Source organism: Saccopteryx bilineata, chromosome 4 (assembly GCF_036850765.1).
Source record: "Saccopteryx bilineata isolate mSacBil1 chromosome 4, mSacBil1_pri_phased_curated, whole genome shotgun sequence".
Taxonomy (NCBI): domain Eukaryota; kingdom Metazoa; phylum Chordata; class Mammalia; order Chiroptera; family Emballonuridae; genus Saccopteryx; species Saccopteryx bilineata.
Window position 1 is genome coordinate 11,827,034 of NC_089493.1, and position 276,475 is coordinate 12,103,508.

Consider the following 276,475-nt stretch of genomic DNA (forward strand, 5'->3'; position numbering starts at 1 on the left):
AGCTAGCTAACTACTTGATTAAAAGGAGGGAAGTTTACTTCCTGATCTCACAATAACCCGTGTACGTTAGGCATTATCCAATAAAATTTGGTGTTGTCCTGGAGGACATCTGTGATTGGCTCCAGCCACCCACAACCATGAACATGAGTGGTAGGAAATGAATGGATTGTAATATATGAGAATATTTTATATTTTTAATGTTATTATTATTTTTTTATTAAAGATTTGTCTGCAAGCCAGATGCAGCCATCAAAAGAGCCACATCTGCCTGACCGGGCAGTGGCGCAGTGGATAGAGCGTCGGACTGGGATGCGGAAGACCCAGGTTCGAGACTCCGAGGTCGCCAGCTTGAGCACAGGCTCATCTGGTTTGAGCAAAAGCTCACCAGCTTGAGCCCAAGGTCGCTGGCTCCAGCAAGGGGTTACTCTGTCTGCTGAAGGCCCACAGTCAAGGCACGTATGAGAAAGCAATCAATGAACAATTAAGGTGTTGCAATGCGCAACAAAAAACTAATGATTGATGCTTCTCATCTCTCCGTTCCTGTCTGTCTGTCCCTGTCTATCCCTCTCTCTGACTCTCTCTCTGTCTCTGAAAAAAAAAAAAAAAAAAAAAAAAGCCACATCGAGCCATAGGTTTCTGACCCCTGACCTAGAAGAATCTAAATAGAGGCCTTGTGCATAATAAGAGATGATCAGAGATAACTCTTTTGACCCATCTTTAGGACAAAGCAAACATCTAATTACTGAACATCTGATCTTACCATCTGCAATGACCTTCACCTCTGAAGCCTTAAGGACTCAGAATGTCTTATATACCTTATTTTACTGCCCTTTGAACCTCTCATGTATGTGGGTCTCTGACTCTCTCATGTATGTAGTATTTCCATGCATGTAATAAAATTTGGTTATTTACTCTTATAAATTCGTCTCATGTAGACTTAATTATTAGACCTGCCTAAAGAACCCAGGAGAGTAGAAGAAAGTTTCTTCCTCCCCTGCACTAGTGACCAAAGAGGAGGGGCCAAGATCAGAGATCTGAGCAGCCCCTTTTAGCTGTGGCCTCTGCCAAGCTTGCCCTCCACCCCCTTCCTGGGTCCCCTTTTCATTCCCAAGTCCTCGGAGTCCCCACTTCCCTCCCTGGACATGGGTCTCAGGACTCCTGCTGGGAAGTGAGCATTTGCTGCTCTTTGAACCCACAAGCTCCTTCCTCCATCCTCGCCTTTTCTGTTAACAGTTCCCCAGTATCTGGCTCCCCTCCCCTTTAAGGGGAACTCCTTTCCAGTTGGGTTTAGGTGGAGATGATAGCTCCCTACTCCTGTTTTAAAGGGGACTCCTGATTCTAGTCTGGCCAATCAGAGCTCTTCACTTGCCAGGCACAGTGATTGGTTCATGGTGAGCACATGACCCAAGTTGGGCCATCAGATCCCTCCCTGGACTTTCGTTGTTACTGTCAGGGGGTGAGTGCCAGCAGGCTACCCCTACTGTAAGCTGGCCTGATGGTGGGAGAGTATAAACTTGGGGCAGCCCAACAGCAACCTGGGCCACCATGTGGTAAAACTGTACTCAAGAGGAAAGCCAAGATGGAGGAAAGCAATGCAGAGAAAGACTGTGTCCCAGCGACATCCTTTGAGGCCAGGATTCTGATGTGCTTCAAGCCAGCTGCACCATTAGACATCTTAGTTACCAGAACAAATGCAATCCTTTCTCCTTTCTTTTTTAAAAAACTCAAGCACAATCTGAGTCAGATTTCTGTTGTCACCTAAAGGCTCCAGGCCTCGAGACCATAGCCCCTCACTCCATCTTCCATTCCTGGATGGGTTCAGAGGCTGTCCAGTGGCAGTGGGACCACAGGAATAAAGAGGTAAACCCTTCACCTTGTCAGAGGCCGGCTGGCATCTCTGGGGTCGTCACGGAGTGATTCTCACCTCCGTGTGTCCCTCAGCCTCCTCCTCCCTCACAGGTGAGGGCAAATAGACTCGGTCCTGAGGACGGCTGTGGGAATTTTCAGGGGAAGGTCACTTTTAGGAGGTCAACTCCCAGCCTCACTGGAATTTCTGGGGACAATTAGTGAAGAAAAATCTCGCAGCACAGTCTCACTTTTCAAAACCTCACCAAATCTGCACTGAGCTGGGTAGGACTGAGGAAACAGAGTGTGTCCTTTCGGAAGAAATTTCCCTGCTATACAGAGCAGTTGATGAGAGCAGAGGCTTGCGTCAGGCTGCCAGGGTTCAAATCCTAGCTCTGCCACTTCGTGGCTCTGTAACTTCAGGCAAGCTACTTCACCTCTTTGTGCTTCAGTTTCCTCATCTGTGAGATGGGATAATCAGAGTGCCTATCTCATAGGTTTGCTGTGAGTGTTGCACGAGCTAATGCAGGTAAGGGGTTCAGAACAGAGCCTGGCAGATAGTAAGTGCTCAGTAACTATTAGCTGTGATTGTCCTATCTATGCCTAGGGCCCTGAGTGTCAGATCTCACAGGAAGCACGTGGCACCCTTGATTAGGAGGAGGATTTAAGAAAGAGGGAGGTAGGGCAGTCCAAGGCAGTGTGCTGTTAACCTCAGATCTGTTACCTTCCTCTGCCCAAAGATGGGGGGGGTTACCAGGCCCCAGAACAGAGTCCTGTCCTGTAGAAAGACCACTGGGGGAGAGGAGCAGGCCAGGGACCTGCATCCAGGGGCGCAGCCAGCAAAATAAGTGCTCTGGCTTTCCTACTATCTCCAGGATCTTGCAGGGGCCCCCCAGTCCCCAAGGCCAGCTGGAACCAAACGCTTGGGAGCCCCTTAGTCCCTGTGGGTGTGCAGTCCCCCGGGGCCAGCCTCCTGGGGCATGAAAAGAGGCCGGGGCCACAGCTGAGACTCAGACAAACTGGGCTCAAATCCTCCTTGGCTTCTAGCGGGAACCTCGGGCACATCAACTCGGTGATGCCACTGGGCTCCACCAGCCCAGCCCGTTTGCTAGCTGAACACCATGCAGTGTCCCTTGTCCCATGGAACAGCAGAGCCACCAGACAGGCCCTGCCTGAATTCCTGACTGGTAAAATCATGATACAGAATAAAGTGGTTGGGACATTATGTTTTACAAAAGTAGGTACAGAACACAGCTCTTTTTTGTGACTTTTCCCATCTTCTTTGACCCTCAACAAACCCCTATACTGCTTTTGAAGATTTCTCTCTGTTGCTTTGGAGAAATCTTTTAAAGGGAGAGGGGAAGTTTATTATTACAAAATCAATCAGTATCCTCAGGGGTCAGCCAGGAACAAAGTGTGGGCACAGGCTGGAAGGGGCTGGGGCGACCCGGGAACCAGGCTCGGAGAGAGCCACACCCCTCCCAGGTCTCGCCAGCAACTGCCCAGCCGGAACGAGGGCCCGGGCATGCAAAGCCTTACAATAAAACAGACAAACAGTCAAAACACTAGAAACCTGGATTCTTATAGGACATTTTCAGGTTTCTAAAACATTCTAGAGGCTGCAGTAGCACACCCCAGTCACCCTGTGAGGCTGTGGGGCTGGCCTGGGCTCTGACTGGGGCCTCCTGACGTCCCCCCGCTGAGACTCCATGTGGCAGGAAGGTGACTGACACAGGTGGAGGTGTGCTTTGTGGAACCCCGGGCCGCAGAGAGATTCCCCAGGTTCTGGAAAGGTTGTGACCCGACAGACATGCTCTGGGTCTCCCCGTGGGACCGCGCCGGCTGTCCTCAGCACCACGCTCTGGGATCCTGCCTCCTCGTCCATTCTCCGAAGGCCCCCATCTTTCTTCCCTCCTCTCTACAGAGAGGTCACCCCCAAACGCCCGAGTCTGCACATCCCTGTTACAGCTCTGTAGAGACGGCCCAGCACCCTGCAGTCCAAACCCCACTTCTCTGCAGGGATAGGCTTGGCCACGAGGGCTGGGCCATCTCAAAGAGAGAGAGAGAGAGAGAGAGAGAGAGAGAGAGAATGCTCATGAACTGAGGAGACTCCTCAAAAAGCGTTTAAAGCACCCCCCAATCTGGGTTATCAGTCAGCTTCTTGTCTGGTGTCCCACTTCCGCCCCCCGCCCCCCAGCCCTGCGGCAGAAACTGGAGGCTTCTAGGATCTTTCTCGGGGAACCTCTTTCCTGCCCAGACAGCCAGCTGCCTTTGTTCATCTGACTCAAAGGTCCATCCCCAGAGCCTGTCTGCTCCCAACTGAAACGCCCTCTTAACCCGCACTTGTTACATATTTCTAGGCTCTAAGGTTCTCATGCTTCATTATCGTTAGCGTGAGTGCGGGCTCCTTGGGAGCAGGGACTACACGCTCCTTTTAATTTTTTCTCTCCTCCTGCGCCCCCCCCCCATATCCAGTGTAGCACTCTGAAAACAGCAGGTGCCTAATAAGTACTTTGTTGGCTAAATAAAAACAACTTGGAACCAAAGAGAAAGGCTTTTCCATTTCTGAGTCCTGTTCCATTGTGAGGATCATCTCGGCTTTGTGCTGTCAGAGACAGCTAAAATTAGGGTCAAGAATGTCCTGAATTCATCATAATCTATCAAGTTACGACAGCAGTGAGGCCCTGAAAGGTCATGGTGGGACAAGACAGGCCATCAGAAGATGCACTTGGGTTTTAGTGACAGAAAACCCTGGCTCTAAGTGGATTGAGTACAAAGGAACTGGATTGTCCTATATAACTCAAAACTTAGTGCTTTAGTTAGCTATTGCTGTGTAACAAATTACCCCCAAATGCAGTGTCCTAAAACAACACATTTATTACCTCACAGTTTCTGTGAGTTGAGAGTCTCTGGCAAAATTCTGATGGTCGCCTCTGTTTCAGGGTCTCGCACAGGCTGCGGTCAGTTGCTGACCAGAGCTGGGCTTGTATCTGAAAACTCAGTGAGGGGAGGATCTACTTCCAAACTCACATGGTGGTTGGTGACATTTAGTTCCTTGAGGGGCCTCCGTTCTTTGCCGGCTGGAAGTCATCTTCAATGCCTGGCCATGTGGACATCTCCCAAACGGCCACTGCTTCATCAAAGTGTGTAAGTTGAGGAGGCAATAGAGTCTGCTACCAAGATGGGAGTCACAGCCTTATATGATCTGCCATCCCAGTGCCCCTTGCCCTATTCTTCCATCCCATCTCCCCTGCCTACACTCGAGGGGAAGGGCTTAAACAAAAAGACGTGGGAACTAGGAAACAGGCATCACTGGGAGCCATCTGAGATACCACCGACTAGGGACAGGCCCAGGAGCAGAACGATCAGGGACTCAACGGTCATCGCTCAGGTGGGTCCCTCTCTCTGCCCTGGCCTCTTCAGTGTTGACTTCCTCCTCAGGAGAGTTCTTCTGTGGTTCTAAGAAAACTTCCAGGGCAACCAGAATGATGTTCTCTGGGTTCATCCTGCAAGGGGCGGGAGAGCCTCTCTCTTAAGCCTGGAACAGAAGTCCATGGAGTGTGGTTGGCCTACTTAGGTCACATACCCGGCCCAGTCACCAGGAGAATGTCATGCACCAATTGGGTTAGGTTATTTAGGATCTACATTTGGTCCTGGGCCTGGCGATGATCTTTCCCAATCAGATTGGGGAGAGGTTGAAACCTGGTAAAAACAAGGTTCTGTCGGGAAGGAAGAAGAAAATGGATGTTAGGTAGCTAACCAACAGTGTCGATTACACTGTATAGAAATGACCAGAAAAACAAGGCCATACATGAGGAAGCGGTCATGGCCGAATGATATATTCATTATCTTGATTGTGATGTTGGTTTCATGGGTATTTATATATCAAGACTAATCGAATTGTAAACTTTCAACATGTACAATGATGGTATAGCAATTTATATTTTTTAAAAGCGTGTCATATCAATAGTCATTATGCTACAAAAAGCACAAAAAGTAAAGCAGAGATTCTTTCAGTTTTTAAAAGCTATTGCCTGATTCCGCAGAGAAGTCATTCACGTCATCAGTGAATGAGTAAAGTTCTGACATGTCTTTATTGTTTCGCTTCCGTTGTACCCATTAGTGTAAACAAAAGCATGTTAATTTACAACATGCCTGCCGTTGGTCAGTTGCAGTCACAGGTTGCTTACAAATATAAGTGTTTGCGGAAGTTAGTGAAAGCATTCAGTGAGAATTCATTGGCTTTGTGGAATATATAGTGGAGTGTTGCATAGTTCATAATTTAAGAAAACAAGGCTATGAGTTATAGGTATAATTAATGATGCTCTGATGATATGGCTCATAAAGATTAAGCACGAAGAAGGCATTTTTCAAGAAGGCCATTTTCTTTGTTCCCTCCTCCCCAGTGAAGGATGACCAGGGAGGCCTAGAGGAGGAGGCAGCCCCTGGTGGGTGGTGCGGGACTCAGCCCTCAGCCCCGGCCACGGGCAGGCGGGGGGTGGGGGCGGGGTGGGGGGGAGGCAGCTGGCCCGGGAAAGACTCACTTGCCTGGCTGTCACGTCCTTCCTCTTGGCAGCACGTGGAGTGAGAGAATGGAAAGAGACTTTGAAACAGTGACCTCGGGGAAACAAATCCACATTTTTGACAAGAGGCCAGATAATTGAGCATTAGCAGCTCATCCTCGCCAAGTTGGCTCATCTAGCAGAAGGCAAGCCAGGAGATGGAAGCTGTTCTCTGGGAAGAAGCAGAGATCCTACTACGTGCCAGGCACTGGGACTCTAGTAGGCGTGAAGATGGGGTAAGGGCTCCAAGGACAAGGACACATGCCACATGATTTCGCCCCCTCCCCAAGCACGCCTCATGTTCTGGTAGGCCATCTTTCGTCATTTCTGATTCATCGTGTGTGTCCAAGGTGGGGCTCAAGACAGTTGAATAAATGGACTAATAGGTTAAAACCGTTATACACAATGTATCAGTTATCCATTGATGCATAACAAATTACCCCTAAATTTAATAGCTTTAAGTAACAGTGAGTCTCTCTCTCTCTCTCTCTCTCTCTCTCTCTCTCTTTCTTACAGTTTCCATGGGTCAGAAATTCAGGAGCTGCTTAACTGGTTGGGTCTGACTTAAGACCTCTCATGAGGCTGCAGTCAAGATGAAGGTAGACAGCCTTTCTGGGCTATGAGGCAGAAGCCATATGCGGAGGAAGACAGAGCCACAATACCAGACACTGGGTCACCTGCACCACGAAGAGCCACATCAGCCTTAACTGAGCATCCTCTCGTGGGAGAGAAATAAAATCCTATTGTGTTTAAGCCCCTGTTCTTTGGAGATTTTCTGGATTAGGATTTCAACAGGTCAAAAGAAGGGAAGGGCCTCGTCGGGGGACCACGGTGTGAGTGAAGGCCTGGAGGCAGGCCCCCACTCACTCCTGGAGGCGGGCCCCCGCTCACTCCTGGAGGCGGGCCCCTACTCACTCCTGGAGGCGGGCCCCCGCTCACTCCTGGAGGCGGGCCCCTACTCACTCCTGGAGGCGGGCCCTCTACTCACTCCTGGAGGCGGGCCCCTACTCACTCCTGGAGGCGGGCCCCCACTCACTCCTGGAGGCGGGTCCTTACTCACTCCTGGAGGCGGGTCCTTACTCACTCCTGGAGGCGGGCCCCTACTCACCCCTGGAGGCGGGCCCCTACTCACTCCCCCCACTCACTCCTGGAGGCGGGCCCCCACTCACTCCTGGAGGCGGGTCCTTACTCACTCCTGGAGGCGGGCCCCTACTCACTCCTGGAGGCGGGCCCCCACTCACTCCTGGAGGCGGGCCCCTACTCACTCCTGGAGGCGGGCCCCCACTCACTCCTGGAGGCAGGTCCTTACTCACTCCTGGAGGCGGGCCCCCACTCACTCCTGGAGGCGGGCCCCTACTCACCCCTGGAGGTAGGTCCTTACTCACTCCTGGAGGCGGGCCCCTACTCACCCCTGGAGGCGGGCCCCCCGCTCACCCCTGGAGGCGGGCCCCTGCTCACTCCTGGAGGCGGGCCCCTACTCACTCCTGGAGGCGGGCCCCCCACCCACTCCTGGAGGCGGGCCCCCACTCACTCCTGGAGGCGGGCCCCCACTCACTCCTGGAGGCGGGCCCCTGCTCACTCCTGGAGGCGGGCCCCTACTCACTCCTGGAGGCGGGCCTCTACTCACTCCTGGAGGCGGGCCCCTACTCACTCCTGGAGGCGGGCCTCTACTCACTCCTGGAGGCGGGCCCCTACTCACTCCTGGAGGCGGGCCTCTACTCACTCCTGGAGGCGGGCCCCCACTCACTCCTGGAGGCGGGCCCCTACTCACTCCTGGAGGCGGGCCTCTACTCACTCCTGGAGGCGGGCCCCCACTCACTCCTGGAGGCGGGCCCCTGCTCACTCCTGGAGGCGGGCCCCTACTCACTCCTGGAGGCGGGCCTCTACTCACTCCTGGAGGCGGGCCCCTACTCACTCCTGGAGGCGGGCCCCTACTCACTCCTGGAGGCGGGCCTCTACTCACTCCTGGAGGCGGGCCCCCACCCACTCCTGGAGGCGGGCCCCTACTCACTCCTGGAGGCGGGCCTCTACTCACTCCTGGAGGCGGACCCCCACTCACCCCTGGAGGCGGGCCCCTACTCACTCCTGGAGGCGGGCCCCCACTCACTCCTGGAGGCGGGCCCCTACTCACTCCTGGAGGCGGGCCTCTACTCACCGATCCAGATAGTGACGGGGGAAAGGAGTTCCTGCCTAACAGAGCTTCAGGGCCTGCCTTTGGGAAGCACCGCGCCTGCTAACTCTCCTCAGCTGTCTTTCTGTACAGAGAGTGGACATCTGTAACTACTTGGGGGCAAGGCTGTGATTTATTTCTCTCTCACTTCTCCCTCTGGGGGATATTTACTTCCTCTGAAAACCAAGTGTGGTGTCCTCCGGCGTTCTGCGTGAGGGAGACCGAGGGGGACCAGGCCGGTCAGTGTGAGAGAGAACCTGGTCCCACGCTGGTCTCCTCAGTCACGGTCCCAGCTTCTGCTGTCGCCTGGGGGGGGGGGGGGGCGTCCGCAGACAGGTGCACCCTCAGCAGGAGGCTGCTGGGACCTCAGGTCAGAACATTCCCTGGTGAGGACTCACTTCCTCAAAGGGCTGCTGTGTGTGCGTGTGTGTGGTGGGGGGCTGGGTTCCAGGGGGAGGGGCGCTCTGGCTGCCTCAGAATCACGAAGTGCAGTTCCCGTCTCAGCCCCCCTCTTGCCCACTGTGTGACCTTAAGCAAGTTTCTCATCCTCTCTGGGCCCAACTTTCCTCTTCTGGAGGATGGGCGGAGGCACACCCACCTCACAGCTGCTCGGGAAGATTGTAGAGAAGGAGGCAAACGGTGTCTGTTGAGTGGAAAGCTGGTGACAAATGTCAGTTTCCTTTCATTGACTTGACTTTTCCCTTCATTGGTTTTTTATCAGAGCAGAATAGACGCCCAGCTCTGTGGGCGCTTCAGTGCCCTCTGCCCTGTGCCCTGCTGCTGCAGAAGTGCCCAGAGGTGTGTTTTGGGAAGTTTGGTTTGATTCAGTGGCCACTGACACACACTGCCGTGGACAAGGTGATGTCGAGGACCAGGGAGGAAGTTGTGGTCTCTCTGCCTCCCCGGAGTCTTGTTCACAGAAGCCTCAGCTGCTGAGCCTGCAGGGGTGGCCCTCACAGGGACCTTGGTCTAAGGCAGCGGTGGGCAAACTCATTAGTCCACAGAGCCAAATATGAACAGTACAACGATTGAAATTTCTTTGGAGAGCCAAACTTCTTAAACTTCAACTATATAGGTAGGTACATTCCTTATCGAGGTAGCGCCCACACATGGTATTTTGTGGAAGAGCCACACTCAAGGGGCCAAAGAGACGCATGTGGCTTGCGAGCCGCAGTTTGCCGACCAGGGGGCTAGGGCAAGGCCAGCCATGTGATCTACGGGACCCAGTGAAAAATGAAAGTGTGCACCCCTTGTTTAAAAATTATGCACATTTCAAGACAGCTTCTGCAGGGCATTTAACCAAGCATGGGGCCCTTCTGAGTGTGAGAATCGCTAAGCATAGGCTCAGTGACAACAGAGGTGGCATGCCTGTGAACCTGGCCCTGGCCTGGGGGGTCCCACCCCTGCTGCCTTGTCTGGTCTGGCAAGCCCCAGGAAACGGAAGGAGACTTGGTTTCTAAGGCTGGCTCTCACAGTGAGTAGCCGAGACACTGTGCACAGCACATATGCTCTTCATACCTCCTTTTCCCCATCTGTGAAATGGGGACAATGCCTGTCCTGTTTTGCTGGCTTGGTAAGCTAGGAGGTGTCTGACAGTTTGAAATGCTCAGAATCAGGAGCACGCTACTGCAGGACCCACGAAGCTTATTGGACTGGAATTACCAAGACAAAGTCCTTCACATGTTGTGGATTGATCTTAACCTTTGAGTAGTGAGTTTTTTTCATGTTCGCTGACCCCCGGGAGTTTTTTTTTTTTTTTTTTTTCAAAAAATGAAATTAGTTCCAGTTACAGTTTTATTAACTTAAAATCATATTTGTTTGATAAGCAACTTATGGAAACAAGAACATACATTTGCCTTTTTTTTTTTTTTTTTTTTGTATTTTTCTGAAGCTGGAAAAGGGGAGAGACAGTCAGACAGACTCCCGCATGCGCCCGACCGGGATCCACCCAGCACGCCCACCAGGGGCAACGCTCTGCCCACCAGGGGGCGATGCTCTGCCCCTCTGGGGCGTCGCTCTGCCGAGACCAGAGCCACTCTAGCACCTGGGGCAGAGGCCAAAGAGCCATCCCCAGTGCCCGGGCCATCTTTGCTCCAATGGAGCCTCGGCTGCGGGAGGGGAAGAGAGAGACAGAGAGGAAGGAGAGGGGGGGGGGTGGAGAAGCAGATGGGTGCTTCTCCTGTGTGCCCTGGCTGGGAATCGAACCCGGGTCCCCCGCACACCAGGCCGACGCTCTACCGCTGAGCCAACCGGCCAGGGCTCATTTGTCTTTTTTTTTAATGTTGCCTTACACATTTTTAAAATAAAAACTTTGTTACGATCGTTCTCTGGATGGTCAGGAGGCACGAGGACGTGCATGAACGTTCATACTACTCAGAGGGTTAAACGGGCAGGAGGTGAGTACACAGGGTTTCTGACTAACTCTAAAGCACAGCTTCTCACCTGAAGTAGAACCTGAGGGAAAGAGGTTTTCCAAACACCTGTATCAGAAAAATTCTAATTCATTGCGAACTCATACTTTTATAAGTATAATAAAAATGACTAGAGCCTGACCAGGTGGTGGCACAGTGGATAGAGCGTCAGACTGGGATGTGGAAGGACCCAGGTTCGAGACCCCGAGGTCGCCAGCTTGAGCGCGGGCTCATCTGGCTTGAGCAAAGAGCTCACCAGCTTGGACCCAAGGTCCCTGGCTCCAGCAGGGGGTTACTCGGTCTACTGAAGGCCCACGGTCAAGGCACATGTGAGAAAGCAATCAATGAACAACTAAGAAGTCGCAATGTGCAACGAGAAACTGATGATTGATGCTTCTCATCTGTCTCCGTTCCTGTCTGTCTGTCCCTGTCTATCTCTGCCTCTGTAAAAAAAAAAAAAAAAAAAAAAAAAAAAAAAAAAAAAAAGACTAGAAAAGTGCAAGAGAAATGTGCAGACATAAAATTATTTATTATATTGCCATATATATTTATGTTGTCTCGGTTCCTGTCCTCGTCTGGTGGCAGACTGACAAGTCTGTGAGCCGGCGCACAGGTGTCCAGGTTCTACTTTGGGTCGGACCGATCTCCCTACGCAGCCAGACCCTGGAGCACTGGCATGACCCGGGGGCTTGCTAGCAATGCAGCATCCCTGGCCCCGCCCCATTCCTGCTGAGCCAGGATCTGCTTTTCAATAAAATGCCCGGGTGATTCGTGTGCAGGTTCAAGTTCGGAATGACACTCAGGGCAGCTGGGGCTCAGGGGATTTGTCGAGTAAAGGAATTAACCAGAACCTCTCCCCCCTCATCTCAATTTCTCACGACCCAAGAGCTGGCGACATAACGTTATTCCCAATGAGCAGGACCAGCTACATGATTTGTAGTGCGAAAATGAAAATGCTGCCCCCGCCCTTTTCAAAAAAATCATTACGAATTTCAAGATGGTGACAACAGGCCCCGGGGCCCCTTTGAGTGTGGGGCCTGTGTAACTACGGGAGTCCCAGGCCCGTCAAGCGGGCCTTCTGAGGAGGCAGAGAAGCGTCGGGTCATTTGGGATCGGTTTGCTCTAGCTAAGTTACCAGATTTCTGCTTTGTTTCATTCATTACCGATCATGACCATTAAAAAGCTCCAACCTTCATCCTTTCAGAGTTTTTTTTTTTTCTCTAAATTTGCAAATATCAATGGTTTCAAATGGCTACTATTCCAGTATAAATAACTCTTTCAAAAAGTTGCAAATATGTATGTGTCTGTGAACAGGGCTGCAAACGGAAGCTCTCTGTAGGGAAAGACAGCTTCGCTCAGTGACTTTATTGACAGCGTACAGGTTTTGATATATTGCATTACAATACTGATGACTAGGTTTCCGATAAAGATTTAGTTCATAGTTACCCTAGATTTTTCTTCACAATAAAAATAAACTCATGCCAGTAGTAACCAATAATATCAATTCATTCAAATTTAATGACAGTTCTAGTAAGTTAAGAATCTCATATCACAGGGCATTCACAGTGCAGGAGGTCACAGTTATTGAAAAAATAAATAGTGGGGTAAATATATTTATTATTTACAACTATTCGACTCATTGCTCCTACTCTGCCCGTTAAGAGAGAGTGAACAAAGATGGCAAAGTTCAGCCCGGCATGCTAGAAATGTCTTCGTGGGGGACTCCAGTGATGTGTCACAGCCCCAAAAGTTCTTGGTTTTGGCTGTTTATAAGGAGTTCTTTCTGGACAGGAGAGCCCTCTGATTCTATCTGCTTGCTACTCGGTAGGTCATGGCCAGGGCTCGGGAAGATCGCACGGCCCTGCAGGCATGGTGCCCAACCTGTCCCTTGGGCATCTGGGATGTGCCTGGCCTCTTCTCACCCAGCCCTTCTTTGGCAGCTCCTGCCTCTGCTCCTGGGCTGGCCCCACCTGGCTGGCAGCCCTCTCTTTTCCCTGGGTAATCAAGGCTCTCTTTGTGTTCAGACACCCAGCAACTGCTCCGGCCGGCGGCTGCTGGAGGGGACACACGTGCCGGGGGCACCCCGCCAGGGGGCGTGGGCTCTGAACTGAATACCCCGCTGTCCTGACTGGCAGCTCCCTGAGGAAGCTCCCCAGGGGCGGGCCACAGAGGCTCAGTCACAGCTCTCCTCTGAGTCCCCAAACAGGCTTAGTCCAAGCCACATGGATGAAGCTCCAGGAAATGGTCTACTGCTCCGAGGGGCACTGCTGGAGACGAGGGCATGGCTGCCCCAGTGGCCAGAGAAAAACAAATTAGAATATCTAATTTGGAAAAACAGAGCTGCTGCGCTCACACCCCAATCGTCTGCAGTGGGAAGAAAGGTCCTGCTCCTTCTGTGGAAGGAGACTGAATGTTCATCTGGAGACCTGGGCACCCTGGGGTGGGAGCAGGGGGGATCTGTCATCTGAGACCCTCCCTTCAGGCATAAAGGCTGATCACGCCAAACCACGCAACTGGAAGCCAAAGGCTGCACATACTCGCTCTTGAGAGAATCAAAAAAATTGTTTTGCAGCGGTGGGGCGGGCATGGTTCATACTTTCTCAGGGACTAAGGATTTCCTTGGCTTTGACTATGGAAAAGTCCCAACCAGCTTGTTGCATAAAAAGCAACTGTTGGAATTAGGGTACCAGTGGGAAGAGGTGTGGGCTATGCCCGTATTTGTGGTCAAGCTTTTAACCAAGGAGCAGCCAATCCGACCCACCAATCTAATGAATGGAAGAGCCACACAACCAAGACTGGTTTTCACCTGGGTTCCCTAGGTGAAGGGCGCTCTCCTTGCCCCCAGCTCTGCACCAGGATGCTCAGGCAGCGGACATTTTCCTAGACCAGCCAAGAGGACTTCCCAGCTCCTGCGGCAAAGTGTGCGAAGGGTCTGCGACCTAGACTGCTGGATGCTGACACTAAGAGGCCACGAGGAGCCTCACAAACACTCAGACAAAAGATGACACACAGCACAGCCACCTACTGGCCCAGCAGTGTGTGTGCAGATTTTAGCAGAGATGAATGGAACTGGGGAGCCATTTGTCATTGAAACATTAGAATTCTTTAAATCCCCATAAAATTTCAAAGCTCTAAGACCACTCATCTGGGCCCTGACCGGTTGGCTCAGCAGTAGAGCATTGACCCAGCATGTGGATGTCCCGGGTTCGATTTTCGGTCAGGGTACATAGGAAAAGCAACCATCTGCTTTTCTCCTCCTCTCCCTCCTCTCTCTCTATCTCTCTCTTCTCCTCCCTCAGCCATGGCTTGGTTGGAGCAAGTTGGCCCCAGGCACTGATAGTGGCTCCATGGCCTCGCCTCAGGCACTAAAATAGCTCAGTTGCTGAGCAACAGAGCAACAGTCCTGATGGGTAGAGTGTAGCCCCATAGGGGGCTTGCCAGGTGAATTCTGGTTGGGGCACATGTGGGAGTCTATCTTTGCCTCCCTACTTCTCACTTAAGAAAATAATAATAATAAATAAATAAAAAAAAGACCACTCATCTGTCTTCCCTGTTGTGACAGAAAAAAACAGCTGCATCTGGGTGGCTGAATAAGAGGGAAGTGCCTCTTCTCCCAATTTCATGTGGGCTTCCCCCAAAGCTGGGCAGCTCTGTGACAGGCTGGACCTTCTTTGGCTACCAGGTGTGTACTTAAGCACAAACAAGTGTCCCAATTTAGTTTTCTTATTAAGAAACAAAATACAAGCACTTAGGTGCCATTTAAAAACCTGTGCCCTTTAGCACGGCCAAGGGGCCCCAGACAAAGCCAGGTTGGCAAAAGGCCAGGCTTATAGTGAACAACAGAATCCGCATCCCACCTATGGCCTTTACCTTATGGGCTGGGTCCACAGAATGACCCCCTGCCCCGTTCTATCACCCACATGGTGGACATGAGGAAGATTTACCCAGTGCCCAGGCGCCTTGCCTTCCCCACGCTTTGAGAAGCCACCAGGAAGGAGCCTTGAGGGGCTCAGGTGCTCAGCGGCAGGGTAAAAAGCCAGAGTGTAAGTGCTCACACCTGGCGGGGGGGTGACCAGATGCTCTGGGTCAATCCACATAGAGAGAGGGAAGGAGGGGCCAGGGACGCAGGGCTGTGGGGTTGGGTTGGGGTGAGCGATGATGACTACCTGCCACTCATGAACTGCCCAGAGAGCATTTTCAGAAATTTCTGGATGTTTCTATGGGCATGACGTGGTAGTGAAGCTGTGAAGATGTGGACCATCTCAGGGGCCCAGATGCACCTGCTAACTGCCTCAGGGGGAGAAAGACTCACATGGAAATCACGTTCAGAGGGCATTTGAGGGACCTGGGAATACTTAAATCACAGCACATGGGAACAATCTCTTGAAAATTTTCACCCTAACAGGCAAGTTCTTTGGGTGTTCAAGCATAAGCATCAGCTGGAGCCTGTCCCATACACAACCCAGCCATCCTTCCCAGCCAGGGAGGATGCCGGTGGCGAGGGACGGGGAGGTGGGGGTGGCAGGGGAGAGACTGACCCCAGCCTTAGGTGCCCGCTCAGGGGCAGGGCTGGGGAGCGCCACGGGTCCCTGTGGAGTGCCAGCATGAGCTTGGACTCTGCCCCAAACATGGCAGCCGACTCCGCTCTGCCCCCGCACCTGCACCCTGCTAGTCCATCCCACACGGGGGATGGAGGGACGGAGCTCGCCTTCTCCCAGTCCGTCTCACCTGTGTCCAGCCCACCTGAAGGACAGAGAGGGGCCCTAGGACTCAGGGAGAAGAAACCCCAGGAGGAAAGAAGGGCCCACACTGTCCCCAGGGCCCAGCCTGTGTGTGACTCCGGTGTTCCTGAGCGCTGGGCTCCGCTGATGCCACACGGCTGACAAATCCTCATCAAAAGGGAAGAGGGACAGTTCCTTCCGTCGGGACCTGGGTCCTGGGCAGCCCAGGAGGGGGTTTCTGGTCAGGGTCTGCAGACTGCTCTGGAGCGATGGGCATACCCCACCTGGTTTAACTCGGGGAGAGTTCATCCTTATCAGCTGTGCAGGTCTGTAAAGGCAAGGGACTGACGGGAAGAAGCAAGAAGCAGCCCTAACAGGTGGGGGGTAAGGAGCAGATGAAAACTCCCAAGGGCAGCAAAGTCTGCGCAGGTGGATGGGCCGGAAGCACAGAGGCCAGCGGATGGGGGTTACAGGAGAGGTGGGATGCGTCTGACCTGCTCCCAGTGTCCTCAGCCATTAGGCTCTCACTGCAGCGGACCCAGAACCTTCCATCAGGGCCAGGTTCTCACGACACCAAACACCTTCCACCCGGACCTTGCCTCAGCTGGGAAGGGCAAATCCCAAACCAGAAATCAAAGGAACCACCCGCACCTGCTTCTGTAGACGTTTTCTGAGTGCAATGGTTCATTTTTTTTTTCTGCCCCCAATTATAAGACCTAAGTTTATTTTATTTAATTGCCTATTTTTGTAGCAGTGTAATTACCCCAAGCTAATTAGCTTTGGGAATAAAATAAAGGAAGTCTTCCTGCACAGTGATAAAAGCATTATTTGAAAATGAAAGTCTAATTAATCAAGCAATTCTTTAAGCTTGTGATGGAAAAATATTTAAAAAAGAATTTTTCAGCTACAGTGTATATATAGTTTCCTAAGTACAACAAATGCATAAATCCTTTAAAGGAGTTACATTGGCACATTACAGTAAAAAAAAAAAAATTAGGAGTGCTCTACATAGTAAAACCATGATTTTTTTAGTCTCAAACTGCAATTGCTGTGTACTTTATAGTCTCCGACGGCTTTTGCTGAGGAAGAAACCGGTAATTAGGAAGTGTTCTGTGGAAACTATACAAGCGTTCAGACAAGTGACACCAGCAGAAACACCATCTGGGGCCATGTGGCCTGCACTTAGCTGCTAAAAAAAATATGTTTTGGTCTTTATCAGAAAAAATGTAGGGCCATTGGACAGGGATGGATATTAGGATATGAGCTGGTGTACCCAGGAGTCAATTAAATATCTGATAAAGTTTTAACTTAAATAATAAAAACCGACCACAAGGGCATAAGCACCCCCCACCCCCACCCAAGATGGACAACCCATTCAACTAGCTGAGCCGAGACAGGTGACAAGCCGGAGCTCAGCCCCTGCCCTGCTACTTACTGGCCACTGACCTAGGGTCACTTGACTTCTCCAAGATTAAATTTTCTTTTCAAAGGGAGAATAATCCCCATTTATATCAAAGGGGTTTTGAGACTAAAGATAGAGGCAGACGCACTTTGAAACACAATGAATGCGTGAGACTGAGGAGAACAGACTAGCTATGCAAGAGGACCAAGTGTCCCAGGGCTATCAAACTTTTAGTGAATAATAACAACCTGTACGAACTCTTGGGCCTCCCATTTAGCTCATTTCCTAGGAAAATCACCCTTGTCCTCAACTTGAAGACCACTGAGCCTCATACCTAGGTGGAGAAACATAAAGAGAAGCCTATTAACACTAATGGGAAGTCCTGCACAGAAGCCTGGTGACAGAGCTCTGGCCCATCTTAGGCTCATGCAAACCTAAAGGCCACAAGCTTGAACACTTCCTCCCTCTGAAACTCAGGAAGCCTGAAAGCACAGCCACAAATCCCACAGCGGGTCACAACCTCTGTGTCTCAGGAAGGAATTAGCTACTGGGCTTCAACTCATCACCAATGGCTGATTATTGGTGAATTGCTAAAACCCTTTTTCCCTCACACCACCATGGGTCATTCCCACGCAGTCTTCTGTGCAAAAAAGCTCCATGTTAAAAGTGCATCGAATCCGATAGACTTTTGTAATAGAAACATTAAAAAAATAAAAATACCTCTATATAAAATTAATTGTGCTTTCTTTTTACAACCCACAAAATGGTTTGCATTCGTAAACCTTTTTAATATATAGTCGAGAGCTAGGAAGCAGTCAAAAGCTGTTTAATATTTTCCTATCTCTTTTGAATCGGACTCCCATCCTTGGCTTTTCATGTGTATGTAGCAAACTATAAGGTTCAAGAAACTTAGCTCTAAAAACTCCCAGTTAGGGTTCTAGCAATTGCCAGGGAGCAATTTGCTGTTTTTCAGGAAATCCCTCTTCTTGTCATGAACCATTACTTCTGGCACACTCATTCCAGCTCGGCAGGCTATGAAATTTGTTGGGCGTATAAACAATTGGGTCTTTCAACAGGATGGTTTTGAGAGTAGAGCGTTTAACAAAGAAAGGACAAACCCTTGCCTCACACAGGAAGGTCTGGAATGTATGGCTGCAAACTACAATCTCCGCTGTGTCTCTGAATTAGCACCCGTTTAGATGTTCGTCTTTCACTTTCCTAAGTTCCAAACCATGTGTCTCAAGTGTCCGTGCGACACGATACACACAGGGTGCATTTTCCCTAAGTGTTACCTCTTTTGGTCCCCGTCACAGTCCTTTCGTTACGGAATGACAGTTTTCAAGTATGATGATCTATAGGACATTTTATTTTTAAGATCTCATTGCTCATTCTCTGAATGCATTGATAAAAATGAGAAGAATATTGTGTTCTTGTTTTCTCTCTTCTGCTGTAAAAAGAAAAAAAAAAGAAAAAGAAAGTAAAAGACTGTTTCCATTCTTCCAATTTTTCCAGAAGAAGGGGGGTGGGATGTCTTGCTGTTGTGGCCTCATAACCCCCAGCAGGTTGAGGCCAGGCCCCCTGCAAACCGCGAGTGCTCCAGCAGAGGTGGGGGGGGGCCCTTCGCAGCCCAGGATGCCCACGGAGCTGGCCCCATCTGCCCAGAGGGGACACTTGAGGACAACATTCCTATTCTGCACTCGCTCCAGAGGACCTCACCATCGCCGACCACCTCATTTCTGAGGGTGCCGCAGAACAAAGACAAACAGCACAGGGAAGTGCTTCTGATCAACGTGTCCAGAGAGCTGAGACACACGCCACAACCCGGGACCGGCAGCTCAGAGGTCTGCGCAGCTGCTCAAACAGTGGCCCCTGAATCTCGCCCTTTGGGGGTGGCAGCAGTCCGAGGAGGAGGAGGAGGAGGAGGAGGAGGAGGATGCCCGGCAGCCTGGCTGGTGACCAGCGACCACGATGGCTCTTCCTTCCAGCGTCTGAAAGAACGGACGGCGCTGCCCGTGCAGAAGGCTTGTGGCGGGGGAGGGGAGAGGAGGGAGGCTGCTGGCGCCAGCGTGTCCGGAAGGAACGGACGGACGGACGGACGGCTCCCAGCGGGGTGGCGGCTCGGCTTTAGTCGTCTTCTCGGCACATGGGCAGGTTGACGAAGGTGAAGACGTTAAATTCTATCATGATGGAGAAGCACAGGAAGATGGCGTAGAGAACCAGCACATAGATGCCCAGCTTCCGGTCCAGTCTCCACTTGTTTAGATGGATGCCGAGGACCTGGCAGGAGACAGTGTGAGGATTGGGCCCGGGGCAGGGGAATAAATACACAAGACCTTTTCACTAGGAAACTGCATACCAAGCAGGAACCCTAGAACTTCCTCCAAAATGTGGGTGACAGCACGGGGGTGCTGCCAGGCACATTCTCGGTTTGATCAGCTCGAGCCCTGAGCAGGACGGGGCCCTGGCTACAGCCCTGCTGCGCCCAGGGACACACACCCGCTGCCCTCAGGGAACGAGCCCTCCTCAGCCCAGACCTTCTTTAGTGACAAGTCGGGTCTTTCGCTGGTTCCCTCCCTTTGCTTCAGAACTTGGTGTCCCCAGCTCTCTTCAGCAAAGCTTCCGAGGCTCCTGTTGGCCCAGACTGGCCAGCTTCAGCCTGGACCACCTTTTCTACTTGTACGTGCGTTTGGAGACATGGGTTGGAACACACCCTCATTCTAAATTCTTCCCAGAGTCCCCCTCACCTCCCTTGACTACCTTCGCTCTTATCCCTGAATCGAGGCTTCCTGAGGCTTGGATCATTGTGACTACATCAGTGCGATGTCACAAGTCTTATAGGGACAGACCAAGCTGGGTTCCAATCCCAGCTCTGTCCTTTCCTAACCCTGTGACCCTGGGCAAGTTATTCAAGCCCTGAGCCTTGATTTCTTCTGTAAAATGGGAATGCTATCAAGAGGCGTTTGTAAGGACTGCGCTAATCAGCAGGCGTAAAGAGTTTCCCACGGCCCTGGGCATGTGCAGTATGGACACCCGGGTTTTACTGCTGTGCCAGGTCCAAGGCCTGACCATCATGCCCCCACCCGCCAGCTCCGATGGTCTGGGGGAGCAGTTCTCTCCTAGTGACAGGAGACAAACCGGGCTGCAAGACGAAAGTCAGTCTTCCTCTGGTGACGTCTTAGTCATTCAGGGGATAGTGTTGTGGTTGGTGACAACATTCTCGGGTCAAATTGTGTCTGGGGGGGGTATCTGAATTTATATGTTTCCTCAGCTTTGTCCCTCAGTGCCAGGGGGAAGTAAGAGAGGTTTCAGAGACATGTAAGTGACCGGGCAGAATCCGATGACATGAGTATGTGTGAGGCTTCTATTTTGAAAACGTGAAAACTCACGGTGAGCGCCACGGAGCCCAGCAGCAACACCACGGAGTAGACCAGGCCCCGGCTGTTGATCTTGACCTACGGAAGCAAACAAGTGCTCTGAACCTCTGGGCTCTTCAGGGCCCACCCATTCTGAGAGCCCAGCCGCTCCGGGTTACTCCCTCCCGCGTCTGGAAAGCACAGGTGGGTGTTCAAGGCGAGCACGTGGCTGTGGACAATCCGCTAACCGTGGATTCAAGTCTCGACTCTGCTTGCCTGGGGGAAAGGACCAGGAGGGGACAATCCCGCTCGTGGGCTGAGATCCGGGGCAGGAGACCCGATGAGCGCTGGGCAAACACGGGCTGCCCCCTGCCGGTACCCCTCAGGCTACTCTGGAAGCCTTTGTGGGCAGTGGGTGCCAGGGTGCCAAGGAGAAGGGGGTGCGCGTCCTCCAGAGCCCTCAGCTGGGGCAGGGCCAACACCGCTGTCATTCCCGTGAAGTGCACACGCCCGGCGTCGCTCTCGCTTACTCAGGCGACGAGAGCCACTTACCGTGGACCCGTGGTTGATAACCATGGTCTGCAGACCCCACGGTATGCCGAGTCCCACGAGGATGTCAAACACGTTGCTTCCGATGGTGTTGGACACCGCCATGTCACCAAGGCCTGGAGGAGGAAATAGACACGTGTTGCTCCTTCGGGGCAGGTCACTGGAAACCCCTGCTCTTTCCCTCAATGGTTCTGTTGGCGCTATTCCTTGGATGGGAATGCCTTCCTCACAGGCCCCCCATTTCCAAACCCCTTTTCCTGGTCTGACACCCACTCCCTTCATGAAGTCTACAGGGGCCGGGTAAGGGCTGAACGGGGACCCCCAAGGTCCGTACGTTGGATTCTAACCCCTAGCACCTCAGCATGTGACCTTGTTTAGAGACAGGGTCTTTAGAAAGATAAACAAAATGAGGTCTTCAGGGCGGGTCCTAATCAAATGCGACTGGTTTCCTTAGAAAAAGGGGAAAACTAGGGCACAGACAGCACAGGGAGCAGGTCATGTGGACGTGAGGGTGGTCATCTACAAGCCAAAGGCAGACAGGCCTGGGACAGACTCCCTCAGAGTCCCCAGGAAAAATCAACCCTGTTGACACCTGGATCTGGGATTCCCCGCCTCCGAACCACAGTGTTTCTTTCCATTGCTTACTCCTCCCAGCGGGGAAACTCGGGGACAGCAGCCTTGGGAAGCTCATGGGCCCTGCGTGTTTCTCCCACAGGTGTGTCAGCCCACGTTCTAAAGACCTCACTTAACCCCCTGGTTGCTCTGGGAGGGAGGGGACGCCGTCCTCATGTGGCAGATGATGACACTAAGGCTTGAGACGTGCCCAAGTTTGCGAATGGGCCAGCCTCCTTCACACTGAACTACGATCCATACTTGTGGTCCAGGCGATGGCCCCATAACCTTGGCTTGAATGAAAGGGTGTCTGATCTTATGCCCTGGTGGCTTCCGGAGGGTGAACTCGTTTTTCTCCTAACCAGCCACAAGCATCGGAGAGGGCGGGGCCATGCCAGCCCCTTCTCCTTCCTGCCCACTGTCCAGCACGGTGCTGGCCACTCCATCTGAGCAACTCAATAACTTGAGGGGTGTTAGAAAACAAGCTCTTACCAGGAAGACTCACGCTGGCTGAAATCTGTCCTACCCTGGCCACCGAGCCCTAGCTCGACCTCACTGTCCTCATCTGGCACACAGACAAAAGCACGTGGAGGAAGCGCCTCAGGCACCCACGCCTGTGACCCTGAAAAGCTGCAGCAACTCCCATGAGCATCTCAGTGACTGACGCATCTGCATTAACGACCAGGCGTGCTGGCATAAGCCAGGTCACCTCCTCCTCCCCTCGGCTGCTGCCATCACCATCCGTCATTATCGACTGACCTCCAAGACACAGTGCCATCCTTGGGGGCCTCACCTGCCCCCTCTGCCTGCACTGTCCATACCGGGCAGGGCAGCTTAGTCCTGTTGGGGCGCATCTCTGGGAAACCGGCCTTCTGGTCTCCCAGTCTCGGACAGAAGCGCGCAGCTGCCGGGGCCCCGCCCCTCGCCCCGGGGGAGGAGACAGGCACCAGAGGGGCAGGAGGTACGCAGAGTCTGGGAGGACAGGGCAAGCGCTTCTCAGGACTTCCCACTCTGCCCAGGGGCCACCCTTTGAGGCAGCACTTCCGAATCTGAGGATCACCTGACTCACTGGGGGGTCTGGCTAAAAAGCAGATTCCAGTTCAGTGGGGCTAGCCTGCATTTCTCACACACTCGCGGCCGAGCTGGAGCTGCCAGCATGGCCGAGGGGGGCCAGCCTGCGGCCCCTGTGGCAGGACATGCTGTGCTGCTCCAGCTCTTGGCGGTGGACCCAGACGGCAGCTTCTGGATCCTCTGCTTTAACCACGTCTGCTGGGCCCCCTGTCACTCACATCAGTGCCACCCTTATGACAGCCATCCATGCCCTCCCCTGCCGCATGCTCCCGGGGGTCTGTGCTTCTGCATTCCCCAGTAGCCACTTGGAGATGATGTCCTCCCTCAGAACCCCACCTGCTCCTGGTCCTAGAGAGCCCCTGACTTCACCTCACTAGGATGCCCCTCGTTCCTGCCCTAGCCCTAAACCTTCTAGTGTCACCCTCCCACCCTTCACTAGCCTGGACTCCAGGGCCAGTTGCTGAAATTTCCCATTCTTTTGCCCCCTGACCTTCCGTCGTGTCCCCCAGCGAACCACAGCTCTGGATGGACACACCCTCTCTCGTCCATGTGTGGCTGGAGCTGGTATGACTGAATCCCACCCAAGTTCATGCCACCAGGACGTCAGCCAGGCCCTCAGTGCTCACTGGCTCTCCTTCTCACTATTCTGGGTGGAAGAGTGCCCCCTCATGTCCACTCAGAACCTGTGACTGTGGCCTTATTGGCAAATAGGGTCTTTGAAGATGTGATCAAATTAAAATGAGGTCACACGGAATTGGGGTGGGCCCGAACCCAATGACTGGGGTCCTGATAAAAAGAGGGACATTTGGACGCAGTCACACCCACAGGAAGAAGGCCACATGAAGATGCTGGCAGAGGCTGGAGTAATGCGGCCACAAGCTCACACCTTGCCTGTGAACTTCAGCCTCCAGACTGGGGGAGAATCCAGTTCTGTAGTTTGAAGCCACCTGGTTGTGGTGCCTTTTTTTTTTTTTTTTTTGTAAACTGATGGGGAACAGAATTTGCCACCTCCAAATATATGTTCAAGAAACAGAAGACTCAGGAAAAACCTTTGGCCTTCCCCACAACTGCTTCAAAGAATTCGGGCAGAGTGCCTACTCTAGGAAGGGGGTCAGCCTCATCGACCTCTGTCGTTCAGTAGGAACTAGTGTGACAGACAGGGAGGAACGCAGCAAAGCCTGCTTGGTCCAAGTCCCCTCTGTGTCCCATTGTTAAAGAAGGCCCAGCAAACATTTGTTGACCAAACCTTTTCTTTTCTTTTTTTTAAATCTCCTTGTGCATCGTCTCCCTGCCCTTTGAGGTCACTGTCCCCCCCCCTTCAGCTCAAAATAGCACAGAAGCCTCAACTACCCAATGTGTCCTGGGGCCCCAGTCTTACAGCACCCCCTGCGTACACACTTACTTAAATCTGGTTATTCTCTCTTGCTAATCTATCTTGTGTCAGTTTATTAGACCAGCGAGAAGAACTTAGAAAAGGGGAAATTTCCCCCTCCTCCACAAAATGAATGCACTCACGTCAAAGGTCACTCTGTTCAATCCAGTCCCCTCAGCTGCCATTCCTGAGTGTCCCTATTTCCACAAGGCTCCAGCTTACCACTCAACATGACACCCACCTGTGCCTTCTGCTTAACTCACATTTTCTCAGGGCCGACCTACCAGTCAATCAACCCTTCCTTCTATCTCAAAGGAATAAAATGTCCTTCTCCTATCTCCAAAGCCAATTTTTCTCCCTGGGTGTTTCTCTCTTCTCCTGTCCCCAACCCCCCCAGATGTCACTCCATTAGTCACCCACCCCACCCCTCATACCTCCAAGCTTTCATTTGTGGAGGAAGATGTGGGAGTCCATGTTGGAATGCTCTCCTACCCGGCAGAAAAGCAGCAGTAATTAAAGGTGGCTGTTTACAGCTTCTTAATAGCGCTTTTTTTTTTGTTCTGCCATCAGGGAGCATACAAGTAACTCCTCACCTTGCTTAACCCATGTCGCTGTATAAGCCCCAAAGAAAAACCACCGAACAAATCAAAACATAATACAAGTTCTAGAACTTTGAAGACGCACAGGAAAATAGTTGGAGGCATAGGACATCCCCACTTTGCCTTCCCGGGACCAGAACAGTTCTCGTCACTACGTCCTTTGTGACAAGAAGTCTGGGCTTCAGCCCTGCTCCATCTCACAGTGGTGATTTCAGAACAAGTTCATTTTTCTACAACGGCCCACAAGCAAATGCTTCTCGAGGCCCGGGGGAGTTCATCTCGGTAGCGTTCTCCCCACGGGAGGCGCCCGTATGGGCGCATGGCAGACCTCACAGTTTCCGCCACAGCAGAACGCGACCACTACTGGTCACAGAGCCACGAGCTGTAACTCGGGCAGGGGTGGGGGTCTGCGCGGTGCCATCGAGGCACGGCGGGTACCTTGTCTCGCCACGATCAAGCTGGCCATGCAGTCCGGAACGCTCGTGCCCGCGGCCAGGAAAGTGATGCCCATGATGACATCGGGGATCCCAAATGTGTATCCGATGATAGTCACCTGCAGGGAAGGGGGGAAACGTGGCTTATCCTGCTTTCAGTCTGAACATAGTTCTGCTGCAGCCGAGGACAAAATCTGGGCTATAATTTCGTTTTAAAAACATCTTTTAAGTGTTCTTTTTTCCTGATTACATGCGTTAACATGCGTTCATTGTTCTAAAAAGTTTTGAAAATCAAGTCAAATGAAAATTTTAACCATTAACACTTCCCACCAGCTAGTGGTTCTCACTCTGGAACATGCAGAAGACCCTCTGGCGGGTGTGTTAAGGTGCAGACTGCCGGGCCCCACCTCCAGAGGTCCCGACTAGGAAGTCTGGGGTGCAGCCCCAAAGTCGCATTCCTGACACGTCCCCAGGTGGCTGGGACGCTGAGGCTGCTGATCTGGGAACCACATTTGAAAACCACTGCCTTAGAATATATCCTTGACCTTCTTGGTGTACTAGAAAAAATGAAATCAGATGATACTATCAACATATATTTTGCGACATTTGTTTCATGTAATAGTGCATTGTGATTACCTTTCCATCTCCAATATTCAATATACGTTATTTTAAACTGATGTACAGATGTCACTGTAGGGCTATAAAGTTTTAGCCAATCCCTCGCTGGTGTATACCAAGGTGGTTTCTTTTATGGCTCTTAAAATATCACTGCATATAAGTAACATTAATCAAGCACTCACTGTATACCTGGTGGGCTAACAGGTGTTTTACTATCACAATTTCATGTTCTCTCTCTTTTTAAAAAATTTATTTATTATTATTATTGAGAGGCAGAGAGACAGACTCCCACATGTGGCCCTGAACAGGATCCACCTGGCAAACCCCGTACTGGGCGATGCTCTGCCCTCTGGAGAAGCGACTATCTGCTTCTCCTGTGTGCTCTGAGTGGGAATTGAACCTGGGACATTCACACACTGGACTGATGATCTACCTCTGAGCATACCAGCCAGGGCCAATCTCATGTTCTCTTATTATTTACCACTCACTGGTGAGAAAGGCACTATTATTATGTCCATCATCTGCCTAGGAAAACTGAGAGTCAGAGAGGTTAAGTAAGAATGTCTGTGGGCACGAAGCTGGTGAGCAGTGGGTCATGAATTCCAGGCTTTTGAGGATCTTGATGCACAGCATGTGCTTTTCTAATAAACATCTGGCACTTGAGAGAGAGTTATGGCCCCGAGTGACAGCCAGATGGAAAACCCTAGAAGCATTTGGACAACCCCGTTCAAAACACCCATTAGCTCCCGCTTGCCTCCAGTCTAGAAAATGGGAACAGTGGCCCCTCTCAGGGTTCCTCACAACCTGGCTGATAGCTCCAATCCCAGCAAACGGTTGTGTGACTTAAGACAAACTGGCTTGCGCCTGAGTCTCAGCTTTCCCATCTGTAAAATGGGCTTGCTAATGAGACTAAAGTGAGAAAGTGTGAGGTGACAGTGGCTGGCCTGTGGAGGATGTTCCCAGGCTAGGTTCCCTTCTCTCTCAATCACTGGTCTTACACTCCGTGGGTACAGAGAAAACGAGGGTGACCAGAGTCACAAGATTCTAGGAGCCCCAGATGAAGAGCTTTCTAAGTGTAAACCTCAGTCCTTGATGCAGCCAGAGCGTGTGGAAGAAAAACAGCCTCTGTCCCAGAACAGCTTTGCAGAGGGGTATAAAGACGCCCACCCCTGAAAGGGGGCATTGTTTTCTCAGGGCGCAGGGCAGAGCACACGCTGCCAGGCCTGCTCCAGGCTGTGCACGAGGACACGCTGAGGAGGGCTGGCCATCAGCGCTCACTCCACGCTGGCCACGAAGAGCTCTGCGCAGAAGCCGGCTGTGGCTGACGCGTGTTTAATGGGTGACACCAGGCAGCATGAAATCAGGAGCCGGGTTATTTCATGTCACTGGGCATGACTCCATTTTCTTTCTTAAATCATTGAAATAAGAACTGAGGGATGGGAGGACGAAAGGAAGGAAGGTGTTGTGTGTGTGTGTGTGTGTGTGTGTGTCCCTGGGTGAACGCAGGGGCACGTGCGCGTGTGTGTGCTTCCTCTTCCAGACGCTCTCAGACTTCTTTGCTCAGTCTCCCCAGCTGTGCCAGGGTGCCAGACAGGATGACTCATTTCAAATGTCCCTCCCTTTTGACAAAGACATTCAAAAATTTTTTTCCTCAAAACCTCAGGGGTGAGAGAGGTGATAAATGCTGGGGGTAAGGGTGGGCCGTCCCGACGCCCTGGCCCTCCCGTCAGGGCAGAGTGAGAGCAATGCATCACCAAGGGCTGGGCTGGCACATCGCGCTCGGGCAGAAACGAGTCTCCCATGTGGCACTCGACTACTTTCTGCAGTCAGAGCTCCCTTGTGTTCCCCCAAACTGAGGGAAGGTGGTGTTCCAAACCACAGGTGAGAGGGCCTCAGGAGGGTGGCTTTCCCATCCCCCGGCCAAACCATGTGCTGAGACTGCTTTAAGAAGTGATGGTGGGAGCCAGGCAGTAGTACACTGGATAGAGCATTGGACTGGGACACGGAGGACCCAGGTTTAAATCCCCGAGGTCGCCAGCTTGGGCGCGGGCTTATCCGGGTTGGCACAGGCTCACCAGCTTGAGCGTGGGAGCATAGACAGGACCCCATGGTGGCTGGCTTGAGCCCAAAGGTTGTTGGCTTGAAGCCCGAGGCCTCTGGCTTGAGCAAGGGGTCACTCGGTCTGCTGTAGCCCCACAGTCAAGGCACATAGAAAAAGCAATCAATGAACAACTAAGGTGCCACAATAAAGAATTGATGCTTCTCATCTCTCTCCCTGTCTGTCTGTCTCTGTCACAAAAAGAAAAAGAAAGTGATGGTGGGTGTGTTATTAAATGTCCAACCTCACTGCTAATTAGTAAATGTCCAACCTCATGGCTAATTAATGAATGTCCAACCTCACAGCTAGTTAGCAGAACTGATTTAATAATACTGGTATTTGCAGTAATTAGAGAAGAAAAAATTTCACACATGCAATGATTTGATCTTCCCTAATTTTCATACACACTCAAATGTCATGAATTTTTATTTTTTTTTACTGCAATGTTGTTTTGGTAATGCATTTTAACAAGACAAATCACTGGATTTAAAAAAATCAAATGTAAAGATTGGCTGGCCTTTAACCCCACTTGGAAAATTTTAAGTTTGTGAATTCAATTTGTTTAAGGCACAGTTTTCCTTACCTTTCTCATCCTTTCTGTTAAGTTTGGATAGTAGCCATTTCCAGCTCAGCTCCTCCCCCACTCCAACCCACACACAGAAATACACACACACACGCACACACACACACACACACACGCACACACGCACACACGCACACACACGCACACGCACACACACACGCACACACACACACGCACACACACACACGCACACACACACACAGAAATACACGCACACACGCACACACACACACACGCACACACACGCACACACACACACACGCACACACGCACACACGCACGCACACACACGTACACACACACACGCACACACACGCACACACGCACACACACGCACACACGCACACGCACACACGCACACACGCACACACGCACACGCACACACGCACACACACGCACACACGCACGCACACACGCACACACACGCACACGCACACACGCACACACGCACACACACGCACACACGCACGCACACACGCACACACACGCACACACACACACGCACACACGCACACGCACGCACACACACACGCACACACGCACACGCACGCACACGCACACACACACGCACACACACACACACACGCACACACACACACGCACACACACACACACACACAGAAATACACACACACACACACACACACAGCCAGGATCTGTGGGGATTTTCACCTTCATCTGCTAAAGCATCGAGCCGTCAGTGTTGGCTGCACCTCACGGTGGAAGCAGCTGATATTTACAGTTATGAGCCATCGTCTACGCGGCCAGCTCAGCTCATGAAGCCTGCCCTGGGACTTCTCATTCTCCCAACAGCCTCGTTAGACAGGGATGACTGTGTGTGGGGGTGACAGTGTTCAGAGGCTCTGACTCACCTGCCTACGGGTTTTGGATCCTAAGTGGGAAACCTAGGATTGCAATCCACTGCCATGTGACCCCACACCCATCTGTCCCCACCAAACTGCTCCTCTGCAGTCAAGGGCGCTGGTGGCCCTGTGCCTCACTTGCCTTTTCTGCAGCTGGCATCAGGTGTTAGAGTGGAAAGACTACACGGACCCCACTAAGGTATGAATGGTTGACAGGTGAGCTTCACAATAGAGATGCAGCCGTCCTACAACCACATCGCCTCTCTCTGGTCCTGTGCTTCCCAAGCAGAATGAAGGGGAGGCGGGGAGGCAAGGGGAGGGGAAATGGGAGGGGAAACGGGAAGGGAAAGGTGAGAAAAGGACGGGGAGAAGAAAGGAAAGGAGGGGGAGAAGGGGGAAGAGAAGGGGAGAAGGGGAGAAGGGGGAAGAGAAGGGGAAGAACGGGGAAGAGAAGGGGGAAGAGAAGGAGGAGAAGGGGGAAGAGAAGGAGGAGAAGGGGGAAGAGAAGGGGGAAGAGAAGGGGGAGAAGGGGGAGAAGGGGGAAGAGAAGGAGGAGAAGGGGGAAGAGAAAGGGGAAGAGAAGGGGAGAAGGGGAAAGAGAAGAAGGAGAAGGGGGAAGAGAAGGGGGAGAAGGGGGAAGAGAAGGGGAGAAGGGGGAAGTGGAGGAGGAGGGGAGGAAGGACCCTACAGGCGGTGCACAGAGCAAGGGGTGGGTGCTCCAGCTGGCCTGGCCCAGCCAGTGAAGGTCTGTACAGAGTTGTGACACGTGGCCAGAGGAGCTGACGAGAAGCTGTGCCGATGCCTCTCCACCTGCAAAACTTCCATCCAAACGGCACTAAATATTCCAGCAACAAATTGAGAGGCAGTTCAAGAGAGTGGTTGAGATCATGGACTCAGGGTTCTAATCCCAACCCAGAACTCACTAATGATGTAACTAATTGTGTAATAGATGCTAATCGTGTAACCAACTGGGCAAATCACTCAATCTCTATGCCCATTTGTAAAACGGGCATAATCAAAATGGTTGTTATGAGGACTAAGAGAGTTTATATATAGCTTATACATGTGCCTGAACCTTAGAAAGGGGACAGACACATGCCTTGGCAAGAGGCATAAAAGGGCTGTCTGTGTTCATCTCCCACTGACCCCAGTCAGTCTCCCTCACATTCCCCTGGGACTCTAGAGAAGCTGAGGGCTTAGTGACCAGTCCTCTGGAGCTCTTCACAGAGGCATCTTGAAGGTTTCAGGCCCAGTCCTTGACTCCTAGTCCACGACATCCCCACCATATTATTCTGCCCATCCTACCAGGTGTGACGCTTCATCACCACCTCCCATGCCTGCCTGGCATGCAAGTACTACACCGTGTCTGCCTGGGTGTCCCTGGAGCACAGCTCAGAGCATCCATCTGCCAATCACAGCTCAGAGCATCCATCGGCCAATCACAGCTCAGAGCATCCATCGGCCAATCACAGCTCAGAGCATCCATCTGCCAATCACAGCTCAGAGCATCCATCTGCCAATCACAGCTCAGAGCATCCATCTGCCAATACCCCTGCTTACTGAAAAATAACCCAAGTTCAGGGAGGGAGGTAACTAGCCAAAGGGGGCACAGCAGTAGCTCTCCCATCTCTGCCAGGTGCTGGGCAGGGCCGGTCAGTCCAGTCCACCCTGCTCCCACCACTCACCAGCCACACCATGATGTAGGAGAAGATGGCGATCCACAGCGTGGCGGTGATGAAGGTGACCATGAAGAACTTCTCCCAGCCGGGCTTGCTGCAGTTGGGGATGGTGATGCACAGGAGGAAGATGAGTGGCCAGGTGAACACCCACTTGGCTTTGTCCCCTCTTGCCTCTGCAGGGGGGTGGGATGGAGCCGGAGGTTAGGGGAAGAGAAATATCCACCGGGTTACACACCTGTCAGTCTACCTGTCCGTTTATATTTTTCAAGCCAAATGAGAATGCTACCAGTGTGACTCTCAGCACTTGATCTCAGAGATCCACATATCTCCATAATGTCACCCTGAAGGGAATCTTAGCAACATAATTCATGAAGTGTTTGTTGAATGAATAACCTCAGTCAGTCCAAATCCTTCAAAGTAAGGAAAGGGAGACCCCGAGTGGAAACAGACTTGCCCAGGGGAGCTCAGATGGGGATGTGGCATATGCATGGGCGCTGGAATCAGACCGACCTGGGTTGGCATTCAAATGCCCTGGAGAAACCCATCAACTCCACTTCTTCCTCTGATAATAACAGTTGTGATGACAACAACATAATAATCAATGTATGAAACATTTGCCACCTGTAGCAGGGACAGTGATCAATTCTTTTCACTGAGCAGTTTTTCTGTCTGTTAAGTGAGAAAAGAATCCCTCTCTTGGTTGTTGCAAGAATGACTTGATACAATGTACATAAAACCTTCTTCACAGAGAAGGAGAGCCCAGCCCTGCACACAGTGGGTACTCGGAAAATCTCAGCTCCTTTGCTCCTAGGCCGTACACTCAGCCCATGGCAGATGCAAGATTAAAACGTGGATGTCCTGGCTGGCAGGTATGACTTCACTGGCTCCCGCTGAAAGAATCCACAAACAATTCAACCAAGGAAGAGTGGGCTCCATAAACCACCAAATATAAGAGTCGTGTCCTTAATAAGCCACTCAGTTCCGTGTACATATGCAGGCTCACAAGCCAGCTTATGGGTGATGCCACTGAAATGGTGGAGGAAGGATCTATGAAAACTCTCTCCTCTAGAGAGGCAATCAGAACACAGGCAAAAATGGTCAGAATAAAGCTTTCTCAGAACTCTAGAAATTAACCAAAGACTTGTAGCAATCCAGGGAGTGTTTACTTACAAAAATGGATTGGATCTCAGTAAGAACAGTGAGTTTCATGGAGTTTTAACTTGTTCTATTTCCATTCCCTCTCACCAGCTCTGCAGTAGCTTTGAAAACCAGCAGCCTCCGCCCCCCCCCCCACCTCCAAGGGGGGACAGAACAGGGATAGAGCTCCTTCTAAGTCCATTCCCAGAGAATGGGCATTATTTGACCCGTCTGGTGCATTCTTGGAAGATCCCCCTTCCAAGGCTGTCTTGTCCTTATTTTTTCTGAATCAGAGCTCAGCCAGTGTGAATAGCCTTTCCCTTGGGGCATTTGTTGAAAACAATCAGAAACGATTGTCATCACAGGGCTCAAGGTGGTGGGTGACAGGTCAAACAACAAGTGAACCAAAAAGCTTAAAAGGAAACTCTGAGGAATGTGGTATCTATAGAGGGCTTTGCAAAGCTCCTACAAATTTCTGGGAATCTAAAACCACAAGCATGCTTAGGGCTGTGCTGAGGGTTATTCACCTGCTCAGGAAAGACTTGGGACTGCCCTAAGCTTTCACCTCTACCTAATGCTGAGGTTCTGAGCAAGCAAGGAATGAAGGCTGAGGTGGAGTTGTAAACTGCCTGCTTGCGTGTTGATGGTGTTCCCCCAAATGCACAGAACCCATCAGAGATGACTGGGAGACTTACTGGATCAGACATGTAAGGGAATATCTGTGCAATCTTTAGATGACCTTAGGCTAACCTAGCAGATATTTCAGTGGCCACACACAACAAAAAATACAGACTTTATGGAATTAATTTGAGAAAAGTCACCAAACAAACAAAAACAATAAATACTAACAATAAGCAAACCTGGGAAAGGGGAAGAATATGTTTTCTAGAGTTGACAAATTATATTATTTTAAATACCCACTATTCAACAACGGTAACAACCAATTAGGGGATATGCAGAAGAACAAGAAAGTATGGCCCATACATTGGAAAAAAAGCAGTCAGTAGAAACTTTCTCTGTAGAATTCCAGACACTGGATTTACTAGACAAAGACTTTAAACTATTTTAAAATATGCACAAAAAAGTTTCTTAAATTTCTAAAACAAAACAAAACAAAGCAAAAGAGAAGCATGAGAATAATTTGTCACCATAAAATAAGTAAAAAGTATTTAAAAAAGCCAAAAGAGATTCTGTAATTGAGACGTACAGTAACTAAAATGGGGAATTCACTAGAGGGGCTCAACAGTAGATTTGAGCAGGGATAAGAAAAACATCAATAGGCTTGAAGTAGGTCAACTGAGATTATCTAGTTCTCAGAAACAGAAAGGAAAAAAAGAATAAAGAAAAATGAGCGATGTCTCAGAGACCTGTGGCACAGCATCAAACATGCCAACATGGGCATCATGAGAGTGCCAGGAAGAGAGGAAAGAGAACAAGGGGAAGGAAGGCCACTGGAAAAACTCACACTCAGACTTTCAAATCTGATTAAAAAAACATTAATACACACATTCAAGAAGAATCCACACCCCATCTCAACTTCACATAGAACACTCTCCAGGGCAGACCATATTATAAGTCAGAAAGCAAGCACCAAATCATTTAAAAGGATTTAGAAGATGCCAAGTATGTTCTACAATCATTCCACCATAAAAAGAAATCGGAGATCGGGCCTGACCTGTGGTGGCGCAGTGGATAAAACGTCGACCTGGAAATGCTGAGGTCGCCGGTTCGAAACCCTAGGCTTGCCTGGTCAAGGCACATATGGGAGTTGATGCTTCCAGCTCCTCCCCCCTTCTCTCTCTCTCTCCCTCTCTCTGTCCTCTCTAAAAATAAATAAATAAAAATTAAAAAAAAAAAAAGAAATCGGAGATCAACAACAGAAGGAAAATTGGAAGATTCATCAGTATGTGGAAGTTAAATAAAACACTCCTAAATGGTCAAGGGGTCAAAGAAGAATTCACAAGGGAAATTAGAAGGTACTTTGAGATGAATGAAAATGAAAACACAACATACCAAAATTTATGAGATGCAGTACAAGCAGTGCCTAGAACTCTATAGCTATAAGTGAGAATATTAAAAACTTATAGCTACAAATGACTATATTTAATATATAATATATTATATTAAATCAGTGATCTAACATTCTTCCTTAAGAAACAAAAATAGTAGAGCAAATTAAATGCAAAGAAAGCAGAAAGAAGGAAATAAGATTAAAGTAAAATAAATAAGCTATAAAATAAAAATAATAGAATCAATGAAACTAAAAGCTGGTTGTTTAACAACAAAAAGTTGACAAACCTTTAGCTAGAATTACCAAGCAAAAGAGAGAAAGAACTTGAATTACTAAAACCAGGCATGAAAATGGCTCATTACCATGAATCTCACAGAAATAAAAAGAATTGTTAAAGAACATGGTGAACAATTGTGCCCCAATGAATCAGATAACCTAGGCGAAACACAAAATTCTACCGAATAGAATAAATAGATAAATAAAAATAGATAGATAAATAAAAATAGATAGATAGATAAATAGAATAAAAAACAGATAAGCTGAGTAGATGAATAAGAGATTGATATAATAATTTAAAAAAACCCCAAACCTTCCTTTAAAGTAAAGCCAGGACCAGATGGCTTCATGGTGATTTCTACCAAATGTTTAAAGAAAAGTCAGCATGAATCCTTCAAAAACTCTTCCAAAAGATAGAAGAGGAAACATTTCCAAGTTCTATCTATGAAGCCTCTGTTACGCTGATTTCAAAGCCAGACACCAGGAGAACAGAAAACTACAGACCAATATCCCTTATGAATATAGATGCAAAAATCCTTAACAAAATCCTGGCAAACTGAATCAAACAACATATAAAAAATTATTGCACACCTTGACCAAGTGGGATTTATCACAGGACTGCAAGCTTGGTTCAACATGTGAAATTCAATCAATCCAATATTCCATGGTAACAGAATAAAGGACAAAACTGAGATCACGTCCACTGAGGCAGAAAAGGCAATTGCCAAAACCCAACAACCTTTCATGATAAAATAATGACCTAAGAATAAGAAAGAATTTCCTCAACCCAGTAAAGGGCATTCACAAAACCCCACAGTTAACATCATACTTAGTAGTAAAGACTGAAAGCTTCCAATAAGGTGGGGCTGTCTGTTCTTACCCTTTCTAGTCAACATTGTATGGAACGTACAGACAGGGAAAAGAGGCAAGAAAAAGAAATAAGTCATTGAGACTGGAAAGAATGAAGTAAAAAGTGTCCCTAACAAGATACAAGATCAATATACACCTGAGTAAGGCATATATAGGAACAGACATTCCTATCATTTCCTGTGCTCTTCCTTCCTCTCTCTAAGATCAATAAAATAAACATTAAAACATGAAAAAAAATTTAAATGAATCTTCTTCACTTTTAGCAAAAAAAAAAATCAATATACAAAATTCAGGTGTATTTCTATACAATAACCATGAATGATCCGAAAATGAAATTAAAGAAATAATTCCATTTACCATAGCATCAAAAAAAATGTTTATGAAGAAATATGACAGGAAAAGTACACAATTTATATGCTGAAAACTACCAAATGTCCTGAAGGAAATTCAAGATGACCTAAGTAAATGGAACGACGTCTTGTACCTGGATCAAAAGGCAATGTTAAGATGGGAATATTCCCCAAAGTCAATATAATCCTTATTAAAATTCCAGCAGACTTTTTTTTTTTTTTTTGCAGGAATTGACAAGTTGATTCTATTATTCTTATGAAAATGCAAGGGACTCAGAACAGCCAAACCAGTCTTGAAAACAAAGAATGAGATTGGGAGCTTAAACCTGCCTGAAACAGGTTCTCCCTAACATTAAGAGTGTCTGGATTAAGTCATGGTGTCAACGATAATAATGAGCTACCGGGGCAATGGGACAATGTCTGTACCAAGGGACATCTCCCCTAACGCCACCAGGAGCAATGTCCGAGATGTCCGAGAGATGCTCACGCCATGGACCCTGATAAACGCGGAAACATAAGCAAGAGAAAAAAAGGCTGCTGTTTCTTTCACTCAGCTCTCAGATTTCTCTTTCGAAGCAGAAAATGACAATTTAATTATGTAAAAGCAATCTCTAAAATGAACTGAACAAAACAGATGGCTAGGCATAGCGAAGGAAAAAATTAAGAACAGATGCTGTTGCTGATTAAAAACTTCAAACGAATTAACTTGGACAGTTTAACATAACGAGTCAGTCCAATGAAGGGAGTGGCTAAACTTGAGGCACGCGGGTGCGTGTGTGTCGCTGGATGATGTTCAGCAGTTACTCACGGGCTGTGGGCGCAGGAGCGCCTCCATGCAGCTCCAGACCAATGATTCTCACATCTAAATATAAATTGGAACCCCCTGGAGAGCTTGTTAGAGCTCTGGAGCTAAAGATTTGGCAGGTGGACTGGGGGTCCAAAATTTTGCAGTTCTAACAAGTTCCCAGGAGCTGCTGATGCGTCTTGTCCCAGGACCACATTTTGAGAACCACCACTCTAGATCAACTCTATTTAAAAACAGTAGATACGATTAGCGTATCATTAAATTCACCTGTTTAAACGTACAATTAGGTGGTTTCCAGCATATCAGGAAGCTGCGTAAGTATCACCACTAGGCAACTGCAGATGATTTTCATCACTCTCCAGAAAAGCCCTATACCCATTAAACTATCATCCCCCTTTCCCTCTCCTCTCAGACTCTGGCAACCACTAATCTACCTGTGTCTACAGACGTGCCTATTCTGGACATTCCACTGTTTGGCTTCTTTCAAGTAACATACGGCTTCAAAGTACATCCATGTTGTAGTATATATCAGTACTTTTATGGATGAATAATACTCCATTTTATGGGTATACCCTGTTTTGTTTATCTATTTAATCACTTGACAGATAATTGGATTGTTTCTACTTTCCTGGCTGCTATGAACATTCACCTGTAAGTTTTTGTGTGGGTGTGTTTTCATATCTCTTGGCTACACAACTAAAGGTGGAACTGCTGTGTCACATAATAACTCTTTGAGGAACTGCTGGACTGCTTCCCACGGGCTGCACCCTTTCACTTCCCACCAGCAGTGTGTGAGGGGTCCGGTAGATCCGCGTCCTTGCCAACACATTCTTGTCGTCTCTTTTGCTTATGGTCATTCTACGGGGTGTGGAGTGGTATCTCCCTGTGGTTTGGATTTGCATTTCCCTCATGACTGAGCATGTTGAACACCTTTCTGTGAACTTACTGTCCATTTGTGTATTTCCTTTGGAGAACTATTTATTCCAATCTTTTGCTCATTTTAAAAATTGGATTGTCCTTTTTATTTTTGCGGTTTTAGCATTCTGTACCTGTTCTAGACACTAGACCCTTACTATTAATAGAAATAAAGTTTGCAAACGTTTCCTCCCATTCTGAGCTGTCTCTTCACTTTCTCCATAGTGTCCTGTAAATCATAAAAGTTTTTAAATTTTAATAAAATGCAATTTATGTTTTTCTTTGGATACTTAGGCTTTTGATTGTTATAGTTAAGAAACCATGGTCTAATCCAGTCATAAGTATTTACAACTATGTTATATTCTAAGTGTTTCATATTTAGATCTGTTTTATATTAATTTTCTTGCATATGATATAAATTAAGGATCCAAAATTACTCCTTAAAAAACTGTGGCTACCCAGTTGCCCTAGCACTACTTGCTGGAATGACTATTTTCCCCTGAACTGTCTTGGCAGTTTTGCAATACATTATTTGACTTTATTCCATTGATCTATGCGTCTGTCCACATGCCTGTCCTATATAGTCTTGCTTACGGGATCTTCTCAGTACACTTTGAAACCACAGAGTGTAAGTCCTTCAACTTTGTTCTTTTTCAAGATTATTTTGGCTTTGTTGGGCCACCTGAATTTCCATATGAATTTTAAAATTAGCTCGTCAATTTTTGCAAAAAAAATCCCATCTAGCTGGGATTTTTATAGATTGCCTGGAATCTGTAGATCAATTTGGGGACTACTGCCATTTTAGAAATGTTAAGTCTTCCAAGCTGTGAACACGGGATATCTTTCATTTAGATCTTCTTTCAAGAATATTTTGTAGTTTTTAGTGTACAACTCTTGTACTGCCTTTGTAAAATTTATTCCTATTTTATTTTTAATGCTATTATAAATGGAATCTTCATAACTTCAAGATTGTTAGTTGCTAGTGTATAAACACACAATTGAAATTTGTATCTTTTTTTTTTTCTGAAGTGAGAAGCAGGGGGCAGCAGACAGACTCCCGCATGCGCCTGACCAGGATCCACCCAGCACACCCACCAGGGGGCAATGCTCTGCCCATCTGGGGCATTGCTCTGCTGCAATGGGAGCCATTCTAGCACCTGAGGCAGAGGCCATGGAACCATCCTCAGCACCCGGGCCAACTTTGCTCCAATGGAGCTTTGGCTGCGGGAGGGTAAGAGAGAGATAGAAAGGAGAGGGGGAGGGGTGCAGAAGCAGATGGGCGCTTCTCCTGTGTGCCCTGGTCGGGAATCAAACCTGGGTCTTTCACATGCCAGGCCGACGTGCTACTGCTGAGCAAACAGGCCAGGGCCAAATTTTGTATCTTGATCTTGTATCCTACAAGTTCATTAATAGGGGTTTTGTGTGTGCATGTGTGTGTGTATGTGTGTGTGTGTGTGTGTATTGCTTAGGATTTTCTATATATAAGATCATGTCATCTATGAATACAAGTAGTATAACTTCTTTCTTTCTAATCTAATCTTTTTTCTTGCCTATTTGCCTTGGCTATAATCTTCAGCATAATGTTGAATAAAAGTGGTGAGACTCCTTTTCCTGGTCTTAGGGGAAGAGCTCTCAGTCTTTCACCACTAAGTATGATGTTACAGCTGTGGGATTTTTGTAGCTGCCCTTTAGAAGGTAAGGGAATTTGCTCCTATTCCTAGTTTGTTAAGTGTTTTTACATCAATAGAGAGTGATGGATTTTATAAAATGTTTTTCTGTGTCTATTTATTTGATCATGTGGTTTTGTGCATTATTCTAACAATAATGTGGTATGTTACACATTGATTATTTTCTTATATGTTGAGCCAACCTTGCATTCTGGGGATATGTTCTGCCTCCCCAGTGGCCTCTGTCGGCCCCTGTGGGGAGGGACAAGGTATGCAGGGGAAGGTGGAGCATTGCCATGGCTGAATTAATGAATGACCACCTCACCATTATCCATCATTTGTGCTGTGCCTCCCATCTTGGAGGGAGTTTTCACAAACACTCCGTTCTTTATATCAATCTGGGGGCAAACTCTCCCTGTTTCACAGGTAAGGAAACTGAGGTTTGGTCATTCAGCGACTTCAACGTCTCAGAAAGTGAGAGGCGGTGCCATAACTTAATGCAGGTCTTTAGCACCTAAATCCTGGACCCCTTGCACTGTAGTGCACCTGCCCTCTGAGTCCCATGACCTCAAGGTCCACGGGAGTCCTCCGGCTCCCCACCAAGGGCACAGGTGTTGACTCATACTTTTAGCTCATGGCTGGGATCTCAACAGGAAAATCCTCTTGAGAAGGAGAACCATTCAAGTTTTCTTATTCCTTGGAGTGAATGACTTTAGAATCAGTAGTTTTTAGTTATTTTTAATACATTTTTGTTTTATCCTTAAATTTAGACTTCCCATTAGGTTGGTTGCCTTCTGAGGGGCACAGGAGCCCCATGGTTACCTGCTCACTAGACTGCCAGGTTGAAATCCCAGCTCGGTCACGTGCTGCCTGTGTGAACGTGGAAAGTATCTCTGCACCTCAGTTTTCCTATCTGTAAAATGGGGGATAACAGTCCCTACTCACAGGGCTATTGTGAGACTGAAAATGAGCAGCACATGTGACGCCTGGTGCAGAAAAAGCACTAAATTTTAACTATCGTTGATATTAACCACCACTTTAACTTCTACTGACTGAGTAGCTACTATTGTCAAGCACCGGGGTAGGTGGTTTTACAAAGACTTGAAGAGGCTCTGAGAGGTAAGCCAAACTGTCCAAGGTCACACAGCTGGGAAGTGGCAGACCCAGGAGTCCAACACTAAGCCTCTTAGTGATACCATCCTGACTTCCGGAGAATGAGTTTCAATCTTGAAAGCGCGAGAGGGGCAAGGAGGGGCCCCCACGGGGGCAGATGCGGTCAGAATCATAACAGACTGAACTGCGACGCTGAGGCTGGGAGGGAAGAATAAAAGGGAAGACGTGATAGAAAACACGAGACCTCAGCGAAGTCGGAGGCAGGCCCTGCTGCGGGCGGACATGAGGAGGTGGGCAGTCAGGGCTGGGCATACAGGACCCAGACCCCAGCAAGAAGGCTGGAAGCCCAGCGCAGAGACCTGCAGAGCTCTTGGGGGCTGTGGGAGGCCTGCCCCGTGGAGGGGGCCCGGGCTTGGTTCACAATGGCACAGTCAGGTAACATGGTTCGGCTCTGGCACCTGTTCATGCTTCTGCACGGTAAGTGTGGAGGGGCATGTCAGACCTGCAGGCCAGGGTCTAGTCGGCAGAGAGGCGAGGGCCAGGGTGCCCGCAGCTGGTGCCAATCTTAGGGTCCTTAACGCCAGTTCTGTGAGTGTGTCCACAGTCCCCACCCGAGGCTCCACGTCCAACTCGGGCTGGATGGAAATAGGTCCCAGCGCTGGAAGGACGTCTGGAGTTGGCGTGCCAACTCCCGCATCCTAAAGATGACCCAAACTCCTGGCCAGCTGCGCACCTCACCAAGGGATCTGAAAGCTTCCAGACAAGAGATGTTCAGTCCCCTGTCACTCTCGACGGTGTGTCAGCAGGCCGACGCTCCATCTCTCCAAGCCCCTAGTCCCCATCTGTGAGGCGGCAGTAACCGCCCGCCTCTCCCACCTCGAGGAACCAGGCTGAAGATGCGCAGACGTGCGGAGCTCACTACCTGCCTCTGAAGGCCGCATCTGGAATCCGGAGGCTCTGGCGAGCGTGAGGCAGAGGCCGCTGGCCCCGAAACACCAGCAGAGCTGAGGACACTGGCGGGCCCTCCACCTCCCTGGCAGGCTCTCTGCCGTAAACATGCAGCAGGCTCGCAATGGCAGGGTGGGGCTGCGGGTTCCGGGTATTTGCAAACCACCCAGACCCAGCAGCAGGCCTCCTCACTCCCCCTCTTCCTTCCTGCTGCCCCCAAATCCCAGAGCGGACATTCCACTCCGCAAAGAGCCCTCTTGCCAAAGTCAACACTGCCACTAGCAGAGGGCAACACTGGGTACCAGCCCTGCCCGAGGCATCTACTCACCAGGATGTGTGGCTTCCTGAGTCCCTGTTTCCTCATCCAGGAGATGGGGACCACACCAGCCAGCCAGCAGGGCTGCGTGCAGATGCTACTGGATGTAAGGTTCTAAGTGCAATGCTGGGGCTGCGGCAGGTGCTTCGGTCTGCCAAGCTATAGCTTGGAGCCTTGACCTCCTCTGACTATGAGACTGAATGTCACATGGGTCCCTTACTGGGTCTGGTCTAAGTTAAGTCACCCATTAAGATTGGTTTTATTGCCTTTTCCCAAGCTGCACTACAACATTAACACGGACAAGCTGAATTGACCTTCAGCAGCTCTAGTCCAACCTCCCTCCAGTGTCTGCAGAGGCATCTCCCAGAATCCTTTGCAGCTGATGTTCACGATTCATAATGTGTTCCCCAATCTGAAGAGAAGAATTGAGGTAGGGCCATGCCACCCTTCTGCTGCTTTAATGCATCCCTGTCAAGGCAGGACATCCGTGCCCAGGTAGTGGATGAGTGGGCATCAGACCATCCTAGAGGCCTATCCAGCAAGCATCCCAGTGTCCAGCTCACATTGCCACAGGAGTCCAGACACAGCCGTGGCCGTGGCCTCCTGGTCCCGGCCTCCCAGCTCTACACTGCACTGTGGAGTTTCAGAACTCAGCAGTACTGATGCATTCCAGCTACCCCCTCCCTGGGCTTGGTGTGGTGGCAGTGCCAGCCAGATCAATGGCTGGGCTCTGGAGTCACTGCCGGGGCCTAGATAAGTGCCCTTCCCACGACCGTGTAAGATACCTACGCCTGTGTATTTCCATGTTTCTTGCGCCTGAAGTAGGCCACCTCCTCATCTTCTAATAACACCGGAGGCATTTGTCAGAGACACCTACAAGGGGTGCACTGGGTCAGTGCTCGGCCCTTCTTCCCTCGGAACACATTCTTAGGAGTCACCCAAGTCATGCTGGCCAGCACAGCTGAGGGCCCGAGATAGACACCGGCCTCTGGGTTGATGGCATCTTCTCTCTCTGGGACTCTGGTATTCCGATGCAACACCAGTGAGCTAAGTTAGGGGGGCTGGAGCTGTCATGCATCAGTCTGGGGCTAGTGGAGGCCACAGTCTGCCATATGGACCAGCCGTGAATTTGAGAAAGCCAGTCTGCAGCCAAGGAACAGAACGAGACAGGCACGTACAGAGAAACGAAGAGCCAGGAAGAGTCTCGCCAGCCACTGCGCCCTGAGCCAGCGCCAGGGAAGTCCCAGGGATCCCCAATATACCCCGGTACCCTCATTGATAAAGAAAAGCCCCCCTTTAGCTCAAGGGAGCTGCGTGGGACCCTGCAGCTGGCAGGTGAAGAGGCTTCAGGACCCAGCCCGTGTCCACTGCGTGGTGGGTCCTGGGCCCCTTCATGTCCTGCCTCCCCGCCCATACCGTGCTGGCCCGGCTGCGAGGCACCCCAGGGTAGATTCCAGGGCAGGTGGCCCACATACCTGGTTCTGTCTAGCTGAGTCTGCCCCTTCTTTGGGCCTCAGTTTCCCAAAGAGATGTCTGGTCTAAAAATCTCTGCGATCCCTTTTAATTCCAGTCTTCAGAGACTGTTGCTAACCACAAAAAACTCAGAAGAAAATCACTTTCATTTAGATTTAAAAATACGGTACATATATTGAGCCTCCTTCTGCACTATGCTCTATAAGCTGTTTTTATAAATCAATCATAGGCAGCAAGCGGAAACAATCCAAATTTCCATCAACGGATCTGACAAATAGATAAATACTATATTATTCAGCCCTCCAAAAGAATGAAGCACTGGTACACGCTGCCACACGGAGAAAGCCCCTGCTGAGCAGCGGCAGCCAGTCACAAAGGCCGTACGCTGAATGATTCCAGTTATAGGAAATATCCACAATAGGTAAATCCGAAGAGACCGGAAGCAGTTCGGTGGCAGCCAGGAGATGGGGTGGGAGGGCTGAGAATAATTGCTAATGAGTAGAGGACTTTTCAGGGGCGGGAAAAATGCTATCAAGTTGGTTGTGGTGAGGGTGACACAACTCTGTGAACGTACAACTTTGTGATAACCCCTCAAGTGTGTAAAGGTGTGACTATTATGGTAAGTGGATTGTATCTCAATAAAGCTGTTATATTAAACAATAAAATCATTCCGCCAGCATTCATTCTAATTGGGCTATGACCTGGCACCCCAGGGCACCCCAGTGATTGATTCACACGAGGTGGCTCTGAAACCCTGACCTTGACTTATGAGACAATTTACCAAACGCGCAATTTCTCTGAAGGCTCATTTCCAGCACACAGTGCTGAGTGTCTCTGGGGGCGGGGACAGGCAGGAGCCAGGTATGGAGTTTCCCATGTAAATGAGCCGGCCAGCGGCACCTGCAGTGTCTACCGCCTCCTGCGATGTGCTGAGGGGCTAAAGGCAAGGACCAGGTACCTGGAGATTCCCAGCGTTCTGTCTGGGCAGTACCCCTTACTGGGTTTACAGACAGGACACAGACCTCTCCTCCCAGCCACGCGCTTTGGGGAACTGAGGAAGGCAGGGGCGGGGTGAGGAGGAGGAGAAGCCCTGTGAGTTCCAGAAAGCTTACTGAGTTATTTTGTAATAAAGAAGTGAAGATTTAGGGATGCCATCCAAGGCCTGATGAGAGCAGGTTAGGTCCCAAGGGCCCCTAATTCAACCAGCATCCACTGGTTGGTGACAGTGTTGTCCCCCTAGCACATGTGGGGTCAGAATGTCAGTGAGCAAATCCCAACTCTGCCCCCTCCTCCTGTGTGAGTGTGACCCTCTCTGTGCCTGAGTTTTTTCTCCTGGGAAACGGGGGTAATAATATACTGCTCACAAAAAATTGGGGGATATGTCAAAATAAATACAAAGCGATTAAAAAAAGCATTTGTTTTTTTTTATTAAATGAGAACATCAGGAAAGCAAACGACAAGTCAAAGAAAGCTCTTCAATTATGCAAATGAGATGCAAAACCAACTTTTATTTCATTGGTGAGAATGCACTGCACAAAAGGCTGAAAGTCCTGGAGCATCTGTGTGTTCCCTGATCCCCTCATTTTTGTGAGCAGTGTAACAGTACCCGCCTTCCAGGCCGTCGTGAGAACCCAGTGAGTTACTGCCTGTAAAACACCCGCCTGGCCTGGAGTAAGTTCTCAGTTTTCTCTCCGGTTAGTGTTCAAGAACCTCCAGGGGCCTGAACTTCTCTAAGACACACACTCACCCCAGACTCTCCACTGAAGTGGGCTGAACTACTATATATTGGAGGGCCAGCGTACTTATATATCTAAGGCCATTTGTCCTCTATGTGATCACTAAGGCCATTCACCCCGTAAGTGACCACTGTGAGGCTTGTGGTCTGGGACTCTGCTCCCGACTGGCCCAGCTCAGAGTAGAAGAAAGGCTCCCCACATGACGGCCATGTGACTCAGGAAATCTCATAGCCTCTGCGAGCCTCAGTTTCCCCCTGTAGAGCAGGGATGAGGATAATGCCTCCCTCACGGACAGCTGCGAGGGTTAAACAACAGTGCACCTACGAGCCACAGCCACACAACCCTGTCTGTTCCCACCCCTGCTTCTCCCGTCCAGGAGGGGAAGAGGAGAGGAAGGGACTTGCGGTTTCCAAGGGCAACACCTGGAAACACATCCGCAGGGACACAAAGGGAACTTTCAGCAGGGACAAACACTGGGCAGGAGTTTGCCGCCCTTGGCTCCCTCTGAGCCCGGAGGAATGTCCTGGAGGCTCAGCTTGAGGAGGAAGGTGGGCCAACTGCAACAGAAAGTGCTGCCAGTCAGGGCAGAGCTCCCTGCAGAAGGGCTCACGGGCACAGGGAATCTGGGAGCCATCTGCTTCCAGCCCTTGCAGGATAGCAGCATTCTAAGAACCCTACTCCAGGAAGTGATCCACCTGGGGTCCCTTCAGGAAGCCAGATCTGATTTGCCACAGCCACTTCTCTGGGAAGCACCGGATCCTGGGGCACGGGGAGGAGGCGCTGGCCCCGGGTCCACCCCACCCAACCCCACAAAGCTCACGGTTTCATTCAGGGAAGTGCGGATGAGTGGTCATTGCACGTGGCCACCTCACCTTACAGAATGCTAGCTGCATGTCCCTTCGCTGGTTTCCTGTGCGGCCCTGGGCAGTGGGTAGCCTCTTGCCCAGGATGCAGGGGAAGTGGAGAGTGGAGGGTGACAGCCAAAGCCCCGTCAAGCTGCACACCTGTAACACGAGGACTCTGCCACCCCCCTCGCAGGGCTGAGGTCAGGACGCACAGAGTGGTAGCTCCTCCTCCGTCCCACCCAGGGCAAGCTTGGCTGACTCCTGGACCACGGCTGCAGCCACAGGTGGCCCTCCCTGGTGCTTGGTCTCCAGGTGCTGAGGAACTGAAATCCCTTTTGTGGTCACAGTGCACCTGGCCACACGTGGACTTGAGAGAGGAGCTGTGCTGGTGATGTGATGACTAGGGCTGTGCGGGGTGCCCGGGGCTGTGTGGGTGCTGGGGCTGTGCTGGGTGTCCAGGGCTGTGAGGCGTGCCCGGGGAGTGTGGGGCGTGCCCAGGCAGTGCGGGGTGCCCGGGGCTGTGCGGGGTGCCCGGGGCTGTGTGGGGTGCCCGGGGCTGTGAGGCGTGCCCGGGCAGTGTGGGGCGTGCCTGGGGAGTGTGGGGTTCCTGGGGCTGTGGGGCGTGCCCGGGGCTGTGCTGGGTGCCTGGGGCTGTGGGGCATGCCCGGGGCTGTGCTGGGTGCCCGGGGCTGTGGGGCGTGCCCGGGGCTGTGCTGGGTGCCCAGGGCTATGCTGGGTGCCCAGGGCTGTCCAGGGTGCCCAGTGCTGTGGCCCTCTTATGAACACAGAAGTTAAGGCATGTGAGTGGGGGGCAGACCCACCCTGGGATCCTGCTCTGCAGAGATTTCTCTCTTGGTGTGTCCGAACAGGTCATCTCATGTAGGTTCCTGGCATTTGGAGAGGATCACCCCCTTTCTCTCAGTGTCCCGGACCCAGAGACCCAGCTCCTGCCCAGGACAGTGTGACCGTTAGCCCACCAGACAAGCTGTCAGAGCACGACCTTTGCTCCCCAGAGTGTCCCAGCGGGCACGCTGATGTGCCGGGATGTGTCAGCTGGGCCGAGACTCAGGTCCCCTCACTCAGCCTTCGGGTCCGCAGAGGGGTGTCTCGGGAGGCCCCGACCGCTGTGCTGGGCCCCTCTGCAACCTTAGTGAGGAGACGAATGTCCCTTTCTGGGTCCGCCCTTCATGTGAAAGGCTGGAGGGGCACTCCTCGCCTGGCCAGGCTCCGGGAACACCAGGGCTTTGAAAATGCTGGCTCCCAGGCCCCGTTCCTGGCTATCGGTTTTGACTTTGGAACCGGGTCCCGAATTTCGGGAGGAGCTCCTGGGTGGCTCTGATCAGTATGCCCTGGAGAATCGAACCCAGAAACTCCGAGCAGCTCTGCGATCCCAAACAGAGCCTCTGTTTGCAAGATGAAGCACGTGGCGGGGCTGTGGGCAGGAGCATCCTGCCGGAGCCACGGCCTCGCCCGAGGGCCCCATGGGCCGGAACTCACCAGGCACGGAGAAGGGCGACAGGAAGGCAGCCTCAACCGGCTCTGGCTCTGGGGGCGGCGGCGGGGGCCCGGGCTGCGGCGCCTGCTCCCGCGGACGGTGCTCTGGGTTTTCCATGGCAACATTCCCGTTTTTGATATTTTCGTGCCTCCCGTTTTGAAGTGGCTTTCTGTTCACACCATTCGCTGAGTTGATCAGTCTCTGCCTCTGTGTGGACGGGGACAAGACAGACAAGATGTGTGACAGGGTCACCCTGTTCCTTGACATGCACACGGCCCTCAAAGGTTTCTAGAACACAGCCCTGGAGATGGGTTTACCTGTGAATGACCCAGGGACCTCAGAATCCAACTACGCAGTTTGCTCATTTCCTTTTGGACCAGTACTAGCAAGCCTTTGGGGACCGGTCAGAGGCCTGCTGGCCTCTCCTCAGTGCCAACTTTCAACCCAGCCCATGACACTGGAGGACAGTGCCTGCTCTGGCTCCTCCAATGGACATTCATAAGCCACCTGAAGACAGTCACAGGGGAGACCTTGCATTTTTTAAAAATGTTTTTAATTTGTTGATTTGAAAGAGAAAATGAGAGAGAGAGAGAGAAAGAAAGAAAGAAAGAAAGAAAGAAAGAAAGAAAGAAAGAAAGAAAGAAACATCGATTTGTTGTTCCACTTATTTATGCATTTTCTGGTTTATTCTTATATGTGCCCTGACCAGAGATCTAATCCACAACCTTGGTGTATCTGGCTGACACTTTAACCAACTGAGCTAACCAGCCAGGGCATGGTTTTTTAAATTAAAAAATAATTTAAGTATGCCATGCAAAAAGTGACCTTATATTAAGTGTATGGCTCCGTGATGTTTTACATCAAGATGTCGAACATTTCCAGCCTCTCATAAGACTCCTTCGGACACGTCCTTAGTCTATGGGCCCCTCTCTCCAGAGGTAACCCAGGTAACCACTATTCTGACTTTTACAAACAGCAGGTAGTATTTCCTGAACTTACACTTCATATAAATGAGTTCAAATCATATGAAGTATTTTAAGTCTGGCTCCTTTCAATGGACCTAACATCCATGTTGCTGCATCCATAGGAGTCATCCATCTTGTTACATAACTCTGTAGTCTGCTTTTTGTGGCTGTATAGCAGTGGTCCCCAACCCCCGGGCCGCGGATCGGTACCGGTCTGTGGGCCATTTGGTACCGGTCTGCAGAGAAAGAATAAATAACTTACTTTATTCCTGTTTTATTTATATTTAAGTCTAAACGATGTTTTATTTTTAAAAAAATGACCAGATTCCCTCTGTTACATCCATCTAAGACTCACTCTTGACGCTTGTCTCGGTCACGTGATACATTCATTGGTCCCACCCTAAAGGCTGGTCCGTAAAAATATTTTCTGACATTAAACCGGTCCGTGGCCCAAAAAAGGTTGGGGACCACTGCTGTATAGTATTCCTTTGCACGAATAACCTGCAATGTGTCCTTTGCCTGCTGATGAGCATTTGGGTTGTTTCCCCTTTTTGGTTATTATAGAGAATGCTGGGCCCTGGCTAGTTGGCTCAGTGGTAGAGCGTTGGCCTGGCGTGTGGATGTCCCAGACTCAATTCCTGGTCAGGGCACACAGGAGAAGCGACTATCTGCTTCTCTACCCCTCCCCCTTTTGCTTTTCTCTCTCTCTTCTCCTCCTGCAGCCATGGCTCAATTGGAGCAAGTTGGCTTTGGGCACTGAGGATGGCTCCATGGTCTCCACCTCAGGCACTAAGAAGATCTCAGTTGATGAGCAACAGAGCAGTGCCCCAGATGGGCAGAGCATCACCCCCTAGTGGGCTTGCTGGGTAGATCCCGGTCAGGGTGCATGCAGGAGTCAGTCTCTCTGCCTCCCCTCCTTTCACTGAATAAAAATAAAATAAAATAAAGAATGCTGCTATGAGCATTGTATATGTGTACTTTTCTGGACAGAAGCACTCTTTTCTCTTGGTTAATTAGGAGTGGAATTGCTAGGTCATAAGGTAGGTGCATGTTGAACTATTTTACATTTGTATCAGCAAGGGATTAGAATTTTAGTTGCTTTCCATCCTTATCAACACTTGATATTGTCAGTCCTTCTAGTTTTAGCCATCCTGGTGGGTATGTGGTGTTGTCTGATCATGGTTTAATTTGTATTTCCCTGACCACTGACAATGTTGAACATCTTACCGGGTTACTGGCCATGTGGATAGCTTCTGCTGTCCAAGTCTTTAGCTGCGTTCAGTGAGTGTGCTCTGAACCTCAACCCCTTCCCTCCCCCAGCTCGGTCTAGCTACTGACGAAGGCTGGCCCTTTCCACCCAAGCAGAAGTTGACCTTCCTCTCCAAGTCTGTGGGTTTCTACTAAGCTAGGAAAAGGAAGAGGACATATTTCAAGAAGTCAGCAGGTTTCCATTTTTCCAAGAATCTGCTTGTCTTTGCACAGCTCACCTTTGTCTACTTCTCGTAACAAATATTTACAGATCAGCTTTAGGCCTTATGGGTAATGATGGTCACATGATGGATACATATCCCTCTCAAGTACTTCAGCAGAAAACCAAGAGTCAGTAAACCTGTCCAAGGCAATTTTCTGTAATAGTGTGCCCAGCACTTAACCTTGTGCTTATTAGAAGTAAAAAAAAGAAAAAGTTATTATTACTCAAAGTAGAAGCATGTTATTCCTCTAAAAGAAAGAGGAACTGACCAGTTAACTGTATTCGTGTCAGTTTTAGATGGGGGAGCCTAGGGTAGAGAGGAAATCCAAAAAAACCATTTTCTTACACTTACCCCACCAAAAGAGCAAAGTGATCTATGCTTGAGACTCAGGCATGTAGGCATAATATTTTGCTACCCAAGAAGTGTTAAATAACAAGTCCTACTTGCAGAAAAAATAATAAACCAGCTGTGCAAAGACAGGATTGCAAGGTGGGGGGCATTACTTAATGGCAATAGGAATGGTAACAGTGCGAGGGGGTCATAGTTCTAGCTTAATAGCAATAAAGAGAAGATTGTATCGGGAAAAAATATCTAAAGCTATCTGGGGTTGTATTAAGAGAGGTATAGATTATATCACAATGGAGGTGCAGGGTCCACATGCTGAGAGAGACAAATCAGAAAGTTTCCATAGGAGAGTTACTAGATGGTGGCGACTGGAACCCTGACACATTGGAAGAGTGGGAGGTTCCAAGGATGTTTAGGTTCAAGGAGACAATCAGGAGTGGCAACTTCTGCCTCATGTTCAAAGGGCTGCCACATGATGAGGCAATGACAACCAACTCACACAGGGGCTGGATATTACACGGGAAAAGATGTAGAAGGAAGGGTAGGGGAAGTGAAGGAGACTGCTCCCTAAGAATCTATGCTGTCTAGACTCAGATTTGGGTCAGAATTCCTGTTCTGCCCTCTTACTTCAACTCTCTGATAGATCAATTGGAGATAGCATCATCTTCCCAGAAAGTCATCAAGAGGATTATATATATGCATATGTATATATACACACATACATATATATACTTTATATATACTATATATACTATATATACATATATATACTTTATATATAATATATATTTTTAAATACACCTATATCTTTAGATATAGATATATATGTGTATATATATGTACTTTAAATATATCTATAGATATAGATATGTTTACCTTTAACACAGGTAAAACATCTAGCATCTGTCCAGCACACAGTAGGTACTCAGAAAATTACAGTTAGTTATAGCAGCTCAAAGTGACTGGCATCCAGGTGTGAGCGAGGAGGAGAGCACTGTGAGAGAACGCAGCTGGGTGGCCAGGTGAGACGGGCTCACAGGATGGAGAGTAAAGAGGGAAGTGAAATTCTGGTTCCTATGACAACTCATCCTTGTGGTTGTGAGCGAGGACAGTCACATCAGGTAGGGTGTAATCTCGGAGTGAAGGAAAAACAGAGCCCTCCTCCCATACCCCTCACAGCCCCCTCACCAAGCACCCCCCCCCAGGTTCTCTCTGATGACAAACAAGTAAGGACATCCATCCCACTGGCACTTGTACTGTGGAGTAATTTTAGCATCGCCAACTTCTCTGTAACACTGAGGAATTAAAAGGCCCGAAGAGAAAACGAGACCAGATGGTCTTAAGAAACAACCTTGAAACTGGGCACCTGGGGGTTTATTCTTCCCGTTCCCATTCCATGGTGACTTTCCCCGAAGACGGCTCAGCCTCCAGACATCACCTTCCAGCGCACGTCAGGAAATTCTTAGAACTGGAAGCATCCCGCCCAACACCCTCAGACAGAGAAACTGAGGCCCGGAAGACCGAGTTAATGACTAGTGTGAGATGAAAACTCAGAATTTCCCCCCCAATCCCAACATGGTGGAAAACCAGGTCTGCCCAGCAGCTTAAAGCTTCCAGAGGCATGAAAACCAGCCTGTCACCAGCGAATCCAAGGCCCGTCATTTTATTTCCCTGGTTGTATGTGCCATGAAAATATACTGTAAACCCAAATCCCCAAGTCCTTAAGAGTTGTTCAAACCTCCCTCCCGCCCCCAAAGTCAGTGAGTACAACTGTCAATAACGTTCATAAGAAGTGGTCAGGATTCAGCCCTGGCCGGTTGGCTCAGTGGTAGAGCGTCGGCCTGGCGTGCAGAAGTCCCGGGTTCGATTCCCGGCCAGGGCACATAGGAGAAGTGCCCATCTGCTTCTCCACCCCTCCCCCTCTCCTTCCTCTCTGTCTCTTTCTTCCCCTCCCGCAGCCGAGGCACCATTGGAGCAAAGATGGCCCAGGCGCTGGGGATGGCTCCTTGGCCTCTGCCCCAGACGCTAGAGTGGCTCTGGTCGCAACAGAGTGATGCCCCGGAGGGGCAGAGCATTGCCCCCTGGTGGGCAGAGCATCGCCCCTGGTGGGCATGCTGGGTGGATCCCGGTCGGGAGCATACGGGAGTCTGTCTGACTGTCTCTCCCCGTTTCTAGCTTCAGAAAAATACAATAATAATAATAATAAGAAGAAGAAGAAGTGGCCAGGATTCAGTACAATTTCATTGTTTTAAATTTTACCGATCTGGATCAAACAAAATGATTCAGAATAATTCAAAGCTTGCAATGTTTCCTTTTCTTAACACCTCTTCCACAGAGAGGGCACGTCAGGTGTGAAACTGAAGTAAAAACTTTCAAAACACAGAAACTCTATGCACTGTACAATTCCATTCTTACATATAATCGATGTTCTAACTAAGAACTTAAAACTGCAATATACGGCGAAGACTGGAGAAGCTGGTAAGCAAGGGGTCTGTGGGCTGTGAGTTTTGCTGTGCTGTCTGCGTGTTAAAGAATGTCAAACTTGACACACGGTTTTCAAACGAAAGAGACAAGACACAGAATCCAAACCAGACCACAAGGGTATAAAGTGAAAAGACATCCCCGGAGAGGTGACTGCCATTCACCAGAGCGTCTCAGTTGTTCTAGCCATCGAGAACAGGTGCGCACTCGTCTTTTCTGCCCCTAGATAATATTTTAAAGAAACAGCCCATACATACTCCAGACAGGTCTCTCTCCAATTAGTTCTGCTCTCGTGCCTGACGAAATACTCAGTGAAACATCTCGGCGTGGTGTCCGATGGCTGCCTGCCCTGAAATCGCTCCCGACGGGATCACCGACTACGTGAGGTGGTGTCTGGGCTGCCTCCCTAACACAGGAGGGGTGCCGAACGCCAGCCTGCCCGAGGACGCTCTCTCTGCCGGGCCAGCACCACGTAGCAGAACCCACCAAAGGCCACCGGCTCCCACGGTCCTTGAAGCCAACGTACCTCGTTGATGATGATCCTGCTGGCCATCCGCAGGCGGGTCCTGGGCCCAAACTTATTGGTGATCATGATACGCAAGCCGGCCTCCGGGAAACTGAACTTGGGAGGGCTGGAGCTCATGACCTCGTCCACCATCACCACCGGGTTTTTGCTGTACTGTGGCTCCTCTTTCACTGTAGTGAGCACAATGTCGTGATGAATGCCGAAGTCCCTCCCCCAGGGGGGCCACACCTAAGGTCGGGGACAAGGGACTGTGGGCCTGCGCTGCCAACTTCTCCGGGCCAGGTTTTGTTAGCTGGCAGCCACGTGGGAGCCTGGCTTCAGCTCCTCCCACTGGTCAAGGGGCCGTGGCTCTAAACCACCCCGTGGTCCCCCCATTATAGGCCTACTCACGGGCACCCCTCCATACCTAGCCCCCTGCCAATGCATGCCCCTTCTCTCCTGGGGCCCGGTCTCGGCCAACTGCAAGGGTCTTTCACTTCCCCCTCTAAGCCTCACTGGGCAGCCCGCCTGCCACTGTGAAGGGACTTTGTTTCCTCCTGATTACAGAGGCTCCCAGGGCCCCCTTGGAATGGAAAATGCTGGAAAGCACCAGGGAGCACTGGCTCTAAACGTCTCACGAGGCCACCTGCTCTGTCTCTGAGGGACCAGCTGCACCCGACACGGAGGGATGCTTCTACCCTCCTCCTTGTGGCAGGCGGGCTCACCGGGCCCCGCCTGGATGAGGCACCTGTGAGCCAGGAGGGGGCCTGCCTGCTGAGGGTGCACAGGGAGCTAGCTGCTGGCTGAGCCCAGCGTCTCTGATAAACCTGGCCCCTCCTGCAGGGAGGCCGCCATCTCTGACCCTATGTTTCCATAACGAGGCAAAGAACAGATCTCCCCAGGTCCCAGGCTCTTCCCTGCCACCTTTCCAAGCACACGCAGGGCTGGAGTCCTGGGGGGTTTGACCTCTGACCCCAGAGCCCTGCCCATTCATGAACACAGCACACAGAAGCAGGCAGTTTCCCCTTCCAGGGGCTGTCGAAGCAGATGTCCCGCCCACCAGCTCCTGGGGTGCTCCCTTCCCCAGTAAGAGGGTAACCGGGAGCAGCCAGGGCGAACCCGCGCGCGAGAGTTACCAGCACAAACAAGAACAGATGCACACCAGGCATGCACCCTCACCCAGGGGCAGCAAGGCTCAGCAGACAGGAGGCGTGTGAGTTAGAAAGAGCCAGGAGAACCATGCATTTGTTGGAGACGAACATTAACCTCTGACGAGGTGTGCACTGGGCTCGTGGATTTACTTGTTTTTTTCAATGCATGTGTTATGGCTTGGGTGGAAGCAGATTACTTACAATTGAGAAGAGGAGAGTTAAGGAGACAGAGGCCAACAGAGATTGCCAGAGGTGATTAGCGTGCGGTGGATCCCGAGAGTCCGGGGCAGCCTTCTTGATGGGAGGGGTTACTTAAAGGGGGGTGTTAGTAGAGAGGCTACTGCTATGAGGACTTCGGCGCTTGGAGCCTCTGGCCTTTGGGATGGCCCCTCTCCTGGCTGAATCCCATGGCTTGGTCCTGCTCTGAGGACAAGAGGCCCTGTGCCCACCCCTCCATGCGGCGGGAAAGCCTGAAGCCCTCCCTACTCTGGACTCTCCATCCCTCTCAGAGGGGTTGGAAACCGGCAGGACAGCTGCAGGCTCATCCAGACCCCAGAACCAGCCCTGTGGCAGGCACCACCGGGGGGAACAGCTGGGCTCAGAACGGGAGCCTGCGTGTGTCAGCCTTCAAGGCAAGATACAAGACACCTGGCAGCCTGGGTCCCTTGTCCTGGTGCTGCGTCCTCCACGTGGCAGCACAGGGTGGCGCTTCCGAGCCAAGGGTGGCTGCCCAGGAGGTATTGCAATTAGAGCGGCTCCCAGCAGCTCAGCCAAAGCCAGGCATCACCCCCTCCTTCCCTGCTCCAAGCCAGAGCTGGGTCCGGGGCCTGGGAAGGGACCAGAGTGAACCCAGCCAGCCGTCAAGGTGGCCCTGGCTGTCAGGCCATGTGCAAGGCCACCTGAAAACCAGCGAGAAGGATGGACTCCCCGGGGGAGGGGGGAAACGGGGTGCCTCCCTGCCTCGGTCAGGGGGACCTCTCCCTGCTGTATGGTGCTCTGCTTTCTTGAGCAGAACTGAGGTGTGATGTGAAAAGTCTGTACACGTTTTAGAAAACTCAGAGCCCTGGGGATGGGTCTCTTCCACCAGCCCCACGGGCGGCAGCTAGCTCTCTAGTGCCCGAGGAAGCGGGCATTTCCTGCCAGCCTGGACTCACTCGTCACTTGGAATCTCTTCCCTTTGCCCTGAAGGTGCCGAGGGCTCCGGAACACTATGGACAGGAACCAGCCTGCCCGGAGGCACTGCGGGGACCTCGCAGCCACTGTCCCTCCCCTTCTGGGGCGGCTGGCCTGGAGGCAGCGCTCCACCGAGGTGGACAGGTACGAACCAGGACTGGGGCACAGCCCTGGCTCTGCAGGCGGGCTGCCTCTCTCTGTTTCCACAGGTGGGTCCCTGGCAGCCAGGCCATGGCACTGGCCAAACCTGTGCCCCTGCCCGCAGGCTTCTTCCTTCCTCTGGAGAGATGCATCCCCCACTCCCTGAGACGGGACAGAAGACACTTGCCTACGGTATACACAGGAGGCAGCCCCTCGCCCGATCCACCCCAGGGGCAAGGCTGGAGAGGGGCCAAGGAGTCCACATTCTGGCCCCTGTCCCAGACGCAGGCAAACAGGATCCTCTGAGATCTCACAAAGGGATTGGATCACCTGGAAGAGGACTGACTCGCCCGGGGCCATGGAGAACAAGGAGAAAAGACCCCTCAGGTGGCCAGTCCCTGCCTCTTAGCTTTACCAACACCATGGGTGAAACTCAAGGATGTGGCTTAAGCCCTGTTTTTCCATATCCCGATTACAAGAACTTATTCAGGCCTTAACCCTGGTCTGGGCCGGGGAGGGGAGGGAATGCTCTCTCCTTCCTGGGAGCTGCCCCACAGAGGGAATCACTTGGTACCTGACTGGATTAAGACACGGCTTTTAAAGCAGAAAGTGGTCAGGCATAGATGATTAGGAGAACTTGACAGAAATGACCAGGGCTGGCTCCAGAGGCCCAGAACCGCCAGACGAGGGGGCCCAAGAGAAGCTGAGGAAAGCAGGCCGCTGTCTCCAGGGGCGGGGACCCTGGGGAGGGCTCCCGCCGGGCTCCCTGGGACAGGGCGGGATGCCTGCTCAGCACTGATCCCACTTTCCTGGCCTTGCTGCTGCTCTGGGCAATGAGCCTGAGGTCTCTCCGGAACACAGTTCTCCAGAACCGGGCCTGGCATCTGAGAAACCACGGGAGGACCGGATGTGCTGTCATCCCAAGTCCTCAGCTTCCTGTCTTTGGCCTTCTACGTGGGACAGAGACACAATTCGCTGCGTCTCAGAAAAGCCAGGCAGGCCTTGAATCTCCCTCAAGTAGCTCGGGGAGACCCCCAGGCACGTGACTGTTGATATTTTCTTCCTCTGTGCAAATGCCAATCTAAGCCACATCTCCGACACTGACTCCCTCCTCGTTTAGGGTCCTGTGACCAAAGGTATCAGAGTGACAATGTAGAAGTGGGTGTCTGCAGGAAGGAGAAGGGGACAGCGGTCTCAGTGACATGGTTCGGCCACTCCTGTCTGCTCAGCCTTACCTTGCCCCAGCAACGGCATGGAGGGGTCGTCAGAGCCACTATCACAGTAATCATTACCGTCCTCCAGCTCACTGTTGACCGTGTTGCCATTTGCAACGGTCTTTTGTTTGATTGTGAAAAAGGCCTGCATCTTCATATTGTACCTGCAAGTGAAGGCAGGTGGTCAGCGCTGCAGGAGACCGGGCAGGGGAGTGGGCTGGGCCTCCTGCACCCCTCGCCCTGCTGCACATACAGCCAGGGGCCCCCCGGGATGGGCCCTGGGAGGGGCCCCTGGGGATGGGCCCTGGGAGGGGCCCCAGGGAGGGGGCCAGGGAGCCAAAGCTTTTCCACCAAGTTGACAGAACTTCCTAACGGGAGCTGTAGAGCGATGTGCAGTCTGAGGGACCTGCTCTTACTGAGAGGTCAGTGGGCACAAAACACCTTCAGGCATGAGAGCAACCGACACCTACTTCCTGCAGGTCACAAGCCTGTGCTGATAGAGGAGTTCGGCTCAGACTCGGGGACAGGCTGGAAGGAGGCGTTGTGGGCCTGTCCCCTCTCCCTCAGCTGAGTCTCGGGGTCTCCCTGTGTCCCTGTCCCTTCGGCCCTGCCAGCCAGCAACCCCACCCCATTCCCTGCATCTCAGACCCCAGCTGCCCGCCTCACTGAAAGGCACTGAGAGGACATCTTTGAAGGACAATTCTCCGGCAGTTTTATAGCTTACCGTCCATTTTTACAGAACTATGTGACTTATAGCTTCCTAAGACCCCCCTAGTGTTGCTTTTTTCCTTAGTTACCTGGAGAGGTAGGAGCAAGGAGAGAAAGCTGGAATACGGCTCACCTCTTGGGTCGCTTTTTCCTTTTCCTTTTTTTTTTTTTAATGTGGGAAAACTTATGCAACATAAAATTTGCTAATTAAATTATTTTCCATTTTGAGGTGCACGATTCGGCGACATTATTTACATTGACAATGGGCAACCATCGCTACCATGTCCAAAGCTTTCTCAGCGCCCCAAACAGAACTCTGCTCCCATTGATCAATTATTAATCACTCCTTTCTCCAAGTGGCTGGTAATCTCTAATTTGCTCTCTGTCTCTGGGAACTCGCCTCTCCTAGGTCCCTCACGTAAATGCAATCAGGCAGTATCTGCCCTTTTGTGACTCGCTCCTTTCACTCAGCATAATGTTTGCAAGGGTCATGCATATCGTAGCATGTGACGGAACTCCCTTCCTCTTTAATGGCCAAATAATACTCCTCACGGGTAGCTTTGAGATGCTTCCGACCTGGGAAGCTTTTAGAGGGCCACAAGGGTTCATGACCCCAGACCCCGTGACTGCGTCTTCAATACTGCAAATGGCGCCCCCTGCAACTGGCCAAGGCAGTGGCCCTGAGCTGTGGCTTTTTACGAAGCCTAGAGCAGAAGGGAGGCTGCCCTTTTGAAAAGAGCAGTCTTAAACCATCAGGAGATTGATACAGAGAGCAAAAAAAGGAGTGGGCACCCCAGGGCATGGAGCAGCCTGAAGTGGGGTGGGCAAGGTCCCTGCTTGCTACTTCTTTTGGGAGTGACCTCATCCTCCACCCATCAGTCCTGACTCCCCTGGCCCAGCATGGACAGCACCCCAAAATGGTGTCTGAACATCTCTCCCTGACTCCACCTCCCCAGGAGCGTGTCCCCGGAGACCTGGGGCTGGCCGAGTGACTACAAGGTCAGACAGAGGCGGGCTCTGAGTCAAGGTGTCAGACAGCCCAGGAGGAGGGGAGAAAGGGCACTTACTTCATGATCAGAATGTAAAACACGTACAAGATGATGAGCACCAGGCTTTCCCACCTCGAAGAGAGAGAGGAGAATAGAGTGTGTCAGAACGAGGAAGGCCCCGAGCCGAGGGCCGGGAGTGACTGCACAGGGGGTGATGCGGGGCGGAGTGTCCTTGTTTTTGGGGGGGAGGGATAAGTTCAGCTATTTTATTTATTTATTTTTAATTTTTAAATTTATTTTATTGATTTGAGAGACAGAGAGAGAAACATCTGTTTACTGTTCCACTTATTAATACATTCATTGGTTGATTCTCGCATGTGCTATGACCGGGAATCAAACCCACAACTTCGGCATATCGGGATGATGTTCTAACCAACTGAGCTATCCGGCCAGGGCCCAGGAATGTCCTTTGACTTTTCCCTGTCCCTGGCGTCTGGCCCAGGAACGAGAACTGAAGCATACAGGTAAGCCGCCCCAGCCCGGGGCAGTCCCGCAAACTAAAGCTGTTTGGGTGACAGAGAGAAAGCTGAGAGTGGGGTCTTCTCAACTCCAGGGGGTCGGTGGGACTCAGGCGGAGTCCCTCAGCTACCTGGAAAAAGGAGGGGCCGTACCCCAGGACTCACAGAGAGGAGCGACCTGGAGTCACACAGACGTGACACTAAGAGGCTCCATGATCACCAGAGATTCTGGCCAAGTAGCAGAGAAGCTGTGGGTGCAGTGGGGGGGGGCCCTAAGAACTGCCTGAGTAGGGGGTACAGGACCTCCTGGGCTGCAGGCAGGGGCAGGGTAGGGTGGGGGTCTTTCTGAGACATACGGTTACTGCTGTCTAGCATATACGTGCCCAACTCCACACATGGTGGGATTTTTGTAGCTCTGACCACAAGCCTCTGAGGCGCCACCAGCTTTAGTCTGCTCATTCATCCAACATGTGTACTAAAGACCTACTACGTGCCCAGCCTGGGCTTACAGTTGTTTGGGAGCTCTTCCTTGGCTGACAGGAGCCCAAGGACAGGCGGAGCCACAAAGGGGCTTGTAGATGATCTGACCCCCACCCCCAACTCCAACCACGGGGCAGGAGAAGGAGACCAGGAAGTGGAGAGACTTCCTGGCTCACATGGTGGGTTGGGGGCCAGGCCGGGGCCTGAACCAGAACCAGGATTCTCTGCGCCCAGAGCACACAGCTGCTCACATCAGACCTCCCGAGTATACTCCCGCGGATAATCACACCCAGGACCCAGACTGTGATCCACGGTCACGCAGAGGACATGTTCACGGTTTGTGTGAATGTGAGACCGTCATGCCCGACAGCACGAAAATATCAACCTCTTCTTTAAAGTCTGCCTCTCCCGTATCATAATTAAGAAATCATTTCTAACCTCAATGTCACGAAGACGAGCCCCTATAATTTATTCAATGTTATGTTAATTTTGCTTTTTACAGTGAGATCTTAGACTCACCTGGAATTTATTCTTGGATAAGGTGTGAGGAGAGACCTGAAGCTATCTTGTTCCACGTGGATTCCTAGTTGTTCCTGCATTATGAGACCCCCTCCCTAATGCACTGCCTTGTCACGACACCTACTGTAGCCCCCAGCCCAGAAACGGGCCCATTCCTCGGTTCTCGGTTCCCTATTCCCTATGCTTATGCCTGTGCAAAATACCACGCTTTTCACTATTTTAGCTTTATAATTTATCTTGGTATCTGGTAGGGTGAGAGTGCTAAGGGAAACAACTTGTGTCACTTTGAAAGGACAAACAAAGGCATGACTGCTTAGAATGACACCTTTTTTTTTTTTTTACTTTTATAAGTTCATAAGCTTACGTTTGTAAAAATAAAGATTCAATGAACCCAATCAGCAAGGACACTAACAAAAATGAACGAGAAAAACAAACTTTCAAAACTTACCACACAATTTCTTCATCATATATGAACTGGAAGGCAAAACAGACAAAAGGGTGGGAGAGACATATTTATTCCAAAAACAAAACAGAAACAGACTCAGACCCCTCTGCGCCCAGGGCTGACACAGCATGGCTTGTTCTGTGCTTACAGACAGCGGGGTCCTCTCTCCACTTCTGAGTTCCTCGGCTGCAGAAGCTGACCCTGCCTTAGTTGAAACCTAGGTCAGCAGATGCAGCACCCTGCAGCCCAGCAGAGCGTGGGCCTCTCAGAGGAGTGCCCTAGGCTCCATTATGGTCCAAGTAGCTAGCTGCTGGGGCCAAAGTGGCCAGGGCCTGCCCCCATTAATGGAATAGAGTTGCTATAATCAAGAATCTCACCTGACCTGTGGTGGCGCAGTGGATAAAGCGTCGACCTGGAAATGCTGAGGTCGCCAGTTCGAAACCCTGGGTTTGCCTGGTCAAGGCACATATGGGAGTTGATGCTTCCAGCTCCTCCCCCACTTCTCTCTCTGTCTCTCCCCTCTCTCTCTCTCTCTCTCCCTCTCCTCTCTAAAAATGAATAAATAAATAAATAAAATCTCAAAAATCGAAAAGATATGCATGCATGCATCTATCCATCCATCCAGCCATCCATCCACTACCCAACTACCCATTGACCTATCTACCTAACTTACCTTCCTCCCTACCCATGGTGCCTATATATATAGGAGAGAAGGTTTGTTTGTTTTCATAAAAATAGTAACCCCTTTGGAAGGTCTAAGGGAAAAAGACCCATTTGTACCATTTGAAGGGAGGCCAGGCACAATGGTGGGAACTCCATGGTTTCAAATCGGGCACTGAAATTGCCCAGCAACCCCACCCTGCATCTTTGACACGAGACATAGATGAATGTGGTCCAGGGGAGGCCTCCGGTAAGGACCCCAGCTGAGCCCAATGTGGATAGGGAGGTGGCGGGGCTGTGCCCACCAATCTGATCTCGGACACACAAAGGTTCTCACAGGGGATGCCGGCAGAGGCCAGGGGGCTTGTGTCTGAACTTGGGCCCACTGTACCCCTCTCCGGGCCGTCAGGGCGGACAGCATGCACAGGCATTGATTTGGGATGCCGCTTCTGAGAGAGTCGTCCTGGCTGGGCATCGCTGTGAGGCGCCCCAAACTCAAGGCTCTGAGGAAGTGGCACTCAACCTGGGGGACTCAGGGGACACTTAGGGAGATATTTTTAGCTTTTATAACCCCAATGGAGTGTTACTGGAACTCAGCTACAGTGACACGGTAGCTGAGCCAGGGCCACCAGCCAGCCCAGAACATGTGGACAGTCCTCCCGGAGAAGCTCCCCCACGTCTGGCACCAGTGTCAAGCGTCCTGCTAGATTAAACGTTCAGGTCAGTGACAAAAGTAGATAAATAACCTGAACCTGGAACTTAACTCTGCTTCATGGAGCAAAATACTTTTACATAGTTTTAGTAAATACTTAATTTTCTAGTGAGGCAGCTTGCCGTGCAAATGGGGGAATAATTGTAGCTGACTCAGGTTTTATCAGGAGGTGTTCATCATTTTGGAAAATCATGTCAGCGTCAGCCCCACTCGGGCCTAAGGTGCCAGCCTAGCACATGGCCAAGGTCTGAGCTGGCAGCTGGCAGCTGGGGCGCTTTCCAAGTGGGGGCAACCGATCACATCGTCGGGTGTTCCAGCATCTTCATGCCAAAATCTTTACGTACTACACGACGTATTCTATTGTTATAAAGTACTTTTAATTGTCCGTTACAGTATAACTTAGGGGTATGGTTTTTTGTTTGTTTTTGAGATTATGTCTAGGTAAATTATTTTACCTGTAACTTTCACTTTTGGGGTCTGATAGGCAGCTCCGCAGATGACCCCAATGATCCCACTGCCTGTACATGGCCTGGACCTAGGGACTTGCTCCTAACAAAGAATATGGCAAAAGTGACAGGCTGTCACTTCCGAGATTAGGTCACTGTGGCGTCCACCTCGGCCCCTCTTCTCCTTCGCTCAGAGGGAAGCCAGCGGCCCTGTCGGGAGTTGCCCAGCGAGGAAAGACCTGAGGCTGCCCAGAGCGACGTGGTCCTGACAGCGGACTGCTGCCCAGGGGGACCTGGAGGTGACTGGACCCTGGGTGACGCTTGTGAGAGGACCTGAGCCAGAGGACTTAACTAAGCCACTCCAGATTTAATTCACAGAAAACAGGGGTGATAAATGCTTGTTGTTTTAAGCCACTGAGTTTTGGGGCAATTCATACACAGAAATAGATAACTAATCTAAGAGACGTGACTGTCACCTGCGGTTGGTGCTGAATTGTGTAAGGCTGAGAACTGTCACTCCAGGGCACTCCGCACCCTAACCTCTGGGCTCACCACGTGCCCCGCCCTCTCTGAGTACCAACCGCCCCTAAAGCTCCTTCTGTGCTCCTGCCCCTAAAGCTCCTTCTGTGTCATGTGCCTTGAGGTCACCGCAGCCCTCGGGGGACCACAGGGACACCCTCATACACACACTAGCAAGCCCCGGAAACCCTGTTTCACCTCATCTCCTCTGCCCTCTCTCTCTGCTCCCTCCACCCCAGCTGTCACCTCTGACAGCGCCCCCTGCTGTGCAGTGGGCCGTGACCCCGGGAGCTCTGCTCCCTCGGAGCGGGCTCTGCGTGAGGACCCGAAGGGCCCCGCCCAGCAGCATGCTGGACTGTGACGGGTGGACCATGCAGCACGTGCTCTTTCGAGGCCTCTGTGCCTTCAATGGCGGTCGCTGGATCTGCTCCATAACCAAGGTGTCAGGTATGAGATTTGGGGGAAAGGGAGGCACAGTGGCGAGGGGGCTGGTCACAGTGACTGCAGTAAACGGTCAGCACACCCCTTGTGCTAGGGCCAGGCGCAGAGAGGGGTGGGGTCCTGTGACTCCGGGGCCGGGAGGGGCACTCACAGCAATGAGCACGATGACCGAGAGGGTGTAGTACGTGGAGTCCCGGCACACAGCCCACCACGTCAGCCGGACCACCTGCGGGCAAAGGGCTGTCAGCGGCTGCTGGCTGGGGAGATGGGCTGTGGGGGCTTCCCCACCACCCCCGGCCCCTGCGGGTCCAGGGACACGCCCATGGAGCGCCTCCTCACTGTGCCGCCAGAAACAAGTCTGCCTGGCTGCTCGAGGGCACCCTCTGCTCAGCATTAGTCCTGGGAACGGAATGAAGGCCTGGAGCGTGTGAGTGACGGCAAAGCTGCCCTGGCTCCTCCAAGGCAACAACACTGCACGTTTCATAGCTCCGGCCGATGTCCAGGCGGAGGCCAGAGGCACTGCTCTCTCCGCTGGTGCTAGAACCTTCTGCTGGCAACTGGCTCCCCTCCTCTACCTCCTTTGGCCATGCAGGGCCTACCTATGAGCTCTGAGGTCAAACCGAGTAGCCCCCATGGCCCTGAGCGTCAGGAAGATGCTGATGGGGTACTAACCACAGGACAGTTACATGCTCCCTGCTGGGAGGCCAAAGGCAGGCCCCAAACATTTCCAGAACCTAGTTCAGGTCGGGGCACAGGGGGCACTTCTTAAACTCTCCTGCTGCGGGATGCACGCCCTCTCAGATCGGGCAAGAGAGCTGGTGCCCCCCCCCCTGCGTTCAGCCCACAGACCGCAGGAGGAGCGTCGGACACGCCTGGGACTCACAGGGACACAGGCTCACCCAGAGCCTCAGGGAGCCAGGGGCATGGCCAAGGCTGGGCCTGGGGTCCCCCCACTGCTGTCCCTCACGTCACTTCACAAAGGGAGAGCAACTACTGACCTGCCCCGCGAACAATCCACAGACCCCGATTATGCACAGGATGTTGAACACAGCAGAGCCCACGATGGTCCCAACGCCGACGTCGCCGTGGGTGATGAACACGCCTGCAAAGGGGGAGGCACCAACCCTCGTCTGCAGACCCAGGCTGGCTGCGAGGTCTGCGAGGGCTGTGTCCCCCGTCCGCCCACCCCCCCAACCTGGGGAAGCTGTCCTCACTGTCTAACAGAACACCCATCCTGCTGTGAGAACGGGAGCGCCCCCTGAGCCCGGCTACTTCGATTCTTCCATTTTTTTGAGCAGCTTTATTAAGATACACACACGCCATAAAATTCGCCTGCTTCAAGTCTCAATACAGTGTTTGACAGTGCAGTCACAGAACTGCGCAGCCGTCACCACGAGCTAACCTGGGAACGCTTTCATCACCCTGAAAAGAAATCCTGTACCCATTAGCACCCTCACCCCCTGCATTAGAGGTTCCACCCAGGGACACTTCCTGTCTCTCCAGTCTCCCGTTTTACAGATGAGAAAACTGAGGCTCAGAGCTGACAAATGCCTTTGTTTGTCAGGGTGCCAAACCTAGGCTTTCTGCAAATTCTGTCTTCAGCTGGTGGGGTTTCTTACCAATAACAGAAGCAAACAGCTCGGGTGTCGAGCTTCCCGCAGCCATGAAGGTGGCTCCAGCCACATCTTCACTCAGATAGAGTTTCTGAAACAAAGGACCACCGACCCTCAGGCTGTGACGCGGGGGCAGTGGACACACTAACCAGACATCGTAGCAGCCGAGAGAGTGTGGGGAGCCAGCTCCCCGGCTGGGGCAGCTCCGCCTCCCTGTGCTCTGAGCATACGCCAGCAGCCAGGCCCTCCACCCAGATCCCACCCCTCCCTCCTCTGGAGGTGTGCACACGGCTCTGAGTGGGGCAGTGACAGCTAGACAAAGCCCTTGCCTACTTTCACCAGGTCCCTCACTGTTCAGGGCACCCTATGCTCAGCAGCCAGTCCCTGCTCTTTACTCAGCAGCAGCGTAAAGTGATGAAGAACCTGCCCCTAACAAACCACGTCCCCAGCCATAAAAGTCACAACAGTACAGCCTCGAACAGCTGGGAGACCTCGTGCAGGTAGTGTGGCAAAGCCCTCAGCCGTCTTCACACAGTAGGTGCTTTACCTGCCCTGGCTAGAAGCCCAGAGTAAGACAGAGTAGAGAGAGATTGCGGTCTTGTATAGGGGGTGAAAGAAGAAAGTAAAAACTTAACAAAATAATTAAAAGGAGAAGATGTCAGCCTGCAAAGACTGGGACAGAGGGCATTCCTTGCTTTTGTAGCTCGGCCTTCTCCCCGGGACACGGGCCCCCACCTGGCACCGGCCTCTACACCTGGTTACGGCAAATGCTCCCTAACGGACCAGGTCTGGCTTAACTGCAGGCAGCGGCCTGCCTGCCGTGCAGCCAGAGGTTCTGGGTAATGAGTACGTGCTGAGAGCACTTTGTTCTGCCAAGTCTAGGAGGGGACGCCATCCGCCAACTCTAACCCGGGGATTTCAGAGTGAGGCTTCGCCATGGTGACCCTGAGTGACAGGCCCGACAACCTCCACTGCCAGAGTGCTCCCAGTCCTTCTCAGCCCGGCCCCGACGTGCCACGTGTCCCTGGTCACCCCCAGCCCCCTCCCAGGCTTCGCCGCATACCTCGCAGATCTTCTCCAGAGACGGAACAAAGAAGTCGTCGCACACTATGGCCAGGGCGTAGAACATGTAGAGGGCCTGTGGAGGACACGGGACAGAGCGTGTCAGCGAGGGCACCTGCCACCAACGAGGGGAGATTCCAGCACCACAGAGACTTGCTCCCTCGATCCCCTCGCTGACAGAATGGGAAACCGAGGTCCGGAGAGCAGGAGTACTTGCTGAGCAGCAGAGGGGACTCGCCCTCAGGCCCATGGTCCCGCGCTCCCTCCTCCTGTCTCAAAGCAGCAGCTCTCTCCCCGCCAGAGCACGCCCTCGAAAGGGAAGACCTAACCTTTGAAGAAAAGCATTTCAAATCGCCCTTTTACGAGTTTACCATAATCACCATCCTGATTTCCCCTCATTTTTAGGGAAGGCACCGTTTCCATGTCTCCACTGGCCACCCGCTGCTGAAACAAACGGCAACCCGCGACCCGGCATTTCCTGGGGTGCTACTCCGTGTTGGTGCAGGTTCAAATACACAAGCCATTGAAACAAAGATTTTCATATTCTAATTCTGACTCTGGGACTTATCTGCTATATGACTTTAACAGTTTATTATAATCTATTTTATTTAACAATCTAGGAAGTTAGCGGCCATCAGCAGTTCTAGTGCAATTTCTGGTGCAATTGGGAATTCAGGAATCTCTGTGGAGCTGTCAGTGTAGCAAACCTTGTAAGTAAAATACATGCATACTTTTGATAGCACATGTGAAGGGGTCTTTGGGTAAATTACATCTCTAGGTCTCAGTTTCTCCATCTGTTTAATGACAGAGTAAGAGCATATCAGTAGTTTCAAAATGGTTTTATACACACAACTCACTTGCCTTGTTCACCCAACAGCTTTACTGAGTTCATCTGTGTAGGAGGCACTATTCTAGGCATCAGGGTATGTGGTGAGGACACCAGGAAAAGCCTCTTGTAACTTTCTTTAGTGGGGGACAAATAGGCAAATAAAGTATCTATAACTGCCAGAAAACAAGAAGTGCAAAGGTCCTGAGGCAGGAGTGTGCTTGACGCATTTGAGGAACAGCAAGGTCACTGGTGCAGGTAGCACACAGTGAGAATGAGGTGGAAAGCGGAGAATGTGAGGTTGGAGGGAGAGGCAAGGATGAGAACCCACCAAAAAAGAGAGGAGATTGTATACTAAGTGCTGGGGGAGACCACTTCTTTCCCCCAAGAAAAGGTGACGTGAATGTCCTGTGCACAAAAGAGAGGAAGCCTGGTCTGCTTCCCCCTGAGCAGCGCGATACTCCGCCAAGTTCACTGGTACTTGTCTACGAATAAATAAAATGAAAGACACAATAGCTGTGGCCAAGGCATCTGAGGCAGGTGTCTGCTGGAGTCCGGGTGTGGCTGTTCCTGGATTTGATGGGAGGAAGCAAAAAAACAAACAAACTAATACTGGGGCGCAGGTAATGGGAAGAGGCCCGGTACAAATCTCAGGGTTCCAACTAGAACTCCAACTCACACCCCCAGAAATTCCTCCCAACATGATCTCCCAGGGAAAGGATCCTCCGTGAGGCCAGGGCCTGGTTCCCCTGAGCCACTGCAGAGAAAAGGGGACCAAGAGAGCATTACTATTCCCATCACCTGAACTAGGAAGCTCTGAGAAGCTTCCTAGTCCAAAACTGGCTCCAAAGCTACAGCCTTCTCTTGCCCCAAAGAAAGGGGTCAGCAAAGAGTAAGTGTTTCAGGCTTCCTAGTCTCCGCCATGATGACTCTGTCTCTGCAGAAGAGCAGACGTGGAATGGGCATGGCTGTGTTCCAATAAAACTTTATTTATAAAAACAGGAGGCGGGCTGGATTGGGCCCTCCAGGCATGGTCTGGTAATCCCTGCTCTAAAGGGTTCTTGCAAAATTCCTGAGGTGCTCTGAGGGTCCAGGTTTTTGTCTCGGCAATGCCAAGACTTTTGTGAGGCAGAGTGACAGAACTAGGGGCCTAATTCACCAAATCTACCCTTTCTTAGTGAAAGGGGGGGTGTGGGTGAGGGTAGATGAAAAAGCCAGAGACACTAGGAAGATAATAACTCAATGACAGAAATATTAAACAGGCCTGTTATTCAAAATTTGCCTACAGTCTTCATCCTAACTTTCCTCTTCATTAATGGGGCATCCTGTTAATGAAAACCTCACTCATTCATTATTCACTGGTGACTACTAACAATGTGAGAATCCCAGCTTTTACATTCTTAATTATCTCTTGTCAAGATTGATATTTGGTTAGGTTTAAATATATAAGCAGGTGGGGCTGGGTGGTCAGGAACCTAATCAAGAAGAAAATTGCTGTGTTTAATCCCCGGTGGCCACCTCCACACAATAGAGGGCCGGCAAACCTTTCCCGCAGCGGGACAGAGAGTTCACTGTTTCTGGCTTTGTGGACCTCGGAGTCCCTGCCGCAGCCGCAGCAGCCGCCAGCAATGCAGAAAGGAGTGGAAATGGCCGTGTTCCCACAGAACTTTATTTACAAACGCGGGCAGCACGGCGGGCTGTGCTTGCCTACCCATCTGAGGAGAGCGACCTTTACCTATCACTTAGGTTCGAACTCTCGATTCCTTTGTGAATTGCTAACTAAATGCCACCATTGGTCATCAAGGCCCGTCTGGATAGAGAGGGAAGTTTGAGAAGTGCATCAAAGCTTTAAACTAGGGTCATCCGGTGGGGGGGGTCGGGTCAGTCTGGGGGAATCGTGACAGCAAGCACACGCAGAGCAGTGGCTGTGTGCCGTGTGAGGTCTGCTATGGTCACTCACACTCATGCATCTGGGAAACGCTGCCACTCCCGTTTTATAAAAGCAGAAAAGGAGACACCAGAAGACTTGAATTCTTGTCTTGGTTCTGGGGCCACTCACTACATGAGATAGAGCAAGTCACTTAACATCCTTAAGACTGTTTCCGCCTGACCAGGTGGTGGCACAGTGGGTAGAGCATCAGAATGGGATGCGGAGGACCCAGGTTCAAGATTCCGAGGTCGCCAGCTTGAGCGCAGGCTCATCGGGTTTGAGCAAAAGCTCACTGGCTTGGACCCAAGGTCGCTGGCTCGAGCAAGGGGTTACTCGGTCTGCTATAGGTCCGCAGTCAAGGCACATATGAGAAAGCAATCAATGAACAACTAAGGTGTCGCAATGAAAAACTGATGAATGATGCTTCTCATCTCTCTCCATTCCGGTCTGTCTGTCCCTGTCTATCCCTCTGACTCTCTCTGTCTCTGTGAAAAAAAAAAAAAAAAGACTTTCCTTGTGGGTGAAGTGGCCCAGTATCTGCCTTCCGCACAGGCTCTGACGAGGACTGGACGAGATCTGTGAGCTGCTCTGGCTCCGCCGTGCTCTGTGGCCGTGCTGCACCTGCCTGACAGGGACGCCCCACCCCGCGGGGGCCACTTACACCGAGGATGTGCAGCAGAACGGCTCCGTGCTGCCGATCCCTGTTGGAGAACAGGTCCGCGGGGAACTCGTGGATGGCTGGAAGGCAAGAGGACAGGCAGGGTTCAGTTATCACGGGGTGGCGATGCTCAGGGAGGTCTTGGCGCAGGACCCGAGGCCGAGGTGGGGCAAGGGAGAGGATGCGGGCTGAGAGCACTGGTCCGTGCCCCCGCCCCCCGCCCACACCCCCTCTGGTCCACTCCGGTGCCAGGTGCGCTTCCCCAGCAACTTGGGTCGTCACGCACCATGTCACAGGCCCTCCTTTGGCACCAAGAACGTCCCTGCCGGGGTGGACACAGCCACTCCTGTAATGGGCTCTCACCATCCTGGGCGGCAGGCAGCCTGCAAGGCGCAGACCTCTCTGCACTGCAAATCAAACTGGGGCTCAGATACCATCCCTGACACCCCCTTGCCACCCCTCTGAGCCACATGTCTGCCTTTCAGGCCCAGAATGTCCCTGGTCATAAAGGAATACTGCCTTTTCACCCCCACACCGCCTTCGAGATGACCAATGGATGTAAGCACTTTGTGAATGTCAAGGCTGCAGGGTGCCCCAGCAGACACTCCCACACCCCCACGTACTTCTCACGGGCCCTCATCACATCAGCGAGCCCAGAGGCCCCGCCCTGTACTGCATTCTCAGTGACTCGGCCAGGCTGGCACACAGCGGATTCTCAACAGACCTTAAAAGTCAACCGATGGGAAAACTTTTTTTTTTAATTTAAGTAGCATTTATTAGATGCCAGGTATTATACTAGGCACCAGTCTTATAAAGACAGATAAAATGAAGTCTGCTTATTCTGGGGATGGGGGGAGGTCAACTGAAAAAATAATGGTAAAATACTAACAAAAAATAATGTGTTTCACCTTGTTCTATTAGAATGTTTTCATTAACCTTAAGGAAGCCTCTTAAATAACTAGAATGACCCAGTTGGTAGTAAGCGCTTGATAAATGCTTGTTAAATAAGCTCCCAGGACAAAACCCTTCTGTGTAAATGCAATTCGGCCCCAAGGTCTAGAAGTGACGGTTTCTTCCTTATATGGAAACTTTTCTGTTTTTTAAGATTAGATTCTCGCAACAAGACAGAAAACATCAGCACCCCAGACACCAGAAAACGCTCCCACTTTAAAACAAGCTGCAACGTAATGAAATATAGATTCTTTCACTCCTGGGTTTTCTCCCCCTTCTGCAATCAAACTTCTGTAACGGAATTGTTCTGTCCGTCCAAGGGCACGGACCTGCTTCCAGACTAGCCAGCTCAGAGACAGAGAATTCTAAAGGGAGAGCGAGATGGGCGGCATTCCTGCAGCCGGGATCCTGTCTCCAGGAGGAATGTCACCGTCTGGGGCATTTCAGTGCAGACAGATAGACGTTTCTGCCACGAAAATTCAATAGCCCCGACTCTCCAAGCCAGTATTTTGAGAGCTGGTGATTTATCCAGTCCTGGGAATTCTCTGAAAAACAGGTTAAAAATAAGGCTGCCTTTTTATCTTTGAGGACATTCTCATCTGGCCCCCAGCAGGGAGGGGATGTGGATTAGAGACGGCTTTGTCCTTGAGAGGAACAGGCGTCTGCTTCAGCCACAGTGCCTTGCCCTGCACCCCCGCGCGTGTGATGGAGGCCACAGAGGAGCAGATGTCATCCATGGCCCTAATTCTGCCAGCAAAGACAGCGAGTAAATAGCAGAGCTGCCAATGACCCATCGCCCTCTGTACCCACCCAAGTCTTCCGGACACATCCTGAACCCGTGAGGCAGGCGCTGCAGCCTGGAACGGCCCTGCTTTCCAGATGAGGCTCAGAGGGGGTCGTGAGGGGGTTCAAGGCACCCAGCTGCATAAGCTGGGACTCCCAGGGGGCCCTGTGCTCCTCTCCACGGGTCAGGGGCTGCCCCTGACACGCGTGGACACCACCCTGTACTGGGAGATAGAGGACCCGGATGGAGTCCAGGTTCAGTGACCCAGGGGCTGGTGGGTCCCTGGTTGAGTCATTTAAGCTCTCTGTCCCTCTACTGCTTCAGCTGCAGTCTGTGGCCACGCGAGGTAACAACACAGTCACCATCACTGCGTGTGGCTGTTAGAGGCTGCGGGCAGGCAGAAGGCCTCCCTGCCCTTCCCAGTGGGCAGCTGGCAGCTGAGACCAGTCTACTCCCCAGTTTTGAGGTCAGATCCTCCATAAACTGGTATAGGGTGTACCGACCAGGGGGCGTGCCCAGCGGGAATTCCGCCTCTCCCCACCTGGTCACCAAAAGCAGCAACTTTGAATGGCAGACACACGGCCCGTGCAGCTGCTCCAAGCACTGTCTTTAGAAACAGATGACACAGGTTTCAGGAAGTGCCTCTGCCCCTTATTGCCTGCATGGCCTCGGCACGTTAGTTACCTCACCTACACACAGGGGTGGGGGGTGGGGGGCGTCCTGAGGGTCCTGCAGAAGCTGCCCACCAGGTTGCTGCAAGGATGAAATGAGAGATAATGCATGCATGGCACCTAGCCTGTCAGGCTGCTGTCACCTGCAAGGATCTTAACTATCTTAACTTACAGACTCCTCCCCCGCGGTACAAGTTCTGTCCCCAGTGTTCCAGAGGCCCAGCCTCCAGCTGTGAAGGCAAAAGGGAAGACAGAGCCAGTTCAGTGGGAAAAAGAGTGGGCGAGAACGAGACAGGCAGCATTATGATCTCAGTGCTGATGGAGTTGAATCCCAGCTTCCTGAGAAACCTCTTTTCTCTTCTCCAGGGGCTCGCTGGGATCCAGAGCCCCGATCCACATTCAAGGGCACGACATTTACATGTCTGAGAGGGGCCGAGCCGCCCCGTCTGCTCAAATCCCCACCAGGGGCAAGGAGAAATCAAGAGGGCATGCACACGAGGCTTGAGGCTTTCGAGGTCACATCCAAGCCTATAAGCTGCAGAAACCCTGGGAAGGGGGGTTGTGGGTGGGGAGTGGAGAAGAGTGTGTCTGCAGGTGGGGCCCAGCTTGGGCAACCAAGGACGAACCCAGCCGCATCCGTCCATATCATGGGGCGAAGGTGGGAAAGGAAGAGGGGAGGAGAAGCTATAAACCAGGCAGCAGGCACTTCCCACGCTGCGTTAAGGTCCTCTCCTCTGGACCTCCGTGCCCAGAACTGGCTCTCCGTCACTCTTGTTCTGGACACACCCCTCTCCACACTCGGAGATTCACCCCCACCCCCACCCATCATCTCCTCCTCACGGGTGCAGGGCCAGGGAGTAGGGGCGGGGGTATTTCCTGCCACCTGCCCTCCTGAATAGCCAAGGAGAAACCGCAGATCCCTGGGCACAAAAGCATCTGCAATCCCCCCCGCCCACCACCCGCCGCCAAGCTCTGTAATGGGATACATAAACAAGACCTCTAGGGCGCACCTGACCTTTCGGTTGACACACAGTTAAGTTACAAGAGGGGACACCACTGTATTTCAGAAACCCTGAATTAGTGTTGCCCTTTTGAGGGTCTCTACTTTTGCCAATGTTGCTGCTAGTTCTCCAAATATATTAACTTGTTCAACTAATGCTTACCGAGCACCCACACCGTAGGTGCTGGACTCCGTCTGGGAACTGGCAGATGAGATGCTGGTGCATCGGGAACATCCTCAGGCCTGGCAGCAGCACCTCGTCTTGCAGGGCCATTTAACATTCAGAGACGGGCAGAGTATTCAGAGAGCGGGAGGTTATCAGGAGGGCAAATACCCTGATTTTGAAACAGTACAAGTCTGTATGTTTCTTGAGCATTTACTAGGTGCCCGGCAGGGGCGAGGCCCTGGGCCCTGGGTATGTGCCCTTGAGGGCTTCGTGGGGGAGATGGACAATTAAACAAATGATCAAGTGACAGTGAGAAGTCTGCTGTGCTGGTGAGGAGGGACCATGTCGCCAGCAGTGACTGACTCGGGGAAGTGGGGCAGCGTGGGCAGGCAGCCCATGGAGAGAGTGGCGCCCACGTCGAGGTTTGAAGGCTGCGTTACTAACTCCTCAAGTCCTTCCACCTGCCTTGCCAATCCTGAGAAGACCATTAATCCCGTTTCTATCGATGCGGAAACAGAGGCTCCGAGAGGCTGAAGGATTCACATCAAGTCACCCGACCGCCGTTGGGCACAAACGAGAGAAGAACCCGGGGTGGGAGCCCACCTGATAACCAGGTCTTTTAGCTGAGCATTTCCCCACAACAGGTTCACGTCTCGGGGCTCAGGACTTCTTGATCCAAGCAGCAAGCTCTGCATTTCTGAAAGCTCAAAGGGCCATGACAGGAAGTCATACTCTTGACAGGAGGAATGCACATTGTTTCCTGCAGGTCAGTTTCCCTAACAGCCCAGGACCCACCTGTACAGAGGTCTAGGCTACTATATTCCGTGGAGCCAGGGAGACCTGTCACTCGTTCTCCTGACCCATTTAATAAATCTGACCACTTCTCATGTTCACATTGATGAACAGAGGGATGATGAGTGAATTAATGAGGTTATCCATCCTCTATCATCCAGCTATCTCACACACAGTAACACTCATTCTTTGTGGTGTGCCCATCTGTGGCTTCTGAGAAACAGAGTTGAACATATATTTACCACCACCCGAGACAGTCTAGTCCCATCACCCCCCAAACCCCCTGATCTGCCTTTCAGTAGTCAAAGCCTCCCCTGCACCCAGACCTGTGGCAACCACTGATGTTTCCTTCCCCTGCGGAGTGCCTTTCCGGAAGGTCACAGTGGAATCACAGAATACAGAGCCTTTTGGTCTAAAGCTCCTCGCACGTATGAAATGAATTAGGATTCACCCACCTTGTTCTGTGATCCCACCTCCTTACAGGGGTCTCACTTAGATTCTTTGACTCCTCCACTCACTTGCCTAGTCTCTTTCAGAGATCCCCTTCCTCCGAGGGACCCCCAAATGCTGGTGTTCTGGGGGCAACCGAGGTTACAGAGACGTACGTGTTGAGAGGCTCTCCCGGCAGTAACATCCACTTCCTCATTCCCACATAGGATGTTTTTAAATTTGATCGTCCCATTCCCAACTCCTGCTTTAGCCCTTCCTGCGACTTTATAAGCACCAAATTCCCAGAATTTAATTCCTTTCTGTTTAAAATGCTGAGAATGGCCTTAGTCTCCTGCTCTAAGCACTGACAGTCTCTGTCCTCTTTTAGCCAATCCTCCATGGGTCCTGGCCATCTACAGCCCCGGAGACCACTCACCTCTCCATCCCCACCTGTCCCTCTCCACCTGCGTCTCTCCACCTGCCCCTCTCGACCTGTCCCTCTCGACCTGTCCCCCTCGACCTGTCCCTCTCGACCTGTCCACCTCGACCTGTCCCCCTTGACCTGTGTCTCTCGACCTGTCCCTCTTGACCTGCGTCTCTCCACCAGCCCCTCTTGACCTGTCCCCCTCGACCTGTGTCTCTCGACCTGTCCCTCTCGACCTGTGTCTCTCGACCTGTCCCTCTCGACCTGTGTCTCTCGACCTGTGTCTCTCGACCTGTCCCCCTCGACCTGTCCCCCTCGACCTGTGTCTCTCAACCTGTGTCTCTCGACCTGTCCCCCTCGACCTGTCCCCCTTGACCTGTCCCTCTCGACCTGTCCCACTCGACCTGTCCCTCTCGACCTGTCCCTCTCGACCTGTCCCACTCGACCTGTCCCTCTCGACCTGTCCCCCTCGACCTGTCCCCCTTGACCTGTCCCTCTCGACCTGTCCCACTCGACCTGTCCCTCTCGACCTGTCCCTCTCCATCACCCCTCCCTGGATCGCGGCACCAGCCTCCTCACCGGTCTCCCCTGTCCGTTCTCAACCTGCTCCTTTTTTATTTTCACGCGGCAGCTTTCCCACCTGCACTTATGGCTTAAAAACTCTCCAGTGGCTTTTGATTACTCTTGGGAATAATGCCCCCAAACAAGCAGGACTCCCCTCTCCAGGAAAAATTCCCCACCATGGAGTTTTACGGCTGGAACCGGCCCCAGCTGCCGTATGGGCCATCGGATCGCCCCTGAGGAGGGAGTGTGGGCTTATCAACACCACTGGGGCAGCATTCCCCAAGCCTCCTTGCCATCACCCCCACCTTCTCCCTGCCCTGACGCCGAGCTTCCTCGTCCCACCCACGCAGAACCACTCAACCTCCTATGTTAAAGGGAAGAAGGAACACAAGTCCAGAGAGTTCAAGGCCCTCACAGCCCCCGGGTGGTCCGGCCCTGACGACCTGTTGTCTGGTCACGCTGCCTCCCCCCCTGCTCGCTCTGCCCCGGCTGCGTGGTCAAGGCTGCGAGCTGCCAGGCCCTGCTACAAGGGAGGTGTGCAGGACACGCCCATCGAGTGAATGGGTGTTTGGTCTTCTATCTCCCCCCCCCCCGACAAAGCCAAGAGCTGCAAGAAAGAGCTCTGAGTGGGAGGAAGTCCTGGATCCAGGGGACAGTCTAGCACAGGGGTCCCCAAACTTTTTACACGGGGCCATTTCACTGTCCCTCAGACCGTTGGAGGGCCAGACTATAAAAAAAACTATGAACAAATTCCTATGCACACTGCACATATCTTATTTTAAAGTAAAAAAAACAAAATAGGAACAAATACAATATTTAAAATAAAGAACAAGTAAATTTAAATCAACAAACTGACCAATATTTCAATGGGAACTATGCTCCTCTCACTGACCACCAATGAAAGAGGTGCCCCTTCCGGAAGTGCGGCGGGGGCGGATAAATAGCCTCAGGGGGCCGCATGTGGCCCGCGGGCCGTAGTTTGGGGACCCCTGGTCTAGCGGGTCCTGTTCTCCCAGCTCTGCTGCCCGCACTGCTCGGTGCTGAGCCAGGACGCCTCCCAGACGGAAGTGCTCGGTGGAGACGCGCTTCCATTAGATGCCGATCCTTCTCCCACCTCTCAATTCGCTGATGCTCTTCAGGGAATATACACTGTGATTTGAATTCTTCCAAAAGGAAGAAAATTGCCTCAAAACATGCCATTCTCTCTTTGCTTTCTACCCTGCTTAAAAATAACCCCACAGTACAAGCCCTGACGTTTATTCTGAAGCTATGAAAGCTAGACTGGAAGGCGGGGAAGTGATTTAAATCACTTCAGATTTCTATCATTTTCACTCTGTGCTTTTAGGAGCCACCCCAAGGGCTAGAAACCAAAAGAAAAAAAAAAAGTGATTTCCTTCCCCCACCCCAATTCTACGGTTTAAAATAACTAAGAATTCTGTACCTTTCATGGGTAACAGTTGGAATGTCTGGGTTCTATACCATCACCCAGTGTACCAAACAAGAGTAAAAATAATTAGATGAAGTCATTGGCTTAATCAGCAGGAAAAGGAGTCTAAAACTCTATGTCTCCTTTAGTACATTCTAAAGAGATCAAGCAGCATGAACTGGGCGACTGGAGGATCTAGCGGCAGGACTGTTCTCCAGGCGGCTGTGCGGTTGGCTCTGCGGTGAGCAGGCCCCAGCTGCCACGTGGTCCGTCGGTTCTCCACCGAGAAGCGAACGTGGGCTTATCAGCATCAGCGGGGCAACATTCCCCAGGCATCCTTGCCATCCCCACCATCTCCCTGCCCTGACGCCGAGCACCCTCATTTCACCCACTGGGAACCACTCAATTTGAAAGAGGAGAAAGAACCCTGAAGTCCAGAGAGGTCAAGTGCTTTAGTCAACATCACGGCTAGCTAGCAACGGGATGACAAGAGCCTGAACAAACAAACAAGCGGTGGCCAGACCACAGAGGACCGCAGAACGCTGACCCACGACCCCTGCATCAGCCAGTCCAGAGCGTCCAACTACGACTGGCCCAGATGGTCAGGATGCGGTGAATGAGTGTCAGCTTTCCTACTGTTTATCCCTCCCTGCTTCCCACTCCAGACCAGCTAGCGAGAGCTAAATATGGTCAGGGCACACACAAGAATCAACCAGTGAATGCATAAATAAGCGGAACAACAGACTGATGTCTGCCTGTCTGTCCCTCATCTCTCTCTAAATTCAGGGGAAAAAATTTTTTTTTTAATTTAAGAAACACACCAAAACCGTTATAGTGGTTGTAAGATCGGAAACGACTCCCCTTCCACGTGCTTTATAAGGTGGTTACATTGTTTTGGTTACATTGTTTTCATAGTAAAAACAGTTAAAACCTATTCACTATGACTGATCACTAAAGATTGAAGCTTACAAACCTGGCCCACAAAAGAATCTAGCACAAGAATAGCGCGATGCCCTTTATGATGCCCAAGCACTGTCATCGCTGAGCTCGGTGACAGAAATCAGAACGCCTGGGTCAGGGACTGATGAGAAAGGGCACAGAGGACTTTCTGGGGTGTCAGAAATGTTCTAGACCAGGGGTCCCCAAACTTTTTACACAGGGGGCCAGTTCACTGTCCCTCAGACCGTGGGAGGGCCAGACTAAAAAAAACTATGAACAAATCCTTATGCACACTGCACAGATCTTATTTTAAAGTAAAAAAACAAAACAGGAACAAATACAATATTTAAAATAAAGAACAAGTAAATTTAAATCAACAAACTGACCAGTATTTCAATGGGAACTATGCTCCTCTCACTGACCACCAATGAAAGAGGTGCTCCTTCCAGAAGTGCGGCAGGGGCTGGATAAATGGCCTCAGGGGGCCGCATGCAGCCCACGGGCTGTAGTTTGGGGACCCCTGGTCTAGACCTTGACTGGGTGGCAGCTACATGGTTGTATACATTTGTCAGAACTCAAACTGAACACTTAAAGATCTATTGTCATGTTTACGTTATACATCAATAAAGAGAGACCCACTGAGTTCCCCAGTATAGGAAAAAGGGAGCATATGTACCACCCTGGACACACTTGAGAGCTGCCCCCTGGTCTCCTGGTTCTCACAGTGCTCATGGCATGGAGGGACAAGTAACAAGCACCCAGATCCACACCCAGTTTCACACCCATGAAAATGGCACATGTCAGCCACTGCCTTGTCAGACAGGCTGCTGTCACTGCTGGATAACCTTGTGGTGCTTGTAGGTCCCTCCACCCCGGGTTCCCTGTTTGCTTGGTGGTTCCCCCCCTTGGCACAGTCCCACCTCTCTTCACAGACCCGATCCCCTACTGGTCCCCTGAGTAGCCTCAAGGCAAGAGATCTCAGGCCAGGATTTAGCACAAATAGGGGCCACACTCATTAGGTGCGTCTGGGAAGGCCCATGAGTGCTTCCTAGGAATAGCTTCTGCCTCCCCATCGCTGCTCCCTGCTCACACATCACACACAGTCCCCTGATTAGCACAGGCTGAGTAAGCACGTGGTCCTTATAAACACACTTCTAATGGACCTGCCTTGCCACTCGAGGTCAACTAAGGGGGCGAGGCAAGATCACAGGTAAAAGGGGACAAACTGGCAGGCTTGACGTGTTTCCAGATGTCTCGCACATAGTAGGTACTTAACTAAACTGCCACAGAGTGACTGACAGTTGTAATCTGGACACACAGCTCCTATCCCCTGAGACCTCAGAACAAAAGAGTCTGCCTACTTCTGTTTGGGTTCTGTGCTTATTCTCACGCCTGGCTTCGGCGAAGAACATTTCCGACAAAGAGTCACTAGGGGCTGGATTTTATTCTCGGCGTTCCTTTGTGAGTTTGTGGAAAATTACTTAGCTCCTTAGTTTCCACAAAGCATTGTGAGGCTTGAGGAGGTTATTAGCTTGCTATAAACAGGAAGGCCATCCAATCACAGGACACGATGGAAGATGAGCCACGTTAGGTCATGGACCCTTCACCTGTGGCCTGTTCTCCCCCTAGACGTCTTCCCAGGACCACCCTCCCCCTTCAGGAACAGCAACAAAGTGAAGATTCGGGAGGCAGTAAGGAGCAGGACGATGCACACGGGGCTGAGAGTCCAGGGAGTCCAGTTCTGGCCTCGGGTCCTGCCACCAACGGTAATTCTGACAGCAGCCTCAGTTCCCTCCTCGGTAAGGAGAGCACAGGGTAAGCCACGGAGACGTCCGGCCACAATGGTTTCCCAGCTCACTCAATCTTCCCTGCCAGCCTCACTCTCCCTGGACTGACCTGCCCAATACCCCGAATTCTTTACCAGCAACACTGGATCTTGTATTTAATTTAAAATGGCAGCACTACAGAAATCACTGATCCTTCTCTTTCTTTTTTAAATTTTACTTATTCATTTTAGAGAGGAGAGAGAGAGAAAGAGAAGGAGGAGGAGCAGGAAGCATCAACTTCCATATGTGCTTTGCCAGACAAGTGCAGGGTTTTGAACCGGCGACCTCAGCGTACCAGGTTGACACTTTATCCACTGCGCCACCACAGGTCAGGCCTCACTGAACGTCCTCAATTCTCACCCTGCCATCACACACGCACGCGCGCGCGCGCGCGCACACACCAAGCACTGCTGTTTCCCAGGAATGGTGGTGGGGATAGTTCTCTATGTCTCCACAGAGTTTAAGGACTAGGATTTATATGCCTGTATCTTCCATCATTTATGAGCCAATTCTGGACCACAGGACAGAGGGCAAGGGCCTCAAACTTCCCCAGTTGGCCACCCACCATGCAAAGAAGCCTTCTTGGACTCTGGCCTGTTTCCAGGGACAGCCTGGCAGAGGGCGGTGTCAGCATGAGGTCTGACCTCTGGAACCAAAGCCATCAGCTTGGAAGAATGATCAGGGAGTGAAACAACTGACAAGAAGATCAATGGAAAGATTTGACTCCAGCCCTTCCTCAAGGGATTCTGAGCAGCACTAAGCCTCTACTGAGGTGTTATCCCAAACACAGCCATAAACTCACTTCAATGAGCGAGCAGGAAATCGTCACCTCCACATAGTGGGTCTAACACTGCCCTTCCACGTGCGATGTACACTTAGAGGAAAAGTCACCGCACAAGATCATGAATAAACATCGTTATCAAGGGCTAAAAGATAAAAATCCTGGAGCACACAGCAACTTCTCTGCAAGCTGAGAATATTCTCTAATTTTTCTGGGTCTAGAGCTGTGCTCAGGTGTGGTCCACGAACAATTTGTGACCCATCTGTGATAGAAGAGAGTCAGCCTAGGCACTCAGACACTTTTTTGACATTGTGACAATCAAACGTGATCATTTTTCTAGTGCAGGGGTCAGGAACGTTTTTGGCTGAGAGAGCCATGAACGCCACATATTTTAAAATGTAATTCCATGAGAATCATACAATATGTTTAACACTATATATAAGTAAATATGTGCGTTTTATGTAAGACCAACACTTTTAAAGTACAATAAGTCTCTGAATTCTTTTTAATAACATTGTTATGCTGTTGCTAACCAATGATGAATAAAGTACTTCTTACCATTAATGCGACTTCTGGTGCTGCATGGTTTTGCTGATGGCTTTCTAGTCTGATTGATAAGTGGTGAGGTTAAGCTTCATGCAGGCGCTGAGACTTCCATTTGTTAAACATGATCGTAGGTTGGTCTTAACATTCTTTAGATGTGAGAAAGACTGCTCACATGCATACGTAAAGCCAAACATTGTCAGTACAGCAATACTCACATGCTGCAGTGTGTGGTATGTGATGGGAAGCCTGTTCCAAGTTTTGACAATCAGCTAGTCCGTGGGTTGAAGTTTTTTCATTTCTCCCCACTTGTGTTTGCTCACCAACTCTGCTTGCTGTTGTGCAAGTCTTTCCAAATCTTCATTCAGTGACTTGAACTTATTCACCCACATGTCTGAGGCCTTCAGGTCAGCGACTTGTAGCTCAAACTCTCTGAAAGAGACACCGGGGATGTAACTCAGGTCAGCGCTGTCCACTGCACACTCATGTGGATGGGTGATGAACTTAAAAAGACGAGTGCACTCACAAAGTTCTCCAAAGCGCGCTTTGAATGAATGCAGGAGATTAGATGTGAAGCCGCTAGCTGCTGGAGATCAAGATGTTGAGCAGGGTTACTTGCTGTGCATGCATCTTTAAACTCTCCCAGTTTTTCAAAGTGTAGTAAACGACCTGTTTCAATGTCAGAGATGAAGAGTTCCAGCTTGTTTTCAAATGCAAACACTGCTTGTTGAAGGGATAAGACTGTATTTCCAACGCCTTGCATTTTCACATTGAGCTGGTTCAGATGTTCAGTCATGTCCACGAGATAGTAGAACTTCAGAAGCCACTCAGTGTTAGCTAACTCAGGATGCTCGACGTTTTTCATTTCAAGAAAAGTCTGGATTTTGCTCAGACAAGCTGCAAAACGGCTGAGCACTTTGCCTCTTGACAACCAACGCACACTGCTGTGCAGAAGCAGACCAGGATAACTATTCCCAACTTCATCCAGCAGTGTTTTAAACTGGCGATCATTTGAAGCTCGGGCAACAATAGAGTTGACTACCCAAATGACCAGTGACATTACCTCACCAAGCTACTCGCCACACATCTGAGCACAAAGCGCCTCCTGATGTAGGATGCAGTGAAAATTTAGGATGGGTCTCTTTTCATGTTCACAAAGAAGCGCTATGAATCCTCTGTTTTTCCCCACCATGCACGGAGCACCATCAGTACACACCGAAATAAGTTTATCCATAGGTAGATTTTTTTTCTTTAGTGAACTCAGTGAAAGACTTGAATAAATCCTCCCCTCTTGTTGTCTCTTTCATAGGCAAAACAGCAAGACTTTCCTCACGTAGTGTGTCACCGACAGCCTACCTTGCAATCATGCTGAACTGGGATAAATGGCTTACATCTGTTGACTCATTCAAAGAGAGAGAAAAGAATGGTGCTGCATTTATGTCCTTCACTTGTGTTGCCTCAATTTGATTTGCCATCATTTATGGTACGATCATGAACAGTTCTTGCCGACAGAGGCATATCTTTTATTCGTTTGATTATCTTGACTTTATCCGAAAAGTTGTCAAAAAGTTCATTGGCAACATCAAGCATGAATGTTTTGGCATACTCCCCATCTGTGAATGGCTTTCCGTTTCTCACAATTGCTAAAGCACCAGCAAAGCTAGCCGAATTCCAGTCATCTTGTTGGGTCCAAACACGGAGTTGCTGCTGACTAGCTGGCACTCTGCACAGTAGGTCTTGACATGCTTTCTTCCTGCTGTCCCCCACTGGATATTTCGATGCAAATATAGTATGGTGTGTGTCGAAGTGCTGCTTTATATTTGACCGTTTCATCGATGCGATTTTATCACTGCATATTAGACACACTGCAGAACCTGCTCTCTCCACAAAGGTGAATTCCTCTGTCCGTTCCTGCTGAAAAGTATGATACTTCTCATCTTTTTTTCTTTTAGCCATCTTCTTCATCAAAAGGGTTTCTGCAATTAGCTAGCTGACTACTTGATTAAAAGGAGGGAAGTTTACTTCCTGATCTCACAAGGACCCGTGTACGTTACGCATTATCTAATAAAAATTTGGTGTTCTCCTGGAGGACAGCTGTGATTGGCTCCAGCCACCCACAATCATGAACATGAGTGATGGAAATGAATGGGTTGTAATACAAGAGAATGTTTTATATTTTTAACATTATTATTTTATTAAAGATTTTTCTGCGAGCCAAATGCAGCCATCAAAATTGTCACATCGGCCCTGGCTGGTTGGCTCAGTGGTAGAGCGTCGGCCTGGCGTGCATAAGTCCCAGGTTCGATTCCCGGCCAGGGCACACTGTGCCCATCTGCTTCTCCACCCTTCCCCCTCTCCTTCCTCTCTGTCTCTCTCTTCCCCTCCCGCAGCCAAGGCTCCATTGGAGCAAAAGATGGCCCGGGCGCTGGGAATGACTCCATGGCCTCTGCCCCAGGTGCTAGAGTGGCTCTGGTCGCAACAGAGCAACGCCCCGGATGGGCAGAGCATCGCCCCCTGGTGGGCATGCCTGGTGGATCCTGGTCGGGCCCATGCGGGAGTCTGTCTGACTGCCTCCCCGTTTCTAGCTTCAGAAAAATACAAAAAAAAAAAAAAGTGTCACATCTGGCTCGCGAGCCATAGGTTCCCGACCCCGTTCTAATGATTCTTTTTTTAAAAAAGTATATTACAAGAGTATTGGTCAAATAAAGGAACTAGTCTTTCATCACAGAAAGTGTGAGAAGCAGTCATATGGGGAAACGGTTCTCCACTGGGGGCAACTGTGTCCCTCCTGCCCAGGCGACCTCAGGAGACATTTTTGGTTGTCACAACTAGGGGCAAGGGTGCTACTGGCATCTAGTGGGCAGAGGCCAGGGATGCAGCTAAATATCCTACAACACACAGGACAGCTCCCATCGCAAGGAATTCCACAGCCCCAGATGCCAGCAGTGTCCAAGCTGAGAAATGCTGGTCTAGGTTAGAAAATGGGCTAATATGGTGGCTGCTGTCATCTCCCACTGAACACTGATGCCTGCCTCACTCAGCCTCCTGGTAATGAAGACGTGCCCACCCTCTGCCTCTCCCACCCGGTGCCCGTGCCAGCCCACACGCTGTTCAACACAGGTCCTCCTCACTCACAGATCGCTCGACCCAAAGTGGGTGGCTAGGAACATGCCAGAAAACTCTGATTCCCAGCCCTTCTCCTTCCCCCACTGTCTCCTTCAAGTCTCATTAAATCAACTCAAGTCCACAGCCTTCAGGAAGGACACATCTCCTGCCTGCCTGCCTTAGCCACGAGCAGTGCAGAAAGACAACACCTCCCTGTTCGTGGCTGGCTCGGTTTAACATATTTCTCTGCCAGCTGCCGTCTCCAGTGTGTGTGTTCCTAAAACACCAGCAGGTTTATCCCTGGAACAGAAGCCGCTCCCAGACCAGGTCTGACCTTCCTTCCTGCCAACAGGCACCGTCCACCGGGAGGATTTACGCTGCAAAGAACCAGGATAGATCAGGTTGGCAGTGTTTGCAATCTACCGGGGAGGGGGAATCAACAAACAGATGTGACACTGATGGTGACCGTAACGAGGCAAATGCCACAGGGAGAGGTTCCAGCAGAACTTTAGTGGAATACAGGAGAGGGGACAATGAAGTCTAAGTCAGAAAAGATGACACAGGAAATGGCAGGAAATGAGACAGCTGGTTTCCCGGATCCTCCCCAGGAAGGTGAGAGGCTTTCTAGGCAGAGGAAAGAACTGGGTACAGAGGCAGGAAGGTGGGGGGGAGGGAGCCCAAGGGATTGGGAATGCGGTGCAGTCAGGAGCCAAGGCCATGGGGAGGAGCCAAGGCCATGGGGAGGAGCTAAGGCCAAGGGGAGGAGCCAAGGCCATGGGGAGGGTCCAAGGCCAAGGGGAGGAGCCAGGGGAGGTGACAATAGGAGAGATACTGACTGGACCAGATCAGAGGACCAACATAGGCTCTAGCTATGTCCCAGTGTCACCAGGGAGCACTGGAAGACTTATGAGCACAGGAATGACAGGATTAGAGTACTTTAAACCAACACTTGGCAAACTTATTTCTGTAAAGGGCCAGAGAGTATATATTTTAGGTTTCGCAGGCCATATGGTCTGTGTCGCAAGCACTCGGCTCTGCTGCCGTAGTGTGAAGGCGGCCATATATAACATAAACAAATGGGCACGGCGGTGCTCCAGTCGAACTTATTTATGTCCCTGAAATATGAATCCCACATAATTTCCATGTGTAACAAACTCTTCTTCTTTTTAAGCTTTTCCCAACCGTTTAAAAATCTAGAAATTATGTTTAGCTCATGGGCCATTTACACACTGGAGTATACTATACAGTGGTGGGATTCAGCTGGTTGGCATTGGTTCGGCAGAACCAATATCTAATTTTTTTTGTTGAGTTCTGAGAACCAGTTGTTAAAATGGCACTTGTCATCCGGGTTCTAAGGCGGGCGCCTGGGCAGCCGCCCAATGTGGACATCACAAGTTTACATTTCTTACTCTTTTTTATTTTTTTTATTTTTATTTATTTATTATTATTATTTTTTTTTTCCTGAAGCTGGAAACGGGGAGAGACAGACAGACTCCAGCATGCGCCCGACCGGGATCCACCCAGCACGCCCACCAGGGGCGACGCTCTGCCCACCAGGGGGTGATGCTCTGCCCCTCCGGGGCATCGCTCTGCCACGACCAGAGCCACTCCAGCGCCTGGGGCAGAGGCCAAGGAGCCATCCCCAGCGCCCGGGCCATCTTTGCTCCAATGGAGCCTTGGCTGCGGGAGGGGAAGAGAGAGACAGAGAGGAAGGAAGGAGGGGTGGAGAAGCAAATGGGCGCTTCTCCTATGTGCCCTGGCCGGGAATCGAACCCAGGTCCCCCACACGCCAGATCGACGCTCTACCGCTGAGCCAACTGGCCAGGGCCTCTTACTCTTTTTTAACATTCCTCTGCACACCAGCATATTCTAAGCGCCTGTAGTCATGTTCATTTCGTTCACAGGTGAAAAAAATTGCAAGTGAGGACGCCAATTAAGCAGCAATATGGAAAGATCTTAACAGTTTTATTGTTTTTGTCAGGTATTATTTAACATTTTTTCATTAATATTTTAAAACTTATAACATAATCTAGTTTTGTGTACTTTTTTTATTCTTAGTTTAAATATTAAATGCATGAAATAATAAACTACCTTTCAGTATATCGGTTTTTATACTTAAAATGGTCATTAGGCAGAGAACCGGTTGTTAAATTATCTGAATCCCACCACCGTGCATACGGTAAGCCGGAGCTGGCCCGCGGGCTGCAGTTTGCTGACGCCGGCTTCCGCTGTGCCAGTCGGGATGGTGGGGAAGTGCAGGGAACAGGGGCCTCGGGCAGACGCTGCGGGACTCGTGGGAGATGGAGAGGGAGCAACCTGAGCACAGGAGGGGAGGCTGAGGGAAGGGAGGCGGGAGAAGCCTGAGATGCCACCAACTTAGGTGATGGCACAAAGATAGCACAAGTCAGGAGGACTGGTGAGCTGTGGCCACACAGCCTGTGCCCAAGAGGACAGAAGTGCCTGGCTCCAATGCAGACCAGCCTGTCTCGGAGAGAGCCGGCTTATACCGGAGCTGGCTACGCAGAGTGCTGGGCAGTTGATGGAGCTGACATCTGCTGGATCCAGCCCAGCATCCTGGAACCCTGGTCCTTCTTGGGGCAACACCCCTTCCCCTGTTCTGGTCTATATGGTTTGAGTGGAGCAGGTTCCTCCCCAGGGCTACAGCCTTGGTTCAAAGATAGCAAATGGTCCAAAGAGTCAATCCTAAAAATTGGGGGGAAGGAGAAACTTCTGCTAAACCCACAAGTGGTAAAATGCAGGCCGTGATTTCCCAGGGCCTCTGTGTAGAGAGAGACTGGCTGGGAAAGAAGCCAGCAGGAAGAGAACTGAGAAATCCTGATGCCACCAGCGACCCCTGGATGCAGCCATACCTGAAGCTAGCACTGCAGCTCCCAGTTCAGGAGCTAATCACTTCCCATCACTCGCTCACGTGCATCCAAGCTGGGCACTTGTTATTTGCAACCAAAGTCCTAAGATATCCGGCTGCCGTTAGAATGAAGCCCCAAAGGGCAGAGGCCTTGCTCTTAGAATCCCATGCAGCAAAGTGCCCATCTTAGATGACTGTCTGACGAACGGTCTTGCATCTGCCTCATTTAGTTCTAGACAGTGCCTTTTATACACAGTAGGAACTTAATAATTGCTGGCGCCAGAATGGAGGCACAGAATCCCAGGACACCCGAGCGTCTGAGCTGGAGGAAATGCTCTGTAAAGAAACAGCAGGCAGTATGCATTTCTCCTCCTCCCCCTCCTCCTCCACCAAGTGCTCAGAAATCCCGGGAGCTTCAGGGACCTGGTTCTGCCTCATAAAAACAGCGGAGACAGCTCCCGAGGGCTCACGGGAGGCTGGCTCTAAATGTGTTCGGGCAAAGGCCTAAATGAAGGAAGGGAATTACCTGGTCCCAGAGATGACTGGGAACGGGGCAGGCCTCATGCTGGGCATGGAAAATGCTGGCTAGTAGCAGCAGCTTCCTGGGCAGAGGGAGCGAACCCAGGGAGCCCTGCTAAGCCTCTTGACCCTGATCCCATGGCTGGGGTAGGACGTGGGCCGACTGCCTGGGATCCTGGGCCTGAGACCCAGCCGGGGGCTGTAGAACATTCAACTGAACCGTGAGTTTCCATGAAATGTGTGCGTGGAGACGCTGATTAGTGGGGGTATATATATAGGGCAGAATGGGAAGAGCCCTGCACGGGGCGTCCAAGCACTGGGGTCTGAGTCCCAGCCCTGCCACTCTCTGAATGGGTGACCTTTGACCAGTCACTTCCACTGTCCGGGACCCAATCTCCTTATCTGTATATGAAAGGACCAGACCAGGGAGGTGATTCTTGATCTCAGGGTCGAACTCAGAGTTCCCCTACAACAACATGCCCAAACCCACGTGCACTGAGTGAACCTGAAATGAACACGCCTCCCACGTGTGCAAAGCATCAGGAGTGTGCCGACCCTTGTTCTTGGATGCATTTATATTTGATCAAATTCCTAAATTCACAACCGCTTTTGTTTCTGCCTCCTTCTCAGTAGACGGTACAGTGCGCCACCAGATGACAGGTGGCCTCCATCTCCACGCAGAGACCACGTGGACAAGGTGGACCTTTGCTGCCTTAAGTCCCTGTGCCACCACTTAGCAGTACAGCCTTGGGGAAGGTTCTTAACTTGCTCCGCCACCGTTTCCTACTCGCAAAACAGGCCTAATGCGAGTCCCTACCTTTTAGAATCCTGCAGAGGCTGGAGCCGAAAGGCCTTCCACATGAAGGCGTGGGAGATGTCCCAGCAGAGTGAGGGATCAGCACACATCTGCTATTCCGTACAACCAACGATACAAAAGCTAACACACCGGTGTGCGTCTACGGAATCTTACACTAAAAAGCTGCCCTTAGAAAATGAATCTCCACTGCTGTGAATCAGGAGAGCGGTTCCCATATCCCGGGGAGGGTGGCAGGGCGTGAGGTAGGGATGGCAGGAAGGGGATCCGGGGGGCTGTCTGGGGCTGATAATGCACTTGACCCTCGAACAACACAGGTTTGAACTTTGCAAGTCCACTTCAACGTGGATTTGTTTCAGTAACTACAGTAAATGTGTTCTTCTTCCTTATAATTTTCTTAGTAACGTTTTCTTTTCTCTAGCTTACTTTATTGTAGGAGTACAGTATCTAATACATATACAGCCTGCAAAATATGTTAATCGACTATTTATGTTTGTCGGTGAGACTTCCAGTCAACACTAGGTTATTAGTAGTTAAGTTTGGGGGAAGTCAAGAGTTATACATGAATTTTTGACTGCGTGGGGAGGGAGTGTCAGTGGCTCTATGCCCCACGTTGCTCAGGTCAACTGTATTTGTTTCTTGATCTTGATGCTGCTGATCTGGGTATGTTCAGTGTGTGAAAATGTATTAAGTGCACTTTCCTGCATGTATGTTACCCTTCAATAAAAAGTTATAGAACCAGCCCTGGCCTTTTGGCTCAGTGATAGAGCGTCGGCCTGGCGTGCAGGAGTCCCGGGTTTGATTCCCACCCAGGGCACACAGGAAAAGCACCCATCTGCTTCTCCACTCTTTCCCCTCTCCTTCCTCTCTGTCTCTCTCTTCCCCTCCCACAGCCAAGGCTCCATTGGAGCAAAGTCAGCCCGGGCGCTAAGGATGGCTCTATGGCCTCTGCCTCAGGCACTAGAATGACTCTGGTTGCAACAGAGCAACGCCCCAGATGGGCAGAGCATCGCCCCCTGGTGGGCGTGCTGGGTGGATTCTGGTCGGGCATATGCAGGAGTCTGTCTGACTGCTTCCCCATTTCCAACTTCAGAAAAATACAAAAAAAAAAAAAAGTTTTAGAACCAAAGATAATCTTAAACAACACGACAGAGTGTCTGCAGCAGCTGCATAGCCCGCGATAACACTATTGAATGTATTTGCGTTTTCCATTCCCTGGCTCCTGAGCAATGCTACCATCGCTGTGCCCTACAGAAGAGCCTCCAGCATGGTTCAGCTCTGCAGAGAACAGGCTCCCCAGGAGGCTCAGAGCGTCAGAGCGCTTCCCACCAGACCCAGTCCCGTCCCAGCCCCCCCATCCCAACCCCCCCCCATCTCGGTCCATTCCTCCACCCAGGTGCTAAATATGGCCTCCTCTTAGGACCTGGAGTTGCTGTCCTCAGCTTGCTGGACAGCTCTCACTCGTCTCAGTGACCCAGAGCAACGGGAATGACTGACCCGGGAGAGCCCTTGGAAGACTGAATGAACTCTACTCAGCACTAGCTGAGGGGCTATTTTCCATGAGCCGCTCTGACCCAGCCCCACTCCCTTATGCAGAAACCCGAGCCAAAGCTCCACGCACACTGGGCTCACCCGGCCACCCCAAGACTCAGCCAGATGGTCCTCAGGCCAGATTCTTTTTCTTGTAGCTTCTTATCTCAGAATACTCCAGCCCCTAGGATATTCTATTCAGTCCTGAGAATACCGACTTGTAATTCAAACACACTGGAATCAAAATTCTCCACGTTCTCACGGAAAGGAACATGCTTACATATAAATACATCTGCTCTAAATTTCCCCATGGGGACCCTTCCTGTTGGGAGAACAGGTAAAAGATTTAACCTGCTTCAGAACAGGGGAAGGGGCAAGAGAAACAGTGGTAGAGAAATAAAGGAACCAACATTTGTAAGCCATTATCTTTCGTGACCCTAATTACTACCTGAAGGGAGGTCTCATTATCCCCATTTGGCAGATGAGAAAACTGAGGCTCACAGAAGCTAAGTGACTTGCCTGAGGCCTTCCAGCCAGTAGGCAGGCAGCCAGAACTCTTCTTGAGTCAGCTGGGCCTGGCTCCAACCCCTGGAGTTTTTTCGTGTTTTTATTTTTTTTAATTTTTTTTTTCATCTTGGCTCTTTTCCCACAGCCATCATCTGAAAACAATTAGCCCACCTTGGAGGCTTCCAAGGTGACATAAACTCATTCACATGCAGAGATGGGAAAGCTTTAGCTGTAGTTTCCAACACACAGGCACTAATTGCTTGCTATTCTGGGATAATCAAGTAAATAATGAAGTAAGCCACTTCCTTCAACAAATAAACCCAGAAGACCCAATTTAACCACAACAAATACAATAATAGATTTGAATCTCAGGTTAGTGTAGTCATCTCATTTTTTTTCTTTCATGCCCACTCATCCCTACTTGTGAATGTTGAAACAAAACCCCCCTTCCCTCCCTCCCTCCCTCCCTTCCCCCTCTCCCCCTCACCCCTGCAGCAACAACAGGCTGCACATACGTCATATGATCATCTCGGGCACTGGTTCATTGGAAATCATTTGTCTGAATCCACACTGGGAACAAGTCCAACCTCACTCCAAATACATACATATATATATAAATCCTGCTGCCGTTGCTGTATCCAGTCACCCTGCAAACTGGTGCTCACGCTATAAATGGTCCTTAATACTGGACACCACTGAGGGGAAGGCCTGGGCTAACAAGCTCCTGCCTGCCATTTTGACCCCTCAGGGGCTGATGGAAAAGCTTCTACTTGAGTTCATATTTACCTCTTTATTGCAAACACAAGTTCTTAAACCTTGTCATTTCATTTCTCTGGAGGGAATACAACTCTCAGCTGAAAGGCTAACTGATCTCCCTGGTCTGCCTGGCTGGGCATATACCACTCCTGAGGAACTGCAGACATTTCTGCAATAGCTGCATTTAAAGCACAGAGAGGTTAGGTAACTTGCTCACAGTTGCACAGCAAGTGGCAAAGCTGGGGTTTGTACACAGGTGGCCAGCACTTCCTCGCTACATGGCGTTCCTGCCTGCTCAGGACACAGACACGCACAGGACCCACGGAGCCAAGGGCAGTGTTGTTTTCTTTCTATTTTTTATTTGTGTTTAAATTCACGTGACTTGCTCTTTTCTAACAAAGTCACTGAACAGCGGCTCTGGCAAGCCCAGGGTAAAGCTTGTTCAAACATCTTCTTTTAAAACTGCAGTTATTTCCCAGAGAAAAAGAGCCACCAGTCGACTCCACATTAGTATAAATTAGTCCCCTCGGCTTCGCAGCACAGCGCTGGGCAGCGGCGTGGAAGAATAGGTGGTCTGGCTGAAGGGAGGGAAAATGGGAACGCAGGAACAGAGCATATGTGGAGAGGGTGGGGTTGCAGTGCCCAAACGGAGAGTTTTAGCAGCGTCTGCAGAGAAGAGGGTAGAAGACACAGATGAGAGAAGACACCTACTTCAAGATTTGGCTCAAGACTGGCCCGAACTTTATCCAGAAAAGTTGGGGGACCCTGATACATGAGGTCCCGTTTCCAGGACCTCAAACTCCAACCAGACCTCTTCGAGCTACAGAGACTGCTGTGTTGAACTAATTTGGGGTGTGGGGTAGGGAGGGGGCTAACTGCTCATGATGGCCTGAGGACAGGTGGGGGGCACTTCCCAAAGACTGATGCTCCCCCTCCAGTGTGGAGGTGTTGACCGAAAGCTGCCCCCAGAGGACTGTGTCAGCCCGACCACAACGGCTGTGTGGCCCCCAGAGGACTGTGTCAGCCCGACCACAAGGGCTGTGTGTGTCACTTCCATCCCAACCATCTCCAGAAGCAGGGATGTCTTCTCAACACTCTCAACCTCCACCGGGGCCCGGAGGCCACCTGATAAAGACGGCAGAGCCGAGATGGAAGGAGCCTGGGTCCCTGGGTCACGCAGGCTCCCTGCTGAACACTCACACTGGATTATTATGGACGTGAAAGATAACCTTCTACTGGGGGAAGATACTGAGAGTTGGGGGCTCCTCTGTGATTATCATCCTAACTAACCTTCAAAGAAATAACATTTTCTGATCTTTCAAGAACACACCTCTCACACAGCCCTGAAGCTCCCACCTCTATTAGCTGTAGGTAACGTGAAGGGTTGGATGTTCTCATGGCTGTACCCAAGGATATACACTCAGCAAAGGGAAAAAGTTTAAACCCTCGATATGTGACTCGGTATATTTCAGGACGATCATGATTAGAAAGTGGACGGCCACACTGAGTTGTGACCACACTTAGTACTCAATAATCCTGCCTGTCTCACACAGGTCCTTTAGAAGCCAGGGTAACCAATTTCATGTCTTGTTCATGACATACAGTTTACCTATTCCAGCGGGCATTAATCTTGGGCAACAGCTTTGCCCTTGTGCGTTGAAACAAGAGTAAAGCTGATAAACGCTACTTGAGGACCACAATCAAAAAAACGATAAAGTGCTTAAATGTATAGAACAAATCCATTGCTTCTTTCAGGCATCATCAAGGAAATCAGGCAATGGGCCTAGATGCATTTGCATATTGTTTTCACAGGGCATTGTGCTAACAGGAAAACAGAATGGGTTTTGTTATCAGTGGTTGCCTTTGAACTTTGGTCTGCACTCAGGAAAGGCAGGAGTGTTTGAGGAGAGAACTGCACATGGACAGGGCAGAGAAGCCTGTCAGCTCCCCATGCTTCACACCTACAGAACCACCTGGTTGGCTGGGCAGACACAAATCCTGGGAAATTTGCAGAGTTAGCAGCAACTCAAACAGGGCACAGAGAGGTTAGGTAACTAGCCCAAGGCCACACAGTATACTACACATTTGGGATTTGCATCCGTGCAGTCTGGGTGTTGAACACAATATCTTTGCCACTATATGACTATCACTATATGATACTGGTAAGGGGGGCATGGCCTTCCAAAAGCCCCTTTGTGAGGCTTTCTGTGACTCTCCCAGGTATATGGAGGTGTCCCTCTAAGTCAGGGGTCCCCAAACTTTTTACACAAGGGGCCAGTTCACTGTCCCTCAGACCGTTGGAGGGCTGGACTATAAAAAAAAACTATGAACAAATTCCTATGCACACTGCACATATCTTATTTTAAAGTAAAAAAACAAAACGGGAACAAATACAATATTTAAAATAAAGAACAAATTTATTTATTTATTTATTTATTTTTTCACAAGGACAGAGAGAGAGAGTTTGAGAGAGGGATAGATAGGGACAGACAGACAGGAACAGAGAGAGATGAGAAGCATCAATCATCAGTTTTTCGTTGCAACACCTTAGTTGTTCATTGATTGCTTTCTCATAGGTGCCTTGAAAGCGAGCCTTCAGCAGACCAAGTAACCCCTTGCTTGAGCCAGCAAAGCTGGTGAGCTTTTTCTTTTTTTTTTTTTTTGCTCGAGCCAGATGAGTCCACGCTCAAGCTGGCGACCTCGGGATCTCGAACCTGGGTCCTTCCGCATCCCAGTCCGACACTTTACCCACTGCACCACCACCTGGTCAGGCAAGAACAAGTAAATTTAAATCAACAAACTGACCAGTATTTCAATAGGAACTATGTTCCTCTCACTGACCACCAATGAAAAAGTGCCCCTTCCAGAAGTGCGGCGGGGGCCAGATAAATGACTTCAGGGGGCCGCATGTGGCCCGCAGGCCATAGTTTGGGGACCCCTGCTCTAAGTCCTTCTGTCTTCTGCACACAGATCAACACCAGCTGCTGTCAAATAGTACTGCGAATGTTTCTCTTTCCACCTCCACTTTCAGGCCATTCTAGCCCACAGGGTGCCTAGAATTAAAAAAAGCTGGCCCTTCCTCAAGACGTTTTGCTCCCATCTACTGGAATACTGTCATAATAAAGAGTCAAATCAACAATGTCTATGTTTTGCATGGCGCCCTCTAGGGGTGTACAGTGCACAACCTGCACAGCTGCATACAGTGACCTATTCCCAGACAGACCTTCAGCACAAGCCCTTGAGGACAGTATTTTATTTTCTTATTTGTTTTGAGAGAGGCAGGGAGAGAGAGACAGGCACATCGAGCTGCTCCTCCAGGTGCCGTGACTGGGGAACCAAACAGGTGACCTCCGCGCTCTGGGGTGATGCTCCAGCTGACTGAGCTATCTGGCCAGGGCTTAATGTCTTGTTTTTTCTTTTTTTAGAGACAGAGAGAGGAAGACAGAGAGAGAGTGGAGGGGGAAGGGAAGCATTCATTTGTTGTTCCACTCAGTCGTGCACTCACTGGTTGCTACCCGTGTGTGCCCTGACCAGGGATCAAAACCATAACCTTGTCGTTTCGAGACAACGCTCCTAACCAACTGAGCTCACTGGTCAGGACCCAGTATTTTACTTTTCTATTTCACACCAACAGCTCCTAGCACAGCGCCAGGCACACAAATAGGGTGCAATCAACTTTTGTTGATGTCAACTGCAAGTCCTGCTGGGTAATAACTCTGAGAGGCAGGTGACTTCTGACTTTTCCTTATGAGCCTGTGTGATGAGACTGGAGCCCTTTCTCTTCATTGTTTCCTCCTGCCCTGGCGATGCAAGGACTTTCGGTTCCTAGGTCTCTTCCTGCCCTGGCGATGCAAGGACTTCCGGTTCCTGGGTCTCCTCCTGCCCTGGCGATGCAAGGACTTCCGGTTCCTGGGTCTCCTCCTGCCCTGGCGATGCAAGGACTTCCGGTTCCTGGGTCTCCTCCTGCCCTGGCGATGCAAGGACTTCCGGTTCCTGGGTCTCCTCCTGCCCTGGCGATGCAAGGACTTCCGGTTCCTGGGCACCGTAGGGTGTGAGTGCCTCCCACTCTACGAAGTGGAGTTAGTTTCAAAACAATCCTTTCCACTTTGGCTTTCACACCCCCACTTCCCAACTTCTGCTCTCAAGTGGGAGCTGGCAAAAGTACCAATGAGAGTTGAGATTTGTTTCCTGCCTTTCTCCAATAACTCTTCAAACATGCGTGTTTACACCAGGCATCAAGGGTGTTGACAAAAGCTCTAACTTACATTTGCAAAGATTGTGTCTCCTACTAAACCCCAGATCGCACAGAAATAAACCAGAACAGGCAAGGATAACGGGGGACCCACGCTCCCAGGTTGCTTTTAGGCCTGCCAGAAAAAAAACCCCACTGAACTGACTGGTTGTTGCAGCTAATTATGACATGGACTCCCGTTACAGGTGAGTATGTGCTCAATTATATTCAGTTCAGTACTTCCCCAGGGAGGGTGGATGGTCCTAGTGAGTAAAAGGTGCCACACCCTGTGTGGTCCAAAGGAGGTGACTGTGGCCAGAGCTTTCCAGTCAAGTCCCATCGAGTCTCCTCTCCCCTGGTTTACCTGTTCTCTGGGCGGGTGGTGGGTGTGTGTCCCCCAACTCTGAGCCAACATCTGATTTTTTCCATCTTATCGAGTTACCAAAATTACAGATCATTAACAGAACACCACCTGTTCCAACATATTGGTACTTTATTTAAAATTGTAATTGTGTCCCATCCACTCTTCACTCCTCCCCGACCCCCAGATTAAACGAGGCAAGCTCTCCTTCTCTGCAAAGCTTTTCTTTGTCTTTCTTTTCTCTTTCTTCTTTTTTATATTTACTTTTTTGCAAGATAGAGAGGAAGGGAAAGAGATGAGAAGCATCAACTGGTAGTTGCGGAACTTTTAATTGTTCATTGATTGCTTCTCATACGTGCCTTGACTGGGGGGCTCCAGCCAAGCCAGTGACCCCTTGCTCAAGCCAGCTACCATGGGGTTATGTCTATGATCCCATGCTCAAGTGGGTGAGCCTGTGTTGAAGCCGAATGAGCCCGTGCTCAAGCCAGCAACCTTAAGGTTTCAAACCTGGGTCCTCAGCATCCCAGAACAACTCTCTATCCACTGCACCACCACCTGGTTCAGGCTCTGCAAAGCTTTCTTTATGGCCACATACAACTCTCTTCTCTTAACTACATTTGCAATTAATAAATTTCACTGCAATTATCTTAACTGACCAACCAATAAGATAAAAATTCTCCCTGTAGGCCCTGGCCAATTGGCTCAGCAGTAGAGTGTCAGCCCAGCATGTGGAAGGCCCAGGTTCAATTCCTGGCCTGGGCACACAGGAGAAGCACCCATCTGCTTCTCCACCCCTCCTCCTCTCCTTCCTCTCTCTCTCTCTTCCCCTCTCGTAACCAAGGCTCCACTGGAGCAAAGTTGCGCGAATGCTGAGGGTGGCTCCATGGCCTCCATCTCAGGTGCTAGAATGGCTCCAGCTGCAATGGAGCAACGCCATTGCATCACCGCCTGGTGGGCATGCTGGGTGGATCCCGGTTGCGGGGAGCATGCGGGAGTCTGTCTGACTGCCTCCCAGCTTCTAACTTCGGAAAAATACAAAAAAGAAAACAATTCTCCCTGGAGAATATGCTGGGGGGGGGTTATTAAAGGAGGAGATGACCAGCTCCTGCAACGCCCTGGGAGTCAGCTGAGCCCCAGCCCATCGCTGCAATGTAAAGGCGGATGGAAGCAACTGAAGATGCTCCAAAGATTCACAGCTGCTCCCAGAAGACAAGAAAATGACTTTCTATCGAAACACAGGGCAACATCTAGCTTAAAACGTCAACACCACGAAATACCGATTCCTCTCCAGTTTACACCTTGCCTATGAAAAGTAGCAGTAATATCATGTTATTTTCTCTCCAAATTTTGTGAAGCTCCAACTGCCTTTTCCCAGTTTCCCTGCAGTATATTCATCGTGCCCCTTCTTCCTGGAGAAGACAAGCATCAGATCTGGTTGCTGCCAATCCGAACTGTCTGTGATCCTCCTGTCCAATGGGAACGCTTTATCCCATCTAGTAGGTGTCAAACGCAAGGTCAGAGCCACCTACCTAAGCAAGTTGATGGCAATTCAGACCCCCCACAGAAGGACATTTGTAACTCAGTGTGCATGAAATTAACAACATGTTATTTTCGAGAACCCCGGTCTAGAGAACTCTGTATCCTACTGAAAACGCATTTTAAGATCAATTGAGCCTGAATAAACGAACCATCCTCTCCCCAGGTAGTTCATGAATGTGCTGGCATTTAAATGTCACCCAGCAAGGCTCAGCAGGATCAGGTTGCTAAGATTGTTAATTAAGATCCTGAACCTCAGCCCTGGCCAGTTAGCTCAGTCGGTTAAGGGGACCATCCCGAAACAACAAAGTTGTGGGTTCCATCCCTGGTCAGGTCAGGGCACGCACGGGAAGCAAGCAAGGAACGCATGACTGAGTGGAACAGGAAATGAATGCTTCCCTTCCCTCTCCTCTCTCTCTCCCTTTCACTCTCTGTCTCTCTGAAAATAAAAAAGAAATTAAGCCCTGGCCGGATAGCTCGGATGGTTGGAGCATCATCCTGAAGTGCAGAGGTTGTCAGTTCAATTCCCCGGTCAGGGCACACACAGGAGCAGCTCAGTGTCCCTGTCTCTCTCTCTCTCTCTCTCTCTTCCTCTAGATAGATAGATCCTGAATATCGCTGGAATCCCCCTGGGAGGCCACAGGTTCATCCTCAAACACTGTATAAACACTGTATAATTACCAAGCGTGTCGCATGCCCTGGTCCAGGAGGCTCTCGTCCTGGCAAAGAAGCAGTCACTGAGTAAGAAAGGGCCACCCCGTGGGAAAGACAAGTGTCCCTTCTGTGGTGACTCCATCTTGCGTAGCTGTCTCCCTCCAGATGAGTCTCTGCACCTGGTTCGGCCCTGCCCCCTTCCCACCTTGGAGAGCATCACAGGGGCATGTTGGAGCCCACCAGGTGGGACTGATGGGAGGGAACCTCTCGGGTCCACGGCAAGCCAGGGACTGAGGCTAACAAGGTTTTTTCTTAGGACACGGAAAGCTTCAGGAAGGAGGAGGTGATGCCAGCGAGACTGGGCCTTGGAGGCCGGCCCAGTCTGTGCCTCTCCCTTCCCTTCCTCCACCCCCCACAGTCCTACCAGCTTTTCTTCCAAAGCGGTTCCTGCGTGCCCACTTCTCCAGCACTTGGTGCGATGCCGCTGCCAACCTCGCTGCTTAGCCCTGCTGTCTCCCTCTGAGGAGGCATGCCAGGCCATTCCTCAGAGGCCCTCAGTGCCCCTGCTGCCCCGGGGATGAGGCCCTCCTCAGCGTGGCACTGGGCCAACCCCTTTGTTGCCAACTGGCTTCCAGCTACTGGTTCACCAACCACAATGGCCCATGTAGATATTTATACTAACTGAAGTATGCAAACACCAGGGATGTTAAAAAACAACAGAAACGAGGCCTAGATTGGATGTGTGGATCTAAAAGGAAGAACAGCAATGGCCTGCCCCCCTCCTGGCCCAGCCCCGAGCCAGGGCCCAGGGTGCAGGGTTTGTGACGGGGTCTGGCCGCATGTCCCCTGCTTCGGCTGCATGGTCATGAGGAGTCGGCTGGGCTCCCGCTGCCACATGTCAAGTTTTCTGATTCAGGACTGCATTGGAGTCAAATCTGACTTACTCTATGAATTCTAAATATCTACGTCATTTGCTTCTATTTTTAGGGTGAGAAACATAATATAAAGGTAGATAAAGCCTCGCTACCAGATGGGCTCTTACTTTTATTAAATCCCACTTACAGCGTTAGATCATCACAAGCAAAACATGCAGAGACGTCCTTTCCTTCCAGAACATGGCCCTGCCTGCACAGGTCCAGCCTGGCGTGCGGTATCTCTCAGGACCCCTGTCCTGCTCACAATCTCTGGCCACTGTGACCTCCTCCACGCTTTGCTCATGTCCCCACCCCACCCCTCTTGCTAACTTAAATCCCCCTTGTGTTCAGACTGTGCCCTCCTCCAGGACACTTGGGCAACCGCTGTCACGCAAGCCCTCTTCCCCCTCCCCGAACGGGAGAGAGAGCACTAAGGCTGGGTGGGTGTCATGGAAGCCGCCTTTGGCTCCTCACAGGCTTGTTTTCCAGCCACAGACAGACACCCAAATAGTTCCAGGCCGAGATTGCTCAATCAGCCACAGATGGCGGCTCCACATGGTGACTCAGGGACTCCTCCCAACGCCACCCAGCCGGGAGAAGCCAGGCAGGAGCTGGAGGAGCGGGCACAGAGGGAGGCTCATTCTCCGTGGGCTTCTGAGAACAGACACCTCTGCATTCCAAATGCCAATTTAGGATTTCCCACTGGGCTGTATTTCACACCATCCTCCAACCTCAGAGCGACTGAACAGCCCCTTAAACAGCCACAGCAGAGGGGGCGGAGCCTTTCCCTTTTCCCATAATGCTTCTCTACAGAAGACTTTATAAGCGGTTAAAACTCAGAGATCAAGAACATGTATACTCTCTTCCTACAGCTTCTTACCAGACTAAGAGAAAATGCTGTCAGTAACTTAAAGGCAGGAGCTGGAGGCTCGTGCTCATCAGACTCTCCGGAGATGGAGCCCTATAACCCTGTGTGTCATAGTCTCTGATTCTCATCTATTCACTGGCAGAAAAGGGGCCTGCGGGAGGGTGGGGGGCGCCATGACTAGAGGGGGGTGACCACAGATTCGGGAAGCCATTCGAATGCCCCATTAGATCTGTCAACATGGCCTCACCACTCAACAGACCGCTGCACAAACAAGAAAAATTCTGACCACCGAAGAAAGAGAAATGAAAGGGTAAAATACCAAGTCAGGCACGCTCTATACAACACCTGCCCGACCACAGGTCAAGAGCCCCGGGATTAAACTGTTACAGCACAGCCGCCGTCGGTGTGGCTTACCACGTCGAGCCATAGGAGGTCACAGAAAGTTGCATCCCTAGATTTGGTCTCCATCCCCTTCTGCATGTTTTCTGCACCCTAGTCTTTGATCAGGAGCACGGGTCCCCACACCCTTCATTTTTCTATTTACCTTTTCACACGTGGTCCATAAAGGGCGAACACAAGAGTGTCTGGGGACTCACCCAACCTCATCAGCCCACATGTCCCAGTGGACAAAGGATTCCATGATGGAAACAAAGCATCACCACACCAAGTAGGGGGTGGGGTGGGTGAGGAGGCAGGGGTGTGCTTTACTCAAATGAAAATATGCACAAGTCTCAGTCTAACTACAGGCCAACGGGAACCCCAAGCCGCGGATGTGGCTAATGCTTACCCTGGGACGCAAGGACCCGACCAGGCGAACAGGCCGCGAAGCCACCCTCCACACCTACAGGTGTGCAGCTGGCATCGCCTCATGCAGAATCCCGGATCAAGTTCCAGAAACTCACTCATTTTAGTTTGCAAATAAAAAGTCTTAGCAGAGCAGCCCTGAATTGCTAGCTCAGGTAAAAGTGACCCTTGGCAATTTCTGCAAATAAAGTTTTTGGAGCTAGTCGTCAGTACAAAAACCAGGGAGGTATTTTAATTTGTTTGTTTTGGGGGGGTGTGGGGGGCTCTGGTCTGTCAGGAGGCCCACTAAATCTTCCAGTTAAGCCACAGACCCTGCTCTGAGAATCGCCGACCCAGAGAGACCTATCCAGGGTCAACGTTCAGAACCTGACCACCTTACTTATGCTGGAGGCCACGCAGACTCTTCCCCACCTACCTGCAACCCTTTGATTCTTCTGTCCTGACTCCACTGTCACTCAAGCTGTCTGGCAGTCAAGTGGGGAGCTACCCCAAGGCGTCGCTGAATTGGTACCTTGCTTCCTTTGGGCAGAAGAGGCCGGGAAATTTGTCGTGAAAGCAGAAGAGCCTGAACTGATTGAGGAGAATTCACTTCCTTTCCCACTCTACCCATCATGTGAAATTTAACAACATCCATACAGAATATGGAGATGGTACTGCTGATAACTTACATGATGTGTGTGTTCAGTGTATTCATGGTCCAGAGTAGTTTTACATGTTACGCGAAGAATAACCAAAATTTCTACTGGAGTGACATCATCTGATCAGAGTGTCTTTAACGATCATTTTGGACAAAATTTCATGTAGGATTACAGTAGGAATAATATTACAATTGCAACAATTTCCCATCTGGATTCCCCTTTTTTTTTTTACTGCTTGCAGAAGGCTGCATTTAAAAATATTACAAATGGATGTGATTTCCCCAAACGCAGAAAAACACTCTAATTTATAAAGAGAACAACAAATCAGCAAACTGTGAGGGTTAAAGATACAGGAAAACTGGGGATGACGGCACCGTTCCTATGAAGAGCTCGTCTTGGAACGAGACAGGAACCGTCACCGGGTCCCCTACGCCTGGCCAGCCCCGTTTCAGAGGCCGCGCATCCACACGGGACAAGCTCCCTACACCCTGGGCGCTGCAGGATTCCCTGGTCATCAGGACAACGCCAGAAACTCCTGGAACCTCCACACATCCCTGTTCCTTAGAGACCTCCAGAGGGGGTACTGCCCACCGAGAGTCAGAGTCTACGAGGGACAGACAGAAAAAGTCGGTCTTCACTGATCGTTTCTCCCTTCGACTCTTCGCACAACTCTGAACCAACTCAGAGGCCTCTGTGATCCTGTCCCGGAGGCGCCTGGGTGCCCACCTCCCACTCCGAGGCCCTCGTCAGTGGGTGGCCCTGAACGTGGACTCTAGCTGAACAGTAGGACACACGAAGCAACCAACAAACCTGGAATCACGAGTCCACTTCCAGCCACCACCCAGAGGGGGGCTGTCGCCCGATATGTAAATTAAGGTGTTGTTTGTGATGGATACAAACAGAGCCATCAGGACCTGGACATCTTAGAAGGTAAGTGGCAGGCAGAAGGGTCATCAGCATGAAATCAAGCAAGGCTGACAAAATCCAGGGACTCAAGAGAAAAGGAAGACAATCTACCTTTGTATCTTCTTTCAATAATCCTAATATTATAAATGAGATCACCACCCAATGTGTTTTTCAGACCAAGACATGCTAGTTTTTCTGTACCCTAATCAGTAAATCCAGAAAGCCTGCCTCACTTCTAGAAAATTACGCTGACCCAAGGCTCCATTGGAGCAAAGATGGCCCGGGCGCTGGGGATGGTTCCTTGGCCTCTGCCCCAGGTGCTAGAGTGGCTCTGGTCTTGACAGAGCAACGCCCCGGAGGGGCAGAGCGTCGCCCCCTGGTGGGCGTGCTGGGTGGATCCCGGTCGGGCGCATGCGGGAGTCTGTCTGACTGTCTCTCCCCGTTTCCAGCTTCAGAAAAAATACAAAAAAAAAAAAAAGAAGAAGAAAATTACGCTGACAATGTTGAAAGAGAAGTTCATTCGAGTCAAGAGAGCCCTGGGGAGGAGGAAAGAGCTGTTAGAGAAAGGCGCTGTCCAAAGTGTCCCACTCGCAGCCAGAGCTGCTGCCGATGGTTCGGCCTGGGCCCGGGCTCCTTGGGAAGAGCGGGCAGCAGAGGGAATGTGAAGCCGGGGTCACCGCGGTTGCTCTCGCGTGGGGTCTCACGTGCAGCTGCTGTCAGATGTCAGCTGAAGTTGCTGTCTGTCATCTGAAGGCTCAGCTGGGACGGACGCCCACAACAGTGCGTTCACATGGCTGGCGGTTGACACTGGCCATTGGCCAAGAGCCCAGCTGGGGTTGCCGCATGGAATGTCTCCAGTGTCACTTGGGCTGCTCGGAGCACAGCAGCTGGGCTCTGAGAGGGAGAGTCCCACGAGCTGCCGATGGAGCCACAAGGCTTCTTGTGACCTAGTCTCGAAGTCCAGAATCTCTCTTCTGCCACATTCAAGTGGTCGAGAAAGTCACTAGGCCAGCCTAGATCCACGGAGAAGGGACCTGATGGTGGAGGGGACATGATGGAGGAGTGTCATGGTCACACTGCAGAAGAGCAGGTGAAACAGGAGATACACAACCACCACCCACACCTGCCAGGTCCACATACCGTTTTAGGCACTTGGGGTGAAGGGGTGTGGACAGTGGTGAATCAGACAGACAGACAGTCAGACAGACTCTCTATGTGGAGCTCACTTCCAGAAGCCTGCGATAATGGGTCCCAAGACAGACTTTGGGAAAATCACAGTTCAAGTGGTAATGACCACACCGGGCCTCATCCTGGGGCACAAGAGTTGCACTGGGACACATACAAAACCTGCAGACCAAGCCTGATGGAAGATCTGGAGCTTTTGCAGTGAAATTCAGAGCTTGATGGGAATGGCAGTGTCTCTTCTCCCCCCGCCTCTCTCTCCACTCCATTCCCACGTGCGGAGGACATGGTCAGCTGCCCTCAAAAGGCTGTGGCTTGCTCTGCCAGTGAAGAGTCATTGCTGAGAAGTAACCGTCCAGCCAGGGACACTTCCCAGGGCCCCTTGCATTTAGGTGGGGCATGCGACCAGCTCTCCGTGGGGGAAGGACTATATGTGTCCTTTCAGGCCAACTGTGCCAAGCATCAGGAGTGTTCATTCCACCCCTCTTCTTTTCCCATCCGCTGGGTGAACGTGCAAAATGCAAAGCCCTAGAGAGACAAGGCCATAGATGGAAGCAGACCAGGTCCCTGAATGACCATGTGCAAGAAGCTCCCCCAGCGGGAACGCTCCCTGGAGTGCTACACAGTGAGAAGCAAACGTTTCCTGTGCTGAGACGCTGAACTATGAGGGTCTGCTATGCTAGCTGGCACCCTTTCTAATACTGCACCTCCTTCTGGTCGTGGCCAACTTGAGGTTCCTAAAACAGTGTCGTTTTCCCTGGCAGACTTGGTATCTATGCCACTTCTATAAAACAAACAAACAACGACACTGCAGGCTTGTCTGGTGACAGTGTAGTGATGCAGGTGGTCCAGGAAGGCGCAAGAGTCTACGGGGCAGCCCCGCCCCGTCTGGGCCGGAAGACAGAGTACGGCCACAGAGGATGCTTTATCATCTTTGTGACTGTTCTTATTTCAGATTCCTGGTAGTAGAGAATAAAGTTTCAGAAAACATTTTGAGAAAAGGTTTTGTTGGATCTTAAGGATGAAAATGAACTGGAGGAAGAGTCCTGTTCTAACCAGGGAGAAGGGGAGTAAAATTAAGGTAGAAGTGTTGAATGTTTAAAGATGTCATAAATGTAATAAAGGCTGACGGGCTAGTGAGACCGAGTGGGAGGCCAGGAACAAACAGGTTCTGGGCGGCAGTCACCGTGCCCTCTCTGCTCAGGGGAAGGTGAGATGGCGTGGGCACACCTTGGCTGAGCGGAGAGATGTTCTCCCCTGGGAGGGAAGCAGGAAACTGTCAACCTGGGCTGCAAGACCAGTGGGGACAGCAGTGAAGACACCCCAGGCTGAAGAGTCACAGGCTCAAGAGAAGCAAGGGAGGTCTGAAAAGAGGGAGGAGGGAGGAGGGATAAAGGAAGAAAGGGTGGAGGGAGAAGGGATGGAGGGATGGAGGAATGGAGGGATGGAGAGAGGAGGGATGGAGGGATGGAGGGATGGAGGGATGGAGGAATGGAGAAAGGAGGGATGGAGGGAGAAGGGATGGAGGGATGCAGAGAGGAGGGATGGAGGGATGGAGGAATGGAGAAAGGAGGGATGGAGGGAGAAGGGATGGAGGGATGGAGGGATGCAGAGAGGAGGGATGGAGGGATGGAGGGATGGAGAAAGGAGGGATGGAGGGAGAAGGGATGAAGGGATGGAGGGAGGAGGAAGGAGGAAGTAGAAGAGGGAGGAGAAAGGAGAGGAGGAAAGAGGAAAGAGGAAGAAGAGAAGGAAGGAGGAAAGAGAGGTAGGAGGAGGGATGCAAAGACCTTGCAAGGGGCTGGAGAAGAGAAAGTACCAACTTGCCCTGCATGGACATCAGCTGGCACAGACTGACTGGGCAGAGGAGGCGGGTTCAGAAGGCAGACAAGCCCGGGAGAACTCCAGGTGAAGAGGGTGCAGGGGATGCAGGAGCCCAAGGGGAAGGAAGATCTGAGCAGCACGCTCAGGGCCACAGGGATCACAGAGGAAACGGAAACTTGCTAATGAGGCAGTGAGGCCCTGGGGAAGGAGCACTGGCTGGGCACAGGGGCGTGGCTTTGCCACCCAGGAGCCGGGCCATGTGGGCCAGGGTCAACATGTGAGTCCCAGAACCATCGCCTGGAGCTGGCAGACGAGCAGATGGGCAAGGACGCCTCCTTGGTGCCAACAGAGGAACGGGAAGTGTGGCATCCCTGCCCCACAACTCTACAACTGTAGACACTAAGTGGCTTGTGAGCCAAGAGGCTGTGCCATTGGTTCAAGTGCAGCCCTGAGGACAGGTGCCCCCTGTCAATGCCTGGGGGCCTTCTTTGAGTGAAAAATTTGGAAGTCAATCATCGGGAGCTTCAAAACACCAAAGAGGACATGGTCCCCGGCCTGCGCTCCGGCAGCCACGGAACCACAGCCTCACTCTGAGTCCTGGGGAGACCGGCCAGTGTGACGGGGCCTCGCCTGAGCACCTCTGCACTCCCCAGCCTAAGCCCCCGCACACGGGTCCTTCTGGGGTCTCTCAAGGTTTATCAAGGCAACCGCAGAGGAAAACAGTACAGGAACGGGGTACCAGCAGGGCCGGGAGTGTTGACCCCAGTGCAGGCCATAGAGGGTGCACTGTGTCTGAGGGAGTTTAAAAATACTGTGGCGAGTCCTCAGAAAATTCAACCTAGAATTACCGCTTGATCCGGCAATTCCACTCGTGGGAATGTACCCCAAAGAACTGAAAGCAGGGGCTCGAGCAGAACGAATAGAAACAAGGTGGCACGGACAGGTGAAGGAATATCATTTGGTCCTTCACAAGGAACGAGTACTGACACGTGCTAGACCACGGATGAGCCCTGAGGACACTGTGCTAAGTGAAATAAGCCTGTCACAAAGAAACAAACACTGGACGACTGCACTCTGTGAGGCCTCCAGGGTAGTCACATTCCTAGAGACAGCGAGCAGGGCGGGGCTGCCCGGGGGCTGTGAGAGTGAGTGTGTATCGGGTACGGAGTTTAGGTTTGGGAAGATGGGAAATTTCTGAGGAAGGATGCTGGTGATGGTTGCGCAACAATGTGAATGCACTTAACCATGGCTAATGTGGTAGATTGGATAGTATGCATATTTTTCTACAATAAAAAGTAATAATGAAAGCTGGCTTTCTTATAGTCACCAGCAATTTTAGACCACATCAGTGGTAAAAAAATACTCTCTGGAGACAGGTCCCTGCCACCACGCCCCCATTCGCAGCCCCGGAACCCCACCGCTCCCGCTGTGCGCATCCTCCCTCGGACCCTGCAGGAGGGCACAGGAAGCCGGTCTATGGGGACTGCAGACAGACCCCCCAGGGGCCAGGGAGAGTAGGGAGGATGTGGGAGCCTCTCAAACGTCCTCCGTGAAATGCATTTGCCCTCCCAGATGCCTTCCAGGACACATCTTCCCAGCCACGGAACCGCCCCCACCCCAGGTCCCCCCGCCCCGGACCACCTGGAATTTCAGCACACAGAATGAACCGAGCCTCAAGGGCAGGGTCACAGGCCACGCCTGGGCAAGTTACCCTGCCCAGAAGTCCTAGTTCTGTCCAGATAAGCTGCTTACACTCCAAACACAGATTACTGGAAACATCAAACAAACCCCTTCCGAGGTTGGCTTAAATAATACTAATTCTGATCAACAACAGGTACCACGGATCACTTGAGAGCTTACCGTGTGCCAGGCCTTATGCGGAAAGCTACCCCATCCCCCACGACAGGAGGCAGGGTCTGTCTTGCTCACAGCTGGGTCTCGGGCGCCCTGCTGCCTGTCGGCACTGGAGAAATTGTTCAAGAAAGTTAAGTGGTTTTTGTGTGTTCCGATAATCCGCCCGGTGACCTCGGGAGGCAGGTTAGATCCTATTCTACAGCTGGGGAGCTTGAGGCATGAAGGGTTCACAGCTGCCTTGCCCAGGGGCCCGGGAGTCATGCCAGACCCCTCTCTTCCCAACACCACTTGGTGCTGGTTACACCATTCCCGGCCACACATGACCCACAAGGCTGCCCACCTCCCACAATATCCTCGCCCACTGACCCAGAAACACCTACCAGAGGGGACAAGATGAAACACCTACTTCTAGGCCTCTAAGAACGGGCATTGGAGTCTGAAAATTCCCCTTCTGAAGGATCTCACGGGTATTTCAGATGGTCCCCCAACCCCCCACAGTTGGTGCAGGGTCTAGCACCCTCACCAGATGGGTGCTGCCTTGGGATCTGAGCACCCAGAGCCTGGTCATCTGGAAGCCCCTCCTCCTCCATACCTGCTCACCTGTGCTGCGCTGTCGCAGAGGCAGGTCCCCAACCCCCTCCCCTCTCCTCACCCAGCCTGGGAGGTAGGACATCAATTTCAAGAAGAGCAGAGCAGGCTGGGAGAAAGGGACATGGGAGACGAGACGAGCAGACCCTGTCCCTGAGACGCTGCAGCTCAGTTTAGCTGGGAGGCAGAGCTACACCCAGAGCACGTGGTGCCAGCTCTCCTGGGGCCTGGGACGGCCCGAGCTGTTCCCAAGCAGCCGCGGGAGCTGGCTTGCAGAAGCCCTGGGTGTGCGTCTAAACGGCGCCCTGTGACCTTGCCCTCCAGCCGAGCTGCTTTCCCCTTTGGGGATGGGAACTACCTGGCAGACCCCGCCCCGTACTTCGTAAGACCCAGCTCCTGGGAGCCGGAGACAGTGTCTCAGCAGCGATGCCCAGGGTTGAGGCATAATCCAAGCTGGGCAGGACCGACCAGACAGCAGCTCCAGCAAAGAAGCAGCAGCCCACACTCACCAGGCACTTGCCGTTTCTCAGGCATGGCTCTAAGTCTCATGTGTTGCTTCCTTTTTTTTGCTCAGAAGAACCTTATTTCTTCGGTGCTATCCTAATTACATTATTCCATTACACTGCCGTTGGGGAAATGTAGGCACAGAGAGGTTAAGTCGCCCACCTGAAATCGCACAGCTAGCACGAGCAAGAGCCAAGATTGACAGCCTCGCAGCCTGTCTCACCAAGCTCAGAATCCGAAATATTACTCTCTTCTTAGCAGATGGGAGTGGGGGTGGAGGCAGAGAGGAGCCAGATCCTTTCTTTCTCTGCATCCTGCCAATGGGTCACTTAGTAACCATCCCTCTATAAACCATCTTCAGAGACGGAGAGGTAGAAACGTTCACCCATCACACCGCAGCCGGCAAGGGTCATGTTCACTGCTGACCCATGAGGGTGCAAACACGCCCCACCACATGACCCCCAACTTCCCTTCCCAAGCTGGTGCCCGCCCTCTTCCTGGGTCCTACTCTGGCCCAGCTAAGGGCCCCCAAGTTTCCGAGAAAGCTGCACTTTTTGTGCCTTTGTTCATTATGTCCTTCCCCTGGGCTGTCCTTCCTCAGCCCCAGTTAACTAACATTAAAAGCCTCAGTGACAAACGGATGGTAGCCAGACAGGGGGTTGGGGGGAAGGACGGAAAAGGTGAAGGGATTTAGAAGTACAAATCACCCGTTATAAAAATAGTCACAGGGATGTGAAGTACAGCACGGTGAATGTAGACAATAACATTGTAATAACTATATAGGGCGTCAGATTGGTACTAGACTGACTTATCGGGGAATCATTTCATTAAGTGATATAAAAGTCTAATCACTATGTTGTACACTTGAAGCTAACATAATATTGTAGGTCAACTGTAATCGAAAAACAAACAAACAAAAAAATGAAAGTCTTGGTATCTTCCAAAGCCTGCTTAGAATGCCACCTCCTCCAGAAAGCCATCCAGGATCAATCTGTGGGGATCTGAACTACAGACCTTTCCTAGAGCTCTGAGACCTTTTCTACTTGTATTTATACCTAATTCACAGCTGTCTGATTGAAGGCAGGCTCCTTATGCAGTTTAACTTTATGTCACCCCCTCCCCAGCACAGGGACAGAGGCTGGCCCCCAGCACATGCTCATAATGTTTTTAGAAATCAAAACTGACCTCAATACTCCCTCTCCATTCAACTTCCCTGAGAAAGCATCAGCTCTGAAAGGGGATTAGGCTATGTACGCTGTACACCACCCTCTTCAGTCTTGATAAACACAGCCTTGAAATTTAAAATAAATTTTAATTACCAAAAAGGAGGCTAAACCCCCTGTCCAAAGAGTCCTGTCATTCTCCTTTCTTAGGCTGATCATTTCCAGCATTGCCCCAATGGCCCTGCCCACAGAGGGCTCTTCTGAGGCGTGGCAGGGTGTATTTCCCACGTGAGTCGGGGGAAGAGAACACTGGAGAGACAGAAACATTCACAATGCCTACGTGGTAATCAAAACACCATTCTGCTCAGTGTTTACTCGCCTCACATTGAGTCAAGCCACAGTCATCAGATGGTTTGCTCCAGACTCGTTTTGGCTTGTACTTCAGGGCCGCTCTGCCCCCAGTCCTGCGTGGGGCCACACTGAACATCTCCATGAGGGGGCGGATGGAGAAGGTGCACGGGCAGGGACTGGGACTGGACGTCTGAGGGGCTGGGACACGCCTTCACCTTGGCATGACCGTCCAGTCCACCATGAGCACTGGAATGTATGTGCGTGCGGTGGGGGGGGCACCTTACGAGGGAGGGGCGCGACTCCCATGGTTGATACCACCTCTGCCCCAGGAAGCTCCCCATCCAGCAGGAGGCCAAGTGGAAAACACACACAGAGACTCGCACACACGCCCACGGCGCAGCAGGGCAGGCGGGGGCGGGGGCGTGGGCGTGGGCGTGGGGGCGTGGGGGCGAGGGTGAGGGCTTAGCACTCGGTAGCAGAGGAGAGGGAGCGGCTGTGCTGCCCGGGGTGCTGACAGGCGACGTTCCAGACGGAGCCGATCAAGCCGCACCTGAAGGCGAGGTGGCTGTGCGTCTGGAGACGGAGAAGGACGGGCATTCCAGAAGGGAGCTGGCCTGTGCAGTCGCCCACACCCAGGCTGCTCCGTCTTCTATCTGGGCAAGTGTGGCTGCCTGGCCCAGCCAGTCGTCAGTTCCACAGCCCAGACCCATTTCTCCTGGTGCCCTCCAGGGTCTGCGCCAGGGGTGTGCGGAGGGTGGGTGGGGGGCACGAAGTGAGGCTGCAGAGCGGCGTCTTACAGCAAGCTTTCAGCTCGGGCCAGGCCTTGAATAAACGCGAGGTCTCTGCCCCTGGCCAGAGGGCACCCCCCACACACACACACACTGGGGTCTTTACCTATGAAAATGACAAGAACATGTCTGCTGGTTGGCAAGGTGACTGGGAGGGGTTATAAATGATGGCTTACTGCTGTAGCCCAGGCGAGGCTGGGAGGAGCCAGGTCTAAGGTGGGGTGGCCTCCGTGCTCCCAAGTGAAACGATGGGGCCCTGATACAGGTTTTCTGACTCTGAATCCATTGCCCTACTCCCCACGCCAAGAGGCTCTTGTGACCCAGGAGAGATGCACTTCCTGTATCTGCCACTGGAGGGCAAGCTGCCCAAGGCAGGACCCTCCGAGTCAGCCTCAGGAAACAGTCCCCTGACCACTTCTGGAACCCAGGATTCTCCAAGAAGTTCTCCAGAACGAATGCACAGGACTGACCAAGTTATTTCCAGCAGGGTCAGGTGGTCAACACATGACCTCCAGAGGTGGTGGCTTGAACCTGTGTCCCTGTCCCTGCTCTGACATCCATGGCCAGGTATGTTTACTTCTCTTCTGTTTCTGCTTGCACTATGCAGGTTTGTGGGGCAGATTAAAGGAGTAAGTGAGGTACTGTACCTAAAAGAGTCTAACCTGGTGCCTTAGTAGTGGCAAGCACACCAGCTAACACACGTTGAGCCCCTATGCACTAAGCAAAGTTCTAAGCACTGTATATATATTAACACCTTTAATCCTCACCAGAACGATGAAGCAGGGACAGGATTATCCCCATTCAACAGATGGGAAAACTGGGGCTCAGGGAGGTTAATTACTATGCCTGTAAGGAATAGCTAGTAAGTAAGTCATAGTGCCATGCTGACTTCAGAGCCAAAAGGTCTTATCTTTTATATGATTTTTTTTTTTGCAATAGAGGGTGTTTGTTTTTATTTTTATTGGATTTATTGAGGTGACATTGGATAATACAATTATATAGGTTTCAGGTGTACAAATCTATAATACATCATCTGTACACTGTATTGTGAGTTCACCCCCCCCCCAAGTCAGTCTCCTTCCATCACCATCTATCCCCGTTCTGACCTCTTCGACCTCCCCACCCCCTTTCCCTCTGGTAATCACCACACTGTTGTCTGGGTCTGTGAGGTTTTTTCTTTTTGCATAATTTCTTCACCTTTTTCACTGAGCCACACAACCCCCAACCCTCTGACAGCTGTCTGTTCTCTATGACTGCTTCCATTTTGTTAGTTTATTTTGTTCATTAGATTCCACATATGAGTAAAATCATATGGTACTTGTCTTTCTCTGACTGGCTTATTTCACTTAACATAATGATCTCCAGGTCCACCCTTGCTGTCACAAAGGTGAGGTTTCCTTCTTCTTTGCCTGGCCTGTGGTAGCACAGTGGGTAGAGCATCAACCTCGATTTCTAGTCGCTGGTTTGAAACCTTGGGCTTCCCCAGTCAAAGCACACGAGACACACATCAATGCGCAACTAAAGTGAAGCAACTATGAGTTGATACTTGTCGTCCCCCCTTTAAAATCAATAAATAAATTCTTTTTAAAAAGATGTCCTCCTTTTTTATGGCTGAATAGTAGTCCACTGTGTAAATGTACCACAGCTTTTTTATCTACTCATCTACTAATGAACACGTGGGCCGCTTCCAGATCTTGGCTATTGTAAATAATGCTACAATGAAAGCAGGGGTTCATGTATTCTTTCGAATTAGTGTTTGGGCTTCTTTGGCTATATTCTCAGAAGTGGAATCACTGGGTCATAAGGCAGTCCCATGTTTAATTTTGGGGGTAACTTCATACTGCTTTCCACAGTGGCTGCACCAATTTACATTCCCACCAACAGTGTACAAGGGTTCCCATTTCTCCACATCCTCGCCAACACTTGATGTTTGTTGATTTATTGATGATAGCCATCCAACAGGTGTGAGGTGACATCTCAATGCAAGCTAGAGTATTTAAACTACTGTACTAGAAGCACTGAAAAATATAACCGCCCCTCTTTTTAAATCCAGTATTTCTAGTTGTAGAAAACATGTTCAGTACAGAAATTTTTCAAAATATAAAACAATCAATCCTAAAGAAGAAAATGACAGTCCCAGCAATCCTTCAACCCAGAGATGACCACTCAACTTTTGGCCTATACTTTTACAAACTGTAACATTTATACGACCCCAAAGTAGAATTGTACATTGCTATATTGTAACCTACTTCATTTCCCCCTCCTTCCCTAATAACCCAGAACAGATCCTAAAATAGATGTCTTTTTAGTTTAGATGCTTTATTATACAAGTTGATGAAGGCTTCTTTGAAGAGGTGACATTTAAGCTGGGCCCTAAATAATTCTGAGGATCCCGCCCTACCAAAACCCAGGAAAAGTGTTCCAGAGAGCAGGAATAGCAAGTGCAAAGGCCCTGAGGCAGGAAGGCGGAGGGGGGGGGGTTAGAGGACTAAAGTATCATAAGAAAACCAGTACATATTTTCAGGTAGGAAGTTGACCAATAAGCTTCAAATAATAAACAAGATAGGAACTGACACAATAAGCCAAAATTTCTTTTAAGAACTTCCATTCATTTTTAAATTACCTATGTTGGGTTTTCTACAGATTTCTGAAAGGTGGTAAAGAATATAGGTGATGCCTAAAACAGGGGCTCTCAGCCTCAGAATCAAGTGGAGAGCTTAAAAATCCTGGTGCCCAGGCCACACCCCAGGTGATTACATCATAATTTGGGGAAAGGAAAGAGAGCCTGGGTAGTTATTAAATTTGTTTTAAAAGCTTCAAGATTATTTCAACATGCAGGCAGGGCTGAGAATCACTAGCCTACAAGGATTTTTCAAAAAGTAAAATAATATTAAATAACAGAAGAACTTAAAAACACTGTGCAAGTGCAACTGAAAATTCTCTGAGGGGCCATCAGGCTGCACTGTGTGGCCCAGTGGGCACCCGCCACCCACTTCCGAGACCACCCGCCCCTTACTTAGCGCACAGCCCTCCCAACAGGCTCCACGGGAAGGAGCCCTTCCCCTTCTACACAAGAGACAGGTGAGGCTGCCTCCCTTATCCCCAAGGGGGAGGTGCGTCTGGGAGCCTCTGCCTCTGGGTTTCAAGCAGAGCGGAACCTCTGAGAGCACTACCAACACCCCCTCCCCTTTTAAAGCCCCTAACACAGCGGTTCTCAACCTGTGGGTCGCGACCAAAACACAGGGGTCGCCTAGGCCCTCACACGTCATGCACCCTTACACTGTGCTTTTTCAAAACGCTAGCTTAGCTTGGGATTCTCTTCTCCCTCTCAACGGAAACCATGTCCATCCTTCAAGGCCAAGCTCCAGTGCCCTCTCCCCCGTGAAGCTTCCCCCGAGCCCACCCACCGCGGTGCCCAGAGCCCCTCTGCTCCTTCCACTGCGGCCCGCTGCCTCTCCCCCGGAGGCTGCAACGGGCAAGGACCGTGTCTGAGCAATTTCTATACCTAAAACCACAACAACAACAGAGATACACAGAGGGATTTTAATTTCCTTAAAAATCACACTTTGTCATCGCACTGGGCTTCCTCTTAGCTCCATTTTTAATAAAGACATTTGTTTTGTTGCTGTCTTTATTCACTTCAATTTATTAAAATGAAAAACTTCCGTTGAAAAGACACCATGGAGAGAGTGAATATGAAACGCACAGGAGTCTGAGGATTCCTGAGGGGCACAGAGCCACGAAAGGGCCTGGAGGCCCCTGTGAAAGGGGACCTCACAGAAGCCTGGACCGAGACTCGGACACATCATGGGGAAGAAGAGAAAGACATCTGAATCGGCATACGAATAAGGAAAGGCTATCTGAATAAACACACGAAGAGGGGCTCAGGACCATTCATCTTCAGGGAGACGCACGTGAAAATCACAGGACACCAGGAGCGAGAGGCTGGTCAGGAGGGGAAGTAACGAGAGTGCCCCACGCCCTGGTGGAGCGTCCAGGGGCGCGCTTTGGAAAACTAGGTGGCGTGTCTGTGACGGCCGCCCAAGCACATTCCCATGACTCAGCAATCCGCCCCCATAGCCAACAAAAACGAGAGCAAGTTCCCCCAAAGGGCTTAGGGAGATGGAAGAATGTTCACAGCAGCACTATTCCCAATAGCTCCAAACAACCTAAATGTCCCTCAACGGCTGAGTGTACAAACCAGTCGCTAATGTATGCATACCATGGAGTCCAACACAGCGACGGAAAAGGGGGGCTTCCTTCTGCCACTTGCAACACGTTTGAATGTCACAGATATTGTGAGAACAGCCCAGCGGTAGGCACGACTCCTCTGAGGTCAGATGCCACTCTGTACTGAGCAAATCCCCCTGCTTGGGGGATGGCTGCTCATCCCACAGTGGCTCAAATGCAAACCTCCTGCCCCTCTCCTGCTTCCTCCCTTTCAGTTAGGGTACCAACACTTCTCCACTCAACCTAGACACCCGGATGACGCTAGGCCCGCCCCCTCTCTTCCAGGCCAGCTTCACCTCCTGCCTCTAATCGTCTTCCCTCTCCTGTCCCTCTGCTTCAGCCCAGGTGCATGGCCGGAAGCCCCCTATCTGACACCTAGCCCACTGCCCTCCGGACCACCTCCCACCACACGGCAGCCAGGAACCTGATCTAGAACACCCCCTGCCTGACCCGTGGCTCCCTGTCTCGCCCTCAGGGTAAGGTCCAAGCCTCCTGCATGGCAGCCAGGAGCCTGATCTAGAACACCCCCTGCCTGACCCATGGCTCCCTGTCTCACCCTCAGGGTAAGGTCCAAGCCTCCTGCATGGCAGCCGGGTGCCTGATCTAGAACACCCCCTGCCTGACCCGTGGCTCCCTGTCTCACCCTCAGGGTAAGATCCAAGCCTCCTGCATGGCAGCTGGGTGCCTGATCTAGAACACCCCCTGCCTGACCCGTGGCTCCCTGTCTCACCCTCAGGGTAAGGTCCAAGCCTCCTGCATGGCAGCCAGGAGCCTGATCTAGAACACCCCCTGCCTGACCCGTGGCTCCCTGTCTCACCCTCAGGGTAAGGTCCGAGCCTCCTGCATGGCAGCCGGGTGCCTGATCTAGAACACCCCCTGCCTGACCCGTGGCTCCCTGTCTCACCCTCAGGGTAAGGTCCAAGCCTCCTGCATGGCAGCCAGGAGCCTGATCTAGAACACCCCCTGCCTGACCCGTGGCTCCCTGTCTCAACCTCAGGGTAAGGTCCAAGCCTCCTGCATGGCAGCCAGGAGCCTGATCTAGAACACCCCCTGCCTGACCCGTGGCTCCCTGTCTCACCTCAGGGTAAGGTCCAAGCCTCCTGCATGGCAGCCGGGTGCCTGATCTAGAACACCCCCTGCCTGACCCGTGGCTCCCTGTCTCACCCTCAGGGTAAGGTCCAAGCCTCCTGCATGGCAGCCAGGAGCCTGATCTAGAACACCCCCTGCCTGACCCGTGGCTCCCTGTCTCACCCTCAGGGTAAGGTCCGAGCCTCCTGCATGGCAGCCGGGTGCCTGATCTAGAACACCCCCTGCCTGACCCGTGGCTCCCTGTCTCACCCTCAGGGTAAGATCCAAGCCTCCTGCATGGCAGCCGGGTGCCTGATCTAGAACACCCCCTGCCTGACCCGTGGCTCCCTGTCTCGCCCTCAGGGTAAGGTCCAAGCCTCCTGCATGGCAGCCAGGAGCCTGATCTAGAACACCCCCTGCCTGACCCGTGGCTCCCTGTCTCGCCCTCAGGGTAAGGTCCAAGCCTCCTGCATGGCAGAGGGTCCACGCTTCTCATCTGCCACAGCCCCACGCTGTCTGATGACCCTTTGTTCATGCTGTTCCATCTACCTAGAACACTCTTCCTGTCTTTCCTCTGCACGCTGACTGCCTCTTCCTCATCTCCATCCGCGGCGCAGATGCAGACAGCACCTCCTCAGTTGGGTACACAGTTCACCCTTGGGTGCTCAGTCCTCAGCACACTGGATTTATTTTACCTGTTCAGGTCCGCCCCCACACGCACACACGGGCACACACATGCGTGCACATGTGCCCCGTGGCTCCCGGGCAAGAAGCAGCACTTGGTAATTTAGGTCCATCTAAAAACATACCTTCCCCTGTTTGGTCTTCACACGGTAGCCTAGACGTGTGATTCTCCCTGTTTTTACTAATGGGCAGTTGAGAAAAAAGGTTCTGGAATGAGAAAGACCCCAGTTCAATTCCCAGCTTGGCCACTTGGCAGTTGTGGGTCCCAGGACAAGCCACTCATCTCTCCCGGGTCTTACTCTTCTCATCGTGAAGTGGGGAGATGCCCTGCTGGCGGCTGAAACAACGAATGAGATGCACGTGACAGGCGGGAATGGTGGTACCCTGCGCGGAGTCTCCCAGGGAGTAAAGACGCGTCCTTCCCACGGCCTCCCTTGGCTGCAGGGTCCCAGCCTCAGCACCACTGACAATCTGGCCTGTGTTGTCCATCCACAGGGCTGCCCTGTGCACTGCAAGGTGTTTAGCAGCATCCTTGGGCTCTACTCACCAAATGCCAATAAAAATCCTCCCCCAGGGATGAGACAACCAAAACTGTCTCCAGACATTGTGACGTGTGCTCTGGGAGGCGGCCGAGAACCACGGGCTTTGATCCAGACTTCAGGAACCCTGAGCAATGCTGCTTTCACGAGCTGATCCTGGTGCCCAAAATATAGTCCATGCCTAGAAACCCATGCATGCCCCAGCTGGGGACAGGTGCACCTGCTACCTCGCAGTACAGCTGGACAGGTATGGGCCCGCCCACCACCTGGCAAAGGGCTTCCAGGGCCTTGGTCACCTCCAGCCCAGCTTCCTGTATACAGAGTGTGACAGACGGATCCCAGAGGGACAGATAAAACAGACACCGTCGAAGTGTCCCCCACAGCCTCTGCACCCCGAGAAATGCAGAGACTTGGGAGTTGCCCAAGCATCACCTGTGTGACAAGGCTGTGCCAGGCAGGGTTCTCACTCTGGTTTTGCAGAAGAGGAAACGAGAGTTTGGGGAAGTGGCATGGCCCGGGCTGCCACCTGAGCCCATTCACAGCTGACCTCAAGAGCCTGGTCTCCCCTGCAACCCCGGGGGGTCAGTGCTGCAACTCTAGTTTACAGACGAGGGAAATGAGCCTCAGAGAGGTGAACTAACTCACCCAACATCACACAGCTTGAACAAGGTAGGAGTTGACCCCACGTCCATTTCCCTCCGGAGCCCATGCGTTGATTTACTGTGCCGCACACCTACCCTGTTAGATCACCCAGCTCACTTACTTGGATTCATGGTAAGTAAAACAACAGCGTGTTACAAAAACCTAAAATGTCTCTCTTTTTTTCTGCAATGGAGGTGGAAGTCACATAACATAACCATTTGAAAATATACAACTGAGTGACATTTAGTATATCCCCAATGTTGTGCAACACCCTCCCCCAATATAACTGCAAAACATATTCTTTACCCCCAAAATAAATCTCCCTGTCATTAACCAGTTCTCCCCCCATCCGCCCTCTCTGCTCTGCCTTTAACAATCACTAATGTCCTTCTGTCTCTCTGGACTTGCCTATTCTGGACACTTCATATACACGGAACCACACAGGGAGGGCCTTTTGTGTCTGCCTTCTCTCTCTCTCCCGACATAAGTTTTCCAGCTTCCTCCGGACTATAGCTGGTATCAGCCCATCGCCCCTTTTTATGGCTAGATAATACTGCAGTGTTTAGATAGACCACAATTGGTTTGGTTGACATCAGTTCATGGACATTTGGGTTGTTCTCACCTTTTGATCATTCTGAATAATACTGCTCTGAAGAGTGAAGATGCATGTACAAGTTTTTCTTTGAGCACCTGTGTCCAATTGTATTGGGTAGATACCGAGGAGTAGAACTGCTGAGTCACGTGGAAATTCTAAGTTTAATTAATTTAAAAACCTCCAAACTGTTTCCCACAGCAGCTGCACCATTTTATGGTCCCGCCAGCAAAATACAAAGGTTCCGATTTCCAATTTCTCCATGTTCTTCCCAAAATTTGTTCTTTTTTTTTTTTCAGTTGTGCCCATCCCTATGGGTGTAAAGCAGCACTCCCCAAACTCCCTGGATCAAACCCTCCACGAACTTTACTCCGAGGTGCTCAGCTCCGACTCCAGTAATGGGCTCAATGACACTACTTAGCCCAAACCCCGGAAAAGAATGTGAGAAAATGTTATTACTGTTTGACAGGATCCTAATTATTGGTTTAATTTCTCATGTTTCCCCACTCTTATGATTAGAAGCCCCAGGGTAAGGGGCGGGGGTCATAATCTAATTTCTAATCAGATTTAGGTTATTGTTGTAACTCGGCAGGCCAGCAGGCAATGAAAGAAATGAATTCTATAATCTGTTGACATTTGGTTACCCAGAGGACTCAAACGCTCTTATGCATTTCAAGATTTAATAAAACCAAAAGACAGCACCAATGTTTAAAGAGAATTAAAGATCTATTAGCAAAAAAACAGGGCAGGCAAGCCAATCACAATACGTCGCACCCAACGCGGAAAGGTTCCCTGACTGTGTGTGATAGGGTGTTGGAGCGTCCTAGATTTTAGGGCTCAGTATGTTGAGAGAGTGAATTAAGATACAGACTTGGCTCCCAAACGCTCATCGTGATGGGAGAGATGACGAGAGCTGGCGTTGCTGCGAGTTGAGGGAGAGAAGGTGGAGCTGGCATGGTTGTAAGGGACACTTTTTAGAATGCCCGAGTTCTCTGCAACCCGGGCACAAGGTGCTCGGTGCCTGCCCGACGGGCACCTACCTATGGGAGCAGCCTCGGGCGTGGGAGACCTGCAGGGGAAAGCTCCCTTTTATGGAGATTAGCTTTGTGATTTGATGCCACCTTCCAAGAGAGAGACAGCTGATACCCCCACGACCGGACAGAGTTGGGTCCTTTAGAATTGCCTTGGGTTTGAGCTCAGCCTTCTGAGCAGGGGTCAGGAAACTTTCTGGCTGAGAGAGCCATGAATGCCACATATTTTAAAATGTAAATCCGTGAGAGTCATACAAAGACCCCGTGTACCTTACGCATTATCCAATAAAAATTTGGTGTTGTCCCGGAGGACGGCTGTGATTGGCTCTAGCCACCCACAACCATGAACCTGAGCGGTAGGAAATGAATGGATTGTAATACATAAGAATGTTTTATATTTTTAACGTTTTTATTTTTTTTATTAAAGATTTGTCTGCGAGCCAGATGCAGCCATCAAAAGAGCCCCATCTGGCTCCCGAGCCATACACAGGTTCCCGACCCCTGGTTCTGAGCCTCCCTCCTCTCTGTTCAGTGGGAACCACACCACCTCTTCTGCTAGGACACAGAGACGTGGTTCTCCTCCCACAAAGGGGCCCTGTCCACACTAGTGCTTCCTCCTCGCCTTCTGGGCATCAGCGGGACTGAAGGTGACATGGTGGCCCTGCCGGCTCAGTAAAGGCAGGGTGAAAATCACGCAGGGCCCAGATCCTTCCAGTGGGTCCACGAAACCTCTCTTCCGTGTCCAGGGCCTGGGCCTAGCGAAGAACTTCCTGGGGTTCTTTCTGCATTTTGCCTGGGGCCTCCTTTTTCCCAAGGTGGGAGCTGAGAGACCCAGGGCCAGTCTGAATAAAAAAATAAAAACAGATCATTTCTCAGGGGCAGCTGCAGTGTAGAGTAACGGTGGCTGTCATTTTCTAATTTTCTAATTAAAATTTCTAATTAAAAAGAACCTTTCAGAGATACATATTGGATTATTTATGATACCCCATGATGTACAGAATATTCTTCCAGTTCTGAGTCCAACCATTGCATTTGGGGGGCACGTCTCGTGCTAGAGTCGGGCCGTCTTTTCTCTGCCTCTCATCCACATTCTGGAAGGCTCCATATCAACTTCTTGTAGACTGTTCCACATACAAATTCATATGTTTCCCCAGGATTACATCCATATTAAGCCTCTCCTTTCATCCTGGAAATACATGCCGGCCCCCAACTTCCAGCTCCCTCCCTCCTTAGTGGGCTGCCCCTACCCTGCGCTGATTCTGCCGCCTGTCTTTGGAAGTCAAGGCCCTCCTGAGACCCAGGGAGATGCCTGGCAGGGGGGCGGTGGGGACGTGGGGGAGGCTGCTGGCGGAAGGTCTCAATGAAGGGCGATCAAGCTGTTTTCGTGGGGACCTCCGCAGGTCCTGGTCTTTCAAATCCCTTCTCTCAAGCTGACCACAGTCTTCGGAGGAGATGAAACTCCTCAGTACCCTCCAAGTGGGCACAGAACTGGCTGCCAGCTTGTTGGAAGTTGGGTGGGGGGGAGACAGCTATGATCTCTGTTCTGCATATAAATTTCCTCTTAATCTCCTTTCACCCAGGAACCTGGGTTTCACTGTCTCCGAAAAGTAAACGTTCATTTTCTGATGCACGTGGGGTGGGAGAGGGTAGTCTGGTTGTGCCAACGGGGAGAGGGGCTTCCCTGACCTCCCACCAACCCTTCTCTTTCCAGCCCCCGTCCCCCACTTCCAAGACGAATTAGTTACTCTTCACACTTCTGCTTTCCAGCTTCCGAAATTCTTGATGTGTTGTCTCTTCCTCGTCTTTCTGGATTTTAACTTTTTAAAAATCCCTTTTACTGCTCTCGTAATGGGATTTTGAAAGGAGTAAAGGTGATATGCATCTTCAATCCAAAATCTCTTTTAAAAAATTGTTTTTATCATAGAGAAAGGAGAGAGAGAGAGAGAACATTGATTTGTTGTTCCACTTATTTATGCATTCATTGGATATTTCTTGTATGTGCCCTGACCAGGGATCGAACCCACCACCTTGGTGTAATCGGGTCAACTGAGCTACCTGGCCAGGGCCTTCAATCCACTACCTTTGATGGGGAGCCTGCACCCTTTAACGTTTAATGACAGCTTGAGTCCCAAACCCATCTATATGGGAAATTCAGAGGAACCTAATTCCTAGATATCTTCAAAGACTTAAGGAAAAAATGATCCCAAATTCCAAAATAAGGCAGGTGGATATCTTTCGTTTTTGAATATCATCACATCAGAGCAATTGTAACAAGCTGTGCAAAGGGCCAATGGACTCCTGGGAATGTCACTTTGGTGATTTCCTCCTTATTGTGGCTCAGACTTTGTAAAGCTAGAGACGAACTGGTTGGAAATGGGTAAATTGCCCCTCGTTTCCATCCGGAGGGATAAAAGACAGCCCGGAAGGTGGGCGGTTCGTTGCCCTGCAGGACGTCTGCCGGTTTGGGGTCTCCCTCAGGGATCGCGTGCCAGCACCTTTCACTCATGAGAAATGTCTGGCTCTTGCATCTCTCCTGGAACCAGCTTTGCCATCCTGCTGGTTCCCTCGTTAATGAGTTAAAGAAGTCTTTGACATATGCTGGCTGTCTGTTTGTATGAGAATTGTGCTTCACTTTTCAAAAATGTGCTTTGACAACTCTCCAAGTGCTTCTCCTCCTCTGAGTTCCTGCTCCTCTCAGAGGCTCGCTCTCCACCCCACAGAGCCCAGGCAGCCACCACTGGCCTTTCGTGGCTTCGCCCTGTGCTGTGATGTCACCCTCGTGGGGAAAGACTAGAGGTTCGGGGGAGCAGAGGGCCGATCTCGCCTGAAAAGGAGCGCTGCACAGCTGCTGTCCGCTGCCCTGACCCTTTCCCGCGGGATGGACCCTCTCCCCTGGCTACCCTCTCTCTCCCGCTGCTGCTCCTATGGAGAGCTCCCCCGTCTCTGCAGGAGCCCCCTTATTCTTGTTCATTTCTCACACAGAACATTTCAGCTCACTACCTCAGATCTCATCATCTTCCAAACCAGGCTGGGGCCAACCGTGGGACAGGCAAAGCTCAGTTCCGTTGCTCCATGAAAGGTGTGGCTTGAGAGCTCGTCTGGATGTGGGAAGGGCTGGAATCCCAGCTCTGCGCTTACTAACTGGGCAGCCGGTTCCTTGGTTTTCTGGTGTTGAGAGGATTCAGTGAGCTAATACAACACACAATTAGAGCAGCGCCAGGTGCACAGCAAGAGCTCAGTAGGACGTCTAAGTCCCTGTGTCTGGCTGTGAACAGCAGGGCTGGGGCAGAAGCAGTGGCTACCCTCCTGCTTTCTCATGATCACAAAGGGCAGAGCTCCCAGCCTCTTCCAAGGCTTCAGGTGGCCTCTTCCTTTCTTCCTGCTGCTCCGGAAGGTGTTCAAGTGACAATGAGGGCTCCACAGTTCCTGGATGGTACACGGGCAGCCACCTGCTCCCTCACTCCACGCCTAGGCATGTATCAAAGCTGGACAGGTGAAAAGCTCATCCCTCAACCAAAGGCCAGAAAGGGGTCTTTGCAGAGTGGCCGAAGGCACTCAAAACAAGAGACCTGGGTCAAGCTCGGGCACACTGCACACCAGCTGAGTGACCCTGGGCAAGGGACTCAGTCTCTCTGAGCCTTAGGTTGGGAAGGAAAAAAAAGGAAGTAATAACCTCTTCTCTGCCTATTCCAGGGTCATTTTAAAAATCTAAGGAGATGATGCTTGTGAAACGCTACAGAAAAATATTAAAGGAGAATTATTATCACCACTAGTCTCATTGTCTAGCCAACAGATGGGCTCACTGGTTATGTTTCACTGTGTTTTTAAAAGGGTTTTCAGTAGACAGATTACTAGATTACGAGAGAGAGAGGAGAGAGAGAGAGAGAGAGAGAACACAGGGAGCAGCTCTGGCTCTGGGAACCTACCCTAAAAGTCAGCAGTCACCTAGGCCAAGTCTGAAGTCTGAAAGCAGGCAGCATGTTTAAAAGGAGTCAGTGCCTGTGGTTTGTTTCTGGTTCAGTTCTGTTTCCCACAGAGCGACAATGAGGTGTGTAGGGAAGGGTACACATGTGCGTGTACATGAAGGGGACACCCCAGCATTTTAACCTAGACTGGGGGGTGGTGGTACTGGGGGTGAGGACTATAGGAACAGGCTCGTAGAAAGGGCCAAGAAGCAGGGATTTTGTCACCCAAGCAAGTTCTGAAGACATTCCTGTTGTCCCATACCCGAGCCAAGACATTCAAAGGGGAGGGTGTCCGTTCAGGGCACGAAGAGTCCATTGTGAGCGAAGTCATCGGGCAGCCCTGAGCCTAATACTCAAGTAAAACCAGACACCAATCTGTGTACAGTTGACCCTTGAACAACGCGGGAATTATGGGCACCAACTCCCCCCATCCATACAGTAAAAAATCTCTGTATATCTTTCGACTCCCCCCAAAACAACCATCATTGGCCTAGAGCTGACCAGAAGTCTTGCCGATAACATAAAGTTGATTAACACATACTTTGTATGTTATGTGTATTATGGGCTGTATCCTTATAATAAGGTAAGCTAGAAAAATGAAATGTTATTGAGAAAATCATAAGGAAGAGAAAATTCCTGACCAGGGGTCAGGAAGGGAGAGACTGAGGCTGGGTGGGAAGACATTGGGGGAAGGCAAGTTTTACACCTTGACTGCAACGTGGGTACACAAGCGTGCACAACTACCCCAATTCTCAAACTGTACACTTAAAATGGACAAACTTTAGTGAATGTCCATTACACTATCATAAAGCTAAAGAGTAAAAAAGAATCAGTAGTTAGTATACATGAAATTCCAAGGTCAGTGGCCGACACAGGGAGTCATCAATGAAGAGGAGCTGGTGTAACAGCCATCTCTGACCTGCTTGGGCACCTCTGTGTCACAGCATGCACCACCCTGGGGCATTTTTTAAGACCCTGGGAAGGTGAGGCTAGATTAAGCCTTTGCTGAGCCCCCTCTGAGCTTCATGAGAAGGGCAATAACTACAGTCCCACCCTCGCCATGGGAGGGATGCCACCTACCTGTCCTCACTGAGATGTGCCAGATGGGAGGATGGGGGGGGGGGGTCGGAGGGAGGGAGAAGCACAAAGCAGTGCCCAGAAGCTCCAGCTTGCTGGGGCCAGGGGAGGAAGGGTGTTGACCCGGGCCGCCCCCCCCCCTCAGACACAAAGGCCCTGAGCATCATCAGCTATGAGCCGATTCAGAAGCTCACTCCAAAATGAAGGTCATTAAGACAACTGCAAGCCTCCAAACAGTTTAAGAGCCAGCTGATCCGCTGCCCTGAGGTCACCATGACCCAATCCCACTGGGGCTCCAAGGGCCCGGGAGATGAGTGTGGATGAACTCAAACATCTCCCCGGCGAGCACCTGCATGTGCCAGACAACGTGCTGTGCGCCCGCAGCCAGACGACAAACTGGTGGTTGTTGCCCTTAGGGAACCCGAGATACTGTTGGGTCCACTTAAGCAGGAGCCACAGCCATTTTGGTCACTGGCACAGCTGGTCGCCCGGAGGGGGAGGGGGAGGAGCTCGGAGTTCCTCTGGGTGACCAGGGATGAGAGACCTGGAGGAGGGACCTGCCAAGGAGACCTGGGCAGAGCGCACATGGCCCCGCTATTCGAGTTCTTCCTTCCCTCCTGCTTCTGGCCTCCTGCAACGAGGGCGGGGCCTCTGGGAGCGAGCAAAGGCTGTTTGCCATTGGGCTGTGACCTCCAATGTCACCTCCTGGTGCCCACAACGGCTGCAGTCATCGTCCCGTCTCCTCCTTATGCCCGCACAACTGCCTGCACACTTGTTCATCCTGTGTGTTTAGGGACAACTATTTGTGCTTTCTCTGCCTCTTCCTTTTACCCTCCTCAAGGGCAGGTCCCACCCCCTTGACCTGTGGCTCTCCCCGCCACTTCCTCTTGTCCTTCCCACACCCCTCTGCCCCTAAGAACCTAGCAGAGAGCCCTGGCCAGAAAAGACAGATATCCCCCAAGGAGGTAAGGACGGCCACCATGGACTCGGTCCCTTCTGTGAAGGTTTAGGACCCTGCCCTGGCAGCCCCCTGGCGAGGTGCTGGGTGGTGAGCTGAGGAACTCATAGCGGGTCTGGAAAGACAGCTGATGATGACAAGCCAATTATAGGACACCGGTAATTATAATCGAATAATGTTACAAAAGTAGTAACGAAGGAACAGAAAGAATAACTCTGCCTGAGGGGGTCACGAATGTGGTCGGGAGATGCTGCATACATTGGGTGTTGGAGAAGGAGGCTGAAGTCGCCAGATAGAGGATTCCAGAAAGACAAGGTCCAGAGGGGAGGGACGGGGAAGGGAGGGGAGAAGAGGGGGAGGGATGGAGGGGAGGGGACAGCCAGTGCAGAGACAGTAGGAATTGTCCAGGGTGACACCGTCAGGGGAGGCCATGTGGTTCAAGTGGCTGCACACCCACAGAGGTACAGCCATGGAGCCAGAGAGTCAGGGGTTCCAGACACGAGGCTGGGAAGTTTCTCCTTCAGGCCGAGGGCAACGAGGCATTCCGAAGACCTCACTCAAAGGAGGGGAGTGGACAGGGAGAGCTTTCAGAAGGGCCGTCCCGTGGCCACACAGACAGCAAACCCTCAGGCACCGAGTCCATCCCGTTTAACACACTGTCAAGTCATTGCGCGCCTTAAACTTCTGAGGCGTGCTGGTCACGCAGCCGCCACCAGTCACGAGCTGGAGGCCAGCTGACCACGGCACACAGACCAGGCTCCGGACGGCGGGCAGGAACATTTGCTTCCATACTGCAGACGTCTGCACAGCGGTGACCGCCTGTACCCCGACACCGCGCTCAGCCCTGAGCTGGCCGGCTCTGTCCTCATTTCCCGTAACTGTCACCTCTGAGACTCGGATGGGAACAGGCATGTCCTCCAGGCACAGACCGAGCTGAGTCACCTGTCTGATTCACGGTCCTCACATCGCGGTGGGGCACCCACGAGAGAGGGAGACAGTTCTCTGACTGAAAACCGTGAGGATTCTTCCCTTCCTCAGTGTTTGTCCTCTCTTCCTCTGTTAGTTTTTACAGCCCGCCCGCACACCCCTGTGTCATTCACTAGGGCCGGGCAGAGGCCGGGGGGCACCGGCGAGGAAGCTCCGGCAAGGCCGCCGGCCTCCTGCGCATTCCAGGCGGACCACCGCCTCCCCCGCAGCGTCTGGCATACAGTAGGCGTCCAATAGTTGCTAACCCAATCGCACTAACATTGGAGGTCCCAGCTGGAGCTGCTTCCTCTCTTTACACATTCGTTTTGCCAAACTTTTTGAGCAAAATGTGCTGACCCAGCACAGACCGCATTGGGGGGGGGGGGGTTACCAGGGACTGGGCTCAAGGACTTCAGAGACGTCCCCTTATTATTAAGCCAAAATCTCTATTTCTATGGAAGCTCTTAAGTTAGAAGCCACCACTGCAGTGACCCCAAATCCCTTTTCTGGGTGCCCACTTGGTCAGTGGCTGTGTGACTGTACTGATTGGCATGATGCGTTGATATAAAATTTCAGTGGGATCAGCTCAACCTACCGCTGTCCACCTGGCTCGTCTGCCGCCCCCCCGCCACGCCCCGGTCTGCTCTGAGCAGCCAGAGGTGGGCACTGGGGCCGCTGAGGGCAGGGGGACTGGAGGAGGGGAAGGACGGAAGTGAGACAGGGAGTAGCATGGGCATTAAGAGCCCGGGCAGGGGCCGGAAGTCAGGCGGGCGGGGACCCAGCCTAGAGGGACAAGGTGCCCACGCGCCACCAGCCAGGCAGTTTGGAAAGGGAACTTGAAAGCTTTCCCTCCAGGGACCCGGAGGAGCAAACCAGAGGAGGCTGGAGAAGCCAGAGCTGCAAAGAATCTAGTGAGCAGAGGCCCCTTGAGGTCAGACACCAGGGGCCAACCTGCATCACGCTGGGGCTGGGCAGGGAAGGGGCGGCCTGAGGTTTCTACTGTTAGGACTGGAAAGTCCCAGGCCTCACGCCCAAGTGACCTGGTCAGGGAACCAAAGGGGCTCTAACTCCCCACGCCCCCCACCCTCACACACACCCCTACGAGCACCAGCACGTCTCCCGCCCCCATCTCTCCGGGCTCCTGCCAGGAGGACCCCCCGAGACCTCCAGCACCGTCACACCCCAGCTCTCCTCACCCTCCCCGACGCCCACCTCCCCGGGGGGCATTCTGACTCCGCAGCTCCCCCCACCGCCATAATTACCATATTTTTCGCTCCATAAGACACACTTTTTTCCCCCAAAAGTGGAGGGGGAAAATGCCCGTGCGTCTTATGGAGCGAAAAATACGGTATTTTATTAACTATTTTAACACACCATTTGGTTCAGAATATTTTTTTTTCTTATTTTCCTCCTTAAAACTCTAGGTGTGTCTTATGGTCAGGTGCATCTTATGGAGCAAAAAAAATACACTATTACTCTGTTTTTCCATCAATATTTGTTGAGTATTTCTCTTCCCCAACACCCCACACTATAGCATCATGAAGGCAAGAACTTCTATCGCTGTCCTACCACCTGGCAAAGATCCAAGTTGAATTTGGTGACCCTACAAATCCAGTCGGGCTGCCCTTGCCTTTGAAAGACCTCTCCCTCCATTCTTCCTGTCCATTTCAACCTTCACGCGCTTTATTTCTGCAAAGCAGCGTGGCAACCAGAAGCTCAGGTGGCTGAGAGCTTAGAGTTGGAGGAAAATGAATAAAGCTGCTCCCCTTTTTACCTTCCCAAGTCCCCCTTTTTCTCCCTCTCCCCAACTCTGCTCTCTAACCACGTGACATTTTCTAAGAAAGATGCCTGAAGCCAAAGCTTTTTTGGCTTTTATTTTTTTTAATTTTTAAAGCTAGTGCAGGGAACATTCCTGCAGTTTCAAATGCTATCTGCAGCCAAAGAAACGCTCTGTTACATAATTCAGTCAGCATCCTGAGAGGAGGAACATGTGGGGGGCGGTGCCCACCGCCGGAGGGGGACCCGCCAAAGCGCTCTGCAGCCTCAGGCACATCGCGACAGCTAGCACTTGTGGCTTTTTCTGTCCTGACGCCTCCGACCTGAGCGCTGAGGCCGGCCACATGGCAACGCCGTCACATTTTATAAGATTAAAATGTTCCTTTCACTTCAAGTGTGTACTTAAAAAGCCTGACTGCTTTATTCTAATTACTTTCACACCCAGAATGGCTCGTCCCCTGAAATGCTTGGAGGACACTGTGTAACCAAGTTGGCAAGTGCCTCGAACCAGACAGAGGGGCAATGTGCTGGCACCACGGACAAGGATCAAGGGACAGCCGTCCTCCAAAGGCCTGCACGTCTAGCTGTGATGGACAGGCCAGAGAGTGAGCACTCAACTGTTCCCAGAATCCACTTCCTCACCTGCCCAATGGGGCACCACTTCATCGGTAAACTGAGGCAGTGATCCGTCTGCGAGGACCAAGTGAGGGGAGCAAATGGGTCAGGGTGTTGGAAACTGCACGCAGTACAGAAATATAAAGCTTTGGTACTGTAAGCAATGGAGTAGGCCTTTCTCTCCAAAATATCTTCTCTACGAACCAGTTCAAAGGCCAGGAATCCCTAAAGATGTTCCCGTTTGGACTTTGGCAGTTTGGGGTGGAGGGTGTCTTCAAGATGTTATTAAAATGTAGATGACTTAGAACAAATATAGACTCACATTCTCCTTCAACTCGACTGTGAGCAGGAGAAGGAATCGTGGACAGACCCTAGGGGGGCCCGGGTGCGGCAGGAAGGGGCCCCCACACCGAGGGCCCAGCCCGTGTACCCCACTCCCTGAGAAGCCGTGCTGGGTCTTCTCAGGCTCTGCCCAGGCCTTGCTTGGTCTGTGGGAAGAACACGGCTCACGTCTGTTGTATAACCACACAATCCCCAGACAGCCCAGGAACAAACATAGCTGCTATTTACTTTACAGAAAAGAGAAGTCACAGAACGTGAAAGGAGGGAGAATGGCCCTGGAACAAGAGTCCTGCCTCGGCACGTGGGAACCAAGACTCGTGGTCAGCACACAAAAACGCCCGTGGCACCAATGCCCCACCTGGTAAGAGAACCTCCTAATTAAAAATGGGTCACCAAGGTTGGCTTAAAGACAAGGAAGAATTTTGTAACTGCAGACGGCAAACCGTCACGAATCTTCTGGAAAGCCGTTTGCTAGACCAAGGCCTTAAAAATGTGCATACCCTGCTCGAGTAATTTCATCTTCAGAAAGTAGCTTAAGGAAATAGTTGTCAATTATTTTTTTTAAAAAAAGCCAAAAAACTTTTTCACAAAAGACATTTACCTCAACACTATTTATGGTAACAGAAACCACTCAGAAATCTAACAACCAAAGTAAACAGTTTAGTTTACTTAAGTTACTTTTCAGGATACAGTGCAATCATAAAATAAACTTTCCAAAGATGATAACAAAGTTTATTTATGAATCAAATGCTAAGTAGAAAAAGAAACAGGATACAAAACTCTTCCGACATCATCAGCTATGTTTAAAAAAACAAACAAAAAATTTATGTATAACAGAATTACTGGAAGAAAATATATACCAAAACTTTAATAGTTGTGTTTATGTCTTTTCTCCCTCTTACTTTTTAAATACACATAAACTGTTTTACTTACTTGAGTGTAGTGTTATTTCCTAAAATGCGTTCCCTAGGACACTAATCAGTGGGCAGTTGGCAGTTACGCGGAAGGTGGGGCTGTGTTCACAGAACACTGGGAACCCCGAGTTCAACAGACAGCGTTCCTGTGGTCAGGTTCTCCTTACCCCGGGAATGTGGACTGCGACTCCCCCTAGGACACAAGATACACAGCATTTCCCAGTGTCCTTCACCAAAGGACCACCTCCAGGCTCTCGTATTCTGTGGAACACCCTGGGGCAGGGGTCGGGAGCCTTTCGGTTGAGAGAGCCATGAACGCCACATATTTTAAAATGTAATTTCGTGAGAGCCATACAACGACCCCGTGTATGGGGTCGCATTATCCAATAAAAATTTGGTGTTGTTCCAGAGGACAGCTGTGATTGGCTCCAGCCACCTGCAACCATCAACATGAGTGGTAGGAAATGAATGGATTGTAATACATGAGAATGTTTTATATATATATATATTTTTTTTTTTTTTTCATTTTTCTGAAGCTGGAAACAGGGAGAGACAGTCAGACAGACTCCCGCATGCGCCCGACCGGGATCCATCCGGTATGCCCACCAGGGGGCGACGCTCTGCCCACCAGGGGGCAATGCTCTGCCCCTCCGGGGTGTCGCTCTGCCGCGACCAGAGCCTAGAGCGCCTGAGGCAGAGGCCACAGAGCCATCCCCAGCGCCCGGGCCATCTTTGCTCCAATGGAGCCTTGGCTGCGGGAGAGGAAGAGAGAGACAGAGAGGAAGGAGAGGGGGAGGGGTGGAGAAGCAGATGGGCGCTTCTCCTGTGTGCCCTGACCGGAAATCGAACCCGGGTCCTCCGCACGCTAGGCCGACGCTCTACCGCTGAGCCAACCGGCCAGGGCAAGAATGTTTTATATTTTTAACGTTCTTATTTTTTTTATTAAAGATTTGTCTGCGAGCCAGACGCAGCCATCAAAAGAGCCACATCTGGCTCGTGAGCCATAGGTTCCCGACCTCGGCCCTGGAGGATGTGACAATAACCTCTGCGGCTCACATGGAGCACCTGCCAATCTCCAGAGAGAGATACTCCCTCCCACTCTCCCGACGATGTTATCTCTGTATTCTGCATTTTTCACGGACCCTGCCTGGGTTTGCACCCCAGCTCCTCCACATCCCTGGCTGGGTAAACTCGGCTAGTTCATTCCTGTGTCTCGTCTTCATTTTCCACATCTTTAAAATGGGACAACAGTAATTCCCGCTTCACAGGACTTTTAGAAAAGTTAAATGAGTTCCTATTTTGTAGGCAATGTAAAACAATTTGTCAAGTGTGTGTAAGCACTACATAAGTGCTGGTTAAATGAGGGAAATCCTCACAGCACACGTCAACCACTTCTTCAGACTCCCCCGATGCCTTTTCTGGCACTGGGTGGGGGTTTTTCATAAGAGTTCCTCATTTCACACAATCCCAATTGATGTATTCAATCATTCAACAATGAATGAGCATCTGCTGTCAGCAAGGCTCTGTTCTGGGACCAGGAACACAGCAGAGGACAAGCCAAAGAATTTCTGCTCTCAAAGAACTGACAGTCTAATGGCGGGAGATAAATTAGAGAGAAAAAAATTAAGATAGTGACCAATGCTTTTAATACAGGGGAGAAAGAGCAACGGGCTAGAGACCGGTCAGGTACTCAGAGAAGGCTCTCTGAGAGCCTGATATTGATAGTGAAGATACAAAGGAGACCCAGGCAAGACTCTGGGGGCGGGGGGGGGGGTCCAGGGAAAGAGACCAGCAGGTGCATAGATGCTGAGGCAGAAATGAGCTTGGCACGTCTGAGAATGAGAACTAAGCCAAAATGGCTACACAGCAGGCTAAGAGAGAGGTGAGGGGCTTGGAAGCCATCTGAGGAGTTATTATGATTAATTAATGGAGAAGGCGACAGGACATCATTTACACCTTTAAAAGGTCACCCAACATTAATGGGGTGTTGGGTTTTAATCTACCAGAAAAAGTGACACGGGACTCCTCTCTTACAACATTCTGAGAAATCAATACCGAGCAAATTACCGAATTCGATGGAAAATGAAAAACCCGAGTTTTCAGAAGATAAAGTAGGACATCTTTGTGACCTGGAGAGAGGTGAAATCAACCTTTAACAGAAGGCAGGGAATACTATATTATATAGACTGATGTGTTTGACTGTATTAAAATTCTTCTTCTAAGAAGACACTCCTAAGAGGAGAGATGGCAAACCACAGGCTGGGAGAAATCTGTAGCAAAAAGACGCTGCAGAGAAAGGGTGTGGCTGGCAGAGAGCATGCTGGAAGCTTCTGGGGGCGGGGCGGTCGGCAGTGCTCTGTTTCTTGACCCGAGTGATCTTTACATGAATGCTCACTTCATAATGGTTTGTTATAGGTAGTTTTATGTTTTCTTGCACATTTCTGTGTGTGTGGCAATGCTTGATCGTTTTAAAAAGGTTTTAGCAAATAAATCATCCTGGTGGTACTGAGAGAGGACTGTAGGGGAGAGGGAAAGCAGGGAGCTCAGTAAGATGCCCATCAGGCTGGACAAGACCAGATAACTCCCTAAACAGGGCTCGGGCCAGACCAGATGAGCCCCCTAGGGCTCATCCTAGACTATATTATCCTCTTAGACTACATTAGAAAGGATAGGGCCGGGACCAGGAAGGTGATAATGAGATGGAGAAAACTAGACAGATTCAGGATATGATTTGTAGGAAGACGGTCAGAAAAGAAGGACACTGATAGCTTCCGGCTTGCGCACCTGGACAGGGGGTGATGTCACTGGGATGGAGAAGAGCTGGGGAGGCGTGGGAAAGGAGTACATGGGGACATTGAGAATCCGCACTGATCGCATTAAAGTTGGAGGTGCCTAGACGCCCCAGAGGAGGTGCCTGGCGCGTACCACACTCGGATGAATAGAGAAGGCTGAGCGGTGGCCACTGGGAAGCCCGTCCAAGTCCCTCGGCCCTCCCGCACGCCAGTCTCCCGGCACCTACAGAACAAGGCGGATGGGCAAATAATACACCGTTCTACGCAATGGGGGTTCAGCCTGTGCTCTCAAACAGTGACACCCGTAGCATTCTAGCGTCGCCAAGGGTCAACCTAATTGGAAACAAACATGTTTCAAAATGGGTCGCCGTCGTTTGCTCTTGAGATGGAAGAGAAAAGACCCATCCCGGCTGCATACCACGAACTGGCCTATTTGCCCACACAGCCAACCGCTTTCTTTTCTGGTGTCCTGTACGATTCCCACCTGGGGCCTCCTCTAGGCAGAGCTGACACAACTGATTTTAGGAAAAGGAGAATTTTTGAGTAGAAAGAACTTTAATTTCTCTCTCCACTCCACACTCTTTGCCAAAGCAGCCTCTAACAGTAGGCCTTTCGGGAGCACGTTCTGAGACGTTCGCTTACTGGTTGCAAACACTCGCTCACACTTGGTTTTGTGTTTTAAGGAGTTTCCATCTGCGAGATCTCCCCCCCCGCCCCCGTTTATGTCATCCCACCCACCGCGGCCCGAGACAGGGGGAGACAAACGTCCTCACTTGTCATCATTTTGAAATGCAACCCAGATTCTTTAAAAAATTTTTAAAAGCTGGGTCAAGGACACAACACAAAACCTATCTTAACCATTTTTGAGAGTACAGTTCAGTGAATATACAATTAAGTATATTCGCAGTTTTGTGCAACCATCACCACCATCCACCTCCGGAAAACTCTTCTCATTTTGTTAAAATGAAGCTTCCCATCTCCTCCTTCCCACAGCTTGGGTAACCACCATTTTATTGATATTTTCTGTATTTATACCTCATTTAAGTAGAATCGTATATTTGTCCTTTAGTGACCAGCTTATTTCTCTTAGCATGACGCCCTCAAAGTACATCCATGTTGTAGCATGTGTGTGAATTTCCTTCCCTTTTAAAGCTGAGTAATATTCCATTGTATGGATAAACCGCAATTTATCTGTTCATCCATCAACGGACACTTCGGCTGCTGCCCCCTTCTGGCTATTGTGAATAATGCTGCTCTGAACTGGGGTGTACAAACATCTCTTCGAGTCCTGAAATGCAACGTGTATTCTTCAAACTTCAGTTTCCTAAATGAAATGCAATTAAGCTGACCAACTTCTGATTTTACGCCGGGATAGCCGATTCCTTCTTGCGACCAGGCTTTCTGTTTGGATCTTTATTGACGTTAGAACGTCTTCCTAGAGCTTAATTGTGCCAAGACCTGCCGGAGACGGTCCCGATCTTATCGCTGAAGAAAAGCTGTACCATCGTCCTTCCTTGTTGAAATAGCCTGAGTAATTCTCAAGAAATTGAGAAATGCAGTTCTAATGCGGAAGGGAGAACATAATTATCCAATTAATCCTCATCAAAGCTAGGCATACAAGTAAAAGACAAAGGAAACAACTCCACTCAGCCCTAACACAAGCATATATCCCACCTCCGGTTAGTTACCTTGGAAACCTGAAATGGCATCAAATCATCTCCACAAAATGATGCTCCCCATCAGATCATCTCCAATTCATTCAGCACTTAAAGTGCCTTTTCTATACTGCGGGAGGCGGGAGGGTTTCGGCTTCGTGTTAGATCCTAGGGACGTGTTGCCAATATATACACTGTGTGTGACGGTGACCAGCACAGCTGGCTATCATGTAGGTCAGCGATGGGCAATCTTTTGTGTTTGGTGTGTCAAAATTCGCCAAAAAAACCGAGCATAACTTGGGTGGTGTGTCACTTCGAGAAAAACAGCCTAACCAGAAGTCCCAGAACTAGACGCTCTGTGCCGGAGTTCCGTTGTTTTGGCCCACAGACCTCCGGCACAGAGTGTCTATACTACAGCAAATGTTTTATCCTCGGCTACTGCACCTGGCCGTGCAGGATCCGAGGATGAAACGTCCTTTTCGGCATGCGGCCCCATACTTCTCTGGTATGCAGCTGCATGCGGCCGCATGTCATCGAAATGGTTACGCGTGTCAGTGCTGACACGTGTGTTATAGGTTCGCGATCACAAGTGCAGGTGAAGGGTAGGAGAGGAGCCAGGGAGAACAGGAGCCAGATCGCAGAGTACAGACTTCATCAAGTATCGACGGGGCTCACGAGAGCTTTGGTCAAAGAACATGGTCCACGCCACAACAACTGACTGAGCATGTCCTCCGTTCCTGGCCCTGTGCTGTGTGATGCACATCTATGCATTCCTGTAATCCTCACAACCACCTGGGCAGTGTCACTGCCGTCCCCACTCCACACTTGGACAAACGGAGGCAATGGAAAGGTCAGACGGCTTGCCCAAGGGCACACAGCTAGTAAGTAATGGATCTGGGTTCACACTCAGGCGTTCTGGCTCCAGAGCCTGCGTTCCTGGGCAGGCCTGCTCACTCCGGTTCTGAAGAGGCAGACGCGAAGACGTCACACTGATTCCATCAGAGCGCCATGTTTCCTGCTTGCACGGGGTATGTGCGAGGTGTGATTCAGCCCTCACACCTCCCAGTAGCCCATGCACCCCCACAATAAACACGTGGCACCAGCCAGTCGGGGGACAGGGCCCCGCCAGACACCCCTGAGCTGGGTGGGTGGCACCCCCAGGCACAGCAAAGTTGCGCTGGCCCGACTGTCCTTAGCCCCGACCCAGGGCGGTCCTTTTTGCTAGTATTTGGGCAAAACGGCGTTTCAGAATCCCAGGCTGATGTCTGCACAGACTGACCAGGGTTCGCTGACCCAGCAGGTTAGTGTCCGCAGGTACCGAGCTGGAGGCTGAGGACCCGGGCTCAGGGCTAGCTCTCAACACATCACCGACTCTCTGCAGTCTCAGCTTCTTCCCCGGGAGTGAGACCCTCACGGGCTGTCCTCTGTATTCAAATGAAGTGGCCACTCGTGTTTCTGTGGCTGATGAGACCCTATGCCCCCATCTGCCCTCAGCCCGAGTCCTCTCCAACTTATGCTTCTAGTCCCCAAATGGACTCCAGCCCAAACAGCCTCCTGGCTATTTCCCAGGTCAACCAGGCCTCCTGTGGCCTTGAGGCCCGAGTGCTGGCCATCCCCACGGCGTCTGCACGCCCCACGCACCCCCCACCTCCTTCACATGGAGGCTCACACATCGCTTTCTCAAGGAAGCCCTCAGCTGCCCCACCCCAACAGCACTGGCAGGGCGGGGGTGTGTGGGTGGGTGAGGGGGCTCTATTTCTTCCCCGTGGCCACTCTAACACCTTCTAGGCGGGGCTCCTGAAGTGTGGTCTGAGGTCCAATGTCAATGTCAGCAGCATCCCCTGGAGCTTGTTAGAGATGCAGCATTTCAGGTCCCACTGAGTCACAATCCACATTTTCATTCACAAAGTGCCCCAGGGGATTTATGCACAATCAACTGAGGAGTTCTGTTCTAGCCATTACATACTGCTTATTTATTACGTGTGTTTCCTCCCCACCCCGCTGTAAGCTCCCCTGCCATGGCCCCCAGACTATGAAGCTATGGACAAATGCACAAACTGAAAGCAGTCAAGTTCAGGGCAATGGTGAGTAGAACCCCTGATGGGCTTGCCTGGGGGCTAACCACAACTCACCGGGGGGCAGGTGAGCCCACCAAGGTGCCAGACGTGGCCCTGGGTTTCTCACAGGCAGATCCTTAAGGCCAAGTTCACTGGCAGAGGCACAGAAAGCCAGGGGGGGGATGGAGTTCAGCGTCTCCTTGTGATTGTGGGTGACTGCGTCCTCGTGCCCCTCCCCTGCCCCGGGCCAGCCATGAGGGAAGCTTGTGAGAGGACTGTGGTAGATGCGGGCAGGACATGTGGAGCTGAAGCCATGATCCCCTAGCAGGGGACAGCTGCCTCGGGGAACCCAGCACCCAGACCACACCCCAGCTGCACTGGGTCAGGCCCTCTATCTTGGGAGTTCCCTGGGCTTCCTGAAGATGACAGTTCCCTCTCAGACCACACTGCCCGAGTGGGAGCTACTGACTAAGTGACCAGATAGAAGAGAACACGAGCAATAGCAAGCAGAAAGGGGACACAAATGGATCAGATAGGAAAACATGCTCAACCTCGCTCACGAATGAAACAGAAATTAGAATTCCACTGAGGTACTAGGACTCCCCCTCCAGACTGGCAAACTCAACAAGTCTGGTCAGGCCGGGGCGCTGTGGGGGTGTCTCGTTCCTGGCTCTTGGGACAGAGATTGTTAGCTGCTACAAACTTCCTGGAGGGGCATTTATTCACATGCTCAGCAATTCTAGCTTCCGGGCTTTATCACAACCCTGTTTTCTGCCCTCTGGTTTCAGCAATCTCCATGTCAGCTCAGTGGGGGCCAGTTAGACGTAGCCCCTGCGGTAGGACAGAATATTATGCGGACTAGAGAGCGAAAGAAAGATATTTATTTACTAATGAACCGGGCTGGCCTTCCATAGCAGGAAAGGTACCAGACAGCGTGTATGCTACGCTTCTTACTCCAAACTACATGCGTCGTCACACAGGCCCAGGCTCTATGTACAGACAGACATGCAAAACCTGGTGCAAAACCTGGCGCAAAGCCTGGTGCAAAACCTGGTGCAACACCTGGTGCAAAGCCTGATGCAAAACCTGGTGCAAAGCCTGGTGCAACGCCTGGTGCAAAACCTGGTGCAACGCCTGGTGCAAAACCTGGTGCAAAGCCTGGTGCAAAACCTGGTGCAACACCTGGTGCAACACCTGGTGCAAAGCCTGATGCAAAACCTGGTGCAAAGCCTGGTGCAACGCCTGGTGCAAAGCCTGGTGCAACGCCTGGTGCAAAACCTGGTGCAAAAAACCTGGGAAAGGGCTGCCTCTGGGGAGGGGATCTGGGCAGGTGCGGGCCAGAGGGGGGAGGGGATCTGGGCAGGTGTGGGACAGAGGGGGGAGGGGATCTGGGCAGGTGTGGGACAGAGAAGGGAGGGGATTGGGCAGGTGTGGGACAGAGAAGGGAGGGGATCGGGCAGGTGTGGGACAGAAAGGGCAGGGGATTGGGCAGGTGTGGGACAGAGAAGGGAGGAGATTGGGCAGGTATGGGACAGAGAAGGGAGGGGATTGGGCAGGTGTGGGCCAGAAAGGGCAGGGGATTGGGCAGGTGTGGGACAGAGGGGGGAGGGGAGAGGTTTGTTGTGTCATCTGTTGTCCTTTTTGAATTTTGAATCATATGAATCTATTACTCAAAGAGTACATTTTATTTTTAAACCTCCTGAAATGGATTTAATCTTGGGCGTCATCTGAAAAGCAGCCCCAGGACATCCTCACCAGAAGGTGGGCGTCCCCAAACTCTCCAGAATCACATTCTCACGATAGGGAGAACTCAGGAGTTAGAACGTTAGCTTTAGTAATAGTAGCTTTCAGTCATAATCAATAGGATTAATGACTTATGTAAGTAAAGGCTTTATTCCAGAAGCTGGCCACAGGAATGGGCCTACGTGACTTCATGAGGCTGTGAGCCATCCACCTCTGGGCCCCAGGCCCGGGAGCTCCGCAGGCAAGATGGTTATCTAAGCCCTGGTGCTCCAAGGATGGAACACTCTGACAAGGACGTTGACGAAGGAGTCCTGGTCGGCAGATGAAGAAACGCTAGAAGAATCCCTGGACTGCAACTTTTATCTCTTTAGCTTCTCCTTAGATTCTTAGTCCCTTATCTACCCCTTCCTTCCCCTTATAAGACAAGGTTGGTGGGGACGAGGTGTTAAGATGGTGTTTGGGTACAGAACCCCTTCTTCTCAGAGCGCCGGCCACCTGAATGAAGCACCCATAAAGATTCGACCCTTGTCACTACTTATCCGTCCGCGTGGTGACAGGCACGAGTATCTCTCCGGTCTTACTCAGACAATGGGACTGTTCCTGGCTCAACATGTGTGCCCCCCCCCCACATCCAGAGGGTACAATCTAATAGGGTGGCATCAGGAGGCAGGACCTGGGGGAGGGAATGAGGTCATGAAGGTGGAGTCCTCACAGATGGGACTGGTGTCTTTATAAAAGGGACGCCCGAGAGCTCTCCTGTCCTCCTCCTGCCACATGCGGACACAATGAGAAGTCGGCAGTCTGCACCCTGGAAGAGGACCCTCACCGGAACCCACCCACGCTGGCACGTGACCTCAAACCTCCAGCCTCCAGGACCGCGAGTTTCTAACTAAAGTGCTGCTGTCTGTGGCATTCTGGTACAGTCGTCCAAACGGACTGACTTCCACAGATGGCTGACGGCCCTTCCGAAGTGTAGATTTCATTTCTAACTTAGCAGGCAACCTCAAGTCCTTCCGTAAGTGTTCTTAAGAAGGCGCCTTGTTCTCAGCCCCCAGTAAATCCCCTTGCAACTCGAACTCATTCTGATGCAGCGGGAATGGGCCTCAGACCTCAGCCTCACCTTCCTCTGTGGGCCGCTGGAGAAACAGGGCCCGGGGAATGAGTATCGGGACTAATCCCGGGCTTCCAGCATCCTTAAGCTCCTAGCGACCACAGATTTTGTTTTAAAGGGCGGGGACACCTACTAAACCGGCCCAGCTCAGGGACATGGCAGGCCTTACAACCTCAGAGACAAAGTCACCAGATAAGACAGTCTGAACATACAAGTCTCTAACTAAAAAACAGGTTCTAGCAGGTAGTTAAGTCCCAGGCCTGTAGCCTCCTTGAAAGGTCAGTCTTTACCTCACGGGAGCCTGTCTACTGTCTTTGTGTGCGTCTGGGACAGCACAGCTTTGACATGTCAGGGCGGTCTTCTTTTCCAGAGCCCTCCGGGCACAAGTGCCAGCACCAGGGCAGGGGACCGCAGAACCCCACGGCTACCTTGCTGCCCGCACGCCACCTCTGTGTGACCCGGTGCTCCCTGTTAACTGTCCTGTACCCACCGATGCAAAAGCAGCACGTGTCTACCCGCTTTACTTGTTATCAAATCTCAGAGATGTCCCTACTTTTCTTTCTCCCGCCCCCTTCACCGGCCACCCATGGAGATTTCATGGAACCCTCTTCAGGGCTCCTCCTTCTGTCATTCCAGTGTGTAAAATAAACTGCCACGCTCCGGGGCATTTTCTCAGTCCATTAAGATTTTGCTTCCTGGCAACTGTCGTCAGTTTGACTCAAGTAAAACTCATAATTCTCTACAGGCTCGGACATTTCTTATGCCGACAGCCTCAGCTCCTCCTCAGCAAAATGAGAATGCCGCACCTCTGACACCCACCTTCTAAACCAGAATCTGTGCTAATGGCAACACGAAGCCTTAGAAGGAGGGAGACCTCCATCTCAGTCCAAATGGGAGTCCCTGGCCTGAGAGGTCCTGCTCAGTGACGTCCCTGCAACTTCACGGCCTCATCTCCCACCTCCTTGCCCTGTGACTCCGCTCCAAACACTCCAGATGCATCTGTGTTGCTGTGACATGCCACACTCCTCCCTGCCTCAGGGCCTCTCTGCCTGTCATTCATCTCTGCATCTCTTCCCACCTAAGTAACTTCTACCTGCCTGGTGTGTCTCAAGCTAAACATCCCAGATTTGGGGTGGCTTTCTCTTTTTTTATTTATTTTATTTTATTTTTCTGAAGTGAGAAGGGGGAGGCAGGGAGACAGACTCCCACATGCTCACGACCAGGATCCACACGGCACGCCCACAGGGGGCGATGCTCTGCCCATCTGGGGCATTGTTCCCTTGCAACCAGAGCCATTCTAGTGCCTGAGGTGGAAGCCATGGAGCCATCCTCAGCGCCCAGGCCAACTTTGCTCCAATGGAGCCTTGGCTGTGGGAGGGGTAGGGAGAGATAGATAGGAAGGAGGAAGGGTAGAGAAGCAGATGGTCATTTCTCCTGGGTGCCCTGGCCAGGAATAGAACCCAGGACTGCCACACGCTGAGCCGACATTCTACCACTGAGCCAGCCAGGGCTTTCTCCTGCAAGATCAAAACTCCATTATAGGCTCTGCTGCCTCTTGAACTTGTTTATATTTCACTGTTTGATCCTTGTTCAAGGTCACCAGTCCCTGGCAGACTTTCCAGTTCTCCCTGACGGTCAGGACTCTTGTCCACTGTCACCTGCAATGGTGCTGACTGAACAGCAGCTCAAACCTGAGCTTCCTGCCTCTTCTGTTAATCCCAACACTTGTCATCCTGACTCCCATCACTCCAACCAAAACTAAGCCGCTTACTTCCCTGTAAGAGAAGCAGCACTGACAGATGATTCTGATGGGCACAGGCTTCTCCTGCCAGGAGAAAACATGGAGCGGCACTTTCTTCCTCCCGTAACAAAAGCAGCTAACGTTTACTGAGCCTTCACAGCTGCCTTCGGTGGGTTCCATAACCCCCATTTCACGGACAGGGAAACTGGTTAAAAGCAGAAAAAGCCCAGGGTCCCACAGCACTTTTAGGATGCCGATAATTTACTCTGAGCTTTCGGTACAAACAGTACGGGTGGGGTGTGGGGTGCAGGGTGTGCGGGGTGTGGGATGTGTGGGGGAGGGGTGTGGGAGTGTGCATGGGTGGGTGTGTGTGGTTGCGTGTGTGTGTGAAAGGGGTGTGGGGGGTGACTGTGGGGAGGGGAGCTGTGTGTTTTTTCAGCTAAACTCCAGGGGAGGTCAGTTGCTCTGATCCAGAATTCCCTCTCCAGACGTGTTAAGTTAACATGATGACTGGCCAAACTCCAAAGTTTTCAGCTGCCTCCATTTCCCATCAACATCCGGGACCCCACTAATCTGCATAACAAGCTGGGTTTACCTGTAACCTAGTGACCTGGTAATCGGTATGTTGCGTGTCAGACATGGACTCTCACTGATGAAAGCAATGGCCTTTGAGACATTGTGGACAGGCTGAGGTAGCACAGAGGCCCTCCCCCTCCCCACAGGGTCCCGAGTCTGGCCAGTGGTTTGGGTGGGTTTCGGTGCCTGATCCCGACTGTAAGGTTAACTGCATCCTGACACTTGAGTATTATTGTTTCTACCTTGAGTCAATCCTTCCTGCAAGTTGGGCTCAGGCTACCAGAAAGGACAGCATGTTGGGACTACATCTATCTTACTGAAGGTGGTTGAATTTGACCGGCGGCTTGCTCTCTTTATAACCTGGTGGCTGGCAAGGGTGCTGAGGGGCGGCTGGTTCCCATCCACCACTGTTAGTAGCTCCCCCAAAAACCTAATTGCACGTGATCAAACAAGTGGACATCATTTGGTTGCATTGTATCCACACTTTCTAGATAGAGGCTTTCATAGGGTCCAGTATACTCAAAAGCCTGCAACTGTTGTTTACAAATGCCTCATTCTGAGCTTTGGCCAAATGCCCTCCAGGCTGCATGGTGACAGTCTGCCCCATGGGACCAGGGCAGCAGCACATCCTCAAACCCACAAGAACTGCCTCTCAGGGGGACAATCAATTACACAGCTCCTTTATCCATAATTCAGAAAGGACTGAACCAGTGTGCTGGTATGCCACCCGATTTGAAAGCGACACAATTCGATAAAAGCTTGGGTTTTTAAATGCCCTGCAGCAACATGAGGGGCCCCTGCACTGGTCCTGTGGCCGGACTCTATCAATATCCATATCCTGGTTCCGATGCTGGACTTGAGTTTCTCAAAATATTTTCATTAGGGTAAAAACAAGAGAACGGGTACACAAAATCTCCCCGTACTGTTTCTCACAACTGAGTATAATTCTACAATGTTCACAACATAAAAAGTTCAATCAAAAAAAAATACAACTAAAAATGAATATGCCTTGTACATTCTAGAAACATCTTGCAATTGCTTTGATTACATATTTAGGGCACTGAACATCTGTGGGGAGCAAGCTGGAATACACAGCCATCCTTCCGTCAGCCTCCTCCCCGGGAGCTGGGGGGCAGCCCTAGTCGTTCTCTTTAGTGTGTGATGCTGTGTTTCACGCGCCCCCAGCGGCCCCGCGGCAGGATCTGCTGACTCCGCGTGCTGGTGACTCCAGATCACAAGCCAGGGCGGCAGCTAGATGTCCAGCAAAGTCTGGCTTCCCTCCTGTGACGGTCTCAGTACTGACGCCCCCCCAGTCACAGGAGCCCGGCTCCACCCCTTGGTAGCCCCGGGCTCCAACAAGCCTTCCACACAGGAGGCCCTTAGAACACTGTTTCAAAAGGATTTTCCCCACACACACGTCAGAAGACAAGGCAAGGAAAACACGTGGACATGCTGATCCTGTTTCAGATCTCAAGATGAAACGTTGCCTTGGTGTGAATCTAGAGGAAAAACCCAAACCGAAAACGGAGATGGACCGCGTGAAACCAATTACTGCGCGGTCTCCATCTCGGCTGGTGCGCAACACGGGTTCAGAGGAAGGCGCCCCCACGGACTGGGAATCAGGCAACGACCTAGAGCGGGAGTGGGAAAGCTGCAGCCAGTTCCTAGAGTTGACCGGAACGCAGCCCCACGTGTTCCTTTGCAAGATTCAGCCCACAGTGGCGGGGGTGGGGGTGGGGGTGGGGGTGGGGGCAGGGATGGGGGCGGGGAGGTGGCGTTCAGCAGCTGCCACAGACGCTGGCCCTCAAAACCTAAAATAAAAATATTTGCTATCCGGCGCTTTACAGAAAGAGTTTGCCGACCCCTGTCTTAGAGCAATAATCACGGCAAAGATGCTACTGGCGGTGTTCAAATGCCAGGCCCCGTGCCAAGTGCTTTTAACACCGTAGCTCATCCAACCCGCACAACAAACCTGCAAAGCTAGGATGCTCTGTCTCATAAATGAAGAAACTGAGGCTCAAGGAGGTTCAAACCTGCCCAAAGTCACATACCTCGTGAATGGAGAAGCCAGGATCCAAACTCCAGGGCATCTGATGCCGAGTGCCTGGCTCCTTCCAACACCTGTCTTACTTCCTGAGCAAGTCCTTCCCTGTCCTGGGCCAGCGGCCTCCCCTGTGAGGGTGTCAGGATTGCAAGAGAAGCTCTGACATCCCAACTACTCCTTTGGCAATGATGAGAAAAACTCTTTCCCCATCAAATTCAGGATACGGGGCGATGCCCAAATGCCCTGAAATTATTTTCTTCCCCAAATACTTTCAGAAAAGGTTTGATGTCAGAGTGAAAAGCTGAAAGCCAGTGTGGAAAAGTAACAGTAAAGAGGGAATGAATAATAATAATTGTTATTTTTTAATGAGCATAAAATACTTTTGAGCTTCCTGGCAGCCAAAGCAATAGGGGGAAAATGTGAACAATGAGACTCTCGCTACCTAATGCGATGAATCATCATCTCTGCTATTTTACCCTATAGTTTCAATGTTCCTGACTCTGCCTTCTGCCATTAGTGTGGTCTTATGGCCACAAAGAGGCATCATGGGATCCCAGTACCTCTGACTCCTTGAAAGCTCTGACACATCCCAGCATGAAGCAGATAGAATGAGCCCAGAGTGGGACACTGAATGGCATTAAGAATGAATCACATGGATCCTGGCTAGTTGGCTCAGTGGTAGAGCTTTGGCCCAGTGTGTGGAAGTCCCAGGTTCAATTCCCAGTCAGGGCACACAGGAGAAGCGACCATCTGCTTTTCCACCACTCCCCTCCCCCTTTTTCTCTGTCTCTCCCCCTCCTACCATCCTGCAGCCATGGCTCATTCAAGCAAGTTGGCCCCGGACACTAAGGATGGCACCATGGCCTAGCCTCAGGTGCCAAAATAGCTTGGTTGCCAAGCAATGGAGCAATGGCCCTAGATTGGCAGAGCACCGCCCTATAAGGGGCTTGCTGGGTGGATCTAGTCAGGGCGCATATGGGAGTCTGTCTCTCTGCCTTTATTCTCACTTAATTAAAAAAAGGAAAGAATGAATCACATCAAGGCCCATCCCCACTGGCTGAGGGTCATGTCTAATTCCCCAGGAGGAAGAAATCAGAGATTAAGATCAGAGCCGACTGAAGAACCTGAACTTTTTTTTTTTAGTAAGAATATAATCAATTATAAAATATTCTCATTTTTTAAGACCTTTACAAAGGTTAAAAAAAATATGCCCAGCTGCATAAATGAACCACAGTGGTAGTGGGCACAGCAAAGAAGTAGCTTAGTAGGACCCTGCCTCCTGAGATCGTCCTCACCCTAGAATCACCACACCCTGTACCCCCACCCTGCCCCAGGCCCATATCACAGGGGCAACGATCATGGGTCTTGCATACCGGCTCCCAAGTCTCCCTGCAGAACCTTCCAGAACAAGAGAGGCCACACCCCCATCCAACCCAGCTCAGTGGTTTTTCACCATGGCTGCACATCTGACTCCCCGGGAGGGCTGGAATGACCACTGCAGCCTGGCCCGCGCCCAGGGGTGCCGCTCAGTGTGTCCAGGGCACAGCCCGCGGAGTCGGTCCTTCTCCCCAGGTGACTCTCGTGAGCGGGCAGAGTGGAGAACCGCAGCCTTCGCTCAAACGCCAGTCGTGACCACCCTCCCCTTTCCTATCCACTCCTGCAAGCGGCCAGGGCTACAACATAACACCTCGACTATAAGGCCCATTTAATTTTTTAAAGTAGATGAATGGTTACAGTAACGATCCCTGACTCCCCACGACCTCAGATTTCAGCCTCGCATCTTTTACTGGAGAGACATTTCCATCCTGGCCCTCAGATCACTCCCTCCCAAAGCTCCTAACAATTCCTGTTCGCCAGACGCCACCCGCGTGCAGAGGCAGAGGACACATGACCTCACGTATTCCCCACAACCATCCTGCGAGGTGGGAAGACTACCCTGATTTTACAGATGGAAAAATGGAGGCTCCAAAGACAACGCAGGGTTTAAGAACATCAGACCTTCGCGTTCCCGCTCTATTCTCTACCCCATTTGCTCTAAAACCTGAACTCGTAATAGGAGCAGAAAGCATCCGTTTCCTTAAAAAGAAGTGAAGCTATTTCGAAGAGCTTGCTCTGAACCAGCCCCCCTGCTGCTCCAGAAACAGCCTGCGGTGTCCGCGGGGCGGAACGCGGTCCCCGCAGTCCCTTTCCTCTGGCACGGCCACGCTCGCCGCATTCACGTCCTGTACACTCACGGGCCTTCCCCAACACCCTACTGTAGGTCCCCGGACCCATCCTGGTCACTGTCCAATTTATTTTTCATGATATTCATCCCCTGACATTATACACCTACTTATTTCCAAATTCACTTTTTGCCTCCTGCACAAAAGTGAAGCCCACAGGGCGGGGCCCTTCCGCTCCCTGCGGCAGCCCGGCGCCCCGCCCGGGCACCTAGCAGATGCTCAATAAGCGCGCCCCACCCCAGTGGCCCTTAGGACGTGTCCAATCCTGTTCTAGGTGCCGTACTTACGTTGTTAACACGCTGGGTGCTAAGACAAGCGGCCTCAGGCTTGTCACCAGCATCCTGAGGCACAGAAGGGTTAATAAGGTAACACCCCTAAAGCCACTGCTAGTGAGCGGCAGAGCCAGGATTCAAACCCAAGCAGACCAGCTCCCGAGTCTGCACTCTCAGCCACTTTGTGGAATGAAAGATCAATGATGAATGAATGAGTGATGCTCTTACACCGATCAATGAGTGAGGTGGGGCAGGCCAAACCCCCACGTCTCTTGTGGGGTCTGCCCGATTTCTGCTCTGAGCACAATGCACCCTGGCTGGATCCACCCCCCAGGCATTCCGTCCGTCTCCTCGGGCAGAGGCCCCATCACACCTTTGGTTCACCCTGTTTGCACAACAGTTTGTGCAGCAACGGGATTTTAGGAAGCTCCAAAGTCAGGAAGAAATTTGAAGTGCACCCAACACCCGGCACGTCCCCCAGACACCGTGTCTTCACACAGCAAAAGGAAGCGCTTTGGAAACGGGCAGTGCTCAGACACTTGGCAAGCTGGCACAGGTGGTGCACGTGAGGTCAGCCTGGTCCTCCCTGCTTGTGGAGGGTCCCGCAGGACAAAGGTTCCGCCCTGGCAAGAGCCTGACCCGTGCGCCCCTTTCTCTCCCTCACCTGCAGGCGGCTGCCACGTCCTATGATCCGACCACAGCTCCGTCCCTGAAAGCGGACTCTCTCCACTCCACCGCGGCTGCCCTCCTGTCCCTGTGCGCGGACCCCTCCACGTCTCAGAACCAGTTCCATCCTCCGCCCTGAGGCCAGAGCCACCTTCCCAAAGCACATCCCTCATCACGGCCATCCTTGTCCCAAAAGCCTCCCCCAACTGCCAGTAGGAAAGCCACACTCAAGCCTGCTGTCATCTGACTCAGGACGAGCCCTTCCTCAGGCTCCCCTCACTTAATCCTGCACGTGAACAAACCACGCGCTCTGCAGCTGACGCTGTGGCCGTCAGCTTCCTCCAGCCACCTGTTCGTCAGGTGCAGGAACAAGCCACCCCAAAACAGTGGCGTACAACACACTTGTTCCTTACTCTCATCATGTACTGGCAGTTACGGGTGGCTTCTCCTGTCTCCCTGCTCCAGAAGCCGGGCAGAAAGACAGGGACAAGAACCAGAGCAGGCATAAACACATGCTAGCTTTTTATTCTTTTCACTCTTAAAAAATTTTTATTTAGAAAATTTAAATTTGGCCCTGGCTGGTTGGCTCAGCGGCAGAGTGTCAGCCTGGTATGTGGAAGTCCTGGGTTTGATTACTGGTCAGGGCACACAGAGGAAGCACCCATCTGCTTCTCCACCTCTTCCCCTTCTCTCTCTCTCTCTCTCTCTCTCTCTCTCTCTCTCTCTTTCTCTCTCTCTCTCTCTTCTTCTCCCACAGCCATGGCTCGGTTGGAGCAAGTGGCACCTGGCTCTGAGGATGGCTGCATGGCCTTGCCTCAGGTGCTAAAATAGCTCCATTGCTGAGTAATGGAGCAACAGCCCAAGATGGATAGAGTATCACCCCATACGGGGCTTACTGGGTGGATCCCGGTCAGGGCACATGTGGAAGTCTGTCTCCTTGCCTCCCCACTTCTCACTTAAGAAAATTATTCTTTTAATTAAAAAAAAAGGAAAATTAAATTTAATGGGGTGACCTTGATTAATAAGAGTACACAGATTGCAGGTAAACATTTCTACAGCATTTGAAGCATTATGTTGTGTGCCCATCACCCAAGGTCAAATCATTCTCCATCACAGTATATTTGTCCCTCTTTACTCCCCTCCCTCTGGTAAACACTTCACTTTTATCTGTGTCTATGAGTGTCAGTGTACCAGTTTACATTGTCACCAGGAGTGAATGAGGGTTTTTTTTCCCTCTACAACCTCTTCGACATTTGTTATTACCTGTCTTGTTGAGCATAGCCAACTGAACAGGTGTGAGGTGGTATCTCATTGTAGTTTTGATCTGCATTTCTAGTTTTTAATGCTTCTGCTCACAGCATAAGTCATGTCTGCTCCCATGCTACTGGCCAAAGCAAGTCTCATGTCCATGTCCAATGTCAAGGGACAGAATACACTAAAATGCAAGTCAATTCTCCACCTCACTAGGAAGGTCTGGAGGTAAGTAAATGCAAAACAGTAACACAAGCGATCACAGAAAGTCCTGCCTCAGGGCCCAGGTCCTTGTGATTCTGCCCAGTAGTGTCAAAGGTAGCCTATACCCTTACCAATTCCTCCAGGAAGGCCCCCAAAGAAAAACCCCTCATTTCCATGAGCCCTGACATGTTCCATCTGCCTCTGAAGGTATGCAGATCGAAATGTCCCTCTGCCCACGAGAGTATTTCAGTTACTGGCATTTCACGGCTCACTTCCCTGTCAGATTATAAAGTAGGATCCTTCAAAGTTGAGTTGGTCCTCCTGCCTGTGGGATTCTGCACATGGTGGGAAGTCAGGCGACGTTTACTTAGTGAGTGAATGAGTTTATAGAGTAGAGAGCTGGATTTGCATGTGGCTTTCGAGATTTTTTTTTTTTTTTTTTTTGGCAGAAACAGAGTTGCTTTTCTCATCACGCCCTGCTAACATCTGGATTCAGATGTCTCTTTCTCTCCTGCACCGTACACGAGGGTGAGCATTGGTTTCATTCATCCACACTTGGCAAAGCACTGCCCACATCAGAGGCTCTCGAATTGCTTGGATAAATGAACAAACGAGTAAATAAATGAGAGTGGAGAGGCTGGGCAGCCTCCCACCCCGGAAGCGGCAGGGGAGCTATGGGTCTATGGGTGGAGAATCCAGCCAGTCTGTGAGGCGGGGGGGGGGGGGGGGGGGGGGGGGGGGGGGAGCTGGCCACGACAAACCTGGCTTCGAGGATTAGCTCTACTCGAAGTCACGACTATTCAACCAAATGGAGAGTGACGGTGAACTTGGTAAGTCTGCAGACTGCTTCTCACTCTGTCTGCCAACTACCGGAAAGAGATGACAGGGTGCTACGATGAAAGACACGAGCTGTGGCCGAACGAGAACTCCCCACATGTGATCACAGAGAGAAAAAGAGGCAGATTGAAGAGATGAGCCCTAGCAAACCTCGTCAAGCCCACCCACCATGACCCCAGGATCAAGCACTCTGGAAAGTCAGAGGCTTTGCTTGGAATAAAAACAGACTTTCGGCTTGTTTTCCTGGGCCCACGCTATGCTCTCAAAAATAATAATCAAAGTGCCTTGAAGTCTTTCTTCCACACAATTACGCATCAAACTGAAGTGAGAGCGGGCAGTCACGACTTCCAGACCCTGGAAACTGAATAGGGACAGCAGACCACTGAGCAGCGGCTCCTGGGGTCAAGTCCTGCCCAGGCAAATCCCTGGCTCGGGGAGAGGTGGCACTCACTGGCCCAGGCCATCTGGCCAATAGCATGAAGGCCAGGAGCTCCACCTCTCCGTCAAGCGACAAGGAGGACCAGTGGGGACCTTCCCGAATAAGAAATATTTGAATGTGGTGCTCTTACCGACCCCTGTAAACAAAAACTGTCCTCAGAGTCAGGCTGCTTCATTCAGCCTGCACGTAGCCTCACCCCCCGCACACACGGTAGGGCAGGTCTGAATGTGGGCACCAAACGGCATCCTTGGTGGTTTGGGGTGGGCGCAGCCTGCCTCCTGACCACCTTCCCTCCTTGAGGACAGGATCTTCGCCAGCCTCCCCAGCAGAGGTGGACGTAGCCACACTGGTCAATACGGCTGGATTAATGGAAAGCCAAGGCCAAAGGGCTGCCAACCACAGGTCGACCCCCGCTCTTGGGTAGGTACCCTTGCGCCCTGTGGGTCACGGCAGGAACGCCAGGGTAGAAGCCTGATCGGGGAGGTGGAGGCTCACAGAGGGGCAGCAGATGGCCTCAGGTCCCACCCCGGCCCCACACCACCACTGGGTGAATCTCTGCAGGTCTCCTGGCCCTGGCTGGGAGCTCTCACAACACCTCCACCCAGGTCCTGACCTCAGAGATTCTGACTTCATCAGTCCAGGGAGGGGCCAGGGCATGGGTATTTTTTTGTAAAGCTCCCTGGATAGGTCTAAAGCACAGCCAGGGCTGAACACCTCAGCTGCAGGCCCGAGAGTCCCACCGGTCCTGTACCACACGGCATTCCGGAGAGTGGGTTGGACTGTTGATCGTTTCTCCGTCCCTACATCCGCCTCAAATATTTGGGAAATATTAGGTATAAAAATGTTTAGAGCTCAGACATGTGCACACTCATGTTTACAGCATACGTTATCCACCATAGATAAAAGGTGGAAACAAGTGTCGATCGAAGGATGGACAGAGAAACAAAACGTGGTCCATCCACACAGTGAAGTATTACTCGGCCTTCAAAGGGAAGGGAATCCTGTCACAGGCCACAGCATGGGTGCACCTTGAGGACACTACGCTTAGTGAACTAAGCCCATCACAAACGGACAAGTATGGGATGACTCCACTTACACGAGGGACCTGGAGCAGTCACATAAACACAGACAGACAGACAGACAGACAGGAGAACGGTGATTACCAGGGGCTGGGGGAGGAGGGAATGGGAAATCATTGTTTAAGGAGTATGGCGTTTCACTTGGACAAGATGAAAAGAACTCAGGAGACGGAGGTTGGTGGCGGTTGCCCAACAGTGTGAAAGTCATTCACGCCGCTGGACTACGTGGCATTTAATCTTTACATGGCTGAAACAGCAAATGTTGTTATGTGTATCGTACCACAATAAAATGAGTTTGGAGCCTAGACGTTTCTTCGCCTTTACTGCAGACTATCGCAAAACCTTGACCATGCTCTTGTGGCTCCCTCTGTGTCCACTAGAGGCAGACTTTCACACGTCCCCCACTCCCTTGACCCCGGAAACTTTCCCGGGCAGGAGAGGGGCAGACCGCCCTGCGGGCAGTGCCCCCAGCAGCAGCCCGGGAGCGCTGGGATGTGCTCTAAGCACAAGCTTCCTCTCAGCGAGCTCGGCTCCGAACGGTCCCCGCACTACGCAAGGCGGCCGGCTGACAGGCACCATCTCACCGCATTCCGCCAAGACGCCTGCCAGGTTAAGCCCTGTGACTCCCACTTCTCTGATGAGGAAAACTGAGGCTCAAAGAGGCCAAGGAATTTGCCGAAGGCCACACAGCTCATTGGCAGGGCTGGGACCTACACCTGGTCAGGCCAACTCTACACTCTCACTTCTCAAAGTGTGGACATCACCAGGAGCCGGTCAGAACCGCAGAGCCTCGGGCCGGAGCCCCGTCTGCCCCCCCCCCCCGCATCTGTACTGAACAAGGTCCCAGGTGATCCCGGGCACAGTGAAGGTGGAGAGGCACAACCCTGAGCTCTAACCCATGCTGCCTTCTTCCAGGACCTCCCAGGTCTCTCCTGACTTCACTGCGCGAAGCTCAGTGTTCGCTGTGAACACCCTCCCAGCGCGCGCGTGGCCCGCAAATTAGACACCAGCCCCCTCCCTTTTTTCATCCTTCCTCCTAATGCCAAAGCCCGCAAGTCACTTAGCTACTCGTCACACTACACTACATTGGGATTTTCGCCAGCTAAGGCAGAACAAGCACGGTTTAAATCATCAAAGGGATCTGAAAGCAATTCTTTCAAGGGCTTGCTTGCCTCCTCCGAGGCCCACGAAGAATTACCCAGAAATCAGAGAAAAGGCACAACAGCCAGCTCGTCCACCACACTGCCAGCTGGGTCCTCTCTCCTATAAAGCCTCCAGCATGCTGCCCAAGCACATAGAGATCCCAGGTGACGACTGTCCCTCCGTTTTCCTGCAGAGGCTGTCTGAGAAGCCGGCGTCTCCTCTAAGAGGCACGCAGGGGACGGGGACCCGCCCCACAGCCCTCTGCCTCCCTGGTCGGAGGGCAGCCCAGGTGCGGTCTCAAGAACCAGGTGCGTCAGTGCAAACTCGTCCCCTGGGCCGCTCCCACACACAGCCCCTCCCACAGAGGCTGGGCTAATAAGCCAGAGCGATTTAGCGCCTCTAATCTTTGCTAAGAAGTCCCTCTATCTACTCCATTAATCGCCTTTATCGACACTCGTGGGCCTCCGGGGAGTTTCCACCTCTTTCTAGACTGGGTTTCTCCGGGCCGCAGCGTGGCCCTTCCATGCAGGGACTCCCACTCTGGCTCTCGTCCATGTCTTGTGAATTGTGTGTTGCCTTCCCCAAGTGGTGCTTCGGCCACGCCCTGGGGCCAGGCAAGGTCAGCAGCCGTCTGGAGGCAGCTCGTTCAGCAGGGGTTTCACATAGCAGGACAGTGGCCACCCGTCCCCGGCATTCATTCCCGAATAAGGTAAGACACAAAGGCCACCAGGCCACACAGGGCAGCTGGGCTGCTGCCACCTTGCCTGGTGCCCATGTGACGACATAAATCCTCTCTCGGGACGAGGACCCAGCTATCCCCTTGCATGCTCATCAAGGGGTTCAGAGACACAGAAAGGAACCCAGGACGAGGCTCTGGGTGCTGGCTGTTTCCAGGGAAAGGGCCACCGAGCCTTGCTTTTGTGTGCACGCACAAGGCTCCACATTTCCTAACTCGTCCCTATGGGTTTGGTTAAATGCCTGTGTGTTGCTTATAACAAAAGCCCTGCATTGGGGCCTCTGCAAAATCCTGCTGCTATAAAAAGCATAATAAAGGAGGTACCCCAACATGCCAGGCAAAGTGCAGAAGGAACCCCAACATGCCAGGCAAAATGCGGACGGAGCGTGAGGGTCGTGGTGATCCATGCTCCCCCCTCTCAGAGGCCATAAACAGCATCTCTGTATTCCCTTCAGCTCCCCGCCCAGCAGGTGCCCACAGGCCTCCTGTGTGGGTGGACAGGTAAGCAGTTCCTGGAGAGGTGAGAGTAATCTTTCCTACTCGCAGAATCCTATATGAGCCAGGCGGAGACCCAGCCACTGGGGTGGTGGGCGCCCGGCGTGCGGCACGACGCAGCCACAGAGCCCACCACGTCCACCCGAGGACCCCAACCGAAGGCCCTGGGCTGGCCAGGCTCTCCCTTTCCACCCTGTGTCTGCAGTCACCACATCCTCTGCCAGGAATGCCACACGCACCCCATCTGTCCAGCAAATGCCCACTTGCGTCAAAGCACAGCTCAAACGCTGTGTGCTTCATGATGCCTCCCTGCTGCGCTGAGCTGTGGTGTGTCATTCCAGGTCACCCACAGGGATGCTAAGTCCACCGTGTGCACTAAGCTGCAGGCTCGCTGGCAACAGGGCTCTCTCCCCTAGTCCCAGCGTGCCACCGGTGCCCCACCCACGCATGCCCAGGGACTATCTGTCCACCGTGTGCACTAAGCTGCAGGCTCGCTGGCACAGGGCTCTCTCCCCTAGTCCCAGCGTGCCACCGGTGCCCCACCCACGCATGCCCAGGGACTATCTGTGGGACGTGTTCTTTGGAGTAGGAAATGTAGGCTAGAAGCCAACCTCTATGCTTGGAGCGGGGCTCCTCTTGGACAAAGCTCCCCACAGAGGGGTCCCTACAGGAAGGAGGGGCTGCTTGCTGTGCCCCCATCTCGGATAAGTGTGGCGCCATGGACAATTTACCCGCACCTGTGACCAGAGCTGAAACCCCGCTCTCCGCGCGCACCCCACAGCTGCCGAGCTCCGCGGACTGCCGCTCTCAACCTTCCCCTCCACATCGCGCACAGGTCTACCGTTTTGCCTACGTCGATAGCCCCCAACTGTACTGTCTTCATTTTATTTTTCTTGCCTTATAAAGTTTATGCTAAAAACCTTTACGTATCTCAAGGGAAGTTTTCCCCACGTCGCCAGCGGTCACCTTCCTAAAACACAGAGCTGCTCAGCAGCCACCAGCGGCCCCCACCACGTACAGGGTAGGGCCCAAAACCCTCTGGGTGTTGAAGACTCCTGGTCCAACGCACTCAGTACAGGATGACCCACCGGCTGGGCTTGCCCACACCCCTCATGCCCCAAGCTTACCCAGCAGCTGGCGGACCCTTCATCTTCCTCCTCCAAAGAGCACAGGCTCCGGGACTGGGCTGACCAAGTTCAAATCCCTGCTCTGCCGATTCCCAGCTAGGAGAACTGGGGCGAGTTGTTGAAGCTCTCTGTGCCTTACATCCTGTGTCGATGGGTATAACAACAGTAATACCACCACCGCCCCTCACAGGACTGTCACAGGCTCAGCGAGGGAGTGGAAGGGCTACCCCCAAGTGTCTACTCCATCATTATCCTTCAAAAGCCACACAGGCCCCTCCGCAGCGCCCCCTTTGATGCGATGCTGATATTTAGGACTTATCTGTCCTCTTCTGTATTGCCACCAGGATTACAGCACGTCACACTCCTCCTGGTATTACAGGTTTGTTTTACAGATTTTGATCCTCCTGGCTAAAACAGGAGCTTCTCGGAGCCAGGGTCCAAGTCTAGGTCCATCTGAATCTCCCTACGGGCCCAGCAGACAAGGTGGCTCAGCCAACCTTCATCCAGAAACCAAATAATAAACCCCAAACAGCTTCCTACCTGAGCGCAGAAAAACAGCTCCCAGGAGGCTTCCTAACTAGGGCCGTGTGTTTATACATGTGGTTATTTTAATAAACACATTAACTGAAGCGCAGGACTATAGCAGCTGGTGTGGGGTCAGCTTAGCTAAACGGTTGGTTCCCCTGAACTTGGCACGTATGATGGAATCAAAAGTCATTTATAGCGTGAAATGAGATGAACTGATGGTGAGGTCCTAGAAGCCGGAGTTTGGAAAGATAGTCTAAATGGTCTTCACTTTTCTATTCTCGCCAGAAAACACCACACAGGCCCTTTGCCGTACACAGGCCAGGCACAATGGCTTTTGCCAAATCCCATCTGTGGTTTTATGATCAATTCTGAAAAGCCCCAAATAGACGATTTTCTCCATTTCAGGAGGGAAGCGTGTTCTTCAAAGGGTTAAGCATCTACTACAGCTATGCCAACAACATTGATGATATTTGCATAGGACTTTGCACTTAATCCTTAAAGGCCTGAAAGATAAACAACATCATCATCGTGCTCATTTCACAGGCAGGGGAGAAAAAAAGGCTCTGACAACCAAAGGGTCGTGTGCAAAAATCCCAGAGACTGGTCAGGGCCAGAACACCAACTCCGGTCTCCAGATTCCAGATCTCACCCAACAACAGAAAGACCAGAGTTGGAGAAAACACACACACTCCCGCTCCTCTCTCTCTCTCCAGCCTGCATGCTCTAGGTCTCAGCATCAGTTGGGCAAAAAGTCAACAGCTTCTTGTTCTCAAAGAATTGATAACAAGCAAACATACGCCCCGATTGTCCCTTTTACCTTGGCCTCAAAATAAAGGCAGTCCTGCACTGAACAAAATTCATCCTCCATCCTTCACCCAGAGGCCAGTTCCAAAAACTTATCCTGTAAGTTCTAGTTCAAGTCCCCTCTCGGAGATCATTTCAGCAGCAGCAACCCGCCGGGCACTTGCTCTGTGCCTGGCCCTCTTGTAAGCACTTCACACAGACTAACACATTTCGTGCTCACAACCCCAGGAGGAAGGGACCGTATGGGCTCCTGCGCACACCTGTGCACGCACACGCATGCAGCGCTGTTTGGGCTCCAGCAGTGAACTAAAGCAGACCCTGCCCTCCGCTGATGTTAGAAGGTCAAGGTAAAGTAACTAGTTCAAGGCCAAGTAACTAGTAAGCGCAGAGGCAGGACTAGAACCCAGGCAGTTTGGCTCCAGGGTCCATGTTCTTAACCCTCGAAGGCCTTAACCCTGAATTCCGCCTGGCTGGGTGCCCTGATCTATCCCAAGGCATCAACAGGCTAGTGTGGACTGATGGGGACAGAGCAACTGCTCTCACAGGGCACAGCGCCCTGATGGGCAGAACGCGGGAAACTGCACCCACTCACCATTTGCTACTAGCTAAGTTTATGCCGGACTCTGGCCTCAGCCTCAGAGCGAAGGATGCCGGGACACGGCCCCGCCCTCCAGGAGCTGACCGGCTAGTGGGGAAAGGCAGCCGCCCAGACCAATCACCAGGCACAGCGCCCCCTGCAAATTGGGGGTAACTGCCCAGACCGTGGCTTAGCAGGGCCGCTGTGAACCAGTCTGCCAACTTCATCCTGGGTCAGCACTCCTCCCCCATTTTCCAGCCCCTGCCCCCTTCTGCTTTAAAGAAAAAAAGGCAACAACAACAAAGTAACCTGATTCAGCCATACCTCTGGTTGAGCACTGACTCCACGCTAAATCCCCAAAGCCTAATTACGCACTACTGTGCATGGTGATCGCAGAAGGTGTTTGTTCTTCCTCCCCTTGGGCGGCCAATGAGCAGGAGGCAGTGGTTGCTAGTAAGCACTGCTGCAGGTAGGGAGACAGGGCCAGGATTTCTTAGGGAGCATGTTCAAACACATGCTGCTGCTTAGCCCTCCTCTGCCCCTGCCCACCCTTCGAGGCCCAGCTCAGATGTCACCTCCTCCAGGAAGCTGCCGGGGAGGCACCCTTGCCCTGAACCACCACGCTCTTGTCTTCATAGTAGTGACTTTCAACCTTCTTCATCCCACGGCACACATCAACTAATTACTAAAATTATTTGGCACATCCAAAAATCTAGTTTTTGCCAATCTGACAAAAAAAAAAAAGGTATAAGTTTGATTCATTCACACCAGATGGCTCTTGTCATTTTGGTTATCTTCATTTTATTATTTAATAATCTAAGGGAAAAGAGGTCAGTGCTCCTGACTAAAGAGTCAGGTGTTGTACATTTTAAAAACTCTTGGGGCACGACGGTTGAAAATCGCTGCTCCAGAGGTCTCTGCCCAGGCAGCGCCGGCTGTTACTTGAGCCCTCGCCTGGGTGCCCAGTTCCACATGTACTCCATGAAGGCCGGGACTTGGGTCCCTTCCAGCTTCAGCGCCTAGCGCAGTGTGGGTGTGCAGACACTCAAGGCAGCATGTTGCATTTCATTTCTCGTGCAGGCACCTAGAGACCCAGGGCTGGAGCCTGCCCTGAGCTGAGTCAGCATGCAGAGCCACGGGCGGGAGGTTGGGGGGCTTGTGCTGTGCCGTCTGCAAGGGACAACACCCTGGGCCCAGAGCTCCCTCGATCCTCGGCCACAGGGGTCGTTCTGTTCTCTTCTGTTCCCAAGGGGCACAGCCAGCGCCCTTTCAGGAGAAACTATACATTCTCCTGACACCTTTTTTTTTTCCTTTTTCTTTTTTTAGCAAAATGCTATGCTCCAATGGCCTCTTCCACAGTGCTTAATAAAATAAAATCTCTTTCAAGCATCTGACATTTCTGTTGAGTTGAAAGGCTGGATCTCTCCAACCCAAGGCAACACATGGCAATGCTTAATCATTTCCACTTTTAACGCAGGGAGGAGCACTCCTCCGAGTTCAAGAGGAGGCCGAGTGGGGGACTTCTGGTTGCGCAAGGCCCGCGGCGCGTCAAGAGCGGGGGATCTGGAAGTCAGGGGTAGCAGATGGCCCGGTAAGGAGGAGGGACCGCTAGCAGATGGCCCTGAGAGTTTGGATATGAGGGGGAAAAATAACTTTTGATTGCAAACAAATCAGTATTAGAAACGTACCAGGATGCAGGTCCACACAGATGTTTGCTGCTGCACGAGACAGACAAGTCCCCACTTCTCAGAAGGAAACCCGGACAGTGATGGAGGCTGGAAGATGCAGGGGACATCCTCGTTTCTAATTTATCTTTTCCATCCCATTTCTTATTAATTATGGGTAAGGATATAGGCTCACACTCAAATTAACAGGATCCCCAGGGAGTTTGGGGGGCACAGTGATACTATTCTGTATGATATTGTAACAGCAGATACATGTTATCACACGTCTATCAAAACTCATAGGATGTACAATGCAAACAGTGAATCCTGATGTGCACAACGGACTTTAGTTAATAATAATGTATCACTATTGGGTCATCATCTGTAACAGCTGTACTACACTAACAAGGTGTTAAGGACAGAGGGATCTGGGGTTGGGGGAGTAATATAGGAATTTCCTGCTCAGTTTTTCTGTAAACCTAAAAAAAGTCTATTAATTAAAAATTTTAAAAATTCACACATACTCACACCTGCCTCTGCTTCTTGCTGGTGACCTTGGACTAGTTACTTAATTTCTTTGGTCTTCTTTTCCTCGCCTGCAAAATGAGGACCCTAATAGCATCTACCTAAAGACTTGTTAGTGAGAAGTGAATTTGTGGAAAGCACTTACAACAGCCCCGATGCACATAGTACATTAGTGTTAGCCACGATCACCACCATGGCGCTGGGGTGCACTCGGCACACCTGCAATACTTCCGCTCACCAGGTGGGGCAGGTCTCACGGCAGACCTCTGGGGCGGGTAGGAACTGCTGTTAGGCTCACTTCATGAAAGAGAGAACCTGAAGCTTAGAGGGATCATGACCTTGCTCAAGGTCACCCACACATCTAGTAAGGGTGAGCCAGGACTCAAACCCATACCCTTGCCTTCAGCCCACTGAGCTCCCGTCTCCAAGAAGAGCCTGTGGGCCCTGGCCGATTGGCTCAGTGGTGGAGGGTTGGCCTGGCGTGCGGGAGTCCCAGGTTCGATTCCCGGCCAGGGCACACAGGAGAAGCGCCCATCTGCTTCTCCACCCCTCCCCCTCTCCTTCCTCTCTGTCTCTCTCTTCCCCTCCCGCAACCAAGGCTCCATTGGAGCAAAGATGGCCCGGGCGCTGAGGATGGCTCCATGGCCTCTGCCTCAGGCGCTAGAATGGCCCTGGTCGCAACAGAGCATCGCCCCAGATGGGCAGAGCATCGCCCCCTGGTGGGCGTGCCGGGTGGATCCCAGTTGGGCACATGCAGGAGTCTGTCTGACTGCCTCCCCGTTTCCAACTTCAGAAAAATACAAAAAAAAAAAAAAAAAGTAGAAGAAGAAGAAGAGCCTGTGTGTGCTGGGACAGGAGCACTTTCTGGCTGCTAAATCCTGTACTTATCCGGTGAAATCTTCTTGTTTTGTTGAGAGAGTGAAGGATTCCCCAAATGCCAGGCAGAATCTTGGCAAAGCCGGTACTATAAGCCAGATATTTGGCCACGCCACACTCAACACCCCCAACGCCACCCCAAAAGCAGAGTGAGCACACTGAGGACGGCTGCTGTCCACTGGCCCCCACTGGTGATCAGGCGGGTGGCTCTGCCAGTCTGTCTCCATCCCCAAGTGGTTGGTGACTTTCCGCAAGAAGCCACCTGGCTCTCTGAAGGTTGTCCTACCTGGGACACCTCCTCCCCAGGCCGGGAGTCCTGCTTCTACCGACTGGGACAGTAACTCAGCTGTGATTTCCCTCCTCCGAACCAAACGGCAGTAAGTTCAGTTCTTGCTTTTCCAACTCAGGACCAGCTTTGCGCCGACACCGCCAACACCGCACCTCCCCGCCCACAGGTCCCCATGCACTCACGCTGCTCCAGTCCCCTCCTCCTCCTCACGCTTTCTGCACCTCTGCTCCCGCACAGGGGCACCTACAGGGACCCGCTGGTGCAGCAGCCAGCTGCCCGTGACCTCATCTCCTCCTCCCCCAAACCCAGTCTCAGTGGCAACCCCCATGCCCAGGATCCACCTCCCCTAGACTCCACCAGCCCCCCCCCCTCCACGGCCTTTACAGCAGCCCAGGTACCAGATGGAAAGTAAGGGTATGTCAGAACCAGGCTGCCCACAAAGATACCCCCTCTGGCGCCTGCCCCCAGCTCCTCTGGCTCCCAAAACGCCAGGAAGCATCTTCATCCTCAGTCTCTCTCAAGCACCCCGCCCCTCGGCCCTCTTTTTCCAGCCTTCCTTCTTTCGACACCACGATGGACACCCCCAACCCCAATTCTCATGTTGAAGCTGTAACCCTGAAGCAATGGCATCTGAAGACAGGGCTTTGGAAGGTAATTCAGGTATACGGGTTCAGGAGGGTGGGGCTCCGGTCCGATGGAATTAACAGCCTTATAAGAAGAGACACCAGGCCCTGGCCGGTTGGCTCAGTGGTAGGGCGTCGGCCTGGCATGCAAAGGTCCCGGGTTCGATTCCCGGCCAGGGCACACAGGAGAAGCACCCATCTGCTTTTCCACCCCTCCCCCTCTCCTTCCTCTCTGTCTCTCTCTTCCCCTCCCGCAGCAGAGGCTCCATTGGAGCAAAGATGGCCCGGGCGCTGGGGATGGCTCCTTGGCCTCTGCCCCAGGCACTAGAGTGGCTCTGGTCGCGACAGAGCGATGCCTCGGAGGGGCAGAGCATCGCCCCCTGGTGGGCAGAGCGTCGGCCCCTGGTGGGCATGCCGGGTGTATCCCGGTCGGGCGCATGCGGGAGTCTGTCTGACTCTCCCCGTTTCCAGCTTCAGAAAGATACAGGAAGAAAAAAAAAGAAGAGACACCAGAGACCTTGCTCTCGCTCTGCCCTCCACAAGGACACAGAGAGAGGGCGGCAGTCTGCGAGCCAGGAAAACAGGACTCACCAGAACCCAAATACGCTACAGCCCTGATCTCGGACTTCCCGCCTGCAGAACTGGGAGAAAATACAGCTTCTCTGAGGTTTATGCACCCAGTCCGTGGTATCTGCCACGGTAGACTGAGCTAAGACACACAGCCGCCAGGCATTCCAAAAGACCTATTTGAAAAGTGGAAAACCAAACAAGATAAAGCAAACCACCACCACCACCACCCCTGCTAATGACAACGGGGGGTGGGAAGGGGGAGCACCAAGCTATCCTCTCTCTCTGCTCCCTCTTTTTAAACAGGGGGCAGAGGACAGAAACCCAGATGAGCAGAGGCAACACCGTGGAGGACGGACCACTGATCAAACCTCAGTTGTGGGGGGAAAGGCAGTGTGAGAATGGAGAGAAGCTAGGCCCACCCCCAACTAAAAGCCAAAATGTAAAATAACACCAGTCAAGAGACAAACTCTTTTTAGAGGCAAGTTCTACAATGTATGCCATCTGCCAGCATCCCGAATTCTCAAGAGTAAAAAAAAAAAAAAAAAGGAAATCAAAACAAGACATTTGTTTCCAGAAGAGAAGCAACAATGTTTCTGGCATGTCCTTTACTTCCTACCTGTCCTCCTGAAATTTGATTGGCAAATAGTTTTCCCAGTACCTACTCTAATCAGGCATTGTATCAGCTCTGGGGTAAGCAGATAAAAAAAAACGTAAGCTAACGTACTGAGCACAGATGTGTGTATTACTTGCTAGGTATTAATAACTCATTTAATTCTAACAGCCTTATGAGGTGGATTCGCTTATCACCCATCTTTTACAGAAGGTAAAACTGAAGCACAGGCTGTGGTTTTAAAAAGCAAACAAGGCTTCCCTCTTTCATATTCTTCTTGGGGGAGGCAAATCAACAATAAAGCAATGGATAGAATTTTTGCCCGCAAAGAGCTGAAACGAGAGACCTAATGACTCAGGCTCCTCTGGGTTGGATGACCCGGGAAAGCCTAGGGACGTGCAGTGGCACGGAAGGCCCCCCGTGGAGGAGCTGGAGGGAGAAGCAAGGTTCCCAGAAGCTCTGGAAATCGGCCACAGAATGCGTCCATCACGGGTTCCGATTTCAGGAGCTGGGGCCAGGGCCAGGCACCCGGCTTGCTCAGCCCCTCAGGTGTTTTTCACCTGCAGGTCAGGTTCAAGAAGCACCAGGTTCCACCTCAGCTGTCTTCACACAGTCCAGGTGCCACCCCCGAGAGGTGTGTGGGGACTCTCTGGTTCCTGATATGCACCGGTTCGTGCTTCCCCAAAATTCTTACGTTGCAGCCCTAACTCCCTATTGTGATGGTAGTTGGAGAGGGGAACTGCGGGAGGAAATTAGGTTTAGATGAGGTCAGGAGGGTGGGTGGGGTCCCCATGATGGGATTAGTGCCCTCCTAAGAAGAGGAAGAGACACCAGGGCTCATGCCTTCTCCCTTCCATGAGAGCTCCTTGATGGAGGGTCTGCTTCTATACTTGCTCTGCTCCCCACCAAGTGCCCCACCGGGCTGGACACACAACAGCCGGTGCGTGCTGAATGCCTGTGAAATGGAAAGGAAACCGGATATTCTCCCGGACCAGAGACCAGAGGGCTGGAAGGGAAGTCAGGCCTCAGCCCGCTGGGCTGGGAGGGTGCGGGGCATGTCCAGTCAGGGTGCGGGGCAGGTGCAGGACAGGGGGGCTGGGGGGCAGGTGCAGGACAGGGGGGCTGGGGGCAGGTGCCTGGGATCTGAAGCCCGAACCCCAGGGATGCTGCTGCCAGCCAGGAGATCTTGGGAAATCACTAAACTTCTGAGCCTCGTGTTCCTCATCTTTGCAGAAACATTGTAAGGATTAAAGTACTTAATATTCAAAATATACTTGCAGTCCATCCTTCAATCAATATTTCCTGAGTCCCTTCGATGTGCAGGGCCCCATTCCAGAAACTGTCGACACAAAGCGTAACGCAAATGTTCACCATTGCTAAAAAGATGGCCGCTTTCCCTCCCTGCTCCTTTCCCTACGGGGGACAAGCGCCGGGCCTCCTGCCAAGTAGGACTGCCCGCTCTCTAGGCAGTGGAGTCATGTTTGATCAGAGTACGCTGAAGACGCAGGAAACAATAGGGCACAGGAGACTCTAGGACACGGCCCCGTCCTAGGAGGCATGAGCCGGACTGGCCTGTGGGCACGGGCAAGGCCAACCTTGCCCTGCAGCGACCTGGACGCTCAGTTAGCACCGTCCACGCAGGGAACACTGGCTCCCCTGGGGGAAGAACCAGGGTTCGTGGGGTTTCTCGCTGGCACCCAGTCCTGGGCTGGCTGTGCTCTCCACTCTTGACTTCTGCCACATCAAGTTTGGGCGTGCTGGCTTAGACAGGCCCCGTGTCCTAGAGTCCCCTGGGCCCTGTTTCCCGTGTCCTCAGCGTACTCTGATCAAGACTGACTCCGCTGAGGAGGGAGCGGGCAGTGCCACTTGGCAGGAGAACCGGCTCTTGTCCCTGCAGGGAAAGGAAGAAGGAGCGAAACTGGCAATCTTTCTAGCAATGATGAACAGTTGCGCTAGCTTTGTGCCGACTGTCTCTGGCTGGTGAAGAAGGCGTGGCGGGGACGGTTAAATGACAGGATGGGTACCACTGCTGCTGAGTCACCAGGAGAGATGAGAGTCACGCGCTCACCTACCCTCCGTGCCCAAACGTACTTCTCAGGAGGGTCCCGAGGGAAGGGAAGTAGCGAGTGTAGAAAGCAGGCTTTGCGGGAAGGCCCTGGTCTCCCTGCGCATGTGAACCAACACAGCGTTGTAATCACCTAGGCCTAGGCTCCGATGCCGGCTCCACCGCTCACACGTTCTATGACTTTGAGCAACTTACGTGTCGTCCCATCGTATTCCCTGACTTGCAAAATGCAGGTAAGACCTGTCTATAAAAATAAGTCACATGATGACCCCATCCAAACCGGCTCCTTCACCCTGTGGTTCCATTTCCTCTTACACACAGCCCCACTCAGAGCCTTCCTTGCCCGATTCCCCCAACAACCCCGGCCAGGCAAGCACTGTTCTGCCCATGTCACAGGCAAGAAAGCAGAGACCTAAAACAATCGTGTGACTCACCCAGCAGCTCATGTGGAAAACGCCAAGTGGCACCCACCTATAATAAAACCTCATCGTTCTCACAGAACCTCTGAACACGTCATCCTACTGTCCTACTCACAAAGACCAGCACGTGTGGACAGCAGGGATAAAGCCCAGGACCTCCCTGCCCCAGGGCTGGGAAGTTTCCATTCACCTCGTTGCCTGCCAGGAGTACCTTCCTCTCCGGAGAATCTTCTTCACTTATTTCAGCAAAGCCTGTCTGTGGCAGGACCACAGACAAGTTTCCCTATCTGGGTCCCTACACAGCCTCTGACCCCCCACAGGAGTCTTAGAAGGAACACCAGAACTGCCTTCCAGGGCCGCAGAATCCATCTCGTGAGCTAGAATGACACCTCAGGAACTCCCGTTCTAGAGAGGGGGCCCCAGGATCCCAGAGTCTTAGCCCTGTGGCTGCCCTGGCGTCCTGTGACCCGCTGACAGGTCGTCCCCAAGTGCCATCTGCCAGAGCAGCTGGAGGTGCTGCCCTGAGAGTGCCAGCAAACAGACGCGATGAGCAGAGGGGCAGAGAAGGACGCCCAGGCCAACAAAACGAAGAGAGCAGGACACACTGAGCCTCAGGAGCGTGGTGAGAAAAACGAAATTTTAAAACCCCTGAATGTGACCTTTTCAGTTGTTGGATGAAGAAAGTACTTGATTTTCTTAGCAGAACTGATGAATGTGAGTACATTACCTTTAAATGCCTTACAGCTTCGCCCCCGCCCAGGTTCATAAAACCACCTTTGCCGGCTCTGGCTGAAAACCGTCCATAGGTCCAGCCAACTGTCGGGGGCAGGGCAGAGGAGAAGTGTGGCGAATCTATTTCTTACCCGGAGCTGTGCAATTCTTAGCTGCCAGAGTCCCGTTCACTGGTGCCATCAGCTTTCTATTTCTCCACGTGCCACGTGGAACATGTTTGCTTGCAGAAGCTGTTTCGTGCCCTGGATTAGAAATGAAGTCACAGACACCATTAGGTCAAGGCAGCCACATTCTCACAATGACCTTACATATCTGTATCTAGCTATGTCAGCAACAGCCCAGTTTGACTGGTTAGAGCTACCCGCAGGGAGGGATACAGAGCTCGCAAGCACAAGCAATATTACCCACAGGAATCTGTTTCCTAGATGTATCTCATTGGTTCCAGTCCCAGTCCAGTGGGTCAGCACACAATCTGACCTTGGCCAAGGCATTTCGGTTCCTGGCCTCTCACAGATGCAACAAAGAGTTTAGATAAGTGACCACTCAGTTCTCTGTCAGCAGAGATGGTCAGGTGTCCCTGCTCTGGAGGACCTACAAATGGAGAGTAAGCCAGCAAGCAGGTAGAGAAGACGGATGGGGTCTGGCCCAGGCCTTGAATGTGCACACAAATGACCTGGGGATCGAGTTAAAATGCAGATTCTGATTCAGCAGGATTGGGCTGGGATGTGGGATTTGGCACTAACAAGCTCGCAGGTGACGGTGATTCCGCTGGTCCGAGGCCCAAACCGAGGAGCAAGGGAGATCACCAGCCAGGACGGCAGTGACCACACGCAGTTCAACTCCTACAGGGGATTCCTGATCCGGCAAACACGGCAGTTCTCACTGTAAGACCTTGAAAGCCTTCATTTTCCTCTCCTGACGTGTACACTGCCTCAGCTGGGTAATAATACTTCTTCTGTAATGCTGACATCTAAGAACCTCTAGGTATTCTGTTATTTCTGGTGTGTAATTGAGGGAAAAAACACACCAAGTTGCCCAACTGCAAAAAACCAGGTACTAAAATGTTCAAATAACCATTCTCGTCGTCTGTTGGAAACAGCTAGTGTTTAACCTTACAATCTAATTTCTACCTGTCTCTTACTATAAACCTCTTTAAACTGACCCTTTCTAAAGGTACTCTGCTTTTATCACCATGTCCAAGTTGCTAAATCACCTGCACGTCTTTCATTTTTTTTAAATGTGAAGAACAAAAGCAAAAAAAGGTACACAGCATCCATAAAAAACGGCAGTGTGCCCCGGCCAGGTCGTTCAGTTGGTTAGAGCGCGGGTCCCACAATTCAAGGTTGCGGATGGGTCCCGGGCCAGGACACAGACTAGAATCAACCAATGAGTGTGCAGAGCGGGTGGAGCAGAAGTAGGTGTTTCTCTCCCCTACTCTTCTCCCTCCGTCCCCCTTCTTCTCTAAATATCAATAAAAATTTAAAGAAAAAAATTTAATGGCAATGTTTGCCAAGTGAATGTCTTCTGAAAATTCCACACGGGCTCACATCACCACCCTAACCAGGTATTTTTTTTTTGTAAGTTTCTCCTCCTCTCTACCTTAGATTTGCATATCCTAAGCGACCCTTAAATCCCTGGGTCTTTTCCTGGGCGCAGAGTGTGGAGTGGTTCCAGCCACCAGCGCTCTCCCACCGGGGGGTTAGGAGGAGTTGAGAGGGTGATGCTGACACATGGCAGCCACCTCCCCGAGGGGACAGGCTGCCCCAACATTTTCAGGTTTTGAAGAGGGCGGGTCGGGACACCCAGGGCGCCCCTTTGGACACGGGCAGGGGCGAGGGGAGGGCTGAGATGGAATTCACAGCCTCTGAATAGGGGTTTCCTAGGGACGCGGAGCACAACTCTCTTCGCTCCGCAATAGGAGAGCGGACCGGTTACGTCCGCCCCTGGGCCACATCTGGAACCCGCGCTTTGCGGCCCATCCCCCATACACTCCAGAGACAGAACTCTGGCACCGAGGGGCCCGCGGTTCTGGCTTTCGTCTTAGTAACACAGCCCTGCAGCCGCGTCCTGAGCCCCCGGGGGCCGCGCGCAGCTCAGGGGAACGAGTGCCACAGCTCCAAGCGTCGACATCAGCCCTCCCGGGCGTGCTCTACCTGCTCGGTGAGGAGGGAACCGGGTGAACCCTTGGGACCAACCTGACGGGGAAGGACGGGAAGAAATCGCGGAGCTGCCCCGCGGCTTCCCAGCCCAAACCCCCCAACTGCCCGGGCGGCCCGCCCCGGCACCTACCCAAGCTGCCGAAAAGGCTGGACGCACAGCAGACCAGAGCCAGCACCGCGCACACGTAGCCAACTTGCTGCGGCAGCATCTCTCGCCTTCCGCGAACTTTGCGCGGCCGGAGGGGACCCGGGGGCGCCATCCCGCATCGACTGGGTGCTGTCCCCGGGAGAAGACGGGGAGCTTCAGAGGCCGGAGTACTGTCTGTGGCCGAGTGGTGCGGGGCTGGAGCTGGTGACGCGCCGCTCAGAGGCGAGAGCCGCCAGACCAAAGCTTCATGGCCCGCGGCGGAGGTCGGCTGGGAAGCGCGGAGAGGGACGGTGGAGGCGTGCGGCGTGGCCAGAGCTCAGGGTCCCGCTCGCGGCGTGCGCGCCCCGCGCACCATGGCTCCGCGGCGAGGAGGCGAGGAGGCGACGCCGGCACGGTGGCGCTGGCGGCCCTGGCTTGCAAGGCTGGCGCAGTCCCGGCGCTGAAGCCGCTACCCGGCGGCTCAGGCTCCGCGGGCCCGCGCTGCCGCAGCCCTGGTTGCCTGGCCCGGGGCCGCCCGCGGGGAGCACTCAGTGCGCCCCCGCGCCCCGCGCCGCCGCTCCCACTCGCAGCATCCTCCTCTTCCAAGTTTGGCGGCGGCAGCCCGCCAGCGACGCTGCCCTGCTTCCCGACGAGCCGAGCCCGGGCGTCCCAGTGCGCGCAGGGGGACGGCAGGCTGGACGCGCCGGACCTGCGACCCTCGCCGCGAGCCGCCTCGACGCCGGCCCTCCCGGGAGCGAGCTCTCCACGGGAACTTTCTCCGCGGCTGCCGGCGCCTGCGTCTGCGAGGCTGTGGCGCCTCCCGCCCGCTGTTCACGCCTCCCTTCCCCTCCCCTCCCCTCCCGCCCACCTCTCGCCCTCCTGGCAGCACGTGTACTCCTCCTCTAAGGCGCACTCGCCCGCGCGCTCCTCCCTGCCCCCCGTGAGGCTCAACTACTGACCAATATAATCGCCCTCCTTCTCTCAGTTCCCCTCTCCTTCCCTGTGGAGCCGAACCCTTCCTCCAGTCTAGAGCCCTCCGAGGCTGCTGCCGAGAGGAACAGGTTATGGCTCCGCAGGGACTCTTGGAACAAGGGTTCTCGCGGAGCGGTCGCTCCTGTCCAGCTCCCCACGCCCCCCGGGGCTGGCCCGACCCACTCCCGCGGGAGGGGGTGTGCGGGAGATGCACGAGATTAGCTCGAGCCGCGCTAACAAACAGGCTTGCCGGTGCCTCTGAGCTCCGCGCCCGCCGCCCCGGCTCCTGCAGGGCTCTGGGGCGGGCGGGGGCGCCGGCGGCGGGGGCGCAGGGCCGACCCGCAGAGCGCTGGAGACCGGCGGCCGAGAGAGAAACCTGCGAGTCCTGCGGCCCCGCCGCTGAGAGTGAGCCTTTGATGTTCACGGAGCCTTGACGCGGCCAGGGCTTTCTGGGTTTGGTTTTGTTTTCCCCCAGATGGGCTCTCCAGTGTAAACTGCTTTAAATACTAATAATAATAATAATAATAATAATAATAAATGGGGCGGGAGGAAAATTTTAAGAAGAGCAGAGCTGAGGTGTAATCCCGGTACTAGGAGGGGGTGGGGACCTTCCGCGGAAGGTTTGAGACGACCCCTGGGACTGGCTGCCTTCCCTGGCCAGTCCATCAGGCACCTGGTGAGGTAGGCCCTGCTAGGGGTTAAGTCCACTTACAATCCTGTTTGGGACAAGGCCAGCTCTGTTTAATTAAATAAACACTCACCCACCGAGTGCGGGACCTGTGCCAAGTACCAGCCAGAGAACAAAACAAAACAACTAAAAAAAAAAAAGTGTAAGATCCAGTTCCTGCTTTCAAGGAACCCTAAATCAACGTGGAGCCAGACCCCGAGATGAATGCCTCTTGAGTAGCGTCTGTTCTAAAAAACGTGCATCCTGTGCATCGTGGCCTCACTGCTCCGGATGTGGGCCATGGCGGCACCAGCGCTGCCTGGGAGCCTCAAAGACATTCGGGCTGTGAGGTTCCAGCCAACTGAGTCGGAATGTGCATTTCTAACAAGTCCCCCCCGGAGCTTTGTGTGCACCGCCAAGTGCGAGAGGCATGGCCCTTTTCGGGGCTATCCCAGTGCCTCTGGCTGCTCACCCTCCGCAAGGTTCCTCTCGGACTGAGCAAGCTGGGGTGATTCCGCTGGTGTTCACCTGCCATGGAGCAGGGGTAAGAAGGACCTGCAGGACCAGGAGAGGGAGAGGGCTCACTAATTATTTTCAGCAGCCCTGTTTCTGTGCCCACACAGATACTGAAGGCATGAACACAAGACTAATTGCAGTGGAAACCCCTAGAGAAAATGCAATGGAAAAGGCTGGGCTTGGCTTTGTATAGAACGACCCAGGGCTCCGTTGTGTCTGTGGAGATGCCTTCCCGCTGAGGCTCACCCTCCCCGTTGGTGACCTGTACCAAGCATGTGTACCAGTGACAGAAAAGACATCCTTCATACTTTTGCAGAATTTTCCTCTCACTGACTAGACTGTACAGAGATGCATTTATCAATAGCAAATAGAGGGCCATAGGAACAGTGTTAAATGTCACTTAGAAAGCTAGCCAAGGGCTCTTGGCATCAAATTTAAGGCAAAGGAAAAAGTTGAAGGGATAATATGCTGCATTAGGATCACACTGGTTAAAGAAACTCCAGTGAACAGAGTGGTATCTTGTTACTAGGATTTAAAACGTTCTTAAAGCTTTTTCCATGGAGCTCACCTGGAGCTAGCGAAAATAGAAATTTTTGAACCCAAAACAAGACAACGGACTCATCGGGTGTCTGTCTTTAAACATTAGCTAGCTCTTTCACAGAACATTTCTCTTTGACATCTTTCATCTGCTTTCAGCTAATAGTTAGAACCCCTGGAATGATTTCACATGCACAAATGGGTTCTTTTTATTTGACCGTTTAAAAAGCAATTTGTTTGAAACTGTACTTTTTGCTTCATTTAAACAGTGTCCATTACCAAATAGCCCCTGCTGAAGCTCTAATGACTCACCCTGCAGAGGAAAGAATTGGGCTTTATGTACTTTTCAGATTCAAAGCATCCAGGAGCATTTTCTAAGTCAGCCCGGCCATGGGGACAGATGGAAGATGTAGTTCTGGGTTTCTGTTAGGCCCTTGTGAATGGCTTCAGTGCCACTGGCTTCAGAGTATCCCTTCTGCAACAGTGTTTTCTTCTGATGTGACCACAGCCAAACAGTTTTCACCATTTTGAAAGGAAGGCTGTCTCGGGGATGGATACAATAACTTTTTCTTAAAAAGTTTTTTTTTTTCTTTTGACACAAAGAGCTTCATAGTTTAATTAATCTTTTAATCTTCTCACTTGGTGTTTTCAAATTTACTAGAAGGACCTTCTCTTTGACTTTTAATTCCTCCTGCTCTGCCTTCCTGATGACTGGGTCCATCGGTTCGAGCCAGGGCAGCGGTTCTCAATCCTAGGCTTGTGTCAGAACCCCCTGGGGAGCTTGTTAAAACTCAGATGGCTGAGCCCCACCCCAGGCTTTCAGCGTCAGTAGGTCTGGACTGGGGCCTGAGAATCTGTATTTCTAACAAGTTCCCAGGTGAAGCTGATGCTGCTGGTCCCGGGACCACACTGGGCTGGGTGGTGCTATGGTGACGGTAAAACAACAAATGTTTGCTTCCGGTAGCTGACTATGCCAGCTGGAAATATGCCACTTTGGTATAAGAATTATTTTGAGCTGAAGGCAAATGAGAAGAAACAGCTTCAAGAAAAGCTCTCTGCCCTTCCCTTTTTGCCCAAAAGCAAGACATGAATCTGGAGAGATGTCCCAGCTTCTCTTTCCACCAGGAAAGACAGAAGTCAATCACTGGTGACAACTCTAGATCCTTATCAGCCCAGAGATGGCACCGGAGGAGTCTAGCTAGCAAACCCTGATACAAGCCCTTATCTACCAAGTGTCCCCATATATTTGCCTGCTCACAACTTGCCACCCCTAGAAGCTCAAAGTCTTTTCCTCTTGTTGTCAATTTTCTAAAAATGTATTGTTCTTTTAAGATGCTATATAAGCCCAAGTTTTAACCACCATTTTTCTTTCTTTCTTTCTTTCTTTTTTTTTGTGAGAGAGAGAGAGAGAGAGAGATGAGAAGCATCAACTCGTAGTTGCAGCACTTTAGTTGTTCCTTGATTGCTTGTCATATGTGCTTTGACCAGGGGGGGGGGCTCTAGCTGAGCCAGTGACCCCTTGCTCAAACCAGTGAACTTTGGGCCCAAGCCAGTAACCATGCGATCATTTTGATGATCCCACGCACAAGCCGGCGACCCCTTGCTGAAGCTGGTGAGCCTGCGCTCAAGCCAGCAAACTCGGGGTTTCAAACCTGCAACCTCAGCATCCCAGGTCAACACTCTATCCACTGTGCCACCACCTATCAGGCTAACCACCTTTGAGTTACTCATCTCTGGTTTCTCCCAGGTGTACGTATGATGCACATGTTAATAAAATTCTGTTTATTTTTCTCTTGTTATCCTCTATTTTTTTGGTCTAATTTCAATGCAGTGAACCTAAGATGGGTGGAGGAAGTATTTACACCCCTACACTTGTCTATCAAGAGAAGTGTGTCTTGAGGGCAGTTATTCAGGTAGCTGGGAGCAGCCATCATCTCAGGCACTGCCGCTCATCCCGCCAGCGGGAGGAGAGGCCTCTGGAGGACCTTGCACTGCAATTGGGCGCTCGGGCCTGGGAGTGACGGATGTGCTCCCCACTGCTCACCACTCATTGGCTGAATCCAGTCACTTGGTCCCACCAAACCACTAGGAAGTCTGCAAAGGCTGTTCCGCGCCTGCTGGCGGAGACCTGACCTCCGCAGGGGACACCCGCTGACAGCCATACCAGTGCAGACCGTGTTCCTCCTCCCTGCGTTCCCGACCTTTCCTGCCTGCCCCTCCCCCCGCCCGGGTACTGTTGAAACCGCTTTTTCAAAGCCCCTGGCAGGCATGCCCATTGTAACACTCACATCACGCGGCTTTCTGATACGAGGGTGTCTGTCTCGTCACTTGTCTCCTGTCTCAAGGACGTGTCTTATCCACAGCCCTGAACACAGTGCCCAGCCCATTAGGCATGTAATAAATAAAGTACTTAGGGAATGAGTAAGTAAACACATTTTGGCTACAATGTGAGAAAGATAAAGAATAGTTGCCCCTGTTGGGTGGTGCCCGCTCTCACCATCACTTCAGCTCCAAGTCTCCGTTCGTCTGCACTGTCCAGGTCACCAGGACCTGTGGGTGCAGCTCAGCGGGATCTGACACTCCTGCGTGCGCCCTCCTTACAGAAGCCACGTCCTTCACTTTCGGGGCAGAGTGCGCCACGGTGCTCCTCTTCCTTCTCTGACCAGCCCTTCCCTGGGCCCTCTGGGCCTCTTCTAGGCCATCTTTCCTTCTTACTCTTTACCCCTCATCCCGGGAGAGGACATCTGTTCTCTGGTTGAAATTATTTGCCCTCTGGTATTGACTCAAACCTGGAGTTGGAGCAGGAGCCTTTCCGGGAATTCTAACTCGCAGGTCCAGGGGATGGCCCAGTCGGAAACCAGGGCCTTATCCTTGTCTACCCACCCCTCCAGTCCTGGACCTCAGATCAGTCCACTTCCTGCCATCCCCACTGACACCTGGGACTGCATTTCTCACCTGGACCCCGCAGCAGCCTTCTTCAGTACTGTCTCTAACCCCAGTCTTCCCACCCCATTCCTTTGTCCACCGGAAGCTGGTGTGATCTTCCTGAAGAAAAAAAAATCCACCTGACCAGGCAGTGATACAGTGGAGAGAGCATTGACCTGAGATGCTGAGGACCCAGGTTTGTAAACCTCAAGGTTGCTGGCTTGAGTACGGACTCATCAGCTTGAGCGCGGGGTCGCTGGCTTGAGCATGGGATCATAGACATGACCCCATGGTCGCTGACTTGAGCCCAAGGTTGCTGGCTTGAGCAAGAAGTCACTGGCTCAGCTGGAGCCCCCCGGTCAAGGCACATATGAGAAAGCAATCAATCAACAACTAAGGTGCTACAACAATGAGTTGATGCTTTTTATCTCTCTCCTTTCCTGTCTGTCCTTGTCTGTCTGTCTGTCTCTCTCTCTCTGTCACATGCACACATGTGCTAAAGAAAGAAAGAAAGAAAGAAAGAAAGAGAGAGAGAGAGAGAGAGAGAGAAATCTGGTTACGTCTTTTTTTCCCACAAAGCCCTGAGACTCCCGTTGCTCTCAGGATAGACTGCAGCTCTCTCACTTGGTGTACGTGATCCTGCATGCGGCTGCACATCTGTCTCACCTGGGAGCCTTGAAACCACCCGGGTGGGAGCTGGGCATTAGGCTTTTCTCCAAGCGGCAGCCCGCTGACGAACCTGCACCTGTCCCTCCTGGCCCCTCGTCCCAATCTTTCATCATGACTTTCCTTTCACTCCCGTTCTCTGTTCTTCAGTGGTAACCCTTGTCTCACTTTCCTGGGACTCGCCTTCCTACTTCCAAAGGCCCTTGTGCCCAGGGATGTGGACTGAACATTTGGGTCCCCCACACCCACCACCAATTCACACGGTGGAGCCTATTGCATGGGTGATGCTGTTAGGAGGTGGGACATCTGCAAGGTGATTAGGTCGTGAAGATGGAGCTTCACGAGTGGGATTAGTGTCCTGCTGAAAGAGGACACTATGACCCAAGAACTATGTCATATGAGGACACGGTGAAGACAGCTATCACCAACCACCAAATCTGCCAGCACCATGATCTTAGAGTTCCCCGACACCAGAGCTGTGAGAAATAGATTTGTTTTTTATAAGCCACCCAGTTTACGGTATTTTGTGAGAGCAGCCGGAATGGACTAAGATACCTTTCTCTTCCTTGTGCTTCCAGTCTTAGGGGAAATATTATCGCCTCTGAGAAACCTCCCAGGACCACTGAAGTCTGAAGTAAGAGCCCCCTCTTTTGTGTTTTTTATGGTGCCTTGTACTTCCATCAGAATTCACTATGCTGTGGTGTAACTGTCATTTGCTTGTGTGTAGTTTCCACCAGACCCTAAGCTCTGGGGGAATAAGAACCGCGTCTGCCATGCTAACTACCTGGACTTGGTTGGTGCTCAATAAATACTCGTGGAAGAAAGAGACAAGCATCCCGGGCCCTTTAGCAGACGCGACTGACCCACTGTGTTTCTCCCATTGGTTGGCATCTCAAGAAGCAGTGTTTTCACCGTGACTGTATCTTTTGATCCCTGTAATAGCCCTTTGGAGTTGGCAGAGGCAGAATTCGCATCCGCATTTCATGAGCTTCCTCACGATTAACTGGCAAGCTCAAGTTTGCACAAGGAGTTAGAGGTACAGCCAGGATTTGAACCCAGTCTCCTGCCCCTTAGCCATACCCTTTAGCCACTACACCATGCCATAGCCACTCATCAAAACCAGTTTACACTTGAGTTGCAGTCAACTGGAAGGAATGCCCAGTGTTATAAGTCCTAGACCCATGTGGAATGCCGGTGGTCGGGGCCAGGCAGGTTCAGATTGGGTTCAGGTATACTGTAGAGCAGGGGTTCCCAAACTTTTTACACGGGGCCAGTTCACTGTCCCTCAGACCGTTGGAGGGCCGGACTATAAAAAAAACTATGAACAAATCCCTATGCACACTGCACATATCTTATTTTAAAGTAAAAAAATAAAACGGGAACAAATACAATATTTAAAATAAAAAAACAAGTAAATTTAAATCAAGAAACTGACCAGTATTTCAATGGGAACTATGGGCCTGCTTTTGGCTAATGAGATGGTCAATGTGCTCCTTTCATTGACCACCAGTGAAAGAGGTGCCCCTTCCGGAAGTGCAGCGGGGGCCGGATAAATGGCCTCAGGGGGCCGCATGTGGCCCACGGGCCGTAGTTTGGGGACCCCTGCTGTAGAAGAACCACAGAGCTGAAGAAGAAGGCAGTGGGGCATTTTCATTTATTGGATTCTTGCAGCTGCAGGTGAGCGTACAGGCAGGGGAAAACCTCTTCTTGAGGCTGCAGGCGAGCAATCAGGAAAACCACTCCTTCAGTGGTGGGCAAGCAATCCACGCGGAAGGAAAGTACCCATAGCCTCATATACAGTCTAAGCTACACTTACATGGCTTTCTGTCACATGCTCATGCACTAATCACACGAAGTGCTTGCAGCCGGGAAACAAGCAGGCAAGGCTGACTGCAGCTGTTTCCCCAACACCATCCCTTGCACTCCTCATAGTCCATTGGGGGAAACTTAGTCACGTGACCACACCTGACTAAGGGAGGCTGGAAAATGCCCCGCTGAGCAGCATGTGCCCAGGAGAACTCTGTCCCTGTGGAAGCAGAGAGGGATTTAGGCGGGCAACTGTCAACCTACATCACAGATGTAGAACTGTGACTCCAGGAGACTATGGGACCTGTCCAAGATCCCCCGGGCAGTAAGTCACAAATCCAAGCCTCTGTCCCAAGGTGCAGAACTCCAGATGTCCTCCACCCCTGCCCCTCTGCTTCCTAGGCCCTTACCTTTCAAGAGTAAAGGCAGGTCAAGCTGACCACAAGGGACAGTACGAAGGGTTATTTGGTGAAGGACCAGGCTCAGAATGGCTTCCAATTTACACCCTCGCTAATTTTCTGCTGTTAGGTTGGCCCCTCCGTGCTCAGTGCAGGCCATGTCTTTGCACAAAAGCCAGGTTTTCCTTTATGATCGGTGTACTGCACAGCCAAAGGCTACATACAGCGGCTTGCGTTTTGGTTTTTCTGTGAAGGTGCTCTAATCTGCTTTCACATGTCTTCGTTTCTTTCTAATGGCTCAGGCCTCACGAGCCCCGGCCTCTCTGCATCTGCAGAAGGGTCTGGATACATGGGTAGAAATGAGTCTCATGCCAGGAGGAAACTGCCGAGCGCTGAGAGAGAGGGCAGACGGAGCGCTGGAGGAGAGAGAGGTTCATCAAAGGGAGAGAGAACCGGCCACAAGGGGAATCGGAGATGCCGCTGAGACCGCCGGGACAGACGCCGCCCGCTCAGCAAACCACTCCAGGCCAGAAGCCAATTCCAGAAGCCTCCTTCTAGCCCCGTGCTGCATTGGGGCGGGTGTTATGTTCTGAGTTTTAATGAGGGAAAGTTTCACTTTGCCCACTTTGGTGGCTCCTTAAGCATTCCTACTAATTTCCACTCAAGGGACAGTCACGTCTGGGAAGACAGCAGAGGACCAAGATCTGAGCTCCGAAACGCTACACTTTGAACATGGGCTCCTGCCTGGGGAATCTGAGTAGCTCCCTGCGGCATCTGGGCAGAAATGCAGCCCCATTGTCCAGAAAGCGAGGGCGGCCAGCGTGGGCAGTTGTCTGTGGAAGTTCGCCAGAGAGCCAGCCAGCATTTGCTGGATATACAAGCTCTCGTCCCCAGCCAGAGAACTGGGCGTCCTTTGGTTCAGTTACCCAGATAACATCAGAAACTCAGAGTCAAACAAGTGAACCATCATAGCCAGATTCAGCCCCTGGGGAAAGATGTCGTAGTCTCCATCAAACTCCGCACCTAGGACTTTGCTATAGTAACTCCAGCTGCCCCCAGATCTCACCGGATTAGTGAAGATTATCTTTCATTCGAATAAAGTTCAAATTGGGTGTATTAGCAGGCAGCTCTTCTCCAAGTGGTTCTTCCAAGATCCTGGTCCCTTCTGTCTCGTGGCTGTGCCATCTTCAGCACATGGTTTCCAGGGTGCCAAGCTCATCTGTGCTGAAACAGCAGAGGGGAAAGACCTGGAGAACCCCCAGTGGAAGGCTTATATGGGTCAGATCTGGTTGTGGTCACTTCACTTCCACCCACAGTCCATGGGTTAGAACTCAGCCCCATGACCGAGGCTGCACAGCAGCCTTGCAATGAGGTCCAGCTGCGTGCCCAGGGTGACGGAAAATGGCCTGGTCAATGGTCCCCACCACGCACTTGCAGACTTCCTGCCGGGGCCCCAACAAAAACAATCACAACAACCTAGCATATTATCTCTCTTCGATCTGGGCCAGGCCATGTTCAAAGCACTTTATATCTATTGGCCCATTTAATCCTCCCAATGACTCTGTGAGTTAAGTATCATTATAACCATCAGTTGACAGAGGAAGGACCTAAGGCTCTGAGTGGTTAAGTAACTTGCCCAAAGCCCCACAGCTAGTAAGTAGCAAAGCTTACTAAAATTCAAAGCCAGGCAGTCTGGGTCCAGGATCCCTGCTCCTATCCGCCCCGCCTCAAGAATGAGCCTTCCTTTGATAGATGGGGAAACTGAGACCGGAAGAGATGAAGCCAGACTGGAGCTCCGGTTCCAGGTGCAGAGCCCAGCCTCCTGCGCAGACAAGCCAACACGTGCTAGATGGAAGGACGGAGGGCTCTGCCTTTGTGTACAACTGGGTGTTTCTAAATACCGAACACAGCTTTCACGCTAGATACAAATGTGCACATGGCCCGCCATTCTGCGCTGAGGCAGAAAGCTGAATAGGCGGCCAGGATCCACACAGACTCAGCCCATGTGAAAATCAATTAGCGAACTGCAACTCTTTTGGGGAATTAAAAAAAAAAAAGGCCCCGGAGGAGATTTGCCATGGGGTTGCGTAATAAAGTGCCCCCCAAAATAATACTAATACTTTAATGGCTGTTATGCAATGTTGATGGGTCTGCATGATTCACTGTTTTAAATTAATTTAAAGGATTTCTGATGCGTGTCATTGGGTAGCTTTGGGGCCTCTCCTTTCTGTCTCCCTTTTTTTAACCAGGTTCTGAAAGCAAACCCTTCAGCAAGTTCTTACCTGCAGGGTGGAGATATTTTGGGTAGAAAAACGCAGACATTTCAGCAGATAGCCAAGGAAAGAAAGAAAAGAGCCTTTGCGATCAACACACAGCAACGCTCTCTCCTCCACCAACTGCTGAACCCACCCTGCCCCGCACTGCAGTGCCTGTGAGCAGTAGGGGCCATCCAAGCCCAGAGAATTCTAATCCCTCGGGCTGCTGATAAATAATAATGCACAAATTTATGATTGGGATTCTGTTTCAAAGGCCGGTGATCGAAAGGCAGTTAGCAGGCAGCCAGAAGGGTCGCCTTTAGAACCCTACGTTTGAATTCACACTTCATGGGCTCTCTCTGTGGACCCTAACTTCTCACCTTTTGGTGCCACCAGCAGCTTCTCTTGGTCACCTCATGAATGGGGTTAGCGGGGGATATCCAGCAACCATTTCTCAGCTTCTCAGTATCGCTCTTCGGTTTGCATGCTGGGAGCCCAAGGTGCAGCCCTGATGTCTTCGTGAAAGAGAGAGGAAGTATCTGGCCTCGAGGGGACATCTATGCCCTTGAGCAACAATTTAATAAATGAAGCCCCCATAACCTGGAAGAGATGGAGCCTCTCCAAGGCAGCAGTAATTTTCTCCCCGCCACAAAGCATTAATATTCAGTAGCCAAGTCCTATAACTAAGAACCACGTGATGCTTTTTAGAAGCACTCACAGCAGAACCAGGGAGGAGATGAGGAGCGCCGTGACCTGCCCGAAAGGGAGTCACTGCTGACCTCTCTCGTTCTCCCCATCTCCTGTCCACTCTCCCATCATTTCTGTCCCTCGTCCCCACGGCCCTGGATCCCATCCGGAAGCAAAGCCTCACCTAGTGTGTTCTCACACACACACACACACGGATTTGTATGTTGAAGCCCTGCCCCATAACGTATTAGGAGGTAAGTCCTCTGGGAAGGATGAAATGAGGTCATGAGGGCAGAGCCTCACGAGGGGGGTCGGTGCCCTTAGAAGAGTCACAGAGAGCTTGCTTCCTCTCTCTGCGGTCTGCCACGTGGGGACACAGTGAGGAGTCCCAGCCTGCAACTAGATGAGGCCCTCAGCAGAGCTCAAGCATCCCGGCCCCCTGATGTCAGCCCTCAGCCTCCAGAGTGCTGAGGAATACATTCCTGTGGCTGACAAGCCACCGGGCCTGTGCTACTTTGCTTCCTGTTTTGTTCTGTTTTCCAAGTATTCAAGGGTGATACTTCTTTCAAATTTTACCCATTCCCCCACCACCCCTTCCCTTTGGCAACCATTGGCTTGCTCTCTTGATCTGTGGGTCCGTTCTGTTTTGCCTTGCTTGTTTTATTTATTTATTTTAATATTCCACATATAAGCAATGTGGTATATTAAAATCATATGGTATTTGCCTTTCTCTATCTGCTTTTTCACTTAGCGTAGTACCTTCTAGGTCTATCCATGTTGTCACAAATAGCGAAATTTCATTCTTTTCTATTGCTCAGTAATATTCCTCTGTGTGTGTGTGTGTGTGTGTGTGTGTGTGTGTGTGTGTGTGTGTATGTCACGGCATCTTTATCCATTCATCTGTTGATGGACACCTAAGTTGCTTTCATATTTTGGCCATTATAAATAATGCTTCAATGAACACATACATCTTTTTGAATTAGTTTTTTGTTTTCTTTAGATAGTACTCAGAAGTGGAGTTGCTGGGTCATAGGCTCCATTTTTAATTTTCTGAGGAATCTCCATTCTGTTTTCCATAGTGGCTGCACCAGTCTGCATTCCCACCAGCTGTGCAGGAGGCTTCCCCTTTCTCCACATCCTCACCAGCACTTGCTATTTGTTGACTTCTTGATGATAGCCATTCTGACAGGTGTGAGGTGGCGTCTCACTGTGGGTTTGCTTTGCATTTCCCTGGTGATTAGTGACGATGAGCAGCTTTTCATATGTCGGCTGGCCATCTGTATGTCCTCTTTGGAGAAGTGTCTCCTCAGGCCCTCCTGTTTTCCTTAGCAGAGAGAACGGCCCCATCAGAGCCGCTAAGGCCCTGCCCGCGCCCACTGGCGGTCTCCTTCCTCTGGGCAGCCATGCCCAGATGCCTCAATGCCTCTCCCTGAGGAGGGGGCTGGGCACCAGCTTGGGCGGCCTCAGGGGACGCCCTGCAGCCCGCAAGCCTAAGAAGAGGCAATTCCCAAGACGAGAGGCACAAACCGTATTGCCACAAGAAAGCTCAAGTCAGGCGGTTTGGAACAATAAATGTCACCCTGAGCCCCTCATATACCCACTGCCCACTAAAGAAAGGACAGAGGACTCAGTGAGGGACCTTTTGACCCCCAGCCCCACCACAGGCCTGGCTCAGGCACCCCTCGCGGTGACTCCCTCAGCTCCCCACTTCTCCGTAGCTTCCCGGGATGGGAGGCTCTCTTTTCTTCCTAACGGCGAGCCTGCTGGCTGCGGCTTCAAGCCCCTAAATTGGGAAATGTTCAACTGCAGATTGTTTACATTGTGTATTCAGAGTATGAAGTGGTGTTTGAGAAGTGTTGCCATGGAAACAGCGAAGTGAGGAGGCAGCTAACTACGAAGAGAAATAATCCAGTATTAACACGCATAAGCTGCGCTCTTGGGCTGCCGTAAAGGAAATGCCACGTTACTGGGCAGGCGGCCACTGTCCATGTGCCCACCCTTCAGTTTAGAAACTGAGAGGAGAAACGGTCTCTTGGGTCTCCTGTGTTAAAGGAACCGGGGCAAATTCTGAGGATCCCCGACTTTGGGGCCGAGGTCCCTCCCAACGCTAATAGTTGATGCCTTTGGGCCAGTGGTCCTCAGACTTTGCTGACTGGCGACCCACCGGATAAAAGATCGCGTGGTCCACCTGCCGGACGCTTCCTCATCAGCAGTGGCAAAGGGACCGTGTGATGACGGCAATGCCTCCATCCAAGCTAATCTGAGGGAGGCGGTTGCGCGGGTTCACATCGGCCCTCGTGGCAGGGATGTGGACGGTTTGCAAGTGGACCCTCACATCTATAACATCAGCGTCTAGTTATTGGAAACTTACAGGTTCCCCAAATGACCGATGCAACTAGGCATCACCGCACACTGCAGGGTTAACCAGATGGCCTGCCGCCAACGCCGTGGACACCAGTGACGTGGAACAGCACGGCCAACCAAGGCAACACTGGTGGGACTCTGGCAGTGCGGGTCCCTCTCCAAAGTCACAGGATTCCCAGCCATCTCTGTTGCCAAGAGCCGGGTGGCAGCCAGATTTCTTACTAGAATGCTGAATTCGAGTCCTCGGTACACTCTAGCGATAGACTCATTTTACCTTATAAGCACCACATACTAGAAACCCTCAATACTCACTTATTAACTGATGGTCATATGTGACGATGACAATCTTTGAGGTAGTGTGCCCTCTGCCTGGAGGAAGGGTCTGTATGTTTGTGTTGGGAGGGTCCCTGAGTAGGTCACTGGGAATCATGAGTAGGTCGACTCAAGTAGCTCCCTGCAGTCCTGTAGCTTTGTCCCCTGTCTTCAGTCACTTGGTGTGGTGACGTGGTGTGGCGTTGGGAAACTCCAGTCCCCCAAACCTGGGCTGTGGGTCAGCTGTATCGGAGTCCACTGGGGAGTCTTGGCAACAGTTCTTCCTGGGTCACAACTCCGAAAATTCTGACCTACAAGGGCAGGGATAGAGCTCAGGGATCCACGTTGCCAAGAATGTCCCCAGAGGGTGTGACAAGCAGGAGATGTGGAAGCCCTGGGCTCTGTGAACTGCAGTCCCCACACTGTCACTTGACCTGGCTGGGAGAGCCCAGCAGCTCTGTTTCTCCATCTGCATGCTGAGAGGGACAGGCCTGCTTCCCGGGGCATGTGAGGGTCACAGGACAAAAACCATAGAGCTCTCAGGCCATCGTGGTCCCTGGCAGGTCCCTGGCAAGTGGGGCCTACAGAGGGCCCGAGAGAGGGGGTTCTACAGGGACGTTCATTGTCATCCATTATAACCCACGTAGACATTACATATGTTCGTTCATGTGTATCAAATGCTTCAGGTCCTGGCCGGTTGGCTCAGTGGTAGAGCGTCGGCCTGGCATGTAGAAGTCCCGGGTTCGATTCCCGGCCAGGGCACACAGGAGAGGCGCCCATCTGCTTCTCCACCCCTCCCCCTCTCCTTCCTCTCTGTCTCTCTCTTCCCCTCCCGCAGCCGAGGCTCCATTGGAGCAAAGATGGCCCGGGCGCTGGGGATGGCTCTGTGGTCTCTGCCCCAGGTGCTAGAGTGGCTCTGGTCGCAGCAGAGCGTCACCCCCTGGTGGGCGTGCCCGGTGGATCCCGGTCAGGCGCATGCGGGAGTCTGTCTGACTGTCTCTCCCAGTTTCTAGCTTCAGAAAAATACAAAAAAAAAAAAAATGCTTCAGCATTCTCTTTAAAAAGCCTCTTAGGGGGAGAAAGAGACCACGAGTTTGAGTCCGCGGGACCGGGTCCCAGCCCGGCTCTGCTGTGGGTGGCGCCCACTCACTGTGCCGTGTTCCCTCTCTAAGCGGCAGCTCAAGGTCTTCAAAATGGAAACACTAATCCTTACCTCACCAGGTTTTTCTGAGGCTTGGAAAACAAATTTACCTTAAAATCCTTTTGAGATGAATCCAGATATAAATTAAACAAATGACCGAATCAAAATGAGAGAAAGTGCAGAGAGCAGTCGGCTCGATGCCTAGGGACACAGGAAGCATTCAATAGACCCCTGCTCCCGGCTGGCCCCACAGGTCCCCTCAGCCAGCCAGCACGGGGGACTTGCTGCTGGACGAGCATGGGACACCCCGGGTGGACAGAATAGGGGTTGACCGCTGAGGTTCTTCTGGGTGGACAGAGGGCCAGCGCCTCCCCACCCAGATTGGGGGTGGCCAGCACCCTGTGTCCCAGATGAGAGTCCTGTTGGTCCCGTCAAATGAGCCTGAGAGCCCAGATTCAGAGACTTGAAAGGAAAAAAATCTTGAGTCCCTGGCAGACCCTGCTTCCGGGGCTCAGGGACGCAGACAGCACCCTCCATGGCTGCGACCACAACATGGCGCCCACCGCTCCCTGCCAACTGGACAGGAGCCCCACCCTGCTGGGTTTAGGTTCTCCTCAGAGGCATTCTCCATCCCCAGGCCTGAGGTCCGGTCCTGGCTGTCTCCATCTCCTGCCCAGAACGTGGGCACACCCTCCTGGCAGAAATGCCTAAGGCGCGGCTCACAGACAACCACCAGCAGCAGCATCACCTGTTGGAAACCACTTGCTAGACGTGTAATTCTTGGGCTGACCCTGGAAAGCCCTGGGGGGGGGGGGCAGCCATCTGTGTTTACCAAGCCCTCCGGGTGATTCTGATGAGCTCAAGTGTGAGAACAACTGCCCTGGGTTCTGTCCTCCTTGGAAAGGTTGAAGTCAGGTCCCTGCCACTTCCTGTGTCTCAGCTGGTGCGGGAGGGAGAGGCAGAGGGCAACATGGAGGAGCCCTGCTCACAGTCCGCTGGTGAGCACACCACGCGGCCACACCTGTCAGCAAGGAGGGCTGGGAACTGTCACTTCTACTTATGTGGCCACCTGGCCGGCTATGACCCAGTAGCTAATGGCAGGGGAGAACAGATTTGGGTGGACCACTAGCAATTTCTACTCTACAGGTCTTCAGTCACCTTGGCAACCACAGGATGGAGGGTTGAAGCAGCTCAGTCAGCAAACGTGGTTTCTGAACTCGGGGCCTTGCCAGGGAGGGCAGAGAAAGTGTCTGCACGCTGGGCCGAGGCCCTCTTTTCCTGCGCTGGCTCTGACCGCCCTGTCCGGCAGCCAGCGCCCACGGTCCGCACCGTCCCATCCCCAGTGTCACCTCTCCACTGCGGCATGGCAGGCTCTTGATTTCCTCCCCAAAAAGCTCATATGTCTCATTATTTCAGGATTCTTTTTTATCAAATCCTACCTTCCCTATGTGCCATTATTCTAGGTGAAAGGTAGATAAAAGAATCTGTGCAGGCTCTGGTGGCATTAATACAAGTACAAGGTCCTAATCCAGGGAGGTGACAGGACCAGCGCTGCTCCATTTCTCAGACCATGGGTAGGATATCATGTTAAGTTCTGATGGTCCCGTCTTAAATGGAAGTCTAACCATGTAAAACACATCCCACGGCGAGTAACAATAATAGTGTTGGTATCTTAAAACTCTGGGGAATTATTTGGCTCAAAGAAGAAAGCCTGGAAGTAAAAGGCATAGAAATTACCCGCAAACATATGGAAGATGGTCCTACAGAAGGACTCGACCTGTTCCATGTAGCCAACGTAGATCCGAGCACTGGCTGTAAGACACAGGGAGGAAGACGTGGGTTCTGTAATAGAAAGAACATCGAGGGGTCACCAACAGTGGGGTGGAGCAGTTCTCCTGTGAGGAAGTAGGCTCATTCCTAGAAGAATCTAGCGCAGTGGTTCTCAACCTTTCTAATGCCGTGACCCCGCAATACAGTTCCTCATGTTGCGGTGACCCCAAACCAAAAAATAATTTTGGTGGCTACTTCATAACTGTAATTTTGCTACAGTTATGATTCGGAATGTATTCTCATTGCTTTAGGCGACCCCTGTGTTTTGGTCGTTCGACCCCCGCCGGGGTCGCGACCCACAGGTTGAGAACCGCTGATCTAGCGAGACAGAAAAGCAACTGTCCCTCCAGGATGCTGTAGAAGAGACGACTAAGACTGGGTGAGCTTCGAGTCAGTCTCAACCAGAAGTCTTCGATTCCGAAACGTGTGTGCCGATGACCCTGAGCTTGTCCCTTCACCCACGCGAGTCTCCCGTTCCTTATGTATAAATGTGGGAGTCTCTGCCTCATGTGCTCCATAGAGGTATTGCAACGGTCAAGTGACAAAACAGCAAAAGCTGTAAACAGTGGTCCAAGCACACCTGACGATGATGATGATGATGATGATGATGATGTTGATGATGAAGATGATGACAATGACAAGCATGTCTACTGCTTCTATAATTTACAGAGAAGTTTTAGGGACCCAGGGCCTCTAATAATCTTCAAGAATGGCCTAAGTTGGACACTTCAGGAGTGAAACAAATTTGCCAGGGGGAAGAAGAACGATATTTTCATCTGAACAGGATATTGTGAAACATCTCAGGTCGCACACCCTCTCTGCCTCGGTTTGTGACCAAGCCTGGGAGAAACCATATCAACTGGAACTCTGCGAGGCAGGCAGGACGTGGCGTCCAGGTTCTGTCCTGAATCTAAAACTCACCTGGCATTTGGGTTGGCTGATGAAGATTCTGCCAGCCTCTGGCTCGTGCTCAGGAAAATCCCCTTCTCATTAGAGCCCAGCTTGGTTTCGCTTATCTTTCAAAGTCTCCAGCTGGGTTGGAGGTGGGAGGATGTATTTGTACGTGTTTCAAGGCGCGTTTGTTGCAGAGTGGGCTTTCGAATAATGCCGCAGTGCAGAACTGAGCCATTGTCAGCGGGTGAATACAGGACTGACGTCTGTGGGCCTATTATCTGAACCGTTTTAACTGCCCAGGAAGAGCAGGCTTGCTGACCATTGTCAGGACTCACTTGACCAAAAAGCAAAGGGGAGAGGGGGTGGACAGCCGAGCTGTCTGCTGATCGCTTCACTTTGCTGACTGTGTAATGAGGGGGCTGGAGAAAGTTCCATCGACTGGCACAGGACATCTGTGGCAGCGTGAGAGCTGCTAGGACTTCTGCTCTTCCTCTGGCTCTTGAAAACCATGCCAACAATGAAAAAAAAAAAAAAAAGAAGCAATTACTCATTCTACATTTTACTGTCTCTTCTATTGGGTTCCCAACAGTCCCTGTTTCTGTTATCAATTAGTATTATCTGGGGGCCTGTGGAGTTGGAGGTGACATTTTAGAATGCGTGACATTTTATAATATTTTTCAGATTCGTTTCTCCCATTCAGAAAGGTAAAGATACACGAGGACATGACACAGACCTGCACACACTCAACAGTATGAGGATCAAACCCTTAACTCAGGGGTCCCCAAACTATGGCCCGCGGGCCACATGCGGCCCCCTGAGGCCATCTATCCGGCTCCCACCGCACTTCCGGAAGGGGCACTTCTTTCATTGGTGGTCAGTGAGAGGAGCCTAGTTCCTATTGAAATACTGGTCAGTTTGTTGGTTTAAATTTACTTGGTCTTTATTTTAAATATTGTATTTGTTCCCATTTTGTTTTTGTTTTTGTTTTTACTTTAAAATAAGATATGTGCAGTGTGCATAGGGATTTATTCATAGTTTTTTTTTTTATAGTCTGGCCCTCCAACGGTCTGAGGGACAGTGAACTGGCCCCCTGTGTAAAAAGTTTGGGGACCCCTGCCTTAACTTTTAGAAGGTTAAGCAAGTCTTATTTTTATAGATAAAGACACTGGCTTGCTCACGATCAGATTCTAGGATTGAAACCCAGGTTCCCAGTATTCTTCCTATTGCAACGTGAATGCTTCCATTCCTTTATTCGTTCATTTGGTAGATATTGATTGACACTCTCGCATACACTAGATGCTGGATACTGTTAGAATAGGGGCTGGCGACAAAGCAGTGAATCAGATAAGCCAAGTCCCTGCCCACGGAGCTTGCATTCTAGTGGGGGAAGATGTGTTTTTCAATACACGTAAGTGGATTTACTCATACGTGTTGCCTGGTGCTGGGCACTTCATTTGTTGTTAATAAAAAGTTAATACGTGAATGAGCAAATGCCCTAATGGTGACCTTGATCCATGGCTCTTTGTTCGCTTTCCCAAGGCCACCCCAAGGACACGTTCCAGCTAATAACACACCGAGACACGAGGGAGATTGCTTGCGGATGGGGTACATTAGCTCCGTTCCAGGGAGCAATTTGTAACTTTTCTCCTGAAGCATGAACTTGGAATAATTTCCAAATGGCAGGTGCACAGATTATCTCTCCAAGGAGAAGACAATTTCATCTTCCCACTTTTCATCATGCAAATCGTCCAACTGCAGTTGGTAGTAAGTAGGAATAGATCAGTGAGATCCGAAAGTCATATTTGACTGTTTGGAAGAACAGTTTTAGTTGAAAGTGTGCTGAGACATAGCTGGAGTTGCAGCCGAGGTCAATGTCAGAGTATAGAGGTCAAGGGGACCGAGTCTTAGTGTTTTTTCAAATATTAGAATGGAAGTTTAGTATTCAAGGTCTAGGCACCAATTGTTTGTCTCTGTTCAGGCCTCCGCACCTTCAGAATCAGACCCGGTTGTCTTGGCAGGGTATGCAAAGCCTTTCACGGTCTGGCCCCCACCTGCCTTTCTAATCTCATCTTAGCTACTGCCCACCAGGCCCCCACTCAGTTGGTGCCAGATTTCTCTCTCCCGGCCCCTTGCTTTTCCAGAACACAACCCTTTCACCCTGTGCTTCTGTTTAGGGTGATCTGTTTCCTCTTCCTGGAAAAATGCTACTTCATCCTTCAAGGTCCTGTCCAAATGTCACCTTCTGCAAAGCCTTCCTTTGGACCAGTCAGAATTGGGTCCTCCTTCCTCTGTGTTCTTCTGGCCCTTAGTTCATACCTCTCCTGTAGTGTGTTTGAGTCCCTATTCTGGCTAGTTAAGCAAGTCAATCCCTTCTACTATATTTTGAGTTCCTGGAGTCTTTATTACCTTAATTACTAAATTATCCATGGTCTTTAAAACTGTGCCTGGCATCCATGAATGTCACAGCTGGACGATAGAAATACCAATTAAATGTGAGGTTTAGGTTGGGGAAATGCTTGTCGGATAGAAAGGACTGGACATTGCACTCAATTACTCCAGCAGGGCTATGGAACAGGCTTTTGAGAATATCTTAAAGATATTTACTAACCTTCAGCATTTTAATTGTGATGTGTCTTGGTGTGGGCCTCTTTGGGTTCATCTTGTTTGGGACTCTCTGTGCTTCCTGAATTTGTATGTCTATTTCCTTCACAAAGTTAGGGAAGTTTTCTCTCATTATTTTATTTTAAAGATTTTATGTATTGATTTTAACAGAGAGAGGAGAAAGATGGGGGGATGAATGAGAAGTATCAACTCTTAGTTGCTTCACTTTAGTTGTTCATTGATTGCTTGTTGTATGTGCCTTGATCAGGCAAGTCTGGGGTTTCAAACCGGTGACCTCAGATTTCCAGGTTGATGCTCTATCCACTGTGCCACCACAGGTCAGGCTGTCATTATTTTTTTTCAAATAGGTTTCTGATTTCTTACTCTTTCTCTTCTCCTTCCAGCACCCCCATGGTGTGAATGTTGGTATGCTTAAAGTTGTCCCAAAGGCTCCTTACAATGTCTTTGGTTTTTTTTGGATTCTTTTTTCTTTTTTGCTGTTTTGATTGGGTGTTTTTTGCTTCCTTATGTTTCAAATCACTGATTTGATTCTTGGCTTCATCTACTCTATTGTTGATTTCCTACAAATTATTTTTTATTTCAGTTAGTGTATCTTTCATATGTTACCTAGGTGAAAGACAGAGAGAATCTTAAAAGCAGTAAGAGAAAAGCAGTTAGTTAGCCTACAAGGGAGCTCCCATAAGACTGTTAGCTGATTTCTCAACAGAAACTTTTCAGGCCAGAAGGGATTGTCAAGAAATATTCAAAATGAAAAAATTAAGGACCTACAACCAAGCTTACTCTACTTAGCAAAGCTATCATTTAGAATGGAAGGACATATAAAGAATGTCTCAGACAAGAAAAAGCTAAAGGAATTTATCACCACCCAACCTGTATTATATGAAATGTTAAAGGGTCTTCTTCAAGAAAAAGAAGAAAAAAAGATTTTTAAAAAAATGAACAGTGAAATGGCTATAAATACATACCTATCAACAATTAAATCTAAAAATCAAAATAAATAAACAAGCAGAACAGAAACAGACTCATAGACGCAGAGAACATTTTGACCATTGCCAGACGGTAGGGGCGGGGGATGGGTGAAAATGATGAAGGGCTTAAGAACTACAAATTGGTTGTTACAAAATAGACATGGGATGTAAAGTGTAGCATAGGGAATATAGTTAATAATATTCTAATAGCTATGTATAGTATCAGATGGGTATGATATATCAGGGTGATCACTTAGTAAGTTATATAATGTCTAATCACTGGGGAAAAGCCTGAAACTAATATAATATTGTTCATCAACTGTAATTGAAAATTTTAAAAATGATTTTTAAAAAAGACATTCATTAGTTTGAGAGCCATCAGTCTCTGGAGGCAGGAGGATGAGGCAAAATAGGGGTGTGGATAAGTGATGAGGCGCATATCAACCCTGGAGGTCAGAGCATCTGTTCCCCTCCTGCCTCTCTTCCTGACTTGGGTACATGGTGGTTGTGTCCCACTACGACCACAGCTTCTGCCAGGTGGCTCCTGTCCCAAGCCACAGCTCTTACTTGGGCTCCAGAAACACTACTTCCTCCCCTTGCCCCTTCAGGCATTGGGGTGATGATGGCTTCCTGCTGTAGTGGGTGCCCAGGGAGGCTCAACACCCCTTATTAGTTCCCTTGTGCCATTCTCATGTTTATTAATAGGCCCCTTACCATCAAAATTTCAGTCAAGGACCCTGACTAATATTTACTGCACAAATTCTAGGTTCTAGGCCCTGGCCGGTTGGCTCAGTGGTAGAGCATTGGCCTGGTGTGCAGGAGTCCCGGGTTTGATTCCCGGCCAGGGCACACAGGAGAAGCACCCATCTGCTTCTCCACCCCTCCCCCTCTCCTTCCTCTCTGTCTCTCTCTTCCCCTCACGCAGCCAAGGCTCCATTGGAGCAAAGTTGGCCCAGGCGCTGAGGATGGCTCTGTGGCCTCTGCCTCAGGCACTAGAATGGCTCTGGTTGCAACAGAGCAACGTCCCAGATGGGCAGAGCATCGCCCCCTGGTGGGCATGCTGGGTGGATCCCGGTCGGGTGCATGCGGGAGTCTGCCTGACTGCCTCCCCGTTTCCAACCTCAGAAAAATACAAAAAAAAAAAAAAAAAAAAAAAAGAAGAAGAAGTAAATTCTAGGTTCTAGCTACTGCAGAATCCTGGTTAAGAAAATACTGGGTATCACTCTGCCATGACCAGAGGCTGGTAAACTATGGCTCGTAGGCCATATTGATTATAAATCAAGTTCTGTTGGAACACATTCATAATTTATTAGAACACCATCTATTTTGTGTGTGTGTGTGTGTGTGTGTGACAGAGACAGCGTCAGAGAGAGGGACAGATAGGGACAGACAGACAGGAAGGGAGAGAGATGAGAAGTATCAATTCTTTGTTGTGGCATCTGAGTTGTTCATTGATAGTTTTCTCATATGTGCCTTGACTGTGAGGCTACAGCAGACCGAGTGACCTCTTGCTCGAGCCAGCAACCTTGAACTCAAGCTGGTGAGCCTTGCTCAAGCCAGATGAGCCCGCGCTCAAGCTGGCAACCTCGGGGTCTCGAACCTGAGTTCTCTGCGTCCCAGTCCAATGCTCTATCCACTGCACCACCACCTGGTCAAGCAACACCATCTATTTTTATAAGTAGAGTTTTATGAGAACACAGTCACACCCTTTCATTTACAAATCACCGGTGACTGCTTTCACACAGCTGCACTGGCCAAGTTGTGTCATTGTGACAGAGACAGATGGCCTGAAGATCTTGGAATAGTTACTATCTGGCCCCTTCTGGAAAACGTTTGCCCCCATTGCTCCCTCACTAACTGCTCATGGATCGGTCATCACTTGACCGTCCATCTGGGGAGCATCCTCTAGAGATTTCTGTTTCTAAGGTCTAGTTCTCCCTCCTGCCCCCCTTCCGCTCTCATTGTTTTTCAATCCGTTTTGTACAGGACTCCCAGGAAGATTTTGCCAAAACACCTTTTTGATCTTTCCCTATTGCTTCTCGGGAGCTTCACTGAAATCCAAAGTCCCAGGTGTAACGTCTCTCTCCCTCTCTGGCCGGTCACGCCAAACGGACCGTCACCTCCACCACTTGGTGTGCTGGCTCCAGGTCACTGCTGATCCTACCATGTGCCGCGGACTTAGTAACACCTTCTCAGGGAGAAAACCAAAACACAAAGCATATGTGTGAATGTTAGATATGTCTGAATCTCAGAAATGTTACACAGAGCAAAGATAAGGCGAGCCCTGAACTGAGGAATGACAGTAACGTGGCAGCAGAGGCTGTGAGGGGCGGTGGCTTGCGTGGCCCTGGGGAAGCTAGCCACCCGGGGGGGTCTGGCAACTGAGTTTTGGTATTTCCTGGAGACAATGCAGGCTGCTCAGGGAGTCTGGAGCAGGTGAGTGATGCGGTCACATTTGCTTTTTAAAAAAAAAAAAAAATTGGCCCTGGCCGGTTGGCTCAGCGGTAGAGCATCGGCCTGGCGGGCGGGGGACCCGGGTTTGATTCCCGGCCAGGGCACATAGGAGAGGCGCCCATTTGCTTCTCCACCCCCCCCCTTTCTCTCTGTCTCTCTCTTCCCCTCCCGCAGCCAAGGCTCCATTGGAGCAAAGATGGCCCGGGCGCTGGGGATGGCTCCTTGGCCTCTGCCCCAGGCGCTAGAGTGGCTCTGGTCGCAGCAGAGCAACGCCCCAGAGGGGCAGAGCATCGCCCCCTGGTGGGCAGAGCGTCGCCCCTGGTGGGCGTGCCGGGTGGATCCCGGTCGGGCGCATGCGGGAGTCTGTCTGACTGTCTCTCCCCATTTCCAGCTTCAGAAAAATACAAAAAACAAACAAACAAACAAACAAACAAAAACAAAACAAAACAAAAAAATTTAAGTATTTTTTTAATCTAGAAAATTAAATTTTATTGGGTGACATTGATCAATAAGAGTAAGTAGGTTTCAGGTGAACATCTCTATAGCATTTGAACTGTTGATTGTGTTGTTGTGTGCTCATCACCCAGTCAAATTACTTTCCACCACCGTATATTTGTCCCTCTTTACTCCCCTCCCCTTAACCACTTCACTTTTAAAAGAGACTGCTGTGCAGCTTGTGTGGGAAGATGGGTCGAAGAGGACAGATTGGGAAGGAGAAGGAGAGGAAGGAAGCCAGGTGCAGACTCGGGCCTGAGAGAGGGGCCAGGCACCAGGGCATGGACTCGGAAGAAATCTCGGACAGAAATGAACTGGAGTTGCTGACTGAAGAGGCTGGGAATAGTGGGAGAAGAGGGAGGGGTCGGGATGTCCCCCAGGTTTCTGTCTTGGGAATCTGGAAGAACAGGGTAAGTGCTCTAAGGAGCCCACAGAAAACCTTATGTTTCCTGGATTGTTAAGCCCGGGTTCAACCCCTGCTCCCTTGAGCAGGACCCAGTGTGACCCATACGTTGCCTTGATTTGATGGATTTAGTGATAGTACTCGCAGTCTAGAACTGCGCTGGGGGAAAGGGCTGGACCAGAGCTGCCCATAGAGGGGAAGGGCTCCTCCCCTTTCCGCAAGGTTGCACCAGGGGGACAGATGGACACGGGAGTGAAGGGTCCTGGCTCTCCTGAGGCACTGCCTGCAGAGCAATCACCCCAACCCTCCAGGGTCCCTGTGTCCCTGTCGCTTCTCCCCCCACCAGGGGGACAGATGGACACGGGAGTGAAGGGTCCTGGCTCTCCTGAGGCACTGCCTGCAGAGCAATCACCCCAGCCCTCCAGGGTCACTGTGTCCCTGTCGCTTCTCCCCCCACCAGGGGGACGGATGGACACGGGAGTGAAGGGTCCTGGCTCTCCTGAGGCACTGCCTGCAGAGCAATCACCCCAACCCTCCAGGGTCCCTGTGTCCCTGTCGCTTCTCCCCCCACCAGCTCCACGACTCTGGGTGCCAATGGAGAAGAGTGAGGGGCTTTCATCGGCGGGGAGAGCACCCTGAGGACTGGTCTTTCCATCCATCCCCGCAGGGAAGGTCATGTCCAAGGCCCAGACCATCCTCCATCCCAGAACCAAGCACAGTCCCCCTTGTGTCCTCAGCTCTTAGAAAAGAGGATCCATTTGCTAAGAGTAAGGTACGTGTCCTGAGGGTGAACTTTGTTTTGTTCTGTCCTTCCTGGCAAAAGGCAGAAGTGGAGAAGAGTAGTCACCGCCATCCCTGAGAAGTCCCAGTGCAGGAGGTGGCTGTGACTTGGATGGCAGGTAGGTTTCCGTTCCCGGATGGGGCGGCAGCCGGCTGCCGAAGGCGCCAGGGCTGAGGGCGGGCTACCTCTCACCCGGTCCCTAGGGCTTTGCCTTCAGTGAGCAGGACCAGAGCTGCCACGGGGGCAGCAGGAGCACAGAGGGACTGAAGGACTAGGTTTGCTGAGGGGGGCCTCCTTCTTTGGCGGTGCTGCCAGTCAGTGGGGGGGGGGGAGGCCAGGAGGACGGAGGGACTGTAGGACTAGGTTTGCTGAGGGGGGCCTCCTTTCTTTGGAGGTGCTGCAAGTCAGTGGGGGGGGGGAGGGGGAGGCCAGGAGGACAGAAGAGTTCCATTGGATCAGAACGTCAAGGCCAGCTACTGACAGAGGGTTGAGCTGGGGGCCATTGAAGTTTAACTTAAAAAAAAAAAAGGCAAGATTGCAGGGGATGACCCTCACTGCCGTCAGTTCTGAGATAATTACCGCACTGAGAAGAACCCTACCCGTTTGTATGGAGCTTTGCAATTTGGTTTCAAGGCTGCTCATACTCATTTTCTTACATGGTTGACAGAGAAAGGGCAAGCATTACTATTCTCACGCCCCCTGTTGAGAACCCAGCGATCCCCGCACTATTCTGAAGTCCCGCAGTTAGTAAGAGATGGAAGGGTTCCAGGCTGAGAGGGTGGTGATTATCTCTCCACAGTGAGAAGACACGGCTCACCCCATACCTGTAATCGGGTCTTTAAACAGGTCCCCTGGAAACAATCAGGCTTTTCATTGTATTACAAGAGACCTCAGACGAAAGAGAGCTCTGCTAGGTGGCGGTCACCTGCTGTGACCGTATCTGCCATGAAAGGCTGGTGGCTCAGGTGCGTTTGGTTCCAAACCCACTGAGACACGCATTAATTACATGGAAAATTTTTCACTCGGCCAAGATGTAGTTTTTTTTTTAATCACAACAATATTAGAGATGATAATTGTGCTCCCACACACACACACACAAAAGTTGAGACAATTACTCTGGAATATTTGATTAGTCCTAATAATCAAATGCTATTTAAAAATTATTCAAACTCACCCAATTAATTAAGCCTCCACTTAATGAGGAAGGTAAAAAGAGGAATTTGCAAGATTTTCTCAATGCCACTTAATAAGGCTTTTAGTTTGAAGAATAGTGTGTCATTTTGTTCTAACAACACAAAACCCTGCCTCGGAGGAGATTAAAGTAGAGATTCTTCAAAGGAGATAATTCCGGTTGAAGTGCATAGTGAGCTCTTTATGTGAATACTTGTCAGAGAATGCGGAATTCATTCTACTTGAAACTTTTCAAAGGAAAGATGGGGTTTGAAAGGAAGAGAGAGAGGATGGGGGAAGGGAAGGACAGGGAAAGGGGCAGGAATTGAGAGAGGGAGAAGTAGAGGCAGAAACCTCCTAAATGATAAGAAGTCATTTAGAGGAGAAATGGGAGGTGTGGGAGGTGTTTCCATGAGAAGACAGCAATAGGGCAGAAGGCAGTGTGGGAGCCCCAGAGGCTAGTGGGGGCTCTCTCGGTTGTCCTGGCTGACCTTGGGCAGATCCCCTCCCTCTGAGCTCTGCCTGAGAAACATCCCGTTGTTGAATCCCAGTCCTCTCTCCCTCCAGGGGTCTCGTGGCCACCCAGGTGAAATCAGTATCTTAAATTAGTGGTCCCCAACCCCTGGGCCGCAGACCGGTACTGGTCTGTGGGCCATCTGGTACCGGTCCGCAGAGAAAGAATAAATAACTTACATTATTTCCGTTTTATTTATATTTAAGTCTGAACGATGTTTTATTTTTTAAAAATGACCAGATTCCTTCTGTGACATCAGCCTAAGACTCACTCTTGATGCTTGTCTCGGTCACGTGATACGTTTATCCGTCCCACCCTAAAGGCCGGTCCGTGAAAATATTTTCTGACATTAAATCTGACATTAAAATATTTTCTGACATTAAATCCGTGGCCCAAAAAAGGTTGGGGACCACTGCCTTAGACTGGTGTGCAGTTTTCGTTTCAGACTGATTCTCTCACCTTCGCTCTCATCTGACCCCCAGAAGACACTAAGAAATGGTCAGGGCAAGAATTGTCACCCCATTTGACAGATGGGAAGCCTGAGGTTCACGGAGTTTAAGTGTCTTGTCCCAGACCCTAGTCATTACATTTCAGAAGTGAGTCGTGGAGCCCATGCCCTTCTACCAGAACATGTAGATTTTCTTGGGCTCAGGGGTTAATTCATTCCCAGAAAACCAGATCCTGCATTGTTTTTCTATCCAAATATCCTCCTTTCCAAATTATGTTGTCTGGATGGTGAAGAAGTTGAAGGTTCTTTAGTGTTGGGGTCAGAAAAGTAACACAGTGGTTGGCAGGTGGTCTGAGCAGCAGAGTTGGGTATTTGCGAGGTCACTGGAAGTCAGTCTGGCAATTTAGGACCTGTGTTTCTCTGCAGAGCCAGGGAGGGAAGGGACTGGGTCTTGCTCTGTCCGAGGAAGACGGCAGGGCCCACGAGGCTGAGTGAGTTTGCTTGGGCTGCCACGCCGGGTACCTCAGACTGGCGACTTAAAGCAACAGAAACTGATTCCCTCCTGATTTCTGAAGCCAGGCATCCAAGATCAAGATTTTCGCAGAAACCCGTGCCATCAGAGGGGTCTAAGGAAGAATCCTTTCTCCCGCTTCCTAGCTTCTAGCTAGTTGCAGGCAATCCTGTTCTTTGGTTGGACACTGCACCACTCCGATCTCTGCCTCTGTTGTTGCATGCTCGCCCCTCTGGGTCTGTCTCTGTGTCCAAAGGATCTCTTCTAAGGACACCGGTGGGATCAGGGCTCACCCCAAGTTGGCACGACTTCATCTGGACTGGATGCCATCTGCACACACCTAATTTGCCGACACGATCTCATTCACCAGTTCCGGGGGTTTGATTTCAATGTAGCTTTATGGGGATACAATTTAACCCATAACAGTAGCCGTCCCTCTATCCCACCACCTCTCAGCCTTTCCTAAATAATCATCGGGGGGGGGGGAGGCTTCCCACAATGGACGTGTCTCTAATGTTTCAGCTTTAAAAAAAAAAATCTCAAGCAACTTCTGAGAAAAATATTTTCCTACATTTGGGCAAAGAGGGAATTTCAACAGGCACCAAACAATTTTTCCCAGCAGCACATCACTTACTGAAAGCGGGAACCCCTCCTCCATTGGAGACCCTCCAGGGGCGACGCACACACAGAACAAGGTGGGGTTTATGAGGCTCTCTGAGTAAAGCAACTATTTGTTCATGGACTTTGTGGGGCTGCTGTCGCTCCACACTTCAGGAGCTCGGTACACGTAGTTACTAAGAAAGCAGCTTCGGTCTGATCCATTTGTAGTCAGCTTCCTTTACTCTTGCTAAAATGACATGGCTTTATTAACTTCTGTCCTGTGACATGAACTGAATTTTTGCCAGAACTTACAAAAAAAAAAAAAAAAAAAAAGATCGTGCTTTCCTTATAGGTAACATGGACTATTGGAAAACAAATGTAAAAAATGTAAAAATTATATTGATAGAAAGCCTGTCTATTCCAGTGTGGGTGACTCTCAGAATTCCTTGTGCTGCTGTAGGAACAGTCTGGCTTTGCCCCGGGACCAGCCTGCCCTGGGGGACAGTGGCCCTGTGTTCTCTTGCTGCTGTCATCCCCTCCCTTGATTCTTTGTATTTCTTTCCCCAGTTTGAGGGGAAAAATAAAGCTCACCATAGATGGACAATGCACATACTCCCCACTCTATTTTGGGCTTTGAAAGGACAACCCCATTTGCTCGTCCTCTGGACTTCCCCAGAAAACTCCATCGTTCCTCGGCTGAGGAGCAGAAGGTCCCCACAGGCACTGCATGGAGCGGAAGGAGCCCCGTCCTGCCCCGCGTCGATGGTGGGTGACACAGAAGAACCACGATCCTGGTGCAGCTGCTGCTCGGCTTCCTTCCAGTGGCCCAGCGTCTCCAAGTCCTGATTCCAAAACTTGAAGAGAAAGGAAATTCAACGCAAACTCTGCTTCTCCATCTCCTTTACAGTCATGCCCTCCCCTCTCCATCGGACATCTGTAGGTACTTCCCCAGCACCCCCGGGCCCGCTCTCTCCCTGCGACTTCCAGTTTCTGCCTGAGGACGCTGCAAGTCAGGAAAAGCTTCCCCCTAATGCTTCCAGCTCCAGGGACGGACATGGGACTAAGCCACTCAGTGCTTTCCCTGCGACTGGTTCAGACACAGCGTGTAGCCTGGACTGGTCCAACCAGAGTGGATCTCAAGACTTTCAATGAAAATTGTTTCTTGCCCTGGCCGGATAGCTCAGTTGGTTAGAGTGTCATCCGAAGCAAAGAAAATGTTTCTCTAGCCCGCTTTGAATGGGAGAGAAGAAGCCTGTTGCTTTTGGAAGCTGCTGGTGTTACCTTTGGGTAAAGTCAACACTATGGATATAGTCATGGGATGGCCTTGATCACATTGCTAGATAAAGCCTCATGCAAAACTCACCCTTCTTCTGAGCCATTTAGTTATATGGCTCAATAAACCCCCTTTCTTATTTGATACCATTGAAATGGGTTTTACATCACTTACAACTTTAAGGTTCCTTTTTTCCCAACTCCCTTATTTCTCTTTGTCACCTTTTCCACACGCACCAATATTCTTCTGATAATCTGAGATGCGAGCACCCTGGGGTGCTGTGGAATATGCCGGCAGCGCATCTAGAATGGTGCTGTCCAACAGAACTTCCTGGGGGGACGACAGTATTCTCAGCTGCCCTGTCCAACACGTAGCCACACCCAGCTCTCAAGCCCTTCAGATGTGGCCTATGCAAATGAAGAACCAAATGTTTCATTGTAATGTTTTTTTTTGTTTTTTGTTTTTTTTATTTTTCTGAAGCTGGAAACGGGGAGAGACAGTCAGACTCCCGCATGGACCCGACCGGGATCCACTCGGCAAGCCCACCAGGGGCTACGCTCTGCCCACCAGGGGGCGATGCTCTGCCCCTCCAGGGCGTCGCTCTGCCGCAACCAGAGCCACTCTAGCACCTGGGGCAGAGGCCAAGGAACCATCCCCAGCGCCCGGGCCATCTTTGCTCCAATGGAGCCTTGGCTGCGGGAGGGGAAGAGAGAGACAGAGAGGAAGGAGGGGGGGGTGGAGAAGCAAATGGGCGCTTCTCCTATGTGCCCTGGCCGGGAATCGAACCCGGGTCCCCCGCACGCCAGGCCAACGCTCTACTGCTGAGCCAACCGGCCAGGGCAATGTTTTTAATTTAAATAGCCACGTGTAGCTAGCAACGACTGTATTGAACAGCACCGGTCTAGAAAGAACTCGGGAACACGACGCTAAGACATAGATAGGGTGAAGACAGAAACTTGGGACTCTTGAAGTTGCTCACAGCATGCGGGGTGAGAAGAGAAGAGAGTGAAGGTCAGTCCCTGGAGGGACATCGACATTAAAGCACAAGTGGAGAAGAGGAGCCAGCCACGAACTTGGAGAACGTGGGGGTGAGAAGTGGAACAAAGCATGAGATGCAGGTATTTTGAAAGCTAAGAAGGGCACATTTCAAGGAAGGCAGGGTCAATAACAGTGCCACATACAGCCGGAGATAAAATAAGACAAGTGTCCATTGACAGAACCAACAAGAAGGTCACTGGTCGTCATCAGAAGAGTAGATGCATGACGGGAGAGGAAGCCAGATGGTTTGAGATATCAGAGCTGAGACCCTGGCAGTAATGGGCATCAATGATCATGATGAAGAGGTCAGACCATGAACATCCAGGAGACATCATCCAAGTAGGGACTAAATTCCTACTTCCCTGGGCCTTCGCCACGTTCACTTTGATTTGTTTCTTGGAGACACAGCAACATTTGTTTCCCCAACTATCCCTTTGGAAGTTCTGTCGTATCGAATAGGACGGCTCCCTAGAAAACACGGCAGTAACTTCTGGTTCTAATTTCTATGTTGTCCATTCAGGTCAACAAGCAATCCTTTCCAAATCATCATTTTCTCCTTTCTACCGCTGAGATAATATTTATCTGGGGATTCTATTTTTAGCCTGTCTGAAAAAAAAAAAAAAAGAAGTAATGGGATTTATTACACAAATGACTTCTCTGGCTCCCTCTCACCTCCATCAAGGCTCTGACAGCAGTATTGTGTTTCTTATGTATTAGACTCTTAAGTGCTCTGGTAGGTAGTTTACAAGCTCTCCTTAATGTCTCTGCAACCCAAGCGCATAACGGCCACCAAAAATGGATCACAGGTCATGTCTGGCCCACCTTTAAATTTAAATCAGACATCCTCTTCAACGCTGCACAGCCTTCCAGCAAACAGAACCGTGAACTTTACATGAAAACCAGGGAGACTAGCTCTGAGGTTAATTGTAGTATACATACGGAGCATTGTTCATCCTCAATACGAATGGTCAAAGTGAAAGCCAAACAGTCTAAATACGCTCTGCAAAGGATTCCATTTCCCACAACGAGTTAGAAGACCTGGGGTTCGTTCTCTAACGACTATGTTATAAGGAGGTTTTGCAAGAACTCTCCCTCAGATGGACTCATTTTTAGGCTCTCACTGGCCAGTGTTTTATCAGGACACAGGAACCAACAGTCATGGAATTGCTACAGCCCTCCTACATCGCCCTGGGGCCTCGGGGCTCCCTGTGGAGCCGTGGCCTTGGCCCACCAGTGCACTGCCCTCCGCACTGCCTCCCCCACCCGGAGCTGCAGCTCGTGCTGGCTCTTCCCAAGCTTCGACCGCCTTCCCCAACTTATCCATCAGCAAACTGCTGCTGCTACTTCAAGACCCACTTAGTTATCAAACCAGAGAGGCCCTCCCTGGGTCCCCAAGCAAACAGCTATTCCTTCCTCTAGACACTAACATCCATTTTATAGCTGAAGTCCACTGCCTTTTTTTGTTTATGGGTCTTTCTCCCCTGCTAGATTCTTCCATAGTAGAGGCCATGTCTCAGCCATCTACCCCCAAAGCCTAGCACAGGGCTTGATGCATAACAAATATTCCCCCAGTGTGGCCGGATGGAGAGTGAGTGAATGAGTGAATGATGAACGAATGATGTCTAGGAAATCCAAAGCCATCCAAGTTTTGCAAGGTCAATGCAAAGCGGGCATTTTGCAGCACATACACAAGAAATGTGAATTAAAACATTCTTTGAGCAAAGAAAGCACAGTGGGGAGAGATGCTGTCCTAGGAATGAAGACAGGGATTCCAAAATGGCCACCGCACTCACTCCCTGTGTGACTTCGGATAAGACATTCCGTCTCCAGCCCTCACTGTAAAAAAGAGGGATTGGTCACTAATATCTCTTCTAGCTCTAACTTTTTTTACCCTTAAATCACAGGATAAAATTTCTAGCAGCGACCTTTATGCTGCTGGTGACTTGCTATGTGACAGAGACCAACAAACGTCAGATTGAGAGAGGGAGAAGACTGTTTTCATGGGGTTGGGTCCAGCCTGTTTCCACATTAGCGCAGGGATTTTATCTTTCCTTCGTTGTAAACACCTCATTTTTGCCCCCGGTCCTTTTTTCCTCTACCCAGTACAATATCGATATAGATTGACTATATATCATGCATTGATTGACTGGTCTAAATATTTCCAATTTGGCTTCCTTTGCTTACTGAGTCATAATTTCATCCATCCATTTATCTGTTTATTTATTCAACCACCCAACTATTAATTCATTCATTGATCTACCTATCCTTATATCCACCCAATAAATACTTCTTGAGTTCCCCTATATGCCAAGTAGTGAGATAGTGACAGACACCACTTAGATGTAGATGGCTGTGGATGGCAGTTGTGTGCCCATCCCGGGGAGAAGTAAGTAAACTATACCACCAGGGAGCTCTCTCTAAATTGCCCACTCTCAGAATGCCTCCATTATGTGGAAAAGGGGGTCAAAGGAATGTGGGTTCCCATGACCCACAGAGGCAGTGTACAGGAACCAGGAGTGGTTAGCCTGCACCAGGGAAAACCTCAAATCTTTGAAGGCTCTCTCCATATGACACAAGCAGGCACAGCGAGGCCACCCCCTAGAAGTTACAGAGATGGGGATGGCAACTTCACACTGGAGGAAGCTGGCCAGCAGAGCAGGCTGAAAGTGGAGAGGGCTGCCTGAGAAGGTACGGAGTTCTCGGGCACGGAAGTGATGGTTCAAGGGCTAGAACATCATCGTTTGCTGGGAATGTCAAGCCCAAAGAGGAAGGGTTAGACAAGGAGACCTTCACAGTTCCTTCTCCTCCTGAAGTTTCCGAATTCAAGGAGCAAGACCTTATTACTGGTGTCCAGTTCAGCACCCAGCCAGTCTGCTTGGGGTTGGCCATCTTTCCCTCCTTCAAAATCTCTTAATTCTACTGAAGATACATCGGCAGAGAGTACAACAGCCTCCCCACCAGATCAGTTGGGATGCATCTATGGAAACAGTTTAGCAACAGGTATTCTTAGAGATACAAAATTCTCAACCAGAAAAAATAAAACAGAAAGGAAGAGATCTATGCCGGAGACATCAGATGGGTTCCACCCCACCTCTTAAGACTGAATTTGTACCCAAATTCACAATCTCAGGCAGGAATTCTCCTTAGTCTTAGGTCACCGGAATGTCCCTAGCCTGCATTTCTGGAGTTCGGAGCCTACTGGGTTTGCTAACAGCACCACTGTCCCCTCTTCACTCCCTGATGCGTTTAGCCACCCTTGCAGAACACGGACCTGAGATGACTTGTTTCATATTAAAAATTAAAGCAGTCAATAGATCAAAGAAAAGAATTCTGAGGTTTTCTTCTCCCTAAAGATCTCACTTCACCCTGAAAACTCAGGAGACCGGTGCCAGGGAAGCGACCTTGATCAACGACCGTCAGGGAAGCTTGAAGAAGGCTCCTTAGTCCTTTTTTCTGAATCCACCAGCATCGCAGTTCTAGGTGCATCCTGAGACTTCCTCCCATTTCTCAGCAGGAGCAGCAGATGCTTGTGGCTGTCTGGGGAGCAGGGTTTATTGGAGAAATAAATCTCTTTGGCTAAATATGAACCATGCCGAGGAAACAAAGGGACTGCATTTTAATGACCAACGTTTAAATGAAGCCCAGAAGCCCAAGGCAGAACCCCAATTAAGAAGAGATAGGAAATTAGTCCAAGAGACCACTTAAAGTTACTTACATATTTAGTGAGCACCCATTGTGGACCAGGAATGGGGTTAGTTGCTGGGGTTTTAAAGACACGGAAGACATTCTTCCTGCCTCCAGGGGCTGACAATGTAGGGTGGAGGATAGGGTCTCCAGGGGGGTTAAAGGGAAGAGGACTGACCAGGCTAAGCCAGAAGATGCTATAATCACGGTACGACATTGCGTGCTGGAGACAGGTCCTTAATCAGGAGGGAGCCAGAGAAGGCTTTCAGAGGGGTTGTGGTTAGATTTTGTCTTAAAAGACGTGTAGGAGATTGCAAGGAAGAGTTCTAGGCAGAAGACAGAACAGTGCAGAGAACTGGGAAAGGGCAGGGCCCACGATGCATGTGACCAATGACAAGTTCAATGTGAGTCTGGTTGTGGAAAATGAGGCTGGATGGGTACACCAGAGCCCAGCTGTGCCGGTCACAGGGACCATAAAGACATCTGGTCTTTATTCTGTAGGTCACAGTTCCCCAAATTTAAAGGACACAGAATCACTGAAGGAGCTCACACTAAGATGCTGATTCCAGGGCCATGCCCGGAGAAATTGTGATTCTGGAGGTCCAGGGTGGGATCTGAGCCTGCATTTGACACGCGCTGGGGCCGGTGGGCTGCACATTGAGGACTCTCTCCGTGGAAGCTGAGGACCAGCCATGGGGCTGGGGGTGGGGTGCCAGGTGCGAGGAAGGGCATGCTCTGTGTTTGGGGGTTCTCAGCTGGCGGGCTACAGCCATGACCCGGAGGAGGAGGAGGGGGCAGGGACCGTCACAGAGGTACAGGACACACAGGACAGGTCCCGGAGGGATGCCCGCAGGACCCCTTCTGGCACAATGCCGAGGAGCGCTCTCTTGTGGACTGTCCCTGTCACCCAGGGCACAAAGCCAGGAAAACATGACCTGGGCCAGGAAGGCAGGTTGGGGCAAGATCTGCTTGCCCCCTGGCAGTGCCAGGGAGGGTGGCCGTCCCCGGGGAGCCAGATTTCATTTCTGTGTTGTGCCACTAAGTAAGCCCAAGGCCCCAGCGCTGGGGTGGGGCTGGTGCCCAGGCCTGGCATGACGCTGAACCCAAACAAGTGGCAAACAAGTGGCGAGGGCAGCGAGTGGGCCTGCCACAAGGTGCAGACTGTACCGATGCCCTGCCCTGCCCAGTGATGTCTGTCGCAGGTGACAACCCAGTCCCCCTAGCTCTGTCCCAGCCTGGGCCTCCAGGTGACCTGGCTTCTCAAGCTATTGCCATCTGCTTGGCACAGCAGAGTTGTTCTTTTATCCATGATCCCCACACCCACAGGCTCCCTGTGCTGGGCAACAGGGTGACTGAAGCCCAGAGGCCTCAGCAGTGACCAACCCTGTTGTCCAAAGTAGTGAATAGTGGCCAAGGCTGATGTCAGAGGCAGGGGAAGTGACAAAACCAAAGAAGTTCCCTTCCTCGTGAGGACGCACCACTGCAGCCAGATCACCCTGGGCTGTACCAGGTGCCACTGTGCCAGGAAGCCACAGAGGTGTGAAGTCCCCAAACTGCCACGGTGGCCAGCCCAGCAAAGGTTGGCGTGCAAATAGTGCCTTAGAAAATTTCCTATCTCCTATGGTATTGCCTCACTTAATACATTCTCCACTCCCTTCAATGTCTTCAAATGAAACTCACAGATAATATAGCTACCCAACTCATCATTTCAAACAGTACATAATGCCCTGGCTGGGATAGAAAGGAAATAAGGAAACTAGGATAATCTAGTTCGGAGCTATGCTCGGAAACCTGTGAAGTAGGCAACTGCGCCTCTAACTAGAATGGAGAGACAGCTACACGTGCAAACTGGCACATGTGGTGCTGATGACAAAAGTGCCATGAGCAGTTGCATTAGAGACCTGTTTTCTAAGTGTGTGTTGTAGAAAACATGAGTTTTCTAAAGTGGTGAATAATTTTTGATAAAGTTCTGAACAAGATAAGGTACAACCTTCCCTTGATTTGCTCAGCAGTGCCTTCGTGAAAAGTACACCTTTAGCCCTGGACAGTTGGCTCAGTGGAAGTGTCGGCCTGGCAAGTGGAAGTCCTGGGTTCAAATCCTGATCAGAGCACACAGGAGAAGCCACCATCTGCTTTTCTACCCCTCCCTCTTCTCTCTCTCTCTCTCCCTCCCGCCTCCTCCCACAGCCATGACTCAAATGGTTCTGGCAACTTGGCCCCAGGTGCTGAGGATGGCTCCATGGCCTCACCTCAGGCGCTAAAATAGCTCAGTTGCTGAACAACAGAGCAGTGGCCCCAGATGGGCAGAGCATCACCCCCTAGTGGGCTTGCCAGGTAGATCTTAGTCGGGCACATGTGGGAGTCTGTATCTCTGCCTCCCCACCTCTCACCCTCTCACTTAATAAAATAAAAAGAAAGTGTACATTTAAACTTTACAAAAAGAATTATTTTGAGTTTATGTGTAGAGCAGAATTAGGTGCTAAGTTCTGATGATTCTAGGTTGTTGTTTTTTTCACCTACATAAAAGCATGGAGAACGTGGGAAAGTCGTGAGTGACAGAGGACAGTTAATGGATTAGGACCATCCCTCACAAAGTGGGACTTCTCCTCGGCTCCCATCCCATAAAGGCTGTGGTGTCCCGCAACTATTGTGACAACCCAAAGCACAAACCCACAGATTTCCAAAACACCCTTTAGGGATGGTGCTGTTCCTCCTAGGACCACTGCTAGGCGGTTGACAAAGCCCTTTCTTGTCCATGAACTGATTGTGCCTCCCAATGTGTGCAGCAGAGCAGATGGGCAAACCGAGGCCCGGAGAGAGAATGGCACACCTCGGTTCATGGAGAGTTAGGAGCAGGGAGGGATTTCAGAATCTCTGAATCTTGGGATCGGATGGAGTTATGGGCTGAATTATGCCCCCCACAAATTCATATGTTGAAGTCTGAATCCCCGGTATCTCAGAATGTGACTGTAAAGAGGTAATTAAGTAAAAATGACCTCCTTTGGATGGGCCCTAATCTAAAATGACCGGCGTCCTTACAAGAGAGGGGACTAAGACACAGACACATAGACAGGGAAGAACATGTGAGGACACAAGGAGGAAGAAGATGGCCATCTACAAGCTAAGGAGAGAAACCTCAGAAGGAAGCAAGCCTGCTGGCACCTTCACCTTGGACTTCTGGCCTCCGGGACTATGAGACAAAGCTTTTCTGTCGCTTGGACCCCCCAGCCTGCGGCTCTCTGTTACGGCAGCCCCAGCGGACTAGTACAGATGGGATATTGGAGGTCGTGTCGTCTGATGGCCCGCCCCCTGCTTACACTGCCTTGGGATTACCACAAGCCAGTCTCGTGGCTTCCTGTCTACTGTCTACTGTTCTCCACACGGCACAGGGCTGAAAATATTGACACTGCATTTTACTCTGCGAACCAGATGAAGTCACGCGCATCCTGCCGGGTAAACTCAGAAGCAGTCTCCCGCAAATGGGTCAGCGGGGAAACATAGCCCCGCCTCCCGTAGTATCTCAGACGCTAGTGAGATCCGCATAGTCCAGATGAGACCAAGTCAGGCCAGTTAATAATCCAAATTACAGTCATTACCCAAATTTCTGACTTGAGGCTTCGTCCTCCCGGCTGAAGGGAAACTCAGTCATTGTCTGGGGGTTTTTAGAATCACCAGGTGTGCTGACTCATGTCTGGAAAGCAGAAGTTGTGTCCTTATCTTTCTGCCTGTCCAAAGGGTGGAGCAGAAAATCAGGTTCCCGTGACGGCCAGACGCCCCAGATGTCACCTCTCCCGCCTCTGGCACCCCATTCCTAGCTGCGGGAACTCTGGGCCCCTTGATCCCCCGCTGGCCTGGGACAGCTCTGAGTTGCCTTTCTAAGCAAAACACCTTCTTTTTTATACTTAAGTAAGGGGTCCCACAGCAAAGTGACCCGAGCCCCCACCTGTCCCGGCTCCTTTCATCCCCACACCCCACGGACACTTCTCCCCAAAGCACACAGCCCTCAGGAGCTGGCTTCCCATGGGCTCCTCGACCAGCCACTTTGTTCACCCGCCCGCCAGCACTGTCACTTTGGTCTGGAGGCCCCGGGAGAGGCAGCGTCCTGTCTCTCTCTGTTAGTTTCCACTGGGTTGAGGGGCATGAGGAGCACTGCTGGGAAAAGGAGGTCTCCCCTAAATCTGGCCTCAGCAAGGCGGACCACCTCAGTGCATCTCACAGTGGCCGGTGGCTCCCAGATTGGTCAACACAGCAAGGCGGTGAGAGGCCAACGGATATTTGTAAGTGGGAACGTGACCGGAACTGTGCCCGAGGAGCAGTGGGTCTTACAACCGCCTGCAGAAGTCAGTACAGTTACCTCCACTTTGTTGATGAGGACAATCAAGTTTCAGAGAAGGGAAACTGATTTCTTTAAGGTTTCCAAGCGAGCAAGGAGCTGAGGGGGATCTGGAGTCTAAGGCTTCGAACACCAAACCTGGGAGCCAGCCAGGGACACTGGTACCGACGGGGTGTGTCCGGGGGCTTTACGTAAATTCTCCTATTGGTAGTTGTGACTGCACGGCCACCTTCTGCCGAGCGCCGTACGAGTTGGTCCTGCACCGCACACACCCCACATTCTACTCCGGGGATCGGGAGCCAAGACGACAGTATACGAAAGGTTTATATTTGTAGTTTCCCCGACAGGAAACTTTCTCCTAAAATTTCTTCCTAAGTCCATAGGATTGCTTCTCTGAACTCACCCACCCTGGGGTCGCGATTAGACACTAGAATTTTTATACATGTAATCAGCTTTCCCTGGTAATAAAAACCAGAGGCCAGCGGTAGGTTGGACTGCAGTAACACTCCTTCTTGCTATGAGTCATAGTAAATCAGGCCACCTACCAGCATCACTGCCGGCAACAGAGGAAGGTCCTTCTCATCCCTCACACGGGGCTCTTCAAGATAATTTCCTAATGAATTTTTTTTTCCTGGTAGGTAAAATAGTAAGTTGGGAAAAGTCTTTCAGATTCATCCCCAAAAGATCAGTCTTGTTTTCAAACCTGGGACCTCCGCCTCCCAGTCTGATGCTCTATCATCCACTGCGACACTGCCTGGTCAGGCCAGCCTACGCTTTTCTTAATTTGGAATTCCGCTCTCCTCTTGATTATCAGCAGCAGAAAGAGGGTTGAGGGTGGAGGTGTTGCAAGAAGCAACACATCGTCAGAGAGTCTTCACTGAAAGAATGCTCCTCCACCCCCACCAGTGTTTGTCAAACCACCGAGTACTGTTGGGCGCAGATCTGTCCCCGGGGGAGCTGCTGAAGAACAGTGACCCACCAAACACCAGGGAGGTGAGAGGCCTGGCCCGAGGCAGAGCGGAAGGGGCCGCAGAGGCCATCTAATCACCCTGTCATCCCGAGGATGGAGACACGGGGGCCCACAGAGGCTTTCCTCAGGTCACCCGGGCGAGGGTAGGACTAGAACCCAGATCTCCTGGTACCTAGAACGGAAACGATTTTCCGCATGGGTCACCAATGGCCATCTGTTCACAGACCCTGGTCTGCAAGGAGGAAAAGGGAGGACAGGGCTGGAGGGTGGGGGAGGTGGTCTCTGGGCCAGGTGATCGTCTGCAGAAGACCTTGGACGCACGTTCCCTTCCTGAGGTCACTCCATCAGGCCTCACTCGCCGCAAAACCAGCGCCACCGGGGGGCCCTGCGGGAGTTCCGTTTCACGTCGGTGTGAACTGCGGCCCGGGCGCCTCTGGTCTCTCGTGGCCTTCCGAGAGAACTGGAGCTGTGTGTGTCCATGGGGGAGAGGTGCTGTGAGACTACGTTCCTCCCTTCCGTCAGCCACCCATTCGCCCCTCAGCCGGGTTCTCCTCCCGTGGAAGCAGCAGGGAGGATGGGAGACAGGGCCAATGGGAAACTCAATAAGCACTGTCACCCCCAACCCTGCTGTCCTCATCTGGCTTCTGCCGTCTGCCCATCTTGTAGACGAGATGGTGTGATCGGTCAGTTGAGACCCCGGGTCCCATTCTCCACGCACAGAACCGCTTTGCCCAGTTACTCCTGGAAGAATTGAGCCAAAAATAGAAATGTTAGCAGGGACCGAGTAATCCCCGAACCTGTCAGACAGGCTGCATAACGGAGGCCTGTCGGGGAGGAGTCTTTGAACTCAAGGTCAGAGTCAAGGCTGACCAGACAAAACTGTGGTGCTGGAGACTGAAACTGGACTCCACCAGGCTGGCGCGGGGGCGGTCTCTGCTCTGCACCCTCACCTGGGGCCCCATTTGCTCTCCTGCTCTCTCCTCCCCAACCCCCTGCACCCCTAAACCCCCTCCACTCACTCACTCGCCCCTCATCTCTCTGCTGCGTGCTTTAATCTCACCCATCCTCAGGGAATCCTTGTTTCAGGGGACTGCGCTGGGACACATGCATTGGCTCTTCTGAGTCACAGATCTTCTTGGTCAAAGAGAATAATCACCGGAGATAATTTTATGTACTTTTTGTGATTTTAGAAGTCCTACTTCACAGCCTCTCCAAGATTACTGCACTAAGCCCTCAAGAGTTCACGGGGGGCCCCAGCCACCGGTCTGATCCCCAGGGAGGCCCACGCACACGGCATTCCCAGCCTTAGGAAGGAGATCAATATTCAGTATCAGGAGAGACATGCTGCAACCTTTGCAAAATTTTTAGAGCACCTCTAATTAAGCCCAACCCTTAATTAGTGTGCATCAAGGCATCTCGGCTTAGCTCCAGTCCCCAAACCCACAGCGAATCGAGTCTCTTCGGGTGGATCGGAAGGAGGAGTGCTTTCAAGGTGAGGATTTCCCAGACATGAAGCAATAGGGGGTAAAAAAAAAAAAAAAAAAATCCCAGCTCGAATAACATGTCAAAAATAATAATTTGGCTATTTAAAGCGAAGTTGCAGAGAGAAGCCTTTGGGGGCATTGCTGACATTCGCATTAACGTCAAGAGAGTTCATCATGATCGATGGCTCCAATACACGTCCGCAGATCAGAAGTGATTGATTAGGCCATCTCTGTGAAGCCTCGCCAAAAACTGCCTGGGAGAACACACTTGGTGTCCACCAGCGAGAAATGCATGCTCAGATCACATCCGCCGGGCTCAGTTCTCACCCTCCTGTCCGGGGAGGTACGGATCGATCTGCTGAGGCCGGCTGAGGTGTGAGGGTGAGAATCTGGGGACGGGTTATATACGCATAGCTGTGCACCAGCTTCTGTGTCGTCGCCCTTTGCACTGGCAGGTGGCTCAGGTGGTTAGAGCGGGGGGCATGAAGTCGAGGTCCCTGTTAGAATCTCCTGTGTTTAGGTCACTATGTTCGGTTGGATGCATCTGAAGCCAGCTGTGGCCAGCAGACCTGCCCGACCGTGGCGCGCTGCCCGTCCTAAGGGAGGCCCTTGGGCAGCGGTAAGGGGGTCGGCGGGGTGCCTGGCTGTCTCCTTCCCACCCTGCCAGGCTTCATGGAATCGCTCCTGTACTTCTACCCTTCCTCGACCTCATTAACTCCCCAGCCGCTGGTGTCCCCTGCACCTCACTGCCCAAGCTGCTGAAAAATGACTAAAGTGGGTGGTGACCACATGCAGTGGACAGTGTCCGCAGCACAGGGCACGTGACTCAAAGGACCACTCTCCCTCGACTCTCTACTCCGAGCCTTGACTCCCGTGACAGCACGTTCTTCCCAAAGTTAGGCTCCTGTATTTCCAGCTCCTTGTCCTCCTCTTGGTGCTCATCTCGGTTCTTCTAGGGTCCGACTTGCCACTCTAGCGTCACCGCTATGCCGAGCGGACACCGTCAGCCTCCCACACGTCCCACAGATGCCAGCCCTCAACGTGTCCAGTGCGCAATGCACGGCTCCTCGCAGAACCTGTGCTTCTCCCCGACCCTCCTCTCGGGAGTGTCTGCTGGAGGTCTCCGGGCGTCAGCCCAGTGCCCCCAGCGCTGTCACCTGCCCCTACCCAAGCAGGGCGAGCCCTCAAGTGGCAGGTCTACCTTCTGCCTCTCTCAGCAAAAGCTCTGCTCCTCTCGACTCTCCTCCGTCGAATGCCTCACCGTTTACGACTGGACTGCTGAAACTTCCTTCTAAACAGCCCCTCTGCTCTCTAATCCATCTCTGAACTATTGTCAGAGTCATTTGTCCAAAATGCAAATCGAACCATGCTCCATCCTACTCCATCTGTCAGTGGCATCCCACTGCCCAGGGGACACTCCTTCGTAGGATGAAAAAAGCTTTTGGATTCTGTTCCCAGACACCCCGCATTCCAACCATGTCAAATGACCAGGTAGACAGCCCACCATACGCTCCCACCTCCATGCCTTTGCACACTCGGTTCCTTCTGCCCGGGGGTTCTCTGCTTTTTTGACTGAAGGTTTTTATTTACGCCTTCAGTTCTGTTCAAGTTTTCCTTCCTTAGTGAAGCCTAAGCCTCTCTCTGACTTTGGTCCCTGGAAGCAGAACCGAGGCAGGGTTTCTCATTCAAGTGATTTCCTGGGGTGGTCTCAAGGGAAGGGTGTGAGGGAAGCAGGATGGGTGGGGACAAGCTGAACAAGAACACGGACTCAGGCCCTGGCCGGTTGGCTCAGCGGTAGAGCGTCGGCCTGGCATGCGGGGGACCCGGGTTCGATTCCCGACCAGGGCACATAGGAGAAGCGCCCATTTGCTTCTCCACCCCCTCCTTCATCTCTGTCTCTCTCTTCCCCTCCCGCAGCCAAGGCTCCATTGGAGCAAAGATGGCCCGGGTGCTGGGGATGGCTCCTTGGCCTCTGCCCCAGGCGCTAGAGTGGCTCTGGTCGCGGCAGAGCAACACCCCGGAGGGGCAGAGCATCGCCCCCTGGTGGGCAGAGCATCGCCCCTGGTGGGCGTGCCGGGTGGATCCCGGTTGGGCGCATGCGGGAGTCTGTCTGACTGTCTCTCCCCATTTTCAGCTTCAGAAAAATACAAAAAAAAAAAAAAAAAAAAAAAAAGAACACGGACTCAGCAGGGGACGTGCTCCAGCCCACGCGGAGCTCTGGCTTGTGCACTGCACCCCAGAGCTGGCCGCTGACACAGAACCAGGGCAAAGGCAGCGGGCCTTTGTAACCTGTGTCCATCGCTGGCTATTATCTGCGGGGCTGGAGGATGGAGATAACCTCCCAGGTGAGGCTGCTTCCCAGCAGAGGGCAGGTCTGCAGGGAAGGGGCAGCTGCAAGGGGTTACCAGCCAACACTGGCAGCCGCTGGGGATGCTCGCACCAACCAGTAAGGGGCGCTAGGGACGTACCAGCACCATCCATGGCAGCCAAAGGCTCTCAAACACGAGTGGTGCTAAAATTCTTTGCACAGCTTCTTAGCACGCAGACTGCTAGGTCCCAGCCCCAGAGGTCTGGGTAGGGCTGACAATTTGCGTTTCCAACAGGTTCCAGTTGATGCTGATCTAGACACCACACTTAGAGTCGCAACTCCCTTCTCCTCCCTACCCTCCACCCCATCACCTGGGCAGAAATGACCATGTCCTCACTGGGTTCACCTGACAGCTGGTAGACTGCACCCTGATGGTTGCTATTGAAGGTTTATCTTCCTTACAGGCAAAGGACTGTTAGAGAGCCAGTGTTGATCTTGTTTATATTTGTGTCTATGTATCCCAGCCCAGTGCCCAGCGTGTGACAGGTCTCAATAAATGAGTCTTGAGTGAATAAATGAATGCCTGCAACAATGATGCGAACACATGTGCTACTGTTCTAGGGGTCAGGGCAGGAGAAACTGCCATCTTAACGCTGCCTTGCTTCTGCAGGCAGAAGTCACCAGTGGAGGGACGGAAGCTCTGACTCTTTTGAACCACGTCAATGAATCTTCTCACTGTGCAGAGGTGAAGTCAGGTTGGGGAGTGTGAGAATTAGAAGCTAAGCTGCGCTGTGTAATAATGTTAGAGCCAATCTTCACTGCAGGGAGCACCTTTGAAACACATCAGGATATTCAGTGGCAAGAGGGAAGGATGTTAGCCATCTATCTGGACCGCAAGGGCAGAGGGCTGTGGTCAAAATCCTCTGGTGGGGGAAAGAGTAGGTGGGCACCCTCAGCACAGGCTACACACTGACCCACACCAGGCACCAGCAGGCTGGGGGCCAAGGAGAGCAAGCCAGCCCGTGGGCTAGGGCAGTGGTCGGCAAACTCATTAGTCAGCAGAGCCAAATATCAACAGCACAACGACTGAACTTTCTTTTGAGAGCCACATTTTTTAAACTTAAACTATATAGGTAGGTACATTCCTTATCAAGGTAGCGCCCGCACGTGGTATTTTGTGGAAGAGCCACACTCAAGGGACCAAAAAGCCACATGTGGCTCACGAGCCACAGTTTGACAACCACTGGGCTACGGTCCCAGGCCACCGGGAGCCTTGAGAGCCACTCAGATACGAAGTTGTTCACTTCCCACAGTATAGTTCCCTAGTCTGCAGAGAAACTGCCAAGCAAGTGACGTCCTGGCTTTAGCTGGGCCTTAGAGAACCGCGCAGGGTGGCAAATAGAAAGCAGCCTAGATGGGCCAATAATGTGATGATAAGAGATGACTCGAGGGGCCTGACCAGATGGTGGAGCAGTGGATAGAGTGTCGGCCTGGGATGCTGAGGACATGGGTTCGAAACCCCAAGGTTGCCCTACTTGACGGCATGATCAGAGAAAACCAGTGCCCATTTGTAAAAGCATTCCTCCAAGATCTCCCTAATAAGTCAGAAGGGAAAGCAGTTAAAAGCTGGCCTCTCTCCCATCTCTCAGGAAGGGGACTAAGCTAGTTGGCTATTAAAGGGAGGGGTGGCCCTAAAGACAACATATCTGGCCGACATACAGGGTATACTAGTGATCCGAAGGTACTGTGAAAATTTATCATGGCTAATGATTTTATACCAGTCTTCATCAGAGGAGCAACTAGCAAATGTAATAGAGTGGACCAAGCAATGGACTAGGAATCCTACAACCTGAGCTCTAGCTGCGGCCCTTCCACTCGCCAGCTGTGTAACCACAGATGAGTGGATTACTCTCTCTGGGTCCCATTTTCCGCCCTTGTAAGAGTGAAGGTTTGAACCAGAGTCCTTTTGTGTACCTGGGCTCCCTGTGGCAGTTTCACGAGGCTTGTGGACTCTTTCTCAGAGTAATGTTTTGAAGTGCATAAATAAAATGGAATTTACAAGGGTAATCAATTATATTGTCATAAAATTATCAACATATTGAAAAAACACTCTTCTTGTATAGTAACATATGTATTTCCTACTAAATGCGATAAAGCAGAAGACCCTGCAGTGGATCTAACAACCATAATTTAGGGAGGTTATGAGCATAAACAACATGTCAGGATACCTGTGACAACCATAATTTGATGTCAAAGTACTTGTGATTTTGGCTCTGGCCGGTTGGCTCAGTGGTAGAGCGTCGGCCTGGCGTGCGGAAGTCCTGGGTTCGATTCCCGTCCAGGGCACACAGGAGAAGCGCCCATCTGCTTCTCCACCCCTCCCCCTCTCCTTCCTCTCTGTCTCTCTCTTCCCTCTCCCGCAGCCGAGGCTCCATTGGAGCAGGGTTGGCCCAGGCGCTGAGGATGGCTCTGTGGCCTCTGCCTCAGGTGCTAGGATGGCTTTGGATGCAACAGAGCGACGCCCCAGATGGGCAGAGCATCGCCCCCTGGTGGGCGTGCCGGGTGGATCCCAGTTGGGCGCATGCGGGAGTCTGACTGCGTCCCTGTTTCCAGCTTCAGAAAAATGAAAAAAAAAAAAAGGTACTTGTGATTTTTATTGGAGACAATGTTGCAGGTGCTGCTAATGCAACTGTGCTTTATTGCCCACACTTGTCATGTAGAAAGGAAATGCTACGTTTCAGTGAGAGGTTAGTGAAAATAAAAATGTAGTTTTTCCCTTTCCAGTTCCCCCCAGTTTTATCCACAAACTGTTTTGACCTGAATTGTGTCCCCTCAAATTCATATGCTCAAGCCCTAACCCCCAGTGCCTCAGGTGATGTATTTGGAAATAGGGTCTTGAAAGAGTTAGTTACTTTAAAATGAGGTCATTGGGACGGGCCTGAGTCCAGTATGAGTGCTGCTTTCCTAAGAAGAGATCAGGACACAGACGCATGCAGAGGGCAGCACGGGACAAAAGACAGCCACCTGCAAACCACGGAGAGAAACCTCGGGAAAAACCAACCCTGCCACCCCTTGATCTCAGACTTCAGCCTCCGGAACGGTGAGAAAATACATTTCTGTTGTTTAAGCTTCCCAGACTGGTTCTCTGCCACGGCGGCCTGAGCAGACCAATACAAACAAACCCCCAGTCCACAGACCCAGGCTGAGCGTTCCAGACGGGACGACCTCTCAGGTTCCTTCCGCCCGGCCCACGCTGACAGAGCGCTGGGAGACAGGGGCCCCGAGGATGAGGGGGCCCAGGCGTGCCCTCTGGGCCCCTGCAGAACAAGCCGAGATGGGAAGGAGAGCCTCACCGTGCTCCAGGCCCCGCCACTGACTGTGACCGCTGGGTGTCCAGTGTGCTCAGGAGTCCTGGCGCCCCCACCTCTGCGTGTACAGGGTGCTGGCCAGCCCCTGTGACTTCGCCGCAGTCGTGAAGAAATCTCCGGTTTGCAGGGCTTCATGACTTTGATCCTGAGGCTCAGTGAATGGTACCTGCAAACAGAAAGATGAGGCCCTGGCCGGCTGGCTCAGTGGAAGAGTGTTGGCCCCACATGTGGATGTCCTGAGTTCGATGCCAGTTAGGGCACACAGGACAAGTGACCATCTGCTTCTCCACTCCTCCTCCACCCTCCTCTGTCTCTCCCTCTTTCTTCTCCTCCTGCAGCCATGGCTCGATTGTTTCGAGTGCATCGGCCTGGACACTGAGAATGGCTCTGTGGAGTATTCACCCCAGGCACTAAAAATAGCTTGGTTGAGAGCATGGCAGCAGATGGGAAGAGTATCGGCCCCAGACAGGGGTTGCCGGGTGGACTAGGTTGGGGCGCATGCAGGAGTCTCTTTGTCTCCCCTCCTCTCACTTGGAAAAGGAGGGGGGGGAAAGGACAAGGTTGGAGGAGTATCTCTGTTGGTTCCTGGCAAGAGGCTGAGGATGACGTCAGCTCGTGATGTTGCCAGCACCAGAGGGCCTGCCCAGGCACCACCCCCAGCCATGGGACACGGCCATGGAGGGGGGAGGACAGGTGGGACTTCCTAGAGTTTCCGAGGAGCAGGGGAGTGTAGTAAAGGCGGAGAAAGGGGCAGACAGAGTGGAGAAAAGGAAGATGGAGAGAAGGGGCTTGCGGGGCAGAAAGGAAGGAGGTACGGGAAGAAGAGGAGAGGAAGGGAGATGAAGGACAGAGCATCAGAGGTAGAGAGAGAAGAAAAGGAAGAAAAGGTGAGAAGGCAGGGAGCAGTCACCCTCCACCCTCAGGCCAGGCTGTCCCAGGCTCCCTGGGCCCCCCAGGGACTGCCAGTGACACAGGACACGAGCACTGTGAAAAGGACACAGAGAAGACCCCTTCCCTCGCACCAAACACATGGCCCCTGATGATCAGAGCCCCGGCTCACAGGTCAGCACTTGGTGGCTGGACATGAGACATTGCCCTGCAGAGCCCCGACCTCTGATTGTGGGGAGGCAGAGCGGGGGGCTGCCTGGCACCTGGCAGCTCTGCCCATGGCCGTCCCCGACGAGGCTGCCTGCACCCACGCAGGGGCGGCTGGCCCCGCCGGCGGCCCACGCTCCTCTCCCCGGGCCCCGGGCTCTGTCTTCTCATGGAAAATCATTGGCAGGTTTATTTTTGTGAGGCTGGCTTGTTTTTCAGTCCTGTCAGCCTAGATATGATGCTTAATTCTTCCCCAGGGAGCAGGGTGAAGCCGTTGCAATCTCTGAGGTAAATACCTAATTAGGATGCTTCTGAACAAAGTATTATTTACTTGGGATAATATATCTTGGGTCATTTTGCAATTAGGAAGGTTATTATTTTCTTGAGAGGGAGAACGTTCCGGCAGGTCCTGTACTTAAATATGTCATTAGGGGCTGCGTGAAGCATCGGGGTACCCAGAAAGCACCCCGCCTTTATTTTTAAGAAACTCGGCCATTGCGGCACTGATCCAGCTGAGCCACTGGGGGGAGGAGAGAGGAGTTCTGATTCTAACTGTGTGGCCTAAGGAGGCAGAGCCACACTCCGGGTTACCATCCTACTGAGTCCATGGCGATGAATGAGGTAGAGCCAAATCGGCCCACAATTCAGCCAAGAATCTAGTCTATACCAGCACAATTTGTTTCATCCTCAGCACGGCCCCACAAGGGGGTGTTACTTTTATTATTGTATAGATCTGGGCTCAGTGAAGAGACATGCCCAAAGCCACAAAGCTAGCAAGCAGCAAAGCCACCACACCGAGAGAGCGCCCATATGACAACAGTGGACTGCAGTGGAAAGAGCTTCCGGACACGGACTCACTCTGAGAAGCAGTGCTCAGGGAAACCCAGTTCAAGCAGAAGCCAAAACAAACCCACTAGAGGAGTTTGAAGACTCTGGAACATAGAGATGCGGCGAACACTAAACACAACCCCCAAGAAGATTAACGTAAATTCTCACACTACAGATCTGTTTACCTCAGCTCCTATTACCCAAGACATGTGTGACTTTCAACAAGGAGTGACAAAGCAGGGCAGAAGGCAGGAGAGAAGAGTCTGGAGAGACGAAGCCATCACCAGAAGCAGCCTCAGATATAATACACATGCTGGGTATAAGACAGAGCGTGAAGACAAATATGACTGATACGTTGAGGGCGGTAATGGAAAGACATAGAAGAGCAAATGGGTACTGTAAGCAGAGAAACGGAGACTCTAGGACCGAATCAAAAGGAGACTAAGCCTGGTCAAGGAAAGAATCAGTGAGCTTGGAGACAGGTCAACAGAAATTTCCCAAACTAAAATGCCAAGAGAAAAAATAACATGACAGAAAATAGAACCAAACATCTAAGAACAGTGAGACAACATCAAAAGGTATATAGCACATGCATCGTTAGAACAGCAGAAGGAAGAGAAAAAGAAAATGAAGCAGAAGAAACAAACAAACAAGTAAACAGACAAAATAATCCTATACCTTGACACATCGCATTCAAACTATAGAACAGCCAAGTCACAGAGAAAGTCTTGAAAGCAAACAGAGTGGGGAGCACGCCTCGCCTACGGAGGAACAAAGGTAAGAGTTACAGCGGAGTTCTCAACACAGACAGCGCAAGCAAGAAGGGAATGGACAGGAATGTTTGAAATGTTGAAAGGAAAAACCCACCAATTTAGAAGTCTACATTCAGCAAAATTATTCATCTTCAAAAGTGAAAGAGATACAAGGAGTTTCTCAAATAAAAACAGAGGGAATTCATCACCAGCAGACCTGCTCTGCAAATAAATAGCAAATAAGAAACCTCTACGGGTAGAAATAAAATAATATGGGTTAGATATTTATTTACATAAAGAAAGGAATAATGTCAGAGAAGGAATAAATAAAGGTAAAATAAAATATCTTACTTTTCTTATTCTTTAGTGATCTAAAATATACCTTTGTTTAAAATAAAGATGCAGTGAATGATTACAGCATTTGAATAAGTGAAATGAATGATGACAATGTCACAAGGGCTAGGAGGGAGAACACGGGGAAGGGACCTGCACTACATGGAAAGCGTAAAGCTGAACTTACATTGAAAAGTGGACTTACATTAATTAAAAATGTGTTTTGTAAACTCTAGGACAACCCCTAAAACTAACTGAGAGTTGAAACTGGTACGCTCAGAGGAGAGATAAAATATTGATAGAATAATAAGTTCTCAATTAAAACTAGAGGAGGAAGGCTTCGAGTTTCTGGCCTGACACGTAAGAAGCTTGGAAGTCACCTCTCCATCCTATCAACAAGTAAACAGATGAACTAACTGACACATCAACAGCTCTCCTTACAGAAGTGAGGTCACAGAGAAAACCACTGCCCAGCCCCAGGTTGGAGAGACCAGCAGATAAACACAGAGATTCACAAGTCATCGGGGCAGAAACCCACACGCTGCAAGGTCTGAGGGATCCAGTGCTGGGGGGTGAAACCTCAGCTATAATTAACAAGCCGCTGCAGGTTCAGTGTGAACGAGTCTGGGAGAGAAAAACCCCAGGGCTACCCTGTCCTAGGGAGTCCGCCACACTTTGTGTAGCTCTAGTCTTCCGTCCTGGAGAAGGGAAATACTCAACTAGAGCCCTGTTCTATCCCACCTAAGGGGACGGGAGATAAAACTGAGAAGCATGTGTGAAGTTCACAATGTAAAGGTGCGGGCTCACTGAAAGGCTGGGATCTAATGATAAGCCTACAGAACACTTCCACGACCAACACACACACACCTAGCACCACCTAACAAGATGTGCTAAAAACACAGTTTGAAGAAATAGAGCAAACACCAAAATCGGATTCAGATATGGCAGCGATGTTGGCATGATCAAACCAGGAATTTAAAACAGCAATTATCAACATGCTAAGGGCTCTAACTGATAAGTAGACAGCATGTCAGAGCAGCCGGGCAATGTGAGCAAACAGGCAGGCAGTCTAAGAAAGAACCCAAAAGAAACGCCAGAAGTAAAATCATTGTAACAGAAATGAAGAACGCCTTTGATGCTCTTATTAACAGACCGGATAGAGCTGAGGGGAAAATTCTCCAAGCCTGGGGAGATAGCAATAGATACCTCCAAAGCTAAAAAGCAAAGTGACCAACACTGGAAAAAATAAAAAAGAACAGATTATCTGTCATTATGAGACCACGACAAAAGACTATAATAGGAAAACCAGAAGGAGGAGAAAGAGAGAAAGAAGAAATATTTGAAACAATCATGACTGAGGGTTTCGCCAAACTAATGTCAGAAACCAAACCGCAGATCAGAAAGTTCAGAGAACACCAGGCAGGATAAATGCAAAAACCAAACCAAAACAAAACAAAACACCCCACTTAAACCGAGGCATATTATTTTTAAACTACAGAAAAATCAAAGATAAAGAAAAAATCCTGAAAAAAGCCAAAGGGAAAATAATTTACTTCAAAAGAACAAAGACAAGAATTACATACAACTCGGAAATCACACAGCAAGAAGAGAGTGAAGTGAACGCTTCAGTGTCGAGAGAAAAAAGCCTGGAGTTCTGTTCTTCAGAAATTAAAGAGAAATAAAGACTTTGATAAATAAAAATTGTGGCAATCTGTCACCACTAGAATTGCCTTGCAAGAAATGTTAAACGAAATCCTTTAAAGAGAAGGAAAATTATATAGGTCAGAAACATGGATCTATACAAAGGAAGGAAAAACACTGGAGAAGAAATAACTGAAGATGAAAACCTTTATTTTTCTTATTCTCAATTGATTTAACAGATAACAATTGTTTAAAATAATAGCAACAATGTATCCAATTATGTATGCTTATATATATATATATATACATATTTAAATATGCTTATGTATAAGTGAAATGAATAACAACAATGATACAAGGGACAAGTGGTGGAAATTAGGATTATTTTATTATAATGTACGCACACTACCTGTGAAGCAGTATGGTGTTATTTGAAAATGGACTTGAATTAGTTATAAATGTATATTACATACAAACTCTATGGCAATCAACTAAAAAATATTTTTTTAAAAAGTACATTGATATTCTAGGAAAGGAGAGAAAATGGAATTATATAAAATGCTCAATAAAAAGCTGAAAGAGTAGAAGACAAAAATATAAACAAAGAACAAGGACAACAAATAGAAAACAGCAACAAATATGGTAGATATTAATCCAATTATATTAGTAATCACTTTGAACATTGATGATCTAAATACTCCAATTAAAAGACAGAGATTGTCAGATTGGGTCCAAAATAAAATCCAACTATACGTTGTCTACCAGAAACTCACTATAAATATGTCAACAAAATGCCATTGCCACCAATCTAATCCTACCATAAGTCCCCAGTCTAGGGTGCAGTAAAAGGAGAGACTTTATTCAGGTGAATAGATTGCAAATTGGGAAAACGGAGCCTTCAGTGGAAACCGAAAGTACACTCAGCTTATATAAAATGCCCTCCCTGGTCTTTGATTGGTCCTCTTTATGCAAATGAGGAATCCAAATTTGTGCAGTTTGCTTGGTCCACATAACACCGTCCTGATTGGTCAGAATCTCATACCCTGATTGGTTATATGAAGCTACTCTGATCAGTAAAGATGCAAAAGAGGGGCCCTGGCCGGTTGGCTCAGTGGTAGAGCGTTGGCCTGGCGTGCAGGAGTTCCGGGTTCGATTCCCGGCCAGGGCACACAGGAGAGGCGCCCATCTGCCTCTCCACCCCTCCCCCTCCTTCCTCTCTGTCTCCCTCTTCCCCTCCCGCAGCCAAGGCTCCACTGGAGCAAAGTTTGCCCGGGCGCTGAGGATGGCTCTATGGCCTCTGCCTCAGGCACCAGAATGGCTCTGGTTGTGACAGAGCGATGCCCCAAATGGGCAGAGCATTGCCCCCTGGTGGGCATGCTGGGTGGATCCCGGTCAGGCGCATGCGGGAGTCTGTCTGACTTCCTCCCCCTTTCCAGCTTCAGAAAAATACAAAAAAAAAAAAAAAAAGATGCAAAAGAGGATATGCTGTATATCTCCAATTGGCTGGGCAGCTCTATCCCATTGGTTGAAATATGATTCCAGGAATTTCTTTTTTTTTTTTTTTTTTTGTATTTTTCTGAAGCTGGAAATGGGAAGAGAGTCAGACAGACTCCCGCATGCGCCCAACCACCTGGCACGCCCACCAGGGGCGACGCTCTGCCCACCAGGAGGCGATGCTCTGCCCCTCCAGGGTGTCACTCTGTTGCGACCAGAGCCACTCTAGCGCCTGGGGCAGAGACCAAGGAGCCATCCCCAGCGCCCGGGCCATCTTTGCTCCAATGGAGTCTCGGCTGCGGGAGGGGAAGAGAGAGACAGAGAAGAAGGAGAGGGGGAGGGGTGGAGAAACAGATGGGCGCCTCCCCTATGTGCCCTGGCCGGGAATCAAACCCAGGACTTCTGCACGCCAGGCCGACGCTCTACCACTGAGCCAACCGGCCACGGCCCCAGGAATTTCTTTTTTTTTTTTTTGTATTTTTTCTGAAGCTGGAAACGGGGAGAGACAGTCAGACAGACTCCCGCATGCGCCCAACCGGGATCCACCCGGCACGCCCACCAGGGGCGGACGCTCTGCCCACCAGGGGGCGATGCTCTGCCCCTCCGGGGCGTCGCTCTGTTGCGACCAGAGCCACTCTAGCGCCTGGGGCAGAGGCCAAGGAGCCATCCCCAGCGCCCGGGCCATCTTTGCTCCAATGGAGCCTCGGCTGCAGGAGGGGAAGAGAGAGACAGAGAGGAAGGAGGGGGGGGTGGAGAAGCAAATGGGCGCTTACTCCTATGTGCCCTGGCCGGGAATCGAACCCGGGTCCCCCGCACGCCAGGCTGACACTCTACCGCTGAGCCAACCGGCCAGGGCCCCCAGGAATTTCTTTATAAGGTTCAGTTCAGCTGGTAGGAACAACAGTGCATGAGAGTGCGCCATCCCCCGCTCCCCACCACCACCAAACAATGGCTACTAGACTGATTATATTACATAATGATAAGGGGATCAGTTTCTAAGAAGACATGATGACCCTTAATATATATAAATGTGCCTAATTAACAGCATCAAAAGATGAAGGGGAATATAGTCAATGATACTGCGATAAGTTTGCATAGTTCCAGAGGATGACTCGACATGGTGTGGTGACACAGTGTAGTGTCACATTAGGAAGTGAGGGCCAGCACTAGGTTCAGCCAAGGGGGCAACTGCAGGAGATTGGATGGTGCAGGGAAAGGGCTATTTCTCCTCCTCCCTCCTTGCTCAGGTAGCATCCTGGCAAGGGCTGTGTTCTCTATGGTTCCAGCCCCAACCTGGTGATGCGACCCTTGGGGCCCTCCAGCCCACAAGGGTCTTCCTGCTAATCTTTGGATGGCCTCACCTTAGTGGCTTCCGAGCTTGCCATCTCCTGTGTGACTGGTTCCCTGCAGTCAAGTCACTCTGTTTTAAATCCTCCAGGAACTTCCGTTTCCACGTCCAACCTACTATTACCTCTCCGCGCCCTGAGAAAATAGAGCGGCAAGGATAAGTAACTTGCCCCAGCTGGAACAGCCAGCCAAGAGTGACTCTGGATTTGAGCCCAGCCCAGCCCCGTCTGCCTCCGAGGCCTTGTTTCATAGGCGCACTTCCTCCCACTGCCCTTGAACATCCCTCCACCTACTAAGGACGCTGGTCTCAGCTCCACCTGTGCCTGTGGCTGCCTCGGGGTCTCACAGCCCTCCCCGGACAGAGGACAGTCTCCGGTGACTCAGCGTCCGGTAGCCCGGCTCTCCGTTAAGGTCAGACGTGTGGCCCCAGCCCCTGCAGCTCTGTTCCTAATATTGGAAAGTGTCTGCCCTGTTCCTTCCCTGGAAACTGTGAGCACAGACTGTTCCAGCGAGGCTCTACAAGCTGCCTCTGGTTGGCTCACTTCATCATCCCCTTGAAGAATGTCTATCCCGAGAATCTGTAATCCTCTTGCTACCAAATAAGACTGAGTTATTTTTTTCCACTGTGTCCTGCCCCTGTCCCTACCCTGCAAGGGACTCGATGTTTCTATTGGACGATATGTGAAATGATCTAGATCTTTGATACTTAGTACAGCACGGTCTGCTGTCGGCAGCATCCCACGGGAGCCTGTGGGAGACGCGGCGTCCCAGGCCCCGCCCCAGCCCTGCTGATTCAGGATGTATATTTTAACAAGATCAAAAACCCCCCAGGCGATTCCTGTGTGTGCTCAAGTCAGACATGTGCTGCCATCGACTGTGTCAGTAGGTACTTACTGGGGACCCGTGATGTGTAATTTCATAACAGCAATACATACCTCGTGGGAATGCAGTAAGAATTAAATGAATTAATACATAAGAACAGCACCCCAGCACACAATAAACGCTGGAGGTTTTAGTAGAAGAATCATTATTCGGGTAAGTGTTTGCTGGATTTCAAATCAAGCACTAGGGGGCCCAGAGATTAATAGATGAATAAGACAGAGCCTGCTTCCGGGAGCTCTCAGGCTGTCGAGAGACGTGCATGGGAACAAATCACTCCTTCCTACTGAAGACCGCTGTGCTCTCTGTCACACGCCGCGCTACAGGACCTCAGGCTTGGCTTGGGCAGTACTCTGTGACTTATAAACAAGATTCACATATTATACCCCTGGAGTATAAAGCAGCTTCATAAAGTAAGTAATATAACCATTATCACCCCATTTTTGGACTCAGAGGGACACTGCCCCAGGTCACAAAGGGACTTGGACCCAAATCTTTTCATTTCAAACCCAGTGCGTTTTCTGTCCCCTGCCCTCCTCAAGGCCTCTCTGAAAGGGAAGGTACCAGGTACCAGCGGGTCTTGAAAAGCTGAGCAGAAAGAAAACCAGCCGCCTCACTTTGTGACCGTGAGCCCCGTTTCCTGCCCTTGCCCCAGGGTCTCCATCTGGGCAATAAAAGGTGTGGGCTAATTGGACCTTGGAGCCTCAGGAGCCGTGACAGTCTTTGTGAAGAAGCAAGACAGTGCATCATTCTGAGAAATTTAAATACATCTTCACTGGCCAAACAGAAGGAGACATGCCTGGAAGTCCCTGGAGGCTCCTTGCAAGCTGAAGACCATTTAAAGATATGACCTCATTCCAAGGACTCAGAGGGATCTAATGGGAAATGGCAAAAGAATAAGGTGGACATGAGATTCCAGTCCTGGCTTGGCAGGAAGGCAAGCCATGCCCCGCTCCACACCTTCTCCCAGTCACTGATGCCTGTGCCCATCTTTCCTACCCATTTGGCAGGGGATTGACCTTCCCAGCCCCAGGGGTGAAGGTTGACTGGTCCAAGTCAGTCATGTAACTGTATCCCTCTGTTGGCAATTGGCTTAGACCTGAATACAGAACTCAGTCCTGACCAATGAGAAGTAGTCACCAAGGATCTGCTGAGGGGGAATTTCTTCCCTGGTACCAAAAGCCTCACAGGAGAGACTGCCTTCCCTGAGGACACTATTGATGCCCAGAACTACTGCAGCTACCTTGTGACCATGAGAAGCAGTCAAGAGAATCACAGAGAAAAGGAGACTTGGTATTATGGAGTCCCTGGATTAACCAGCCCTGAAGCTTACAGGATTACTTCCCAAGGCAATAATAAACCTAATGCTGTTGAAGACATTTTTGGTCCAGTAGTCTTTCTTGCGGGCAAAGGCATTTTAAATCACACAGTTAGTTTCCTCATTTGTCAAATAAAGATAGTACATCCAGGTTCTTGTGAAGATAAACCAAGATGGAAGATGTGAACTGCCTAAAAGCATCTACGAGAGTGCCTTAGTTCTGGTGGCCTGAAAACTAACAGCTCTAAAGATGGTGGGGGGACTCTTATCCAATTGTAACCCACTGATAGATGATTTAATGCCCAAGGAGATTTTCTGTGGGGGAAAGAAACCCCCATAACTGTGTGGACTTTCCTTAATGTGTAATTTGTTACACTTATATCTAATTAACAGAACTCAGAAAGCCAATTTTTCTCAATTATAAATATGATGAATTAAATGTTCTTAAGCAACTTGAAATGCAGTTATAAACAAAGCATTGGATTCTTTTACATATTTCAAATACCTCAAAGGTAGACCAAACATTCAGAAACGCAATGGTCATTCAACTCATGACCACACTCTCTTATGTCCACCATGAAACAGACACACCATGGCCTTAGTTCACTATTTGGGCTTGATATATTACCTTCTCAGGATTATTGGTATATTTATTTATTCTTCATTGCATTTTTTATACCATTATAGGATTTTAGTAACATTTTTGCTCCTTTTCCGGGGAGTCATTAGTTTTATCAGAGCAAAGACAGAGGACACTTTCCCAATCAAGCTGAGGACATAGAATTGGGCTATTGGCTAGTTGATTCTTGACTGAGTGGTGGTACCTGGATGTACAATGGAAGACAAGTCAAACACAAGTCCTGGGTATCCAGGCTCGGTTCCTTCTGGTTAAAAAACAAAAACAAACAAACAAAAAAACCTTTATTTGTGATGACTTGAAAATTTTAGGCATCTGTCTTTTATATGAATTTTTTTTTTTTAAGTTTTAAAATTTTATTTCTTCTCTGGGGTCTTCCTTCCTCTAGCCCATCACTTTCATCTAACCGTGAGAAAAACAGCAGGCCAACCCGAACCGACGGACCTCCCATAGGAGACTTCGCCAGTATCTCTCACTGCCCTCACGGCCATGCAAAATAAAGACTGAGGAACTGTCGCAGGCCAGAGGGGACTAAGGCACGCTGAGCGGATGCAACGTGACGTCCGGAATGGCATCCTGGAACTGATGAAATTTGAAAAAAATTTGGAGTCCGTTGATTAGTGTCACGTGCCAATGTTAGTCTCTTTGTGTTGACAAAATGTCAAATGCCACCAGGTGATATATATGGGTAAAGAGTTTCAGTTATGAAGAACGAGTTCTGGAGATCTGCTGTGTAAGATAGTGCCTTCCGTTAACAACCTGAATCGTGCACATGCAAAATTTGTTTAGAGAGTAGATCTCATATTAAGTGTTCAAAAAAAAAAAAAAAAAAAAAGTGGGGAGGGAGGTCCAAAGACACTTTGGAAGGTGTTGGATATGTGTATCGCCTTGATTGTGGTCATGGTATCTCAGCTGTTGGCATATGTCCAGTCACCTCAAACTGTACACGTTAAACATGTATAGTTCTTTGTATATCAATTGTATAATCAATAAAGCTGTTTGAAAAAGTCTTTTTCTTTGGCAGAAACTGGGTGAGAGGTGTATGAGAAGTCTCCGTATTATCTTTGTAACTTTTCTCTAAATCTAAAGTTATTCCAGATGAATGTATTTGGCCTGAGACAAGGATGTGAGTGGAAGGGATTCTCGACAATTCTCAGTGGCGTCTGGGAACTTGAGACTGGGAGAGGAGGAATTAGAGAGGCAAGCAGGCTACCACTGTGGGTGACCCGGCACAGTCCTGGCCGCAAATCCAGGAGACGGTGTAAATCACACCTCAGTTACCCCAAAAGAGAGGCTGAGATGCTGGAATATTTACCCCCCATTCTCATCAGACGCTGGATGAGGGCCACTCTGGAGGTGGACACTTCCAGGCTGTCCCACAGGGGCCAGACAGGGTCCCGTGGCCAGTGACAGCCCTCAGGCAGAGTGGCAGGGCTCACGGTCCGGCTGTCCAGTGACAGGTGAGGGGATGGCGTGGGCCAGGGGGAGAGGAACAGGACGCTGACCACACCTGCCACTCCCAATGTCTCTTCCAGAACAGATTCTGCCTTGAAACATCTCTTAGTTAGTATCATCTAACCCCTTGCCCTATTAGGATGCATTGACCTGGTCTGACATTATTTGAAACTGACATAATTCTTATTGGAATTTGATTACAATTCATGAAAGAACATCTAGAAATTTCATGTCCTCTTTGAAGGATCAAACGTGCAAAGGGTCAAACGAGCACCCTGTGGAAGCTTCTCTCTCCTTGCTCCTTGAGCGTGCCCGCCCGTGCTAGTCAGCTCTGGGTCCCTTCCCCCTGCGCTCTGTGTGATCACGATGCTCATCGACCCTTCCTGCCCTTGCTACTGTGTCTGTTTGTTCAGGGATTATTTGGTTTACTCGCACTTCCTGGTGTTTGTTTTTCTCTGTTTATGCAGATAGCAGCAATGACACAGGCTATCGAATACTGATCAGGAAAACAGAGGTCGTTTCAGTAATTTACACGAGGGAACTTACCGAAGGGTATTGATTATGCAGCTGAGAGGCCAAATGGGGGATGGTGAGGTAACCAGAGACTAAGGAGAGGCCACTGCTAGCACCTTCTGGCTGGTGGGACAAAGAAGGAGAGGTGCTTCTGGGACCTAGGAGTCTGGGGAGGGGATGCTGGCAATGTGGTGGGGGGGGGGCGTGACCTGGCTTCTCCTCTTCTCCCACGTCCCAGGCCACACCCAGCCGGGAGCCTGGGTAACGCCACCTGCAGGGGTGGCCCCTGCGTGAGGAAGAGCAGAGGCAGGGAAGGACCAAGAGTGAATGAGAGGCCCTGGCCGGTTGGCTCAGCAGTAGAGCGTCGGCCTAGCGTGCGGAGGACCCGGGTTCGATTCCCGGCCAGGGCACACAGGAGAAGCGCCCATTTGCTTCTCCACCCCTCCGCCACGCTTTCCTCTCTGTCTCTCTCTTCCCCTCCCGCAGCCAAGGCTCCATTGGAGCAAAGATGGCCCGGGCGCTGGGGATGGCTCTGTGGCCTCTACCTCAGGCGCTGGAGTGGCTCTGGTCGCGACATGGCGACGCCCAGGATGGGCAGAGCATCGCCCCCTGGTGGGCGTGCCGGGTGGATCCCGGTCGGGCGCATGCGGGAGTCTGTCTGACTGTCTCTCCCCGTTTCCAGCTTCAGAAAAATGGAAAAAAAAAAAAAAAAAAAAAAAAAAGAGTGAATGAGAGGCTCACACACCCTCGGCCCTGATCCAGCCACATACTCCTCACGGATATTCGCTCTCCCTGGCCTATCAGAATGAAGGTCAATATGCCCTCTAGTCGTCCACCCCAAATCATTCAACTGAGCTTTTGTTCAACGTTAGACTAGCTTTTCTCATTTGCGTATCATTATAATCTCATGGCCTCTCATGAGTTTGATCCAATTAACCACATCATTAGATGGTCCAACTGTCAGGCTTGTCCCTGTGAGAATCTGCAGGAGACTCTTGGCATCCTTTCTGGCAACAATTAGATGACCCAGAGCTTTCCATCCTGATTTTCTCCGGCCCCGGTGGAATCAGCTACCTTCCAAGGAGTCCTGATTCTGTAGTGAAGAACCCTTGCGGCCAGGCTGGGGTTGTCGCTGGTCCCCAACGAACCATCCGCGATCCACTGCCGTGCCTCTGCGGTGCTGTCTGCCCTCCTTCCAGGGCTCGAGACGCCTCCTTGACCTTCAGGTCCCGGCTACGTCTCAGCACACCTGAGAGCTATGTGTGCGCGTGTGTCTCCCGTGGTACCGTGAGCCCGTCAAGGGCAGGATCTGCGTTTCATTCATCCTCATATCCACTCTGCACAGTGCCTGACAGACACACAGTGGGTGTTCGGGTCACACCTGGGGAAGGAAGGAGGAGGAAATCCTGACTCAGGTAGCTCAGGAAAGTGCTTCTATCACCTGACACGGGCTGAAGCACCCCTCTCCTCCACGGTCATTTCCTATTTCTTAAACGGACCCTCCCCAACCTGCATCTTCAATATGCGCCAATATTAGATGGCTGTTCCTCTTTAAGAAATGAGCAAGCCTTAATCTGTGAAGGAAACTAGCCTGGTGTGCTCCTGTCTTCAAGGTTCCAGGTAACAATCCGAGAGGTCAGGGGGAAAGGGGCGTGGGGTCAGCACTAGGGGCACAGTCCTGTCGGGGCTCTGAGGGCCATCCTGCCAGCCGGCGCTCAGTATAGTTCTCTCTCTCTCTCCCCTCCCCATCCTCTCTCCCTCTCCCTCTCCCTCTCCCTCTCGGTATCTCTCTCTCCCCTTCTCTCTGTCTAGGCGCACACGCTGCCTTGGTAACCAGTGGTTACTAAAAGAGCCCAAACGCAACCGCATCCCCTACAATGAGAAGTCCCCCGATGATGCACAGGCCGCAGGCAGGTCCCCCTGACGTGTCTCTGCGTTGCTCTGGAGCCGCCGGTGAATGCAAGGCCGCCAGGGCATGTGCCTGCCGTGGGCCATCGATCTTCAGGATTCCTCAGATCGAACATTTGTGTACATTCGGGCAGCACAGGGCTGGCGCGGCTGAGCCTGCTTTCCTGGATGCACAATTAGCGGCGGGTTGTTCTGCCAAAGGCACTGCTGAGTCCTTGAAAACACTCTGTTCCCTGAAATAGGTTAACCCCCCCGCCCCCCGCCACCGCCTCTGTTACCGCGTTTACACTATTGACTCAGCCACAATGCAATATATGTGGAGAAAAATCCCCAAAGAAATGATTAATGTTGGCATAGCAACAATATGTTAATTGTGTCTTCCCCAAAGCAGGCCGGCAGGACCTCTCCCCGGTGTTGAGTTAGTGTTGAGTTACTGTGCACTTTGAAACAATGAAACTGCATTCCCTTGAATAGATGCCGTATTTCAGGCTCTCCCCTGTTTAACCCAAGTTAATAAGGTTTAGGTGATTTTTAATGCTACCCTGGGAAAACGGAAGAAAATGAAGACTTGGTTCATAAAACTGTCTTGACAGCAGAAGATGGAAGAGAAAAGAGGCCCCTGTCTTTTCCACAGTCTTCCTTTCTCCTCCGCCCCCCAGAACCTCTCTACCTCCCTAAAGTCTAACTAGCCAGCAGGACTCCTAGGACTGGGGAAGGGGGCAGCTTATAGCAGTTACCATGTTTGGGGCTGCATATAAGAGGGGACCCAACTCAAACGGAATTAAACTGAGAAGATCATCCGCTTCGTGAGAAGACACCTAGACGGGGTGGCTTCAGGGCTGGGCAGTTTTGTGGCTCAAGGACAGAATGAAGGACTTGGGTTCTTTCCAGAGCTCTGTTCATCCACCCTCAGTACTGATCTCATTCCAAGTCTGGGCCCCCGTGGTCATGGCAACTAGCACCCGGGCAAAGGACAGGAGAACAAAGACAGAGAGGCAGACCAACAGACAGAGACAAAAGGAATGGACCCAGCCTCTCACCCCTCCACAAAAGATAGAACATTCTTCCAAGGACCTTCAGCAAACCACCCCTTCTGTCTCTCTGGCAGAATCAGGTCGTGCCTATTTCAGAACCCATTGGTAACAGGATGAATTACTCTCAAGGATGACCCGGGAGCTGAAGTTAGTTCTTTAAGCTGAAGTTCTAGTACGTGCTGTGGGAGGGTCAGATGGCCAGTGGCAGACCGTCACTATGCCCACTGGTGGAACACAGGTAAGCACTACCTGGATACGGTGAATGCCATGGGATGTGGGTGATCATACTAGAACATGGGCAAGCACTCCTAGGATACAGGTATACACATACCGCCTCTGCGGCCTCCTCCTAGCCACCCTCAAGCTTGGGCTCACTCACAAGAGACCCTGCAAAGCAATGGAAACTGGCGGCTGGGGGGGGGGCAGGTCCTTTCACTTGGGAAGGAGGCACATTCTTCCTAGCTCATCTCTCTTTACTCCTCAGTTGTGACATGTCAACAGGAGGACGGGGGCTCTGCCCGTGGCCACCAGGGGCAGAGTGTATGCAGAGGAGCTTCTAACTCTGGCTGCTCAGCCACCATCTGACTCTAGCACCTTCCTGGCTGAGACTTCAAGGGCCCTCGGAGGAGAAATTGTGCTCCAGGTTACGCTGAAACAAAAGAGCTCAGCTTGTCAGCCAAAAAGAAAACTCACATTTCTTCACACATTTCCCCTTTAACTTGAAATTTCTTAATTGGTCAAGTACAAACTTGACAGATTATACAAATAAAGAGATATTATATTATAATAGTATACAAATAAAGAAATACTCATTAACCGTAGACCATTCACAGAAGAACCTGGGTCATCCAACGGCAGTGATGGTCCCTTCCCAGTTTCCAGTGTTTCGTTTGCCTCTGTCTGGCCCTCAGAGCAGCACTGGGAAGCAAGTGGAGAAAACCACGTTTCCCACCGGGAAGGCTCAGCTACTTCCATAATTTGCTTACGCATTCACGGATCTCAGATCTAACCAAGAACTGACATCAAAAGATATAAAAAAAAAAAGCCTTAAAACTCAACAATAAGAAAATCAACCTTTAAAAAATGACAAAGGACTCAAATAGCACTACAACAAGGAGGATATAAAAATGGCAACAACAAACAAACAAAAAATAAACCCATAAGAAATGTTCTACATCCTTAGCCATTAGGAAAATGCAAATCAAAACCACAGTGATGTTCCAATTCAGTCGGTAGGATGGCTATAATTTTAAAGAGACAGACAATACCAAGGGCTGACGAGGATGCAGGACAACTGGAACATTTCCGGTGGGAATGCCAAATGGCACAGCCACTCTGGGAAATGCGTTAGCAGTTCCTCATAAAACCAAACATGTGCTTCCCATGCGACCCAGCAACCTCACTCCTGGATATGTACCTTAGTGAAATGAAAACTAACGTTCACACAAAAACCTGGACACAAACGGGAACAGCCGCTTTGCTTGTGATAGCCCAACGCTGGGAAACCCCAAGGGCCCTCGCCAGGGGGAGAGTCAGTCACACAACAAAATGGAATTCTACTCAGTGGTAGAAAGGAGTGAACGCGTGACAGACGCAACAAGGTGGGTGAACCTCACAGACGTGATGCTGAAGGAGGGAGGCCAGTCTCGAGGGGTCGCACGCTGCGTGACTTCATCTACACGACATTCTCAAAGAAACCAGAACGGCAGTGACGGAGAACAGGTCAGTGGTTGTTCTGGGTGAGGGAGAGGGTGGCCACTCGGGGGGGGGGGAGTGTCTTCTGGGGCCTTAAAACTGTTCTGCATCCTAGCTATGGGGGTGGTTAACCAGATCTATATGTGTGTTCAAATTTAGAGAACTGTACCCTAAAAGGAAAAAGAGCCAAATGAGTACAATAATTTTCTTTAATTAAAACTTAAAAAAAAAAAATTGGTGGTTTGGACCGGGTCGACTCCTTGCCCACTGCTGTCTTTTCCAGAGTACACAGCCTCCACCGGGGCTCTGCTCATGGCCCAGCCCTCGGGGTCTCACTCAAAGCCTTGCCGTTTACCAGAAATGCTCATAAGCTTGCCCTCAGGTTTCCCAGCGTGGAAGCAGGGGGTGGGCGCTGCTGGGAGCGGGCTCACTGGCAGTCACAGCAAGCAGCCGCTGGCACAGGGAGAGAAGGCAGAAACCTGAAACGCAACCATCCACACTCAGAGCACCACAGTGTCCAGGCCTTCGGTCCCAGGGCTAGCCGCCCCAAACACACACCTCTGAGATGTGGGAGGGCTCTCCTGCAAGGCGGTCCTGGTTCCTGATGAGGAATGGCAATCCCAATAGAAAGGTCACTTCAGGCTCCTGGCTCTCTTTGCTGCAGCAGGCAGTACCCCGCAGAGGAGATACTTGGCATCGACTGTATTCACGAGCAACCCTCGAGGTTGGATATGCAGTGATTTTCTCTTTAGTTGGGACAAAATTTGGACACAATACCCCCTCCCCCGTGAGAACACCTGTCAATGGCCAGAGTCCACCTCCAACATGGCCTTGTTGTTGGCCATGATCCCCATTCCCAGTGCTCCTCACCTCTGTTTATTGAGCACCTGCTATGTTCCAGGCATTTTTCTTAAAAGCTTTATGAGGACTGTTCCTTTAGTTGTCAAAGCAGCCCTGTGAGTAGAACCACAGTAAGCCCCATTTTACAGACCAGGAAACTGAAGCCAGGGAGGTCCAGCGACTTGCTTAAAGTCATCCATCCAGTAAGCGGTGAAGCCAAGACCTCCCCGCCCCGGCGCCTCCCCGCACGTCGACCGCGCCCACTGCCTCGGAGAGCCAGCCTCCAGGGGAAGCTCGTGTCTAGAGCTGTAACAGAAGCGAAGGGAAAGAGAGGACAGCGAAGGAAGGGGTGCTTCTCTTGCAGGAAATAGACGTTTGGAGTGAGCTACAAGATGAAGTGTTTCGTTTGTGCCACAGCACCTTTCCACCTTACCCTAACTTCATCCCCCCTTCGCACCTGAATTTTTGTCAGTTGCATCATTTCTAGACCATTGAGAATCTACTCTTTCCTTGCAGGTACTGCCCGTGTTCTGTCTCGGCCCACGGGGCTATCAGTCCAAGGCTCTCCACCGCCCGTTATGGCAGCTTTTCCAGTCATGTCTTGGTGGGTCTAAGTTTATCTTTTTTTTTTTTTTTTTTTTGTATTTTTCTGAAGCTGGAAACGGGGAGAGACAGTCAGACAGACTCCCGCATGCGCCCGACCGGGATCCACCCGGCACGCCCACCAGGGGCGGACGCTCTGCCCACCAGGGGGCGATGCTTTGCCCCTCCGGGAGTCACTCTGTTGCGACCAGAGCCACTCTAGTGCCTGGGGCAGAGGCTGAGGAGCCATCCCCAGCGCCCGGGGCCATCTCTGCTCCAATGGAGCCTCGGCTGTGGGAGAGGAAGAGAGAGAGAGGAAGGAGAGGGGGAAGGGTGGAGAAGCAGATGGGCGCTTCTCCTGTGTGCCCTGGCCGGGAATCGAACCCGGGACTCCTGCACGCCAGGCTGACGCTCTACCACTGAGCCAACCGGCCAGGGCCAGTTTATCTTTTAATATCCCACCATTTGAACACACAGGAAGTCTTTGTTGCCTATGAACTTGAATGACAGTTTAGCTTGGAATAGAACATCAAACTTTTTTTTTTTTTAATAAAAGGTTTAATTCAATGGTGGTGCTTCGCTAGGACATAGTCAAGTCCTTCAGAAATGAGAGAAATTGATTCTTGAATCGCTTTCAGCAGTTTCTCTAACCAGCAAAAAATTGTTAACCACGTAAGAGATTTTAGCAAATAGATGGGGAACTTGATGAGAAACAGGCGACATCATGAGCTTCCGGTTCCTGAGTAACCCACCCGTGAGTACACACCTTTCTTTCCTGATCTAGGTGTTCTCAATGGTCTTGAAAAGTACAGTATATGTCAGAAAAGCATGGGTCTTCTGTACAGTGTGGAAAGAAATTGGGTGCTTCCAGGAGAAAGCCCTCAGCAGTCTGAAAAATCCTCTCTGTGGAATGTTTGTCCCCAAACCATGGAAGATAAAGACTCCGTAACCAGTGGATGGAATTTCCTCTCCAACACCAAGACTTAGGCTCCTGAGATCTCCCCTAAAGGAGAGTTTGTGGTTGAGGAACTTCTAGCCTTAAAGAAAAAAAAGTGTAGGAACACCGGGGTAGCAATTAAGCCAAAGACATCCCTGAGGTATTTGTGACACTTTAAAAATAGATAAAGAGGCTCTGGCTGGTTGGCTCAGTGGTAGAGCATCAGTAGGTATATGGATGTCTCGAGTTCAATTCCCAGTCAGGGCACACAGGAGAAGCAACAATCTGCTTCTCCACCCCTCTCTCTCCCCTTCCTCTCTCTCAATCTCTCTCCCCCCCATTCCTGCAGGGATGTTTGGAGCAACTTGGCCCCAGGTGCTGAGGATGGCTCCATGGCCTCACCTCAGGCACTAAAATAACTCAGTTGCCGAGCAACAAAGCAGTGCCCAGATAGGCAGAGCGTTGCCCTTTTGGGAGCTTGCGTAGTAGATCCTGGTCCGGGCACATGCGGGAGTCTGTCTCACTGCCTCCCTACTTCTCACTTAAAAATTTTTAAATAAATAAATAAAAAGAAAATAGAAAAAGGTAGAAACTATAGAAGGCAGCCTTTGACATGGCCCTCAGTGGTCACTGCCTCCTGGTTTCCTCCCCTGCCCTGGAGTGTGGGCTGGATGGAGTGACTTGCTCTTAACAAAAAATATGGCAGCTCTTAAGGGTTACCACTTTCAGGATTGGGTTATGGAAAGAGTGTGGAGTCTGCCATGGGCCTCAGTCTCTCTCAGATGACCCATGACCCACTCTGGGGAAGCCAATGTCACATCCCGAGACAGCACTGTGGAGAGGCCCACTTGGTGAGGCACGGAGGACTGCCAACAACCGTGGACGTGAGCGTGGAAGCAGATCCCTCGCCTCAGTCGAGCCTTCAGATGGCTGCAGCCCCGGCCGGCAGCTTAACTGAAACCCCGAGAGACCGTGAGCCGGAAGCCTCTCCTCACTTCCACCTACAGAAACTCTGAGATGATAAATGTTGTTTTAAGCTGCTACTCTGGGGGGGAGGGGGTTGTGTTATACAGCAATCGATGACTGATACACAAATTAAATAGATTGTCAATGACAGTTTACACATTATAAGCTGGCAGTAAAGACGATCTTACCATTATAGTCCATTTACCATCCCTTACAGATGAAATGTTCCCAAGGGTCTCTCACCATCACAGTTTCAAAAAGAGATTGTCATCTGTAACTGGATTTGCGTTGAACATTTGAATGGAGATCCAGGGGCAGGAAAAATCAATCTTGACGAACGAGGATTTTATATAACAAAAAGGAACTCATAAGCTCACCCGGGCTGTGGTGCAAGACACCCCAAGGCCCTGTCTCCCAAAGTGTCATTTAATTTTCACCTTTATAGAAGATGTGTGCGTAGCATAGAATCTGACGGTTTGCTAGAATTTTCCAAGAGGGGTGGATTTACTTCAAAAAGTGTTTGCGTTTGGGTTACTGGCAGAAAACCTTGCTCCCTCGGGGCCTCGACCTCCCTCCCAGTCACTCAGAGGAAGGAAGCTGGGCTCACAGGACGGGGGGACCGAGGTTACCTCCGCAGAACTGAAGAAGGGGACCCCACAGTTAGGCAAGGATCTTGTGGCGGGTGCGGGGGAACAACAACACCCCCACCCCCGGAGCAGTTTCCTTAGGAAGGCTGGCTGGGGAGCTTTCCCGAGCCCCCTCTGGGCCTCCCTGCCCAGACCACCGCCTTCCTCTGCTGCTCAGAAACTTCTCGGAGCAAAGCCCCTCTGAGGCCGGAGGCTCCAGGGAAGAAGAAGGCCGCAGACTCTGGCCAGCCTGACACTTGCCTGAGTTGCCCCATTGAGTCTGATCCCCAGATGGTCAGGTGTCCTTGGTGGGAAATAAAGCCCAGACTCCTCTTTCTGCCTGGGGGCCTAGGTCACGGGGCGGGGGGGGGGGGGGGGAGGTGGCAGAGCAGGGGTATAGTATGATGACCTCCCGCATTTTACTGACATGGAAGGAAGCCCGTCTCTTGACTTGGCCTGTTCATTTCATTTGTTTGGGAATGTTTTTTGTTCTCCTTTTCCTTAGTTCAACTCATTTAACAAGATGAATTCCTAGACTTGCCTGAGAGCTGATTTCCTGCTTTAAAAACATAAAAGCAAAAGTCATCCTAACCATCCATGAGTCTAATAATAATGAAGACCTCTGCGTCAACTGTTGCCAGGATTCGGGCCAGCGGGGGGTGGAGGAGGGGAGTGGGTAACCCAGGAAACCCAGGGACTGTTTCGGATAAGTCAGAGGCCATAATGAGCAGATGGTTCTAGCTGACATGGTGTTCCTGAGTCCCAGTCTGAACCCAAATGATTGATTGATGGCGGCTGCCCCGAGCCTGGCATCTTGCTGGTCACGGTCCTAAAAGGGAAGCAAGACTGAAAAGTGGAAAGGGACCTCTAGGGGCATATCCGTTCATAGCTGATGACGAAGAGTTTGCCCCACCTGGCTCCACCTGCTGTGTCGCAGCCCGGACTTAACAGGGGGAAGGAGTTGACCACCTGCCATATAAGGAAATAGAGTGCTGACTAATTTTTATTGAACCCTATGTGTTCAGAACCATGTCAGACCGTGTATTGTTAGAATAGCTACAGTATAATTAGTCTACATGCCAAGCACTTTGCATAGGAGCTTGCAAAACTACCATACCAACCCTGTATTGCCTACCTTCCGAGTTTAGGCGAGAGAAGAAACAACCCTGCAACTTACAGTGGCGGATGTTATTTCAGTCTCAGTCATTAGCAGCCAGAATGAATCCTAAGCAACACATTTGTTTTCTGGCTTAAACTAGAAACAGTAACTTTGCTTCCCATTACAGACAGACCCCTTGAAATACAAGTATCACTAGATGCCTAAGAGACAAAATGTAGCCCTCAAACACCACTAAGGCAGTTTCTCTCTCTTGAATAACAAATACTTCTACCCTTGGCCTGTCTTGATGAACGCCCCCCGCCCCCACTGGAATGTGGGAGATAAGGCAGGTGCAGGCGAGTCCCAGACCTGGTGGCAGGTGCAGTAGAGACCCAGATCTGGTGGCTGCAGAAATAGGTATGCGTGTGGTGACCCAACATAGGGCCCTTAGAACTCTGCTGACTGGGACTGCTTCTAGAAGGCCAGAGTTATGCTCGGTTCTAAAATCAGCAGACCAGAGGCAAGCTCTTGCCCTGTTACTCACTGCTTCTCTAACCTTCACTCTCTTAAACTCTCTAAGCCTCAGTTTCTTCATCTTTAAAATGGGAAGTAAAAATTAGTGAATATAGAAATGCTTCGTAAGCCATAACGCTCTTCGCACATTATTGCTATCACCTTTCATTACTGCTGGACTTCAGCTATGTTGAGAGGTAAATGGACCTGTGTGCTAGCTCAGGAACTCACGCAATGTTCACATCATGGGTTGCATCAGTGGTGCTGTGAAACGAGCTAAATTTGAAACAACTCACTTGCTTTTAAAATCCTACTGATTCTTAAATTGGAGAAGACTAGCGCTTTTTAAAAAAAATTTTTTTAAAGATTTTATTTATTGATTTTACAGAGAGAGGAGAGGGGAGGACAAGAAGTTTCAACTTATAGTTGCTTCACTTTAGTTGTTCATTGATTACTTGTTGTATGTACCTTGACCAGGCAAGCCCAGGGTCTCGAACCAGCAACCTCAGTGCTCCAGGTCAACGCTCTATCCACTGCGCCACCACAGGTCAGGCAAGCCTAGTGCGTTTATATATTACTCATCAGCTGTTGCTCGTGCTAACATACATTTAACAATTTAAACAACTTTTGTTTACCCAGTTGACTTTCTTTGGAGGTGGTCAAAACTCAAAAGTTTTGTAAATTTATGGATGGATTAAGTTAGAACCAACACTAATATATATTACTGTTTTTATTATTCCCTGCATTTATCCTACTGTGCCTATGGCCAAGGCTGACATCAAATTAGTTTTTCATAAATTGACACAGAAAGTTTTTCCCTAAGCTTTTCTGTTTTGTTTTGTTTAGTTTTTGTAATAATCCCTTGCATTTTCAAATATACAATTTCCAAATTGCTTCTAGACCCAGTGGGTCATCCAGACTCATGATGGACAGATATTGTTTTTCCCATTCCACAGATGAGCAGCTATTTCAGAAGAATGAACTGTAAGTGAAGTGAGTTTCCCAGCATCGCCCAGTCAGTGTGTGGCAGCAGTGGGCCTCGGAGGCCCCTCTGTGTCCCTCCGCGTCCCCACGATAAGGGGCCGGGTTGGGGTGAAATGGTGACCTCTCCCACCATTTGGCCTATAGCTGAAATCTAAAAGACAGAAGACTGAGGTTGGCCTCACAGCTTTCAAACTTCAATTTGCCAAAGGATCACCTGAGGAAATTGTATCGAGTAGGTCTGGGCAGGGCCAAAGAATCTACGTGTTAACATTCTGGAACTCTTGCTACTCAAAGTGTAGTCGGGACCACAAGTCCTGTGGTAGTGAACCTATTCCTACTGCTTGGTTAGGGTTCTGCCCAGGAACGGATCAGCATGACCTGGGGACTTGTTAGAATTGCAAATTCTCACACATTATTCCAGACCTGCTGTATAAAAATGGGCATTTGAACAAGATCCCCAAGGAAGCTGTATACAGTTCAAGTGTAAGGAGCCCTACCCCAGATGTTTCAGAGATATGTCTTCTTGACCTCACCTTCCCAAACAGTGTCCTGGAAAAAAAAAAATACACTAATGCCTTTGGTTAATTTACTCAATTCCGTGGAAAGGGTAAGTCAAGCAACTGACCAATTGACTGAAACAACCCTTTATCTACGGTGGCAGCAGCAGACAGACCGGGACGCAGGCTGGGAGCTTGGTTACGGACAAACGCACGTGAGGGCGCGTGCAGACGTTCCCTCTCGCCCGCTCAGCAGCCCGGCGCAGTGAGGTGCCTGCATCATCACTGTTTCGTAGGTGGGAAAACTGGATCTCTGAGAAGAGGAGTGACTTACCCACTGTCACACTGTTCCAAAGGGGCAGAGTCAGGTTCGAACCCAAGGACGTCTGACGCTCCGTTAGAGGGCCCACGCGATTCTCTGGCGTGCAGTTACTCGGCAACAGCGGCTTCCAGGTCTGGTCCCCAGACCAGCAGCATCAGCAGCACCTGGAAACTTAGGAGAACTGCAGAGTTGTGGGCCCCAGCCCAGACCTATCGAATCAGGACGTCCGGGAGTGGGCCCAGCTAGCTGTGTCCTGCAGGCTCTCCCGGCGACGCCACCGCACACTCGGGTTGGGAACCTCGGGGCTACGGAGCCAAGCCTGATGAGACGCGGGGGAGGAAGGGGCATGTGGCTCAGGCCCTGGCACTCAGAATGTTCCAGCCTTCTGTAGTAACTGCAATTCCGGTACACATGTCCCTCCCTTAATGTGAGGCAGGAGCGCTTTGCTGTTTGAAGAACATGAACAACAGCATCCATATCACATGAGAACTTGTTATCGATGCAGAAACTACGACTCTATGACTTGGGAAGATTCAGAGACACCTTAGACTCAGAAGTGCCGGAGTAGAGCGAGCGCTAAGTTTGGAGTCTTGATTTCTGAGTGGAAATTCCAACCTTACCACTTCCTTAGACCTTCCATCTAGAACTCCCAACCCTCCCACCCCCTGACGACAGGTACCACCTGCAGAGCCTCTGGGGACTGTGACGGAGCTCTCTCTGAGATGGGTAAGCCTCAGATGACCCCTAACGCCTGCTGGGATCCTGCCCTTGACCTGAGAGAAGCCCGGGACTCAGATGTTACCCCGAGAGAGTATCCAGTGAGCACATGAAGCCAAGAGCAGCGAAAGATTACTTAGCATGGAACAGAGAGACTGACTGGGTGGGGCGAGGTGAGCTCAGGAAACAAAATAGAGAAAAAAGAGCAAAGAATGAGAGGCAGAGAGGAGGAAGTCGGTAGCTCTGAAGATTAATCATCCGCAGACACCAGTCTGGTCCAACCATGGTGGGCAAATAATCCATTCGTACTGGGTAAGGTTTGCCTCAGTTTCCCAACTTGGCATTCTAGGTTCCACACTCGGCCCATCCTTAAGAGCAGCCCAGTGGCCACCCTGCTCCCCCCCTGCCAATGCCTTACCCACAGCTGCTCATAGCTTCCGCCTCTTCCCATTGGCCCTTGTTGGCTAGATCCCTTCTGTCTTAAGGTCAAGACCATCTGAAGTACAGTGGTACCTTGACACACGAGTTTAATTCGTTTCATGGCCGAGCTCGTAACTCAATTTGCTCATGTCTCAAATTTAATTTCCCCATTTAAATTAACGGGAATGCAATTAACCTATTCCAGCCCCCAAAAACCACACAAATTTTTTGTTTTATATGCTTTTAAATAAGAAAATATACTTTGTAAATAACAAAGTATATATATACACACACACATACACACACACACACACACACATACATAATAAGAGAGAGTGTAAAGAAGTAAACTGGTTTATGAAGTGTATTTACCTTCAAGGTCAGGCGAAGATGCTGGCAGAGGGGGAGGAGACTGGCGGAGGAGGTTTTCATTTCATGCGCTATTGCTTAACATAACTTACTCTGTACACCAGGGGTCCCAAAACTTTTTACACAGGGGGCCAGTTCACTGTCCCTCAGACCGTTGGAGGGATGGACTATAAAAAAACTATGAACAAATCCCTATGCACACTGCACATATCTTATTTTAAAGTAAAAAAAACAAAACGGGAACAAATACAATATTTAAAATAAAGAACAAGTAAATTTAAATCAACAAACTGACCAGTATTTCAATGGGAACTATAGGCCTGCTTTTGGCTAATGAGATGGTCAATGTGCTCCTCTCACTGACCACCAATGAGAGAGGTGCCCCGTCCGGAAGTGTGGCGGGGGTTGGATAAATGGCCTTAGGGGGCAGCATGCGGCCCGCGGGCTGTAGTTTGGGGACCCCTGCTCTACACACTGAATGCTACATTTAATTGCAAAATTGAACTTACACACTATGTATGATATGTAACTTTATTGCTAAACTTAATTGTGATTTTTTTTTACTTTGCTTAATCATCATCATTTTCTTCACTGACGTTTGGCTTTTTCATCACACTTTCCTCGCTTTCTCATAGAGGCAGTTTCAACAAAAACCTTTCCATGGAAGTTTGTTTCTTCCTCCCTTTCAGAACGTTCGGCAGCCCATCCTGCGGGGGGCGGCGGAAGCTCGTCATTCAAATATCCACTTGTGACTAAAAGCATTAAATCCCACGAGTGACTGCTTGACTCTCAAATTGCTTGTGATTTAAAGTGCTCGTGTGTCAAGGTACCACTGTATAACTAGATCTTATAGAAATAAGGTGGCTTGAGAGGGATCTGGCAGATAATCTGGTGGACAGGGAGGGGGAAGGCTGACATAGACATCAGAAATGGCTGAGGGGAAAAAAAAAAACACCCGCAGCAGGGACCACAGGGGAGAGTAGGGTAGAAGGGAAGCTCAAGTTTAGTATGGGCGGTAAAAGCATATGCACTTGGCGGGAAATCTAATATGCACATGTCTGGGCCTGTAAGTCATCAGAATCCTTTTTGGTGAGAGCCATTTGGTACCCAGGAGGCCTTCGGGATTGTTTTAGCAGGCCTAGGGAGGCTCTTTATCTCCACCTCAGGAAACCGTGCTCTGCCAGGAGATTCCTCGGACAGCAGGGTGAAGTCTATAAGATGCCAGAAAAGTTTAACGTGGCTGCACCCGTTGTGAGACCCAGCCGGCCAACGGAACCACCCGCACCCACCCTGGCTCTTCTCTCTGGGTCTTCTCCCCCTGGTGACTCTGAATCCGGGTGTGTTAGCCAGCAGGGCTACCGTAACAGGACACCACAGACTGCGCCTTCTCAACAACAGAAGCTCATTTTCTCACCGTTCTGGAGGTGAGACGTCCGAAATCAGGGTCCTGGCAGGGTTTACAGTGAGACCAGACAGCCGTCTTCCCGCTCTGTCCTCATCTAGGAGAGACACAAGGAGAGCCTGCTGTTCCATCTTCTTCTTACAAGGACGCCAGTTCTGTTACATGAAGGCCCACCCATATGACCTCTTTACTTTAATTACCTCCTTAAAGTGCCTGTCTTCAAATGCAGTCACCTAGTGGGGGGTTAGTACTTCGCCACACAGATTTCGGGGACAGAGGCAGGATTCAGTCCTGGTGTTGCCAGTGGATCTGCCACTGGTGAACTGTGGACTGTGCCCTAACGGCTGCCGCCCTGAGCAGTAGGGTGGGTCTCCTTGCCTCCGCACCTCAGTTTCCTCCTCAGGAAGGAATGAAGCAGGACCCCTAGGTTCTGACTCGGACTCAGCCACCATCCAGCTCGGTGGCTTTGGATAAGTGCAGTCTTTCTATGACCCATTTTGTGACACATATAAAAAGAGGTGTTGAATCAACAAGGAAAAAAAAAAAGCTCAATTTAAAAAACAGGTGAAGTACTTGAAAGTACTCCAAAGAAGACATGCAGAGGGTGTGTTACTATGTGCATGCAAAGATGCTCAGCCTCACTGATCGTTGGGGAAATGCGAATTAAAGCAACGGTGAAACAAGAAGTGTCGAATCACTATATGGTACGCCTGAAGATGTATCGCCAGTATAATATTGTATACCAACTATACTTAAATTTAAAAATAAAATAAAATAATAAAAAATTACAAATGATAGTGAGATACTACCTTATACCTATAAAAATAGGGATAGATAGATAGATAGATATAGATATAGATATAGATATAGATATATAAAACAAATATTGTTGAGAATGTGAAGAAATTGGAACCCTTGTGTTCTGCTGGTGGGAATGCAAAATGGTGTGGTCAGTGTGAAAAACATTATGGCAGTTCCTCAAAAAAAATCAACATAAAATTACCGTATGATCTAGAAACCCCACTTCTGGGTGTGTATACCAACAGAACGGAAAGCAAGGACTCACACAGGTATTTGTACACTCATGCTCATAGCAGACTTTTCCAAAAACGGGGGAACAATCCAAATGTTTGTCCCTCGGTGGATGAATGGAGAAACAAACTGTGATATAGACACACAATGGAATACTACGCAGCCCGGAAAAGGGAGGAAATCCTGTCACATGCTACAACACGGGTGAGCCGAGAGGACGTCATGCTAAGTAAAACAAGCCAGTCACAAAAAGGACAAATCCTGTAGGGTCCACTGATATGAGGGACCTCGTAATTAAAATCATAGAAACAAATTTTAGAATGTTGGTGGCCAGGGATGGGGGCGGGGGAAGAATGGAGAGCTACTGTTTAATGGGAACAGAATTTCAGTCTGGGAAGGATGAAAAAGTTCTGAAAATGGAAAATAAAGAGGGGTCAGTGGCCCAAGCCGAAGCCGTCGCCCCTCTCTGAAGTTCTCTGCCTCTCGGGGCTAACAGCAGAAATGGAGATCCCTCTTTCCCTCCGCAAAGGACAAAACCGAACCCTCAGCCTGTCCAGCCTGCGCTCCGAGACCCCTCTGGGAACCAGACTCCTGGCGCGAACCCGTGCGATTGGCTGGCCTGTCATCTGGCCGAGGGGAGACTGCCAAGTCCCTAAAGAAACTCGCACCTGCAGACGGCTCAGGGCAAGTATTTTGTGATCCTTAGAGGGATAAAATTCTTTAAAAATCGCGTTCTTATACTTTGGGCTGAGTCCTGCTTATTGTATTTCTGAGCCGGGCGAGGTTTCTGGTGCTCAGATTCAGCCATCTGTTCAGTATCTGGAGCAGAATCATGGAGAGTACTCACGCTGAAAATTGGTTTGGGGCTTGGATGGTTGTCAAAAAAAAAAATCTTCAACCACCATGCAGATGAGCATAACTTCTTAAAACGCAACCCCAACGTGAAAACACACCAAATATCAGCTTCTGCTTTCCTGATCTTTGGCTATTCTAATTTCAGATGTCTGCCCTTCGAACGTGTTGAGTGGCTGTCGTTTTAAATAGCAGACTCTTGATTCAAGAGATCCTTAAGGGAACAGGGTAGAATAGCTTTGGGTAAACTTAAAATAAAGGGGGAATGGGAGTGGAGGACCCGAGAGTTCTGTAGCTATTTGAGGCATGCCCACCTCTGCTGGTGCTCACTCCATGGAACCCCCTGGCCAGGATGCGTTCTGAAGCATGCTGGGTGTGGACATCTGCAGGTTTGGGCCACACATCTTCCAAACCCAGAGAAGTCTGGGGCTGACCTCCAGGAGCATGTGTGCAACATGAGAGTGAGGAAACCGTTCATTCACCTGTGTCCCTCCAGCTCTGGAGCAAAAGATAGCAACTCGGTCATTAATATCTACTGTGTTGAATTGAATGTCATCTTGGGAGGCAGAGCATGGAACACACAGACCAAACTCTCTCGATCCCAAATACGCCACCTGAAACCCAGGCCCTTTGTCTTCCCAGCCAGGTAGACAACGAAGGAACACTCGAGATGGAGTCTTTGCACTAACTAATACCCACATTTTAAACTCTGAAATCATTGGATTACTTTTATGACCTAGGATTCATTAATTCTGAGAAACAAAGGCAATTATAATGAGAGGTTGATAATTAATTTTTCTCATTTGCGTTAACTCCTTCTAGCAAGTCTCCGTTTTCTATTAAATGACAAATTCAGAACAGGGGTTCTGTATGCATCCCAAACAGACTGGCCAACCCTGCATGAGACAGGAAGGCCTGGTCCACCTCATCCTTAAATACTGCAAGCCCTGTCTTGCCACTAGGTGTGTGTCTAAGTAAGCTCTTGTGTAAGTCAACTTGGGTAAAACCCTTGCATTTTGAACTACACTGTGTACTCTTCGATGCATTTCTCTGTGTATCTATACCATCTTATTCTCACGACCACCACTTACGTTAGAAGGATTCCCATTTTGCAGAGGAGAAGACTGAGGCATGGAGAAGTCAAGTTATCTGCTTGCCTGAGTTCGTAGTGTAGTTCCCATCTTAATTACTGCCCTCCTTCTCCAGTGTAACAGATCCTGATTTTAATGTACATTTATACGTTTAAAACTTAGTAGGGCCCTGCCAGTGCTGTAAGCAGTGTGCCCACCTTCCCTGGGGCACCCAACAGCCACTGCAGACATCAGGATGCCTGCCAGCCACCAGTCACTTCTCTCCTGGGGCAAGGGCCTTTTTCCAACTTAGCCTGCTTCTTGGACTCCGTGCTGTCCGCCTCTTTAGTTGCTAGGCACAGAATTCGTTTCAGGAATCGGGGTAACTCAGGACACGCTGAAGAGCTGGACTTCAGGAATTACCGGGAGCAATGGCCGGTTCTGGTTGTGAAGTGGCCCAAGTCTGCAGCAGCAGAAGTTTGCAGAACTCCCCAGCCTAGCACTCTCGCTCTGGTGAACCTCAGCTCTTGGAGATCACGCAGGCTGCTGCTCTCTGTCTTGCCTCCACTAGCCTGGTGCTGTATTGCTGCTCAGAGCATGTTCTGAAGCCAGCACATTAGGTGAAATGCCAGTGGAGACAAAATTTGCCCTGGAAAATATTTTTAATCCCCCAGAGTACAGTCGATATGGTTTGGTGCATAAAGCCCTACCTGGTAATATGTGTTACATGCAGTATATACGGGCACAAATCCTTTGGCACCATCACTCAGGGACCCAAACTCTTGAGCTGATTTGTCCACTGAAGATAGTTCCAGCCCTGGTCAGGTCGCTCAGTTGGTTAGAGCTAGTTGGTACGCCAAAGGTTGTGGGTTTGATCCCCGGTCAGGGCACATAAGGGAAGCGAATAACGAATGCATAAATAAGTGAAACAATAAATTGATGTCCCCTCCCCCCGTCCTCTCTCTAAACATCAGTTTAAGAAAAGAAAGAAAAAATAGTTTCACAGAAGTTTAATTTTGTCGGCCTAGCATGCGGAGGACCCGGGTTCGATTCCCAGCCAGGGCACACAGGAGAAGCACCCATTTGCTTCTCCACCCCTCCGCCACACTTTCCTCTCTGTCTCTCTCGTCCCCTCCCGCAGCCAAGGCTCCATTGGAGCAAAAGATGGCCCGGGCATTGGGCATGGCTCTGTGGCCTCTGCCTCAGGCGCTAGAGTGGCTCTGGTCGCAACATGGCGACGCCCAGGATGGGCAGAGCATCGCCCCCCTGGTGGGCAGAGCGTCGCCCCTGGTGGGCGTGCTGGGTGGATCCCGGTCGGGCGCATGCGGGAGTCTGTCTGACTGTCTCTCCCTGTTTCCAGCTTCAGAAAAATGAAAAAAAAAAAAAAAGTTTAATTTAATAAACATTTCATTTTTATCATGAAATTGTGTTTCACCAAAATATATATTTGTATTGAGACCACAAGAATTTTATCATCAATGCCAGATAGTTTAACTAAATTTACAGTAATGTTTACGTTAATTTTGGATGTTTTACCTTTGCCAGAATAAACTTCCTAAAGCTTTATTTTGATTCCATGAATTGGTTGAGGGAAAAAATCCTCCTTGGAGTTAACTGCTCTACTTAAAACATCAGATCAAATTGGCATCATCGAACTGTTTGCAAAATTGTTCTGCCAGTGGTGCCCACGCACCAGGTTACCACTTCCCTCTGTACATGTACAAGAAAACTTGGAATCAAAGATGAGCAAGATTAATTTTTTATTGCGGGAAAATATACATAACATGAATTTACCATTTTAACCATTTTTATATGTACAGTTTCGTGTTAAGTACATTAACATCATCACACAACCATCACCACCATCCATCGCTAGAACTTTTCATCTTCCCCAACTGACACTGTCACCATTAACCATGAATTCCCATCTCTCTCTCCCTCCAGCTGCTGGTAACCAGTATTCTTTTCTGCTCTACATTATTCTATTATTTCTCTCTGAACTGCACTATTCCAGATACTCATGTGAGAAAAATCAGCCAATATTTAGTTTTTTGTGTGTGTCTGGCTAATTTCACTTAGTATAACATCCTCAAGGTCTATCCACATTGTAGCGTGTGACAGAATTTCATTCTCTTTTAAGCTAAATGATATTCCATTTTGTTCATCTGTTGATGAACATTTAGTTTGTTCCCACCTTTCGGCTATCTTGAATAATGCTACCGTGAACATAAACATGTGTTCGAGTCCGGGATTTCAACTCTTTGGGATTTATACCTAAAAGTGGAATTGTTGGATCATGTGGTAATTCTATGCTTAACTTTTTGAGGAACGGTACACCATTTTCCATTCCCATCAGCAGTGCAAAGGGTTCCAGTTTCTCCACATCCTCGCCAACACATGTGATTTCTGGTTTTTGATAACAATGGGTACGAGGTGATATCTCATTGTGGTTTTGATTTTTATCAAAGTGACAACTGAGCATCTTTTCACATGCCTTATAGCCGTTTGTATATCTTCTTTAAAGATTATGTCTATCTAAGTCCTTTGCCCGAAAGATGGGAAGGTGAATTTTAAAGAACATTTGAGGACCTGGCTGGTTGGCTCAGTGGTAGAGCATCAGCCTGGTGTGTAGATGTCCTGGAATCGATTCCTGGTCAGGGCACAAAGGAGAAGCACCCATCTGCTTCTCTACCCCTCCCCCTCTCGCTTCTCTCTAACTCTCTTTCTGTTCCCCTCCTGCAGCCATGGCTCGGTTGGAGTGAGTTGGCCCTGGGTGCTAAAGATGGCTCTCATGGCCTCTGCCTCAGGCACTGAGAAGAGCTCAGTTGCTGAGCAACAGAGAATCACCCCAGATGGGTAAAGCATCGCCCCCTAGTGGGCTTGCCTGGTGGGGCCCAGTTGAGGCACATGCAGGAGTCCTGTCTCTCTTGCCTCTCCTCCTCTCACTGGATAAAAAAAGAAAAAAGAAAAAAAAAGAATAATCATTTATAGAAATAAAAAGTCCTGGTCCACAGAGTGGTGTGTAAACGCACTTTTCTATAGCTGTGCAGGCTGTCATCCTCTTTGGGCATCGTTTCCTAAAAATAACCACTCCCTTTGCGCGGATTTGATGCTTCCTCAGCAGAGCAGAGTCTTCTGGCTCTCTGGCAGTCCATGACGATGGCCCCCGGGGCATCTTAGCAAACATCAGCATGTTGTGCTGGGTACATGTTCATCATCAACTCTCTGGAGGAACAGAAACGTGCGCTCAAGTGTTCATTAAATATGCATGCAAATGTTTTTGAGCTCATTGTGGCCAGCAGGGTTTCTTGAAAACCGTCAAAGGCATTACTGAGCAATATGGTGAGTCGAGTTACGCCCTCTGATAAATGACAACACTGCTCCAGAAAGGGCACGCGGACTCCTCCCTATCGGCTCCAGGATAGAACAACTCAGCATCTACTTCCCACTCCTGTTTCCCATGCTCCTAACCTACAATTTCCCAGATTTCCCACTGATGCTATCAACTGGCAGCCCCGTAGCTTCTAGCATTTCACGTGCCACAGCTCGGCCTGTTGGTACAGGCCATTGGCACAACAGGCTGGTGCACCAAGGGGCCACTGGCTTGCCTTGTGCATGGGCTAAGCCTGCTCCCACTGCCAGATGAAAGGCCTCGGATGGAGAGTACGGGCACACCCCGTTGCTTCTGTGGGGGTGGGGAGATGAGGGTAGAGGAGACATGTGTGATGTGTGAGGCACTGGCAACATCTCCTGCAAGCACCCACCCGAGCCAAGGAATCTGTTTCTTAGTACAAATTCTCAAGGGAGATCACCTGATTGGGCACTGTCCAGCCAATGAGCTGGTTGGCCCTAAGTCAGGCGGTGACCCTCACTCCTGGCATCCAAGGCGGGGTGGTCAGAGTCTGGGAAGGCTTTAGGCTGGGTGCTTCTCCCAGAAATGGGCAGAGGGCGGGAAGACAGTCCAGGCACACTCACCACATTCTGCCAGTCAATCGTGTTCGTATTTACAAACGAGGCTCAAATCTGTCTCTTGACTCTGCCCCTCTGGGTCAGGAGCCTCCCAGCCTACGCCCAGTCAGTCATCTGTGGGGTCCCTTCCCCACCCCCGAGGCTGCGTTCACAGGCCCTGTGCCTTCTCCTTTCTAGGCTAATGCAGCGCCCCCAGTTTCTTCATCTCTTCTTTGTAGCCGGCTTGTGCTTCCATTTGCTCAGAAGAACCCTCAGTCCGAAAAAGCAGATGTGAGTGAGGAAGGCCGAGGTGGAGGCTGGACCCTCACGCATGGACTTGCACGGTGAGAGTTTGGGCTGGCTGGCCAGGCCAGCTGGCGAGGAACCGGGGCAGAAGGCCAGGCCCTGGTCTGAACCATCTCGTTCCAAACGTCTCAGAAGCCAGATGGTGCTGTTCCCTCTGTCTCCGGGAGGAGCCGCTGGGCAGGGAGGTGAGGAACCTGCCGGGGGCCACAGGCGCCCAATCAGCTGTCCGGGAAAGTGAAGTACATGAACCTGCTGGTGGCTGAGAGGGGCCCTGCCCCTGACAATGGGTCACCCGGAGGCACGGGAACTGCCTATAAAGAGCACGTCCCGCTGAGACGGACCTGTAAGCAGGACATTTCTCTCAGTGGGGACCTGTTGATTATAGAGAGGAAGTTTTCATCAGGGATGCTCCCTAGTACTGGACAAATAACAACATTGAATAAACAGACCAAAGGAACACCAACACCCAGGCGTGGCTAATGACGTTTCTGTCTGAGTTCTAGTTTGGGTTCAGCAGCTCTAACTTGCCCCGGCCCCTCTTAGAACTGGACCCTCCCGGGTACAGCCAATGACTCAGTGCCACCCGGAGGCTTTCTTTAGTCCCTAGTGGCTTCCGTCACCATCAGAACTGGCTTTCCCTTGACTTGAAGTGACCAACTTTGTTGGTTTCCTGAGGCCGTCAAAACAGAGTCCCACAAACGGGGCGGCTCGGAACGACAGGAGTCCATTTTCTTGCGGTTCTGGAGGCCAGAGGCCTGAAGCCGAGGCACTGGCAGGACCACGCTCCCTCCAGCAGCTCCCCCAGTTTTGGGTGGCTGTCAGCAGCCCCGGGCTTCACTGGCTCACGGCCACATCCCTCCAGCCTCGGCCTCCACCTTCACGTCACCTCCTCTCCCTTGTGTTTATTTCTTGCCCTCTCCTGTCTCTCATGAGGATGCTTGTCATTGGACGGAGATCCCACCCGCCGAGTCCAGGATGAGGTCGTGTCAATCCCGAGCTTCATCACATCCACAAAGACCCTCTCCCCAAATAAGGCCACAGTCACAGACCCGCAGGACGTGTGGGTGGACGTATCTGTCCGGAGGCCACCGTTCAACCCGCTATACCAGCTAGTTGAACAGTTCGCTCCTGAAGTATTTATTGGACGCCAGCTCCATGCCAGGCTCGCAACACCCCTCACCTGAGGCCTCGTGGGGTATCAGGGAATTACTATTCTGCCTTCGTCTCAGCCAGCACCTGGCCAGCGAGCCAGCCATTGACAACTGTTGTCCCCAGCAAGCCAGGGAGGGCCAGGATTTGCCAAGCAAGGGCTCAGGTTCTTTCTGGCCAGTCTGGCTGTGAAATTGTCACAGGCACGCGGGGAAAGAACCCCCTTGGGAAGCCGGCGTCACAGCCTGCATACATAGCACAGCAGCCCGAAAACGCCAGCTCGAGCGTTGGAACAGGAAGAGAAACGGCCCCCACTTGCTAGGGCTGCAGTAACAAAGGACCACGATCCGACGACTTAGACATGTGCTCTCTCACAGTCCTGGAGGCCGGAAGTCTGAAGTTCAAGGTGTCCGCGGGGCCACGCGCGCTCTCTCTCTGAGATTCTTTTTTTTTTTTTTTTTTTTGCATTTTTCTGAAACTGGAAACAGGGAGAGACAGTCAGACAGACTCCCGCATGCGCCGGACCGGGATCCACCCAGCATGCCCACCAGGGGCGGTGCTCTGCCCACCAGGGGGCGACGCTCTGCCCACCAGGGGGCGATGCTCTGCCCATCCTGGGCGTCGCCATGTTGTGACCAGAGCCACTCTAGTGCCTGAGGCAGAGGCCACAGAGCCATCCCCAGCGCCCGGGCCATCTTTGCTCCAATGGAGCCTTGGCTGCGGGAGGGGAAGAGAGAGAGAGGAAGGAGAGGGGGAGGGATGGAGAAGCAAATGGGCGCTTCTCCTGTGTGCCCTGGCCGGGAATCGAACCCGGGTCCTCCGCACGCTAGGCCGACGCTCTACCGCTGAGCCAGCCGGCCAGGGCTCTCTGAGATTCTTGCTTCTTCCTCGTTTATGGTGACGGCTGTCCACCCCAGGTGGTCCTCGGTTCGCAGAAGCGCGGTGCCAGTCTCCGCCCCTGTCGCCCACCCAGGCTCCCTGTGTGTTGCTCTCCACACCGTCTTTCCTCTTCCTATGAGGGGGCGGCCATACCGGACGAAGGACTGCCCTACTCCACCTAACCTGCCGGCATCTGCACAACCCTATTCCGGATGAGGTCGCCTTCCGGATGAGGCACGAAGGGCGGGGACTTCAGCGTGTATTCCGAGAGGACGCCTCTGGTGACCAAAGGGCAACACACAAACGCAGGTGACAAACCATGTCTGTATTTGGCATGCTTCTTGTCTGTTTCCCCTGCCTCTAGAATAGAGACTTTAAAGGGGAATATGTAACAGTTTTATTTGTTCGTGGATCTATCCCCAGGACCTAAAACAATTGCTGACCTGGGTTAGGCATTCATTCATTCATTCATTCACCCACTCAACAAATATTTATTGCGGGACTGCAACCTGTCAGGCACCCTCTGGGCACACAAGCAGTCTTCGCCCTCATTCCTTGCCTGTATTTTCTTTCCCTGACCTGGCCTCTGGCCCGCTGCTGCCCAGACCCTCTATATGCCCTGCGTTGCCGAGTGCCTGCGATCCGCTATTTCCTGGGGCTGGCCCGACAGCAAGCGAGCCCCTTCCGTGGGTCATGATCCCTGGTGAGGCTCTCCTGACTGCTTCCTGCTGCTGTGTGAGGCTGTTTGAAGCCAGTTTCTGGGTTGGCTCATTTTTAAACAATGATACAGTTTATACATTCAGCATTTCTGCCCGGGGGCCCTTGGCAACCGCTGGAGTCAGCTTCCTTCCAGCTCTGACACCTCAGTTTTTGAGCCAGCCTCTCCCGGTTCGGTGCGAGCTTGGCATGAACTCACCCTGGAAGTCGCTTCATCAGAACGTGACGAGACCACGTCTGCAGAGGTGCGAGGGAGTCTCTCTGCGTTCCCTCTCAGGACTAATGATTGTGGAATTCACTAGACGTTGTCTTGCAACTTTCCCTCAGACTTCTGGAATGTAGAGAGATGTAAGCCAAAAAGAAAATCTAGCCTGACCAGGCGGTGGCACAGTGGATAGAGTGTTGGACTGGGAGGACCCAGGTTCGAGACCCCGAGTTCGCCAGCTTGAGCACGGGTTCATCTAGTTTGAGCAAAAAGCTCACCAGCTTGGACCCAAGGTCACTGGCTTGAGCAAGGAGTTACTTGGTCTGCTGAAGGCCCACGGTCAAGGCACATATGAGAAAGCTATCAATGAACAACTAAGGTATCGCAACGAAAAACTGATGATTGATGCTTCTCATCTCTCTCTGTTCCTGTCTGTCTGTCCCTATCTATCCCTCTCTCTGACTCTCTTTCTGTCCCTGTAAAAAAAAAAAAAAAAAATCTATGCATGCAAAATAACCTTGTGTTAGCAGGTGTGTGTGTCTGAGATCTTGTAAAAGCCGACGGAGGTCAGGCTTTGCACTCACTAGAGCCCCGAAGGCAGCAAATGCTCCCAAAGGGGATGGAAAGGGTGGGTTCTTGGACTTGTCTCAGGCTTCATGGACGTGAGTTGGGAACTCGGGGTCAGTACAGCACAGGTGTCGACTGTGGTGGGTGGTGGGTGTTTCTGATGCCTTCCACGGGTGGGACAGCACCTCCGAGAGATGACTGTGTCATGTTTCTCTGGTTCCCAGAGACAGAGGGAAGGATACCACAGGGTGTTCTGGGTCTTCTCGCAAGAGACACGGCTTCAGTTAGCCATGGCGTGTCTGTTCTCTGCGGTCGGTGTAAGAGGACAGAAGGAAGGGAAGATGTTGCCGGAGGAAAGCAAGGGAAGGAGAAATGGCGGCCCACGGGGGGTGGGGGGACCCGAGGGGCCCTCGCCCACCCCCCCTCACACCAGGGGGTACAGGAGCATGGGGCACCCGTTCTGGTGATGGGCCCGTAGGACCTCCGAGAGCACCGAACAGGGCCCCGGGAGTTCCTGGCATGCCGGAGACCTGGGAGCACAGCCAGTGTTGGGTTCAACACGCTGTTCTGATCCTTTAGAACTGGGGTCCCCAAACTTTTTACACAGGGGGCCAGTTCACTGTCCCTCAGACCATTGGAGGGCTGGACTATAAAAAAAAAACTATGAACACTGCACATATCTTATTTTAAAGTAAAAAAACAAAATGGGAACAAATATAACATTTAAAACAAAGAACAAGTAAATTTAAATCAACAAACTGACCAGTATTTCAATGGGAACTATGCTCCTCTCACTGACCACCAATGAAAGAGGTGCCCCTTCCGGAAGTGCAGTGGGGGCCGGATAAATGGCCTCAGGGGGCCGCATGTGGCCCGCGGGCTGTAGTTTGGGGACCCCTGCTTTAGAATAAGGTCTCTCTCAATGTCCCTCAACCCCAAAGATCACAAAAATAATGCAGAAGAACCCTGAAAGCTGCAGTTTGCCTGTTGGGGGTCCTCATTTCCTTAGGGAAGTCGCAGACCTCAGGTTTGAGGCCAGTGGTACCCACAGTTTCCTTAGTCCTTTGGAACACAGTCCCATGTGAGGGGCCTCTCCACTGCTATTCTCCCCCCCCGCCCCTCACCCCCCACCTCAGTACACCTCCCCTCCCGGCGGAGGCATCTCCTGCGTACTCAGGGGCGGTCCTCTTGGCTTCTTCCACTCCTGGGTGCCCCGGGGCCTGCTGCCCCGAAGCCATTCTTGCTGGCACACGCAAGGAGGGTGCAGATGGGTGTGCCAGGGTGCCTCTCACAGTGCTGCCCCCTGGGGGGTCCCCGCCCCACAAAGCCCCTGTGCTCCACCCGCAGGGAGCTGCCCTCACCTAGGCTCGCACTGGGCACCAAGCGGCACCACTGATGCCCTTCTGCTGTGCCCGTCGCTCCCTCCACGGTTCTCAGCCATGTGCGGCCCGGCCAAGGGGCACCTAAGACTCCGACCCCGTGTCCGCTTCCTCCCAGGAGCCCCGTGAGGACCTCCTCCCCCGGAAAAGCCTTTCGTTAGTCGTCTGGGCTCCGCTTGTACTTGCTAAGAGGCGGCCAGGGCACAGCCGCAGGCGCACGGATCCTCGGCTTGTTCCTCTACGGCTCCTCTTAGAGCTCTGCTTCCCTGGAGTCCGTTCATGCTTCTCTGGGCCCCTCATCACTCCCGTCTCAGATCTGCCCAAGGGCAGGAATAGCTCCAAGTGGAAGCTTCGTACTTGGTTAACCTCAGGGAGGCAACGGAGCGGAGTGGGAAGAGAACCAAACTCCTGATTTCCCCCAAACCTCTTCCTCTCTACGAGCCATCGCCACCCACCGGGTTGCCCGAGCCCCGACCCTAGGGATCCACCTGCGCTCCTCCCTGTTCCGTTTCCTGCGCACCCAGCCCGCTGGCAAGGCCTGCGGCTGTGCCTCGGAGCCCCGCTGGGAATCCGTCCGCCCCTCTCCAGGACACCCGCAGCTCCGGGCCACCACTACCTCTTCCCCTAGGGCCGCACCCACGGCCTCCCAGCCGGTCACGCGGCCTCCACTGGCTCCTTACAGCCCAGTTCCCACACGGCGTCCAGGCAGGCCTATGGAAAACGTAAATCAGATGTCTCTCCTCTGCTGAGAGCTTTCAGTGAGAACTCATCACAGCGTGATGTCCAGATCTTTTCCCATGGCCCCCGAGGCCCAGGACCTAGCTCCTGCCTGTCCCCAACCTTAGCTACCTCTGCAATTCCCACTGTTTCCTGCGCTCTGGACACAACGGCCTCCTCTCTTCGCCGCCTCAGGGACCTTGCTCCAGCTGTTCCCTCTGCCTGGAAAGCCCTTCCCAGGGTCTTCACATGGTGACAGCAGCCCCTTTGTGGCCGTCAGGGCCTAGTTCAGATGTGACTCCTGAACGAAGCCTCCCCCAGTCACCCCACCTAGAATGTCCTCTCCCTTCCAACACACACCAGTCACCCCACCTAAAATGTCCCCTCCCTTCCAGCACACACCAGAAGCCCCACCTAAAATGTCCCCTCCCTTCCAACACACACCAGAAGCCCCCCTTACTTCTCACCACATCGCCCTGTCTATTACCTTGTTAGCAAGTATCGCTACCCTGTGACTACCTTATTTGTCTGCGGGTTGACCGCCAGCCTCCTGTCCTGGGATGGGACCTCCGTGATGGCTGGATTCGTCTCTGCTGCACTGCCTGCCGGCCCTGGGGACATGCAGCACGTGCTCAGTCACTGTTTTCTGTTTTTAGCTGAGTCTTGCCTCTGGCACTTCATATGTGACCCTGTGCACACAAGTCTCGGTTTTCTCAAATGGGAAATGGGGATCACACAGTAATTACCTTAGAAAGCTCCTAGCACAGCCCTACACGGTGGGGAATTTGGCCAAGGCTGCTTATTTGTGTCTGTCTGAATGCGTTCCACTGTGCAGACCCACATACCCAGCTACAGGCGGATTAAACAAGAAGGGGCTGCATCATCTCACATAATGAGAACACCTGCCCAGGGCTGGTGCTCAGCAAGGTCTTCGGGGACCCGGGCTCTGTTCCGTCTTTCTGCTCAGCCTTCCCCAGCATAACAGCTTAGCCCGAGGCGTGTCCCTGTGGACGGCTGCCACACATCCGACATCACCAGTAGAGGCGGCAACATCTGCCTGGAAGAGAAGAGCGTTTCTACCCGCGCGTCTCCTGTTATTATCCAGAAGACACCCCCTCTCGTTGGTCCCGTTGCCAAGACTGGCGCACCTGCCCCTACTGCTGCTGCAAAGCAGGATGGCAAGTGCGTCTGGCTGTCTGGCCTCAGTGGAAGGAGGGGAGGTGGGGTGGGGCATGGTGGGCGGGAGTGCACCCCAGAGGTTCCCTGCCTCTTTCTTTCCTCTCCCCCTCTGCCCGTCCTGTGTGTTTCCTTTTCCCAAGGTGACCTTCAAGGCTTTGTTGTTTTGGGTTAGGGAGTCCATGTCTTTCTCTCAGCTGTGTTATTCCCTGTTTGAATAGAAGGCCTGCGGGTGCTGTTTGGTAGGTGTGTGGGTGTTTTGAGGCTGGATTGCAGAGGGTTAGTGAGAACTAGAGAGAGATGCCCATGTTGCTGGAGGCAGCGAGAAGACGGGGTTGAGCCACTCGGGATGGTCAGCGGAGGCTGAGACCAAGGCAGGTGAGTGCCCGGGCTGCCTCAAGCCAAGCCGGATCTTCTCTGGGGACAGCAGAAATGGACAGAGGGGGAGGAGAGAGCTTTTATTTCAAAAACCTCAACTTGACCTCCACTCTTCCTCCTCAGCACACCGGCACCTCCCCCTCCTCCTTCCTGTCCCTCCAGACACTGAGGCTGCTCAAAGCTCCAGCCTCCCACCAGGCCTGGAGAGGGGGCACCCCTCCTGCTCCTCCTGTTCTGGGGAACTCGCTGCTCCCAAGCCAAAAAGGGACATTCCCAGGGGAAGACACACGCACATGGTACCGAAGGGCCCAGATGGGATCTCGGCGCAGGCAGGGCTGAGAGGAGCAGCTGAAGCCCTCGGGCAGCCCAGAGCTCTCCACTCTCAGGGTGGAGAGGATACAGTGGAGAGCAGGGGCGGTCAACCTTTTCATACCTACCGCCCACTTTTGTATCTCTGTTAGTAGTAACATTTTCTAACCGCCCACCGGTTCCACAGTAATGGTGATTTATAAAGTAGGGAAGTAACTTTACTTTATGAAATTTATAAAGCAGAGTGACAGCAAGTTAAAGCATATAATAATAATTACTTACCAAGTACTTTATGTCGGATTTTCGCTAAGTTTGGCAAAACAAAATTTTATAAAACAGCTTACTATAGTTAAATTTATCTTTTTAATTATACTTTGGTTGCTCCGCCACCGCCCACCGTGAAAGCTGGAACGCCCCCTAGTGGGCAGTAGGGACCAGGTTGACTACCATCGGTGGAGAGGATACCTATGCATCACTTGTGGTTGTGGTCCATGCTTTTAACCCATTCTAGACCAGACGGTTCTGGGTCTTGGGGGCAGTGTTCGGGCACTACCTCAAGATCTGCCCTGTAATGACCGAGAGTTTGGTGCTGGTTTATGAAAATTGGAAACCCAATTTTCATACTTACCAGTTAGAATGGACTATGTCTTCTTTTTTTTCTTTTTTGGCCTCTAGCTCTGAACCTTTATATTTTGTGGTGAATCCTTTACCCAAAAAGGTGAAGCTTATCTCCAACTATAGAAGCTGAAAATGCCAGGTGCTCCCACCCCCTGCCTCCCTTGCTGTTAATCAAGGCACCTGCCCCCAATTCAGCAGTTCAGCCCATGGGTCAAGTTCCTCTCTGCTTGGACATCTGGGGCTTCCTGTTCTCCTGACTGGACACTCATGCACACTCACTGCCACTGGCTAAGTACAGTGTCCAGTATGACTCCGACCATTTTTCATGGCCACATGTCTCAAAACCAGGTTCTCTGGCCCTGCCAATGACCTCCTCTTTTTTCAGATTTATCAGGGTATTTTTTCCTGCTTTATTGAGATAGAGTTGACACATAGCATTGAGTAAGTTTAAGGGATACGGTGTGATGACTTGACACTTGTACAGTTTGGGAAACGTTTACTACAGTCAGGTTAGTTAACACATTCTTCACTTTATGTAATTACCATTTTGTTGGCGTCGTTGTTATGGGGACAACATGAAAGCTCTAGGCTGACAACAACTTTCAAGTATACCGTCTGGTATCATTCACTATAGTCACCATGCTGTACCTGAGATCCCTGGGCCTCATCCATCATATAACTGACAGCTTGTACCCTTTGACCAAAATCTCCCCACTTCCCTCGCCCCTCAGCCCGGCAACTATCATTCTACTCTGCTTTTATGAGCTCAATATTTTTAGATTACTCATATAAGTGAGATCTTACGGTACTTGTCTTTCTCTGTCTGACTTATTTCACTTAGCATAATGCTCTCAAGATCCATCCATGTTGTCACAAGTGTCAGGGTTTTCTTCTTTGTGTGTGTGTGTGTGTGTGTGTGTGTGTGTGTATGAGAGAGAGAGAGAGAGAGAGGGTTTTTTTACCCATTCATTCATTGACGGACACTTAGGTTGTTTCCATGTCTTGGCTATTGTAAAATAACACTGTAATGATGGGGGGGGGGGGGGTGCAGATATCTATAACATATCAAATTAATTTTTACATATGGTATAGATTAAGGTTTTCTGTTTTGATTTTGCATGTAGATGTTTAATAGGGCCATTTGTTGAAAAGACTACCCTTTCTCTATTGAATTGCTGTAACACCTATGTCAAAAATTGATTTACATATGGGTCAACATCTGGATTCTGTTTTCTGTCCTATTAATCTATGTGTCTATCTTTAATCAATACCACACTGTATTGATTACTATAGTAAGCTTTGACATCAGGTAATATGAGTCCTATCATATTGTTCTTTTTAAAAATTGTTTTGGCCAATTTAAGACCTTTATTTTCCCGTATCAATAGTAGAATCAGCTTGTCAGTTTCTCCAGTGAAGCCTGCTGGGATTTTGATTGGGATGGTGTTGAATCTGGCAATCAGTTTAGGGACTATTGGTGTCTTAGCAATATCGAGTCTTTTGATCCAGGAACACGGTATATCTCATTCATTTGTCTTCTTTTATTTATCTGATAGATGCTTATAGTTTTCAGCTTACAAATCTTACAGATTATTTATCCTTCAATATTTCATGATCTTGGTGCTACTGTAAATGGTATCTTTTAAAAAATTTTTTCATTTCTGCATTATTAGCATATAAAGATTCAATTAAATAAATTGTAGCATATTTACCTTTTATCCTGCATTCTAGCTAAACTCATCTGGGTCTCCTCGTGCCTCTGTGAATACTTTGGACATTTCTGTGTAGGCAATCATATGACACACAGTCTTATTCCTTCCCTTGTGCCCTGCGTTTCTCCTTCTGGCCTCACCACGCTGGCCAGGCTGTCAACTAGAGCAGTGAGCACGCCGACGCCCTTGCCTTCCCCCGGTCCTTTGGGGAAAGTGGACAGTCTCTCACCACTAAGAATAACGTTAGCTGTAGGCTTCTGTAGATGCTCTTTGTTAAGGTGAGGAAGTTCACACTTATTCCTAGTTCACTGAGAGTTTTTGTTATGAATAGATACCCAATGACCTTTTAGTAAATCTCTTCTCTGCGTAAATCAGCCAGAGCTGGTTCCTGTTGCCGAGGGGCCCTGACTGAGGTACTAGCCTGACGACGCTGGACAAGTTCCTTAACAGAATATCTTGAGCCTGGATAGAAGCCTGGGGTGAAAATTTAAGTCCTTTTAATGCTCCCACCTAAAGGAAATAGCCACCACGCTGTCCAAGGCTGTCTGCTGTGCTTGTAAAACCCTTTGCTTAATGTATTACTTTTCTCCCACTCCATCCACAAGTAACCTTGCTTGTTATATGTAATTATATAAATGACAAGTACTCATTGTAAAGAGCCTGAACAATCCGTTATAATATAAAGAAGGAGTAAAGTTCACCTGGATGTCACTGTCCTGAGCTAACCATCATCAACAATTTTGTATTCATCTTTCAAGCCCCTGTTTATGCGTGTTCACATATACACACATGACCTTACATAAAAGGGACCACACGTACATGCTGTTTTATCCCGAGCATGCTGCTGCCACCCCTTGTAGCAGAACCACTCCCCGCACGCCTCGCTCATGGCCCGCAGGACCAACTGGACTCGGCCGCAAAGTCTCTGGCGTAGGTGCGATCATATGTTGGCTGGAGTGACGTCATCTGAATGCTCCCCTGGGCTGACTGTCCGAATCGGCTCACTCTTGTGACCAGCAGTTGATGCTGCCTGTCACCAGGGAGCCCAGCAGGGCTGTTGACGGGAGCACCTACACTTGACCTCCTTCATGTGCCCGGACTGCTCAGAGCAAGAAGACCGGGTTCTGAGAGGAGCAATCCAGCAGGCGGAGAGCCAGAACAACCAGGTGGAACCGTGACGTTTCTAGGAGCTAGCTTCAGAGCCCAGAGCCCCCCTCTGCTACACTGTATCAGTCAAGCAAGTCAGCAAGGCAAGCCTGGGCTCCACCTCAGGAGAATCAGCAAGGAATTCACGGCCATCTTTAATTCACCACATTTATTAAACAGTAAACATACTGAGCACCTGCTACATGCCCGGGGCTGTTGTGGAGGCTGCGGACACAGAGTGAGGAGACCAAGTTCTCACTCCTGGGGGACTTATTTTCTAGCTTGAGTACTCAGACCACAGACAAGCAAGCAAATAAATAAAGCTAAACAAAAATAAGATTGAAGCCCTGGCTGGTTGGCTCAGTGGTAGAGCATCGGCCTGGCGTGCAGGAGTCCCGGGTTCGATTCCCGGCCAGGGCACACAGGAGAAGCGCCCATCTGCTTCTCCACCCCTCCCCCTCTTCTTCCTCTCTGTCTCTCTCTTCCCCTCCCGCAGCCAAGGCTCCATTGGAGCAAAGATGGCCCGGGCGCTGGGGATGGCTCTGTGGCCTCTGCCCCAGGCGCTAGAGTGGCTCTGGTCGCAACAGAGCGATGCCCTGGAGGGGCAGAGCATCGCCCCCTGGTGGGCAGAGCATCGCCCCTGGTGAGCGTGCCGGGTGGATCCCGGTCGGGCACATGTGGGAGTCTGTCTGACTGTCTCTCCCCGTTTCCAGCTTCAGAAAAATACAAAAAAAAAAAAAAAAAGATTGAATTAATTCAATAAATTAAATGAGAGCCCTCTTTCTCGGAGGTCTTAAGAGTTTTATCAGAACTTTGCTTGAGGCCCTGGTGCCTCTGTGCCCTGCACGCCTGGTGTCTTGATATTCCAGCTGGTGTCTTTCCAGGGAGAGGTCATGTCCACTTCTAAGGGCTGCACGTGGCGTGACATTTATCAGCCACCATACAGGACACTAGAGCTTTGGCATCAGAGGGTTGCTGTGAGAACGAAGATCGACGAGCATCTTGCAACAGTGCCTAGTACATAGTAGGTGCTTTGTTTGGTGTGGAACAAATGGACATCTCCTCCAGTCTCTGACACATTGAGTCGGTTTTTCTGCTGCCGGTGGCCCAGCCATCCCATGGAAACCTGGAGCCACCAAACACCTCCCACAAGCTGGCCTGCCTGTGTGAGTGTGTGTGTGTGTACACGCATGTGTGCGCATGGGAGCCAGGCCAACGTGGGCTCCGTGGTGCTTGTTTGCACATTAGCCTCTATGATGGTGGTGAGCGGGCCCGCTCCAACTGTCACTTCAGGGAAACGAACCAGGCATTCCCCTGAGGGGCTGCAGCCAGGCGGGCAGGCGCTCAGTCATCAGCACAGCTCCAGAAAAGTGACAAACTTGGTCTCGTAAATAATTTAGGCCTCATGGTGGAGGCCTCATCTTCCCATAGTCAAGCTGCAAAGTCAGAATTCCAACCCCAGGGCCGTGGGGCCTGGGACTCCTGGCCTGTGGGACGGCAGTACCAGCAGCCGCCCTGGCAGGGGGTTCGTGCCTGGGACACGCTGTGGGCTCAGAGCCCGGCCACTCTCTTGTTAAGCCGGGTGGCTTACCTCCTGTGCCTTCCAGCCCCGGGTAAGTAGGCTAAGGCCAGCCTGGGAAGATTATTTGCAGGGAATTAGCGCAGGGGAGAGCAGGATTAGGGCCACCTTCCAACCGGTGGCTCATCTGTAGCTGCCGTCTGCAAAGGACGGGTGCCACCTTTAGCCGAGGGTGAGCACTGACAGGAGGGGGAGTCCCTCACGAGCTAGGGAGCCACCCAAGGAGGGACCCCTGACCTGGGGCAGGTGTTGCCTGCCCCCCGCCACCCCCTGCCACCTCTCCTGGGGACCTCTGACCAGCTGCACCTGTTTTGCAGAGAATGGGCAGGTGGCAGCTGGGAATGAGGGGGTCTGAGAGGCTCCCTGCCCCGTCACTCACTGTGGCCTGGGCCGGCCACCTCCCATTTCCTCACCGGTAAGATGAGAGTGCTGGGCCAGGTGACCTGTCAGACCCACCTGGTTCTAATGTTCTTGAGACACCTTTCACATCGGAAGGGAGGAAGCTGGGAAGGAAAGACAGATGGGGGATTCCCACCCGGTCTGAAGGCAACAACAGCAGAGAAAGAGACCAACTGGTCCCTGCAGGGGGACGGAACTGAATGAACGAATGAGCGATGAGAGAATGAACGAACAATGAAAGAAACGGGCAGCGTGGATGGTGCGTAGGCTGTCGAAGGGCGGAGAGTTTCCTCCCAGGATGTGGAGACGAGAAAACTAACTGTACTTCTGAGGGTAAATTACACAACGCCCACACAATCCGTTACTCAGGTAGCTTACATACTATGAATAGTAGCATTCACTGAGACCTTAGTCACCAGACATTGTTCTTCGTGTCCTACAGCAATAACCTCATTTAATCCTCACAATGATATCAAGTAGAAATGTTATAAATCCAGAATTACAGATGGGGAACTGGAGGCACAGACATGTCCAGGCTCACCTTGCAGTCTTGCTTCAGAGCCCATGGACTAAGGTTCCCTGGGGTAGCCCAGGAGGCTGTTAGGCCGGAGCAGGCCTTGGCCACGATGTCACCGAGGCGGGTCCTGTGACACTGTTCTAGGGAAAGGGTCCTGACACCGAGCGAGCGAGCAGGGCAGGAACAGGTCTGACCTTCAGGCTCCCTGCTGTGGCCGGTTAGAAACCCGTGGGCTCCCTGCATCCTGCTGCTGGGGACACGTCACACGCTCCCTCCCCCGGCACCCGCAGAGTCAGGGCTGGGGGGCAGGGGTGCCCCCTCAAGCCTGCGAGTCCCCGCGCCACACACAGGCCTGGTCTCGCTGCGGGATCCTTCGGTGAGTGCGGGGCCTCAGGCCGCTTCCACAAGTTCAAGTAGGCCACGGCCTTTGCCTGGTGACCAGGCCCCTCCTGGTTGAAGGCACGAGGCTAAAGTAACAGGTGAGTTCTTCTTCTGTCACAAACATGTGACTTCCAGCCCACCCCAAAGCCCACAGAAATAAATGTTACTGTTTTTCATCAACAGCGCTAAGATGCACTGTCATTTGATATACCCCTAAGGAAGGGGGATGCTGCTATCAAACTCTGACATGCAAACAATTTTAAGCCTCAGCTCAACTCCAGAGGTGTTAACGTGTGAGGAAATGTGCCTGTTGGAATCGATGAAATATGATACAATTAGGAAACCAGGAGCTTGGCTAGGTGATGCACGCAAGGTCGTATGGAAATGAGGACCTGTCCAGACACACCCTCCATGTTTTGCGCTGTGTGGCTGAGCCCCCTGAGGGCTGAGTAAGGAGAGGGAGAGGGAGGGCGGGCCTGTGGACTAAGACACACGTGGGCCGGTCACTGTTACAGCGGATTGCACGCTGCCTCGTGGCCCCTCGGGACGCTCTGACGGCCATGAAGTCAGAGCAGAGAGCAGGGCTTGTCGCTGCGCGGTGGGTGTGGTGAGGGAGGGACACTGGAGGGTCGGGGGTGAACAGCAGGACCCACCGAGCCCCAGTGAGGGAGAGAAGCAGCAGCGTCGAGACCCCGCATCGCAACCCTCCTACTTCTCAACTGGGTGGGCTCTGCCCTGCGCCCCTTTAACAGGAGAGGGAACCACTTCTGAGATGCCGGAATAACAGTGCCCTCTGAACACTGCGAAGCACTCTATGTATTTAAATTTCCTAATATTACAAAGAAAAACACACAAACCCCGGCTGCTGTGTGAGCCCATCTCTGCACGCAAGCGCATTCAGAAGGAACCGCGGAACAAACTGGAAAGCAATTGAAATCTTTAATTACTCTATTCCCTTGAAAGAGTCCACAAAGGGATTAAACTCCTCTCTTGCTTGTTTTTTGTGATACAAGTTTTATCTCTCCCTCCCTTTTTTCCTCTCCTGTGAATCCCCAAAACTTGAGAGAGGGGGGGAATGGTGGAGGAGGAGGAGGAGGAAGGAAGAGGAGGAGGGGGAGGAGGAAGGAAGAGGAGGAGGGGGAAGAGGAGGAGGAGGAGGAAGGAGGAGAGGGAGGAGCAGGAGGAGGAGGAAGGAAGAGAGGAGGGGAGGAGGAGGAGGAGGAGGAAGAGGAAGGAGGAAGAGGAGGAGAAGGGGGAGAGGAGGAGAGGGAGGTAGAGGAGGAGAAGGAGGAGGAGAGGGAGGAGGAGGAGGAAGAAGAAAGAGGAGGAGGAAGAGGAGGAAGAGGAGGAGAAGAAAGGAGGAGGAGGAGGGGGAGGAGGAGGAGGAAAAGGGGGAGAGGAAGAGGAGGAGGAAGAAGGAGGAGGAGGGGGAGGAGGAGGAGGGGGAAGAGAAGGAGGAGAAGGGGGAGAGGAAGAGGAGGAGGAGGAAGGAGGAGGAGGAGGGGGAGAAGGAGGAGGAGGGGGAAGAGGAAGGAGGAGAGGGTGGGAGGGACCGAGGCTGGCCCACAATGGCCAGTTGTGCTTGCTTTCAGTTCCTCCCATTTCAGGCTCTACTCTTTTTTCTTGTGCACATCGATTCCTGACCTTTTGAAAATAACTCAATCTATGTTTTCTTTGCCCTTAAAAAATCCTGCAGTTCTATCCGTCATCACAATTAGCACACCCACCTCCCAGGCCCAGAAGTTGCCCGCACAGGAGAGGGTTCTTTCCTGTGTGGGTGGGGCGTGGGAGCAGGTTAATACCTTCCGTGCCTGGCATATAAATAATCATCGATGATCCCTTGACCTAGCACACAGCAACTGTTGGATTCGTGATTGGCAGGTAAATATAATGCAAAGTACAAGTGCTCCCAGCGACTGAGCCATTACTATATGTACACAAGTATATGTCAAGATTCCCACTCCCTGAAATATCCCCCCAGGAGTCACCTTACGTCCGGGTCCTCACAAACTCTAGCCTATTAAGGAATCTTTCTTGTTAGTTTGAACATTAAAATACTGTTTTTGAAAAGATACATCAGGCTGAAAAAAAAATCAGACAATGCTAATTGGGAATGTTTATAAAGATCTTGATAATCCCCTGATAAAAACAGTAAAAAGGGGCCAAAGACATTGTACACAGATCTAACGGAATTAGTCCGTATGGGGAAGGACCTTGCAATTGTGTGAGAAGTTGTTTAAAAATACAGTAACTTTCTAAGGACCACCAAAAGCAATGCATTTAGCGGGACCAGGCACCTAGGTGGACCGGACCAAGTTCAGGCACCCTGGATGCCTCTCTTCACCCATCCTGGGCTTTCAGATCCAATTCAACCCAACCCAGGGAGTCTCCCCTGAGGGCCTGTAGCCCCTACAAGCCCTCTCTGCGTTGGGCAGAACAACCGCCCACTGAGACGTCCACACCCTAACCCCCAGACCTGTGACTGTGGTGTCGTAGATGGCGAAAGGGCCGTTGCAGGTGTAACTAAGGATGGGGAGGTTAGCCTGGTTTGTCCGGGTGGGCCCAGTGTCATCACAGGGTCCTTGTAAGAGGGAGGCAGGAGGTCAGAGAAGTTGTGACAGCAGAAGCATTGGTCGGAGTGATGTCATGTGGCCAGGGAATGCAGCAGCTGCCCCTAAAACCTGGGAAAGGCAAGAAAAAGCATGTTCCCCTTGAGCTCCCAGAAGGGACCCAGCCTGGCCCACACCCTGACGCTAGCCCAGGGAGACCCCGTTGGACTTACGAGCTCCAGAACTCTAAGATAATCAAGTTATTTTAAGCCCTAAGCTTAAACCATGATGTAGCTCTCATGAATGTGGGCCCACAGGAGAAACTGTCCTCTGTGCTTCTAGTGACGGCACTGTGCACAGTTCCAGAAGACAGTGCGTGTCCGGTCGCAATGCAGACCCAGGTGGTGAACTGTGAGAGACCTCGGTGGGGTGAGGACACAGATGTCTGCACACCATCAGCAGAGCTTGGATAAAATTGCTCCATAAAACACAAAAGTGGGGAAAAAGCAAATTTCTAAATTAATATGTTCTTTATATAACATGTGACCTATAGATATGTTAGTGCACATTTAAAAAATTAAATAGTATCAACACTTGTTTATTTGATTTCCCGAGAAGTTTCGATGTTCGAGTTGGCCCAAAACATTGGCTTCTATTGGTTGGGTTGCTTGGTTGGTTGCTTGCTTAGCCGTTTGTGGCTGGCTGATTTTGTTTGGGGATGTTTTAAATCTTTTAGTTGGGAAAATGGGAAATCGCTTTACACTTAAATTTGCATATATGAATTGGGCATGTACGGGCATAGTAGCAACAGAATTAATGAGCCTTGAGTTTGTTTCAGTCTGAAAAGAAACAAAACCTGCATTACCTTGCAGTTCCAGGATGGTGGCTGCATATTTGGAAGGATACAAAGTTGTTTTCTGGGCTGTGATTTGAAGAGCAGTAGCTGGAATGTTGGAGACAGAAGGACCAGATGAGCGCATTAACACTGTTATTGGACGCGTGAGGCTGGCAACTCCTTCTCTCTGCAAGACCTGCAGAAGACTGAGTTGGAGGCGTGGGAAGGGTGAGTTCAGTAACACCGTCCTTTTTCTTCAGAGAGTTAACTCTAAAGAGAAAATGTCCCAGCTGTGACATAAAATCCCTGGCTTCCCGCAGGGTCCTTCAGAGATAGAGGGACAAGAGCAGAGGGGGGCGGAGCAGGGAGCAGAGGAGAGAACAGCAGCCAATGAGGCCCCAAGGAGACGCCAGTGGGGGTCTAACCAAGCCCCCCAGGCCCTGCCCCCTGCCTGCATATATGGATCCAATGACAGTCTGTCTCCTGGATTCAGTGTTGAAAGACTTTTCCAGATCAAGCATCAGCAAGTTCTAATTGAACCTCCTTCCAATATTCTCATCATTTTCCCATCACTAGGAAATGTTCAGAAAGCCAAACTCGATTTGCTCTCCTCTTGATAGGGCCTGGTGAGTAGTTCTCCTCTTCCTCCTTCTGCTCCTTCCTTTATAAAGTCACAGCGGTGGAAGAAGTGAGCTGTGGAAGAAACGGGCTCAGGAAACAAGTCACAGAGGAAAAGAAGGGCCCTGGGAGCTTAGGAGAGAGAGACAGGAAACAGCAACCACGGGGGGGGGGGGGGGGGGGGGGGCAGGCGTGCTCCACAGAAAGAGTGGTCTGGTTAGGGCTTCTCTTGATGACGAGAAAAGGAAAAACAACTTTAAAAAGGAATTGGTGTCATATTTTTAAAACAAACAAAAAACTCGTATTTGGCAACATTTCCACTCCAGATTTCCCGAAGAATCTTGATCTGAGAGATCAGTTGACTGGGAATCATTTAGCGATATGGTTGTGTGCAGGTGACTTGCCCACCCTATTTGACCCCCACCCTGCGAGGCGAGTGGGGCAAGTGTCCTCTCAAGTGTGCAGACTGAGAAGGTCGGGTTAGGGAAGGAGGAAAACAGAAATCTACATGGCTCTCCCACTCATTTGGTCCTATGGGGTGGGTGCTCTCCCTCAGAACTCTTTTATTGCACAGCTTAGAAAAACCAGCTTGAACTGGCTTAAAAATATAAACCCAAAAGGAAATTCATTGGTTCATATAAGAGGTCAAAGGGGCCTGACCAGGAGGTGGCGCAGTCGATAGAGCGTTGGACTGGGACGCGGAGAAGCCAGGTTCAAAACCTTGAGGTTGCCGGCTTGAGCGTGGGGTCACTCGGTCTGCTGTAGCCCCCCAGTCAAGGCACATATGAGAAAGCAATCAATGAACAACTAAGGTGCCATAATGAAGAACTGATGCTTCTCATCTCTCCCTTCCTGTCTGTCCCTATATGTTCCCCTTTGCCTCTCTCTCTCTCTCTCTCTCTCTCTACACACACACACACACACACACACACACACACACACAAAGCCAAAGGGGTGCACTCCAAGAACCTCAGACAATATCAGCTCGCACACCTGCTGGTGTGAGCTTTCTCACTCTCTTGTGTGCGAGTGCATTCACACACACGCACAGACACACACACACAGTTTCCATGTTTGGCTTCATTCTCACATAGGCTGTCCCCAAGGAGTGGCAGAGGCAAAGACGTTAGATCCCAGGGTTAGATCCTGCCACCTTAGCACCCCTGTGGAGACAAGGCTCTTTCCCCCAGGGTCCAATAAGTCTAGTCCTGGGCCTCTGTAGCCTGGTGTGAACCACATTCCCAGCCCTGAGCCGATCCCCGTGGCTGGGGGTGTGGCCATTCCCCTTCCAGTCCAATGATGGGAGAGCCAGGAAGGGACGGATCTCCGACAGGCAAAACAGGTGCTGTTATTGGAGTGGTTGCTGGGTAGGCAATACTATGCATGGATGTCTATGCCATTCACCATTCTCATTATACAGTTGAGAAAACCGAAGCAGAGAGACACAGTCCTGGGTCCTATCAGCCAGACCTCAGACTCCAGATCCCGTGGTCTGTCTGCACACTGGTGACAGAAACACACTGACACGCCTTACAGTGGTTGAATTTATTCCTGAACTCAGCCCGTCTGCCGTTCAGCTCCAAACTCACGCTCATGGTCAGAAATCCCGCTTGTACCCATCCGACCCATTAGCTCATCTCCTACCACCACCCCTGCAAAGCAACACCTTTCATTCAGAATGTTTTCTCAGGTACTCAGTAAGTCAACGGTCAGCCTCCTCGTGTTCTTCCTTTAGATTTGCTGGGAGGCAAAGAGAAAGCCATCTAGCCCCCAGCCGCCATTTCTATCTGCGGTCGGCCCTGCCCACTCAGATACCCAGCCAGGAAGAGGCACTTAAACTGCTCCCCCACACCCCTCCTTCTCTCCACCACCCAGTTTTTGGGCATCTATCTAATCGACACAGTTCTGATCTCTTTAAGAGACTGCTGTGTGTTGGCCCTGGCCGGTTGGCTCAGCGGTGGAGAGTCGGCCTGGCATGCGGGGAACCCGGGTTCGATTCCCGGCCAGGGCACACAGGAGAAGCGCCCATTTGCTTCACCACCACCACCCCTTCCTCTCTGTCTCTCTCTTCCCCTCCCACAGCCAAGGCTCCATTGGAGCAAAGATGGCCCGGGCGCTGGGGATGGCTCCTTGGCCTCTGCCCCAGGCACTAGAGTGGCTCTGGTCATGGCAGAGCGACGCCCCGGAGGGCAGAGCATCGCCCCCTGGTGGGCAGAGCGTCGCCCCTGGTGGGCCTGCCGGGTGGATCCCGGTCAGGCGCATGCGGGAGTCTGTCTGACTGTCTCTCCCCGTTTCCAGCTTCAGAAAAATACAAAAAAAAAAAAAGAGAGAGAGAGAGACTGCTGTGCCTGTGTTCTTCATTCAACTATTCATCAGTTCCTTTCTCCGCCAGAGGGACTAGTCCAGCACTGCAGGCAGTGTCTTCAGTGAATGAGTCTGACTTGCGCTAGGCACATTTTGGGGGTGACTTGAGGGTTAGCTGTCAAGAGACTAAGAAGGCATTGCGATCGACGTTACCCATTTCTATTTCCCTTTCTAAATATTCTGATCACAGGTTATTCCAGAAGCCACAGGCTGTTCCACAGTGGATGGGAACAACTTCATAGGGTACGAACTGGTCTTCGGGTTATTTTTCTAATCAAAACATCTTTCAAGTTGCTTCACAGTGTATGTTTTTTGTTTGTTTGTTTTTAGAAAACAATGTCTCCGAGTGGTGTTCTTTCTAATTCCACACAATAAAGGAAGCTCTCCTGTTTCTCTCTTCATTCTTTGGAATACTCACTCTTTCTGTGCATAGAGATCTGGGCGAGCTAGAGCTAGAGGTAAATGCATGGATACATATGCTTCTATTTCCCTCAAGTTTTTATGTCTCTTCTGGATTCTATTCCCCGCTTCAGACTGAGACCAGGGAGTTAGATTATCCAGAGCATTGAACATGTAGCACCTCTATCACCCTTCGGAGGACGTCCCTCTTTCCTAAGGAGTACGGTATCTCATTGGCTTGGGTTGTTTCGCAGACGAAAGGGGAATGGATGTTCTCTGAAGCCCTGCTTGAGTTTTCAAAAACCTGGAGGATAGAGAGTTTTGCATAACTCCAACTAATTACCCTTTTCAAGGTTAGATGTTAGGCTGAAGCCTTGACGTGGACCACAACTGAAAACTAATCAAACCAATTTATTATGGACAAAACGTGGCTTCAGTATGAAGACGCCTTCGGGGCAGAGCCATTTGTACAAGAGACTCCCCCACCCATTCAGGTTTGGGGAGATCTGTAGTAAATCCACCAACAAAGGAGGTTCGCTGGAAGTGCTGTTAACTATGTGAGCAGCTATCCCCTTTGCTGAGGCAGGGGCTGAATTAGTGTAATACGTGTTTGTTTCCCGCCCGCTGGGCCATCGTGGTAGTGATGAGAGCTGTGGGGACCCAGAAAGGCACTCATTTACCAGGTCTTGCCTTTATCACCTCTTCTCCAGAGTCTTGGATCTGAAAGACAGATGCCAGACTTGAGTACTGCGATATATTTGACCTGGGTGATAGGATCATTGTGTAGAAAAAGGTCTTATAAATTATCCAGACTAACCCCAACCTCAGGTCCATGTTATAGGTAAATAAACTGAGGACCAGAGAGGTGGCCAAGGTATTAGGAACAGAGCCGTCTCAAGCTTTGTAAATCTCCAGTGTTCTTCCTACACTGAGACACCATTTGTTGTCACTCTCCATGGTTTTCTTTCTTTCTTCTTCTTTTTTTTTTTTTTTGATGTTTCCGAAGTGAGAAGCGGAGGCAGATAGACACCTGCATGCACCCAACTGGGGTCCACCCGGCATGCCCACCAGGGAGCGATGCTCTTCCCATCTGGGGCCATTCTAGTGCCTGAGGCAGAGACCATGGAGCCATCCTCAGCCTGGGCCAACCTTGCTCCAATAGAGCCTTGGCTGTGGGAGGGGAAGAGAGAGACAGAGAGGAAGGAGAGGGGGAGGGGTGGAGAAGCAGATGGGCGCTTCTCCTGTGTGCCCTGACTGGGAATCGAACCCGGGTCTTCCTCATGCCAGGCCCAGGGCCACTCCCCATGGTTTCCATCCACTTTGGGTGACTAAGCTGGGTACAAGGTCCAAAATACTAGTGCCAAACTAAGTGGACATGTTCTTACACATCTCACAGGAAACCATACTAAATATCAGAACCCGTCCAGACTTTACAATTTTTATATATTGGAAATGAGATGGGCATAGAACACAGTACATTGTGATGTCTTCAGAGCAGGGGTCTATTCTTTGCGAGGTTAGCAATGGGAAGCCAAGGAAAGCCAAGGGCAGCGACGCTCTGGGAAATGCCTTCTCTACCGCCCTGCTCCTTCATCCCCCTCCCCTCTCCCCACCACTGCCCCTACTGACTCTCTGTAGCTCCAGTACACACAGGCACCAAGGGTTTCTGAGGAAAGGGGACCTGGGCATTTTCAGGTGACATCCGTAACAGTGTCCTTTCAGACTAAGTACTCATTGAGGCGAAAGGAACTAGTAAAAGTCATAAACTGAAAATGGAAAATTTTCATCTTTAATGTAGACCTAGGTTAAAGTCTTCCCTCAGCTATTTACATATGTGGTTTCTATTTTTTAATGTAATCATATCTTACAGATTACTCTGCCACTTAGTTTTTGTCGTTTTAATGTAACAAAATCTTTTGCAGTTGGTATATAGCATCACTCTGTCAATCAAAATTATTTTTTGAAATAGATGCAAAATACTCCACTGTCTGGATAGACTCTATCCAACTCACTATTCCCCGTTCATGGTGTTCTGTTCATCAGATTTGCTGTTGCAGAAGGTACAGGAATGAAGCGCCTCATGCAGGGTCCGGGGCATAGCAAACCAAGTGCCAGGTTCCCTAGCCCCTTCCTGTGGTTGCCTTCACAGCTAGTCACAGCCAGAAAGGGAATTAGAAGTGGAGGTGAGCAATTCCACAGACCCACTGATCACTCTGTCCATCTTTCCTGGCTGAGTTCATAGGTTTTCCTTGGTTTCTTTCTTTTTTTTTTTTTTTTTCTGAAGCTGGAAACGGGGAAAGGCAGTCAGACAGACTCCCGCATGCGCCCGACCGGGATCCACCTGGCGCGCCCACCAGGGGGCGATGCTCTGCCCACCAGGGGGCGATGCTCTGCCCCTCTGAGGTGTCGCTCTGCTGAGACCAGAGCCACTCTAGCGCCTGGGGCAGAGGCCAAGGAGCCATCCCCAGCGCCTGGGCCTTTTTTTTTTTTTAATTCATTTTAGAGAGTAGAGAGAAAGAGACAAAGAGAGAGAAGGGGGGAGGAGCTGGAAGCATCAACTCCCATATATGTCTTGACCAGGCAAGCCCAGGGTTTCGAACCGGCGACCTCAGCATTTCCAAGTCGACACTTTATCCACTGCGCCACCACAGGTCAGGTGCGCCCGGGCCATCTTTGCTCCAATGAAGCCTCGGCTGCGGGAGGGGAAGAGAGAGACAGAGAGGAAGGAGGGGGAGGGGGGTGGAGAAGCAAATGGGCGCCTCTCCTATGTGCCCTGGCCGGGAATCGAACCCGGGTCCCCCACACGCCAGGCCGACGCTCTACCGCCAAGCCAAGCAGCCAGGGCCTCCTTGGTTTCTGAATTTGCATTTGACACTAGTCCTTTCCCTACTTTGTTTCAAAGGGGGAGGTCTCCAAACGTTGAATCTGTCTAGAGCAGCAATGCCAGCAGCAGAAACACGCTCCCTAAAGTGGGACAGGGAGCAGCGTCTTGCGCAGAAGCATTCAGAACAGAGACCCACCACATGATTCTGGGTTACACGCCTGCTTTAACTGGTGACGAAAGCACGTTGAAGCCCTGAAGTTTCAAGGTCATGGACAGAGAAACATGGAGGTTTTCACCTGTGATAGAAAAAATGTCTGTCTTGTTTCAAAAATGTCTTCACACCCTGTCAATCCATACCACTGACTCCTTCCTCTTCCCTGAAATTCCTGTTGTCACATTGGGATAGGTCCACAATCACAGTCAGTCTTGGAGTCTTTAATCCAAGCGTAGTCTTTGGAATACACAGAAACCTGGATTCGTACCCTGGCTACAGCTCCTACGTACCGGTGATTGACAGCGCGGTTCTTAGCCCAAGACTTGACTTCTTCATCTGCAAAGGGCGGCTAACTTGCTAGGTGTAGCATAGGCGGCTGTGAGGACCACTCAAAGTCGTGCCCTGCAAGCGTGTGATGCACAGGTCAGTGTTCGATAGGAGCGCGCCCCATTGAGCAGCTAACTGGAAACGCTGACCCCTTCCCTCCCCACGGTATTAAATAGTGTGTGACATGTTCTATTGTTATGGCTTATAATTCATTGCTGTTGTCCTCCCTTGACTTTCTGGATTGCCATGGAAGGTCACCCTTCCTGAGCACTTGGGAGCAAAATATGCTTTGGCCTTACTTTCCGGGACACGCAAGTCACCGAAGGAAGACCTAAGATTTCAGCAGTCGGTGCTCCTTGGGACGGCTGCTGGAGGCCGATGTCGCCAGGTGAGTTTTGTACAGTTGCCACAAAGCCTTGCTTTTTCCCGCTGTGAAGCATATTCTGTTAATTACTAGCAACGAGTGTCTAGCCAAGAGTAACAGTTCTAACAAATCCTTTTAAAAATTTGTTCTGGCTCCACTGGGATGGACGGTCAGGGTCAAATGTGGTCTCACAAGTTTTGAGAGAGAAACCTTAGAAAAAGAGGCAACAAAAGACAGAAAGATGTGGGTAATTCACACACGACACGCCGGCTCTGGACGCAGCCTCAGAACAGTTATGTCTGGGAGCTGGGTTGGTCGGTTATTGATGCTCTCGTGTTGTTGCTGACTATTGAAGATTTCCCTCCTCTCCACAGAAAGGTTTACTGCATGTGGAGCACACAAAGCCCGGGCGCTACTGGGAACCTGAAGACCACAGCGCCTTCCCTGACAGCCTCTTGGCTGCTTACAGTGATTTGTCAAGTAGCCTCTTCCAAAAATAAGCCCTATTGCACACACCAACCAGGGTCCTTAGTTCTTATTTGCTGCGGTTTCCAGGCCAGTCAACAGCTGGTTCCTTTCCTCTGGACCTAGCTCAGATACAAATGTCCTTACAAAGCAGTATTTGGGCTGTTCACAGTTATGCACAGGCATTAATATAGCCATGATGTGTGACTATGGATAAATCTGTCTGCATTTCACATTACAGAAAGAAATCAGGGCACGCTTTCCCTGCTGGGAGCACGCCTGTGCCTTTCCCTTCCTCTCCCTCCTCCCCGCAGGCCTGAAGCTCCTAGACCCTCAGGGCCCCAGCAGACCTGCAATGGCAGCGGCAGCTGCTCCCGGGCTGACCTCCTGCACTCCCCAAGGTCCCCTTTCTCGGGGAGCCAAAGCAGCCCCACCTCGCCTGTCTCTCCCCCTTGCTTCTATCCGAGGCCGCCCTTGTTGCATTGTCCCCGGCTTTAATAAACATACTCTCAAAATAAAATATTTTAAAAAAGAAAATTAGCCCTGGCTGGATAGCTCGGTTGGTTAGAGCATCATCCCAAAGTGCAGAGGTTGCAGGTTCAATCCCTGGTCGGGACACATCCAGGAACAGATCGATATTCCTGTCTCTTTCTCTCTCTCTCCCTTCCTCTCTTGCTAAAATCAATCAATAAATATTAAAAAAGAAAGAAAATTAAAAACCATCCAACAATTAGAAAAAGCTAAATAAATAATACACCCATATGATGAGGTGTTTGTAGCCATTAAGCGATGTTTATAAACATGGAACATTTTCCTGTAAAGGCATAATGAGAAATTGTTTACCTATCAACTACATAAATATTTCATTGAAAAAAGGAGGAAATAGACCAAAATAATAAAAGTACTACATTTAGTATATGGCTTTTTCCTGTCTCTTTATGTTTTTTCATACTCTCTCAATTTTCTATAATGGGTATTACTTATTAGAAGTAAAATTTTAAAAAAAGTATGTGAGGAGAAATATGGTTACTGAATAAAAGGCTCTAAGTGGGGGTTTACCCCCAAAATGAAACAGGACCATCACCACCTTTACTGTGAACAGTCTGCTCGGAATCAGAGTCCATTAGTCTATCAGTCACGTGGCCCAGTCCTTACCCTCTTTTGGTAGTCGTGTTTAAAATCCAGTAAAATGCTTTTATTTTAAACCTAGAATTCTAGGATTTTTCTCTCCGTGATATACTTGTGTCATTGGTTTAGAAAGACAGCTGAAATTTCAACTTCCTACCTTTTGCCCACTGTCCAGGACTTGTCAGGACCCTGCAGATTCCAATTCTGTCTTCTCATATAGGAGCTACTTTTCCTGGTGGCAGGTCATTTGCATATTTTCTTAACCTGCCACCAATATCCTTGACTAGAAAGTTTATAAAAATGTAAAGTAGATGCTGCTCATTCAGAGTAACACACGTCCATCAGCGAGCCACCTGTGGAAGAGCCTTTGGAGGGGTTAGAAACCCACTTGACTAAATCCAACCCAATCCTGACCTCTACCCCTAATCCATGAAGATTCCATGGGGAAGCGTTAGGTGGCTTTTTGGAATCAATCTACGAGCATTCCTGGGTAAGGATGGTCCCAGACCCTCATGCAGCCTGTGCATGTTCTCATTTTCAACCAAGGGACACCTGTCTCCTACAATTCTACAAAAATAGCAAATCAGCAGTAGGGACAAGAAAAGATTCAATATCTCTAAATTGTTACCACTTTGACCAAACCAGAAAGTCTGCTGCATTTAAACTGTCCTAGAAAATGTCTTAAGATAAAACTGTCTTAGACCTATATTAGGTCATATGGTCTAAGTCCCCCTGTTAGAAAAAATTATGAGTAGTACATTTGAAAATACATGAGAAATTACGAATTCTTATCTAGAAGCTAAAAAACGCCCTTTTGTAGATCAAGTGGCATGCTGAGAGCCCCTGATTCACTGCTGACCAGCCGTGTGACTTTGAATAAGCCACTCAGACCCCTAGGGCCAGTTTCTCTATTTATAAAGCCAGAGATGAAACCTAGCCTTTAGAATTGTAATAAAGAGTAAATGAGGGCCCTAGCCAGTTGGCTCAGTGGTAGAGGGCTGGCCCAGCATGTGGAAGTCCTGGGTTCAGGACTTCCGGTCAGGGCACACAGGAGAGGTGACCATCTGCTTCTCCCCTATCCTCCTCCCTCTCTCTCTCTCCTTCCTTCTCATCCTCTCCTGCAGCCATAGCTTGAATGAGCAAGTGGGCCCCGGGTACTGAGGCTGGCTCCATGGCCTTGCCTCAGGTGCTAAAATAGCTCAGTTGCCAAGCAATGGAGCAGTGGCTCCAAATGGACAGAGCATAAGTCCCAGACGGGTTGCCGGGTGATCTCCGTCGGGGTGCATGTGGAGGTCTCTCTGCCTCTCACTGGATAAAAAAAGAAAAAATAAATTAAAAAAAATAAATGAGACCCTGGTCAGAAGGGTCAGAACAGTGGTCGGCAAACCGTGGCTCGTGAACCACATGTGGCTCTTCCACAAAATACCACGTGTGGGCGCTACTTCGATAAGGAATGTACCTACCTATATAGTTTAAGTTTAAAAAATTTGGCTCTCAAAAGAAATTTCAATCGTTGTACTGTTGATATTTGGCTCTGTTGACTAATGAGTTTGCCGACCACTGGCTCAGAAGATACAGCATTGTATCTGAGTGCCAAGGTCACAGGTTCAATCCCTGGTCAGGACACATACAAGAAGCAACCAATGAAAGCCCTGGCCAGTTGGCTCAGTGGTAGAGCGTTGGCCTGGCGTGCAGGAATCCTGGGTTCAATTCCCGGCCAGGCACACAGGAGAAGCACCCATCTGCTTCTCCACCCCTCCCCATCTCCTTCCTCTCTGTCTCTCTCTTCCCCTCCCACAGCCGAGGCTCCACTGGAGCAAAGATGGCCCAGGCACTGGGGATGGCTCCATGGCCTCTGCCTCAGGCGCTAGACTGGCTCTGGTTGCAACAGAGCGATGCCCCAGAAGGGCAGAGCATCGCCCCCTGGTGGGCGTGCCAAGTGGATCCCGGTCGGGCGCATGCAGGAGTCTGTCTGACTGCCTCCCGTTTCCGACTTAAGAAAAATACACACACACACACACACACACACACACACACACACACACACACACACAAAAAAAAAGCAACCAATGAGTTCACAACTAAATGGAACTAAGTGGAAAATGAGTACATGCTTTCTTCTCTCTCCCCCTCCCCCCTCCCTTTCTCTCTCCCTCTCTCAAATCAATGGAAATTTAAAAAAAAATAAAGAATAAATAAAGCGATGTATGTGAAAGGGGCCCTAAATAATTTGTTAACATGTTTTGAGGAGATTACAATGCGCCAGACACTCCAAGGGCTTTGCACGGTTCCTATCGTTTAACCCCCATGCGAGGCCAGGAAGCGGCACCGTTAGTGTACCACGTATTTGAAGGGCGGCTATAAGAGAAGTGGTTCCAATCCACACAAAGTGGCGGCTTCAGCACTTGAAGCCCTTGACTCCAGGCCTGTGCTCTTTCCTGCATCTTCTGTTGAGTGGGTATTTGGTGTTGTGTCTGTCTCCCAGTATCCAGTCCTCCATCTGGCTGCGAGCCCCTCAAATTCTTGTGGTGAAATGTGTCTAATCTTGTCTAATCTTGGTAAGATTCAAGGCACCCACCTCTCTAGCCAGTCAGCACATAACAAAAGCCAGGCCAATGACGGGCTCCCCTCATGACTTTGTATGTTGAGGAACCGCAACTGTAACTGATTCATTTCCTTTCTGGTACCGTGGAAGACTCTGCCGCCTTGATCCCCAGAGCTACCTGGGGTTAGTGTCTCAACAAACTCCATTTTTCCTAAGTTAGCCAGAGACAGTTTCTTTTGCTCAAAACTAGAGAACTCTGCTAACATACCAAAACCAGGATCCACTGCAGTGCCTGTTATATGTGGAAAGTGAAGAACTAAACAGACCAGAAGCTTCTGTCACCTCATCAGTAAAATGGGGTGACAAAGGGCCCGCTCTGCCCAGTTATTATGGTTAAAGCAGACAATGCATGTAAAGTATCAATACTTGGTACAGTATCTGATACATAGAAACTACTCGGTGTCAGCTACTATCGTTAGGGGCTCGATTGTTTTTTAGTAATAAAAACACTTGAGCATTATTCCCATTAGATGAACCAAACCTCTAAAATGCAAATAATAATTATGGCCATAGACTCCACGTTCCCACAGGTAGAAATAAGTTCTAATAATTACACAGGTTC

At 51.0% G+C, this 276,475-nt stretch overlaps 1 protein-coding gene and 1 long non-coding RNA gene across 7 annotated transcripts; both read right to left on the reverse strand.

Moving 5' to 3' along the window:
* Positions 1-12,366: 12,366 nt before the first annotated feature.
* Positions 12,367-183,694, reverse strand: SLC24A4 (solute carrier family 24 member 4). 5 transcript variants are annotated; one of them, XM_066273894.1, is made up of 17 exons: positions 183,586-183,694; positions 163,434-163,544; positions 68,876-68,952; positions 65,460-65,534; positions 64,403-64,487; positions 63,782-63,885; positions 62,935-63,009; positions 60,009-60,034; positions 58,122-58,175; positions 56,368-56,510; positions 52,689-52,858; positions 46,902-47,106; positions 30,949-31,115; positions 25,106-25,220; positions 21,017-21,129; positions 20,498-20,563; positions 12,367-19,388 (listed from the first exon to the last, which is right to left on the reverse strand). In XM_066273894.1, the coding sequence occupies exons 1-17, from the start codon at positions 183,590-183,592 to the stop codon at positions 19,236-19,238; spliced, it is 1,746 nt and encodes a 581-aa protein (XP_066129991.1). In that variant the 5' UTR covers positions 183,593-183,694; the 3' UTR covers positions 12,367-19,235. The 5 variants fall into 5 exon arrangements, with proteins under 5 accessions (XP_066129991.1, XP_066129990.1, XP_066129989.1 ...); XM_066273893.1 differs by lacking the exon at positions 183,586-183,694 and adding an exon at positions 165,592-165,995 and having other exon boundaries at positions 56,425-56,510; XM_066273892.1 differs by lacking the exon at positions 183,586-183,694 and adding an exon at positions 165,592-165,995.
* LOC136334107 (uncharacterized) lies at positions 92,725-106,763 on the reverse strand. Of its 2 annotated transcripts, none has more exons than XR_010731120.1 (3): positions 106,638-106,763; positions 106,044-106,146; positions 92,725-93,028 (listed from the first exon to the last, which is right to left on the reverse strand). It is a non-coding gene; the product is annotated as an uncharacterized lncRNA (long non-coding RNA). The 2 variants fall into 2 exon arrangements; XR_010731121.1 differs by lacking the exon at positions 92,725-93,028 and adding an exon at positions 101,978-102,211.
* Positions 183,695-276,475: the final 92,781 nt, after the last annotated feature.

Bases quoted from the DNA above. Each gene is read 5' to 3' on its own strand.
- SLC24A4 (XM_066273892.1), bottom strand. From the start codon at position 165,721: ATGGCGCCCCCGGGTCCCCTCCGGCCGCGCAAAGTTCGCGGAAGGCGA. The intron at 25,221-30,948 runs GTGAGTGGTGGG...CCTTCCCTGCAG, and splicing joins CCTACATCATGGTGTGGCTG to GTGACTATCATCGGATACAC. The intron at 20,564-21,016 runs GTAAGTGGCTCT...TTGCTTCCGTAG, and splicing joins TTATCAACCACGGGTCCACG to GTCAAGATCAACAGCCGGGG.